Source organism: Dendropsophus ebraccatus, chromosome 1 (assembly GCF_027789765.1).
Source record: "Dendropsophus ebraccatus isolate aDenEbr1 chromosome 1, aDenEbr1.pat, whole genome shotgun sequence".
Taxonomy (NCBI): domain Eukaryota; kingdom Metazoa; phylum Chordata; class Amphibia; order Anura; family Hylidae; genus Dendropsophus; species Dendropsophus ebraccatus.
Genome location: NC_091454.1, coordinates 90,983,167 through 91,271,524, shown reverse-complemented (window position 1 = coordinate 91,271,524; position 288,358 = coordinate 90,983,167). Strand labels below are relative to the sequence as shown.

General features: G+C 41.8%; 3 protein-coding genes across 8 annotated transcripts; all 3 read left to right on the top strand.

The window, feature by feature from the left end:
* The first annotated feature begins 20,193 nt into the window (after positions 1-20,193).
* On the top strand, positions 20,194-43,417 carry TSPAN8 (tetraspanin 8). The gene is made up of 8 exons (XM_069975218.1): positions 20,194-20,303; positions 34,098-34,160; positions 35,447-35,578; positions 37,290-37,364; positions 37,472-37,567; positions 39,901-40,011; positions 41,480-41,563; positions 43,019-43,417. The coding sequence occupies exons 1-8, from the start codon at positions 20,244-20,246 to the stop codon at positions 43,070-43,072; spliced, it is 675 nt and encodes a 224-aa protein (XP_069831319.1). The 5' UTR covers positions 20,194-20,243; the 3' UTR covers positions 43,073-43,417.
* Positions 43,418-82,156: 38,739 nt separating this feature from the next.
* Positions 82,157-200,919, top strand: PTPRR (protein tyrosine phosphatase receptor type R). 5 transcript variants are annotated; one of them, XM_069955920.1, is made up of 15 exons: positions 82,157-82,232; positions 87,294-87,668; positions 102,006-102,310; positions 123,391-123,504; positions 123,910-124,065; positions 132,800-132,910; positions 144,361-144,620; positions 163,152-163,338; positions 165,932-166,016; positions 168,734-168,813; positions 170,422-170,559; positions 173,225-173,335; positions 174,978-175,135; positions 180,750-180,863; positions 200,041-200,919. In XM_069955920.1, the coding sequence occupies exons 2-15, from the start codon at positions 87,590-87,592 to the stop codon at positions 200,132-200,134; spliced, it is 1,992 nt and encodes a 663-aa protein (XP_069812021.1). In that variant the 5' UTR covers positions 82,157-82,232; positions 87,294-87,589; the 3' UTR covers positions 200,135-200,919. The 5 variants fall into 5 exon arrangements, with proteins under 5 accessions (XP_069812021.1, XP_069812020.1, XP_069812013.1 ...); XM_069955919.1 differs by lacking the exon at positions 82,157-82,232 and adding an exon at positions 86,458-86,581; XM_069955912.1 differs by lacking the exons at positions 82,157-82,232; positions 87,294-87,668; positions 102,006-102,310 and adding an exon at positions 122,470-122,496.
* Positions 200,920-202,945: 2,026 nt separating this feature from the next.
* PTPRB (protein tyrosine phosphatase receptor type B) lies at positions 202,946-287,912 on the top strand. Of its 2 annotated transcripts, XM_069975193.1 has the most exons (34): positions 202,946-203,026; positions 206,959-207,354; positions 216,974-217,203; positions 233,473-233,743; positions 239,945-240,223; positions 241,342-241,599; positions 241,881-242,144; positions 243,414-243,680; positions 243,935-244,195; positions 246,331-246,597; positions 251,180-251,443; positions 251,873-252,136; positions 252,215-252,478; positions 253,857-254,129; positions 254,220-254,489; positions 255,559-255,822; positions 256,396-256,659; positions 256,931-257,212; positions 257,452-257,730; positions 257,893-258,042; positions 259,673-259,916; positions 263,909-264,015; positions 264,984-265,089; positions 265,552-265,629; positions 265,711-265,728; positions 265,826-265,907; positions 267,361-267,451; positions 268,279-268,355; positions 269,652-269,786; positions 275,455-275,577; positions 276,484-276,647; positions 277,825-277,960; positions 286,554-286,674; positions 286,757-287,912. In XM_069975193.1, the coding sequence occupies exons 1-34, from the start codon at positions 202,972-202,974 to the stop codon at positions 286,777-286,779; spliced, it is 6,627 nt and encodes a 2,208-aa protein (XP_069831294.1). In that variant the 5' UTR covers positions 202,946-202,971; the 3' UTR covers positions 286,780-287,912. The 2 variants fall into 2 exon arrangements, with proteins under 2 accessions (XP_069831294.1, XP_069831305.1); XM_069975204.1 differs by lacking the exons at positions 202,946-203,026; positions 206,959-207,354; positions 216,974-217,203 and adding an exon at positions 232,521-232,954 and having other exon boundaries at positions 286,757-287,911.
* The last annotated feature ends 446 nt before the right edge of the window (positions 287,913-288,358 follow it).

The window sequence follows — 288,358 nt, the reverse complement described above, 5'->3', positions numbered from 1 at the left end:
TTAATGTCACTATCTGCATACAAAATCATGAATTCTGGCTAATGATTCCTGTTTTTACATACTGTAGTTTACTTGTCAGCTTTACGGCATAATCTGGATCAGTAGTGTAATTTGGTGGGGGCAGAGGGGACAGCCGCTCCCGGGCCCACACAGGTAGGGGGCCCACTGAAGTATTCACCAGTTAATGCTGTCCGCAAAAGCTTTTGCTTTTGCAGACAGACTTAACAAATGTCTGCTGGCTGTAGGTGGCCCCTGGCCAGCAACCAGTGCTCCTGGGGGCTCACACAGCTACCGAATGTTTTGTCTGACCATTTAACTGTATGCGCTTGTATGCGAGGAGAACATACAGTTGAATGCAGCAGGGTTATTAACAAGGCGAAGAGAGCATTGGCTCTCCACCCTGCCAATCACTGTTGCTGCCACAAGAGGCTGTTCACTCCCTTAAAGCTGTGGGACATGAGCGCATCAGAAGACTACAGTACTACAACCACAGAACAGGTAAGTATGGCTTTTTTTCCCTTCGTTATAGAGGAGAAGACCTATGTGGGTGGGTGAGACTAACTCTTGGGAAGGATGTTCTCTATGGGGGTTGGGGTATGGGATGTGCTGGCTAACTGAAAAGGGGGTACCTAATTTGGATGTACAGTCTACTCACGGTGGTGGTGTCTTACCACTATAAGGATTACTAGGGAGATTACTGCTGGGGAAGGGGTTGGCTGCATAAGGAATACATACCAGGGGGATTGCCTACATGAGATGGTGCTAGAGGGGATGCCTACATGGAGGATACTTAAAATATGCACTGACACGTGGCTGACACGAAAGCTTATTTGGCTACATTTAAAACCAACATCAGAAATTAGTATATAATTTGGTCAAAGCATATTGACTCATGTACCACGTGCAGGTCTTCTGATACACATGTGTCCCTAACCAAAAAACATCACTGTGCCGGTCAGCGACCACAATCCCCGCAAAACAAGGGCAAGCAGAGAAGGGGGGCCACTGAATGGCCCTGCAACCCCATTGTCAGAGGACCAGACCCTAAAGGGCCCCCCTGGACCCCGCAGACGCAGAGGGTTGCAGGGCCGTTCCATGGCCTCCCTTTTCCTGCTTGTGCATGCCTGGGGGGTGGTGGTCACTGACCGATACAGTGTGGACTTAGTGTAGGGACCCATGTGTATCAGAGACCTGCACGTTGGTACATGGGGCAGTGTGGCTTGATCAATTTACACACAAACGTTTGATGTTTTTTTTATATGCAGAAGAGAGTCATTAGTGTCAGCCATAGGTGTGAGGTGCAGCGCTTCTTTCTCTCCTGGATCGTACATGGAGGATACTATCTTTTGGTAGTATTGCCTGCATAGAGAAGTCTAAATACTAGATAGATGCACAGATGGGAGTCTAACTTCTATATGAGGGCACAGAGGGCCCTAACTACTACATGGAAACAGAGGAAAATAATTACTATATTGGGGCACAGAAGGCCTAACTACTATATGGATGCACAGACAAGCTGAACTTCAATATGAAGGTACAGAGGGGCCTCACTACTAAATGGAGGGGCACAGGGAGGGTCTATCTTCTATATGGAGGAACAAGGGGGGATAATCTACTATGTTAGGGTAAAGATGGTGGCCTTTTTACTATATGAGAGCACAGAGGGAACCTGCGAACTATATTTTTAACGTATTGTCATGTATTTTTTCTATGAATTAGTAAAGTAATAATTCCATTTAGTTATGTGGCTTTTTTGTATATAGGTTATTTAGTATAGTTGCCTTAGACTGCACGGGACTATTTATTGTTATTACCCTGCATTTGTACTATACATTTACTTTACTGGTACTGCGGGAAAACCCTTTGGATGTTGCCTATTTGATCATTGACCATCAGCTATGGTGTAGTCCTCATGCTGCCCAATAGATATTAGACAGATAGATATGAGATAAAGAGATAGAAGAATAGACGGATGGCTAATTAGAAAACAGAAACAGCGCCATAGCTTCCTCTATGGTGTTTTTGGTATTACAACTTGGTTCCATTCTCTTTTAGTGGAACTGAGCTGCAATACCACATCCAAGCTTTGGAGGAGAGTGTCGCTGTTTCTGGAAAAAGACAGCTATGTTTTGCAATGCTGAATAACCCCTTTAATTTTTACATGGTTATGTATGTGAAATGTTGAAAGTCTTTTTCACTGTTCTCAGTCCCTATTCACTATGAATAATGTAGTAAAAATATCCTTTATTATTCTGAAAGCACTGTCATCTACTGAGGTTTCCTATGGGTAACATAATTGGTTGGGGGCCCAATGAGACTCACTCAGGCTGAACCCCTAGCTATGCCCCTATTTATCATTAAATAGTAAGCAGTAACTCAGTTGTTCTGATGGAGGCCTAGATAGAGAAAGTTAGTAACACAATACACATAGATAAGTTTCTATAAACACCTGCCGCTCCCTGGTGTCTGTGGGAGAGGTTGTACGTCATCATAGTGAAAAATGTAATGCTTTATGACATTTTATTACAGCTGTTTCTAGTAGAGATGAGTAAAGCAAGTGAAAATTTATTTTATGTGGTTTGTAAATTTTGGGTTGGATTTATAAAAATTTGCAAATGGAATACAAACAAATTTCATTAAAACAGCCAAAACATTGTACAGTAGCTACAATGGTGGGACTATTACAGAGTAGCAATTTTTTTCAACAGATGTTGTTACTTTGTCAAAAATTGGAAAATTATAATAATAAAAAAAAAAGTTAATCAGCCTTTCAATCATTCAATTTCCGCCATGGACAGCAGTAGACTTTGGTGGTCAGCGGCATAAAATTGTAAAGCTTTCTAATAAAACTTTTCATATGTTCCAATCCCATTTCAAGTACCCCTTCACCTCCCCTTGTGTGGCAACCTTTGTCTCCCAAGTCAATATAAGTGGCCCACCCAGCACACAGTGACTTGGTATCATGCACACCCAGTGACTTGGTATAATGCCTAGCCAGCACCCTGTGACTTGGTATAATGGACATTCTTTGACTTGAAATAATGCCCAGCCAGCACCCAGTGACTTGGTATAAAGAACAAAACCAGCACCCAGTTACTTGGTATACCAGACACTGGCTTCCCAGCTGCCACAGAAAATCACCCACAATCTACCCCCAAACCACAATCCACTCTCCTATCCCCTCCTCTCTGTCCCTTTCTCTTCATTTCTCTCCCTGCTCTGCTCTAACTGCCTGCTGCAACCTACTCTACACATACAGCCAACTCCCCACCTATTTAGAGGGGGAGGTGCTGACATGACAGTGGAGCTTGCAGGTGATTGGATGGGGCATAAGGGATTATGGATAATCCTTTGCTCCCGCCAATTGACAGTACTGTAACCTAACATGCATCTGCCATCTTGGCCGCCATGTTTATCAAATTTGTTTAGGAATCACTGTGAATTTCCTTTGTAGAATGAAAAAGTTAATGACACGATTTGCAGCGAATCTGGCTTTGCTCATATCTAGTTCCTAGTATACAACCCCCAACACTATCTAAAGCCCCTTTTACAAGAGCTGATCAACAGCAAAGAGCATTGCTAAAAACACCAGAAGTCCCAGAATGTGTGGTGGGGAAAGGGGTTAAAAACATAAACATGGGGAAAAGAGGTTAGACTAAAGTAGCATCTAACATATTAAAAAAAAGAAGTGCTAAATTAATACACTATGCTGCTCTTAAAGATGTACTCCGAGCTGGGAGGCTTTTTTTCCAATGGCCGGGGAGGAGGTGGATGAGGGCAACAACGTCCCCTTACCTCCCCCGCTCCAGCACTGTGTCCTGGATCCGTGCTGCCCGGCTGCTTCCTGGTCTCTGCAGGGGATCCCGCCTCTGCCACTGACTGGCTGAGCGGACTTGAAACATTAAGTCTCAATCCCGCGTCAGAGACCAGGAAGCATCTGGGCAGTGCAGATCGGGTGCGGCGCGATTCAGGACACGGCGCTGGAACCTGGGAGGTAAAGGGACGTCATTGCCCTCATCCACCTCCTCCCCGGCCATAGGCAAAAAGCCTCCCAGCCCGGTGTACCCCTTTAAATAAAGCCCCACCCCCTTTATCCCATTTTGGATTTTCTAAGATGTGCACGTTAGTACAGACAGACAGCCCTGCGCCCAGCGGCCAGGCTCTGCACAGAGAATCTATACCTGTTTACGGCCTACGCCTGAGAGTAAATCATAATAAATTAGGCACGGGAGGACACCACACCTCGTCCTTGCCTTGTTGCACCTCCCTGCCTGGCCATCAGGCTAGCGGGGAATTCAAGACGGGTATGCCAGGTAGAAGAGGCTAATCTGCACCTTCTCCCTGGCGTATGCCCCGAGCTGCAGCCTTCATAAATCTCCCCCAATATGTGTAATCAACTGCTATCAAAAAAAGTTATAGTAAAGTGTTGGCACTGTTATAAAAGACCTATTGTTACGTATTGTTGCTTAGACCCAAATGGGCAACGGATCCTATCCTGGAATAAGCCACAGGAGGGGAAAAGAGGTCAGAAAGGCCAGGTCAATACCATAGGGGCATCTGTGACACAAAAACACAAAAAGCCTGAATATAAATCACCCGACCAGCTGTGTAAGCAAGCGCTGATCTGCTATATTAGCACAAAGCCTCATAAAGCATTATATATCTTACAAAGCCTATTACACGGCTCGATCAGTGGCGTAGCTTCCTGTCCCATTGATCAATCACTCTTGTGACCGCAAGCAATGTTTTGGACCGGCCCCCGGCTGATGCTCGGCTCCCTCAGTGTGTGTCTGGGCTGTTAGTTCTGGCACAGGGAGTGTGTATTATAGACACTCCCTGCGCCGGAAGTAGCAGCCCGGGCGCACACTGAGCCCCCTAGTGCATGTGCTGACCTGGAATCCCGGGGACCCCCCCAGGAAACCGAGCATCAGCTGCGGGCTCGTCTAACACTGCAAAACAAGAGATGGGAAGGAAGCTGCAACAGGGGAGCGAGGTGTTAGGTGAGTTGTGTTTTTTTTTTATTTTTTTTATCTGCTTTACGGGGGAAAACATAAGGGGGGGAATATATATGAGGACAACACGGGGGCAATCTACAAGGGGGGACAATATAAGGGGGGCATCTATATGGGAGACAACATAAGGGGTACGTATAAGGGGACACAACTGGGGGGCATCTACAAGGGGGGCATCTATATGGGGGACAACATAAGGAGGCATGTATAAGGGACAACAGGGGGGGCATCTACAAAGAGGGAAAAACAAAGGGGCTATCTATAAGGGTGACAACAAAGAGGGGTCATATATAAGGGGGGCAACATAAGGGACACGACACAGGGGGCATCTATAAGGGGACAAAACAGGGGGGCATCTATAAGAGGGGGCAACATAAGGGGGATGACACAGGGGCATCTCTAAGGGGAAAACACAGGGGGCATCTATAAGGCAGGGCAACATAAGGGAGACAACACAGGGGGCCATCTAAAAGGAAAGGCAACATAAGGGGGCATCTATAAGGGGAGGCAACATAAGGAGGATATCTATAAGGGGGACAACACAGGGGGTCATCTTAAAGGGAGCAGAGGAGGACAACACAGGGGGCATCTGTAAGGGGGACTACACAGAGGATCCATCTATAAGGGAACACACAAAGGAGCCATCTATAAGAGAAAATACACAGAGATAGGTAATCTGTAAGAGGCACTACACAGAGGGGGCAATCTATAAGAGGGAATACACAGAGGGTAGGCCATATATAAGAGGGAATGCACAGAGGGGGCCATCTATAAGAGGGAATACACAGAGGAGCCACTTATAAGGGGTAATACACAAAGGGGGCCATATATAAGGGTTAGTATACAGAAGGAGCCATATATAAGAGGGAATACACAGAGGGAGCATATATAAGAGGGAATTCACAGAGGGGGGCCATATATCTGAGGGAATTCACAGAGATGGGCAATCTGTAGGGGACACTACACAGAAGTGAGTGTCTATAAGTGGTCCATCTGAAAGGAGGACTACACAGAGGGGGGCTGTATACTATAAGGGATACACATAGGGGGGGCATCAAAGGGGCCATCTATAAGGGGGACTACATGGGGTGGGGGCAATCTACTATAGTGGTACTACACAGAGAGGGTCTCTCAAGGAGATGCACATGGGGCCATCTATATGGAAGACTGAGCAAGGGGCCGTCTCTACACAGAGGGTGGAATATACTATAAGGGGGATCACATAGCGTCAAGGCTACCCACTAAATGAGGGCGTAAAGGGGCCAATACAGGTGTGCATGTTTGCCAGATTCTGTGGATTCGTGGCTCGGAGAAGTTCTCATAATGGCCCAGGGCAGGCGAAGAAGAAAATGAAACAACTCTTATCAGAGAAGATGTCTCCTGTGAATCACTTGATGTAACTACACTGTAATTTAAATGGTATATAGAACCTGTGTAGAACTCGGCCTACCTCTATATGACTGTATGAGGTGGTAGTGATCTTAAGAAGTCGCAGCACATCCAAATAGTGAAAAAACGTGTGATTTTTATTTCATAGTAACAATATCAGCCAGTGCAACGTTTCTTTCTCATCACAAGACCTTTCTCAAGCATTGAGAAAGGTCTCTTGATGAGACAGAAACGTTGCACTGGCTGATATTATTACTATGAAATAAAAATCACAAGTTTTTTCACTATTTGGATGTGCTGCAACTTCTTGGGATATCTATTGAGAAGACGTGGATTCAATCTTCGTTGCTGGCACTCCTGCACAAGGTCTGAGAGTGCACTCCACTGTGAACTTTATCTATCTAACTATCTATATATCGCATCGCTTGGTCAAGGATGGGGAGCCCAAGTTGAACTCTTGCACCAGGGTGCAAGGGACATTAGCTACGCCTCTGGGCTTGATCATCACATGGCCACTAGCAATGTTCGTTCAGCATTGCCTTTTAGTTGGACACACATCTCTTATTACACAGACAGATATGTGGACGATCTTTTGACATATCGAAAGTCAGCAATCAGCCTATCATCTGCTGATCTCCGGCTCTATTACACAGGAAAACATGTGCCTGATGTGGCAGATAATTTCTCTGTGTAATAGGGCCTTCACACAGGAGAAAGGTCACATAACATGCTGAAGGACAAAACCAGAGAGTCACATAGAACAAAACAGGTTAGGCAGGCTAGGTGAATATCAGGAGGTTTTGTCAGGTCGATATATTCAAGCAGAAATATGGCTAAACAAAAGTTAGGATACCAGGAAAGCATAGTACAATGCACAGGGTATGCTAGTGAGTCTCAGACAGACCAATCACAGGCACCTAAGGGCAGAAATTAAAGTGACTGGCACCCTCCTATTGATTTGTGCAGTTCTCAGCACCATTTAGAAGTTTACATCCTGCACAGTTCTGTATAAAACTTGTCTATGTTGTCTTTCTGGCCAAAAAAGCTTTTCATCATTGATGGACAGTGTAATCTAGGTGGGGCTTCTCAGCCATGGGGCCCCTGTTTTCAACCTATGTCAGTGTCGTAGTCCCAGCCCGCTCCATGACATCATTGGAATATGCCATTCCTACTGGAGTGGAGTGTAAGAGCAGATGCAGCAACGTCACAGCCCAATGTTACCTAGACCATAGAAGGTGAATTCCGGTCTACACCACAGTGGGAGCGGCCTATTTCAATGACATCATGAAGGAGAGACGACTTCAGGGCCAAAATAGGTGGAAAGCAGGGGCACAATGGCTATGAAGCCCCGCCCATATGACAATGTCCACCAATGATAAAAAGCTTTTTTGGCCAGAAAGACAACAAAGACATGTTTTATACAGGTAAATATGAACTGTGCAGCATGTAAACTTCTAAATGGTGCTGGGAATTGCACATAAAAAAAGGGGTCTGACAATACTCACAATCAAACAATTGTATTATATTAAAGCAAAACATGCTTAGCAAAGGCATACCAACTGTATGACGTGGCCAGACAAGTCTTTTTTTTTTTAACTGTTTATTTATATCATTTTTTTAACAATTTTTCCAGACATATAACAAAGGGGTACAACAATTAGGACCCATGTACAATAAAGACAAAGGCACATTATCTGTACAGGTTGCCCACCCTACTTCGGTAACAGGCAAGAGAGTCACGTTAAGACACATAGTGGCACAGTCCTGTATCATTCTTGTAGGATATCCTTCTGTCCAGCCAGCATGGAGAAAAGATTAGAGAAATACAGGAGCAGAGCAGGGGCAGATCTATAAGACCAGCAGGTGGGTAACGTGTGTGCTAAAAAAACAAGCAAAAAACCCCCCAAAAAAACACATCTTAGGGCAGAGATGTGGGCCCAAGAAACGAGCCATGTCAGAAACCTGACTCAACAGTAACCAAATCGAACAATACAACAGAGAACAACACAGAGACGAACATACAGACAGAGGGAAAGACATTAGGGTACAGTGGAGGTCCCAAACTGAGCGGCTAAGCATCTAAGATCTTTGAGAACTTAATGGGGGTGGACGGGGCGGTAGTTGTGTGGATGCCGCGGCCGGCGACACTGGCGCCATCTTGGTGCTGGTTCCCGCCGGGTCCCCGGCTAAGTAAGCATCTAGCGGTCCTGCCATGACCGCTCCTGCGGTCGGAGCCTTTCGCAGACTCCTCTGGGTGCCTCTCCTCCTCATGGGTGCAAATGTACTGGGCTCGAGGTATGTGTAGCACCGGTAATGTGGCTGTCCCTGACAGAGCTCCTCAGCACACGTACTCTCAGCACGGCATCCGACTCTGCCCCCCCCCCCCTAGACAATAGTCTTAAAGTCTTAGGGGGACATTTATTAAGTCCGGCATTTTTTACACCAGACTTAAAAATGTCCCCGCATCTCCAGCGCTACAGGGGATTATGTAGAGGCGGACTGCCTCTACATAAATCCTGTGCGCTCGGCCGAAAACCTACGCCAGCTAAGGACTGGAGTAGGTTTTCGACGTATCTTTTGGCGGAACGGATGGTGAATCGCGCGGACTCTGAGTCCGCGCCCTCCGTTCCGCCCCCTTCACACCCCCTCCCCGACCCCCGTCGTACTCGGCAGAAAGTGCCGATTTGCGAATATTTTATTCGCAAATCGGCCATTTGCGAATAAAATAATATGCAAATCGGCATTTTCCGCCGAAAATCATCCGTACGCTGGATGATACATGTCCCCCATAGAGACAGCACGACTCTTGTCTTCAGTTCAGGTGTGGTTTGCAATTAAGCTCCATTCACTTCAATAGAACTGAGCAGCAAAGCCCCGCCCAAGTTGGAGACAAGAGTGGGGCTGTCTCTGTAAGAAAGTGGCCATGTTTTTGTAGCACTGTATAACCCCTTTAACCCCTTAACGACATCGGGCGTAAACTTACGCCCTCGCAGCCTGGTACTTAACGCACCAGGGCGTAAATTTACGCCCGATGTTTACCCGACCGCTGCGTGTAAACACGCGGCGATCGGGTAATGATGGCTGCTGTTACTAACAGCAGACCACCGTAGCTTGCCGGCACGGGGGGGTGATTAACCCCTCCGTGCCAACGATCGCTGTAATTGGCTGATTTATCCAAATCAGCCAACTACAGTGATTTTCCGGTTCCCGGGTCATCGGTGACCCGGGGACCCGGAATTTAATGATGATTGGTGCTGTCCGAGACAGCACCAATCATCATTAGTGTGTATACTAGAGGGGGCCATGGTGCCACCCCCCAGATTGCTGCTATTGGCCGGCCAAGCCCGGCCGGCCAATAGCGGCGATCAAAGTAAAAATAAATATTTTTACTTTGATCTGCACGCCTCAGTCGGTTACCTGAGGTGAGCAGAGCAGGTGTGTGTGGTGTGTAGTGCACCATACTCACCTGATCGTAGCGTCCGGTGCGGCGAATCGGCGATTCCGTGGCGTCCGCGTCTTCGTTCGGCGTCGGCTTCTTTCCACGTCATCGTTCGGCTTCTTCGTTCGGGTCTTGTCGCGTTTTTTCCCGAGATCTTCGGCTATTTCCGTCAGGTACGTAGTACTGCCCCCTAGCGGCTGGTTAGTGTATACACTAATCAGTGGCTTTGGGGTGAAGAAATAGCATTTTTTTTTTTTTTCCCCTCAATTTTTATTTTTTATTTTTTTTTTTGCGTCCTTTCGCCGCTGAGTGCCGATCAGCATCGCATGTAAGTGCGCCGCTGATCAGCAACTCCGCTTTTTTGGCGTAGGGGTTTTTTTCCCCCCTTTTCACCCTTTTTTTTTCTATATCCTACCGCCACTGTTTGCTGAAAAGTACCGCACATAAGTGCGGCATTTATCAGCAACTCTTTTTTTGGCGTAGGTTCCCCCCCCCCCCTTACTGTGAAAAACACGTAAAACACAAAACACTACACTACACTACACTACCACACATTACATTACAATACATCTAATAAAGCTTTACACTACACCACTACACCACATTACATTTACATACCCCCCTACCCCAATCCCCGTATAAAAATGTCACAGAAACGATTTTCGGTGGAAGAGGCGTACGCACTTATCGCCTCTGACACCGAAACAGCCAGTGAGGATGAATGGGGGGATCCTTCATTCCTCCATTCATCCTCATCATCATCATCCAGTGATGATGATTATCCACCACGGCGTCCAAGGAGAACGCCTCGGGCTGCCCCCCGTCAATCCATCCCATCCCCTGCCCCCCAGACAAGTCATCCCATCCCGCCCCCTGCCCCCCAGACAAGTCATCCCATCCCGCCCCCTGCCCCCCAGACACGTCATCCTATCCCACCCCCCGTCCCCCAGACAGGTGACCCCATCCCGCCCACTGTCCCCCAGACAGGTGACCCCATCTGGACCCCAGACCCCCAAAATCATCAGCCCTGGATTCCTGGCTTTACGGCAACGGCGGGAATCCAGGTTAACCCCACAGGTCTCAGAGAAATAGACTTTTTCAAACTCTATTTCTCTGGTGACCTTGTAAATTTGATGGTGGCGCAAACAAACCTGTACGCGCACCAATTCCTGGCCCAGAACCCCTCCTCTTCTTTTGCTAGGCCCATGGCGTGGACCCCTACTGATGCAGCCGAAATGACTAAATTTTGGGGGCTCCTGCTGCACATGGGCCTAGTAAAAAAAAACCACAATGCGGCAATACTGGAGTGGGGATATTATATATAATACCCCACTTTACAGAATGGCCATGGGACGGGTACGATTCGAAACCCTCCTAAAATTCTTGCATTACAATGACAATGCAAGGTGCCCCCCACGAGATGACCCCTCATATGACCGACTGTACAAAGTACGGCCGGTCATAGAGCACTTCTCAGCCAAATTTACTGAGATGTATATCCCAGAGAAATACATCTCAGTAGATGAGTCCCTCCTGAGCTTCAAAGGAAGACTCCATTTCCGCCAGTACCTTCCCAATAAAAGATCGCGGTATGGCGTGAAATTCTACAAACTCTGTGAGAGTACCTCAGGGTACACTTACAGATTTAGAGTGTATGAGGGTAGGGACACCCAAATCCAGCCCCCAGAATGCCCCCCCATCCTCGGAGTTAGTGGGAAGATCGTTTGGGAGCTGATCTTCCCACTGCTGGATAAAGGTTATCACCTGTACGTTGATAACTTTTATACCAGCATCCCCCTGTTTTGGTCACTCGCTGCCCGAGCTACAGTAGCTTGCGGCACGATCCAAAAAAACCAAAGAGGCCTCCCAAGTCACCCTGTTAGAGAAACGATGAGAAGGGGTGCGTGCAAGGCCTATTCCTGTGAAAACATGTTGTTGGTCAGATATAAGGACAAGTGCGATGTCCTTATTCTGACCACAATTCACAGGAATAGCACCACCCCTGTCACTGTACGTGGTACCACAAACGTGGTGAACAAACCTGATTGTATTCTAGAGTACAATCAGTATATGGGAGGAGTTGATCTCTCAGATCAAGTCCTCAAGCCATATAACGCCACGCGAAAAACCAGAACGTGGTACAAAAAGGTGGCCGTACATCTGGTACAAACAGCGATGTACAACGCTTTTGTGTTGTACCGATGTGCCGGCCACCAGGGGAAATTCCTTGATTTCCAGGAAGCAGTTATCAAAGCCCTGATATTCTGCAGCCACGGAGCGGGCCCCAGCGCTTCTGGATATGAAGGACCCCGTATCGTAGAGGGACAACATTTTCCAGGTGAAGTCCCCCACACTGGAAAAAAGGGGAGATCCCAAAAGAAGTGCAGAGTGTGCCACAAAAGGGGGATCAGGAAGGACAGCATTTACCAGTGTGACACCTGTCCTGATCACCCCGGCCTCTGCATAAAGGATTGCTTCAAGGCGTACCACACGTCATTGGAGTTCTAAATTTTCAATATTCTGTCCCTTATTCTTATTTCAGGGGTCACGTTGATCCAGGGATTAGTCTGATTGCCATTATGGAGTCGGGAAGGAATTTTTCCCCTGTGATGAGGCTACTGTTTTCTGCCTCACTAGGGTTTTTTGCCTTCCTCTGGATCAACACAGGTTGAATTTGATGGACTCCTGTCCTTTTCAACCTTATAAACTTCTAATTGGCCCAATACCCCCAAATTAATTAAAATTGTTCCTTTTCCCCAACTAAATAGGCATGGCCCCCATTCCCATTAGAGGATGCCATGATGCAATTAGAAAGCCCCTGTGCGGCCAGGACAGTACAAACCCCCCACAAGTGACCCCATTCTGGAAACTACACCCCATAAGGAATCTAACAAGGGGGGCAGCGGGGATATGCCCCCCTGGTGACGGGCACATTTGTGCTGGTAAAGTGAAAAAAATAGTATTTTTCATCTTCACAGCACATGTTCTACATATGTGCTCGTCACCAGTGGGGTCCATATGCCCACTGCACCCCTTGTTAGATTCCTTATGGGGTGTAGTTTCCAGAATGGGGTCACTTGTGGGGGGTTTCTACTGTCTTGGCAGCACAGGAGCTTTGTAAATGCAACATGGCCTCCGTCCTCCATTCCAGCCTCTAAATGGCGCTCTGTCCCTTTGGTGGCTTGCCCTGTGCCCATATGGCACATTATGTCCACATGTGGGGTATTTTCGTACTCAGGGGAAATTACCCTACACGTTTTGCATTTATTTTCTCTTTTAACCCCTTTTGGAAATGAAAAATATCAAGGCTGGACCAACATTTAGTGTAAAAAAAAATATATTTTTACACTAAATCATTGATCTAGTCTTTATTTTTTCATTTTCACAAAGGGTTAAAAGATAAAATAAACACTAAATGTGTAGCGCAATTTACCCCAAGTATGGAAATACCCCACATGTGGACATAAAGCATCATGCGGGTGCAGGGTAGGCCTCCAAAGGGAAGGAGCGCCATTTGGCTAGAATGGATGGTGAATGCCATCTCGCATTTACAAAGGCCCTGTGTTGCCAAGATAGTGAAAAACCCCCAAAATTGACCCCATTCTGGAAACTACACCCCTCAAAGAATCTAACAAGGGGTGCAGTGAGGATATTGACCCCTTGATGACGGGCACATTTGAGCTGTGAAAGTGAAAAAATGAAATTTTTTACTTTCACGTCACATTGTTCCACATTTGTGCCCGTCACCAGTGGGGTCCATATGCTCACTACACCCCTTGTTAGATTCCTTGAGGGGTGTAGTTTGCAGAATGGGGTCACTTGTGGGGGTTTACCACTGTCTTGGCAGCATAGGGTCTTTGTAAATGAAACATGGCCCTTGAAATCCATTCCAGCCAAATCCAGCCTCCAAAAGCCAAATGGCGCTCCTTCCCTTTGGAGGCCCGTCTTGCGGCCGCAATGCGCTTTATGTCCACATGTTGGGTGTTTCCGTACTCGAAACAAACTGCTCTACACGCTTTGAGCTTTTTTTCTCTTTTAAACCCTTGTGAAAAGGAAAAAAATCAAGTATAGACCAACATGTAGTGTAAAAATGTTTTCATTTTTACACTAAATCATTGACCTAGACTTGGTTTTTTCATTTTCACAAGGGGTTAAAAGAGAAGAAACAAAACAAAACGCGTAGAGAAATTTCCCCCGTGTACGGAAATACCCCACATGTGGACTTAAGGCACTATGCAGCCGCAAGACGGGCCTTCAAAGGGAAGGAGCGCCATTTAGCTTTTTGGGGCTGGATTTCGGTAGAATGGATTTCAAAGGCCATGTTGCATTTAAAAAGTCCCTGTTCTGCCAAGCCAGTGAAAACCCCCCACAAGTGACCCCATTATGGAAACTACACCCCTCAGGGAATGTAACAAGGGGTGTAGTGAGCATATGGACCCCACTGGTGACCGGTACAAATGTGGAACAATGTGGCTTGAAAATGAAATATTACATTTTTTACACTATAATGTTGGTCTAGCCTTGAATTTTTCATTTTCACAAGGGGTTAAAAGTGAAAAAAAGCCACAAAATGTGTAGAGCAATTTCCCCTGAGTCCGTAAATACCCCACATGTGGACATAAAGCGCCATGTGGGTGCAGGGCAAGCCTCCGAAGGGAAGGAGCGCCATTTGGATTTTGGAGGTTGGATTTGGCTAGAACAGATGATGAATGCCATGTCGCATTTACAGAGCCGTCGTGCTGCCAAAACACTGGAAACCCCCCACAAATGACCCCATTCTGGAAACTACACCCCTCAAGGAATCTAACAAGGGGTGCAGTGAGGATATGTACCGCTGAATGACGGGCACATATGTGCCGTGAAAGTGAAAAAATGAAAATTTTCAATTTCACGTCACATTTTTCTACATTTGTGCCCGTCACCAGTGGGGTCCATATGCTCACTGCCCCCCTTGTTAGATTCCTTGAGGGGTGTAGTTTCCAGAATGGAATCACTTGTGGGGGGTTTCCAGTGTCTTGGCAGCACGAGGGCTCTGTAAATGCGACATGGCCCTTGAAATCCATTCCAGTGAAATCTAGCTTCCAAAAGCCAATTGGCGCTCCTTCCCTTTGGAGGCTCGTCCTGCGCCCCCTTGGCACTTTATCGCCACATGTGGGGTATTTCCGTACTCGGGAGAAACTGCACTACATGTTTTGTGTCTTTTTTTTCCTCTTATCCCTTTGTGAAAATGAAAAATTGAAGGCTAGAACAACATTTTAGTGTAAAAAATAAATTTTTCTTTTTTCACGCCATATTGTTCGGAAAATCTGTGAAGCACCTGTGGGGTCCAAATGCTCACCGCACCCCTTGTTACATTCCTTGAGGGGTGTAGTTTTCTAAATGGTGTCCCTTTAGGGGTGTTTTTTAGGTTTTGGCACCCCAGAGCCTCTGCCAACCTGAAGTGGTACAGTCAGAAATGACCAAATATAACGGAGCCATTGAAATGCACTAGGCGCTCCCTTATATCTGAGGCTTGTGGTTGCGTCAAATAGCGCAATAGGGCCACATATGGGGTATTTCTATAAACTGCAGAAACGGGGCAATCAATATTGGGGTGCATTTCTCTGGTAATAGGTTTATAAATATGAAAAATATTGGATTACAATAAAATCTCTGCACGGAAAATTAAAATTTTCAAATTTCTTACACACTTAGCTTTTATTTCTGTGACTCCCCTAAAGGGTTAAAACACTTTCTAGATATGCTTTTGCAGAGTGTGGGGGGTGCAGTTTCTGAAATGGGGTGCTTTGTGGGGCTTTCTAACATACAGGCCCCTCAAATACACTTTAAACCTGAACAGGTCCCTAAAAATATCTGATTTTGAAATTTTACTGAAAATTTGGAAATTTGCTGCTTATGTTTTAAGCTTTCTATTGTCTAAAAAAAATGAAAGATCGTTTAATAAATGCCGCCAACATAAAGTAGACATGTTGCTAATGCTATTTAATATATAATTTATGTGGTATAACCACTTTCTGTATACGCAAAAAAGTTTCAAAGTTGGAAAAATGAATTTTTTTACAATTTTTCACGTTATTTGGGTTTTTTTCATAAAGATTTGTTATAAGTATCGACTCCAATTTACCAGAAATGTAAAGTACAATATGTCACGAGAAAACAATCTCAGAATCAGCCGGATAGGTAAAAGCATCCCGAAGTTATTAATGAATAAAGTGACACTGGTCATATTCATAAAATTTGTCTCTGTCATTAAGGCCATTTCAGGCTCTGTCCTTAAGGGGTTAATCTCAATCAGTAAAATGGTCTATGACAAGGTTCCATCCTGCAAAGCTGTCAACTTAAGGGGTTGTAATCAGTTTGAGATAGAATATTGTTTATCACTACTAAAGTTTATTCCTTAAAGGGTTGATACTCCCACAAAAGTCTGGGAAAGAGCAACTAAAGCAACAGAGATCATCCTCTAAGGACAGCGATTTCATCATTTTGCCAGGGAATGTATATAGACAATAGAGGAAGTGAATGTGTGCCTCCCGTATGGCCACCCCAAGAACATTTTAAAAATAGCTGCTGTGTACCATTAGGTACATTTGCTTTAAGTGTTGCACATGACTACAATGTCACCAGTGCACGGAAGCCAGTGAAACAGTTTTAAGTGATCTAAAAATTTTTATTCATGACTAAAAGGCTTGGAAGTAAAATGCTTATATTCACAAACATCATATCCCTCTCACTTAAAGGGAATTTGTCAGCTGCAATTCACATTCCAAACTAATGATACCGTTAGATGGCTCTTAGATCAGGAGGACACGTGGTACCTTTCATATATCTGTCTGTGATTCCAAAACATAGAAAATGCTTTTGCTATAAAAGAAGAGTCCAAGAGGCCTCCCTGAGCTCCTGAAGTGCAGCAAGCTGTAACACCTCCTTACTCCCCCCATATCTGAACCAGCTTGGGACTCAGCTTCCAGGTGTCTATCAAGCAGGAGGGAGAGTAGACGCTTCAGCATGTAGCAGATCAGGAGCTTAGGAAAGCCTCTTTGACTCTCTTGTACCAGAGAAAAAAAACCTTCTCTATATTCTGGAAGCACAGACTGATATATGAAAGGTACTGTGAGCCTCCATGACCTAACAGCTATCCAACAGTGTCAGCAGTTTGAAACATGAACAACAGCTGACAGATTCCTTTTAAAGAGCTCAGTCATAGCAGTAGAGTAACACTTTAATTTTGAAAGAATTTTTACTTTGCAGCATTTTCTCACAGTTGCCTGAAATTTTTGCATAGTACTATTCCCTAGGAGTACATATTCATACAAGTTGTCCTTATAAGTTTTAAAATATCATTTACAGTTTAGTACAAGATAATAAGCCAATACTTTAATCTATAAGGCTTGTATTAAGTGTTACATAGCCATTGTCCCTCACTTTACAGCCAATAATCCCTTACAATGAAAACGTGTTTTAATACCAATGTGTACAAAAGCATGAGTTGGGAGAACCCCCCAGTGTTTTAACTTTTGGCATACCTAAACCAGAAATTCTCTGTTATATTATAATAAATGCTGCTAAAAAAAGAGCTTAGTCACAAAGGGTGGTCTGAGGGCAGGATGTGAGTAAAATCTAGTTATTTTATTGGTCCAGCCACACCTAAAACCGTTGTCATTTAGTCATGGCTATACGAAGAATGAGTAATCAATTGTAAAATAAATAAAACAGTGCATAGAAATACAGTAGGTATTATAACTAGTAGTTGGAATATACAGTAACTCAATATACTAAGATTGTGGATATGGGGGTATATTGTCACAAAGATTCAAGCATCTTCAGTAAAACAAGTTCTAGCTGCCAAATTCATACCATAAATCGCAAAATCAGAAGAATATCTATATATCTACAAATGTAGGTATATATTTAGAAATAGGGAGAAAAACTAATAAAGCAAATTCCCCTCCTTTTCCTGATATGCCCCTTTTCCCCTGTATATGTACAGTAGCTATAAACTATGTTCACACATAGTATTTTCATCAGTCTTTTTTCAACCAAAACAGGAGATGGCTGAAAACACAGAAACTGTGCAAATTCTTTTACAATTTTGCCCTGTCAGTTCCACTTCTAGTTTTGGTGGAAAAACGACTGACCAAAAGACTGACAGACACACTATGGGGGACATTTATTAACACTTAGATGACCCAGAATGTACGTCCTGGCACCACTAAGCGAGTTTAGAGGGGGGCTGTGGGGCGACCCCACTCTGAACTGCCACGTTCCCTATGTGGAGCCCAGTACTGTGGAAGTTATCAGGCACAGTCCGATCGCCATGCTCGCTAATAAGGCATTTAGAAGTAGACAGCTGCATTTAAATACCTTTTTTCCCCCATACCTAGTGGTCTAGTAGTGGGATCGCCCCCACGCGACCCAATCACGGGGGAGCGGTTCCTGCTTCATGTCTGGCCGGGGGATTGCACTGTAATGGTGCTGATCCTGGCTCGGCAATCTGTTGTTCTCGGCTGCAGCAACCGAGAGCAATAGATCACTGATATGATTGATCTATGCAGTATATTTGTACTGCATAGATCTCAATGAGAGATCAGTGTAGTAATACTAGAAGTCCCCGGGGGGAGGGGTGAAAGTTTAAGCACGAGGAGGAAAAAACGAAAGCGCAAAAATGAAAATTGGCCTAGTCTTCAAAGGGTTAAGTCCAGCGTTTCTTGCGCCGGGCTTAAAGATGTCCCTGCAGCACAGAGGCTGTGAGGATTTATGTAGAGGTGAAATACTTCTACATAAGTTCTGTAAGCACTGGAGTCCCACTGCGCGCAAAAAGTGTCAAACTCTGAGCTAGCGTAGGTTTCAATTAAATTCTTCAGCTGAAAAATAATAAATGTGGCTTACCCCTCTATGTACTGCTGCACCCCCCAATTCTGGCCTCTCCCCATCTCTCTGGTGCAAGTGGCGCAGACAGGCCTGATGTAAATAAAATATTTGCAAAGGAAGCATTTGCGAATATTTGTACATGCATCGGGCTCATCTGTACCATAAAAAGGCATTTTAGCCTTATAATAAATATCCCCCTATGTGTAAACATAGTCATAATGTATATGTATAGAAATGCAAAGCGAAATTTATTAAGGTTTTTGCGCCTATTTTTCTGTAAATAAGTTTTAAGATTTCTGTTCTAAGTGGTATGTATCAATCAGTATTCAATGTGCAAATAATTATCGGCTTTGTTCACACTACGTAAAGAGACGGGTCACGGAACGGCCGGTCTCTGCCCAGATCATCCCGGCGGGTACTTAAGTACCAGCCGGATGATCTTTCCGGCCGCAGGGTTCTGATGCCCGCCCGCATCACAACTTCCCATAGGACACAATGAGCCGCTTGCTTCATTGTGTGAACTGACAGGTCTTTCTGCAGCCGCAATTCACTGAATTGCGGCCGCAGAAAACTGACACGTCAGTTCTTTGCGGGTCCGCATGGGATCTTGGCCGGAGTGTATACCATGTGCATACGCTCCGGCCGGGATCCCATAGCAGATGAGGCAATGTTCCACTCCTCATAAAGTACGTACTTTTACGTAGTGTGAACACAGCCCTAATTTGTCAATCACCTAAATATTCACATAACCCAGGATTTGCAGCTTATTTACAATGTGCGCAAAATTAAAAAATTTGCTCGCTTTGGCGCAGGCATACGTCTGGTCCAGACAAGGTGAATACATTTCACTTGTTTCTTAAACAAAAAATGCTGTGCGCAATTTTTAAAGTGTGCACCATTTTTTTTAGGACGTGTGCAGTTTTTTATAAATTCAACCAAGCACAAGGAAAAATACAAATGGCTAAAGCTACTGTATAACCAGCTATTATACTTAACAATAATTCCCACTCACCCCATATATATATATATATATATATATATATATAACCAGACCACTGCTTTTAGAGCAGAGTGGTGGTTGAGCTTAGACATTGAGCTCTTACCAATGGGAGGGAAAGAGCAGCATAACAGGAGAAGGAAGTAAGTTTGCTAAATGAATGTTTCTGCAAAACATTTCCCTTGATAAGCCCTACAAGTACAACAATATTAGCTGAGATGGGAATACCCCCTTTATTCCTATGATACATGATAAACTTGCTGTGTTTGTGCTTTTCTGCACCATTAAACAAAACTAAGATTTCCCCACGTATAGAAAGAGCTTCACATCAATAAAGATAAATTTCACATGCAATATTTTATTAGTGAGTAAGTGAATGTCCCAAGCAGGCAGGTGGAGACGGCACAGAGTGACATACTTTACATAACATGGTTAATGTTTAGCTTGTGGCTATATTTGCATACCCACCTTTTTATAGAGCACTAGAGTCGTTCTCTCTAATTCACTGTATGGTTCAGCTTCAACAGAGCCAGTGAAAATGGCAGGAGTGAGCAAATGTTTGAAGTACTCTATGTTCATATTTAACTTTTTATTCTGGGTAAGTAACTATATGTTCTTTCTATACAATGAATTGGTGCATCTGTGTTTAACAATATAGCAAATATGGTGGTATAACTATTTTACTTACCAACTTATCTTAACTGTACAAAAGTAACTTTTGTATGAAAATTCATCTAGACTACATGAGTATTTATGTTCTTTCTATTTAAATACATGATTTTGTACTGTTCTCCTGTACTATTGTTCTGTACTGTACTATTTTGGCAAAATATGTTAGGTCAACTTTATAGACTGTACATTACAGCCATGTTCTGCGCTAAGCTTAATTGTATTCACTCATTGTCATTCTCTCAGTGTATGCCTATGTAGTTATTTGACATATAAACTGCTAAATCATTCTGGTTGTCTACATCTATGTCTACATTCACACATAGCATTTCTGTCAGTCTTTTGCTCAGTCTTTTTTTCAACCAAAATCAGGAGCAGAACTAGGGGGGGGAATTATAATGAAAAGATTTGCACAATTTCTAAATTTTCTTCCCACTCCTGGTTTTGGTTGAAAAAATACTGACCAGAAGACTGACGGAAATACTGTGTGAACATAGCCTATAGGAGTTGCCCTTCCTTGGAACACTTTTGGACATCAGATGAGCTATTGTTTCAGAAGTGCTCTTGTCAAGATTCTAGATTCTAGGCCATTGTAATAATGTTATTTACTTCAACAGTCAATTGTATTACTATTCAATGACCAAGATTTGTTGGGGCCTTAAAGGGGAGTTATCGTCTCAATCAGTCATGGCATATTGTTGTGATATGCCATCCCTTCATGATTTGTTGGGGGGCATTATAGGTCAGACCCCATTGATAATAAATTGATGGCATAGTACAGTGATATCCTAAGAAGGGTACTGAGCACTGTAGTTCCTTACTAATACTGGACACTGAACAATTTTACTATAATGTGGTCATCCTCTTTATTTAATAAATTTCCTAGTATGGAGGCCATACATGACAGGCAGGAAGATGTAGTATGTGCAGCCATGGGTCAAAGATAATGTTTATGTCAGATTAAAGCTCCTAAATAGAGAGGCCTGCTTGTCATCTTGGGGGCCCACAAGAGGATTTATTGGCGGTGGACAAGTTTAAGCCTTATAGGCAGACAGCTGCCAATCAGCAGGAAATGGATAGAGGGCGTGGGTCTTCATGAATATACTAAGCACATGCACATAATGGGAAGGTCTATTTCTGTGTTACACGCATGTACTGTGTTGCATGCATGCGTGTATTATAATCAGGATCTTTGGGTCATGCTGGCCCTAGATGGGAAAGCATAAACCTACTCACAGTCTCTTTAATATCTGTGCAAATACCTAATAAATATGGGGTTCTATTAAGAGTATTTACAAGAATATTTCTTTTATACTAAATGCATTTTTTATACTTTTTACAGTGGTGCCTTGGATTACGAGCATAATACATTCCGGGACTGTGCTTGTAATCCAAATCCACTCTTAAACCAAAGCAAATTTTCTCATAAGAAATCATAGAAATGCAGACAATTGGTTCCATACCTCAAAAATAATGATTTACTATTCTGAATAACATGTAAAACAAATGAAACAAACATTTAGAAACAGCAGAATATGTAATATTATAAGTTACTGTACAGTAATGGAGAGGATGGGAAACACAAGGAATGACAGAGACTGCAGGGAGCATGAAGGAATGAGCAGGGAAGATGTGGGCACATACATGCAGCTCTCTCTGTCCGGGGAGAGAGGGGTTACAGCTATGGAGAGATTACCTCCACAGTCCTGTCCCCTGATGTAAGCCCCAGCCTGAAGTGGATCTGCTATTATTTGGAAGGTGAGGGAGACTTCCTGGGTCAGAGTACAGTGCTGTAGACCCCGCTATGCAGACTATGCCCCTCCCCCACTCGCGCTCCCACCCAGTACAGGGAGCTCTTAAACCAAAGCGATGCTCTTAAACCAAGTCACATTTTTTAAAAACTGTGAGCTCTTAAACAAAAAAGCTCTTAATCCAAGTTACTCTTAAACCAAGGTACCACTGTACTTTATTTGCATGATCTGAAATTAGCAAGTTTTGCTATGCTGTTTCAGCAACCCCCTAAAGTCATTGGGAGGTATACAAAATGTGTAAAGCAGCCTGCTTATCTGCTTTTGTCTTTCCAACTAACCAGCCGGCTTGCTTCGAGGCTTCTCGGTGTCTGGATGTCCCGCTCAGCCAGTGTGCTGCCCCGCTGCAGCGAACTGATTGGCTGAGCGGGATGTCCAGACATTGGGAGCCCCCGAAGCAAGCCAGAGCAAGGACTGGTAATGTATGTACCAGGCCGCAGGGGGTTAAGGGGGCTGTCTTTTACATGTAATCTCATTGAAAGTGACAGTGAAGGGATCAGCAACAGATTTTGCTGCAAGCTCACATCGTGAAATCTGATGCAGATACGTTATGTGTGAACCCACCCTTACACCAAATCAGCATTAGCATTGAAGAAGAGGACCAAATTGTAAAACAGGCTGCAGTGACAAAGGATCTGTCTGGGTAAAACCTTTTTATTATGTTCTTTGCAGCCTGAACCCTATAATAAAGAACACTCCCTTCCCAGACAATCCTTTATCTATCCTGTGGCTAGGTGATACCTCTTCTTTGTAAGACAATCCCTAAACCATAGTATAATGGTATACATACCAACTATTGTGCTTATCTAAAGTTAGGTATGTAAAGTAACTTTTAATGCCATGCATTAGTCAATGCAAAGTACAAAAGCAAACAAAAGTCTTTCGTTCACAAAATGCAGTACATATCAACTTCTGATAAAGTTACAATGAAGAAAAACTGTGCACTTTGCCCTTACAAGGAGTGGCAGGATGAATAATGTCTGAATCACCACGTATGAAAGTGGTAAAAGTCTGGAGTAGACCGTAACTAAGGAGAGGGGTTCTTGCTCTAAACTACTAAATGCATCTGTATATTCTATGTGCATCCCAATAATTTCAGTTTTTGTGCTTTGGGCAAATGTGCTCCGGCAGGCAGTAAATAGTAAGGCTATGTTCACACACAGTAAAATAAAAGGAAAATACATCAGTAACATAGGTATAAAACCCAGCTTTATTTTCATTTTAACAATTAAAGTCTATAGAAAAATAGCTCTTTGCACACATTGTAACAAATATATTTTTTTACAGTGTCAGTGCACAGACTTGCATTTTTCCATACACTTTTATGTAGAACATTATTAGATTCAAAATATGGCTGTGTTTTATACCTATTTTACTATAGTATTTTGCTTTAATTTATTTTGTGTAAACATAGCCTAGAAAAAAGTATACTTACCTTGCTCCCTTGCCATCAGTACCGCAGGGGATCAGCTGTCAGCATGAGAGCTGATCTCCTGCTGCAACTACCCGGAGCGGTAATTTACCATGTGAGAGGCATGGCTGTGTAGATTGCTTGTCAGCTCGTTGCTAACATAGGCAATACACTGCACTACAGAAGTAGTGCTGTGTATTGTAACAGTGATCAAGAGATCACTGCTTAGTATACACTAGTGTACAGTAATGTACACTAGTGTAAAAGTGAAAAAAAAACGTTTGCATCAAACACACAAAAAAAAATCCCCCCCAGCCCTTTCTAATAATAAAAATACATTATATTCCCTATACATAAAAAGTCACAAATGATAAATTGGATGCAATTTTTTAGCAAATACTCAAAATAGGCACATTTTAAAAAAAAGGTGCATCTAAAAAATGTTCACCCATCGAATATAGGCTCATAAATCGAAATTGGACCAAGAATGGGTAAAAAAGGCAATTATTCACCTAAAAATAGGTGGAGCCCTTGATAAATGTCCCACATTGAACTTACCACCTACTTGATCACATTTATAAGAAAAAAAAAACCCTAGAACACCCACTTAAATGGGAACTCTGGGCAAAGTTATAATTACCAATTCCAGTGCCGCTACAGCGCCACCACTATGACCCTCTTGTCTCCCGAATCTTATGGTTCTGTGATAAGGCAGGACATATCTGCAGTCAGTCTGACTGGCTAAGAGGTTAGCTCCTGTTGATATTGAGTTGAGGGTGATAGTGAGAGGTGGTGCTGCGGGGAGCACCCCAGCGAGTAAGTATAACTTCATTATTATAGAGATGTGTGAACCTCAAATTGATCCTGATGGCTCAGCCATTCAACGCTTTAGTTGAAAATTCCTGGAGCTGTATTCATCTTGTTCCTGGAAAAGATGGATACAGCTCCTAGACTTTTCAACTATAGCAATCAAGTAACCTAAATGGGACTACTAATAACTAGAGATGAGCGAACCTGGAGCATGCTCGAGTGCATCCGAACCCAAATGTTCGGCATTTGATTAGCGGTGGATGCTGAAGTTGGATAAAGCCCTAAGGCTATGTGGAAAACATGGATATAGTCATTGGCTGTATCCATGTTTTCCAGACAACCTTAGAGCTTTATCCAAGTTCAGCAGCCACCGCTAATCAAATGCCGAACATTCGGATTCGGATGGACTCGAACCCGAACCCGGTTCGCTCATCTCTATTAATAACCAATATCCATATGCATCAAACCAATATATATAACCAAAATTCTTAAATGATTAACCCCTTAGTGACCGCCGATACGGCTTTCTACGGCGGTCACTAATGGGCCTTATTCTGCTGCCATCAGCTTTTTACGGCGATGGCAGAGAATAAGGCTGCGGGGCCGGGACGGCCCCCACCCCATCCCCCCGGCTACCGGAGGTAGCTGAGGGGTTGGGGCAGTGTGTGAGGTCCGTCCCGGCCCCCCCCCTTACCGACGATTGCCGCTATTAACGTTATAGCGTCGACCGTCGGTAATGGAGATTACAGGTGCCGCCGCCACCTTTCATCTCCCCCCGCCGTGAATCTACGGCGGGGGGAGATGAAATAAGTATCCCCCAGACCTCAGATCAGCCCCCCCTAGTGCCCCGATAACTAACCCCCCTCCCCCGGCGGCCATCATTTCCAAGATGGCCGCCGCTATCGCTGTGAACCGACTAACGTCGGTTCACAGCGATTAAAAGGTTAAAATGAATGAAAGCCCCATGCTCTCCGCCACCGGAGGTAGCGGAGAGCATGGGGCAGTCATCGGGGACCCCCCTGTGGGGTCCCGGTACAAGCGATCAGCGGTATATACTATATACCGCTGATCGCTTGTGCCATGTGCTCCCGGCACTTTTTATCCCCTGTCACCATGAATGATTGGTGACAGGGGATAAAAAGTGATGTCCCCCCACCCCCCAAGTCGCCCCCCACCCCCCCTGTCACCCCCGTCCCCCAGTCACCCCCCCCTTCCCCATATACTCACCGGATCGACGGAGCTCCTTCCTCCTCGACGTCCTGGCTGGTTATGAAGTGCGCATGCGCTTCACAACCAGCCAACTCTGAAAATTTAAAGTGACAGAGACCAATTTGGTCTCTGTCACTGAACTATGATTACTGAGATAGAAAATATCACAGTAATCATAGTAATACAGTGAAAATGAATGTATAAAGTACAAAAAGTGACAAACATACAAAAAAATAAAACACACACTTTTTATTATAGTAATAATTGCAGTTTACTCCCAAATTACCCCTAACCCCTCCCCAGATTACCCGTAACCACCGCACGTTGCCCGTAACCACTGCACGTTGCCCGTAACCACCGCACGTTGTCCGTAACCACCGCACGTTGCCCGTAACCACCGCACGTTGTCCGTAACCACCGCACGTTGCCCGTAACCACCGCACGTTGCCCGTAACCACCGCACGTTGCCCGTAACCACCGCAAATTGCCAGTGACCCCCTCCAGATTGCCCGTAACCACCCCAAATTACATGTACCCACCCCAGATTACCTATAAGCACTTCAGTTTATCAGTAACAATCCCAGATTGTCTGTAACCCTTCCAGGTTGCACATAACCCCCCCAGGTTCCCCGTAATCATGCCAGATTACATGTAACCCCCCCAGATTGCACGTAACCACTGCGCGTTGCCTCTGACCACGCCACGATGCCTCTGACCACGCCACAATGCCTCTGACCACCGCACGTCGCCTCTGACCACCGCACGTCGCCTCTGACCACCGCACGTCGCCTCTGACCACCGCACGTCGCCTCTGACCACCGCACGTCGCCTCTGACCACCGCACGTCGCCTCTGACCACCGCACCTTGCCTCTGACCACCGCACCTTGCCTCTGACCACCCCAAATTGCCAATGACCCCCTCCAGATTGCGGTGCCCATGTCAGATTACAGGTACCCACCCCAGATTGCCTATAAGAACTTCAGTTTATCCGTAACCACCCCACATTGCCCGTAACCACCCCACGTTGCCCGTAACCACCCCAGATTGTCAGTAAGCACTGCAGGTTGCGCGTAACCACCCCACGTTGCCCGTATCCACCTCAGATTGTCTGTAAGCACTGCAGGTTGCCCGTAACCAGCCAACGTTGCCTGTAACCACCCCAGATTGTCTGTAAGCATTGCAGGTTGCCCGTAACCACCCCACGTTGCCCGTATCCACCCCAGATTGTCTGTAAGCACTGCAGGTTGCCCGTAACCACCCCACGTTTCCCGTAACCATCCCAGATTGTCTGTAAGCACAGCAGGTTGCCCGTAACCAGCCCACGTTGCCCGTTACCAGCCCACGTTGCCTGTAACCAGCCCACGTTGCCTGTAACCAGCCCACGTTGCCTGTAACCACCCCACGTTGCCGTAACCACAGCAGGTTGCCCGTGACCACCACACGTTGCCCATAACCACCACACATTGCCCGTAACCACCCCGCGTTGCCTGTAACCACCCCACGTTGCCTGTAACCACAGCAGGTTGCCCGTGACCACCCCATGTTGTCCGTAACCACCCCAGATTACCTGTAACCACCTCAGGTTGCCCATAACCACCCCTGGTTGCCCGTGACCACCCCACATTACCTGTAATCTAATTTTTTTTATCTTATTTTAGTAACTGCGCTATTCTAATAACCATTACTAGCTGCGGTTTTGCTCCTGTAAATTGGCGCTCCTTCCCTTCTGAGCCCTGCTGTGTGCCCATACAGTGGTTTATGCCCACATATGGGGTACCGTTGTACTCAGGAGAACCTGCGTTACAGATTTTGGGGTACGTTTTCTCTCCTGTTCCTCGTCAAATTGAGAAATTTCAAACTAAACCAACATATTATTGGAAAAATTCGAGTTTTTCATTTTTACTGGCCAATTTTGAATACTTTCCTCTAATACCTGTGGGGTAAAAATGCTCACCACACCCCAAGATGAATTCTTTGAGGGGTGCATTTTCCAAAATGGGGTGACTTTTGGGGGGAATCTATTCTGCTGACACTACAGGGGCTCAGCAAACGCACCTGGCGCTCAGAAACTTCTTCAGAAAAATCTGCACTGAAAATGCTAATTGGCGCTCCTTCCCTTCTGAGCCCGGCTGTGTGCCCATGCAGTGGTTTATGCCCACATATGGGGTACCGTTCTACTCAGGAGAACCTGCTTTACATATATTGGGGTGACATTTCTCTCCTGTTCCTCGTGAAATTGAGAAATTTCAAACTAAAGGAACATATTATTGGAAAAATTCGAGTTTTTCATTTTTACTGTCTACTTTTGAATACTTTCCTCAAATACCTGTGGGGTCAAAATGCTCACCACACCCCAAAATAAATTCTATGAGGGGTGCACTTTCCAAAATGGAGTGACTTATGGCGAGATTTTACTCCGCTAGCACTACAGGGGCGCTGCAAACGCACCTGGCGCTCAGAAACTTCTTCAGCAAAATCTGCATTGAAAAAGCTAATTGGCGCTCCTTCCCTTTTGAGCCCTCCTGTGTGCCCATGCAGTGGTTTACGCCCACATATGGGGTACCATTGTACTCAGGAGAACCTGCGTTACAAATTTTGTGGTACTTTTTTCCTCTTGTTCCTCGTGAAATTGAGAAATTTCAAACTAAAAGAACATAATATTGGAAAAATTTGAGTTTTTCATTTTTACTGTCTACTTTTGAATACTTTCCTCTAATACCTGTGGGGTCAAAATGGTCACCACACACCAAGATGAATACTTTGAGGGGTGCACTTTCCAAAATGGAGTGACTTTTGGGGGGGTTCTCTTCTACGGACACTACAGGGGCTCTGCAAACGCACCTGGCGCTCGGAAACTTCTGCAGCAAAATCTGCATTGAAAAAGCTAATTGGCGCTCCTTCCCTTCTGAGCCCTCCTGTGTGCCCATGCAGTGGTTTATGCCCACATATGGGGTACCATTGTACTCAGGAGAACCTGCGTTACAAATTTTGGGGTATTTTTTTCCTCTTGTTCCTCGTGAAATTGAGAAATTTCAAACTAAACGAACATATTATTGGAAGAATTCAAGTTTTTCATTTTTACTGTCTTCTTTTGAATACTTTCCTGTAATACCTGTGGGGTCAAAATGGTCACCACACACCAAGATGAATTCTTTGAGGGGTGTACTTTCCAAAATGGGGTGACTTATGGGGGGTTTTCTCTCTGCTGACACTACAGGGGCACTACAAACGCACCAGGCGCTCAGAAACTTCTTCAGCAAAATCTGCATTGGAAAAGCTAATTGGCGCTCCCTTCCTTCTGAGCCCTGCTGTGTGCCCATACAGTGGTTTACGCCCACATATGGGGTACCGTTGTACTCAAGAGAACCTGCATTACAAATTTTGGGGTGCTTTTTGTCTCATATTCCTTTTGAAAATGAGAAACTTTAATCTAAACGTATATATTATTGGAAAATTTAAATTTTCAATTTTTTTACTGCCTAATTGTGAATACTTTCCTCCAGCCCCTGTAGGGTTAAAATGCTCATTATACCCCTAGATTAATTCTTTAAGGTGTGTAGTTTCCAAAATGGGGTCACTTATGGGGGTTTTCAGGATACCAGACTTCTAAATCCATTTAAAAAAAGAACTGGTCCCTAAAAAAATCAGTTTCACGAAAATGTGATAATTTGCTGATAAATTTCTAAGCCCCATAACACCCTAAAAAAGTAAAATATGTTTACCAAATTATGCCAGAATAAAGAAGACATATTGGTAATGTGACTTAGTAACTAATTTATGTGCTACGACTTTCTTTTTTTAGAAGCAGAGAATTTCAAAGTTCATAAAATGCAAATTTTTTAAATTTTTCATGATATTTTGATGTTTTTCACAAAAAACACACAAAGTAGTGACCAAATTTTGCCACTAACATAAAGTGCCATATGTCACGAAAAAACAATCTCAGAATCGCTAGCATACGTTAAAGCATCACTGAGCTATGAGAGCATAAAGTGAGACAGGTCAGATTTTGAAAAATTAGCCTGGTCATTAAGGCCCAAACTAGCTGCAGCACAAAGGGGTTAATTAATGTTTTATTGTTACATACAAGAAATATATTTTAAAAACATATTAAAAAAGGAAGCAGAAAATGATACAATACATACATCGGATGGTTTACAAGGCAGGTACAAATAGATGCTGTGTGCTCTATATACTAAATAAATTGATGATATGTCAATCGACCCCCCAGAGGTACAAAAGTGCACTGATGCTGGTAAACATATACTCAAAAAGTGCTTAAATATATTATATGTATAGTACTGCAAGTGCAGACTGAAGTGCAATGTTATATACACACTGTAGAAATAAAGAAAAAAGTACAGAAAAATTACAATCAGAAAAAAGTATACTTAAACCTCTGGGTATAAAAGTGTTCTGCCTGGTAATACCCAGAGGTTTAAGTATACTTTTTTCTGATTGTAATTTTTTTTTGTACTTTTTTCTTTATTTCTACAGTGTGTATATAACTTTGCACTTCAGTCTGCACTTGCAGTACTATACATATAATATATTTAAGAACTTTTTGAGTATTTGTTTACCAGCATCAGTGCACTTTTGTACCTCTGGGGGTCGATAGACATATCATCAATTTATTTAGTATATAGAGCACACAGCATCTATTTGTACCTGCCTTGTAAACCATCCGATGTTGTATTGTATCATTTTCTGCTTCCCTTTTTAATATGTTTTGAAAATATATTTCTTGTATGTAACAATAAAACATTAATTGGTCATTTAAGAATTTTGTCCAGCATTTTTTTGTTGTAGGTTATATAACTATAGCAATCAACGGCTGAGCCATCAGGTTCGATTAGGTTCAGGTGTAGCTGAGGTTTGGTTATCTCGAATTATTGTGTTTCCACTATGCCCTCCCTGGGTTTTTTTTAACCTTTGCCCAGTGAACCTTTTTAAGCTGCTTGCATAGGACTCAACCACCATCCATGGATTTTCTGGTAACAAACAACTGCAGAGGAATATAATAATTTTATAGGAGGTTCAGAAGTTATGTGGGCATATGGGTGGAGTGGTACTATAAATGACGCATGATACTATTTAGGTGCAGTGGGTTATAATGTTGATATGGGTTAAATCTTTTAAATCTTTTATTGCTCTTGTCTTGTTTATTAGCTCTTGTCAGAACATGGTTCAACATGATATAGAGGTTATGGGGGAACTGGAAAGGACAGGGTAGAGTGAGATGCAGTTAAATGAAGCAATATGTTCTAAGCTGAAAATCTGTCTGGAATTACCGAACAATAAGTGAAAAATTGATTATGGGTATGTCATTTTCACCCTACTATACAAGGTACACATTGACTGCAATTCTGCAAAGTATTATGGGCAGTGTCTTCAGGATACATTTAGCAGGGATCCCATCTCAATCGGGCTTATTTGCATGAATTCCTAATCAGGATGGTCATTGGTTCATTGGTTGCTACATTGTTCAACCACACTTAATATTACTGCAGCAAATGCTTATACAGTGGTGCCTTATGAGCATAATTCGTTCCAGGACTGTGCTTGTAATCCAAATCCAATCTTATACCAAAGCAAATTTTCCCATAAGAAATCATAGAAATGCAGACAATTGGTGAATGTGATATTATAAGTTACTGTACAGTAATGGAGAGGATGGGAAACGACGGACAGAGACTGCAGGGAGCATGAAGGAATGAGCAGGACAGATGTGAGCACATGCATGCAGCACTCTCTGTCTGAGGAGAGAGGGGTTACAGATATAAGGAGATTACCTCCACAGTCCTGTCCCCTGATGCAAGCCCCAGCTTGAAGTGGATCTGCCATGATTTGGAAGGTGATGGAGACTTCCTGGGTCAGAGTACAGTACTGTAGACCACGCTATGCAGACCATGCCCCTCCTCCACTCGCGCTCCCACCCAGTACAGGGAGCTCTTAAACCAAAGCAATGCTCTTACACCAAGTTACAATTTTGAAAAAGTGTGAGCTCTTAAACTAAAACGCTCTTAAACCAAGGTACCACTATAGATCTTTCATATAGTATAATGTAGTATGTGCATATTGTAAGATGAATTGTGTGAATAATGTGGCCAGCTTTGGCATGCTATCACCTCGGAATGCTTGTCCTTATATCTAGTAAACTCTCACCTACTTTACAAAAAAGACTTCCTCTTCCACTCAGAGCTAGTTTTCTAAAGTTTTCAATCAGTAACATACATGGCAAATAATATAAAATAAACTTATGCTTACTAACCTTTGTTATAGTGCCTGAGTCGCAGTGCAACATGCACAAAGATCAGTTTACTTTATATGACATAAGTATTTTTATTAGCTAAGGTATCCATGCAGCAAGTCAACTTAAGCAAACACAAGTAGCTACGCATATAAAATCTACATATACAGTATGATTATGATATTGACACTTAAAGGGGAACGACAGCCAAAACTTAAACATTCCGGGTGGGCAGTGGGTGGAGGGAACACAGTAAAGATTAAGGGCCCTATTCCATGAATCGATTATCGTTCGCATAATCGTTAACGATAAACGATCCAAACGACCGCTATTGCGAAAGACCTGAAATCGTTCCCCCATTTACATGGAAAGATAATCGTTACTTATGATTGTTCTTGCGGTCGTCTTGTCGTCGCTATTGTGTTCGTCACTACTGCGAATGTCCGAACAACGTCTTATTCAATGCGAACGATTTGCGAAGGAGCAATGATAAAAATAGGTCCAGGTCTTATGAAACTATCAACGATTTCTCGTTCAGTCGTTAATCGTTAACTGTTATTCAACCGAACAATTATCGATTGGATTCGAACGATTTAACGATAATCTGAACGATAATCGTCCTGTGGAATAGGGCCCTTATACTTACCCATGCCAGTGCCCCCGCACAAGCATTCTGACAGCCTATGGTCTCCTGTTTTCCTCCAGTTCCTGTGTTGTCATGACCTGCTACCCACAAGCAGAAAATGCCCACTCAGCCAGTCAGTGGTAGAATTAATGTTAGGGTTTTGTCAGGTTTCTCTACACGTCACATCATGTCATCATGGATCTCACATTGTACACTAGGGCTTAGTCATCATGGAACAGAAAAGGGTCTTTTACAAACTGTTGCATATAATTGTCTAAAAATCATTTGGTATGCTGTTGCACGGAGAATCTAAAAAAACACAAGCATCCCCTATGACACCATTCAGTGTTTTACCAATGAAGTAGGTCCCTCCAGAAGTCATTTCCTCCAATAGCCAAGGGTCCCCCTCCTCCCAGTATCCAGGTAGTTAGGTCCCACCCAGTAGGTATCATCTCTAGCAACCAGATTCCCCTTTGTAGGTAGCATTTCCAGTATTCTGGCTCCCCCCTGTATGTAGTTTGCCCAGTAGCTAGGTCCTCCATGGGTAGTATCAGCAGTAGCCACGTCCTTTCCCTCTAGATAGTCGTTAGGTCTCTCCTGTTAGTAATATCACCAGTAGCGAGGTCTCCCCTGTGACTAGTATCCTCAGCATCCAGGTTTTCCTCTTAGGTAGTATCCACAGTAGTTACATCCCCCTAGTAGCCAAGTCCCTCGACCATACTCATCTAACCTCCTAGTGCCCCTGCAGCATTCCGCTACCTACTCTCTCCGCCTCGTTCCGGCAGAGGCTGTGCCATGTGCACCTCTGCTGGTGCTGGGAAGGAATACAACATTTCATACGTACCTGTCATTGTACACGTACTCAGTCAGGGTCTGAGTGATCAGACTTGACCCACGAGAATGATCCTGGAGAAGTTAGAGTGCAGTGCGTTCTTACATTATGCAGCCATCAAGGTTATATAACACAGAGCTGGGAGAGAACACACTGCACACGGACTTCTCCTGGCTCGTTCTCTTTTGACATGTTGTTCTGAGGAAGGGAGAATAGTCTCCCGAAACATGTTAAATTTGTGCCTTGTATTGTAAAGCTATGTCTTCTTATCCATTCGTCTGGAGAGTCGTCTTGCTTCTGGTGACAGCGCTGGTCCACATATTACCCAGTTATTTATTTATTTATTCATTCATTGTTTCCATTATCCTTTGGTGGCAGCAATGACTGCACACTAACCTGTACAAGGAATATTTGTAACAGGTAACCTGTAAGTGAAAATATGTTGGAGTAAGATGTTCCAATCTATTGAGAGGGACAGGGATTTCTGTAAATTTTGCACCTCTTTGTCTCTCCATATACCACACACTATGCCAGCTAAGAGGTAAAATTTTTTGCAATACTTAACACCCATTTTCACATGTGAGTCCATGCCCCTCTATTTAAGCCTCACCCATTGATTGGATAAGTGGCTAAGCTGCGCAAATGTGGCAAAAGACAAATTTAGGGCAAACTATACTTCCACAAAAATGTTTGGCTGAAATGTTTAGGTTCAGCTTTCAGTATGATACAACATGGTTAATGGTGTCATGTAAGAATAAATCCTGTTTTGTTTTGTAGGTATGTGGTTGTGTTATTTTGGGGATCTCTATATGGCTTCGTGTCAGTTCAGATGCTCAGAAAGTAAGTAAGACTGAAGAAGACTGAATTATGTAGCATATTAATGCCATTATACATTGGAGAGTACATGACTGAAAACACACATGGGGGTGGGGTGTTGGGGTAATTTTTAAAGACCATCATTTTACATTTAGGCGGTCTTAAGTTGGAGTTAGATGCCCTAAATTTAAGAGGTAGTGGGGCTCTTTAAAGGGTTTGTTCAGGCTTAGGCTATATTCACATATCCTAAATTTTTGTCTGTTATTGTGCATCCACAGGTACAGACAAACTATGGACCCATTCACTTGAATGGCCTGTTTAAATGTCCATACATGTTACAGACCGTGATCTTGGCCGCAAAAAAAACAGGCAGGTCCTAGTACGGACCTGAAATTGTGCCACGGATCGCTATTCTTTAATGAATAGGTCCATGTATTGCGGACAACTATAGATGTACAATTGTGGATCACACTACAGATGTGAATGTAGCCTTAAGAAAACATGGCTGCTTTCTTCCAGAAGCAGTTCCACTCTTTTCCTTAGATTGGGTGTGGTTTTTCAGCTGTGAAAGTGTAATTGCAATCCCACACATGAGGACAGGTGCATCCCTCTTTTTGCAAGTAATTAGCTGTCTACGTGCCACAATATGTGCCATAGTTTACACCAATTTTCTTGCATGAATTATAGTAAATGTGTCAGGATTTGGGAGATCACACCTCTCCTGCCCATTTTTCGTAAAGTGGTGTATGTGGTGCTAAAGTAGGAAAAGATAAACATTTTTAAGCAGAACAAGCCTTGCCTTGCAAAAGGATTTGGGACTCTTGTACACTAAAAAATTTACATGGTACAAAAATTCCCACAATAAATTTGCAAGTATTCCTAATACAGCCTGTTTTCATACTAATAATTGCAATCTAAATCTAATTATGGGATAATGGATGCATCACACAAAAAATAGTGGCTCCTTGATTCTACTAGTAAACTAATCACCTTTTAGTGTACAGTTTATAGCTATAGGTTGTAGAGAGTTGAAACCTTACTACATGGAGTAATTTTAGCCAAATAGGCCTACATTTCTCTGTGGAGTAGGGCTACCGATCAGCTGACAAATAAACCATACATCTCGCCATATATTAGGGGACTGCAGCAAAAGGCGTCATAATTGGTTAGTGATCGGCAGTATAATGAGGTCCTTGGGTTGCTGTGCAAAACAAAAGTAATAGAACTTTTTTTCCAAATACTGTAAGTTGCTGCAGTGGGAATTTGGTATACCATGCTGCCCTTTACTCTGTTTTTCTTTTTTTCCCTAGAAATATGATATTCAAGGAAGCAGTATGCTTACGGCAGTTGATGTTATGATAGCGGTGGGATCCATAATTATGGTGCTTGGTTTTTTTGGATGCTGTGGCGCTATAAAGGAAAGTCGTTGCCTTCTTCTTTTGGTATGCATTTCTATCAGTTTCTATTTCTATTACTGTCTGGACAAGAAACCAGAAGACAAGGTCATCATCTGATCAGAATCCCTAAAGTTATATGTATCTCAATGTCATAAAAACGATACTAGCACATCAAATTGCTTTAGTAAAAGCTGCATGCAAGTAAGACCTTTTACTACCGTCTTTATCTATACATGGTAGATAAAGAGTGATTTCATTTACTTCAATGGTAAAAGTAAAATAATATATTTTAGGCTATTCACATACTGTATAAAAGATTGCTTTCATTCACAGGAAGAAGAGACTTTAAAAATGCTTAGGAGTTAAAATACATAAGGGGGAATTTTTCAAGACCGCCATACCTGTACATTGATCTTAAAGGGGTTATTCACCTTAGAGCTAAAAAATGAAATGCTAGCTGATCTTAATCACCAAGTCCCCCTGAGTATTTTGAGCCATCTACTGTCTTTCTAGCTGCTTCCATCCCTGAGTAACAAGTTTTTTAAAAGCTGATCTATATCAAAGTCAGGAAACTACATTTCCCATCATGCATCTCCCTGATTGGTCTATTTACGTACTCGCCCCCTTAGCTTGCTTTCCTGCCCACTGCTGTCATTACTATTGCACAGTAAACACAGGACTAATTTTGCATTATATCACCACTGTGTGTATTCCACACTAGCTGATGATGTAGCAGAGCTGACACATGCATGGTGTAGCTGTGTGCTGCATAATGAGCATCTGTTTACCGGGGGTTTAGTGTAGGTTTAGAGCTTTATTAGTGGCCCTCTATATAATTGATACAGCCATCTTTCCCCAATATGTTCCCAAAGTGGGAATGTAGACATAAAGTGCTGTTCATGAAATGTTTATAGACTTGGCATAAAAAATAATGGGGTTTTTCGGACATTTTTGGTCGAAGTTTAATTTATGAACCAGAATTTGATGGGCGAATATTTTTTAGATGCAACTTTTTTTTTAATCTGCCGGTTTTAAGTATTCACCCAAAAATTCACATAATCCAGGAACTGCGCCCAATTTATCATTTGTGACTTTTTTAAATGTCGCACAAAGCGGTAAATGCCTATGTCTGGTCAGTACCAGGTGAATTTAAGCAATATTTTACAAATATTTAGCAAATATTCTGAGCATATTTTATTCACAAAATTATGAATATTTGTTAAATAAGTCCTATTCGGCTGGGTAAAAAAATGACTTAAATGTCCCCCTATGTTTTTACAAAGTGTACCCTAAACAATTCCAGCTAATATTGCCATTCAAGAAAAGCTGACAGAGAATCATAATAAAAGGTTAGTTCTAAAAATTACAAGACCCATACAAACCCATGTATATGCTAAGTAAATTAGTATTCAAACAAACAAAAGGTATCTCATCTAAGTCTATTAGTCTAGGTTTTAAGGGGAACAGAGTTAAAAAAAACCAAAAACAAAACAAAAAGACACTGGATTATGTTCCTAAAGGATGGATTTCTTAGGGAAGTATTGTTCTGCATCTCGCACTTTCTCCCAACTTCTGATAATCTGGACAGTCACTGTTTTAAGACCACAAAACTATGTAAGCTCTCTGTTGGGAAGATGATGTGTCAATAGGAAGTAAAGGAACTAGGAGCCACTTGGCCATGTATGCATCAGTCGTTCTCTCATATTGTTAGTCAGTGTTTCACTTCACCAAATCTTCACTTTGTTTCTTCACATAGTTCTTCATTGGCTTGCTTTTAATACTCCTTCTTCAAATAACAGCAGGGATTTTGGGTGCTGTCTATAAACCACAGGTAGGTTAATTCATATATTTAACTACATATCCTACACTACATATTTGCTATCAGTTGTTGAAGCAAGATTATTTTCACTTAACATTTTCTTTGTTTTTCCACAAAAGATTGAAAAAAATATTAACGAAACTTTGCAAACAATTATACCAATAAATCAACAATCCAAAGATTTACAACAAGCAATAGAAGTAATCCAGGAAGAGGTAAGCCAGAAGAAGATTTCTTTATACACAGTACATTTCTACTTTGATATTGGGCTCTTTGTAGGAAGGTTAACATGCCACAGTCAGACAGAACAAGTAGTAGGGATAGATAGATAGATAGATAGATAGATAGATAGATAGATAGATAGATAGATAGATAGATAGATAGATAGATACAGCTCTGGCATTTGTAAGTGTACAGATACACTTGCTGGTTTGCTCAACAATTTGCAAATTTATGCGATTGAATTTTTCTACATTTTGTTTCCCTAAATATATACTATACCCTTAATGCATAATGCATTTGCAAGAATCAAACATCCATATGCTTACTAAAACACAGACACACACTGCATATACACATATATATATATGTATCCATATGCATTTATTCACACTGTATATACACATACATACAAGTACATGCATGCACATCCATATACACACATACACACACTCCATATACACATACATACGTAACCATATGCACACTTAGGCTATGTTCACACACTGCATGAGACTAGCCGTTCCGTGACCCGGCCGGGTCACGGAACGGCCGGTCTCATAAAAGATCATCCCTTTTTAGTCCCCATTTTTAGTGCTGCTGAGTTTTGATGCGGGCCGTCCATGTGCGCCTGCATCAGAACTCTTCACTGCACACAATGGAGCAGGCAGTCAGAGCCACTTGCTCCACTAAGTGCACTGACAGGGTTATTCATTGAATCGCGGCCACAGAAAACTGACTTGTCAGTTGTTTGCGGCGCCGCTAGAGATCCCAGCCGGAACATATGTGACGTATATTTTCATATTAATTACGGCAACGCCAGTACTTTTACAAAAATATACGATGTGTGAACATGGCCCTACACTGTATACACACATTCATACAAGAACATGCATTCACATCCATATACACACAGACACACACTGCATATACACATACATACGTATCCATATGCACTTACACACACTTTATATACATACAAGTACATGCACACACATCCATATACACACTGACACACACTCCATATACACATACATACGTATCCATCCATCACACATACTGGATCCGCAGCAGATTTCATGCTGCGAGTTTGCATAGTGAAGGCCTATGGGGGTCACATACCTGCAGCGGAATTTTCACTCCGCTGCAGATATGTGACCCAACCCTTATAACCCATGGGTTCCAGCATCCTGTAGCCCCGGCTCGAAGCATACATTACCTGCTCGGCGCTGGGCTATGTGAAGCTCCCAGTTCCCCTCGCTCCTCATTAGCCAATCAGTGCTGCCGTGCACTGATTGGCTGATGGGGACCGACACAGCCGCAGTGCTGAGCAGGTAATGCATGCTTCGGGCTGGGGCTGCAGGCGGCAGGCGGGGGTTAAAGGGGCCAGGTCCCCCATCCGCAGCGGATTTCCTGCAAACTCGGAGCAGGATAATCTTTTCTAAAACAGGCTGTTCCGTGACCCGGACGAGTCACGGAACGGCCGGTCTCTTACTATGTGTGACCATAGCCTTTCACTGTATATACACATTCATACAAGCACATGCATACACATCCATATATACACAGACACACTGCATATATACATACATACGTATCCATATGCACTTACACACACTGTATATACACATACATACAAGTACATGCATATATATATATATATATACACTGCAGAAAACACACTGCATATACACAGAAATACATGCATATGCACTTACATATACACTCACAGTGCATATACACATACATCCATATGCACACTAATACAGCCACACACTGCATATACTTACATACATGCACATCCATATGCGCACACACACACACACACACACACACACACACAGCATTTACACATACTTACATACACTTAATTTCCTTGCTGAGACAGCAATCTTAGTAGTTGTTCCTGTTGAAGCTGTAAGCCTTCCCCACACCCTCCATTCTTCTGTCATATGTTAGGTATTTTCAGCTATAGATATAGTGAAGTACAGTACATACCAGAAAATTATTGCCTATTAAAAGGGTTGTACAGGATTATCAAACCATGGCTGCTTTCCTCCTGAAACAGTACCATGCCTGTGCCTGGTATTGCAGCTCAGCTCTAAGTGTAGGGGACTGAACTGCAATAACACACAACCTAGGGAGAGGTAGAGCACAGTTTTTTTTACAGAAAGCAATCACTATTTTCAGTCCTTGGGTAATTTCTTAAACACTTTCTGTACACACTTTGTTTTGGCATTCAGAAGGTACTGATTTATTGATTCAGACCTCTTTAAAAATTCATTTTTATTGATAACAGATTTAGTAAAACATTTCTATCTTTTCTTAGAATAAATGCTGTGGTCTTCTTAAAGGCTTAAGTGACTGGGGAGGTGTTACTCCTGAATCGTGTCGGTGCACTAAAGTCACTGAAACATGTAATGGCTCTACCTATAAGCAGGTAAAAACAACATCATTTTGAACCAGTGTTAGACATTGCTTGTCATGTGACATTCTGCAGCTATAAGACCTGGGATCCTAGCTTAAAGAGGTACTAAGGTGACATTTTTTTCTTTCAAATCAACTGGTGCTAAAAAGTGCCAGAAATTTGAATTTGCTTCCATTAAAAAATCTCCAGTCTTCCAGTACTTACCAGCTGCTGTATGTCATAGACAAAGATATATAGGACATACAGCAGCTGATAAGTACTGTAAGACTTGAGATTTCTTAATCGAAGTAAATTACAAATCTCTGACACCAGTTAATTTGAAGATTTTTTCCCCACTGTAGTTGCCCTTTAAGATTTTAAGATAGAAGTAATTTATAAATCTTTATACCTTTTTGAAACTGTGTCATCAGAAAATTAGTTATTGTTTAAAAAAAATTCATGTCACGTTGTTTTCAAGGATTTTTGGTTAATTTTTTTCATTTTTCTATCTATATTATGAAATAATCCTGTAATCTTGCAGCTTTCATTCTCCCACAGAGGCTAAAACTAAGCTGAGACTTTCTGTTTTGTCTGTGGTGATAAGAGGAGGCTGCCTTTAAATTATCTATACAGCATTGCAGCAACATTTAACACCAGTAGATAGATAGCATCAATATGAGATAATAGCAGCTCCCTGTGGAATGACCTTTTCAAAGGTCACAGAGCAGAAATGTTTCACATTTATCTCAAGGGGGCAGACTGTATCTATTGTTGTCTATGTCTATGAGCCTGGCAGTAATACATGTCACTAAATGCTGTTAAGAACTGCTCAGGCAAGATGGCAGCCCCCATAACAATGTACAAAAAGTGAAGAAAAAAAAATACAGTCAGAAAATACAGATACAGAAGAAACAGATTGGAATAAAAGAATAAAAGTTTTAGTGTCTGACTCTAATCAGTGAAAGAAAATGTAGGTGACACATTCTCTATAAGTAATACTGAACTACCTTACACAATACTGAAAAATGACAAAATGCTTTTATCAAGAAGAGAGTGAAAACCTTTCCTTTATGACTCAAAATGACAGGCAGAGGCAGATCTGCTCATACTCTTTCGCCCCATGGTACAATCTTCCATCAATGTGTGATGCTGGGTGCCTGTATTTAGAGCCAAGCACCATACATTCACAATCGCAGAGGAAAACCGGTTGTGTCTGTATGATCAGCCACCAGGGGTGGAAATGGTGACTGCCAGACAGTAATTATAAGCAATGGCTGTGATCACAAGAAACTTCTATGTCAATCTCTTTATGACATTATAGTAAAGGAGATGGGGGTCGCCTTAGTAGCTGAACATCAGACCTGTTAAGCATCAGACCTGTTAAGCATTGCTTGGGTTTATCTGTATTTTCTTTTGTCGTGGAATAATAACCTGTATACACTATTATTATTAACTTTTAATGAAGCAATTAAAACACATTTGAATGCATTTTCTCACACAGACTTGTTCTTCAGTATTTGTTGACTTTTTCAAAAAGAGTCTTTTAATCATCATTGGAATTGCATTTGGGCTGGCAGTGGTGGAGGTAAGTCAGTTTACAGATACAACAGGGCTAATTTTGTCACCATAGTAGGGCTATGCATGCTATTTGGCATAACGCAGCAATATATTGTATGTGAACTACACAGTACATGAGGAACAGTCTAAAATGGAGTCACAATTTTAACCTTGATAACTCTATACAAAAGGTAAAAAGCACACTCCTCACTGCTATTTACAAGAGGCAGCATTCCTATCATTCTTCCACCTATAAACAGCCTTGAAACATGACATTAAATGCAAAGCCAAAATCTCTCCAGAGCTACCCATCTGTTGTCAGCTGTTTTGGGGTTCTTGCCCTTCATCAGTACAGCTTGGAACTGAGGGGGTAGTGTATATTCCTAGGAGACCACCAAAATGGCATATGGAATTTTATAAGCCATGCAAAGCTCCAAAAGAAAAAGTATGCAAATTAGCTTTTTTTCCAGAAGAAAAGAGTTTGTTCTTCACTGTCACCTACTGCATACTGTATATTAGCTTGTTAGAAGATAGCAGTACAATTTGTGCAGCTCTTGTCCCACTTTTTTAGACTAATATGAATGTACCCCTGTTACTATAGCCCCCCTTCCATGAGTCTCATAGTTCTTGTTGAACAATAAAATATCAAGAAGTTGGGAACAAATTTAAGGGGGTTTATGACTGTAAGATGAAACAATGGATGCAAATAGTAGAAACTGTAGTTTTTCTTTTTGTTCAAGATAGTTCAAAAAGTATTTTTTTTTTTAAATAAAAAATGCATTAGATAATATAAAAAGAAAAGGTTTGCATAAATATGTACACCCTTTATAGGCATGTGGTACATTACATCATGCCATAAACCCCCCATGCTCCCCTTACTGACTACATTTGCTTTAGTAGTCAAACAGAAATGACCTGTAATGACAAAACAGTTAATATGATTAGGAAGCGCTGCAGAGTAACAGCCTAAACAGTGTCAGACTGAAGTATACAGGGCCCACCGGAGGAATTACTCTTGAGGGCCCACCTTCTTTCTGTACAAACAAATGCAATGGGGCGGTTTGCCCCTTGGCCTGCCCCTTCTCATGAAAGAAAACATGCATACTACACACACACATACACATGACATGCATAGCACACACATACACATGACTGGATACTACACACACATATAATGTTTTCCCGATAACGATGCAGAACCCCCTTTAAAAAGAACGTGTCATCACCTGAAGCTGTCATTCGGGTAAAGGGAGAGATGTATCAATCAAGGCCGGTGGGGTGGGGGGAAGCCACAGAGCCACAGGGTAGTACCTTGATGACTTGTGGATCAGGCAGGATGAAAGTCACAACAGGTTTCCTGTGTGACAACACAGGCCTCTTTATAGTACACCTCACAATACTACAATAATAGGCAGACACTTTTTACAGTTTAAGAACTCTAGTTATGGTTATTATGGTTGTAACTTTCTTTCTTTTTTTACAGCTCATCGGCCTTGGATTTTCTATGGCCCTGTATTGTCAGATAGGCAGCAAATAAGAAGACCTGGCTTAAATCAAAGCGAAACAAAGCAGTGGTTTACCTCAATATGCCAGATATTGCTCTTGTTGTAATGACAAATCTATTTCATAGTCATAAGATGTTCCATCTGTACAGATAAATATTCATAAACCCCAGAAGGAATTTTTTTTCTTTAGTTAGGACAATCTATAAACAATTTGTTATCCAAAACATTCTTCTGCTCCTCAAGTTTAGTTCCCTTAGTTTGTCCTTTTTTAAAAACTTTTTTATTATTTTATTTCAGAATTATGACATCATAAACCAATTCTGTTCAATGTATACTTTAAGAATGGTGGAATAAAATATAATCATTTATAAACAATATATTATAGAAATAATTGTGTTTATACTGCTAAGTGTGAAGATTAGTTCAAATTATTTTTTTATCTAAATGTTTAATTCACAGTAAACTGAAAAATAAACTGAAAGTTGTATCTGAAAACAGACTGAATTTATCGATCTAAGTACTGTGCTTACTATCTTAAGGGCCTTTTACACAGGCTGAATATTGACAACGAGCATTTCTGGAAAAGCTCAAGATAATCGGCCCCTGTACAAGTGGCAGCGATCAGCCAAGGAGCAGGAAACAGCCGGTCCTCTGTTGCATCTTAAGGGCCAGTTCACACTGGGGAATCAGCAAGGAAAGTGTTCAGGGCGGAAAGTGTTTTCGCGGAATTGAGCGCAGAATTCTCACAAAATCCACGAGGAAAGTGTTCGGCCCGTAATCATCTCTAGCAGAATTCAATTCTCAGGGTATGTGCACACTGAGCAATTCTCGCAGATTCCACGATGAATTGAAGAGGAAAGTTTTCTGCTTGAAATTCCTCTCCTTGGCTATGTTCACTCAATGTTTTTTCAGCTCCGTTTAAAATAACGTCCGTCATTTTGAGTCTAAAATAACGGACGTCAGTTAGCTGTCTGGTCTCCCCTTAGTGCAATGACTGGTGTTGGCACATTATTCTAGTTTGGGGTTACTAATTGGACTTTGGGTGTGGCTTAACTGAAAAGTTCATTGAATTTAATAGTAAAAACGGAGAAAGAACCGTGACAAAAGAAAAACTGTGTGTGAACAACTAATAAAAAAAGTCTGCTGATCATATTCATTATTTTGACATCCATGGTAGAAACGTCCGTTATTCAATACATTGTGTGTATTGGACGTCCGTCTTTTTATTGACTTCAATACATTGCAATCGCAGTCAGTTAAATCACAGAAATAATGGACTTTTTTTTTCCAAATATCAAAATCGGCCGCCTTTTCTCTATTTTTGGCGTCGTGTGAACATAGCCCTTTTCTGCTCGAGCAGAATAGGAGTGGAATTTAAGCAAAATTCAAGCAGAATTTTGAGCAGATTTTTTTACGGGTGGAATTTCTAGAACATTTTTGATTGCTCAGTGCACAAATTCATTTTTCATTTAATCAAATTCCATCTTTTTTCCAATTCCACGTGGATTCCGCACTGAATTTCCTCCAGCATTCTGCGCTGATTCCACACTAATTCCGTGCTGAAAAATTTAAGAGCAGAAATTCACAGCTCAATTCATTTCAATGGGATTCCACAAGCGGAATCTGGCAGAGGATCTGTGACTGTCAGTAACTTACCTGACCGCGCTCCAGCGTCGTCTGGTCCGGCTGGAGCGCAGCGCCGTCCTCCTCGGCCGAGCCGGGTGACGTCACGGAGACCCGACGGCGTCCCTAGTAACCAGGGAAGCCGCGGGTCTCGCGTTAGTGTACGTCGCCCGGCCAAGCAGCTGAGTGCTGTTGAGCTCAGGCTGAGTGACGGATCTCTCTGCCACTCAGCCTGCAGCGCACCAGCTGCTATGTGTCTGGATTCAGGAGGCCGGACCAATCAGTCTTTGGTCCGGGCTCCTGATCCAGTATAAAGTGTTTTCAGTGTCAGCCTCTAATCGCTGGCTATTAGTTTGTTCTGATCCCAGCTCCCCAGTCCCTTGTATTCTGTCCTATCCTCTTCCATTTTGTCTTGCCTGGATTCTGACCTTTTTGCCTGTCCCCTGACTCTCCGCTCGGTTCTGATTTTGTACTGCGTTGCTCGTTTGGTTCCTGACTCGGCTAGTTGACTCTCCGCATTTTGTTTGTCTGTCTGTCTGCGTTTTATGTTCTGCACGTATACAGTATAGGGATTGTCTTCGTGGTTGTCCGCGACCGCCTAGGGTCGACTGAGGCAAGTAGGCAGGTGACAGTGGGTGGGGTCAGATTTAGGGCCCACTGTCGAGTGTCTTATCTTCACCTGCCGTTCGTGACAGAATAGCCAGCCTGTACAGTTTCGTGACGTGCACCAGGATTTCTATTATGGATCCTATGAAAGCATTGTTGGAGCAAATGCAGAACCTAAACACTATGGTACAGAGCCTTGCTGAACGGGTTCAGGAGCAGGAGGCTGCTCCCCGACAAGTTACTATGACCACCCCTTCCCCCCCTGAACCACCGGTACAACTCCCAGAAAAATTTAAGGGTGATAGAAGGAATTTCCGGACCTTCAGAGAGGGGTGCAGACTGTTCTTTCGACTACGTCCCCGCTCCTCAGGGGACGAGTCCCAAAGAGTGGGGATTATCATGTCACTGTTGCAGGGGCCACCACAGGAGTGGGCATTTTCTCTTCCTCCCAACGCCATAGAGTTAACCTCGGTTGATTATTTCTTTTCAGCTTTGGGATTATTGTATGACGACCCTGACAGGACTGCTGTAGCCGAGCGATAATTGACATCTTTAAAACAAGGTAAAAGGCCAGTTGAGGACTATTGCGCAGAGTTCCGCCAGTGGTGTATCCCATCCGGTTGGAACGACTCTGCTCTGCGCTATCAGTTTCGGGTGGGCCTATCTGAGCAGCTAAAGGACTGGTTGGTAGCTTATCCTCCCCCTGAAACGTTAGAAGAGACCATGACGTTAGCCATCAGGGTGGATCGTCGTACGCGGGACAGACGTAGGGAGAAAGGAATCGTTGAACTCTGTAAAACCCCTACCTCTTTTCTGTCTCCTTCTAAACCTCCTCCTTCCCCGTTACCACCTCCGGAGGAACCCATGCAGATCGGGGCTACCGATGCGAAAACTAGACGGGCCCATTGTATGCAACATAATCTGTGTCTGTACTGTGGCAAAGCTGGACATCGTGTTCGGGAATGTACTTCCAAGCCTGGATCATCGCCGGAAAACTCCAGCGCCTGAGTGACTATCGAGGGGGTCACTCAGGCGCACAGGTACCACTCAATAAGAATAAATTAATGGTCCCCATCTCACTATGTTTGGGTGAGAAGTGTATTTCGGGAATGGCCCATGTTGATTCAGGGGCATCCGCTAATTTTATTAATTCCGGGTTTTGGTCCAGTCTGGAGGTATGTCCACTTCAGCTTAAATGCCCGCTGAGTATTACTGGGGCGGACTTTACACCACTGGCTCAAGGTAGAGTGAAATATATCACTCCTCCCCTAGAAGTAAAAGTGGGGTCGATCCATTCGGAGTGTCTTGATTTTCTGGTTATGGACAATTTGTCTTCCAATGTTATTTTAGGTTTGCCCTGGTTGACCCAGCATAACCCTGTTTTTGATTGGGCAAGCAGAGAACTCGTCCAATGGGGGCCCGGGTGTGCTGCTCACTGTCTTTCTTTAAATTTAACAGGATGTTCTTCATTAGAAGGGGAGATCCCCGAGTTTCTGTCTGATTTTTGTGATGTTTTTGATGAAAAATCGGTGGATGAACTACCCCCTCATCGTCCATACGATTGTGCTATCGATTTGGTTCCTGAATCTAAATACCCGAAAGGGCGTATCTTTAATTTGTCTAGACCAGAAAGGGAAGCTATGCGGGATTATATTAAGGAAAGCTTACATAAGGGTCACATCCGTCCCTCCTGTTCTCCCCTTGGGGCCGGATTTTTCTTCGTAGGTAAAAAAGATGGTGGATTACGTCCCTGCATTGATTATCGGGAGCTAAATAAAATCACCATTAAGAATCAACACCCGCTCCCTTTGATTCCAGATTTGTTTGATCAGATTGGGGGGGCCCGGTGGTTTTCTAAGATCGACCTCCGGGGGGCCTATAATTTGATTCGAATAAGGGAGGGTGACGAGTGGAAAACTGCATTCAATACCCCCGAGGGACACTTTGAATACCTAGTCATGCCCTTCGGGTTGTGTAATGCGCCTGCAGTTTTCCAACGCTTCGTCAATGATGTGTTTCGTGAGTACCTGGGTCGTTTTGTAGTGGTGTACTTGGACGATATCTTGGTTTTTTCTCCAGATTGGTCTTCACATGTCAATCATGTTCGCAAAGTTATGGAACTGTTAAGACACAATCAGTTATTTGCGAAGTTGTCGAAGTGCCAGTTTGGTGTTCAGGAGGTCTCTTTTCTGGGATATAAAATCACCCCTAGTTCTTTTGGTATGGATCCCCTTAAGGTGGCAGCCATTGAAAAGTGGGAACGCCCCAGGAATCTTAAAGCTCTTCAAAGATTTCTGGGTTTCGCCAACTACTACAGAAAATTTATTAAAGGCTTCTCAGTAATTGCTAAACCCTTAACCGATCTCACCAGAAGGGGTTCCGATATGGATAACTGGACTCCTGAAGCCATTCTGGCCTTCGACAAACTCAAAACATGTTTTTCTGTCGCTCCAGTGTTGATTCAACCTAACCTTGAATTACCTTTTATTGTCGAGGTAGATGCATCAGAGGTGGGTGTAGGGGCTGTCCTCTCACAAGGTCCCGTAACACTCACTAACCTCCGACCCGTTGCCTACTTCTCTAGAAAGTTCTCCAAGACCGAATGCAACTATGACATTGGCAATAGAGAGCTCCTTGCCATTAAGTGGGCATTTGATGAGTGGAGACATTTTTTAGAGGGGGCTAAACACAAAATTAAAGTTCTTACCGATCATAAAAACCTCGTTTATTTAGATAAAGCCAAGCGCCTTACTCCACGGCAAGCCAGATGGGCATTGTTTTTTGCACGGTTTGATTTTGAAATCACCTTCAGACCAGGTTCCAAGAATGTAAAGGCAGATGCTTTATCTCGTAGTTTCAGTGTTAAAGAGGTCCCTGTAAGAGAATCCGAAACCATCTTATCTCCTGGGGTGGTGGTGGCAATTCTGCAGCCCGATCTGGCTGCTCAGGTGGTTCAGTCTCAGTCCATGGTGCCTAGAAACACCCCGGAAAATAAACTATTTGTTCCCCCTAATCTTCGGTTGAAAGTGTTGGAAGAAACACATTGTTCAGTACTGGCAGGTCATCCAGGTATTGCTGGTACCAAATATCTACTGTCTCGTCATTATTGGTGGCCATCCTGGGCTACGGATACTAAACTGTTTGTAGAAGCTTGTGAGATTTGCGCCAGGTCCAAGGTTCCTCGCAGGTTACCGGAGGGACTTCTTCAACCCCTGCCTCTGCCTGCTAGACCTTGGACCCACATCTCCATGGATTTTATAACTGATTTACCACCCTCTAAGGGTAAAACGGTGATTTGGGTGGTTGTTGACAGGTTCTCGAAGATGTGTCATTTAATTCCTCTCAACAAACTGCCCAATGCTCGTACTTTGGCCTCTCTTTTTATTAGTCATGTCTTACGGTTGCATGGGGTACCAGAGAATATCGTGTCTGACCGGGGGGTACAGTTTATATCTAGATTCTGGAAAGAGTTTTGTGGTCGCCTAGGTATATCTTTGTCATTTTCTTCAGCCTTTCATCCACAATCCAATGGACAAACGGAGAGGGTAAATCAGTCACTGGAGCAATTCTTAAGGTGTTTCGTTGCAGGCTCACAGGAGAAATGGAGAGAATACTTACCATTGGCTGAATTTGCCCTGAACAATCGTGAAAGTCAGTCTCTCAAAATGTCGCCGTTCTTTTGTAATTTTGGGTTTAATCCTCGTTGTTCTTCTGTACATGCGTCCGAATCCACTAATCCATCCGCCGAAAGAATTTACAGAAAACTGTGCACAGTTTGGGCCCAGGCTCTGCAGAACCTGGTTAAAGCTCAAGAGAATTGTAAAAAACAATCTAATAAAAGACGCATATCTGGCCCTGAGTACAGGGTAGGTGACAAGGTGTGGCTCTCCACTAGAAATTTGAAATTAAAGACACCATCTGGTAAATTGTCTCCAAAATACATTGGTCCTTATCCTATAGTAGAAATCATAAATCCAGTTTCATTTAAGCTGCTGTTGCCTAGGAGTCTTAGAATTCACGATGTTTTTCATAAATCTCTATTGAAAAAATTTGTTAATCCAGTGATTCCGTCTGCTCCTCCCGCTCCGTTGGTCATTCAAGGTGAACTGGAATATGAGGTGGAGAGAATTCTGGATTCTCGTAGGGTTCAGAGTTCTTTACAATATTTAGTTCATTGGAAAGGATTTGGACCAGAGGAGCGCACTTGGGTAGCTAGTAGAGATTTGCATGCATCACGTCTAGTTAGACAGTTTCATCTGCAAAATCCATCTAAGCCTGGTCCCTTAGGTAGAGGTCCGGAGGCCCCTCCTGAAGGGGGGGGTAATGTCAGTAACTTACCTGACCGCGCTCCAGCGTCGTCTGGTCCGGCTGGAGCGCAGCGCCGTCCTCCTCGGCCGAGCCGGGTGACGTCACGGAGACCCGACGGCGTCCCTAGTAACCAGGGAAGCCGCGGGTCTCGCGTTAGTGTACGTCGCCCGGCCAAGCAGCTGGGTGCTGTTGAGCTCAGGCTGAGTGACGGATCTCTCTGCCACTCAGCCTGCAGCGCACCAGCTGCTATGTGTCTGGATTCAGGAGGCCGGACCAATCAGTCTTTGGTCCGGGCTCCTGATCCAGTATAAAGTGTTTTCAGTGTCAGCCTCTAATCGCTGGCTATTAGTTTGTTCTGATCCCAGCTCCCCAGTCCCTTGTATTCTGTCCTATCCTCTTCCATTTTGTCTTGCCTGGATTCTGACCTTTTTGCCTGTCCCCTGACTCTCCGCTCGGTTCTGATTTTGTACTGCGTTGCTCGTTTGGTTCCTGACTCGGCTAGTTGACTCTCCGCATTTTGTTTGTCTGTCTGTCTGCGTTTTATGTTCTGCACGTATACAGTATAGGGATTGTCTTCGTGGTTGTCCGCGACCGCCTAGGGTCGACTGAGGCAAGTAGGCAGGTGACAGTGGGTGGGGTCAGATTTAGGGCCCACTGTCGAGTGTCTTATCTTCACCTGCCGTTCGTGACAGTGACGCTGTTAGAAAGAAGGTGAAGGTGTCGGATCACAAGCAGCACTATGGTAAGTATGCAGAGCTTGTGTGTTAGGCATCTGGAAACTGGCAGCACGGATATATGCATATGCTGTCAGTTTCCCTTTCTACAAATGGCTGCGAGAACTATACAGGCATCGTTCGTTCAGGCTAACTGCTTTATAAAATGTTGCTTGTGAAGGAACTGCAAATCGAGTGTTCTAACTATGTTGTGTGCAGAACCATAGATGCAGAGCCAAAGAAAATCCTTTTTATATGTATCTAATACCAATAGAAGCAAATGCAGGCACTACCCAGGCCCCCGTCCTGTGAATTAGTGCCCAGTGTCTACTATCATAGCCTAATAGACTAAAGTCAATCTAGTTGTGTGCACAAATCACCTACACAGAGTAATAGTCCAAATTATACAATCTTTGTGTCACTGTCGTTATAATTTTCAAAATCTAAATCAACAGTAGATTTGATGTAAAGTAAGTTTGCAATTTAGATTTATTTTGTTGTTGTTGTTATCATGCTGTAAAACAAAGCTGAACTTACCGAAAAAAACAGGTCCAGTCTGATGGCAGATTTTTAGTTATGTGCTGGTTGAAAAAAAGAGACTAAACACATGAAGTCCCAGCCAGTACAGAGTCACTGTAATAATGAATGTACATTGCAAACTTGCTTTATATAACATCTATTGTTGATTGAGATTTTGAAAGTTATAACGACAATGACACTATAAGCTAGTGGAATGGAGGCTGCAGTGCTCACTAACTTTGAATCATTCATATTTTATGAAAATGCAGGTCACAGGATATGAAGGCAATGACCATTTTGATAATCTAGTTAGCTTCTTTAGGGCATAGCACCCAATTCTGTGTGTCTATCTTCTGCTGTTCTTGGTGCTTGTACATACTACCAACCTTTAAACTGGATCAATATTGGATAACCTCTGTGATGACAACACATGTTAAAGGGGAACTTGCTTGCTTACTTCATTGGTTGTTATGGGAAAAATACATCAGTTTTTGGACCTTTGTGTTTAAAATCCAGCAACTTGAGACAGAAGCTAACTATATATAAAGGACTAAGTATATAGAAAGTAATACTTTCCCTTTAAATGACAGCTTAGCATACATTTCCAGGATAACTGCTGGATCCAAGCATTTGACTAAGATGACCTTTTGTAAAAGAAAATATGGCACATGAAATGTCAAGTGTGTGTTACAAGATACTATCCATAAGGCCAAATTCCCAACCACATTTTTTGAGAATGTTTTTTTAATATTATAAAGCCAAATTCCTTTAGTATTGCTTTTGAAATGCTTGGCTTGTCTACAATTTGATTATATCTCATCAAACACAGTATGTAAAACAGATACATGGTTGATTTCAAGCAGATCTGACAGTATATACACTATATGAAGCAATATGGTTCTCCTGTTACCTTACAGGCTTGACTTAGGGCCAAGCTTAGGAACATAGCTGGATTTCTGCTGCTAGAGGATACCAGGCCATTTCCAAAAGAATGGTCCAGGCAGCCCCATTGCCAAACACTATGGATACATACAGGGGGGAGACTGGTGCAGTAGGCCAGTAGTCTGGCTGTAATGGTGTTAAACCTCCATTGTTAGATCTCCTTTTTCATTATGTATGTTATCAAGCTATTCATGTCATTGGATAGAATGATAATTTTTGTAGCCCTGTAAGTTGCCTCCCAATAAAACAGTGTTGGAATTTGTGAGGTAACACAGATGGCACCTTGGGGTGTATCAACTGATTCAATGAATTTTGTGAAAAAAACCTTTGTGATTCGGTCCAGTTTTAAAACCCAATTTCAGTTGTCTCTATCCAAGTCTAGTGCAGTCAAACTGAACTTCCCAAACTGAGATACATTATGAATTTTGCAAAAATTTTGCGACCGAAGCCAAACTTCTTGAGTTCGTACAACCCGGTAAAAAATGGCGGTTGCAAATTGTATTTTACATTACATGACAAGCCTGCGTGTAAGAGGTTATCCATAATCCCTTGCAGCTGGCAGGTGCTTCACAGGGTTAACTTTACCCAGAAGAGCTGTGGACAGCGAGAATCACTGACACAATTAGCAATGGTATGCCAGTGATCCACCAATGTCCACAACTCCCCTTGGTGAAATTCTACCTCTAAGGGTTCTTGGAGGGGGGCTCAGGGAAGCATGATGGCTTCAGTGAGACAGCTGCACACTCAGAGCATGACTGCCTCAGTGGGACCGCTGCACGCTCAGACATCCAACCCTAGTTGCGTAGAGCCTCACATACATTAGTGTCTGTGCTCTACGTTACCTCCCAGTATGATGGTGGTGGATCATATGGAACTGGCTCCTCACCCCAGCTGGACTTTCAGTGGTGATGAAGACATCACTTGTCATGTTTCCCCCTCAGGCCCTACCAAAGACAACAGTGGAAATCTGGACTCCGGGTAAGCAGCTCACACAGGAGCAAATGCACCACGCCACACACTGCTAACCATACTTTCTTCAAGTCTACTTTTACTTTCATACAGAAGCAGAAACACAGGGGCAGAGCCGCAAATTCCTAGGGGTGGAGATACAGCCCCCTCTTGGTGTTCACTGCTCTTTTCTGCTGCAGGTCTTGATGCATTTTTGGCTGCAAAAGCACAAGCAGAAACACTCCAAAGACTGTGTCTCCCACTGAAATCAATTGGGCATTTAAAAGCATGTTTTTGCTTTTTTGACACAATGACACTATTGTAGCTGCAATCATTTAGGTGTTTTAGTGCAGTTAATTTAAGTCAGTCCGGACGAACCCAAACTTTTTGTCGAAGTTCGGTTAACCTGCCGAATAGAACTTTGAAAAGTTTGCTTATCTCTACTGGTGATATTACTTATCTATAAATTAAAAAACAATTTGGAACAAATTATTTCTTTGTAAATATAACATTAGGTGGTACAGAAGGAGGATGGAGGAGAGAACAGAAATTATGCATGTAACCATGCATCTGAATGGTAGCCTGGTAGTTTGGTGCTGTAAATTAGTTATCCTCTGGACATGTACAGTAGGAATAAGGGTTAGACAAAGGGGGGAAAAAACTTTTTAGTTTGTGTTTATTATTATTGTTATACGACATAATTATATAGTGGCAATAAAAAAATCATCAATACTATGTTTTCTTTACCATATCTACTATAAATAAGCTTTCCTTTAACATTAACATATTACCAGAGAAAATCTGCTCAGAATACATACATCGGATATTGGTTGATACCGGCATACGGTGGGGGGAGCTCAAAAACATCCACGGCCACATCCCTGCCATATGTGATGATTGGTGTTAGCGCCGCTGCCTGCTCCGTAACCCCCTTTTCCTGCAGGAATTAAATGATGGAGGAAGATAATGGAAGAGACGCTCAGCTGCCGGGAGAGGACCTGCTGGGAACAGGTGACAGGTGAGTTCACTGGGATGGGACACTGCCAGCAGGCCATCTCCTGCTTGGGTTAACCCCTGTCTGACTGCAGCAGGTCTCCTCAGCTGCAGCTAGCCACCCACTTCTAAATTATAGTCTGTATAGATTGTAATTTAGAAGTGGCTGACTGGCTGCAGCTGGTAAGCCCTGCTGCAGTCAAGCAGGGGTTAACATTTTCCGACATATAAGATGACTCGTGAACCCCCGAAAATCTTCTTAAAAGTCGGGATCGTCTTATATGCCCAGTCATCTTATACGCTGAAAAATAAGATGTTATTAGAACTTAAATAAACTTAAATAGAATTTAAATAAAAATCTGTTTCTTTATGGTAGCCCATTAAGTGTCAGATTTGTGACAGTAACATTCCCCAGGCAATACTAATAACGGAATAGTATGGTTCACCTAAGGTTTAACAAGAATTATTAAATTACAGGAAAGACAATGCCCATATGCTCAGGGAAAGCACATTTTAAACAGATGAGTAATATAACAAATAATGAGATGAGTTGGAGTTGGCAAGTAACTTTAAAGATTTCATATTAGGTTACAAAAGCAATTGAAACAATTGTCAATACACATTCTTTATTGGAAAAACAGAATGCCTGTATTATTATTAACCCAGTAAAATCACGTACATGTAGAACGTATTAAAGGACTATTCCCATAAGGGGTTGTTATACCTTAAGGTTACAAACCCCCTGGCCGAATCTGCAGCGAGTCTCCTTGCTGCGTTTTTGCAGCGAGACTCGCTACAGATCCTGGCCCTATACTTTCAATAGCAGAGAAACTCGCAGCAGGGATGTACATCCCTGCTGCGATTTTGTCTGCAGCCCGCCCCATTAACCCCCGGCCGCCGGACATTATACATAACCGGGTCCCCGTTCCTGCTTGCTTCGGGGCTCCCGGCGGGGCAGCGCACTGATTGGCCGGGCGGAACATGCCGGGAGCCGCTGAAGCAAGCAGGAGCCAGGATCAGGTAATGTATATCGCCCCCAGCCCCCGGCCGCACGATCGCCCCCAGCCCCGCAGCCCCCGACCGCACCATCGCCCCAGCCCCCGGCCGCACGATCGCCCCCAGCCCTGCAGCCCCCGACCTCACGATCGCCCGCAGCATCGCAGCCCCCGGCCGCACGATCGCCCCCAGCGGGCGATCGTGCAGCCGAGGGCTACGGGGCTGGGGGCTGCGGGCGATCATGCGGCCGGGGGCTGCGGAGCTGCGGGCGATCGTGCGGCCGGGGGCTGGGGGGCTGCAGGCGATCGTGCGGCCGGGGGCTGCGGGGCTGGGGGCGATCGTGCGGCCGGAGGCTGCGGGCCGATCGGGGCTGCAGGGGGGCGGGCAGGATATACATTACCAGGTCCCCGCTCCTGCTTGCTTCGGCGGCTCCCGGCACGTTCCGCCCGGCCAATCAGTGCGCTGCCCCGCCGCAGCACACTGATTGGCCGGGCGGGCCGTGAAGACACCGGGAGCCCCGAAGCAAGCAGGAACGGGGACCCGGTAATGTATAATGTCCGGCGGCCGGGGGGTTAATGGGGCGGGCTGCAGATAAAATGTACATCCCTGCTGCGAGTTTCTCTGCTATTGAAAGTATAGGGCCAGGATCTGCAGCGAGTCTCCCTGCAAAAACGCAGCAAGGAGACTCGCTGCAGATCCGGCAAGTGGGTTTGTAACCTAAAGGAGAAGTCCGGCCAAAATTATTTTTTTATATGTTATTACTGATGGAAAGTTATACAATTTTCTAATGTACATTAATTTAGAGGAAATGCTCATATACTGCTATTTCCCTTAATTTAGTGTATCAGGAAGTGTTAGAATTCTCTCAGAAGCAGTGACGTCACGACGAATGGTGTAATTCCTATGGAGTGTCCTATGAGTACCATTGACTTCTATATATAGTGCGCCCCTGCTGGACACTCCATTGGAATTACAAAGGATGTGTATGTAAATGTAATATACAGTGTTTTTTGATTAAATACATTTCTGGAATACTTTGGGGAGCAAGTGTCCTTGCTCCCCAAAGTATTCCAGAAATGTAATCAATCGGTACATCACAGTAAGCTCGCCGAACCGTCGCCGCTGCCGCCGCTCTCGGACGCCCGCCGCTCTGGACTACACTTAACTACTATTCTCATCACCTGCTTATAGCATGAGCAGGTGATGGGAGGTGTAGTAGCTGGGTTATATTGCTGAGATCGCTTCCGCTGCTGATGCCGCACACATGCCGGCCGGGGACACCAGGAAGCACCGGGAGCCACTATGTGTGATCGGAGAGCGGCGGTCGGGCGGGGAGTCAGCCATCACATAGAGTAAAGTTTGCACGGATCCCAGAAGAAGCAGGAGGGGGGTGCGGAGGGGGATGATGGCTGCAGTGATAAGCGGCTCCCCCTGCGCGGCATCAGCAACATCGGCGATGTCAGCGATATAACCCAGCTACCACACCTCCCATCACCTGCTCATGCTATGAGCAGGTGATGAGAGTAGTAGTTGAGTGTAGTCCAGAGCGGCGGGCGTTCGGTAGCGGTAGCAGCAGCAGTGGCGGGTGGCGGCGGTTCGGCGGGCTTACTGTGATGTACTGATTGATTACATTTATGGAATTCCATAAATGTATTCAATAAAAAAACACTGTATATTACATTTACATACACATCCATTGTAATTCCAATGGAATGTCCAGCAGGGGCGCACTATATATAGAAGTCAATGGTACTCATTGACTTCTATATATAGAGCGCCCCCTGCTGGACACTCCATAGGAATTACACCATTCGTCGTGACATCACTGCTTCTGAGAGAATTCTAACACTTCCTGATACACTAAATTAAGGGAAATAGCAGTATATGAGCATTTCCCATAATTAATGTACATTAGAAAATTGTATAACTTTCCATCAGCAATAACATATAAAAAAATAATTTTGGCCGGATGTCAGGAACCGGACAGCAGGACAATACAAGACAGTGAGCCCTGACGCTGAACCCTGCCCACTGTCCCTACCTGCTTGCCGTAATCTGCCCTAAGATGGCAGCGGGCAACTTGGCAGCGGTCCCTGTACTGGCTTGGTGGGACACAAAGACAAGACAGACAGACAAAACACAATAAAGAATGGTCGACAGTCCGGGTCACAACAATCGGGCAGCGCAGTACAAAAACACAATCCAACAAGCAAGGTCAATAAACAGGCAATATAGTCAGGGGCAGGCAGCAAGCAGGGATAGTCAGAATACAAGGCAAAAATAGTCAGAATAAACAGAGAACTAAACAGAGGCAGAAGCAGGCTAAGACAAGCTCAATAACCGGCACCAGAATGAGCCTCAGCCAAACACTTATAGGGAATAAGGAGAAACTCCCAGCCCCTATTGGACAAGGCTCTTGGTTCCAAACAGAATCACCTGCGGATCAGAACTGGCAGCAGTGTAACTCCTAAATAGCCAGAGCACACAGCAGATGGGTGGGGCTGAACATCATGATAGAAATAGGCCAGTGTTCAGACAGGGTTCAGGTTACTGCACAAGACATACAAAACACTGAATATCAGCGCCATCTCAGCCGTGCAGCACGAGCTGAGGGGCGCACGGAGTTCATCCCAGGCACATTCATGACACCGGACTTCTCCTTTAACCAGTGTATGCTTAGGATAGGGCATAACTAAGAGATTGCTGGGGGTCTGACCACAATGGCACCCATTATCTTAAAAATTCCCACAGAATAGAGTAGTCTATTCTCTATGGAACCGCCAAAGAGAGATGAAAGCTGTATTCTCCCCCTAAGTGTGTTTTCCTCTGGCTTCATGAACCTGCTAGGAGCAATTTTGATCTGCTTCTGTGCAGAACCAGACAAACAATTGTTTCCTTTTCTGTTGTGGACCTTCGTAATTCTTGATTGTGCTTTTTTATTTCTTTTTTAAGTCTGATTTTAGATTTCTCGAACATCCAGTAGTCGTATAGTGTATTCTTTTTAAGGGATTTATAGCATATTGCATTAATTAGCAAGGTAAAAATATTCCACGGCACTTCCATTCAGGTGAAAAAATTCAAATTTATTTTGTGCAAAAATCATATAAAGAGTAGGTACACAGCATTTGCTGTGCTGTGCACCTACTCTTTATATGATTCAACCCTATATTCAACCCTATGACACTACATACTCGCAGCGAGATTGACATCCTGCTGCGAGTATGTAAATTAACCCCCTCGGCAGCCGGAGCGTAACTTACACTGACAGAGGCCCCCATCATCCAGCCCACACAGACCGCTGTTAGATTGTGCAGGCTCCCCTCCAGTGTGATCAGCACTGTGCTGCTGCTGCCGAGCACAGCTCTTTCCTCACAGCAGCAGCTGCACAGCACTGAGCACACTGGAGGGGAGCCTTCAAAATCTAACAGCGGTCTGTGCGGGCGGGGTGATAGGTGCCTCTGTCAGTATAAGTTACGCTCCGGCTCCCGAGGGGGTTAATTTACATACTCGCAGCGGGGTGTCAATTTTGCTGCGAGTATGTATTGTTATAGGGTTGAATGACACTGGATCCGCTGTGGATTTTGCTACGAATTCGCAGCTTGAAATCCGCTGCGGATCCGGTAGGTGTGAAGGCACCCTAACAGTGTACAGTGTATATACAGTGTATACAGTAAGGGGCTTACCTGCTGGGTGGTGGTGTTGGGGAATATATACAGTAAGGGGGCATTAGGGAATGTATGCAGCATGGGGGATACCTGGGGGGGTATACAGCATGGGGGCTACTTGAAGGGGGGAGTCTATATAGCATGGGGGCTACCTGAAGGGGGGAGAGTATACAGCATGGTGGCTACCTGCAGGGGGGAGTGTATACAGCATGGCGGCTACATGCAGAGGGGAGTTTGTACAGCATTGGGGCTACCTGAAGGGGGGAGTGTATACAGTATGGGTGCTATCTGTAAGGGGGGCACTGTATACAGTAAGGGGTATACCTGCAGGGGGAGTGTATACAGTACAGGGGCTACCTGCAGGGGGGGAGTGTATACAGTATGGGGGCAACCTGCAAGAAGGGGGGAAGTGTGTACAGTATGGGGGCTACCTTCCGGGGGACAGGTATGCAGGACCTCCACCAACTATACACTACAGATATACAGGACCTCCACCAACTATATACTACAGGTATACAGGACCTCCACCAACTATATACTACAGGTATACAGGACCTCTACTAACACTGTCAATGTTGTATATAACCAGGCTCAGCATAACACTACCAATGTTGTATATAACACTGCTGATGTTGTATACAACCAGGCTGTATATACCACTGCCAATGTTGCATATAACCAGGCTTTATATAACACTGCCAATGTTGTATATAACCAGGCTCAGTATAACACTGTTAATGTTGTATACTAGGCTGTATACTGTATAACACTGCCAATGTTGCATATAACCAGGCTGTCTATTACATGGACAATGTTGCATATAACCAGGCTGTATATAACATTGACAATGTTGTATATAACCAGGCTCTGTATAAAAAACTGACAATGTTGTATATAACCAGGCTCTGTATACAGTCTGATCACATGATGACATCTCAGTTTGGCTATTAGGTATTTAGGATGTTTAAAGTTTTTAGTTTATTTCTAACCTACAATTTACATAAACAGTGCAGAACTGTCAGGGTATATAGTGTTTGTAGGAGTATATAGGGCTCTTGGCGATTTCCCCTTAAACAAAAAAACACAAGGGCATAGATTTGCCTCCTGGGCGACCTTGGAACAAATCTAATTAACACACTGACACTTTATACACGGGCAACGCAGGGTACATTTTCTAGTTAGGTATATTTTTTGTCACACACTGCTTTTACATGGTTTGGAATTGAACATTGGACAATACATATAGCCATGGCGCAGGACTCCCAAAATAACTCCAAGGACCTCCCGAGTGTCTTTCTTGGGCGTTTATTCACACTAGGCCTAAAAATGAGCGTCACGTTTTGGTGTTGGACTGACACCTTTATCAAGCTCCTTCTCACTGCAAAACGCCAAGTCCCAAGTCCTCTTGGCGTTTTGCAGTTAGGAGGAGCTTGATAAAGGTGTCATCACTCTATAATTTTTTATAAATTATTTATAATAAGAACATAATTTTTATTTTCATTATCCATACATTTTTTAACCATTTTTTTTTTCCTACCTTCTGATATTTTTTCATGAATTTATGTCATTTTGACTAGCACTTTATCTTCTTAGTTGCACTTTGTTTTGCACCTTTGAGTTACACTGGCACTTTCTTGCACTATTTGCTCCTGCACTTTATTCAGTAAACACTGTGTATATTGGGCTGGATTTATCAAACTGGTGTAAAGTAGAATTGGCCCAGTTGCCCCTAGCGACCCATCATATTCCACCTTTCATTCCTGAGTCTTTAAAAAATGAAAGGTGGAATTTTATTGGTTGCTAGGGGCAATTTAACATTTCTACTTTACACCACCTATTAAATCTCCCCCATTGTATTTACTCTGCATCTATGTATGTTGCCTTACAGGTGTGTACAGCTGTCGCTATTTGTATAGTTTTCATTTATTTCATTACAGCTATTTCTATATTGTATTACCTATACTGTAGGAGTAATGACATCTGTACTTCCACATTCACACGGTTTGGTTACCTTGTCACCTTCAATAAATCCCCCGGGCAGAAGTGTTAAAAAATTCAGTTCCCCGGTTTGAATCTTGAACTTCAAAATTACGGCAAAAAAAATCACTCATTGTACCCATGACAATATTTAAGCCAGACAAACCAAATGGGCAGCAGAGATACAGAACCAGAATCCACAGAATGGTCAAGTCAGGATAGCAAAGCTGAGGGAAGCTAGATAACGAATCAGGGTATAATAGCCAGGGTCAGGAAAGCCCAAAGATAAGGCAGGAAAAAGCACAGGGAACACCAAGCACGCTAGTAAAAGCTAGTCTGATAGCCAGAGAAGGGTTAAGTTACTGGGGATGCTATGTAGGAGGTCCAGAACACGATTGGACCAGACCCTTGACTTTCACTGTGCAAACATGCTAAAATACACTTTGGACTGCAGGGCTCCAGATGGCGACCAAAATGGTCGCCAATGCGACTGATATTTTGCAAATGGCGCCCAGATTTATTAATCTGGGCGCCATTTGCGACTGGCCCCGGCGGCGGCGCGCTGTCTCTTTAAGATGCGCGGCTGATGCGCGGCTGCCGGGGGTGTCCCGTCCTATCCCCGGCAGCGCGGCGCATCAGTGAGCTGCCTGGGGCCCTGACTTCCGGCACAGGAAGCGCACGTCAGAGACGCTTCCTGTGTCAGAAGTCCCAGCCCCGGCGTACAGAGAGCTCACTGATGCGCCGCGCTGCCGGGGATAGGACGGGACACCCCCGGCAGCCGCGCATCAGCCGGGGACAGCGTCCGAAGAAGAGGAGGATCGCCGGGGGAGCGGGTTGTCAGGTGAGTTTGTGTGTTTGTTTTTTTTTTAAATACTGCTTAGCATAGAGGAGGAGGGGGGGGGGGCATCTATAATGGGGGGAAGAGAAGGGGGGGGCATCTATAAGGGGGGGAAGAGAAGGGGGGGCATCTATAATGGGGGGAGAAGAGGGGCCATGTTCAAGGGGGGGGAGAGGGGGCTATCTATAAGGGGAGGGGGTATCTATAAAGGGGGGAGAAGAGGGGGCATCTATAATGGGGGGGGGGGAGAGGGGGCATCTATAATGGGGGGGAGAGGGGGCATCTATAATGGGGGGGAGAGGGGGCATCTATAATGGGGGGGAGAAGGGGGGCATCTATAATGGGGGGGGGGAGAGGGGGCATCTATAATGGGGGGGGGAGAGGGGGCATCTATAATGGGGGGGGAGAAGGGGGCATCTATAATGGGGGGGGAGAAGGGGGCATCTATAATGGGGGGGAGAAGGGGGCATCTATAATGGGGGGGAGAAGGGGGCATCTATAATGGGGGTAGAGGGGGTCATCTATAAGGGGAGGGGGCATCTATAATGGGGGGGAGAGGGGGCATCTATAATGGGGGGGGAGAGGGGGCATCTATAATGGGGGGGAGGAGGGGGCATCTATAATGGGGGGGAGAAGGGGGCATCTATAATGGGGGGGGAGAGGGGGCATCTATAATGGGGGGGGAGAGGGGGCATCTATAATGGGGGGGAGAAGGGGGCATCTATAATGGGGGGGAGAAGGGGGCATCTATAATTGGGGGGAGAAGGGGGCATCTATAATGGGGGGGGAGGAGGGGGCATCTATAATGGGGGTAGAGGGGGTCATCTATAAGGGGAGGGGGTCATCTATAAGGGGAGGGGGCCATCTATAAGTGTAGGGCAAACTGGCTGCAGACACTGGGAGATAGATATATGCACAATTATTATCAGGGCCCCTCAGGTGTCTGTATTGTAGGGGGTCACTTGCATTAGTCACTAGGTGAGAGATATATCTATCTATATACTCATCTTGTGGGGGGTCACTATGGCTGCAGTCATAAGTCTAGCTCAGTATGTATAGACTGTTGCAAGCTTTTAAAGGGAACCTGTCACCCCCGGTGCCGGGGTGACAAGCTCCCAACCCCCCGTTAGAGCCCCCTATACTCACCTCATCGCGCCGGGTCCAGGCCTGTATTTAGAGTTCATGCTGCCCTAGGCACTTTGCACGCAGAGGCGCCCCCCCTCACCCCCCCCGCCACGCCGTTACTGTACATGCATGGTATATACCCTGGCACTTGGGTGCCGCTCTGCTTGATGCCCGCTGTTCTCATCAAACAGACGTGATGGAGGAAGGAAGGAGGCAGGGGGACTGGTTCTGTCCAGTGTCGGACTGGGGGACCTGGAGCCCACGAATATATAACCAGTGAGACACGACATGCTGACCCGCTCCTTTCCTGAATTCATCTGTATCTGTGACAAATCTCAGAACACCCTCCATTTATACAGCTCTCAGGGTATGCTGGGAGTTGTAGTCTCTGAGAGGACAACCCTGTAATAAATCACTGTGTGCAGAGGCTCCTGGTGGCTGCAATCTGTGGGTGACAACCATCAGCCCTGAAGGTCCAGTAATACATCTGTCTACAGCGGCAGTTATCATAGGATTGTACTACTGTACTACAACTCCCAGCATATCCTGAGGGCTGCAGAATGTCAGTACATGCTGGGAGTTGTAGTGCCTGCAGCTGTTGTAGTTGGGTCCTATACACTGAATGCTTTGTGGCATATAAGAATAAAGAGATCTGTGGGGGCTCAGTGCAGGGAAGTGACCCCAGAACATCACTAATAGGGGATAGAACAAAAACATCTCCCCCAATATCTTATTAGTGCTGTTCTGGGGTCACTTCCCTACACTGAGCCTCCACAGATCTATGTATTCTTATATGCCACAAAGCATCCAGTGTATGATGCACCTAAGACCCAACTACAGCAGCTGCAGGCACTACAACTCCCAGCATATCCTGAGGGCTGCAGACTGTTCTGGGAGTTGTAGTGCCTGCAGCTGTTGTAGTTGGGTCCTGGAGGCGTCGTGGGAGATCAGAATACATAGATCTGTGAGGGCTCAGTGCAGGGAAATGACCCCAGAACATCACTAATAGGGGATAGGGGGAGATGTTTTTGTTCTATCCCCTATTAGTGATGTTCTGCGGTCACGTCCCTGCACTGAGCCCCCACAGATCTATGTATTCTTATATGCCACAAAGAATACAGTGTATAATGCACCTAGGACCCAACTACAACAGCTGTAGGCACTACATCTCCCAGCAAGTACTGACAGTCTGCAGCCCTCAGGATATGCTGGGAGTTGTAGTGCCTGCAGCTCTTGTAGTTGGGTCCTAGTTAAAAAGTTTGCACTAGTGTACTGTAGTGACCGCAGGGCTGTGTCAGTACACTACCGCAAACAATAAACTGACCCTTATAGACCCCAATGGTACAAAGGCTCTGCACACTATAGAAGTAATTACAGTGCAGTTACTAATGACTCACAGGTGACGTCTTCTCCGATTGCCGTCGCTAACTTTTTGCTTTCTTCTCCATCTGGCACAGCATCATGAAGACTTCTCCGACCACAACTTGTCTGCAGGGGCAGCTGGGGGTGACTGGGGAAGGGAGGCAGCTGGGGGGGGCTGGGAAAGGGAGGCAACTGGGGGTGACTGGGAAAGGGAGGCAGCTGGGGCGACAGGGGGACTGGGGAAGGGGGGCAGCTGGGGGTGACAGGGGAAGGGAGGCAGCTATGGGTGACAGGGCAAGGGAGGCAGCTGGGGGGGGACTGAGGAAGGGAGGCAACTGGGGGTGACTGGGGAAGGGAGGCAGCTGGGGGCAAGGGAGAGCAGCTGGGGGAAAGGGAGAGCAGCTGGGGGAAAGGAAGAGCAGCTGGGGGTCAGGGGACCAGCAGGGAGGGGCAGCTAGGGTGGCAGGGGAGAAGCTGGGGTTCAGGGGGGGCTGGGGCTCAGGGGGAGAGGCTGGGGGTCAGGGGGAGCGGAAAGGCTGGGGGCAGGGGAGAGGCTGGGGGGCAGGGGAGAGGCTGGGGGTTAGGTGGAGAGGCTAAGGGGTTAGGTGGAGAGGCTGGGGGGGGCAGGGGAGAGGCTGGGGGGGGGGCAGGGGAGAGGCTGGGGGGCAGGGGAGAGGCTGAGGGTTAGGGGGAGAGGCTGGGGGGCAGTGGGAGAGGCTGAGGTTTGGGGGGAGAGGCTGATGGTTAGGTGGAGAGGCTGGGGGGAGCAGGGGAGAGGCTGGGGGGCAGGTGAGAGGCTGGGGGGCAGGTGAGAGGCTGAGGGGCAGGTGAGAGGCTGAGGGGCAGGTGAGAGGCTGGGGGGCAGGTGAGAGGCTGAGGGGCAGGTGAGAGGCTGAGGGGCAGGTGAGAGGCTGGGGGGCAGGTAAGAGGCTGGGGGGCAGGTGAGAGGCTGAGGGGCAGGTGAGAGGCTGGGGGGCAGGTGAGAGGCTGAGTGGCCGGTGTGAGGCTGGGGGGGCAGGTGAGAGGCTGGGGGGGCAGGGGAGAGGCTGAGGGGCAGGTGAGAGGCTGGGGGGCAGGTGAGAGGCTGAGGGGCAGGTAAGAGGCTGGGGGGCAGGTGAGAGGCTGAGGGGCAGGTGAGAGGCTGAGGGGCAGGTGAGAGGCTGAGGGGCAGGTAAGAGGCTGGGGGGCAGATGAGAGGCTGAGGGGCAGGTGAGAGGCTGGGGGGCAGGTGAGAGGCTGAGGGGCAGGTAAGAGGCTGGGGGGCAGGTGAGAGGCTGAGGGGCAGGTGAGAGGCTAAGGGGCAGGTTTGAGGCTGGGGGGGCAGGTGAGAGGCTGGGGGGGCAGGGGAGAGGCTGGGGGGCAGGTGAGGATGCAGGGGGGCCGGGCAGACGCTGTGGGGCTGGGGGGAGACGGGGCGGCCGGGAGCAGGCTGGTGGGCAGGCTGGTTCCCTCCCCCCATGCAGCGCCGAGGTCCGGGGTCCGGGGTGCGATGCAGGGGGTGAGCTTCCGGCACACACAGCCTGACAGAGGCCGGAAGCTCCCAGCTGCTGGGGGCAGGTGAGAGGCTGAGGGGCAGGTGAGAGGCTGGGGGGCAGGTGAGAGGCTGAGGGGCAGGTGAGAGGCTGGGGGGCAGGTGAGAGGCTGAGGTGCAGGTGAGAGGCTGGGGGGGCAGGGGAGAGGCTGAGAATGCAGGGGGGAGAGGTTGGGGACCAGGGGAGAGAGGCTGGGGTCAGGGAAGAGGCTGAGAATGCAGGGGGGAGAGGCTGGGGACCAGGGAGAGGCTGAGGGTTAGGGGGAGAGTCTGGGGGGGGGGCAGGGGAAAGGCTGGGGGGGGGCAGGGGAGAGGCTGGGGGGGGCAGGGGAGAGGCTGGGGGTTAGGTGGAGAGGCTAAGGGGTTAGGTGGAGAGGCTGGGGGGGGGCAGGGGAGAGGCTGGGGGGGGCAGGGGAGAGGCTGGGGGGCAGGGGAGAGGCTGAGGGTTAGGGGGAGAGGCTGGGGGGCAGTGGGAGAGGCTGAGGTTTGGGGGGAGAGGCTGATGGTTAGGTGGAGAGGCTGGGGGGAGCAGGGGAGAGGCTGGGGGGCAGGTGAGAGGCTGGGGGGCAGGTGAGAGGCTGAGGGGCAGGTAAGAGGCTAGGGGGCAGGTGAGAGGCTGAGGGGCAGGTGAGAGGCTGAGGGGCAGGTGAGAGGCTGAGGGGCAGGTAAGAGGCTGGGGGGCAGGTGAGAGGCTGAGGGGCAGGTGAGAGGCTGAGGGGCAGGTTTGAGGCTGGGGGGCAGGTGAGAGGCTGAGGGGCAGGTGAGAGGCTGGGGGGCAGGTAAGAGGCTGGGGGGCAGGTGAGAGGCTGAGGGGCAGGTGAGAGGCTGAGAGGCTGGGGGGCAGGTGAGAGGCTGGGGGGCAGGTGAGAGGCTGGGGGGCAGGTAAGAGGCTGGGGGGCAGGTGAGAGGCTGAGGGGCAGGTGAGAGGCTGGGGGCAGGTGAGAGGCTGAGTGGCCGGTGTGAGGCTGGGGGGGCAGGTGAGAGGCTGGGGGGCAGGGGAGAGGCTGAGGGGCAGGTGAGAGGCTGGGGGGCAGGTGAGAGGCTGAGGGGCAGGTAAGAGGCTGGGGGGCAGGTGAGAGGCTGAGGGGCAGGTGAGAGGCTGAGGGGCAGGTGAGAGGCTGAGGGGCAGGTAAGAGGCTAGGGGGCAGGTGAGAGGCTGAGGGGCAGGTGAGAGGCTGAGGGGGCAGGTGAGAGGCTGAGGGGCAGGTAAGAGGCTGGGGGGCAGGTGAGAGGCTGAGGGGCAGGTGAGAGGCTGAGGGGCAGGTGTGAGGCTGGGGGGGCAGGTGAGAGGCTGGGGGGGCAGGGGAGAGGCTGGGGGGCAGGTGAGGATGCAGGGGGGCCGGGCAGACGCTGTGGGGCTGGGGGGAGACGGGTGAGAGGCTGAGGGGCAGGTGAGAGGCTGGGGGGCAGGTGAGAGGCTGAGGGGCAGGTAAGAGGCTGGGGGGCAGGTGAGAGGCTGAGGGGCAGGTGAGAGGCTGAGGGGCAGGTAAGAGGCTGGGGGGCAGGTGAGAGGCTGAGGGGCAGGTGAGAGGCTGAGGGGCAGGTGAGAGGCTGAGGGGCAGGTAAGAGGCTAGGGGGCAGGTGAGAGGCTGAGGGGCAGGTGAGAGGCTGGGGGGCAGGTGAGAGGCTGAGGGGCAGGTAAGAGGCTGGGGGGCAGGTGAGAGGCTGAGGGGCAGGTGAGAGGCTGAGGGGCAGGTTTGAGGCTGGGGGGCAGGTGAGAGGCTGAGGGGCAGGTGAGAGGCTGGGGGGCAGGTAAGAGGCTGGGGGGCAGGTGAGAGGCTGAGGGGCAGGTGAGAGGCTGAGGGGCAGGTGAGAGGCTGGGGGGCAGGTGAGAGGCTGAGGGGCAGGTAAGAGGCTGGGGGGCAGGTGAGAGGCTGAGGGGCAGGTGAGAGGCTGAGGGGCAGGTGAGAGGCTGAGGGGCAGGTAAGAGGCTGGGGGGGCAGGTGAGAGGCTGAGGGGCAGGTGAGAGGCTGGGGGGCAGGTGAGAGGCTGAGGGGCAGGTAAGAGGCTGGGGGGCAGGTGAGAGGCTGAGGGGCAGGTGAGAGGCTGAGGGGCAGGTTTGAGGCTGGGGGGGCAGGTGAGAGGCTGGGGGGGCAGGGGAGAGGCTGGGGGGCAGGTGAGGATGCAGGGGGGGCCGGGCAGACGCGGTGGGGCTGGGGGGAGACGGGGCGGCCGGGAGCAGGCTGGTGGGCAGGCTGGTTCCCTCCCCCCATGCAGCGCCGAGGTCCGGGGTCCGGGGTGCGATGCAGGGGGTGAGCTTCCGGCACACACAGCCTGACAGAGGCCGGAAGCTCCCAGCTGCTGGGGGCAGGTGAGAGGCTGAGGGGCAGGTGAGAGGCTGGGGGGCAGGTGAGAGGCTGAGGGGCAGGTGAGAGGCTGGGGGGCAGGTGAGAGGCTGAGGGGCAGGTGAGAGGCTGGGGGGGCAGGGGAGAGGCTGAGAATGCAGGGGGGAGAGGTTGGGGACCAGGGGAGAGAGGCTGGGGTCAGGGAAGAGGCTGAGAATGCAGGGGGGAGAGGCTGGGGACCAGGGGAGAGGCTGAGGGTTAGGGGAGAGTCTGGGGGGGGGGGCAGGGGAAAGGCTGGGGGCAGGGGAGAGGCTGGGGGGGGGGGGCAGGGGAGAGGCTGGGGGTTAGGTGGAGAGGCTAAGGGGTTAGGTGGAGAGGCTGGGGGGGGCAGGGGAGAGGCTGGGGGGGCAGGGGAGAGGCTGGGGGGCAGGGGAGAGGCTGAGGGTTAGGGGGAGAGGCTGGGGGGCAGTGGGAGAGGCTGAGGTTTGGGGGGAGAGGCTGATGGTTAGGTGGAGAGGCTGGGGGGAGCAGGGGAGAGGCTGGGGGGCAGGTGAGAGGCTGGGGGGCAGGTGAGAGGCTGAGGGGCAGGTGAGAGGCTGAGGGGCAGGTGAGAGGCTGGGGGGCAGGTGAGAGGCTGAGGGGCAGGTGAGAGGCTGAGGGGCAGGTGAGAGGCTGGGGGGCAGGTAAGAGGCTGGGGGGCAGGTGAGAGGCTGAGGGGCAGGTGAGAGGCTGGGGGGCAGGTGAGAGGCTGAGTGGCCGGTGTGAGGCTGGGGGGGCAGGTGAGAGGCTGGGGGGGCAGGGGAGAGGCTGAGGGGCAGGTGAGAGGCTGGGGGGCAGGTGAGAGGCTGAGGGGCAGGTAAGAGGCTGGGGGGCAGGTGAGAGGCTGAGGGGCAGGTGAGAGGCTGAGGGGCAGGTGAGAGGCTGAGGGGCAGGTAAGAGGCTAGGGGGCAGGTGAGAGGCTGAGGGGCAGGTGAGAGGCTGGGGGGCAGGTGAGAGGCTGAGGGGCAGGTAAGAGGCTGGGGGGCAGGTGAGAGGCTGAGGGGCAGGTGAGAGGCTGAGGGGCAGGTTTGAGGCTGGGGGGGCAGGTGAGAGGCTGGGGGGCAGGGGAGAGGCTGGGGGGCAGGTGAGGATGCAGGGGGGCCGGGCAGACGCTGTGGGGCTGGGGGGAGACGGGGCGGCCGGGAGCAGGCTGGTGGGCAGGCTGGTTCCCTCCCCCCATGCAGCGCCGAGGTCCGGGGTCCGGGGTGCGATGCAGGGGGTGAGCTTCCGGCACACACAGCCTGACAGAGGCCGGAAGCTCCCAGCTGCAGCCCCGCGTTCCTGGATCTTCTCTCCTGCTAGGCGATGACGTCACATCACGTGAGCGCCGCCGAGCAGGAGAGAAGATCCGGGACCGCGGGGCTGCAGCTGGGAGCTTCCGGCCTCTGTCAGGCTGTGTGTGCCGGAAGCTCACCCCCTGCATCGCACCCCGGACCCCGGACCTCGGCGCTGCATGGGGGGAGGGAACCAGCCTGCCCACCAGCCTGCTCCCGGCCGCTCCGTCACACCTCCCCCCCCCCCCGGCGCGGACTAGGCACCCGTGGGCCGGGCCGGTGCCTACGGACGTTTTTTTGTTTTTTTTTTTAATAATAAAAAAAGTGTTCCCTGCGGGTGCCGCCCCCCCCAGGGCGCCGCCCTAGGCACCGGACCACGGGTGCCTAGTGACAAATACGGCCCTGGCCGGGTCCCGCTTCTGAAGATGGTCGGGTCACGGAGATCTCAGCCGCTGCAGCCCGGCGCGCACACTGAGAGATGAGTCCAACACTCAGAGAATGACGGAGCGCTGGACTCTCCTGTCATTCTCTGAGCGTTGGACTCATCTCTCAGCGCACGCCGGGCTGCAGCGGCTGAGATCTCCGTGACCCGACCATCTTCAGAAGCGGGACCCGGCGCGATGAGGTGAGTATAGGGGGCTCTAACGGGGGGTTGGGAGCCTGTCACCCTGGCACGGGGGTCAACAGGTTCCCTTTAAGTTCAAGTTCAGAAGAGTAAGCCTCATTAAAAGGCTAGCCAAGTGAAGCTGAAGTACTGAGTCAGACTGGATATGGTTGTCAGACTGTATATGGTTGTCAGACTGTATATGGTTGTCAGGTTGCAAATTTCCATGTTGAACATTTTCAAACTAAGAAAAGAGAGAATCTAAAGGAGGAGGAGGCTGCCGTGGCCTCTGCACACAGTAAGTCCCATTTAACATAACATTAATTTTACATGGTTTAAAATGTTGGCGACCAAATATTCTATTTGGCGCCTAAATTTTTCAGGTTAGGAGCCAATGGCTCCTAGGTAAATTTTTTAGTCTGGAGCCCTGGACTGGCAGGGAAAGTTGCCACTCACATAGAATCCAATTGGCATCACCCAGCCGGGGGCACCTGAAAGACTAGGAGCGTGCTACTGTAGCGTGCACCTGATGATCTGGTGACCTTCTCATGACCAAAATAAATCTAGGTCTTATTTTAAGAGAAACACAATGGGGGAGATTTATCAAACTGGTGTAAAGTAGAATTGTATTAGTTGCTGCTAACAACCAATCAGATTCCACCTTTCAACTTTCAAAGAATCTGTGAGGAATTAAAGGTGGAATCTGATTGGTTGCTAGGGGCAACTAAGACAATTTCACTTTACACCAGTTTGATAAATCTCCCCCAGTGTGTCCTGTGTGCATTTGCACCAAATTTTATAATGTTTCTCAAATGAGTAAATGGTATAATATACCTTTGTTATATAATTTTAATGATTACTAGATATCCCTAGATATATCCTAGTGCTACTTAGAAGTTGAAAGGAACTGAATCATTGAATAGCAGTCTATTCAAATAAAGTAATAAAAATGTTTTACTGAAATAATGAAGAAATGAAATAATGAAATCTGTTCACACGAGTGTAGACACTGTTTACAGTCCCCTGATTAACTTCATTTTTATAATACAGCAATAAAAATGGTTCCATTGCACAGTGCTTTCTGTGAGGCCTACATTCCTGGAGGTTTCTGTTTAGTATCTAGTACAGATTTTTAAGTACATCTCTGGTTGCCAAAAGTGATGAAACTACCAGTATTTATTTCCCATGTGTTTATTTCTTTTCTGCCTTCCAAGATCCATCTTCTTCTTTATTTTTCCCTTGACACGGCCATCTTATTTTTATACTGGACACAATGTATTTTTAAATGGCACCATTCACTAGAACATATAACATTTTGAGAATTTTTTTTGAAAATTCGGAAAGGTAAAAACACTGTTTATATTTATATTTGGTTTAATTGTTTATGGCATTCACCATGTGGACATTTCTGGACACAGCGATACCAATCACATTTATTTATTGTTTTAATTTTTTACATTAGATGTGAGAAAAGGATGTTTTAAACTTTTTTTGTATTAAGAATTTTCCTAAAATTCCGGGGGGAAGTGGCTGAGAGAAACGATGTCCACTCACCTCCCCGGTTCCAGCGACGGGTCCCGTATTGCGGCGCTCCGGTCCCCGATGCCCAGCCATTTCCTGGTGTCTGACGAGGGCTCGAGACGTGACGTCTCAAGTCCACTTAGCCAGTCAGTGACAGAGGCGGGATCTGAGCGGACTTGAGACAGATCCCGCCTCTGTCACTGACTGGCTGAGCGGACTTGAGACGTCACGTCTTGAGCCTGCGTCAGACACCAGGAAGTGGCCGGGCCCCGGGGACTGGAGCGCCGCGATACGGGACCCGCCACTGGAACCCGGGAGGTGAGTGAATGTCGTTTCCCTCAGCCACCTCCTCCCTGGCCAGATCCCAAAATAACCCCCCTCCGGAGTACCCCTTTAAACACTTGTTTAGTATACTGCAAAACTTCTTTATTGCTGGATTTTGTGCTTTTACTGTTGTGTTTTACACTTAATATATACAGTACATAATATATAATTTACAGTCCCACCAATTAGCCATCACCTGCATAATATTTTGCATTCCCCCTCATGCAACCAAAAAAGTGCTAAACTTTAATAAATCCCCCCTCCCTACTTGTGCTTTTTAACTAGCTCATTTTTAAAATAAAAATAACTTGTTTTACAGTGACATCTATTAGAGGTAGCTTCCCTTCAAATTACTGTTCAACCTTAGGCTATGTTCACACTACGTAAAAGTATGGCCGTTGTTTCCATCAGCAACAACGGCCGTACTTTGTGCGGGGTAGAACAATGCCTCTACCTCAATGGGATCCCGGCCGGGATCCCATGCGGACCCGCAAATAACTGACATGTCAGTTCACACAATGAAGGGGGCAGCTCCGGCCCGAATCCTTCTCCACACTGACGAGGGGCAAATACCCCGAAACAGCTGTCTGTGGATGGATGCCTGGCTTTAGTAAACTCTTGTCACGTCACAACACTCACAACAGAGTTAGACTTTGATGCAAAAGGGGCGGCCCTGGTATTTCCCTATTTATGTTCCAATACTCACAAACGAGTGGGACTTAAGGGGCTATGTATAAGGGTTGTTTGATGATCTCCCCACTGGAAAGCACCCTTTGGAGGGATATCTGGCTATTGCCGTGTTTTGAGACTCGCAACTGAGGGTCCATGGGCCCCCTTTTTTGCATACTTCTGTTTTACCAGACGTTCCGTCCCCCATCTACCCCATCTGGAAGTATTGTAGTCAGAGAAAAAATGCTGTTGTCGCGTCCTGCAGCACCACTGTTACTGGCATCACTGGTCTAGACATTCCTCCCTCTGGGCTGCACCACCCTCTTCTTCTGAATGAGCACCTGTGCACAGATCAGACCTGATGGTTCCACCTCCTCTGGTCAGGTCTTCAGCTTGGTCACACCGTTATGTAGGAGGGCATTCAGAGAGTGCAGAAGATGGCAAGGCAGGGCCATGATAAATGGGTTGCCGAGAGCTGTAGGCCTAGCCTGGTGCAGCAAAGAGTTAATTTTTCATTTCATTTAAGCAGAATATTTGCTTTTTAGGGTAAGAATCCTTTAAGTGCTTTTTGGCAAAATCAATTTAGCTCTGGCATGCACTGTTGACTATAGGCCCTTAGTTACACAGGTGTGTGCCTTTACAAATAATTTCAAATCAATTGAATTTACTACAAGTGATCTGAAATCTAGTTGCAGAAACCTCTCAAGCATGATCAATAGAAACACTATGCACCTGAGCTCAACTTTGAGTGTGATATGTGATATTTCAGTTTTTCTTTTACTTTTCTTTTTTTTAAATGCCCAAAAACTCAATTGTATGTTATAAATATTGTGCGAGAATTAACTAGAGTTCATTTCAAAATAAGGCTGCTTAAAAATAAGGGCTTAAAGTTTACCTGTCATGACATAAAAAAAAACACAGCAAATATATAGATAATGCTTGCATTATGTATTCTGTCCATTTTTTTAAATTTTGCTGCTTTCGCGGTCCACTTAGAGTGGGTGGGCAAGCATTTTTATCAGTTAGGTTTACTCATCTGGAGCAGTGCACGGCTGCTGGCCAATCAGCATCTTCACTGGGCCAGCTAACATCACTTTCTGCATTTGGTTTTGTTTTTTGCTGTTACTAAAGACCAAATGGCCTTACTGTTGGAGCCTCAACTGCAAGTTTCCAGTAAGTGAGACACCTAGTGGCTGATTTTATATTTCAAAAAGAAAATAGGAATACAGTGCTCATTTAAATATTCTCTAAATGCACTGCATTCACTATTTAGCAAAAATTTATTTTAGAATACATTTGAGACTTTTATCATGATGTATTTATTTTCTAGTTATTGATAAACTTAAAGCGACTCTGTACCCACAATCTGTCCCCCTAAACCGCTTGTACCGTTGGATAGCTGCTTTTACTCCAAGATCTGCTCTCGGGTCTGTTCGGCAGGTGATGCAGTTATTGTCCTGAAAAAAAAACAACTTTTAAACCTGCAGCTCTGTCATATTGGCGTGGCCTATAGTGTCTATGCCCTAGGCCTGTGACGCCTCCCCGCCCTCTTCACCATTCGGAATGCCCCTGTGCAGGATTTCTCCTATTCATCACTTGTCTGAACACTGCACATGAGCCTTAAAGGAGAGGTTCGGCCAAAAGTATTTTTTAATATGTTATTTCTTATGGAAAGTTCGACAAATTCCTAATGTACATTAATTATGGGAAATACACATATAGGCTATTCCCCTTAATTTAGTAGATCATGGAGACTTCAAATTCTCTGAAATACAGTGACGTCACGAATGAGGGTGTAGTGGCGAGCAGGGGGCGCAGTATATATAGAAGTCTTTGGACTTTATTGAAGGTAATGGGAGATGTAATGTGTAATGTAATGTAATCTACACTTTATTGGTTCACTATGTTTATGGGATAATTTTGGGAGCAAGGACATTTGCTCCCCAAATGGAAGGCACCAAGCAGGGAGGGAGGGAGGAGGTACCTCAGATAAGCACTACAACTCCTCCCATCATGTGATCATAGTATGAGCAGATGATGGGAGTAGTGCCAGGGAGATCCCAGCACCAAGCCCCCCCTCAGTAGACAGCCCCCACCACCGACCCCACACCCGCCGTCGCGCTCATAGATCTGGCTCCCAGCCACCCCACACACACACCGCACAGCTGCTGACCCTGCCACTGGGGACCTCAAAGATCTGGCCCCGAGCCATCCCACACACCCGCCGCCACCGCCGGTAAACTGCTAGCCCCACCCCCATCACCCCATCACCAACCCTCCAGCCTCCCTGCTTCCCCCACAACTCACTTTCCTGCCGATACCGATATCAGACTGCCAGATCACTGCCGCTCCCGGGTCCTGCCGATTTGGTCCCTGATGTCACCCCTAGCAGCTCTCCTCATCCAGGACCGAATTGGCTGGGGGTGAAATCTGGGACCGAATCGTCAGGACGCGAGGGCTGGAAGTGATCAGGCAGTCCAATACCGGCAGGGAAGGGAGTTGTGTGGAGGTTTACCGGCGGCGGGTGTGTGGGATGGCTGGGGGCCAGATCTATGAGCGCGGTGGCGGGTGTAGCGTCAGTGGTGAGGGCCGTCTGCTGAGGGGAGGCTTGGTGCTGGGGATCTCCCTGGCACTACTCCTCCCATCATCTGCTCATAATATGAGCAGATGATGGGAGTAGTAGTAGTGCTTATCTGTACCACTACACCAAGCAGGGAGGGAGAAGGTAGTTAGATGCACCTACCTCTCTCTTCATGTTCGGTGTCTTCTATTTGGGAAGCAAATGTCTTTGCTCCCCAAATTATCCCATAAACATAGTGTACCAATAAAGTGTAGATTACATTACATTACTCATTACATCTCCCAAAGACTTCAATAAAGTCCATAGGCTTCTATATATATTGTGCCCCCTGCTGGCCACTCCATAGGAATTACACCCTGATTCGTGACATCACGGTATTTTAGAGAATTTGAAGTCTCCATGTACTAAATTAAGGGAAATAGCCCTATATGTGCATTTTCCATAATTAATGTACATTAGGAATTTGTCTAACTTTCCATAAGAAATACCATATTAAAAAATACTTTTGGCCGGAGTTGTCCAGCACATGTACAGTGTTTAGACAAGTGACGATTAGGAGAAATCCTGCCTGGGGCATTCTGAATGATGAAGAGGGCGGGGAGGAGGGACAGAGAGGCATTGCAGGCTTAGGCCATAGACACTCTAGGCCATGCCAATTTGATACAGGGCTGCAAGTTTAAAAGTTGCTTTTTAAGACAGTAACTGCATCACCTGCCGAAAGGACCCCAGGACAGATCTTGGATTAAAAGCAGCTATCTAACAGTACAAGCAGTTTTGCGGGAAGAGGCAGATTGTGGGTACAGAGTCGCTTTAAAGTAGACCCAATATCTCAGGTAACTTATTCAGAATATGCTGTCCTATATGTGTACATTAGGTGAACAACAACACGCTAGCGCTAGGTTAGCAACAAATTCTTATAGTCTCGAGGACTACTGAATATAACTTATAACTTTTATTATGTCAACACGAATGTGTGCAAATAAAGTGACATGATTTAGAAACCCATCAATGGTCTTGCTTATTCTAGGGTTTAAATCTTTATTCTTAGCCATTCTTGGATGTTCTTAGTTGGGTGTTTGGGTCATTATTCTGTTTCAGAACCTATGACCTGCAAGTGAGACCAAGCTAATTTGTGTATGCTTTTAGGCTATGTTCACACGCTGTGAACATCTGTCCGATCTCAGCCCGGATCAGTGATCTTTCCAGCCGCGGAGCTCTGCAACAGCGCGCACTCGCATCAGAGCTTCCCATAGCCCACAGTGAAGCAAGCGGTGTGAACATAGCCTTATGCTGTGAACACAAAGCTCATGTGACTTGCCAAAAAGCTACAGATTTGTGCATTTTTAGCTAATTCCAGCCTCACTGGATTGCTTTCAACAGTGGTTTCCTTCTCAGTTGTCTTCTACGAAATCCACTGTGGCAAAGACAGTGACCGATGGTGCAGTCTGACACTGATAGACCTTGGAGTTTTTCTGTAATCTCTTTGGAAGTTGTTCTAGGCTCCTTGGTAGAGATGAGCGAAGCAGTCGAAAATTAGTTTTGTGAGGTTAATAATTGCGAATAATTGGACGTATTTGTGAATATTGGTGAATTGCATAGAAACGAATCTCATTAAAACAACTATAGTAGCTACAATAGTAGAACTATTACAGAGTAATGTTTTGTTCAACAGATGTTGTTGAACAAAACATTGTCAAACATTGGTGTTGTCAAAAATTGGAAAAATTAAAAGTTTAAAAAATGTCAATTAGCCAGTCAATCATTCAATTTCCGCCATGGACAGTAGTGGACTTTGGTGGATCAACGGCATAAAATATATAAACTTTCTAATTAACCATTTAACACCTTCCAAACCCCCTTAAACTACCCTTTCACATTCCCCTGTGTGATACCCTTTGTGTCCTGTTAGTTTACGTGGCACCAATATGTGTCAATTTAATTTCAATGTATTTAATTTTTTATTAAGCAATTTTGATTGAAATAAATTGTCTTCTGCAAGGATCTTGAAGTGTCTTAAGAAGTCTAGCCCTTTTCAGGGTTTGGCCAGTGGCAGCAGGAGAGGTTGTGGTAGTGGCAATCCTCACAGGCTTAGAAGAAGGTTGCAGCTCCCAGTAAGACTCAGTGGTTAGGTGAATACTAGCCAGTATGGTACTTTGGAATGGATCCTTCAAATTTCCAACTCCACTGCAGTCAGTAGTCGATCCCGGCCAGCAATCATCTGAAAGGTTCTCAGTGTCCCTAGTTATTTTGCCACTCATATAGGAAGAAATCAATCTGGTTACATGTGACATTAGGCCAGACTTCTATAATTGAGCACTCAGCTTTAAGTAATTGGAAGAAGGCAGCCAGGCATAGTAGATTCACTCTGCTTCCCTAATTAGGTTGTAGGTGTGGAGTGACCTGGCGTGATCTGCAGTCCTGTAACAGTTCAACTTCTAGGCCATGTTCAAGTTTAATGGCCTTTAGGAACGACTCAGCTCACCTATCAGTCAAATTTCCAGCGTTGGTGAGTGTGCTCGACATGGGATGTTGCAGGGTTTTACCACTCAAGTGGGAAGAAATGGGAACACAGGGTCATGGTAATAGCAACCCTAACAGGTTTGGACAAAGGTTTCAGCTCACAGTAAGACCCAGGGCCAAATGCAAAGGACACAGAAAAACCTGGAGTGGATAATTAAGGCTAAAAACATAATATCTGCCACAGAGGTAGAAACTTCCCCCTAGAAGGTAGCACTGCCTTATCAGGCATGGTCATAACACTAGCAGTGTGCCTGCTACACTGTGCTGGTGTGTAGCAATTAGTGGTGTGGCAGTTTTTCCGTGTCACTGGTGGCAAAGACCATGATGCTATCTTTAGCCTCTAAACATAAAGTCAGTCAGGTTTGGGTTGAAACCCAGGTACTAAATATATATGTCAGCACATGGAACGCCACCAACCCATTGCTTGGAGGAACCGGGACCCCCTACTCCACTTCTTGCAGCTACCATCGTAAAGCCATATCTCTGCAAGTCAGGATTATGCAGCCTCGGTTGGAACAGTAAGTTCCTCCCATCTACCTCTGCCGCCTTTATCTGGTGCAGGGAGAAAACACCGCCACTGCTGAGACAACAGTTACTGTCTGAAGCAATCACCAGGGGACAGCATTTCTTCAACAACCACCCTACAGAAATGATGAAAAATGGACAACTGGCTAAGTTGATTGCCCTAAAGCATACCATTTCTTAACTGAACTGAATAATAAAAATTAACAAAACATTATTAACGACACCATAAGGGCACAACCGGTCCATCCCTACACTCATTCTTCCCCACTAACAACCCATACAATCTATATCTACAATATATCCCCCCAAAAATGTAACTACTACTAACCATAACATATTAATGAACTATATATACTACTATATACAACACACTATTTTAACCCTTAGGCGACCCTGGACGTACTCGTAAGTCCAGGGCCGCCTCCATGTGTTCAGAACGGGGCCGCGCGGGTGCCGCTCGTAGCCCGGGACCGTGGCTATTAGCGGGCACGGTCTGATCGCCATGCCCACTACTAAAATAATCTGATGCAGCTGTCAAAGTTGACAGCTGCATCTGATTACTTGATGCAGCCGTTCCCTGGTGTCTAGTGGGGTGGATCGCGACCCACACATCTTACCCCGTCCGGGCTCAGCACCGTAATGGCACTGATCCTGGCTCGGCACTCGATTGCTTCCGGTTGCAACAGTCGGAAGCAATTAATGTGCCTATCTCATTGATCTATGCTGCATACAGTGGGGAAAAAAAGTATTTAGTCAGTCACCAATAGTGCAAGTTCTCCCACTTAAAAAGATGAGAGGTATCTGTAATTTACATCATAGGTAGACCTCAACCATGAGAGACAAAATGAGAAAACAAATCCCGAAAATCACATTGTCTGATTTTGTGAGAATTTATTTGCAAATTATGGTTTTTGGTCACCTACAAACAATCAAGATTTCTGGCTCTCACAGACCTGTAACTTCTTCTTTAAGAGTCTCCTCTTTCCTCCACTCATTACCTGTAGTAATGGCACCTGTTTAAACTTGTTATCAGTATAAAAAGACACCTGTGCACACCCTCAAACAGTCAGACTCCAAACTCCACTATGGTGAAGACCAAACAGCTGTCAAAGGACACCAGAAACAAAATTGTAGCCCTGCACCAGGCTGGGAAGACTGAATCTGCAATAGGCTTGGATTGAAGAAATCAACTGTGGGAGCAATAATTAGAAAAGACATACAAGACCACTGATAATCTCCCTTGATCTGGGACTCCACGCAAAATCTCACCCCTTGGCGTCAAAATAATCACAAGAACGGTGAGCAAAAATCCCAGAACCACGCGGGGGGACCTAGTGAATGAACTGCAGAGAGCTGGGACCAATGTAACAAAGCCTACCATCAGTAACACACTACGCCGCCAGGGACTCAGATCCTGCAGTGCCAGACATGTCCCACTGCTTAAGACAGTACATGTCCGGGCCCATCTGAAGTTTGCTAGAGAGCATTTAGATGATCCAGAAGAGTATTGGGAGAATGTCCTATGGTCTGATGAAACCAAAGTGGAACTGTTTGGTAGAAACACAACTTGTCGTGTTTGGAGGAAAAAGAATACTGAGTTGCATCCATCAAACACTATACCTACTGTAAAGCATGGGGGTGGAAACATCATGCTTTGAGGCTGTTTCTTTGCAAAGGGGCCAGGACGACTGATCCGGGTACATGAAAGAATGAATGGGGTCATGTATCGTGAGATTTCGAGTGCAAACCTCCTTCCATCAGCAAGGGCATTGAAGATGAAACGTGGCTGGGTCTTTCAACATGACAATGATCCAAAGTACACCGCCAGGGCAACGAAGGAGTGGCTTCATAAGAAGCATTTCAAGGTCCTGGAGTGGCCTAGCCAGTCTCCAGATCTCAATCCTATAGAAAACCTTTGAAGGGAGTTGAAAGTCCGTGTTGCCAAGCGACAGCTCCAAAACATCACTGCTCTAGAGGAGATCTGCATGGAGGAATAGGCCAACATACCAACAACAGTGTGTGCCAACCTTGTGAAAACTTACAGAAAACGTTTGACCTCTGTCATTGCCAACAAAGGATATATAACAAAGTATTGAGATGAAATTTTGTTACTGACCAAATACTTATTTTCCACCATAATTTGCAAATAAATTCTTACAAAATCAGACAATGTGATTTTCTGGATTTGTTTTCTCATTTTGTCTCCCATAGTTGAGGTCTACATATGGTGTCAATTACAGGCCTCTCTCATCTTTTTAGGTGGGAGAACTTGCACTATTGGTGACTGACTAAATACTTTTTTTCCCCACTGTATCTATGCAGCATAGATCTGTATGAGAGATCAGTGCACTTATACTAGAAGTCCCCCAGGGGACTTGTTGTTATTAGTGTTGTTATTAATAAAAATCCCCCTTCCCTAATAAAAGTTTGATACACCCCCCTTTTCCCATGTTATAAATAAAAATAAATAAATAAACATGTTTATGAAATATCCATTTATCACATTCCTGATCTCGCACGGTAAATGGCATAAGCGCAAAAAAATCCCAAAGTGTAAAATTGCACATTTTGGTTCCATCAAATCCAGAAAAAAATTAATAAAGAGCAATCAAAAATTTGCATATGCGCAATCAAGGTACTGATAGAAAGAACACATGATGGTGCAAAAAATGAAAAATGACACCTTGAGAAACAAAAAATGAGAAACAAGCTAGGAATAAAAGGCTGCACACCAAGCAATTACAAAAAAATTACAAGATCAATTTTATTAAGTACAGCTGCTGAATACAAAAATTTAAAACACTTAAAACCTACAACACACATATCCAGCACAGAACCTGGTAAGGTTCAATGTGCAACCACACTCCATCCTATCTTAGATGTACTGGAAGCTGCCTATAGAAATAAAGTTATGACCATGAGAGCTAACAATAATGCCAAATCCAACAAATTCACTACTAAATACCCAAAGGTCAGGATCAAATGAAAAAATTTGCATGTACTTGAAATGATCACAAAATGAGAGAAGCTGCCAAAAAAATTTGGAAAAAATAGAAAAAATGTACAAATAATAACCAAGTGGTTATGACACAGCTCTCAATGGGGTTAGTGGAACAGAGTCCCCAAGACTCCGTCCTCAAGACTTCTCAAGACTTCTCTGATGATTCCACCATCTTGTCTGGTCATCACGCCGAAACACACCTTGCCCCTGTGGTGTACCAAAACGAAGTGAATTGACAGCACGATTTAAAATGACGTTAAGGTCAAATTATTTTCTTGGGGTACCATTGATTTGTTCAGGCCACTTTTATAAGTATATTTTTAAACTGTTTATGTTAAACCACAATTCAAAAGCAATGTCTGATTTTCATTAAGAAATTTTCAGTAGATTCAAATGTATAATTTCTTTTGTCAGTTTCAACTTATTTTAGTGACCATTGTGAGTTTAAGGAAAGGGCATCAACTATATTCTCCCCATGTATAGATTGATCCAACTTCTTCAGCCACTGGTAATCCACTAAACCAGTGCTCGAAACCCACCAACAGGTCATGTTTTGAGGATATCTCATTAAAAAAGCACCCATGATATTACCTGATGAGTATAATTATATCCCCTGTGAAATACCAAGGAAATCCTCAAAACACGACCGATTGGTGGCAATGAAGGACTGGAATTGAGAAACAGTGCCCAAAGCTGTCACCCACTCAGCTTAGCAACAACTTTTGTGAACTGGTTACAAAGGGGGAGATGGCAGGTGTTGTGCCTGGAAACACACACTGCAATGCAGAGAGACTGTACACACAGGAAAGCTAAAAAGTCACTTGAAATGTCAGGTACAGGAAAAAAGAGGCAATGTTTTTAGGGAATTGTGGTTCTAAAATAGTATAGGTCTTTTTGGTACAAATAAGCCTTGAGGCTTAAAAAATTGACAGTTAGGGGAACTGAAATGCACAGGGCCCCTGCTAATATTATTGGCATTAACTGTGAATGTAGCAAAATTCTGTATAATTTATACACAGACTACTCACAGATTCAGAGTGCAAGTCTGTCTATATTTTAGGCAATTAAAAAAACATAAAAATGCTTATCAACAGAGTAAAAACAGTCTAAAGGCCGTATTACACACAACAATTTTCCAGGGGAAGTGAGTGCCAAACTGTCAGTTCAGAGCTCGCTTCCTTCTTGTTCCCTGCTTACTGGCTGTGCCATTACATGCATAGACAGTGAGTGGGGAGGAGCGTGGGAGCTGCAGGGAAGCTGCTTGGACAATCCTTAGACTGTCTGGATGGCCGCTGGGATAAAGATTGGTGAGAAACAGAGAAAGCCTATCTTCTGTTAATTAATTAAATGTAAGCATGAACAGAAAGGTACAGGGTTGTTGTTACACATTCGAGGGGCTTAACCACCCTGGGCTTTTGCAGCCCAATAGGAAGACCTTTGAGCTTTATGTGATTATTTGCATATAAAATAAAACAAACATATTTGGGGACTAGAGAGGCCAATTTACATGAAAAATTTATAGATTCAGAATGAGGAGATGTTATCTACTGTGTGCATGATTTACTGGCTAAAAGCACACTGACAGGTCTGCTTTAACGATCATTTAAAAATAAAGAAAAACATTCTTCCTTTCAGAGTGCATAAGTTGATCACGGTAGCTCCAGCAACTGTTGTTGACAGTTCAAGTGAACTCATGTTATAAGGTTAGTAGTATGTAGTATTTAGTAGTATGTAGTATTGACAGTTCAAGTGAACTCATGTTATAAGGTAAGTAGTATGTAGTATATAGTAGTATGTAGTATTGACAGTTCAAGTGAACTCATGTTATAAGGTAAGTAGTATGTAGTATACAGTAGTATGTAGTATTGTACAGTACCCATTGAAATATATGTGTGCAAAGTAGAACTAGAACTACAATCTGGAGAGGTTCGACACTCTGACTATTAAAAGGCCATATTCTTATAGGTCAGCCCTTGTAACAGTGTTTGGAAAACAATTATTAATTCTCTAAACAACTTGATAGAAGATAACTCAAACCCTCCCTTTAGAAAATTCTAGCTATACCCTCCTTGCAGATGGAGTTAAGGTGCAGAAATGAGAGCAGGGCTGATATCCAGTGAACAGGAAATACATTAGGCCAGTACCCCCGGGAGCACTGAGCTCTGAAAGCCCTGGTTTCCCTAAGAGCCCTTGGCAGGGAAGAGCTGGCTGCCCTTTGTTTGACGAGTACACGTGGCCATGCAGGCAGAGAGCAGCTGCCTGGAGCCTGGCATACCGCTGAGCAGCAGCAGTAAGAGAATCCACAGCACATTTATAGGAATAAGTGTACTTGCTGCTAAAACCCCTTTAAAGGAAATGTATTACTATAAACCACAGACAAAATACTAAACATAATAGTTCCAATGTTTAAGTTGAGAACGAACCTCAAGATGTATGCAGGAGGATATAAACATATATCATATAATTGAATGTCAACATATGTTCCTATGTAAAGAAAGGCTAAAATCAAAATGACAGTTACAAAACATTATCAGCATTGTCATTATCATCATACTAAGAATAATGTTAGTAATTACCATTATCAATATCATCATCAATATTGTAACTGTGGTGATAGCAGGGATGTATATAAGAGGAAAGTTGCAGTATAGAGTCCTATGAGATGAAGCCTACATCATGGCAACATGATTAGCATATGCCCAGATGACTACAGTTTAATTTCTGTGTGATATGGCCAGCTGCCATCTGTGTGGCACGGTGAGACTAGGTTCGGGTTCGTACGAACCCGAACGCTCGGCATCAGATTCCCGCTGTCTGCCCGCTTCGTGCAGTGGGTGGATACAGCGGGAGGACCACCTGGAAAACCAGGATACAGCCTATGGTTATGGCTGTATCCCAGTTTTCCAGGCAGTCCTCCCGCTGTATCCACCCACTGCACGAAGCGGACAGACAGCGGGAATCTTTTCCGAGAGTTCGGGTTCGTACGAACCCGAACCGAACCAGGTTCGGACCATCATTAATACTAACATCATTTTATATAATGATGATGAAGCATCAGAGACAGTGGCATAGCTATGGGGATTACAAAGGTCCCAATTTAAACCAGGCCAACATGCCAGGGGGCCCATCGGCCCCCTTCACCCTCTGCTGTCATTCTTTAGTTCTTTCAAATCTTCTGTTAAAATGACGCTGCAGTTTTCTCTACTCTCCTATTGAACTGTACCAGCAATTGCCAATACAATTGAATAACCCTTGCTCCCTGTCCGGTCACTCTGCGTTTCCTCCTGTGTAATGTAGAGCCAAGCGATTAGCTTTGCCTACATTACACAGCATCCATACTTGACCAGAAGTGGTCAGAGCACAGACCAGAGCAGGAACCAGGAGCAGTAAGCAAGAGGTCCAAGCTAAAATTTTGCACCAGGGCTCATGAACCTTTAGCTTCACCCCTGATCAAATAATACTCAGTATAACCACTATGCATAAACTCTTAGAGTCCTACTAGGGAGATTAGGGGCTGTAACCTAGAGTGTGAACTGTAATGAACTTGAGTTGCACTGCGCAACCTTTGTAGAATACCATCAGGTTCAAAGAATTAAAGTGCACTGGACTGAACAGACAGGCATTGTGCTCTGTGAAAATCTAGAGCACAACACTATAGATGCAATGTGAGGGGACTTAATGATGCAAGGGTTTTGCAAGGTGCTATGTGCCTAGCAATTAAATAAACAGCAGAAGCATAACAGGGAAGGAGTTATTTATACAAAGAACTGCTTTCCTGACCTTTATGTGTGATGAGAGAAAAGCCTTGATTTACCTTTTGAAGAATAGTGTGAATCGTCAGGCAAATTGGCTGATTTTGCAGGTACACAGCCCAGACTTTCTCAAATGCTTTCCCTCTCCCCTGTATATACTAAGCCCCACTTCCTATGTTTTGTCCTGCTGCAAATGATTCTAGAAACAGATTTTCTCTTACAACAGGCCACGGACAGCATATTACAGAGAAGTGATACACCTAGTGTCAGTGTGAATGTGTCAGTGTCAGTGTCAATGTTGTTATAACTTTCAAAATCTAAATCAACAGTAGATGTGATATAAAGCAATCTGCAATTTCCATTCATTTTTTTTTTTTTAGTTATCATAGAAAACACGGCACTTCCTGTTTTCTGACTCTTTTTTTCTCAAAGAGACAGAAAACAGGAAGTCCTACGTATCCCAGGCCATCTGAGCACTCACAGAGAAGGCAGTCATGTCACTGTTGGACACATTGTGACGTGACTCTGTACTGACCAAAATCCATGCTAAGGGTACGTTCACATTTACTGGATCCGCAGCAGATTTCATTTAAATAACTGAACACAGCATCAAATCTGCACCATCAAATCTGCTGCGGATCCTGTAGGTGTGAACTGTGAACTGTCTGAGTGATGTATAAAAGTACTTTTTTGGGGGACTTGTGTAACAGTCATAGCGAGTACTTATATATTTACAAACAGCGCTACCAGTCCTATTACACTGTGTGTACAGCTGAAGGGGCTAGCTGGTAGTGATTGGTTCCCTTTAAGGGTGCGTTAACTCGGACAGGATCTGCAGCAGATCCGCAGCAGATTTGATGGCCCAGATTTGATTTGCTTTGAATATGCGACTTCAAATCTGCGCCATTACATCTGCTGCAGATCTGCTGCGGATCCTGTACGTGTGAACGCACCCTAAAGAGATTATGCTGCTGCAGACCCACAGCAGATCCACAGCAGATTTGATCTAAGATAACTGAACACAGCATCAAATCTGCTGCGGATTCTGTATGTATGAACTCACCCTTAGGCCAGGTTCACACATTGTATGACACCAGCAGTCACAGAACGTCCGGTGTCAGTGAAGTTTATCCTAACTGATACTGCAGTACTGGCTGGGTAAACTTCAATTCTGGTGAATTGGGATGCCAGAGCTGCACTCTCCATTGTGTGATCTGTCAGGCTTGTGTGACTGTTATTCAGTGAATAGTGGCCCCACAAAACTGACATGTCAGTTTTTCATGCGGCCGCTAGGGATCCCGGTCGGATTGTATACTATGTGTATACGCTCCAGCCAGGATTTCCTCTTACTGCAGTACAACGTAAGTTTTGACCTATTCACGGCCATTGTTGCAAATCGGCAACAAAGGACATGATTAATACAAAATTTACATTGTGTGAACATGGCCTACAGCAGTATTGTTTGGTCCTCATGCATAGAAAGATTTTGTGTGTGTGTAGGGGGCTTGTGCTCTTGATCTTTTAAAAACCCAGCAATGGCCCCGCCACCTTCTGATTTAACTTTGACTATATTGTGGTACAATAACCGAGCTTCTGGGGCCCCCAATTTTAAGTTTTGCCCAGGGCAACACCTGGCCTAAAACCGGCCCTAGGGCTATGTTCCCTCTATGTACTAATAAGCGCAGACAACGTCTGTTGTCAAACAACGGCCAAAATGAATGATCATAACCATTCATTTCAGCCGTTGTTTGACAACGGCCATCGTCTCGGCATATCAGTACATTGTGGGAACATAAACACTATACTGCCAAAGGTCCACATTGTATCCCAGCTAAACACACTCCTGCTGTTATGCTTTAAGTTATTAAACATGGAACTGTTAAAAGAAAAGGGAGCATGTAGGATATGGATTGCATTACAAACCCTGAAACTTTATAGGCTCAATCAAGAATTCTGTGAATAGCTGTTATATATTTAGAAATATATATATCTCCCACTTTTAGGCACAATGCACATCCTCTCCTTATGACATGATGTGATGCACTGTATGGTCCTGTAACTGTGTCCTGTCACACAGAGCAGCAGCAGCCTGGGCTTGGCTCCGCCCCCTTCCATGTAACATACTCTGCTAGCAGACGCTGCCGCTCTGCACACACATCATCTGGCCTGCCCCTCTCCAGACGCTGCTGCTGCTGCTGCCACTTGCAGATTAACTCCTTCCGGCCAGTGCAGCCAGCCTCGTATAGCAGCCACACAGACGCCAGCTGGCCGCATCACACCGCCTCTGACCATACACTCAGGTATCTACCCTGCACCTACAGCTTTCCCATTCCTAGTATTCATCTATTGCTCCCCTCTCACTCTTCCACTGCTTCTTCTTGGTTCATCTGCCATTTCTTCCATACATGCACCCTCCCATATATAATGCATATACATATACAGTACCTATATCTCCCTACCTCCCTCCATACCCTGATAGGTGTACCCCGTATCTGTCCTCTATGTTTCACTGCTATAATCTACTGCCAATACCTATAGCCCCTCTTATATAGATCACCTATCACACAGGGTTATTTTGTTGCATGCTGTCTGTTGCTCTGTCTTATGTTTGTTTTTTCCCTGTGATTATTTGTAGTATTTTCCTTTATTATTTCCCTGTCTGGGTAGCCATTTTATTGCTCACCTAGACCCATTGCTGGTCCCTCATTTCTAACAAATTGATCTAACCACATGTGACTTAGCCTCACTTGTGTACATGCAACATGGTGTACTTTACTCACAACCTATGTGGGGGTACACTAGAAATGCCGCTGTATAATAGACTTCATTCTCTGCCACTTTCCACTTACATGGACGGCTTTTATCACCACTGCAATAACATCAATAACGATGATGAGGAGAATGATGATTATTATAAGGGGATGGCAATGCTCATATACTCTTAGCTATTCTCTCTGTTCTTACACTGCTGTTCATATATATGACACATGTATGTTTATCATTTTTTTGCAGACGCCTTGATAAAGGTCCATTCCAGATTGAAAAGTTGGAGCCATCACTTTGGAATATTTTGCCCTGTTTCTACTATTAAGGTTTTCTCTGAGGACGCTTAAGCAGGAAATATAGACTACTGTCTCTTATATGAAATCTCTTTGGGCCTATGGTGTTGTTTCCACAAAGCATGTTAACAGAGTACAGAGTCTGGTCCTATTGAGTTAAACATCTAAGCAGCGTCCAGGGCTCAGTGGGGATTCTGGTACTCCTACAGCTACGGAATACCTCCAAATTCTCTCCTAGAAGATGCTGCAATGAAGGTTGCGGCCAGCATTACCATGCACAGAAGCTGCTGCTTTCCTGTCATCTGCCTCCTACTCTTCACAGCCGCCGGTAAGGTCCTCAGCATCTTCCTACCAAGCTATGGAGTAGGGTAGTGGTGGGAACAACACAGCCAGCAATCTTACAGCAGTGATATGATCTCCTAATATAAGAACCTGCTGTGCCAGGATGATGTGTATGAGAGTCAATAAGGAGGCAGTCAGTGTATGCATCAGATATATTGTATGTGCTACTGCGAATTATCCCTCAAGATACAGTATATAGGATCCAGCTGTATGTGCAGTGCCCGGGAGTGAGTTTCAGCACTAAGGACAGCTCCTATAGCATGTGACCCATCTGCACCATACACAGTCATAGCAAATGCCTATAGCCTATACTACGCATACATTGAGCTTTCCTTACTGCCGCCATAACGTTTCCTATCAGCAGTACTGTATAAGCTGTCACAATGTCGCAGTTTATCATATATAACACTGCGTTCTGCTTTGTAAGAAGAGCTCTGAGTGCTGTGCCATGTGTGATACATAAATAATATAATAATATAAAGAAGGGAAGCAAGATGTGGTATTTATAGTGTTTATTTATGGAGTGAATGATGATGGGATCTGGCTTTCCTGTGATTGTACAGGTCTTTACACCTGCTGATGTTGTGGGATTAGCAAGTGATTGGCCATCATTACCCTCAGACTCTAGGTCCTTCATCCACTTCTAAGACTTAGGATGTGTTTACACAGAAAGATTTATCTGACAGATTTTGGAAGCCAAAGCCAGGAATGGATTCGAAAAGAGAAGAAATCTTTCTTTTAAGACCAGATCCATGTTTATAGTCTGTTCCTGGCTTTGGCTTCCAAGATCTGTCAGATAAATCTGTCTGTGTAAACGCACCATTAACCATGTAAATAATCTTGTATTACCACTAGAATGAGCACAGTAACAATTAATACATTATGGTGATCCAGTCTAATAAAGTAAGTCAACAACTGTAACTAATAAAGGTACTTTATAAATCCCATCATAGATCTACAGTTGTTTATGGATACTTCATGCAATGCTCTATGGGAAAACTATATTTAAATGGTATTTCCTTATTAAGCTGATCACTGGGGTCCTGAGCCCTAGTACCCTTACTGATTCAGGGAATGGGGACTCAACTATCCCATGCAGTGAATGAAGCACTCACTCTACCTACTGCCTGTGCTTCATTCTTTATGGGGCCAGTAAACAGCTGTACATAGGGTGGCTAAAAGGCTTCCTGGAGGTGACCCAGGGCCAATAATCTGGTGAGTAGTTTGAAATCCCTAGAGTCCTAGGAGTGCAAACCTTGAGGTGCCTGTACTCACTGAGGGTGAAAGCCAACCTTCTCTTTTATTCATTGGAGTGCACTTACCTCTTTTTTCCCTTTTCTTTCTGGCTAGGCAGTATAAGAAATTTTTAAAATTCTGGTGAAATGTCCAGACCTGATTTTTATGCTATCACGTGTTCACTATCAATCTTTGTCACTTGGGTCTTACCAGGACATGGTTTCCATATGGGAAGTACCTTCTTTAGTCCTTAACTCCCTAGACATTGGATGGCAGCCCCAATAGAAGTCAGAAGAAGGATGGGCTTTTCCTAAGCTTTCCTTGCAGGACCTTTTGATATAAGGCTGGTTTAACACTGCGTTTTTGCAGTCCATTTTTTTTACCTGTTTTATGAAAAAAACCTATGAAAAAACTGATGCATTTGTGTGCATCTGTTTTGATCCGTTTTTCCATTGACTTCCATTATAAAAAAAAGGGATCAAAAAACAGATCGAAATGCATCAGTTTTTTTTAGCGTATGCAAAATGGGGTCGACCACATTTTTGTGTGTGGTGAAAAAAACTGATGTGTTTTGATCTTATTTTTATCTGTTTTTTTTTATAATGGAAGTCAATGTAAAAACGGATCAAAACAGATGCACACAAATCCATTTTTTTAATAAAATACATTTAATACATCAATTATAAATACCTTGTTAGCGTACTTTAATAGATAAATGCTGAACATATTCCTGCTAAGGGCATGTTATGGGGTGCCCCCTCCTACTGCTGATATTTCAGGAGAGATTATTAGATTTTTCTTCTCTCTTGGTCTATTCTCTATGCCTCCATTAAGTCTGGGCATGTCTTCACTGTGGCTTTTAATAGAGTTACTTAAGATATAGAGTTTAGTATAGTATCTGCAGATACTCTTATTTATTGTGACAGTAAAAGGAAATCTGTTTGGAAGCTTACGTAACTATTGACACTGTTAAGCTTTTCCTGCCCTCATGCTTAAACAGTATATTCATCATAACTAATCTTTGGTCCTATTTGGAAAAGTAGGATTATCCAGAATGTTTTTTTGTTTTCTCAGTCAACCTGACATTGTAATCCAGGACAGAATGAAAGTGAGCTAGGGGCATGAAGCTATTCTTTTTATTAACCGTACATCTGCATGCCTTACAGTTTATAGCTACAGTAATGCGTTGTAGTCTTCTGCATGTACGAATTATAGACAAGGTCATTGATTTCTTTATGTTGTGAATATCATTATAGAGCTTCATCAACACTAGATATATCAATTCTATTGCATTGACTCTTGGTTGCCATGGTGAGGTTCTATCTATATTCTTGCGTTTCCAAAAATATGCCGCTTGACAAAGGTTATTCTTCTTGATGTTTCTGGTGTTCATCATTATGGTTCCATTTCTGTTTCATTGCTATTTAAATAAAGCATATTGCAGGGATCTTCTGTAAAGCTAGGAATCCTGATTTGCATCTTCAAGCCGAGGGTTATTATACTGACATTTAGTTGTCAGTGATTCTATTTTTAACTATACAATTTAATTGGATAAATTCAATGAAATACATTTTTTATAACCTAATACTATAATTTATTTAACTAAAACATATATTAGACAATATTAACTACTGTAAATTGTAAGCTACATTGGAGATAGACAAAATAGCAGTGGTAAATTTAATTCTGCCCCCTAAGGTTAGGTTCACACACGTTAAAATAACAGCAAAATATGACAATTCACACATAGTATTTCCATCAGTCTTTTGGTCAGTATATTTTGAACCAAAACCAAGAGTGCGTTGAAAGCACAAAAAGCCCATGACTACACAACCTCTTTTTTTGTCCATTTGACATCTGTTTTATTGGATGTCCGTTATTTCAAAATAAAGGACGTTATTGGCCGTGAAATGACAGACGTAAAATAAAACTGCTGTCAAACAACCAAAAAAAAAGGCGTTGTTGTTGTCGTGGCCAAACTCTGCATATTTTGCTATTATAATTTTTCTTTGTCAGTTCCACTCCTTATTTTGGCTGCAAATACTGACAGAAATACAATGTGTGAACATAGCCTATGGATGTAAAATAAGGGGGAATAAAACACTTGTCCAATAATGTACTCCTTTAAAGTCAACAATCTCATGTGCATACATATGAGTGTGTAAACCTAGCCATACTGTGCTGGTTCATGTTTATGTAGCGTATCTTTATCCTGGTAGCTGCATACAATCTGCAAAGTAACCTACATACAGCTGTAAAATCTATATTAGATTTCTATGAATTTTAGCCACAAGTTGACACAATTCCCTGGGTAAATGAGTGCTATATATAGAATTCACAGAGCAATGGTATTCTGGGGAAGCCCGTAATAGCTTGGGATGACTCACAGATTTCACAGCTCTTCTCAAGAACAGTCCATAGAGATCCATATATGTATTGGTTTGCCACAAGTATCTTGTGCTGGCTGTTACAGAATCACTTGAAAATGAATATCATTATATAAGCAAAGCAGTATTTAAGGAAAGAAATAAAAATCAATATTATGTATCTTATTCTGTTGTATTCCAATGCATTTAGATTAAAGGACCAAATCCATAAACCAGGTATATAGCAGTGCTACAAAAGATGCTTTAAAGGCACTGTAATATAATATTCAATATATTGTATCCTCTGTCCAGCCCTGAGAACCAGCAGCAATTTCCCAAGAGAAAAGCTACATTCATAGGGGAAGAAATACTGGTGCACATTATGATATGCTCCCAATCTGACAAGCAACTTCATAAATAAAAAGATCTTATGCACAGTCACCCACTGACTTCAGCTTTTGTTCCTGGGCAAAGGATTAAGGGTGCGTTCACACCTACCGCATCCGCAGCTTATTTTTCCGCGGAAAACCGCAGGTCTGGTAGTGCAGATTTCAACCTGCGAGAAATCCGCGTATGTGTGCGGTTTTTCCGCAGCAAGTTTATCGCAACTGAAATGTCAGTTTAAAATGTCTCTCATTCTAAACTGACATTTTAGTTGCGATAAACTTGCTGCGGAAAAAACGCAAAACGCACACATACGCGGATTTCTCGCAGGTTGAAATCTGCACTACCAGACCTGCGGATTTCCACGGAAAAATAAGCTGCGGATGCGGTAGGTGTGAACGCACCCTAAAGGGGAGGTCCTGGGAGTTCAAAAGGTATTAACTTTTCTCATTCCCTGGCATCCCTTTTCTAGCCCCGTGCCGACAAAGCAAGTACCCTCAGTGGCCGATCACCACACTGTTGTGCCCTTGTTGCTGCAACATTTTGTGCAGATTGCCCACTACAGCTAAATGTGGTCACGATTTTGTATACGCCTTGGCAACATGGCCTACCCCTTTCAGCCATTGGAAACTATCATTTTATGTTGGCACAAGGAAAGAAGTGAAGCACTGGGGAGCGAGGAAAGGGAATCCATTTTTTTGTCTTCCAGGACAACACCTTTAAGCATATTCAAATACCTAGAAAACACAGTATATAGATATTAACTATTTAACTACAGTGAAAAAAAGTCAATGGGGGAATTTATTCAGATTCCACCTTTCATTTTCCAAAGAGTCTGTGAGGAATGAAAGGTGGAATCTGATTGGTTGCTAGGGGCAACTGAGACGGTTTCTCTTTACACCATGTTTGATAAATCTCCCTAAATATTTTTAATAGCATAAAATATATACTGAAATAAAAATGTTGCAAACAGTGGTGTACATAGAAGAGAAGAAGCTCTACACCATAGATTACATTGAGTCTTATTATAGCACCAGGTTTTCTTACTCGGGACAGAAGAGGCTGGTGCTGGTTTTTCCCTTTATTCCCTAGCCATGGGCAAAATCCCTCCGGTTTGCTTTCTAACAAAGAAACTTTTTTTTAAATGGAACCCTTCACAAGTCCCTACTACCCAGTAGTAAATAGGATGGGATATGCAGAGCTTAGGCCTTCCATGAGCCTTATAGCAGCTGCATGGTCTGCCTTAATAGTATGGATGGCTTTTTGATTGAACAGATCTTGCAACAATGTACTAAAATATAATACAAACAAAACACAGAGGATACACAGTTATATACTCAATATGTGTGTCTCCAAAAATAAGAAAGGGTCTTATATTATCCTGTATATCCTTTAGTTTATTACCATGTTACATTTATCCCTTACCATTTATTTTATAGATTATATAGAATATTAAACCCCTTCAAGTGGTTGTCTAGGCTTAGAAAAATAGGTCCGCTTTCTTCCCGAAACAGCACCACTCTTGTCCTAGGTTTGGGTGTACTTTTGCAACTCAGTTTCATTGAAGTGAATCGAACCGAATTGCAATATCGCAAACAACCAGGGGTGATGGTGTGTTTGCAAGGAAGTAGTCGTGTTTTTTCTAATCCTCAACAACCCCTTTTTGGGATGTACCCTTATTTTTCTAAGGAGTGCCATTTTGCATGATTACCACAGATTTTCTGGAAGCAATTTTTGGGCACCATTCCCATTTGCATTGCCCCCCCCCCCCCAAGAGCAAGTACAGTGGAAACCCCCATAAGTAACCCCATTTTGATAACAATAAGTATTTATTGGGAATAAGGCAATACTTTTCTTTTACATTTTACTTTTTTAATTTTCAAAGCTTTATTTTGTCCCCTTAGTGAACTTAAAATTGCAATCATCTGATTGCTGGTATACTACACTGCAGTATTTTTATACTGTCAGTATTGTATTGCTCAGGTAGTTATAACGAGGCCCTGCCTGTGGCCTCTGTATATGGCAGGCCCGGAGGCCATAACTTGGGCTCCAGCTGCCATGGCAACCATAGTACCCTGTTATTGTACCACAATGTTGTGCATGGGCTACAGGGAATACCCTCTCCCTCTGTCAGCCTTTTAGGAGTCATGTTGATACAGAATGTTGCATCTACCAGGTGAAATTGCCAAAATGTATACTTGCAGAGCAGCTGTATTTGCAGAGCCTACCCAATCACCATGACAGACCAGTTTACCCGGAGGGTTAACTACATTGCTGCTAGAATGTGCTAATACGCTTTGGAGTGGGAATCTGATAAATTAAAGAGGGTGTCTGGGGAGGATGCTGTTAAGATAAATGTTTAGGGATGGAGTAAATAAAAAAAAATACCAGACACTTACCTTCCTTGTTCCTGGGCTGCATGTAAGGTTTGGACATTTCAGCCAATCAGCAGCTGCATTGGTTTTTATTTACATGTTTGATAAGTCTGAATTCATTTGAATGCCTAGATTTATATTTATCAAGTTGTTTGGTAATAATAATATTAAGTTTGCTTTGAGTGGGTTGTTCCATATGCCTTGTGTTTTTCTTTAATTTATTTCTTCAAACTGTTTTCTGTTTTCTGTTGATTCTTAAAGATATGCTATGACTCATTCTCTATTATTATTATGCTGTCGCTTAGATATAATGTCACAAACAATATTGCATGCTCTATACTCTGTATACTTGTTGGGCTATTCTAGTTCTGTAATGGATCTCAAAGTTAGGAACATACTTGGTGCCTTGTAGGATTTGGAAATGGATGAAAGCATAAAAAGATTTCCAAAGGGGTTTGGCATCAGCCTTGAAAAACACTACACATTTCAAGGCTGATGCCAAACACTCTATATAATAAAAATGAATGTCTGTCCGTCCATCTGTCTTTTCTCTACATCTTTAGTGTCTAATATTAAGTTCAATTTCGCAAAATGCCTCCAAAGAAAACTTGCTTATTTGGCAGAAAATCTCGAATGGCCACAAGGAAAAGTTCATTATGAGCTGCAGAGACTTCTTAGCAAGCTTAGGCATGACTGCAAGATGATTAAATGCAAGGGCTGCTGAGACCCCTCAGGAAACTTAGGCCAGGCCCTGGGCAGCCTTGAAACAAATCTTAATTACTGGCTTACTGTCTTGACTTAGGGCCACACTTAGGAACATAGCTGGATTTCTGCTGCTAGACGATACCAGGCCATTTCCACAAGAGTGGCCCTGGTAAAGATTATGGCTGGCCAAACAGCCCCATTGCCAAACACTGTGGATACAGGCAGGGGTGAGACTTGAGCAGTAGGCCAGGAATCCTTGGAATAAGAAGTCCTTTTTTGTAGATAGAAATCCTCTAGCACAGGGGTGTCAAACTCAAATACACAGTGGGCCAAAAATAAAAAATTGGACAAAGTCACAGGCCAACCTTGATAATTATTGAAGCGCGAATTCGGCGGCCCTGGCACTGTCAGTGGTGTACGTCTCCCAGCACCGTGCATTATGATAAATTACATGATAAATTACTATGACATGATTAAACCCCATCCCATGTAATAGCCAACCTCCCCCAATATTACCCAGTGTAGTAGCCAACCCAACCAAAATTGCCCCACATATTAGCCAGCCCTCCAAATAGTGCCCAAAGAGTAGCCAGCCCACCAAGTTCCCATATAGTGGCCAGCCCTTCCTAATAACCTCATATAGTAACCAGCCCTCCCCATTAGCCTCATAGTAACCAGCCCTCCCCAATAGCCTCATATAGTAACCAGCCCTCCCCAATAGTCTCATATAGTAACCAGCCCTCCCCAATAGCCTCATATAGTATCCAGCCCCCCAAGTGTTCCATATAGTATCCAGCCCTCCACAGTAGTCTCATATAGTAGCCAAACCTCCCGCATAGTCTCATATAGTAGCCAGACCTCTCCCATAGTCTCATATAGTAGCCAGACCTCTCCCATAGTCTCATATAGTAGCCAGACCTCCCCATAGTCTCATATAGTAGCCAGACCTCCCCATAGTCTCTTATATAGTAGCCAGCCCTCCACAGTAGTCTCAAATAGTAGTCAGCCCTCCCCTATAGTCTCTCATATAGTATCCAGCCCTCCCCCATAGTCTCTTATATAGTAGCCATGGCAGGTCAGATGTAATTCAAACTCTGAATTGCCTGGCAGGCCAAAAATAATGGCACAATGGGGCCAGAATTTGACATGACTGCCCTAGCACATAGCAAGGGGTTTCCATAAAATAGTCACCAATCATCCTCCTTTAAATAAGACAATAGGTTTTACTGTCATATACATGGTGTAATGACCAAGCACATTTTTTAAATGTTACATGTTGCCAACATGGCACAACTTAAAAACTTTACTCAATTGGGCCTACATATAATTAAGCAGCACTGCCCAAAGGGGCTCCATAGAGCGCATATATATATATATATATATATATATATATATATGTAATTTACTTTGAGCCAAGGACCTCCTTAACCTTCAAGGACAATGTACTTGATTTCCCTGCATCAGGAAGATATTCAAATTCAATTCACAATCCAAATTTTTATAGTCTGAGGTAGACCTTTTTTATCTCAATGTGGGGCTTAACACTATACCTTATATTCAATATGAAGACTTAGGGGGACATTTATTAAAGGGGTTGGCCACTTTATAGTAAAATTGCTCAGTGTACAGTATTAGTAAGTGTACTCACTGTATATACTGACAGCAGCTCCCTGTGTACCTCATAGAGCTAATATCAGACTCCCCTCCTCCAGGCTGAGCTGCCCTGCTGTGTGGTGTTTTGGTCCATATGATTGCTTACATGGAGGAGCATGTGACCAGGCCCTGCCCCCCAGTGTCCACCACTGAGCCTGTATATGTCTATGGAGAACACAGTGGACAGGGCATGGTCACATGCACCTCCATGTCAGCCATTTTGTGGACTGAAACAAAACAGAGCAGGGTAGCCCAGCCTGGTGAAGGGGAGTCTGATTTTAGCTCTGAGGTACTCAGGGAGCTGCTGTCAGTATATACAGTGAGTACACTTACTAATACTTTGTACTGACCTATTTTACTATAAAGTGGCCAACCCCTTTAAGTCCGGTGTTTTCTGTGTTGGGCTTAAAAATGTCCCTGCAGCGCCGGTGGTACACTGATTTATGTAGAGGCACACTGCCTCAACATAAATCCTGTGCGCACCAGTGTGTGCACCAATGAAACCTACGCCAGCTCAGGGCTGGCAAAGGTTTCCTTATCATTTTTCGGCAAGAAAAATAATAAATTAAACAGAACCAGAGTCCGCAGTCCTGCTTTATTTAATAAACAAGAGAAACAAACATTAGGATATAAGGCAGCTTTTTTTTTGCAGTAGGTGTTACCTATATACTGCACATTAATCCTGCAGAGATCTCAAGCGCTATTTACACTACTAATGATAAGTGTATCCAGTCAGTCATATCAAACATGCCTCCATTCTGGAATAAAAGCTTATGTTAAGCTGCAGAGGTAAATGCCATGAAGGGAAAACTTCCTGAAGTGACTGCAACTGTTCAGTTAACGTAACTGTCATTTATTGTTAAGTTTAAATTCACCGTAGGGTGTTAATGTGCCGGAAGGACAATGCATCTTATTCTCGGCTATGAATGTTCAGTTCACATTTTCTGACTCATAAGATTTGTATCCTCATACAACCTGTACTTTATAACATTTGAATTGTAAAATAATCTCATTTTATTTAATCTACGTTGTGTAAAGAGGTGGGAAACTATTGTGTTCTTTAAGAAATAAATGTGCAATCAATCTTTCACTTCAAGTAGACTATTATTACCACTAGTTTCTCAAGTGTGCGGGAACTGTTACCATACTGAGGCAGATGATTCTTCAAGAAGCATTATATGACCAATATTCAAAAAGCACTTCTTAAGAGGTTTACAGAGAATAGTTTTGCATGAAGTACAAGTGTACCACATCATTTTATCTGCTTCACCAGCAGTCATTGCAAAACCACTGCAGTTCATTGAAAATTGTGTACACCTTTGACCGTCAGAACTTACTGGCTAAGACCGTGGTCACGTTCTGTAGAGGTAGCCTAGTACGCCAGTCTTGATAAATGCCCCCATTGTCCTATTGAAAGATGCCACTTTCATTAGAAAATACCAGTAAAGACTTCTTCAGATACGCCCAAGCAAAGGAAAAATGATTCACCAAACTGGGCATCTGGGCATCTGTACATGGGGCGTTGCCCCATATACAGGTGGCTTGCAATGCATGTTTTGTGATGTCTACATTTTACAGTTTACATTAACTTATTCTAACAGTTTGTGCTACCGTAGCTCTTCTGTGGACTTAGCCCAGGTGGACAGGTTTTGGCTTTACATTTACATCAGTATGCCTTGGATGCCCATCACCTTAATGCTGCTTCACTGATTGTTCTTCCATGGAACAGCCTAAAAGACCTGCATTTTGGAGGTTCTCTGACCCAGCCATTAAGCCATTACAATTTGGCCTCTGTCAAAGTCACTTAGATCCTTATACTTGACCATTTTTATGTCTCCAGCACATCAGTTTCCAGACTGAAGAATGGTTTCTTTGCTTTTTAGCCTATCTATGGTTTTAATGTTATGGCCGATGAATGTGTATGATTATTAAAATTCTGTCTTCAAATATCCTTTTTTAAATTCATGGACACATTTAGGACAAACCCATCTATTTGTTGTACTTAATAGTAACAACTTAGCATATACAATTTATCAGTTTGTCACAGTATAACAGTTTATTAAAGCAATTTGTTAGGCACATCCTTGTTAGCTTCCTGACGTTCATTCACAAAGTGGATGATTTGCTGTATGATGGTTTATTGTGTTTAATATAATGAGAACACAGATGCTATAACATAAGCTATTCACTAATATATTAAAACTATAAATCAGATGCTGAAGTTACAAAACACTGCCTTACGCTTTTGATTTTGACAATCCGAAAATACATTGATATATTGATTTTATTGAAGGGTCTGTATGCATTTTATTGAAGTGCTGTATGCATGGGGCCAGTGAAGCAGCACATAGGGACCCCACTGATTTGAAAAAGAAAACACTTTGGGGGAGATTTATCAAACATGGTGTAAAGTGAAACTGGCTCAGTTGCCCCTAGCAACCAGATTCCACCTTTCATTTTCCAAAGAGTCTGTGAGGAATGAGAGGTGGAATCTAACTGGTTGCTAGGGGCAACTGAGCCAGTTTCACTTTACACCATGTTTGATAAATCTCCCCCATAGTGTGCATTTAGATGCTATTGATCATGTATGCTAAAGATTTACAGATATATTCTGCCATAGAAGCAACATGGAGGTTGTGTAGAGCAGATGCAAGAGATTTTGGGAGGTACCATAAATCTATTTTCATGTCCAAGACTCTATACACAGCCATAGAATGATCTCAATGGCACTGGTTGTATCTGACAAATGCTGGCTGTAACCTAGAGTTGACATTCTGCTGGAATGGATAGGATCACGGATACCCCTGAAACTGTTTATCACGTCAGATGCAGCAGATAATAAAAATTGCAGTTTGAGAAGGGGGAGTCGAAAATGGCAGACAATAATGCTTTGTGTTTTGAAATATTAAAGAGGTTTTCCTGCTAAATTTATTGATGAGCTGTCTTCAGGATAGGTTATCAATATCAGCTCAGTGAGGGTCTGGCCCCTTGTGATCAGCTATTTACCAGAGCCACAGTCCTTGCATACTCAGTGAAACAAAGCGGGAAGCACAGAGCTCCATACATTGGGTAGTGGCCTTGCTAAGGTATTGCAGCTCAGCCACAATTAAAGCGAGAGGCTTTAAGCCCATCTCAAGATAGATCAGTTCACTGAGGTTAAATCAGGTTACAGATGCCCATTGGAGAGGGTATGTGTGCAGTTGGTGAAGAGATCCAGCGGTCATGGTGCACATGGCTTTGTTTACTATTTCAGATATTTCCCAAATGGGCTAGGATCAAACTAGGGGGTGTAGGTAATGTGTAGGTTGGGGGACACCTAATGAGCACAATATTAAACAATTTAATCTGTCCTTCACTAGGAAGTTCTGTCCACGAGCCACAAAAACTCTGAACTTTAGGAAGGCAAAGTTTGATCATCTTAGAGAAGATCTCAACATTATAGACTGAATCACATGAATTTGCATCCCCAGCTATCAACAACCTCCTTACACAACTATACTTTATTTATCGGGCTTATCTGACCCCCCTGTGTCTGCATCGCATGGGACGCATCCCAGCACCAACATGCCTAAGTGTCAGGCCGAGCCAGCAGACTTCTGGCATATGGTTTCGACCCGCCCATCCATTTCCTGCTTCTGGGGAGAAGTCACACAATGTTTGTCATTAATAATTTCAATTCCAGTCCCCGTATCCCGCTATATGTCTTTTTGGGCTTTTGGATGACGCACCCTCTCTGAATACTTTTAAGAGAGACCTTGTTTGTAGCGTGAAAATTTATTGCGATCAGATAGATGGACCCGCGTCCTCCTAATCTTACCATGTGGAAAAAACAGGTTAACAGCATAGTGTCGTTATTTACATAGAAAGTGTCCTAAGAAATTCAATAATGTGTTGGACCTGTGCAGCCATTTCTCATTAATGACACCAGCCACAGTAACTGTACCGCCTAGAATATGAGCTCTACCATAAATGCATATGCATCTGGGCCACAAATTATATGTGCAATAGCATTACCACCTCAAGTGGGCAGTGGAAGAAGGGCCAATGCTGAAGTATGTATGTGCCTCCATTCCTTTACTACGATAACACACAGTTATGGACACTGGACCCTATGTTGGTTGGGATATATTATGCTTTGTTTTTGTATGACTAACCCATGATGTTTGATGACACTACCTCATGTAGCCACATTGCCTTATTATATACTGCTTTATACTCTGTATTATCAGTGATGTGTATTTGCTATACTTCTCCCTAAAGTGAATGTACCATCAGGGAATGTACCGGCGCAGGGAAGCTGTGGTCCACTGCTTCAGCCCCGGCCTAGTACCCGTGGATAGAACGGCACCGTACACGGGAACCGGGTCGCGGTTCAAAAAATGGACTGCTGCACCGGCTTCTTTGTGCCAGCGCCGATCTATCCGTGGGTCATCTTAAAGCAAATGTACCTGATGGTACTTTCGCTTAAATAAAACCGAGTAAAAAAAAAAAAAAAAACTAAATGGAACTTTCCTACTTTCTCACTGTTAGAGTTACATTTCTTATAGAAATAAAGGGCCAGGAACAGGAGAAAGCCAATGTGGTTTATTAAATATGTCAAGGAGTCAATAAATAAACAGAAAGCATTGCAGCTACTAAACTAGGAAGGCAGGGATGAAGCATTGAAAAGCTACAGGGGAAAAAAATAAAATATGTATGAAAACAAATAAAGGCAGCAAAGCTTGAGACTCATTGCCAAAGAGAGCCCAACAAACCCTAAAATGTTCTGTAATTATATAAATAGTGAAAAATTAAATGAGGGAGGAATTATAAAGGACCATGAGTGGCCCTCTATCCATGACAAGAACTGTCCAGAGTAGAGATGAGCGAACTGGGTTCGGGTTCGAGTCGATCCGAACCCGAACGTTCGGCATTTGATTAGCTGGGGCTGCTTGGATAAAGCTCTAAGGTTGTCTGGAAAACATGGATACAGCCAATGACTATATCTATGTTTTCCACTTAGCCTTGGGGCTTTATCCAAGTTCAGCAGCCACCGCTAATCAAATGCCGAATGTTCGGGTTCGGATCGACTCGAGCATGCTCAAGGTTCGCTCATCTCTAGTCCAGAGCAGTAGAAAATTATCACAAAAAAACCTCTCCTGCTCTGGACAGTTTCTGTGACAGACAGAGGTGGCAGCAGAGAGCACTGTGTGAGACTGGAAAGAATATGCCACTTCCTGCAGGGCATGCAGCAGCTGATAAGTACTGGGAAACTGGAGATTTTCTTTTAGATAGAAATCATTTACAAATTTGTATATCTTTCTGGCACCAGGAGATTTTTCTCTGGAGTACCCCTTCAAATGTTTTTGTTGATTCAGCTGTCCGTCTTGCTGTACTAATTGAGAAACAACTGTAAGTCAGTAGTGATATACTTTATGGAAACAGAAACCAAACTGCTGTTACCTCTCTGACAAGATGGAATGGAGATAATTTATCAAGCATTGGAGGAAAAGAAAATTATATGCTTACTCATATGGTAGTTTGTACAACATAATACTCCATATTTTTTAATCAAGTCTCAACTTATAGACAATATTTGATTGATTTCCTTTTCTATCCTAACAGAGTGCTTCTCTGGAGACAATGATCATATGTTGACAGTCCGTGAGAAGAGGACCGGGAAGCCCAGATTTATTTACAGTCATGTACAAAGTATTGAAAAGAGCTTAGATCTGGAAAGACAGAAAATGCCGGAACATAATTTTCATTCACCGACCCACTTGAAAATCAGTAAATATATTCACCCAAGGTTTGTAAAACCTGCTTTCCCTCGATCAACTCATGAGCAAGCGCTGAATTTGTTAGCCTCAGAGGATCCAGCTGTTGAAGTAGAAAATCTTGCTGTTCCTCAATCAAGTGTGATTTTAGTGGTAAGTGTGTTCATTTTTATGTACAGTTTGACTTAGATTAAAAAACAGGTAAATATCCTAAAAATGGGTATCTGCAGTTGTTACCTATTAGGTTTTATGGCTATATTATTAGCCTGTGTATAGTGGTGAAAGCAGAGAGCTCCTGCAAAGTGCATCTCTCCATATAAAATGGGAATAATGCCAAATTACCTAAGGAGTGTAGTAGGCCATTTCCCCTGCCAGAGCAGAATGTTTGTTTATACATATTTACTGCAAATAAATGTCAAAAATCTTCATATATGCATAATTATTGCTTGTATTTACCAAAAACAAATGACATCTAGAGACTGATAATCCTGTGGATAAAACAGATCACTATGAAGAGGTGATGTGTCACAAGGTTCTGTCATAAGTTCCATTATTATGTTTGTGGATAATTTATAGTGTGCAACAGGGTTAATATTTCAGAATGTATCTGCTATATGGAGAATCATTTAGCTTCCCTAGATAAGTGGTCTAACCAATTGAAACAGCTATTCACTATTTCCAAATTTGAAATAAGCACTTGTGGAGAAGGGATCCTCTGTCTGCCTCATATTGCCATTTCTGTGTTATCAAAGACTTTAGAATAGAAGGATATATAGGTAGTTATATCATATATGACAGCTTATAATGAGTCAACAATGCAGCCAGGGGATATGCAAAGCTAATTGTATGCTGGGCTGTATAGCTAGAGGTATACCCAGTAGGAGCACAGAAAAATTATGATCCCACTGTATAGAGCTCTAGTGAGACCACATGTGCAATTCTGGGATAATAAATGAAAATCTTGTCAGTTCTGTGACATGCATTCTGGTGACATAAATAAAGGTGTTGCCTTGTCCGAATGTTCACGTATTGTATTGTAAAATTCAAGCTTTCTACATCAACTTCAAAATGACATCATGTGCAGGATTTCAATCAATAACATCTTCAGAAGAAGAAATAATGTATTGAGAAGAGACATTAAAGGGGAGATATGATCAACTTATTTAAATATATAAATGGCCCCTACAAGAAATATGGGGAAAAGATGTTCCAGGTAAGAGAAAGAAGGTTCAATCTCCGGAGGTGACAAGTCTTCTTTACCATGAGAACAGTGAATCTGTGGAACAGTCTACCCCAGGATCTGGTCACAACAAAAACAGTAGAGTGCTTCAAAACAGGCTAAGACCAAAATAACAAAAATGCTTATGTAGGAATATAGAATTTACCCCTCTATACATCCCCTTCCCTTTACCCATCCCTTCTTTCGTTGAACTTGATGAACATGTCTTCTTTTAACTGTACCAACTATGTAACTATATGGGTGGCACCTGGCTACTTACAAAGTAACTAACTACTGGGGGAGGCACTCAAATACCTGGGGGCACCAGCTACCTACAGCGCGCTCCATTCCACCTGGCTACTACTTATTGGAGAAGCACCTATTTACCTACTGGGGCCACATATCTACCTACTGGGGGCAACTACGTACTGACAACCCCTATCTATCTAATATGGGACACTTGGCTACCTACTGGGCTGAAACTTCCTAATGGGGGGCACTTGTCTACCTACTGAGGCACTAGGAGGGGTATTACCATAAGGGGCACTTTGAATAGGGAAAAGGTGAACAATATTGAAAAGTTAAAGGTCTAAGATTCGGCGGGAGTCAATGGATGGGAGAATCCATCATGGCAGTTTGGGCAGGACAAAGAAGAAAAGTAAGAGTCACTGTATGTAACTTACATAATCACTTATACGGTCTGCAGAATCTGTGTATCTATCACTATATGTTCACTATATGTAATATTGGCTTGTCTCAGGCACCCACCCATTAAGGTTAGTTTGGGGGCAGGGCAGAAATCAGAAGTAACATAGAAAAATACACAACACAGGAAATATTATGCTGCTAAAAGAGTAGTAGATGCTTGAAACAAATGTCCAGGAGATGTGGTTGGTAAATCCACAGTAACTAAATGCATAAAAGCCTAAGATAAACTTATATCTCTCTTGAGATCTGAGGTTAAAGTGTTCTAGTTCTATTATTTTATATTTTACGCATATAATTTGCAAACTAAAGCTCAGGTTTTACTGCTGTTTTAGCATCTTTTAGACAGCTGTGCAAAAGCTGAATATTTACAGCCAATAATGGGATCATATCCTGTCAGGAATGGTTTTTACAATGGTTTTATTTGTGAAAGGTTTTCCTACTTTTTTTTCCTAAACAAGTGCAATCGGTAGTTATAGCGTAGCTTGTAAGAGCGACCCCTCCTCAGTATCCTTTCTAAGCCTTCTACAAATAAAATGATTAGTTTGACAGTGGCTCCACACTTTACATATATTATGGCTTGGTAGTTGTATTCTGCATGGGGCATGATTCTAGATGTACAATAAATAAACAGTGGAGCATACTCTAGCTGCTATATATAAACCTGAGAATTGATGAGAATACAGTGGAAGTATCATGTGTTATTTAGCTGCTGTATTTTAGCAGTTGGCTGCCTATTTAATTAAGAAGCCAAGCTTTAATATCACAATTTACCATCATTATTCATTCACAACAATACAAAGCAGTTCCAAACCAGGATTAATTAGCTGTGGCATATTGCAGCTTTCTCTTATATTCCTAGGAATCTACGTTTAGTTAAAATTTAGTTTCCAACTCAGCCGCTTGTGGATTATACATTTGATGTATCCCTAGTAATAGTAAATGTTGGTGTATAATAGATTTGTGGAAGTCATAAGAAATGGTTTGGAATCAAAGTTGTAACAGTCCACTGGAAGACTAAAGGGCCCTTTAATCAGACACTTAATTGGTCGTTTGGATCATCTGACCTGCACGTGCAACGACAAAATTAGAGTTTAAAAAACAGGTAAAAAAATAAATACAAATTTTATATATATATATATATATATATATATATATATATATATATATAGCTGTTTCCAGGCTTTCTGCCGCCTGAGGCAAACCTAGGCTGCCGCCACCCATGATTGCAGACACCCCCACCCCCCACGCCCCCATGATTGCAAACACACAAACACATAATATTATTCTGAATGACATGTAAAACAGATGAAACAAAGATTCAGAAACAGCAGAATATGTGATATAATAAGTTACTGTATAGTAATGGGGAGGATGGAAAACACAAGGGATGACAGAGACTGCAGGGAGCATGAAGGAATGAGCAGGGCAGATGTGGGCACATACATGCAGCACTCTCTGCCCGGGGAGAGAGGGGTTACAGCTATGGAGAGATTACCCCCACAGTCCTGTCCTCTGATGCAAGCCCCAGCCTGAAGTGGATCTGCTATGATTTGGAAGGTGAGGAAGACTTTCTGGGTCAGAAAACAGAGCCGTAGACCATGCTATGCAGACCATGCCCCTCCTCCACTCGCTTTCCCACCCAGTACAGGGAGCTCTTAAACCAAAGCTATGCTCTTAAACCAAGTCACAATGTCAGGAACCGGACAGCAGGACAAGACAACACAGTGAGCCCTAAGCTCAGCCCCGCCCACTGTCCTCTACCTATTTGCCACAATCCGCCCTAAGATGGCGGCGAGCAACTGGGCGTCAGTCCCTGCACTGGCTAGGTGGGACACAAGGACAAGACAGACAGACAAAACACAATAAAGAATGGTCGACAGTCCGGGTCACAACAATCGGGCAGCAAAAGTACAAAATCACAATCCAAAGGCAAGGTAAAAAAACAGGCAGTATGGTCAGGGGCAGGCAGCAAGCAGGAAAGGTCAGAAATACAAAGCAGAGTCAGAATAAACAGAGCAAGAATAGCAAACACAGAACCAGGCAGAGACAAGCTCAGTATCCGGCAAAGATATCCCAGACTGAGGTAGTTATATAGGAGGCCAGGGTTCTGATCCAGAACATAATTGGACCATCCCCCTGAACTCCAAGCACAGACAGCTGAGAACAAAACAGATCCACTGGCAGGAAGACCTGTCAGTCACAGCAGAACCAAAACACAGATTAACCCTGACATGGCCAGACAGAACTCAGCAGGTAAAGTCGGGTGTGTCTCTCAAGGTGAGCAAATAACCAGTGTTCACACACTACAAAACAAAACACAGAAACAGAATGCAAGAAAATCAGCACCTTCTCGGCCGCACAGCATGAGCAGAGGGACGCATGACGCTCCGCAAAGATACCATCCTGACACACAATTTTTGAAAAACTGTGAGCTCTTAAACCAAGTTACTCTTAAACCAAGGTACCACTGTGTATGTATATATATATATATATATATATATATATATATATATATACACTCATCGGCCACTTTATTAGGTACACCTGTCCAACTGCACATTACCACTTAATTTCTAATCAGCCATGGCGGCAACTCAGTGCATTTAGGCATGTAGACATGGTCAAGACAATCTCCTGCAGTTCAAACCGAGCATCAGTATGGGGAAGAAAGGTGATTTGAGTGCCTTTGAACGTGGCATGGTTGTTGGTGCCAGAAGGGCTGGTCTGAGTATTTCAGAAACTGCTGATCTACTGGGATTTTCACGCACAACCATCTCTAGGTTTTACAGAGAATGGTCCGAAAAAGAAAAAACATCCAGTGAGCGGCAGTTCTGTGGGCGGAAATGCCTTGTTGATGCCAGAGGTCAGAGGAGAATGGGCAGACTGGTTCGAGCTGATAGAAAGGCAACAGTGACTCAAATAGCCAACCGTTACAACCAAGGTAGGCAGAAGAGCATCTCTGAACGCACAGTACGTCCAACTTTGAGGCAGATGGGCTACAGCAGCAGAAGATCACACCGGGTGCCACTCCTTTCAGCTAAGAACAGGAAACTGAGGCTACAATTTGCACAAGCTCATCGAAATTGGACAGTAAAAGATTGGAAAAATGTTGCCTGGTCTGATGAGTCTCGATTTCTGCTGCGACATTCGGATGGTAGGGTCAGAATTTGGCGTCAACAACATGAAAGCATGGATCCATTCTGCCTTGTATCAACGGTTCAGGCTGGTGGTGGTGGTGTCATGGTGTGGGGAATATTTTCTTGGCACTCTTTGGGCCCCTTGGTACCAATTGAGCATCATTGCAACACCACAGCCTACCTGAGTATTGTTGCTGACCATGTCCATCCCTTTATGACCACAATGTACCCAACATCTGATGGCTACTTTCAGCAGGATAATGCGCCATGTCATAAAGCTAGAATCATCTCAGACTGGTTTCTTGAACATGACAATGAGTTCACTGTACTCAAATGGCCTCCACAGTCACCAGATCTCAATCCAATAGAGCATCTTTGGGATGTGGTGGAACGGGAGATTCGCACCATGGATGTGCAGCCGACAAATCTGCGGCAACTGTGTGATGCCCTCATGTCAATATGGACCAAAATCTCTGAGGAATGCTTCCAGCACCTTGTTGTATCTATGCCACGAAGAATTGAGGCAGTACTGAAGGCAAAAGGGGGTCCAACCCGTTACTAGCATGGTGTACCTAATAAAGTGGCCGTTGAGTGTATATATATATATATATATATATATATATATATATATATCCATAACTTGTACTGTAAATTTTCAAAATAATTATCTCTAGTGAACCTAAGGTATTGTTTATTATAGTATTGTGCCTCCAATATGTTCCTACATGCACACTAGATGATCACTTTATTAGATCATCTTTATTAGAAACACCCATTAGTAGTGTGTTGGACTTCCTTTGGCCAATAGAGCCACAAAAATTTATTGTGACATAGATTTCACTAGGTAGTGAAATTGTTCTGTAGGTATATTGGCCCTCGTTGACAAGGATAGCCTATGTCTTCTCAGAGATGCTCTAAAAGATTAAGACTTGACTGTGAAGGCCAGGGAAGAAAGGAAAGCTTGATGTTACAGTATGTTCCTGGAACCAGTCCATGGCTATATGACACTTGTAGCATGGTGCATTGTCCTGTTGAATGTGCCATTTGGCCACAGGGTAAACAGATGGCATCAAAGAGAGTCAGTAGGTTTATGCTACCTTATCTAAGGGTAGCTTAATCAGGTGACAGAGAAGCTAAACAGAATGACGTATCCCTCTGCTTACCAGCTGATTGGCAGTTATCTATCTATGCTGTGTATAGACAGTCAACTTATCAGCAGCTAGAGTAGTGTTTCTCAACTTCAATCCTCAAGACCCACCAACAGGTCATGTTTTGAGGATTTCACAGGTGATATAATTATAGTCAGTGCACCAGTAACTGCCACAGCTGTTCGTTGTATGGGATATCTGCAAAACATGACCTGAGGACTGGAGTTGAGAAAAACTGAGCTAGAGGGTGGGGGAGTCATGTGGCAAGAATCCTATTCTCCTGAATATTAGGAGAATAGGTGAACAAAATGATGTAAAAATACATTGTTCTGTTCAGCATTTTCGTTCTTGCTGCCCTCATTTAAAGGGGGTGTATTCTCTCCAGTCTGACACAGTGTCCTCTGCTGCCACCTCTGTCCATGTTAGGAACTGTCCAGAGCAGCAGCAAATCCCCATAGAAAACCTCTCCTGCTCTCCAGACTGGAAAGGATACCATTTCCTGCAGGACATACAGCAGCTGGTAAGTACTAGAAGACTTGATATTTTTTAATAGAAGTGAATAGCAAATCTCTGGCACTTTCTGGCACCAGTTGATTTGAAAGAAAAAATTTTAGGTGAACAACCCATTGAACCTTTTTCATGACCCATCCCAAAATGACGTAAATGACCAGGCCAATTTTCACTTTTGCATTTTAATTTTTTCACCTTGCCTTCTAAGATGTATAGGGCTTTCATTTTTCTATCTACAGGGCTATATAAGGGCCATGTAAGAGGACAGAAGTTTTTGGGGGTTTTTTTGCAAATAATTATTAAAATAGCTCTAAGTAGATCAGATGTTCTCATCACTTTTTATAATTTTATACATATATATATATATATATATATATATATATATATATATATATATATATATATATATAGGCCCGGGTCCACACTATGTATGACACCACAGTTCTGTGACACAGCCATGTCAAAGAATGGCCAGTGTCAGTGAAGTTCATCCCAGATGAAGTTCACTTGGATGAACTTCATTTCTTTTTCATTGAGATGTGGGCACATTCGGGTGTGCCCACATTCCAATTACCGGCCGAAGCTGCACTTTACATTGTCTGTACTAACAGTTTTATGTGACACAAAACTGACATGTGAGTTTTCTGTGCGGCTGCAAGGAATCCCAGCCGGAGTGTATACTCTGTGTAACAATGGCCGGTGTTACAGTCTGCAACAACGGCCGTTATTAATTGAATAAATACATTGTGCGCACATAGCTATATACTGTATAGTGGTAAAAAAAAATAAGCAGTCCTGACTTTTCCCCCATCATTTTGTTTATGCCGTTAAGCCCTCCTCCCATAACAGCCTGTTTGACATGGAGGCAGGCGGGATTCTGCGGCGGAGAGTTTCGCCATGGAATTCCGCCAGTTTTACTCCATGTCAACTGGCCCGTAGTGACAGCCCCCTTAACTCCTTGCCGTCCAGAGCATATATTACCTGCTCCACGCTCCAGCTTGCTACGGGGGCTCCCGGCGTCTGGACATCCTGAGTAAACCAGTCAGTGCTCTGCGTCCCGCTCAGCCAATCAGTGCTGGACATCCTGCTCAGCACTGATTGGCTGAGTAGGACGTCCAGCCGGGAACCACCAAAGCAAGCCGGAGCGTGGAGCAGGTAATGTATGCTTCGGCCGGTGGGGGGTTAAGGGGGCTCTCACTTACATACTCGCAGCAGAATGTCAATCCCGCTGATTAAAATCCCCCTGGTTAAAAATGACAGGCAAGGGATCTGCAGCGGATTACGTTGTGAATTTGCAGCATGAAATCCGCTGTTGAACCGTTACATGTGAAACTGGCCTAAGTGACTCTTCTAATCTCTAACAGAAATGTTTAGTTACTGTCACAGTTAGATGGCTAAAACATAAAAAAAATTGACTCTTTTAGATCCCAATTTTGAGTGAAAATAACTTTAATGTTGAATATAATTTAATAACTCTTTTATGATTGCCATTCTTAAGGGAACAGAACCCATTTGATTGAAACGTACTTTTAAAGTAATTACATTTCCCATAAGCTTTTATTTATAAGTTGCAAATCAATGGCAATGTTTATCGAGACATAGCTGATGTGCTTTTAAAAGGTTTGTAAGCCATTCCTCACCAGTTATAAATAATATAGCTCGGCATGTTAATGCTTCCTGCATTAGTCAATGGATGTCTGGATTGATTATTAGGTAGGGAGTCGTGTGTGTAATGTATCCAGGTTTTCTCCTACCCTACTTTAAGTGTTTTCCATTGAAGGCCAAGGATGAGACTCCCAGAGGACATAACATCCTTTAGTGAATGAGAATGTTTAGCCCAGCTTAATAATGGGGCTATTTTATCTACTGCTAATGAAGCTATTATACCTATGTAACCTGATTCCTGAGACGTATAAATTTGACTGCACACCTCGGAACCAGACACATTACATTTATTTGACTGGGGAGTACATTTCATATCATAATTTATATAATTCAAATGATAAAGGTCAATAAGTGACATTAAGTTACATTTCTGGTTTCCAGTCATAGTTCATAGAAATGAAGTTCATCCGGCCGGTATTGCAGTACCGGCCAGGATGGTCTTCACTGACACTGGCCGTTCTGTAAAACGGCCAGGTCACAGAACGGCCGGTGTCATACGCTATGTGAAACCAGCCTAATACCGCAATAAAAGATCTGGAAAGGTCAGCTCAATAATAACAACTAATACCTCCATACTGCTACTGAATAAATACCACTATACAAAGACAAATATTGCTCCTGCATCAGCTGCCCCTATTACTGTACCTGCTGTGTTGCACAGTACCCTCAAGTACTGTATTCAGATAGAATGTTGTCATGTTATAACTATATGAAAAAAATGCTACACAGGCAGTACCCCAGAATTTGGTTGTTCCCTAGACAATAATTGTGTACCGCGCAAAAAGTGCTACCTTTTGTGTCCCAAAAAGTAGGAGTGTCACTTTTTGTACTTCACATAGTAGTAGTGCCTATACAGTATTAGGGATCTTCTCAGTGCCCCTTTAAGGCCCTGTACATTAGCTATTCCTTTAATGCCCCTGATTGCAATAATGAACATCATTGTGCCTCCTACAAAGTAGTAATAGATCTGCTACTACTAGGTATAGTGATTAGGACTAGGGAAGCAACAGATTATATCTCAATACTTCCATGATATTCTTACAAAAAGTTAGAGATTAATGTCGGCACGCTCATTTAGACCAATTGGTCCTAATGCAACTCAGGGGATCATCTGCCTTTCCTCATTTAATAACACTCTATGAAGATCAGCCCTCCTGGTAGCATGCCTACTCTTTTTAGACACATAAACCGCATGTCTCTGGTAGAACCTTGGTGTGAATTGTACATATGTGAGATTAATTTCGTACAACCATTTCCACTTACAACAGATTGCAGATGTTCATTAAATCTGTTATACAGGGGACTATTGCCTTCCCTATATAATAATAGCCACAGCCTCATGTCACTACATATACCACATGTTATAAACCAACATGTTTTAAAGTCTTTAACCACCATTTTCTCCCCACCTAAATTTATAAATGTTACATTATTCACATAACTGCAACAACTACAAAATCCGTGTGGTTATCTACAGGTGTGCTGATTTCCAACCAGTTTTTCTCACATGATCTATATTCTGTAAGTCCATGAATCAACTCATCACAAATATTTCCTCTCCTCTTAATTGCCACTAGAGGCCGCTCACTGACCTGCTTAATATCTCATCACTAGTCTGTTATCTGTACCATAAAGACGTCTTCTAGCCTCTACGCCTGTTCAGTCACATTTCTGGGATACCCACGAGCATACAGACAATTGCTTAATTTTGTAGCTTGTTGGTTAAACACACTATCTGAGTTATTTGTACTCTGCAAGCTGACAAATTATCCATAAGTCACAGCACGCTTCACATATGTGGGATGATCACTCTCATATCGCAAAAATGTACTGGTCGCTGTAGGTTTACGATAACCACTCAATAGCAACCTATCTTTCACTACTTCAATGTGGACTTCAAGGAATTCTATTTTATTGCTTCCAAAACTATAGGTGAAGCGTGCATTAAAGTTATTATCATTTAAGTACTCTGCAGAGTCACAAAAAGCTTCCAGTGATCCAAACCAGACAATTAGTATGTCATTAATGTAACAATGTTGTGTAATGTAAGGCGTTGTGCCCCAAAACCAATCCCAGCATCTCACAAATGTAGTCAATGAAAACATTTTCATGCACACCTGTATTTAGCAATCAATGTCCTACAGCCGGTATACCCACATCCTGCGGGATGCGGTGTACAGGCTCTTGACATCGATACTAGCCAACAAGAAACCCTGACAGACACCACATAAATTGATGCCAGTTCGTTTGTATCCCGTTAATGCGAAGAGACATTTTTTAACAAAGGTCTCAGTATCCAATCTAAATACTTGGATGTCGGTTCCATTACCAACTCCCTACCCACTATGATCAGGCATCCTGGAGGACACTTGATTGATTTGTGGATCTTAAGGATCCAATACCAATAAGGCCTTTTTGGATACTCAACCAATAGTTTTACTCCAAAGGATTTTGAAAAAAAGCCAACCTTTACTTTTTTTGTGAAGAACCAACCTGCTGGTCAAAGCTCGGACAACTAAAACCCAGAAGACCAATCTGTACATAAAAGAGCAGGATTCCAATTTACCACTGGACTTCCTGCTTCTGTACAATAGTGAGTGGTGATGAAAAAATTGTACACATCACTACTAACTTTACATTCTTAGGGAAACAAAACTTTGCACCCCTAAAAAACGTGCACCTCCCATCCAGAGGAGGAGCGCCTCTTCCATCTATGAGGGTGATGTTCCTTATGTGCACACCCCAAAGGCAAGCCCTGCTTCTGTCCATGTAGCTTATGTTTTCCCTCTTAAACAGACAATGTTATTTATTGTCACTAGGTGGCACCACAGCACTGCCTTAATGTTAAGGACAAAATGTTTTCCAGCCTTAAGCTTGGGAAATCCTACTTTTATTTACCTGCAGCACAGAGATCTGCCCTTTGTGATGCATATATGAAGAAGAGGTAATTCCTTCCTGTTAAGTATTTAATTTTTTATTTCCATTTTCTTATTTTTATAGATTTAAAAGAGAAATTCTGTTTATCATGCAAGAGTTGTAGGTTACACCCGAATTACTGCATTAGAGGGGCATTTCCAGTTCAACTAACATACTGTAGGTAAACTTGTAGGACTTGTCAAGTTAAATATTTTTTTTTAAATACGTTCATTTAGCAAACTTGCTTCCTTGTCCTGATATGCTGCTCATTCTCTCACATTATTCTGTAGATTACATACCATCTCTCTTCTTTAAAAGCAGTGGTCAAGCATATAATATATATCTTATACATTAGAGATAACTGAATTTACAGTAATAATGATTTGTTACCTCTGCAATCTGCTAATTAGCCTGCTGCCTTTTAACTCCCTGCCGCTCTGTGCTGCTCCTCTCTCTGTGCTTGGAAAAGCCGGATCCAGTCCTGGGAAACTATTTCCAGTTTCCCAGGACTGGATCCAACTTTTACCAGCCCCTTCACTTCACTTCACTTCATTGTTACTGTAAATTTGCTCATCTCTAGTAGACATATTTCTATATGATGCAGAATATATACACAAGATATCTCCATACAACTACATTATATATATATATACACCAGCCAGATGCTTTTAGAGCAGGAGTAGTGGTCAGCAATCTACACAACAACTTGTCAACAATGGGAGGGAAGGAGCAACATAACAGGAGAAAAAGGCAAGTTTTCTAAATGAACTTATTTGTAAAAATATTTTACGGGGTTATCCAGGCTTCCGGTTCTGGTGCAGGGATGAGAGGAAGCTGAATAGTGAGCTCCCACTCATCACCTCCTTGTAAACACTTTTACAGCTGCATACCCGCACCCATATCTATCTCGGACCCTCTCTGACACTCCTCAGACCCTTCCCAGATGAAATGCCTTGTTACCCCCCTTTCAGATCATCAGTGAAATGGATGCAGGCCGCAGGACAGCTGGAATCCAACATGGCCGCCACTCCAATCTTCAGATGACAACTGCCTCAGGTGCTGCACTTACGCAGGACCTGCTGTCCCCTCTGCAACAGTTGCAGGCTGGGATAGCACAGCAGGGGGCACGTGTAGTTGAGCTGGAATATAGGGTGCAGCTTATAGAGGACTTATCAGCAGAATCTCATAACCAGCTGCAGACCTTGAGAAAAGCAAATCTGATCATATTGATGGCCCGGAAAATTGATCACAGCAAATCAATCTTCTTATGGTTAGCTTCGCTGAAGCTATTTGTCCTCAACAGGTGCAGCAGCTCTGTCAATTGGAATCGCCAGCATTCTCACGTATGTCATGTCCAGCAATCCGGAAGCACTATTAACATGCCAGATGCTTTAAACTGTCCCATTGAAATGAATAGGATCAGTTTGAGGGTCAGTTTCCCTCCTGTGTTTTTCTCCCTTGCGCCACAGGGAAACGCCGCTGCATCGCCAGGTGAATGTGAACCCGACCTTAGTACATAGTCTGGGGTTGTTATAATGTATGAGGCGGCTGGAAGATATGATAACTTCTAAGCTTGGTACACAGAATGAGCACTATAAACACTGTAGTGACCCCTAAAATGGTATGCCACGCCTATGTGACATGTGATCTCATGTTAAGACATATTCTACCTTAGGATTATTTTCTCAGTGACCTAGAATGAAATATGACTATCAATGTTGGTCATGAGGATGCTACAGTCTACAACTTTACTTGGTATCATATTCTATAAATGCTTTACCTTTCACATGGAAGGAAAGTGGAGGGCAATTTATATAACCTCTGGCATCCACTGCAATATCATCTTTGGACATGATAATGCTAGCAGTCTACAGTACAGACAGTACTTTGTGTTATCTATAGTTGCTTCACCTTTCACATGGAAGGGAAGTGAAGGGCAATTTATATAGACTTCGGCAGCTACTGCAAGTTATCAGGTCTTGGCATGCTCAAGAAAATACTGTTCTTTTGAGACTGTAGCAATAACTCATCGGAAAGATATGAAGTTAGTCACTTCTCATTACACCTTGTCCAAATATAAAGACAAGTGTATTTGAGTAATGAAGACACTAGACAAAAGCAGTATATGTGATTCCCATTGCAGGCTTTTTCTTTGCTTCACCACTAATGGATTATTTTAGAGTACCGTTTACAGTAATGCAACTGTAAAGTATGAAACCTCTGGGAAATCATCAAGACATTAATATCAGTCCATAATAAAAATAGATTGGCTGCATATTATATTAACAGAAATCAACATTTCACGATAGACTATCTCTGATGGTATAAGACCATCTGGGGTAAATCAATGAGACTGCTATGCATCTGATATGTTTCCATGTATAAAAAAAATTGCTAATGTACTTTGACAGTGAATATTGTATGCTTGAAAATAAAACATAGAAATGACAGTAATCTGAAACACATAATATAATTCTTTAGTCTATATATAAATCATCCAACTTTTCTTGAAATGTATTTAAACCAATTACTTTGCCTTTCTCTTCTTTTTATTCCCAGTAAATTGTAATAATATTCCCTGTGACTCATAAGCTGCTACTGGGAGAGACCTGAACCAAAAATGACACTTAAAAAAAAATAGATATTTGCAAAGGACTGAAGGAACATTGGCAATACATGCAAGAAAGGCAGACACTTTAAAGTAATGGGCCTTATTACACGGGAAGATTATTGTTCAAAAAATCTTTAGATAGTAATATCTATTATAATAATCAAAAAGTTTGCTGCATTAATGAGCATTGGACTTTGGGTACCATAAAACAGGGCAACCAAAGGAGATCTTAAATTCTTTAAAGCTGTGCAGTATATTAACACAGCTCTTTAGCTTTAGGAACCAATTCACTAGTTCTGATAATACTGTTCCAAAGACCTATGGTGTGGTTTTACTGGGTTTTGATTAGTCCCACCACCAGTCATTAGTTACATCAAAAACGTATTTCTGTATAATTCAGATATACAACAACATGTCCTTATAGCCCATGGGACGCTGAGTAGGATGGTAAGTTACTTACCTTCATCCACAGCGCTGTTTTCGTGTACTTTGTAGTTTATATCATATGCTAATAATGTGGTTTGGCACACTGGGGTCAAGACTACCCCATCCAGGAGCCCCTCTAATGAATATTGTGCCACATGAATATTTGTTAGGAGGGGCAGGCGGGCCCCAGTGCACCAAAATACCTCATTAGCATATAGATTCATCTCCGAAGTGTGCTGTACGGACATATCGGCAGGTTACATTCTTCTAAAGTTTAAATAGAAAAAGGAATACTAATAGTTACCTGTTTGATAGTTTATATAAGGCTATGTTCACACAGCATAAATTAACGGCTGTTGTTTTCACCCGGCCGGACACGTACGCCTGAAACTACGGCCGTAGAAATACGAGCATACGGGCTAGTCGTGAAACTACGGCCGTTGTTTAAATTTGCTTCCTAGCATGTTTCTAAGCAGGCTGACACAGGTCATTTACTTTAAATACTGCGCCCAGCCAGAGAAACCACTCAGAACATTTTTTACATTAAAATCAAGTTTAATTCGGCAGATATAAGTTTTACGTTCGCGGCCGAATTGAAATCCACGGCCGTTGTTGGAGCATTACCGTCCGGAAATAATTGACATGTTCATTTTTCACGGGGCCATATAAACAACGGCCGTTGTCTGATACGTAGTGTGCATTGTACGACCGTAGTCGGTATATATTACAGACAAGTTTATAAACCTCAAAACAACGGCCGTAGTTTTGCGGCGAGGACTAGGGCCGTTGTTTTACATAGTGTGAACATAGCCTAAAACTATAAAACTGCAGGTAGCAGCATTGGTGCAGTTTTCAGCCTATATTTTACATGGAGGTAATTACCAAGGTAGCAGTTCTAACAGCATCTAAGGGAACCCATCTGAACTTAGTGATGTCCACAGATGAAAGTAGGGGACATTACTTTGTTGGATTAGTTCTATGATGCAAAGTCCATGCATTATTACTAGAGATGAGCAGGTCTAAATTCTTGCCTGGTTTACATCCATTTACAGGTGTAAACCTTGAAGGAAACCTGTCACCCCCCATGCCGGGGTCACAACCGCCCGCCCGACCCCCCAGTGGAGCACCATATACTTACCCCTTCACCGAAGTCCCGGTCCTGGACGCGCTCCCGCCACCGTGATATTAACGTCGGAAGCCATGCACGCGCTCATCAGAGATGAGTCCAAAGCTCATAGAGAATGACGGCTCCAGTTATTCTCTATCAGCGTCGGACTTATCTCAGATAAGCGCACATGGCTTCTGAAGGCAATATCGCAGCGGCGGAAGTGGGTCCAGGACCGGAACTTCGGGGGAAGAGGTAAGTATATGGTGCTTCACCGGGGGGTTGGGGGGGCGGGGGGGGGGGGGACAGGTTTCCTTTAATAAGGAGGAGGTCACGTCTCCTCCTGCCTGTCCATCAGGCGAGTGGGGGATAAGGCTGGTGTATGCAACAGAAAGGGGGTGAATCTGCCCCTTTTACGTGGCGTATGCCAGGGGTGCATTTTTATAAATGTCCCCAATAGTGACATAATCATGCGTGTCCTTTGCCCATGCTGTAATAAGACATCATTGTTTTTTTATCCCACTGTACTGTGACATCACTATGTAAGTTGACCAAAATGTACATTAAGAACCTCAAATTTATACTGTACATACGTAAGTAAAGCAGTAATACAATTCATAATGATTCATACATTGAATTCATACATATCTTAGCAGTTGCATGGTGCTGTTGTGGCCTTTGTTGTGTTTGCATCATTGCTATGGTAGAGTAGGGGTTTGCTATAGGCCCCATGGTTAATACTTATACCCATGAATTTCAGGTTAGACTACTGTACCTACAATGGTTATGGAGACAAGTAGACAAAGCAGGCTCCCTCTTTAGTTAAACATTTTTATAGTGTTATACTTAAGCTGTGCATTTGTAAATGTTCAATTGTTGAACAGCCCTTGGGACTGTGTTTGCTCTGTTGTGCAAAACCTTTGCTGTAACTGCCCATTTCCTTTGGAGTTTTCCTTGACAGGTACTAAATATTAATCATTTACAACTAGTTTTTGCCAGTCATGTGGTTAGTTATAATAATTTGTGATAAAACGGCCAGAAACAGATGGTGAGTGGGTGTGTTGAGCAAGACAGCACAGTGAAATGATATGTATGCACTGCAACAAATATCACTATCCTGATACTTGTTATAGGACTTCATCTGTATAAGGAGTTGTATATGGAATGGGTGGTTACAGCTTGGGACCCAATCTATTACTAAGGAAATCATTTATTCCATTTCCTTGTGTTTAGACTAGGTATTCCAGAAATTTCCTTCCTTCCCTTTCTAAGGCTTTGTTTCCTTCATTACCTTTATAGTATTAATCCCCTGCTGGGTATTTCTGAAGTAGCAAAATACAACACTACAAAACATAGAAATGTTCTCAGCTCGGATAAATCGTGTCAGTTGTTTTTGTCTGCACAATAAAGCCAAACAGTTTGGATGCATATGATTGTACAAGTAGCAAATATATGTTGCTATTATTTCAGTGTATATAATACATAAAATAATTATTTTATCAAATGTAACCTAAATTTTTACTCAGACACAAAGTTTCTTTCAAATATGCTGTTAGTCTCTAGGGTAGAGTTGGTGTATATCAATGTCATGACAGGTCATTGTACACACAGGTGACACAGAGACAAGTGCAGCTGTGATGCAGTCCCACGCCCACTGTCTCTGCCTACTTGCCTCCATAAATCCTACGCAACACGGGACAACTTGGAGCCATCCCCTACGCTAATATAAGTGGAATAGGACAAATAACAGACAAGTACAAATATACACAATGGCAGGTAGTCAGCAAGCTAGGGTCAAACCAGGAGAGGAAGATACCAGTACAAAGTCACTAGGCAATAAACAGAGTCAATGAGGCAAACCAGAGACAAAAAAAAACAGAGGACAAAAATACAGACCAAGTTAGGAGACAAACACTAAGTCAGGCAACCAAATAGATCAATATAGCAAATAACAGGGTAGGAAGTGAGTATAGACACACTGGGAGGGGGGGGAAGAGATTTGTCAAACATGACGTAAAGTAGAATTGGCTCAGTTGCCCCTAGCAGCCAATCAGATTCCACCTTTCATTTTCAAAAGAGTATGTGAGGATTGAAAGGTGGAATCTGATTGGTTGCTAGCAGCAACTTAGCCAATTCTATTTTACACCATGCTTGATAAATCTCCCCCATTATGAGTATAAGTGAGTATAAGCACACTATGTATACACTATAGCAGCCATCAGGCATAGTGAATGACTGAGTTTTAAAGGGGTTATCCAGTGCTACAAAAACATTTCCTTTTTCTCTCAGAGACAACACGACTCTTGTCTCCAGTTCAGGTGCGGTTTGCAAGCTCCATTCACTTCAGTGGAACTGAGCAGCAAAACCCCGCCCAAGCTGGAGACAAGAGTGGGGCTGTCTCTAGAAGAAAATGGCCATGTTTTTGTAGCGCTGGATAACCCCTTTACAGGAAACAAGGTCCTGGTGTTGGAGGTAATTTGAGCAGACAGACAAAGACTGAGACAGGGGGATAGGGCTGTCAATCACTGGCAAGGCAAGGAGTTAACCATTTAGGTGCTGGTAGAAATTACTCCAGAAAATGCATGGGTTTTAACCAGAATAAACTAGCCCAAGGCAAAATCAACCCATGTTCAAACTAGAAATATACAGAATCATCCCGGCTGCATTGCACATAATGAAGAACGCTTCCGGGGTGCAGCAGGGAGCAGCATGGTGGCAGGTCCATTAAATTTTGTTGAAGGTGGAAGGACGACCAACATAAAAAAAATATGTGTGTGAACAACATAGCCTCAGGCTTACAATTGGCACAATAAGGCACTCTGTGTGCAATGACTACCTCTGTGTGAACACATAAAATTCAATTTGTAAATACCATTTGGCTTTATTTGTGCACTGGACAGCACAATCAGTATAAAGTATGGTAGTCTGCGTGATATAGCATGCATAGTGCATATATAGCTTTAAGTGGGAAAACTTTGTGTCACCATGACAGTATATTTGCCAACCCTCTTCTTCTCTCTAAGAAGCTTGAGAGGCTCCCTTGAGTATACACACTAATGTGGCTAATATTCAAAAGGCATTGTTGTCACGTTTTTCAAAGGGCACTGATTGTCACTGGTAAGTGCATGTTTTCATGTATCTGTATATCCATGTGTCTGTCCATATGCATGGGAATAATTATTTGTGTGAATACTCCCTTTGTAGAGTTCTGCATAAACCTGCTTTTCTATGTTAGTTTGATTTTTATAAATTACTTAGATGAACATTCCTTCTGTTTGTTACATATCTAAAAATGTGCAAATATTACAATCTGAAAACCCTTTAAGACCATTGCATTTATCTGTATTGATTGTGCCCCATACTTAACACAATTAACCTCAGTAAATCCTTCTAGGTTAGTTGACTTAAATGTCATGATGAGTAATCAGTGCAGCGGCCAGGAGGGAATACCCTCAGCAGATTAAAAACATTTTAGTAAATTGGCTTGGAGTAGAAATGTGTTGTATATTTCTCTCCTGCAATTCATTGACAAGACAACTATTAGCAGCATATCTGTTTCTTTTAATTTAATTGGATTGCATTGTCTGATAGCGTTGCACATAATACTTCTGAATTAAATATAATGAGGCATTAAAAAATATGACTTATTATACATAAAGTAGCAGCACACTGTTTCTCTGCCTATATGAAATCCATACTAGTATCTAGAGTTGGGCTGAGGGTATCAGGCTCTAGTAGGGTCAAGAAAAATATATTACCGTATTTTCCGGCGTATAAGACGACCCCTGACTTTTATAAAGATTGCCAGGGGTTCGTCTTATACGTCGGAAAATGGTTCCAGCTGAAGCCCTGCTGCTGTTAACTTAAGCGGGAGGCCAGAACCCCACTACCTCCCAACTCCCCTGCAGGGCCCCACATTGAAAAAAATAACCAATCAATGCTGGGAGAGACTCGGGAAAATGGGAGAGGCGCCGGAAGTCCCCGAAGCCACTGCCATTCTCCTGAAGCTCTCCCGACAGCCGAGCGTCTCCAAGCTTTTCCGGTAAGTTGATTGGTTTGTTTTTTAAAGTGGTTGCTGCATACGGGGGGGGGGGGGGGGTTGCGGATCTTTTTAAGCTCCCCCAGCGTATGCAGCAACCATTCCCAGCATATAAGACGACCCCCAACTTCTGGGCAGATTTTTCGGGGTTAAAATGTCATCTTATACGCCGGAAAATATAGTACATTTATTTCTAATAATTAGTGTTTCTCAGTATAGATAAGAACACTATGGCTCAACAAATGGCTGTGGGTGGTGAAAAAATAAAGAAGTAATACTCACCTACTCCAATCCCCTACAGCTGGTGTTATGACGCTCTAAGACTCTACTCATGACCACTTCCTGCCATGGTTTCTGTGATGCATCATCTGCAAAGGAAATGCCGCACTAAGCAAATTACCAGAGCGGTGTCCCACCTCAGTTAGTGATTGGCGGAGCAGATTGTTGAACCACATGATGAAATGGTGATGAGCTGGGGCCAGGAGGATCAGAACAGCAGCTACAGGGGATCACAGTATCATTTCCTTACCCCTGGACAAAAGGATTGCAAAGCAGTCACAAATCTTTTCAGAAATCATTTATCTGCCTTGAGTACAGTGTCTACAAGAATGGGTAGAGGGAACATTACATTTACAGTTGTACGAAGCACAGCTATAATCAAACACTAGATAGGTTACCCAAGGGAAGAAGCCAGTGTAAATATGAAACCTGCCATCTCTCTGGAAACAAAGGCAGGCAGCATCTCATCTGTTAACTGCTTCTGTGTATATCTCCTTGTAACTCATATCAATAAAAAAAAAAAAAATAATAACATAAAATAGGAATAAATATATAACAGATCCTACAAACTGAACTGTGAGTGACATCATTCTAATTAACACGTCCTTTATACAATCTGCATAGACTGAATCTCAGTTGAGTATGGCAGGATTTATTATTCTAGGGAATCTATCATGTAGGTATCATTTTGTATATGATATGGGACCACAATACTGTTCATTTCTGGATTTACCAATCAACGACTACAGAAGAGGCAGAGAGAGAGCTGCTTGGAAATTGTAAGGCTAATTAGTGAGACAATTTATAGAAAGTGTCATCATCTCTCTAAAGCCAGGTGTTTGGAGTATTGCACTAGAGCCAGCAGATGTACAAGCAGCAAGGCTGCTTCACACAGAGAGGTATAGCATTGCACCTCTGATATATAACCTTATTATGAAAATATATGAAGGTTCTAGCCAGAAGGTAAGACTTCTTTGTTTTATATCTCCTGAGTATAACTGTATTATATCTTGCAATTGATAGCAGTCAGCCAATAAAAAGGTGTGTTAGGCATGGCAACCTGGCAGTTATACATCTGGGGTGTCTTTATTCACTGTATTTTATAAAATAGAGCATTCATGTTTTATCTATTACTTATCATTGATCTGCTTTTTTTATTCAGTGCTGTTTATGTGTATAAGTAATGGCTACTAGTTCCCATCTTACATTGATTTCTGAAGGACTCCGCTGTAAAAGACTTTATCACATTTACTAGATTGTCCATTTCATTGTGTGACTATATTAACAGAAAACTGATTTCCATTAGTAAAAATATGCGATATGCCTTAGTGTGTATGGTTTGTGCCTGTTTATTGATCAGACAAGCATCTGGGAATCATATTTATTATTCATTTATTAATGTGTTTAAATTGTTCAAAATAGGGGGTACGCTAATGCTTACAACTAAATCTATGTATTTGCCTTTTCCAGATGTTAAAAATGGATGTTAACAAACTAAATACAACATTGCTTCGGAAGTTTCGTCAAGGAGTTGCTGCAGCTCTAGGCCTCATGCCACAGCAGGTTCACATCAATCGCCTAAATGTAAGGGCACTATACTTTTACAATGACTGAGATGATTGCTTTACTAAATGTAACTAAACTATATATAGAGAAAACATTGCAAGATTTTATGTCTATTTGTGCTTTTTTCATGAATTTAATGTGACCTTGTAATGATCCCCATAACTTCTTCTTTCCATTGTAAAAGTTGCATGTTGTGGTATAAGGGTTTCACTTAGTTCCCTGTACTTGTAAGTTTGAAAAGAAAGATTGTTACTAGCCATCACCTTTTTTTTTTTTTTTTCGAATTCAAATTTAGCTACAAATATTGTTAATGCAAAGCACTATATTGTTGCTTTTACATTACCACTGAGTGTTGCAATTGCCATTTCTTCTTAACGGTTGCTGAAAACAAAAAGGAAGCTAAGTCATTTTTCTCTTATTCAGGGAAAGAAGAACTGTGTTGAACTATTTATTTCTCCACTGAATAAAAAGATAGGTGTTCCAAACACTCTGCCTTCTGCTGAGGTTCTACGGTCACTCAATCTGCATACCCTGCACCAAAGATTGTCCCAGTTTGGAATAACTGAAGTCTCTCCAGAGGTAAGTCTAACACTCAATAGTAATATCTTTCTGTGTGTGTGTTTACTGCATGCATAATGTACATATAACTATATACATGTGGTTGTACTGACTTGAATAAAGGGGGGGGGGGCATGGAGAGCTCATAGAAGACAGCAGTGGTCTGCTGCCACTGCTCCTATTACACGGAGTGACTGCCATTAGACTGTCGCTATCATTCTAGTTTTTTTCAGCATGTTAAAAGACAAGGATCAGCCGACATTGTGCATGTCGGCTCATCGTTTCCTTTTAACAGGAGCTATTACACCAAGCGATTTTCGCTTGCTTCTCCAGAACAACCCGTGTATTAGAGCCTTTAAGTGACACTGTCACCTCCTTTTTGCATTCTAACATCTCTACACAGGGGTAAAGGGTAAATTTAGCGGTTTTCATACCTTATTTTATATCATACGTCATGGTGCTTGTTCAAGTAAAAAGTCATCTTTTATCAACTGCAGATTGTGTTAAGTGGGCGTGGCCTCGTGTCATTAGTGCCACTTAGCCCCGCCCACAACGCACCAGTTGGTCCCTCCCCCTCGTCGGCCATTGGGACAGGCTGGCCGAAAGGTCTAGACCCCACCCCCTTTACGTCGGCCAACCAATGGAGGTCAAGGGGGCGTGGTCAACGGTGCCGTTTTGGGTGGGGCTAAGTGGCGCTAATGCAGCGAGGCCACGCCCACTTAATACAATCTGCAGTTGATAAAAGGACACTTTTTACTTGAACAAACACCATGACGTATAATATGAAATAAGGTATGAAAAACGCTAAATTTACCCTTTACACCTGTGTAGAGATGTCAGAATGCACAAAGGGGGTGATAGTGTCACTTTAAGAGTGCCAAGAGGTTGATTAGTTTGGATTCTGTGTATTAGAGGTCAGCCTTCTTCCACTTCAGAATCACTATTCCTATGTCCATGGTGTTATTGTTTGTTGATTATTGTTTTATTATTATGTTTCCCCATATTTTATAAAACATATCAGCTGTTAAAAAGGCAGCCCTGGAAAAAAGGCAGACATGGAAAATGTTTAAAATCTAAAAAAACTAAACTATAAAATAAAAAATATCAAGTTCTCTGGGATGCATCTCAGTGAACCTGCCTATCCACATATATTTCTATTCTACATTTGGAGCCTGAATTCCCATCTTAAGATGAGATTAGGCTACAGATCCCTTAGCAACAGTAAGGATCCATTTAGGTAGACAGACCCCTGCCCAATATAAGCACCAATCTAGAAACCCTTTACATGGCTCAAATATTGTCCGAGCAGGACCGTACTAACAATTGCTGCATAATATTCTATCATAATCCAGTCTCAGAAATCTCCTCTTTTTGATACATAAAGGTAAAGAAAACAGCAATGTTGAATCCTAAACTGTTGACTTGTTTCATGTTAGTTTTAACTTAACATCCAGTATTGAGCTACAACACACCATGAGAAACCATAGTAACAGGGTATAAATAAACAAAGCAATGCCTCTTGGGAATTATGCATTGTAATTATCCTATTACCATACAATGACATTTCTGGTATTAACATAGGCAGTGCATGAAATATATAAAATACTTAGAAATTATAACTGTAGTATGGACCAACTATCTTGGCTAAGCAGTCATTATAAGTCTATCATGGGGCATAGTAAGTTCTTTGGGGGCTAAAAAGGAGAAAATATAAAAAGTATAAAATATATTCATAGTTGCTTAGGCCTGAGGGGTTTGGTTAAAAGGGTTTCACTAGTTATCCATGGTATCTCTGCTAACTGTGACACTACTTTTCTTTCCGGCTAATGCCCCAACTGCTGCAAAGGAGCATCAGAATCTATCATGCATAAGAGTGCTGTGACGTCTGTCATATTCAGACACAAAAAACACAAGACCCCTGTTTCATGACTAGCATAAATTTAGCTGAGAACTTTATTTTATCAGGAGGACAACTGACCTCTTCTCGTAATCCATTTGACAGTTTTTTTCCGTTGTCATTGCCAACCATAGGGATTTTATCATTATTGCGCAATATCCTAAAGTACAGTTGAAAGATCTATTTCCTCTTTCCTAGTCCTCACCAGTGACGCTGGGACCAGTTAGTCTATCAGGACACCAGAAGCATTGGGCCAGTCATCAGCAGTCCAAGGCTTTGATCCATGCGTTCCTGTTATTTTGACCACCTACAGTAGCTTGCTTGTGAACGTTCTTGGTTTTCTGATTTTGACTTTATCTGTGTTTGACAGGCTTTTACGTAGACATTACTCAGATGACCTTGGTTTCTCCCCTGACTGGCTCTGCACCTAGTGAGAGTAGGGAAGGTTGCCCAGTTGGGGGCTGCTGTTTTGGGGTAGCTTATCTAAGTAGGCAGGGACAATGGACTGAGTTCAGTCCAGTGCTCACTGTTCAACTACAGATATGACGAAAGAACTTGGTGATGTGCTTAGCAAAAAAGACTGATTAATAGTAGAGATAAGCGAATTTACATAATAACGAAGCAAAACGCTTTTTTATCTCAGCAGTAGGCTTATCAGCCTGCTCCCTTTTAACTCAATGCCGCTCCACTTTGGGAGCCGGGAAAAGCAGAATCCAGTCCTGGGAAACTGGGAGACGTTTTCTAGGACTGCATTCCGCTTTTCCAGGCACCCGGGGAGGAGCAGCACGAAAGGCGCACATATATAATATATATTATACCAGATGGTATAGATGACAATATTACTCACACTTTCTTGGGAATTATCTGCATAGCTGTAGTAGTGCAACGACTTCATGCATAAAACCAATTAAAAATCTTTAAGGATTAAATTAATATATGAGCAGTGCATGTAGACAAAGCTGTGGATATAATACCTAAAGGGGCCACTCTGATGGCAGTTCAATGGATCCACGACTCCAGTCATTACAATATGATCCATTGTGATAAATCTGGCATATTATTAAGGTCATCGTACACCTTTAATTTTTGTCAGCAGAAGCTGCTGCCAGTGGTCGTCAGTCTAAAATATATGGGGGTCTCCCCACTCTGACATCATAGGGGGTCGATGTGATGAAATTTCACTGCAATCCCTTTGTTCTCAGAGAGATAAGCTGCTGCTACAGCTGTCTGGCTGCAGCTTACTCCTCCCGTTTTCATAGAAACACATGAATTTTCAGCCTTACCCAGTGTTTATGTGTATAGATAGGAAGGAAGATTGGCTGAATGATCGTCCAACAGTTATTCAAGGAGCATGGCCTCCTTTAGACTGTTGATTTTAAGTTTTAAAAGAATAAGAATTATACAAGATACTAAAGGTGGTACCAATACAGCTTGTACCTTTTGTTCTTACCATCATTGCCCTTATGCAGATGGCTATGACTGTCTATATGTTTTGCTATGTTACTTAGTGTACAGTTATAACTTTTTGCAAAGTTAGGTAAAAAATGATTATAGTTCAGAACTGCGCACCATCATCATTTTTTAAAATTACTTACATTTTTTATTTAGCATGTAACTACCTTTTGGCAATGACTGCTAATGTAACTACCTGTTGGCTTTGCCTTTCAATAAATACCGTAGTTATGAGGGGCAACAGCCACCCTGTAGAGGAATTTACTCTTCACAGGTTTTTACAGGCCAAATTAAAGTAATTTGCACTGCACTGCACTGTAATAATTTTTCATTTACGCTTTAGGGCTATGTTCACACAACATATTTTTTCATTTAATATCGTCCGTTGTTGCAGATTGCAATACCGACCATTATTAAATGAAAGAATACATTGCATTGATTTCAGTGGAATCCCGGACAGAGTATATACACTCCGTATACACTCCGGCTGGGATTGCTTGTGGCCGCACAAAGAGACTGACATGTCAGTTTTGTGCAGCCACTATTCACTGAATAGCAGCTGCACAAGACTGACATAGTAGACAATGTAAAGTGTGGCTCCGGCAGCACTTTACATTGTCGGTTATGGTAAATGGGAATGCGGGCACACTCGAATGCGCCTGCATTTCAATACAAAACAAATGAAGTTCATTAGAGATGAGCAAACTGGGTTCGGGTTCGAGTCCATCCGAACCCGAACGATCGGCATTTGATTAGCTGGGGCTGCTGAAGTTGGATAAAGCTTTAAGATTGTCTGGAAAACATGGATACAGCCAATGACTATATCCATGTTTTCCACATAGCCTTAGGGCTTTATCCAACTTCAGCAGCCACCGCTAATCAAATGCCGAAAGTTCGGGTTTGGATGGACTCGAGCATGCTCCAGGTTCGCTCATCTCTAAAGTTCATCCATCTGTAGTACCTCTCGGGATGAACTTCAATGACAGGCCATTCTGTGACACGGCTGTGTCACAGAACAGCCGCTGTCATACATGGTGTGAACCCGGACTAAAACTAAATTAAAAAGACAATGGGGAAATAACCAATGCAATCAGAGAATGAGGGAGATGAAAACTTATGCATCAAACAGGTGATATTTACATATGAAAACAAACCATTGATTACCTATATGTACATGACAAAACCAATGCAACCAATGAGAGTTCAGCTTTGATTTGTTTAAGAAATAAAAGCTTTTAGACAGTTTTGATTATCCTCCCCTTATTGAAACTTAAAAGGGTTTACTGGCCAGGACCCCTTTCTGTAGAATGCCTGGGGAAGAGGTGATTGAAAAAAATAATATACACTTACCAAACCGGCCCCAATTCTGCTGCTGCCTGTTCTCCACCACTCCTGTCCCCGATGTGTGGCACTTACAGGATCCGAGACGTGTTGTAGCAGGCCCGCTCAGCCATTCCTGAGCTTCTACCATTTTTTGCTACTCTTGTGCTGATTTTTCCGAGTGAATTTCTAGGAGGCTTAAATAGGACCTGCTGTAATCCCCCCCAAAAACGAATTGTTAGTATTAATAAACTGTTTAAGGTGCCCTGATTACACAGCTTTTACAGTTTCTTGACATGTCCTTCAGCTCCCAAAATATGTGGACTTATAATTTCTCTTACAATTCAGTTTATTGTTAAATAGGTGTAAACATAGATTTAATAAAGGGGGTTTATTTCAGGTGATGGGAATGATTACACGTGGGTTATGTATTAGAAAAAACCTTTCCTGACTGTATAGTCAAGCCTATCACCATAAAATTAAGTTTATGCAAATCTGACTATTAACTAAATTGTCTGACAAATTATAAACCCACATAAGCTGGGAATGGAAGAGTGTATCAAGAAACTGTCAAAAGGTGTATGACCAGTACACTCTAAGCTATTTTATGAAAGTAATATGTCATTTTGTGGGGGTTTGCTAAAGGTCCTAGTTAATGGACATAAAGGGCTTAGGGCGGAATCATTGAGTGAATGTAAACTAGTCATGTAACACAAACATCCACTCCGAGGAATTATTATTTTACAATAAAAAGCCCTCTACAATTCAGTAGGCAGATAGTGCCATTTAGAGCAGTTTAGCTATTACCACAGGCAAATGTCAAGATCCTGACCTTACTGCTACATTTTCTCCTTGTAGTGCGATTGACTACAGAAATGCATGTTATATAACAGGAAGCTTGTGTAATTTTTTTTTACAGTAAAATAATATATTTTAAACAAGTACAGACGATTTGAAAATATTTATGATCAAGAATTGAAATTTAAAAGAATCTGTGCAATGTGCAATAATGTTGATGTTGTGAACTGAAAGTACATGCATTTATAGATCAGCTCCTACACGCAAATCTTAGGGTCCAAGACAGAAGCAGATATTTTGCTTTCATTGAAGTAACATACCTGTATATTTTGTTATTAGGTAATTAGATATATCACCCTTTTAATTAGCCATTCACTTGTTTAGGCCATGTTCACACTTTGTAAAACACTGGCCGTACTGTAAATCGGCCAGGTCACAGAATAGCTGGTGTTTGAGAAGATCATTCCTGCCGGTACTGCAATACCAGTCAGATTATCTTAATTTCTGATGAATAGGGATGTGGGCGCATCAGTGTGCGCCCGCATCCCAATTCACCGCTTTACACAGTGGAGCATGCATCTGGAGCCGCACGCTCCATTGTGTGCACTGACATGTCTTCTGCGGCCGCTATTCAATGAATAGCGGTCGCAGAAAGCTGACACATCAGTTTTTTTGTGCTGCCGCTAGCAAATCCAGCTGGAGTGTATACTATGTGTATACACTCCGGCCGGGATTCCTTCTAGCTGCAGCACAATGTAAGGTAAGTATTAATCACGGCCATTGTTGTAACTCGCCAAAGTCACATGTGATTAATACTTAACTTACATTGTGTGAACATGGCCTTATGTTGTACTATCACTGTTGTATTTTATGTCCATGTGAATAACATGCTAAACATATCTGATCATAGTGCTAATTGCTGTAAAAAGTAGCTATTGACTTTTATAAATGCATATATATAATATAACTTGTTGCTGTTATGTGCCAGTGTAAACTCTGAGCCCTGAGCCCTGAACCTACCATGTGCCATTAATAGGACTGCTCCTCTATGTGACAGAGGGGCCTTCAGGCATCAGGAACAGTGTATGACTGGTTCCACTGCTCCCCCTAGTTACACCCCTAATTGGGTGGCCACACTAGCAACCCGTAGGATGCTTTAAGGGGCCCTGGCTTTGACATGCTGATGGACAAGTCAAAGTAGGCTGAAAAAAGTTCTATACTTTCAGAGGGGTGACGTAAAGCCAATAAAGGCACAGTGCAAAACCTGTCACAGGGTCCCTCAACTATGAAACTTCATTTATAGTACTGGCCTCACATGCAGAAGAAAGTACTTTTTGGGTGCCCTCAGACTCCTGGGTAGTGATGAGCGAACATCCCAATTTTCGGTTCAGATCCTGAACACGAACATAAAGAAATTATCGTGATCGGTTCGTGATCACCAAACATTCACAAACAACGAACAAACATACAGTAGAAACGTACATTTTGGTGCGTACAGATTATGAGGTGCAAAGTGTAAAATACGCAGTAGCGGAGAAATTACTAGGTGCGTAGCATTAGAGTATCTTTTATTCGCCATGCATACGCATATATCATGCAGTACGCGCAGGGAATGCTAGACCGCAGCGTACAGTCAGCCCAGCCAGGCTCCCTTTTTGGCCTCAGAGAACTCAAATACATTGTGAAGATAATGGACAGGATGGACTATGATGGACGCCTGGTCACTACAGGGTTAAGAAATGAATCCTGATGCTGGATTCTGTCACCATCCCTACACTGACATATTCACAACATTCTAAGCCTACTCGGTCAGCTCTCCCTCCCTACACTGACTATCTACCACTGTGAATTTTGCTGCCTAACTAAATTCAGATGCTGTCCCTGCTCATTTCACTATCCCTACTGAACAGCACAAGAATCAGGAAACACTGTGAGAGAATTCGCCTCAATGTCGCGTTTTTATAGCATGTACATAATGTACGTAATGACGCTAATCGTACAGCCAATCACTGTAATGACAGTAGTGAACATGGCTACTATATTACCTGATGTGCCCTTCCTTCTCCTCAGGTTCATTGGCTCTTTCAAATTGGTGGGAGGAAACTGCGTACATGGCAAGATAAACGTTCGCATGTTCGAATGTGTTCGAAAATGAACCATTGCGATCGATCATTGAATAAATTATTTGTGATTGGCGAACACGAACAATTATCGTCATGTTCGTACGAACATACAAAGATGTAGGAACATGTTCGCTCATCACTACTCCTGGGTCACACCCTCTGCACCCCCTGTAGCCATGCCTGCCATGCTACATTAGATCTCAGCTAATCTTGGACCACTTTATTTTTTTCTGGAGTTATTTTCTCTTGTGTGTTTATGACTTCCTATAGATTATATGCATTTTGCCTGTCATGGTAACAGTACAGTTTATAATACATTAAAGGAGTTATCCAGTACTAGAAAAATAAAGATGCATTCTTCCAAATGCAGTGCCACACCTGTCCTTATATTTTGTGTGATATTACAACTCAGTTCCATTCACTTCAATGAAACATATTGGATATCGCAGACACAACCTGAGGACATGTGTTTCCGATAGAAAGCAGTTATGTTATTCCACTAGATCACCCTAGTATTGCATAAAGTAATATGCTTACAAAGTTACTCAGTGCTTTACATACTGTGGATGAATGCAGTTCTCAATGATCAGTCTATGAACTGTACACCAGGTTTTGAGGAGGACACATCTCCCATTCATATTTTGCCAACACTCTAGACTTAACCTGACAAGCTGTAGCAGTGTTTTAGAACCACAAATAACGCCATGTGGATATAACACGTAGAGAACATAATAACAACTCGATGCAACCTTTGTGCTTAACAATTCATTCTGAGAAAGTGTTTCCACCTGCAGGGAGATGGGAAGGGTCATACGAAATTCACAAGTGTGTGGGAGTACGGGGGAGGGGCCGAGAAGCCAAATGAAAGATTAGACTTAACTCTTTCGTCTGCTCCCAGGTGAAAACAACACCCTCCTACTTGATGGGACAGGTGATTTCCAAGAAAAACATTGACATTGTTTGCTTTAGTTAGACCTGATCGTAATACCTGTGAAGGGAGATTATTTGAGCATTGAAGAGAAGTTTAACCTTACGTTTGTCTAACAGATCTCACTCCCTGCCCCTGCTCCTGTGGAGTGCGTACTGGTCTATGTATTTCACTGAATGGCAGAAACATTTGTCTTAGGTTCTTCAATAAATTCTTATTCTTTCTTTTATTTTGAAGAAAAATGTTCTGCAGGGACAACATGAGGCTGATAAGATATGGACCAAAGAAGGATTTTACACTATTGTTATCTTTCTCAGCACATTTGTGATAATCGTCACATGCCTAATGGTGAGTGGATGCATTTATTTATTCTTTGAATAGTGGTAAGAGAAGCTGTTCTGCACTACAATGATTTGCATCATTCTGCTTTTACATATGACGGCTACTGTATATGGCCGCTAACTTTTATGATGGTTCTAGTCATACTTTCAATTGCAGCTATCTGTAAAAAATATATAATTTGAAAAGCTGTAAACATTAGTATGATACTGTATTTGTATGATATATTAGGTCATTTTTATAGGGGCAGAGCTAAAAGGATTAAAAACGCATACTAGTAGGGGCAGTCCTGTTTTGTGACATTTGTACATGATGTGTTATTGATTTACAGGTCATCAGTTCCAATGGTTAGTTTCTTATTAAGCCCTGTTTTCACATTTCTATTGAATCATGTTTTTTATGCCTTTTTATTGCATAAAATAGAAATGACTTGTAACAATAACTCAATAATTAGAATAGTCTGTGTGTGGTATAAAGCAATTACCACTAATCCAGTTGAAAGAATACAAGTTCATTTGAACAGGATTGGTAGGTTATCGCTTCAAACTAATTTAATGGTCACTGGCACCTAAATTTTCCTTTGCTCTAATTTCAGACACCTGATCCCTTTAGTATATAACTAAGGGGCACATTTATTAAGCTCTGCACCTCGCACAAACTTAAAAAAAAAAAAATTCCATTTTTTTGTGCAAGGTTCATTCATCACATAAACGGTGCACTTTTTTCCACATTTGCCATTTGGCCAGAGAGGGGACGGAGAGGGTCACAGCATTGCACGCAGGAAGGAGTGTCTTCCCCATGCGCAAAATTTATCAATATTTTGCGGCCAAAAAAGAGCTAAAAATGTTTGTGCCTTCTGCGCAACAGCCTCCACTATGCTGGATTTATCAACAGACGTGCACCTCTTTAAAAATCCAGCAGCAGAAAGCCAGAGAAATTTTAAATTGGAGCTGCGCAAAAAAATCAAAGCACTCATTGATAAATGTGCTTCCTCCATTACAAGCTGTTTTAGAGATGGCCCTGTAAGGGCCTCTGTTATATTCTTGCTTTTTACATATAACTGTACAACCGGTATTCCACCTGTAACTACAATGTCTCCCTTTACTGACTTAATTTGGTAATTACTGTATGTCCACCAACATATTATCATAGTGCTTTGTTTGCCCAGGAAGGATGGGTAACACAATAATAGATCCCTCTTTGGTTTGCATGCAAACTCAGAGGGACTCCAGCTCTTTATGAGTATTAGGCTATGTTCTCACTATGGATGAGACCGGCCGTTCCGTGACTCCGGCCGGGTCACCGAACGGCCAGTCTCAGCCCGGATCATCACGGCCGGTACTTAAGTACCGGCCGGATGATCTTTCCTCCGTGGAGCTCTGATGCGGGCGCATCAGCACGCATCAGCACGCTTCCCATAGCACAGAGTGAAGCAAGCGGCCGGAGCCGCTCGCTTCACTGTGTGAACTGCCAGGTCCAAATAATGGACCTGTCAGTTGTTTGCGGCGCCGCATGGGAACCGGCCGGAGCGTATACAATGTGTGTACGCTCCGGCCGGGATCCCATAGCAAACAATGCTATGTTCCACCCCGCAAATCTACGGCTGTAGCTCTGCGGCGAGAACTACGGCCGTAGATTTACGTAGTGGGAACATAGCCTTAAAATGTATTGTTAATTTTAGACTATTCTTAACATTAATTGCTACCCCACTTTCCCTTCTCTTTGCTCTATCTTTCCCGTGCAAAGTATATCCTGGCACATACTACTACAAGCCAATATTTACTGTGCAGACTAGGGCCTCACACTCTTCATCATAACTTGTGTCTTTTCGTTTGACTGATGCTATGGCAGTCAAGTCCAGGGAATTTTCATATTAACAGAAACAGACATATGGAAGGATGGAATAAAAAAGCTGCATCTATTGTCTGCATGCCCAGATCAGCTGTGCAGAAGGCTGTGTATAACACAGATAGGGTTGCAATTGGGGATGGTACAAACCTGGTCCGAACCTCGTACGAACCCGAACCCTCGGAAATGATTCCCGCTGTCTGCCCTCTCCGTGGAGAGGGTGGATACAGCGGGAGGACCGCCTGGAAAACTGGGATACAGCCATAACCATAGGCTGTATCCCAGTTTTCCAGGCGTTCCTCCCGCAGCGGGAATCTGATGCCGAGCGTTCGGGTTCATATGAACCCGAACCTCGGCAGATTCGGACCATCCCTAGTTGCAAAGTGTGTTTGGTCTGCATTTCAAGAGGATTTTCTTTAAGGGTGGGTTCACACGCACAGGAATCACAGCGGATTTCACACTGTGAGTTCCGCAGTGAAATTCACTGCGATTCCTAGTACTGTCAGTTTGTATTTGTTTACATCCTCGCATGAAGAAATTTTATTCTGCTGTGAGTATTTAAAGTTCCATCTCCCTTAATTTGCTGCGGCACAGTGAATACTTTACCCGTCTGTGCTCCGGCCTTCCTCTGTGACTCCCGACTCCCTGGTGTCCTGCTCAACCAATCAGTGGCTGCGGTGAGACAGCCCATTGAGGCTGAGCGGTACACCAGGGAGCCAGGAGCCACATAAGCAGGCCGGAGCACGGATTGGTAAAGTATTCATCTACAAACTGACAGTTTCACCTACAAACTGACAGTACTGGAAATCCCAATCATACCAAACAATAGATTCCATTAATAGGCTGTGCAATTTGTTTGTGATTTTTTTTCCAGTGTAATGTTCTAATATACAAATTGCTGCCTGTCAGTCATTTTAACAGTTTTAAATTATTATTATTATTATTATTATTATTATTATTATTATTATTATTATTATTATTATTATTATTATGTGATTTATTTTTATTCAGGAATAATTCTCCTGAATGGAAAACATGTAAATTTTTTCTTTTAACATGACAGTAAAAATAGTTTGGACTGATTCCAAAAGAAAATCATCTGTCAGAACATTTCAAGTTTAGAATCTGTTGGAACAAAATTTTAAAAATGTGCTGGGGGCTGCATAGTTTGTCGGTACATTGTAAATTATGTAAAATTCTAAGAAGTCAGACAGTTGGCTTGGCTTCTTATGTTTACGTTGAGATTCTACATTATTTTCAGTCCCTCTGCCAATATACTATGGATTCTGCTTTACTACTTTAGGGTACATTCACACGTACAAAGTTCACAGTGGATTTCATGTTGCAAGTTTTGCGGTACAATCCGCTGCAATACTTGGTACTGTTATGGCCTATGGCTCTGCATTCTTGCAGTGTATTTTCATTCTGCTGGGAATTTTTAGTCACGGCCTATTTAACTAATTAGCTGCCAGGCCTTAGACAGATCATGCTTACCTGCCCACAGATCATGCATACCTACCTGCGCTCCCGCCTGCTTCTGCGGCTCCCGGGTCACTGATGGCCCACTTAGCCAATCCCGCTGCTGTTCCACCACAGCCACTGGCTGTAGGGGCTGTCAGTGACCCGGTAAGCAGGTGGGAGCGCGGGCAGGTAAGCATTGTCTGTTTAAGGTCCGGCAGCTAATTAGTTAAATAGGCAGTGACTACATTCTTCTAGCAAAATAAAAATCTGATGAGTGAATGCAGACCCATAGGCCATAACAGTACAGAGTATCGCAGCTGATTTCACGGTGAAACCTGCAGCGTGAAATCTACTGTCAACTCAGCACGCGGGAATCTATTGTTATGCAGTAGAAAAAAACAGAGGGTGAATCAAACATCAGAATAACAAATCCATCATAGATCCTGTGGAGACAGAGGCTAATGTGAATAGACCCTTAGGGGGAGATTTATCAAAGGGTGTAAAATTTAAACTGGTGCAAACTGCCCACAGCAACCAATCACAGCTCCTCTTTCCTTTCAGCACTGCCTAAAGCTGAGCTGTGATTCGTTGCCTTGGGCAGTTTGCACCAGTCTAAATTTTACACCCTTTGATAAATCTCCCCTTTAGGGTTGTTCACTGGTTAGCTCTGTTACCATGCAGCACAAATGTTCTGGGTTCACTTCAGTCTGACCAAGGGCAACATCTGTATGGAGTTTATGTTTTCCTTATGTTTGTGTGGGGTTCTTTTAGATTTCCTCCCACACTCCAAAAATTTACTAAAAGGTTAGTTGGCTTCCTGTTGGTTGACTTTAGTGTGTTTATGCCCGAAATAGAAAAAGTAGATTGTAAGCCTGATGGTGATAGTAACATAATTTTATTTTTAAGTCTGTTTAGAAGTTATAAGAGAACAGAGGATCCTGCTGCCATTTTGCAGCCATCAAATAATAATCTGTCAAAATGACAGTGTGTGAACATAGCCATAATGTCCAAAATGCCATTTAACATGCTGTAAAACTGAACTGAAATTGGTCATGACCTCAATAATTCCCATTCTTCTGAGCAGGACCTTGCAGCCAGATCCTTAGCACTATTATGTTTCCATTGTGTATTGTAGAAAAGAGTGGAAGCTCAGTTTGCAGTTGCAGTATATGCATATTCTTGCCATGCCCAGTAGTTCAGCAATGGGGCCCTCAGGTTATGCAAGGTCATAATTAAGAACCAAAGGGAATTTGTAATTAGAACAGGTTCCTGGTCCTGGGATGAATACTTTGAAAACTTACCGACATAATGACATAATTCTAAGGTGAACATCATGGAAAGTAAATAAAGATAGTTGACAGCTATTCAAAAAGGGATCCAACATACGCTCTATAGCTCTGTTGTGAACAGAATCCATGCAATCTTGAAGTAGAGGAATCTTGCATTCAATCTTGTTTTTATAGTATAAAACAAATAATTGCAATAAGACTAGATCCAATCACCGAGGTAACTTCTATTAAAGCATAGTATGAAGCAGGATCGCAGACTGCATGTTAGAGTATATGTTGTGACAGATGCACAGACGGAAGCTTTCACAACAATATTTACCCAGGTGTTAAAAACAGAACAGCTTGAAATGCTTCCCTTCCACCCCTCCTCTCAGCCAATCAGTTGTGACGTGTACTGTAAACCTGTACATTTGCTCTACCTAAATGCCAGGCTAGAGATTTGACAACAATGTCACAATGATATCTGTGTCATCGGATTAAGTGACATAACAAGTCTTGAACCCCATGTTTTTATCCTCTATCTGTAAGATCATGAAACATTAGCACTTAAAAAGCTGATGGCTCCAACAAATAGTGTGAAGGCAGGTTTTTTTTACAGTCCTCATCTTTTCACTCATGAATTATATTGAGGATTCTGAAACCCTTTCTGCTATATGGTGTTCTTTCTACATTATTTCTGTCTGTAACTAAATAATTGCTAGAAATGTGTAAACTCCTGAGTTTGCTTATTTTTTAATATCCTAGTCAGGTGTGATATTGGTCTAACAGATGATGAATTCTAAAGGGAAGGTTTACCTTGTGCACATCTTCTGTCATGTCGGAAGATGTCATTTCTAGGGGATTGCTGATAGAAATGTTTAGAACATCTGGACCATAGTCTTTTTGGATTCAGGAGCTCTAGTACATTTCCTCCCTCAGTTCAGCAGAACATGTGAAATAGTAACATTAGCTTGGTTGCTTTTTAGGAACAAAATAGATGGGAGAAAAAAAAAGTGCAAGATGGATACATACAAAAACAATCTACTCAGTACTAGGCAATGAGGTTGTTCCAAACATCTTTGAGAACTGATGTTTTGGTAATTGGACAATGGTACCCATCCACAAGGAGGGCAGTAGAGAAAAGCCCAGTAACTACAGAACAGTTAGCTTGACATCTGTAGTAGTAAAAGTAATCGAAATTCTTAAAAAAAAAAAAGAAAAAAAAGAAAAGAGAATTGACCACCTAAAAATCAACAATTTAATGGATCCAAATCAGCATTGCTTTACTGAGAGCAGATCATGTGATTTTACAGCTAGCCTCATGGAAATAGACAACTATAGACAGAGTCTGTCTCCTTGAGATGAATGTGAAACATTAGGGTATGTGCACACTGAGTAATTCTCGCAGATTCCGCAAGGAATTTAAGAGAAAAGATTTCTGCTTGAAATTCCTCTTCTTTTTTGCTCTGGCACAGTAGGAGAGAATAGGAGCGGAATTCAAGCAGAATGTGAGCAGAATTCAAGCAGAATTTCAAGGAGAATTTAGGCCCCATTGACCTCTATAGGATGCCTCTAGCAGAACCCGCCAAAAGAATGAACCGTCCATTCTTCAGGTGGAACGCAGATTCCACGCGAGTCCAGACAGAATTGTGGATGGAAATGTCCGCCGTTTGCACTAATGCGCGGAAATACAATAGAGAATAATGGGAGCCAAGACTGCTAATTTTTTATGGGCGGAATTTTGAGCGGAATCCACTTGAAATTCTGCGAGAATTGCTCAGTGTGCTCACATTACAGCAGCCTCCTCTTATCACTACAGATACAACAGGAAGTCTCAGCTTAGTTTGAGCCCCAGTGGGGAGAATAAAAACTGCAAAATCTCAGGATTATTTAATAATATTCATAAAAAAATACGACATGGAGAGAAAGGAGCTGTTGCACATCACACATCTCTTTTCTGAATGTTTGCACTCCTCCTGGTAAGACCCACACGACCGCAATCAGCAGGAGGCACCTGTGCACACATGACTAGTACCTTCTATTTTTCCCATTCTACCTGCGTAGTCAGTGTAGGGACTCGTGTGAACCAGGGGACCTGCACGTGGTACATGGGGCAATATGGTTTGATCAAATTATATACCAACATCCTGGCGTAGTTTTTTAATGTAGCCGAGAGGCATTAGTGTCAGCCATAGGTGTGAGTTGCAGCACTCCTTTCTCTCCTTGTCCGTATTCATAAAAAATAGAAAAATAAAAAAAGTCACCAAAAATTCTTTAAAAATTTGGTTAACATAAAAACATTACTTAAACAATAAGTGATTTTCTGATGACACATTCCCATTAAAGATGCCTGGCCTAAACATATATTTATCCTAAGATCAAAATTAAGGAAGTAATAAAAGGGCAGATCAGATGGACTAGTGGTGTTCTTCTATATACAGGACCTGTGCATGTAGACTTGCTCAGACCCTTCTCGGTGATGTTGAGGTCAGGGCTTTGTTGCGGACCAGATCATCACCTTGTTTATGCTAAAGATACTTCTTAAAGGACAACTCTGGCCAAAACTATTTTTTAATATGTTATTCGTTATGGAAAGTTAGACAAATTTCTAATGTACATTAATTATGGGAAATGCACATATAATACTATTTACCTTAATTTAGTAGATCAGGGAGACTTTAGATTCTCTGAAATACTGTGACGTCACGAACCGGGGGTGTAATTACAATGGAGTGTTCAGCTGGGGGCACACTATATATAGAAGTCAATGAGTACCATTGACTTCTATATATAGTGCGCCCCTGCTAGACACTCCATTGGAATTACAATGAATGTGTATGTAAATGTAATATACAGTATGTTTTTGATTGAATACATTGAAGGAATACTTTGGGGAGCAAGTGTCCTTGCTCCCCAAAGTAATCAATAGATGTATTTAACCAGTACATTTGGAGGGCACCGAGCAGGGAGGCAGAGATGTGCCTAGGCATCTACCTCCCCCCTCCCTGATTGGTGCTGCTTCTGCCACATATACACAGTACTACTCCTCCCATCCTCTGCTCATAGTATGAGCAGAGGATGGGGGAGTAGTACCTGTGCTATCCCCATAAGGCCGCCGCCGCACAGCTGCTCCTCACAAGGGCTTCAGGACCGGGAGGCGGTATGTGGGAGCAGAGAGCGGCGGCGCTGAGCAGCGGAGAGCTGCGGCAGAGAGAGGTGGTGAGTGGCGGGATAGTTAGAAATTGTTAGCTAGGAGGGGGAGCGGCAGAGGGGCATGCTGAAGCCCTTGTGTGGAGCAGCTGTGCGGTGGCGGCGTTATGGGGATAGCACAGGTACTACTCCCCCATCCTCTTACTATGAGCAGAGGATGGGAGTAGTAGTACTGTGTATATGTGGCAGCAGCAGCACCGAGCAGGGAGGGAGGGGGGAAGTAGATGCATAGGCACATCTCTGCCTCCCTGCTCGGTGCCCTCCAAATGTACTGGTTAAATACATTCATGGATTACTTCGGGGAGCAAGGATACTTGCTCCCCAAAGTATTCCATATATGTATTCAATCAAAAACATACTGTATATTACATTTATATACTGTACACATCCATTGTAATTCCAATGGAGTGTCCAGCAGGGGCGCACTATATATAGAAGTCAATGGTACTCATTGACTTCTAGATATAGTGCACCCCCTGCTGGACACTCCATTGGAATTACACCCCCGGTTCGTGACGTCACAGTATTTCAGAGAATCTGAAGTCTCCCTGATCTACTAAATTAAGGGAAATAGCCCTGTATGTGCATTTCCCATAATTAATGTACATTAAAAATTTGTCTAACTTTCCATAAGTAATAACATATTAAAAAATAATTTTGGCCTCACTTCTCCTTTAATCACATTGGCTGTATGTTTACCAATGTTGTTCTGCTTACACACCTGTTTGCAACTTTTACACTGTACTGTTTATACAGTATTAATACAGTATTCGTGGCACTCACCTCTTACAGTACAGTATATGGAAAACTAGCCTTGCATTAGGTGTGTTCCTTGCTGTAGAAAGTTTACATCCTGACAGCAACATATATTTGTCTCATAGGCAACATGTCACATTAACTACTAAAGAAAACTTGTCATAAGTTCTGCTTCAGTGAACATCTGTGTGACTGAAAAGGTTAAAGACAGGGATCTAAAAATAGACCATCCTGAGCTGCATGATGTCTGTAGTTGGAGGATGACTTGGGATGACTTGGATGAGCAACACAGCCATTGCCATGCAGTGGGCGACTGCTTTCAAATGGTACATAATAAATCACATTTGCAGAGCGTACCTTCCACCTACAGTACATACACAAGTAAACTGAAAACATTGCACAAAACACAGCATGCATAGTCCTTCTTTATAATAAAAGGCAGTTAGACAATAATGATTTAGCTTGGACAAAACCTGAATCCCAGGATTGTTCTTTAAACTTATTAAACTGTTGGGCTTATACTATGTACACACACACTCACACAAGTTGCAGTTGCATTGCAGTACTGTTGCAGTACTGCAGAAGTTTCACAAATATTATGCAGTACCACGACAGTACTGCAAGGAAACTACAACGTGTGAACACAGCCTTGGTTTCAGAGATGAACAATAGATTTCATCATTCTTTTTCCATTGAATACAGTTAAGAAACATCTTAATTAGGCCATGTTCACACTAAGTATAACACCGGCCGTTCTGTGACACAGCCGGATCACAGAACGGCCAGTGTTACTGAAGATCTTCATCTCTGTTAAATTGGGATACGGGCACACCCATGTGCGCCCACATCCCAATTCACTGTCGGAGCCGCACTCCCCATTGTGTGAACTGACAGGTTCTCTGCGGCTGCTATTCAATAAATAGCGGCCGCAGAAACTGACATGTCGGAGCGCGTACTATGTTTATACGCTCTGGCCGGGATTCCATTCATTCCCATAATACGTATGTGTTGTATAAATCACGGCCGTTGTTGCAATTTGCCACAATGGCCATGATTTATACAACACATATGTTGTGTGACACATGGCCTTAAGTAGTTAAGAAGTAAAAAATGAGGCTAGTAAGTAAGCTAACAGAAGGTGAAGACTAGTTCTTCTAACAGGCTGAGTCACTGTTAAAAGTCTAGTTACATAGTTAATAGTTACATAGTTAATACGGTTGAAAAAAGACACATGTCCATCAAGTTCAACCAAGGAGGGGATGGATACAGGGAAGGGGGAGGGGTGATAGGTTCTATACATATGCATTTATATTATTTATTTATTATTTATAATTAGTCAGTTTTTGATTATGTGCCCTTGTATGTTTCATGCCAAGAACAGGTTCCAATTAAAATCTTTGGCTTTAGTTATTTCCCTGAAACAAAATACCTGACTCCTTTAGGCTAGAAACTGCTGTGTATGTTCCCAGCCTCATGGAGCTATGATATGGCTTGTGCTCATCCCGGAAGTTACCATACTGTGACCATCACATGCGGGGGAAACCCTCCCTGCATATAATTGCCAATAGTCGCATGCTGTTGGCAATGTTGCTGAGGAGGCCCAATGGTTAAAAAAGGATAAAGAGCTTTTCTCTCTTGTTTACACTGTATTGCATATGAACAGAATTTTGTTTTGAACAGCAGGTAGCCAAAATTGTAGTTTTAAGGGAAGAAAACAGACATGGCTGCACATCCATAAACTTATCACTGATCTACCTGCCACCCTGTTCTTTCAGCCAAAGGACTGAGGGAAGCTAGGTACTGACCCTATATACACTTACTAATTAAAACCACCTAGGGTGGGGGAAGATTGCAGGGCCAAGAAAAAAAAAGGGGGGATAGAATATATAAAGTAATTCTATGGGGATAAAAACAGGCATGGTCGCACATCCATAAACTTATCACTAATCCATCTGCTTCTCACCACTATATACTACTAACATCAGAAGTTTAAGGAGAAGTTCGGCGAAAATGTTTATTAAGGCATTATCTTGCCCCCCAAAAGTTATACAAATCACCAATAGACACTTATTACCGGAAATGCTTACAAAGTGCTTTTTTCCCTGCACTTACTACTGCATCAAGGCTTCACTTCCTGGATAAAATGGTCATGTCACAACCCAACTCCCAGAGCTGTGCGGGCTGTGGCTGCTAGAGAGGATGATGGCAGGGGGATGCTGAGGGACACAGGGCACTGGAGGGACACTGAGCATCCCTCTGCCATCATCCTCTCTAGCAGCCACAGCCCGCACAGCTCTGGGAGTTGGGTCGTGACATCACCATTTTATCCAGGAAGTGAAGTCTTGATGCAGTAGTAAGTGAAGGAAGAAAAAAAACACTTCATAAGCAATTCCCCTAATAAGTGTATATTGGTGATTTGTATAACTTTTGGTGGGGCAATACAATACTTTAATAAAAAAAAATATTTTTAATTAAAGTGCATAAGCCCACACACTGCTTAATGGTTCCTGATTCATGTGGGTCCCTAACTTAAAAATGGTGCAGCTACTACTAGCCAAAATGTTATGCTTGTATAGCCAAGAACCCTGTTCACCCAGGTGAGCTGACATCTACAGATTGTTGCTTTAACATGTTACACATATGGTATTTATTATGGAGACACAAGCTCTATTTAGCACTGCAGTGACTAAACCTAATGAAGGCATTCTATATAGCCAACTTTACAGCCGTGTTCAAGTTTGATAAACGGAGACAATAAATTAAAGCTTACAATGAAGAAAACAAACCTCCCACTACACAAATTATGAAGCTTTTTCTGAATGCACAGCTTTAGTTTTTTTTGTGTGTGTTTGCTTTGCTTTATTTATACAGTAGGAGGAGAAAATTGTTGATACTCTTTAGTTTCTATCTCTGTAGGTACTCTACAGATTAAAAGAAAAGATCCAGTTTTCATTGAGTCAGGACAAAAAAAACCAAGAGATACACCTGTCGCCGCTCTCGGTTCAGCCTACACAGTCTGAGGCAAAGCGTTCGAGCAGTATGGTTCATCCTGAACATATCCCAAAAGCTGTGAATGTTGTTGTGGACCCACAGTGCCCAGGCACCTTTGAGCTTAAACTTCCAGTTTCTGCAGGACCATCACCATTTAAGATGAAACCTGTCGGCCTACAAGAAAGGTAAGCCTATGCTTCATTACTCTCAAATGAACGGAGTCTTTAATGGTTAACTGTCTTGTGGATTAGTCAGACAGTTGTCAAAAAGCAGTGGAGTTATCAGATAGGTTTTAGATGTTTCATTATTCGATATATACATTTTCTCTACCTCCCCAGACTTTATTCCTCAGATTTTCTACTTTGTTGTACTCATCAGTGTCACCCTGTCATGATACAGATTCATTAATCCTAATCTAACTAGAATGTAATTTTATTTAGTGCTAAAAATTCTGGAATGCTGTACAGAAATGATGCTTCCTTACTTAGGTAGCTATATGTCTCCAATGTTCATGACCACATAGCACCATCATAAGTATATTTCTGAAATGTATGGATTTATACTGGGGAAGGACTGATATAATCTTTGAGAGAGCAAACACTATTGTATTACTAGACAAAAGTGTTGACCAATCCTACCTCAGTATGTAATATACTTTTATTTGTTATATCAGTTGTTTTGATACTCTGTGTACTGTGCCGAACTCTGAATAGTTAAAGCAAAACTACAACCCCCATCATGCCACAACAGCTTTAGGCTATGGTGGAAAGTGTAGGTTGGAAACAGCTGGTAAGCCATAGGTAAGGGAACCTATAAAAAAATGTGTTTTTATATACAGAGATAAACTAATTTAATGGTAGCGTTACATTTCTGGTAAAGTAGCTGTTAATTTAGTAAAAGACATAACTAGTTCGTAAAAAAGAACAAACATATTCCCACTGTACAAGGATATCAATAAATTCTAAAAACTTTCAATATAAGTCAGCATTTGTATTCTGAATATGAAAATCTGCTCGATCTGCTGGTGCTGTGACCGAGCAGCCAATCAGAAATCAGGGGTGTGTCAGTTTGGCTGGCAGCAGTGATGCTGCTGGGGCCTGTTACCCTGAGCAGAGAGATTACCTGTGACAGCTCTCTGCAGGCCAGGTCTGGGGAGGTTTATGCTGTTTATCAGAGGAGTGAGGAGAGATTTCCTGCTGGTGCAGAGGTCAGGGGTCTCCTCTGCTGTGTGGTGAGTTGCTAGCCCCTCCCCCCTCCTCCACTCTATCCCTGCTGCTGGAGGAGAAATGGATTGCTCTGCCTATAGTACTAAATGCTGCAGTAGGAAGCAATGTAACTTTAGGGGCTTGCTGGCGCCCCCCCTGGTCTCTGCGCAGTGGCAGCTGCCCCCCCTCCTCCCCCCTGGCTACACCCCTGGCCTGGAGTAAGGCCACATTCACACGTCAGTATGTTTTCAAGGATGAAATTCGTGATCCACAAATTTTTATCTACCATCTACAAAAAATCATCCTTATTGTACTCCATATTTTGCAGATCCGCAATTACAGATGGTTTCGCAGATTGCAATGTGCTCTCCGCAAATTTTGCACTTTCCCATAGACTTCTATTGCAGTGTCTGCACCACAATTGTGGACCGCATTGCAACCTGTCCTATTTTTTTGCGCCACGGATTGCAGATTTGCAAATTTTACAGGCTGTATGAACAGCACCATAGAAATCAATGGGTTACAAAGGATTCAGTATTTTCTACTCAGCAAATACTGATGAAAAATACTGACGTGTGAGGCCTAACACCAGGAAGGGTACCAAAGTTGCTTTTAAAGTGAGGGTATTCAAGTTGTTATTGAAGGGAAGGTACTAAAGTCGCTCTTAAAGGGAGGATACCAAAATCACTCTTAAAGGGATGGCACCAAAGTCGCTCTTAAAGGGCTGGTACCGAATTCCCTTATAAATGGACAGTACCAAATTATCTTTTAAAGGGCCAGTATGGAATTAGCTCTTAAAGAACTAATACTGCTTTTGCTCTTAAAGGGGTTATCCAGTGCTACAAAAACATGGCCCCTCTCTTGTCTCCAGATTGGGTGGGGTTTCAAATTCAGTTCCATTGAAGTAAATGGAGCTTAATTGCAAACCACACCTGAACTGGAGACAAGAGGGGAAAAAGTGGCCATGTTTTTGTAGCGCTGAATAACCTCTTTAGGGGGCCAGCACCAAAGTCATTCTTAAAAGGTCAGTAACAAAGTTACCCTTAAAGGTCGAGCACCAAAGATGCTCTTTAAGGTCCATTACCAAAGAACCAATGAACAAAAAAAAGTCATGTGTCGTTAAAGGGTCAAAGTTTCTCTTAAAGGGGCACTCTTGAAGTCACTATTAAAGGAGTGCTTTTTTTAAGCACTATGTATTTTCTCCTGGAAATGCATATCTAGTTTTTTTATTCTGATTTGGTCCTATTTATTTCTCTCTTGTTCCTGGCTTGTTACATGACTCCTCTCTCGTTCTGAATTATGGCTCATATGTTCTCATTTGTTGCTGACTTCTCTCCAGGACTAACCCTGCACATAGCAGTGTAGGGGCTATCACCCAAGTGGGGTCTACCACATAGGGCAGTATAACCAAATAGACAGTGACAGTGGGTTGGGGGTTCAGTTAGGGTTCACTGTTCCCTTATGGATGTGACAGTTGGTAAGAGAAATAATTTGGTTAACTTTTGTTTAACTTTTAATTTGTTTTACTTTTTTAGGGTGCCTTCACACCTACCATATCGCAGTAGAAAATCCGCTGCGGATCCGCAGCAAATCCGCAGCAGATTTAACTAAATGAATGAACACAACATTAAATACGCACTGTCAAATCCGCTGCGGATCCGCAGCAGATTTGTAAGTGCGGATTTAATGCTGTGTTCATTCATTTAGTTAAATCCGCTGCGGATCTGCTGCGGATCCGCAGCGGATTTTCTACTGCGATACGGTAGGTGTGAAGGCACCCTTAGCATGTTTCCAAATTTTCAAGAAAATATCAAAATCAGATATGTTTGGGGACCTGTTCAGTTTTAGGCTATGTGCATACTACGCAAGTTTTGTAATAATCACGGTCGTTGTAACAATGGCCGTGATAACTAAGGAACTTATGTAGTGCTACCTTCTAAGGTATCCTGGCCGGAGTGTATACACATAGTATACACTCCGTTTGGGATCCCTAGCGGTGCCACAAGATAATAACATGTCAGTTTTCTGTTGCTGCTATTCATTAAATACACTCGCATCCAAATTAAGCAGCAGGGAAGATTATCTGGCCGGTACTGCAGTACCAGCCGGGATGATCTTCTCTGACACCGGCTGATGTTCTCTGACGGGATGGCCGGTGTCTTACTACGTGGGAACATGGATGTCGAAGTGGATGTAAAGTAGAGGCAAAATAGAAAAATGTAATTTCATCCAGTTTTCGACATTCAGTATTCAATTTTAATCATTTTTTTCTTTTCTAAATCAAGTGTTAACAAAGAAATACAACTCAATATTTATTCTCCCAATTATGAAGGTTTTAGAAATATCCTGTATGTGGCCCTTGTGCAGTACATTCTCACAACCTCCGAGACGCCGTCCCAGGGTTCGGGCAGGAGGTAGATCATGGCAGCAGAGGCAGGCAGGCCGCTCTGAGACACTGCCTCTGTCTATGGGCGGGGAGTGGGGATTGTGGGAGGATGATCATGCCAGTGGCGCAGGCCCTGCTGAAACACTGGAGAGAAGTATAGGATAGCAGCTGCAAGCCTCGCTGGTACACTGTCTCAGTCTGGGTGGGGGATTTGCTTATTCTCTTTTGGTAAGCTGTCAGTTGCAGCCCCGGGTCCCATAGCAAGGGGGCCCCAGGCCCCATAGCGATTGCGTGGTCTGCCATGGTAGCTACCCTACTGGTATGCCCATCAATCAAGGCAAGGAGGGTGGGGAAAGGAGGAGATGCAGTATTCATCCTGAGGCTCACGAAAGCTTCCTTGACTCTTCACCTCTGAGCATTTCTCTGGAACTAAGGCTAGGTTCCCACTGCGTTTTTGCAATTTTTTTTCATCCGTTTTTTGCATTTGTGTGCATCTGTTTCGATCCGTTTTTCCATTGACTTCCATTGTAAAAAAAACGCATCAAAACGGATCCGTTTTTTTTATGGACACAAAAACGTAGCTGACACTACTTTTGTGTCCGTAAAAAAAAAAAAAAACGGATCCATTTTAATCCGTTTTTTATACGATGAAAGTCAATGAAAAAATGGATCAAAACAGATGCACACAAATGCATCCATTTTTTTTTTATCTGTTTTTCATCCGTTTTTTGCAAAAAAGGATGAAAAAACGGATTGCAAAAACACAGTGTGAACCTAGCCTAATTCTGCATAGTAATCGACGTATAAGGAAAAGAAGGTAAAGTGGGGCATGACATACAGAAGAACAAGTAGACACAGTCTCAGGTCAGTTGAAGGAGAGATTAGGAGCAACATGCGGACATATTATTTTACTGAAAGATTAGTAGATACTTGAACCTAACTAACAGCAGATGTGGTAGGTAAAAAATCTCTAGTAACTGAATTTAAACATTCCTGGGATAAAAATATATCTATCCTAAGATAAAAATAAAGAAAATAATATACGACCCGACTCGATAGACTAGGGAGTCTTTTTCAGCCAATAATATTGTATAGGCCCCTCTTTAAACCAAAATAAGCCAAGGTCATGCCTACAATTATAGAATTGTACAGTGCACTGCAGCCATTAGAACTGTGCGTTAAAGTGCTCTGAGGGCACTGAGGGATTTAATTAATTTCTATGATTTTAACACAGTACAATTCAAAGATATCTGACACATGGACTTTATTCTACTTACGTGGCTCCAAACATTTTTCCAGTTGTGACACACCTGTTGACACATAGACCTACTTCATAAGTCATATAACTGAGACACACCTGTGTTAAGATGTAGTAACAGTGAAACTGCAATGAGCGAAGTAACAATGAAAGTGAACTATAAAGCAGCAACAGAACAGTAAAATGCAAGAATAAGCAATAAGACTTTCCTAATAAGATAATTTAAAAACATCCTAATAGAATTACAGGATTAATAATAATAATAATAATAATAATAATCTGATATTATGTACTTCGATGATGAAGTCTCCATTTCAGGTATTCCCATCTATAAATATCATCTATGCATTTGTTTTGCCTATCAGTAGAGATAAGGCTGCCTAGAAAACATGGAAAACAGTAGCGAACCTCAAGCTTGCTCAGGTTTGTCCCAACCCGAGCGTGTGTAACTACTGTATGAAGGCACAGAGATGGGGCTAATACTATATGGGGGTACGGAGTGGCCAATACTATATGGTGGCACAGAGGTGGGCCTAATACTGTATAGTGGTACAAAGGTTATGCATTAGATTTGGTATTACAATTTAGTCAGTGTTTTAATGCGTTACAGTTTCTCTGTATTTATTCATACATTATTTCATTAACACATTTACACTTGCGCTAGCACTTTACCATGGGTTGCAGACATTTACTCTGCAAACTGCTTTATTTATTTACATTTTGCTTTGTTTGCACATTCAGCCATCACTCATTTCATACACTTACGCTCTTAGTTGCACATATTCAGTCACAGACTAGAGTGTTTTTTCTTTTTATTCATGTATGTATGTTGAGCCCAGTTGTCTGTGTGCCACTATCTAACCGCGTTGTACTGTACGTTCCTGTGCATATACTTCTCTATCTTCCATCCCATTGGCTGGCCCCATCCCCGAAGGTGCACTTCCAGTGTCCTTGGTGATGCAGAGGTTTGTGTGACCTGGCAGTGGGGCGGATGCGGGGCTGGAGCACCTGATAGGTAAGGTGCCAGTCAGATGCTCCTATTGACCATTTGGTCTGATAACAGGATATAAAATCCCTCCCCACCTCTGCCACTTTACCAGACCTTGAGAAAGTATAGACGAAATGCATGTAGGAGGTGGAGAGGCTTATTTTGCTGTGGGGGTGCATGTGCTTAGACCCTGCTCAAGTTTAGGTCATAGAATATTGTGTAGCATTTATCTGGCAATTTTCCATTCCATGTTTGGGACCATAGGAGACCTTTTTGGCAATTTAGCTTAGGAATTGTGGTTTCTGGTAGTACATTTGGATTTTCTATTGTTTGCAGATATTGCGCTTTGGCACTTCTAAACTATTTATTTACATGGCGTGTTACACATGTTTTTGAGCAGTTTGAGCAGTATGTATATTTGACCCCATGCTTTTACATTGTGTTATACTTGTCTTGCCCCTCCACCTTGTTTGTAATTGTCTGTTATGTATATATGTTTTATAGGATTATTTGAGATATTTGGTTAATCAATACATTATGTAATTTGTCAATATATTGTGTTGTTACTTATTCAAGATCTTTGTAGATAGTAATTGCATGATTTCCCTTGGAATAGGCAATAGTGTTTAAAGGGGTTGTCCAGCGAAAACTTTTTCTTTCAAATCAACTGGTGTCAGAAAATTATATAGATTTGTAATTTACTTCTATTAAAAAATCTAATGTCTTCCCATACTTATTAGCTGCTATATGTCCTGCAGGAAGTGCAGTTTTATTGTCAGTCTGACACAGTGCTCTCTGCTGACATCTCTGGCCGAGACAGGAACTTTGTGTTGGTTTTCTATGAATCCCCATAGAAAACCTCTTCTGCTCTGGACAGTTCCTGTCTCGGCCAGAGATGCCAGCAGAGAGCACTGTGTCAGACTGAAAATAAAACAACATTTCCTGCAGGACATACAGCAGCTGATAAGAATGGGAAGACTTGAGATTTTTAAATAGTAGTAAATTAAAAATCTATATAACTTTTTTATACCAGTTGATATGAAAGAAACACTTTTTCGCTGGACAACCCCTTTAAGAGTTCCTTATGTTGTTTGTTTGGATCTTATACTATCTGGGGGGTGGGCAGAAGGGGCCTAATACTATATAGGGGCACAGAGGTGGGTCTAACTGCTATATGAGGGCATAGATGAAGCAATACAGATGGGGAGTTTGTAAAGAGAGATGAGTCATGGCCAGAAGAAGTCTTTAAATTGCCCTGGGCTGGATAGAGAAGAAAAGGGAATGACTCGGATCAAAAAGGATGTTACGTGTACCTGTATTATACTGTACTATACCTGTACCTGTACTGTAGCAATGTAAGCAGTTTGGTATGCTGATTGCAGATAGGTTTCCCTTTAAGTAAATTGGAAATTTTCCTGAATAAATAGTTGCGTGTTCATACTGCTGCCGGAGTCACGGAATGGCCGGTCTCTGGCCTGATCATCTAGGCCGGTACTTAAGTACCGGCCCGATGATCTTTCTGCCCGCAGAGCTCTGATGCGGGCGCTTCAGCGCGCGCCCGCATCAGAGCTTCCCATAGCACACAGTGAAGCGAACGGCCGGAGCGGCTCGCTTCACTGTGTGAACTGACAGGTCTTTCTGCGGCCGGAATCCACTGAATTCCGGCCGCAGAAAACTGACATGTCAGTTATTTGCGGCCCCGTATGGGATCTCGGCTTTAGCGTATACGATGTGTATACGCTCCGTCTGGGATCCCATTGAAAGTAAGGCATTGTTCCACCGCGCCAAAAGTACAGCAACGGCCGTACTTTTACGTAGTGTGAACATAGCCTAAATGTAAAAACAACCTGAATTTCATTAGACACTAAATACATAAGTCATTATATTATGATTAATGTGTCCTTTCAACAAAAATAATTCATAAATTTGTTCCATTTATGATACACTTCAAAGTAATAATGAATGTGCAGACAATTCCCAATAGGTTTGTGGTGTTTTCCTTACCTTTACGTGGCCCAGTTTGCCAGTGCGGATGGTAGTCATCTGGGTTTTCAGTTACTTTTGGGGTTTGTGTCAAGCATGAATTGGTGTCAAGAGTAATAATCCTCTAGGATATCATTAAAACTTCAAAGATCACAGCCTAGTGTTCTTCTAGCACTTGATAAACACAGTACAGGTTAACTCTTTATCAGAATATATGTCAACTGTAATTATATTGTACAAGGAATTAGAAAAGCGATTGATTTCAGTAGCATCTTATGGTACATGTGGGGCATAATAATTCAAATCAGTGTATTTTCATATCCAAGCCTGTGCTGTATATTGGAGTAGTAAGATTTCTACTGGCATTGTTGAGGGCAGTGGTGAATCTATAACAGGACCTCTAACTTACCATCTTTAATGTATCATACTTATGTTGCATAGAGGGCTTTGGACCTCTTCCGCTAAGTCCAAGTGGACAGCTAAACTTTTAGTCTTATATTGCATGTCAGATTGCATTGTTAAGTGTATGGCTATGTTCACACATCGTCAAAAATAGAGAAAAGGTGGCCACTTTTGCAATTTAAAATAACGTCCGTTTTTGCCGTGTTTTAACTGACTGCAGTACAATGGATTGAAGTCAATGGAAAGACGGACGTCCAATACGCACAATGTATTGAATAATGGATGTTATCACTGCGAACATCAAAATAATGATCATGACAATTATTTTCGGACGTCTTTTGCAAACAGCTGACTTTTTTTATTAGTTGTTCATGCATAGTCTTTCATTTGTCACCAATCTTTCTCCATTTTTAGTGTTAAATTCGATGGACCACACCCAAAGACCAATTAGTAACCCCAAACTAGGGGAGGCCCAAAACTGGGGAGGCCAGGCTTCTAAATGACGTCCGTTATTTTAGACTCAAAATGACAGACATCATTTTAAACTGAAAAAACATTTTGAGCTGAAGAAACGTTGTGTGAACATGGCCTATTGCTGCAAAGAGTATTTTCAAAGCTTACTTGTGGTGAACAATTGAACAATTGAACAATATAGATTTGTTCAGTATATTTGCAACCATTTTTACATTTTGTTCTAATATACTTTGGGGGACATTTATGAAGACTTAAATAAAGCCCCGGCCCAATGCCCCACTGGATTCACTAAGAGGCTATTTACACAGAAAGATTATCTGACAGATTTGCCAAAGATTTGAAGCCATAGCCAGAAACAGACTGTAAACAGAGATTGAGTCATAAAGGAAAGCCTGAGATTGTTCCCCTTTTCAAGTCAATTCCTGGCTTTGGCTTCAAATCTTTGGCAGATAATCTGTCAGATAATCTTTCTATGTAAATGGACCCTAATGGTGCGTTTACACAGACAGATTTATCTGACAGATCTTTGAAGCTAAAGTCAGGAACAGACTATAAACAGGGAACAGGTCATAAAGGAAGGACTACGATTTATCCCCTTTTCAAATCCATTCCTGGCTTTGGCTTCCAAAATCTGTCAGATAAATCTCTCTGTGTAAACGCACCATTAGAGGTGCACATTTAGTGAACCTGGCCTGACGTGAGTCATGGTAAATGAGGTGTGGGAAGAGTCAATGCCTCTTCCCTGGTAGATGTATGCCAGGGGGAAGGGGTGAATCTGCGCCTTCTACCTGGCGCAGGCGTATCCTTAAGAAACGCCCCCCTTTGCATTTGGATTCCAAACATTGTTTGAGCTGCTCTGTGTGATATAGGCCTAACACGTCCCTAACATGTTGTAATTCAGTTTGGGGTTTGTTATGACATTTATGACTAAATCAGGGCAGTCTCCTGTTGTGGACATTTACAAGGATTTTCAGGCTGGAAATGAGAAGAGAAAACATGTTGTTGGAGGCTTAGCACTGCGGATATCATGATGTTTGGTTGAATGTAATTAGTGCTCTGTGATTTGAAGCAAAGGCACAGTGTGTATGGTGCTTCTCGGCGTCTTATCATGCACTTTGTCCTGTTACTCTAGTTGCCACTGGTTGTGTTTTTACACACAGGAAACAGCATTACCAATCATTGCAGTTCCCAAGGTGACAGGAAGCCCGGCTCATTCCCCTGCTGATTGTACACGTCTGGCTCCACCCTTATTCTACTCTTCATTTTTGGCTAAGCTTTAAACAAACTCTTCTAACCACTGCCTAGGCAATTTCATACATAGAAGACAGTTTGTGATAAGAAAGCAAAGATATTTTATCAATTTTTGCTTTTTATTTATTCCAGCTTCAAGCCAAGTAGAAAAAGGATGAGTAGTTTAAGATATCATGAAAGTACACATTTCCACCAGCTATCGAGAATAGGAAATAGTCTTCAAAAGCACTGAAACATTGAACAGGTGAATGTGACCTTCTCTAAACTTCAGAATGCACATGTTCAATGTTTCAGTACTTTTTGCACAACTTGCTGTAACCTGATAAGGAGCTTGTAAGGTGGCGCTTGTCAGTGGTGCTACAGTGTGAGAAGCTGTGTCTAGTCAATACAGAACACCTTGTGAATGGTACATACTACATGAATAGCATCATTAATCCAGTCATTGTGCCTCTGCATGAACAGGCCTAATCTCATCTTCATGGATTACAATGCTCCAGCTCATCAAGGTCGCTTCATTAGGAAACGGCTACTGGAGATTAGGGCACCTCAAATGGAGTGGCCTGCTTCTCCAGATCAGAATTCCATAGAAAACCAATTAAATCAGCTGAGTCGCCGTGTAGAAGCTCGTAACCCAGAACTGCAATGACCTGAGGGCCGCCCTTGACAAAGAGTGAGATCCCGTGCCTCAGTAGACAGTAAGGCGACTTGTGAACAGCATGAGACATCATAGCCAAGATGTAATTGATGATCAAGGGCACATGACAAGTTATCGAGGCTTTGAAATGTTTTGTTGGGATATACCCAGGCTCGGACTGGCCCACAGGGGAGCAGGGGAATGCGCCGGTGGGCCCTACCCCTTGGTGGGCCCCTGGCAGGAGGTGGGCCTCCCTGTCTGACTCTTTCTACTAGAGAATAAAAACATATTCTATGCTATACAAGCACAGACAAATATATTTAAGGCACCATGTGTCTTCTTGACCTAACAGCATCTAACAGTGTCAGCAGTTTCAAACACGCATTACAGCTGACAGAAGTCTTGTAACAAATAACAGGCAGGCAGGAAGATAATAAAGAAACTATACTCACCAGTCCCTGTGCCCCTGCACTGTTCTCTCTCCCACAGCCGCTAAAAGTCATTTTCAGTAATTTTCAAGCAAATTCTACATATGTCACGGCCCCAGCTTAATGTCACATACTCGGCTGATGGATTGCCTGCTCAGGCAGTCACCGACTACAGCGGTGTCCATCCCCAGTCAGTGATTGGCAGAGCAGGCGATCCATCAGCCAATATGTGATGCTGCAGCTGGAGGAACTGCAGGAGGCCGGTGGCTATTGGATATCATTAAGGGAGATCTTCGGAGGCACAGGGACTGGTAACTATATTTTCTTTATTACGTTCCAGCACCCCCCCCCCCCCCCCCCGCCTACCTAAGATTTGTTAGTTTCACGGGACTTCTCCTTTCAAGAAACCTAAGTGGCACGTTATGCTGTTTGCATAGAGTGAGTGACAAGTTACTGGCAGTGAGCTGGCATCCCTGGTCACATACAAAGCTCTGTGCAAAGTTGCTATAGTAATGTGAAAGGTTTGGTGCTTGGTATATCTGGTGTAAGTAGGGTGGGACCAAGAATCATATTCCCAGGTGGGCCCAAGGTACCCCAGTCTGACACTGGCTGGGCTGGTGCTCCCCCTAAAATCCATAGGATAGGGGATAACAAGCTAAAAAAAAAATCTTTCAAATCAACTGGTGTCAGAAAGTTATATAGATTTGTAATTTACTTCTATTAAAAACCCTCAAGCCTTCCAGTACTTATCAGCTGCTGTATGTCCTGCAGGAAGTGGTGTATTCTTTTGAGTCTGGTACAGTGCTCTCTGCTGCCACCTCTGTCAATGTCAGGAACTTACTTCGGACAGTTCCTGACATGGACATAGGTGGCAGCAGAGAACACTGTGTCAGACTGGAAAGAATACACGACTTCAAATTTTTTTTGTGGAGTACCCCTTTAATACTGTGAGCTATTTTACTTTTAAATAACTAGACAACCCCTTTCGTACAGTGAATTCCTTTTTCCAGTGATTAACTAATGGGGTGATCACTGATTTCCTATGAAATCCTGGGAAATGTAGTATTACATGCCACCCATACTGTCTTTGCTCTGGGGGATTTCCAGGTAGGGATCCCCTTCTTCTCTATTCATTTCAGCAGATTTATGTATATTACTCTTTGTCCGCCCTTTCCACATATAATTACATCAAATTGACAGCCGTCTCCTTCATGTAAACAAATCCGCCGTACATAACCGTATACCAGTGGGTTCTAAACCAAGTGACAGGGAATGCTGGGAATTGCAGTGTATAGAAATGTATGTGAACCACAAGTGTCCCTCCAAAAAGATGGGAGGTATGGAGGAAGGGCTGACTGCAAAGCATTATGGGGAAACTTGATGTCATGTGTTTTCAGTCATCATCATCATATCATCATCATCAGTTTTACAGTAATGGAGCAGCTTTATCAATCTGCCAGAGACAAAACATGGGCTGATTCACCCATAGCAACCAATCACCGCTCACCTTTCATATCTTAACAAGCTCTTATAAAATGAAAGCCGAGCTTTGATTGGTTGCTATGGGCAAGTCAGACTGTCTAAGTTGCACATGGCAACCAATCACAGTTTAGCTTTTATTTTGCCAGAGTAATTTGAGAAACGAAAGCTGAGCTGTGATTGGTTGCTATGGGCCACATCAAACCATATTATTTAGTGATCTTAGTGTGGTCTAACCATAAGCTGTTGCTTGGTCACAAGAGTGTTTAATGACCTCTGCAGTAAAGTGCATTGCCAGTCATTAATGGGTTAATGCTTCAGATGTGTTTACCTGCAGTAACCATGGCAACCATGCACTGTGATGACAGGCGCTTATGTCATAATGAAGGTTCCATAAAGCAATGCACCGCGCCCTGATCAGTGCCATCTTGGATGCACCAGAGGACCTTGAGCTTGACTACTTTACTGACGCTTACCCTTGATGCAATTTGGAGGTTCTATCAGGGGAAAAGGGGTGGTCTGCTTTAGACTGCCCCTTCATCAAGTCTTCACCTAGAAGAGATACATCCGCCTGCCTAGCCATCAATAAGGTGACATATTTCAGCCAGATCTCTCTCAGATCCAGTATATTATATTTATAGTATGGTATTACCATCTAAGCCCAGGGGAGGGGTAAACCTCCAGCTATGGCTTCCTCGAGGTTTCCCCCACAGGGGTTTTTTCCTCGCCTGAGTGCTGTAAAGTGACTCTTTGTGAGTCGGGGGTCTGTCATTTTCAGTGTCATGTAATTTTAAATAAAATTGGCACCCTTTGACACCTGATTACAATGTGTTGTGTTTTTATTTTGTGTGTTTTTTGGTTGAACTTCTTATTCTTGGAAGTTGGGGATCCTTCACATATTGCAAAGTGATAGAGCTGGACATCTGCCTGCTACACGATCTATCACCTGCACAATAAGCGCAAGTAGGATGGAGCATGTATGTGCGTATCCCTGGATTAAAGGGGCACTCAAATCTTAAAAGTCAAGGCTGCAAGGTCAAACGGTAGCACATTATTGCAGCATGGACACCACCATAAATATACATCATTGTGTATATACACAACCCAGTGGCTCTTGTGTGTGGGCAGCATCAGGGGCAAGGCAAAGTATTGCGCCCCCACACCCATACATCCAGGTGTGGCTTAGGTAGCTCCACCCCCCTGCAAAGTCCACAGGATACACAATGGAAAGTGCAGCTCCGGCCGCACTCTGCATTGTGTGCTATGGTGAATTGGGATGCAGCACAAGGATTTCACAGCATATTTTATGTAAAAAATAAGAGAAAAAAATTAGGTGACAAAATGCAAGAGCTATGGCCTTTTAAACATGAGGAGGAAAAAAATAAAACAAAAATTGGCTTGGTCCTTAAGGGATTAAGGAAGCGCTACGAGAGCACGAGGACGGGTATGTATAATTTCGTTATTATATTCCCACACACCCCTACCTGCCTGAGATTTGTTAGTTTCACAAGACTTCTCCTTTCAAGATACTTATGTGGCACGTTATGCTATTTGCATAGAGTGAGTGACAAGTTAGTAGCAGTGAGCCAGCATCGCTGGTCACATACAGTGTTGGACTGGACCACCAGAGGACCGGTGGGCCCCCAGCTCAGAACTTGCAGTAACACTGACAGACATGTCATTTCTCACTGGTTCTTTATTGGTGGGCCCCCAGGATCATTTCTTCTGGTAGGCCCCAGGTATCCCAGTCCGACACTGGATATACCCACCACTGTTGTTGGCTTTTGTTTCAATTAGCTCTTTAAGATGCAGAAATCACCATTGCATGCTTCTACTGAAATGTTCTACTATCATGATAAAATATCACTGTACTGTGATTTTTATGTTTTTCCATAAGTTTCACCCACAAGCCAAATATCCCTAACTTTTTGTGAGTATTGTGTGTTTGAAGGTATTCTTTCCACAAAGTGCTCAGTGCTCTGTACACTGATGTGCATGCCTTGTGCTAGTGTGCTGAAGCTATAACACAGGTGTGTCGGATCCAATACCAAACAGGCTCACATCATTTTCGTGTCTGGACATTCACTGTTTGGCAGCAATCCATGAGTTTGTGGATTTTTGCTGTAGGCAATATTTAAGAACTGTTAGATTTCAGACATATGTTTACTGAATTGTTTGCTGTCTGGAACCTAGGAAACTTTTCTAACAATGTGATATTTTTAAACACAATGCATTTTTTCCATATGATATTTTTGCTTATTTTTTAACACAATGCACATTCTTTCATAATTGGTGGTAACTTTTAGTAGTCCAAAAGAATATTCGGTAGCATTTTTATGCATTTTAAACATCTTTTTCTACCACTGTTATGTATGAACTGTTCTTATTGACAACTTGCTTTGCTCCTTTTTGGAGAGTTTGAGATCAAACAAAGGAAGTCCTAGTCATTTGCACGCTCATTTGCAATCTTCATTGCACATGTTTACTGCTGCTGCGTGTCCACATTCAGTAGCAGAGAGTCTTGGGGATGCTCGCATTGTATGGTCAGCTCTCCTGTCACACAGCATCAACACCTCTATAACCATACAGTGACTTATACTGACTGATTGTTGCATAACAAAGAGCATTGTCTCCTGGTAAGCATGCACAGTTCATAATATAATTAGCAAAAGATAATAATATAATTAGCTTGTTCCTTTACCAACATATTCAGCCTAGGTGCAATAAAAGCAAAATGTGCTACATTAAAGTCTATAGAAAAAATAGCTGTCTTTGCACAACATGTTTGCCTTTGCAACATGTGCACAGACATTATTCTCTAGACTTTAATGTAGAACATTATTAGGTAAGAAAAACAGCAACATTATTTTACAGTTGTATTTTGCTTTTATTTTACTTTGTGTGAGCATAGCCTCAGTGTTCCTTACTCTCTGATTTTTTGACACATGCCACTAGAATCTTTGAGACTCTTTTCTTTCCCCTATTCTTACAACCTTCTTTTATATATATATATATATATATATATATATATATATATATATATATTTATTCATAGAAGATTCACTTTTGCAAAATTTGCAAACTGTTTTTTTGTGATGCCCAATAGTTGATAAACAGCCTTTAAAATGTGGTCAAGTATGGAATTAGAAAAAATAAACTTGATTTTACTTTATTTTTTAATGTTTGTTTTATAGCACAGTAACTCAACATCTCATGGAACATTGCTATAGAATTTAATGTACAAACAGCTGCAGAGAGCTTCTTTAAAACAAAAGGGGTAAATGGCTCAGAAAAAAAGCAATACTCACCTTAATGATCCTCAGCTTCTGCAGAGCTTCATGCCCAGGCTCAGCACACAGGAAATATCAGCTTAGCCAATCACTGGCCGCTCACTGCTATGGCCAGCGATTGGCTGAGCAGGCATTTCCCGTGTATCCAGATGGGGCTAAAAAGTGGAGATCAGGAAGAAACTGGCACTGGTAGGAAATCGGCAGGGTTAGCAATATTTTTTAAACTAGTCTTGTCCTTTTTAAGGAATAGTTCTCCCATGGACAACCCCATTCAATTACTATATACTGTATATGCTTTCAAAAATCCTACTCAATTTACCCTTTACTATATTTTTACATTTAAGGAATATGTTTAATATACTTATCTTAGAGTTATGAAGCAGGATGCAAAATTTCACAGTTTTCATGTTTTATCAGTCATTCTATGCAACAGTGAGTACTTGATGGGTTAAGAACTACACAAAAGTAGAGGAATTGGATCACTGCAAGGTCGATGGTGACTTAGATAAAATATGGTTTGATCAGTGGGTTAATCTGCAGGAAAGGATGAGGTTGAATAAGCATCCAATGTTAAACAGTCCATTTCCCTCACAGTATCATAAAGTGTTGCATAGGGTAGAAACAGGAACTAGTTGGCAATACATAAGAAAGTGTGATTAAAAGAGGGAAAGCTGAAATTGCTCTTATGTCAGCTGCTTTCCGCCACAGGATGCAAAGCAATTCCTGTCCTCCCTAGATACTGATTGCTTGAAGCTTAGTCTAGAAATACTTGTCAAGAGAGTTTCCTTAGCTCAGTGTGACCTGCTAAGTTTGGTAGCATTCAAAACTCAAGAGGGCTAAGCCAACAAAATATTATTTAATATATTACATTCATATAATACGTTTTTTTTATTATTACTTTTTATCTTTATCCATAACTAATATAAAAGCTAATAAGGTTGTTATTTTTATTGTAGCAATTTTACTATCATAAAATAGGTTCATTGTTGTTATTGATTTCCTATGGTATAGCTGTAGCTGAAGATCTCTCATTGTGAAGTCCTATAACACACACGTTATACAAACTGTCAGGTAACAATTCATGCAACTAAAAGCAGTATAAATATATCTTAGAATGTTGTTTTTGACTATAGACCTTCATTCTCATAATTGGTGGGAATTCCATGTGGTCATATCTTGGAAAAACCCCTTAAACCTCTGAGAGGAGAAGTGGACTTTCACCCAGGAAATTTCTTGATTGTTACGCCGAGAGAGTTGGATGCAGCCCTAGGGCTGCAAACAAACATAGATACAACCTATGGCTGTATTCATGTTTTCCATGACTCCCTAAGATGGCATCCAACTTCTCCAGCCACGGGGATCAAATGCCATGTGTTCAGGTTGAGAGAACGTTGCCAAACATCAGAGGCAGTCAATGTAAAAAGTTTATACAAATTATGAGAGAATTGCATTATCCAAAACCTAGAATGCCTCTTGTACCTGTCAGCAGACAACACACTTTAGTCTGCTATAGAATATTAGGGCAACCACAAAGATTTTGAGGAACAGTTCTGTTTATAAAGATGTATTTGAGGACTGCTAATAAATGCAGTACCTTCCATTTCTGTATGATAGTCTATGTATAGGGAGATCACCATTCTTTAGTAAGCCATACGTTAACAAACAGTGAGCAGAACTGTTAATGAATATCTTCCTCCCATCCGGACCTTGTCATTGGGAACTCATCACTTTTCAGCTATAAAAGAACCATAGGGTGACATCATATGAGGAAGTTACTCCCTTTTCTGACATTCCAGGCCTTAAAGGGCATTGGTTTTATGAAAGCAGGTATTTTCTCACATGCAGTACATACACTTACAGCATGGAATACAACCATTACTGCCTGTATGTGTTATTTAAGCAAGGATGTCTTGATATACCTTGACAGGGATACCTATTGCCAAGAATTTTAGCTAAAGGTTATGGGTAACAAAAGGAGATGTAAAGTTTTTACCTTACTTTAATGTTAATGCCGTCACAACAGATCAAGGCCGATAAGGTTTCATTAGGAGCCCCTGTCACAGATTTTGCCAAAATTCAAGCAAACTAGTGCAGTAAGCAGCATTATTTTGTCTGGTAAAATGCCAGACACCATGATTGAATATTAGTGGACCTTAATATAATAAATGGGATTTCTTGGGTGTCGGTGGTGGCCATTATACGATGGATCTGGCTCCACTGTCATGTTCCATAGAGCATTTTAGATTCAATTTATAAATGAAAAATGTAAAATGTTTTTCATTGTTGCATTTATTGAACTAGCTTATATAAAATATTAAAGTAATTCAGTGATTACTTTATTGTGATGTAGTATTCTATACTCTGAATATGTACAAATTATATGGTTATATGGACTTACAAAGTGTCTCTATAGATCAGCTTCTTAAACTTTTTCTACCGAAGCCTCACCCAACAGACAAAGGCAATCCCTGGGCCTAACCAGACTGACCAAGAGGGTGCCTGGGCCTCTCCATCTGTGGTGAAAGTTTATTTAAAAGCTGAAAATAATGCTAGAGCTACCTTTCACCCATGAAATAAATTAATATACAATATATAGTAAACAGCAAAAGTACTGTGCAGATCATAGTTACTTTTGTGAAAACTGGCTCCCCAGCTGGGCCTCACCAACAACTAGGGGGCACCTCACTGGTGAGGCCCGCCTCACAGTTTGAGAAGCACTGCTATAGATTATTCTAATGTATTGGTATCTATGTTTCATTTTTTTCTTTATAGACTTATAAAGATATTTATTTTTTGCAGCATTTTCTTGTATATATTGATGTGCAGGTAGAGAGATATACACTTGCATAGTAAAGTGCTGTTTAATAGGAGTGTTACAAAGCAAAATAGTTGTATATCGATATTAGTTTTACCAATAACATGATTTCTTCTATTAAAGGAGGGGTTCAAATGTCTCCCTTACGTTGGATATGAGCGGTTTAGGAATGGTAGAACCTTTCAATGTGGCTCCAACGCCAAGAGAAAAAGTAGCCATTGAATACCTCCAAACAGCCAGTCGTGTTCTAAGCAGACAGCAGCTCCATGATGTTGTCCAAAGCTCCCACTTGCTTCATACAGAATTCATGGTATGTGTAAATGCCCTGGGGGTTTAACCTGTTATATTGGGATGCCTACAGTGTTAGCCTATAAAATCAACATGTTAAACATTGTTTCCAAAATATGTTTATTGTTTTTAGCAACATTCAACATTAGAAATCACGTTGCAACAATACTGCAACATTCCTATTGTGCTTTACCTTCTCCAGTCCAGTAGATTTATGTTACATTATACTGTAGATTTCCATTCCCACTTGACGGCCAAATATTTTTCAACCGTACTAATAATCTTGCTATGCAAGTAGTCCACTTTGAAAAGGTGGGGGAAAAGTACCAAGACTTTCTAACACATTTATGACATAACAACTAGGCTGTTTCCATACCTCAAGAGCTATGGCAACAGGGTACCTGGTGGTATATGCAGTTCTGATTAAAGTCAATAACAGTTACACAAAATGAATAAAACAGCCACTGCAGGCAGATAGGACTTGCATCTGTCAGATATGTGGGTATGCCTTAAATGTCCCAGATTGGAATAGCCCTTTCAGCTAGGAGAAATATGACTAGGACACTTTTATTGCAACTCTAAACCATCACAGTTAGAATTATAAAGGCAGGACATCAAAATCTCACTCTGGTAATTTTCTCTTTAAGCTCCAGAAGCTGCTGAGCGGAGTGGTTAGACAGCTGGGCAATGTTCCAGCAATGGTGGGCGAACTGAAATCTTATTATAAAAACATCAATACATCAGTCAAAAAGCTAACATAGCATAGTCTTGCACTTACTAACAGCACTATACAATATCCAAATCATCTTTCAACACCATGGCCACACATACTGTATGTACTACAAAGACCAAATTAAAAAAGAACAAGATTCCCCCCCCCATACAGTGATCATATAGCAGTAGATACTAGTATTCTGTATGACAGGGAAAGGACAGGCAAAAGATAGGACAAGGATTAAAATGGTCAGACAGGCCGGGTCAGCAACAGAGAGGGCAAGCAAGGGACAATAATGGCAGAACTGAGAAACAAGGAACGGACAACTTAAGCAAAGAAAAATGCAAGAAAACTTAAAAAAAAACCTGGAGCGGAATATCAAGGCCATAAACGTAATCTTTGCCGTAATCTTGATCCTAGAGGGCAGCACTGATGGCACAGACATGACATTCTCTTTTTATTTTCCTCTCCTTCTTATTCTTACTCGACTTCTACCAACTTTGATTCGTCTCTATGGTGTTGTCATTAGTGTAGCATTCAGTAATAATGTCCTCCCTAATAATGTCCCAACTGTGGCCCCACTCACTAATAATGTCATATTACTATAATGTCTCCTATGCTTTCATATAGTAACAATGCCCCTTTACTGCCATATACAGTAATAGAATGTCCATGTGCCCCTGTATACTCATAATGCCTCCCATGCACCTATATAGTAATAATGTCTCTTGTGCCCTAAGGGTATGTGCACATGTCAGTTCTTTGGGCAGATAGCAGAATTCGACGGCCAATATCATTGAGTCTATGGGACGGGCGGAACTTCAAGAGGATGCCGCTCGGCAGAATCCGCTTGAAGTCTCTGCACGTATTCCATAGTTTGCACATACCCTTATATAGTAATAATGTTACCTGTACATGCACATAGTAAAAATGCCTGTGTGCCCCCCACATATTAATAATGCCCCCTGTGCTCCATATAGTAATTATACCCCTTGAGCCCATACAGTGATAATGCCTCCTGTGCTTCCAAAGAATAATATCATCCCCTGTAACCCAAAAAAAAATAAAAAAATAATAATAATAATAATGCCTCTGTGTCTATATAGTAAAAATAATGTCCAATGTGTCCCAACAACAACAACAAAATCCTTTCTTAGTTCAAGCTCCCATTATGAATTGAGAAGCTCTCTCACTCACTCCATGCCTACAAAATCAGTGCATTCTGTGGCTAAAGCCAATGCCAAATTAATTTGATCATTTGATTATGCCACCTGCCGTTTTGTCAGGCTTTATAGCTGATCTGCTTTATCCTATTTCTATTGCTATATTTTATCACAATTCTTAAGATATGGAGTACATTATTGGTGTGCATTACATGGTCAGTCTGTCTTTTAGATACAAGGTGTCATCTAGCCCTTAGCTGTAGATCATGGACCTTTGGAGCACAATGTGTCAAGTATACTGGCAGAGTTTAGAAGTAGTTATGGCTAGTATACAGAGGTGGAAATGCTGATTGCCCTTAGAAAAATCTCTTTTTTTTTACAGTAAATTTGTAGATTCTCCAGAACCTTTTGAAATAGTATCTAATGTTAAGGGTATTAAGCAGGCATGTTAGCAGCAGACCCTCCCTGGATACACTAGCAAAGTGGAGATATCTCTGGCTTTCTGTGGTTGTTAGATTTATTTATAGATTTTTCTGAGAATATAATTAGAATTTAGGTATTGGCCCTTTAAACAATAAATTGTTATTTTCAGCAAACAATAGTCAAAGAAACCTGTCTAGACAAGTTTGACCCAAACAATAACTGAGAAAGCTTGATCTACATCACTGATAATGTGAAATGTTCACAGGATAGTGTAAGTAGAGCTCAATTCATCTCATTGTTTGTGTCTTTATCAGGAAATACCAATGAACTTCATGGATCCCAAAGAAATTAATATTCCAAGTCATGGAACCAAAAACCGTTACAAAACTATTCTGCCAAGTAAGTTATTTAGGAGGAAGAACTTCGACTATATCTAAAAATGCTGAGCAGCAATAAGGCCATGGCTGTTATTCTTCTGCCGTAATTTATATATATAATATAATTGTCTCCTTTTCACATCACCCAACCAATACACTGTACTACTACAATTAATAGGCCATAGTTAGGAGTATAGCTATAGAACCCATTTGCCACATAAGAAGGCATCAGCATTGGGTGAGTAGGTGGGAGAACCAGGCACAGATATGCTGCAGATGTGAGACCAAAGAAGGTCCAAGGCACTGCTAAATGGGTGTCACTAATAGAGGTCATTCACCGTATGTTTGCTATATTTTATACTGAAAACTGAAACCTCCTAAAGACGACCACCTGAAATTGTTGTAAATAGTTTTTTTGCAGATGGACAATATGCATTATATTTAAGAGATTTGAAATACTTATACATGAAAATCTTGTCTAGATCAGAGCTGGTCTTGCCAAATATTTAGTGTTACTGTATGTTCCTCTTCATATGGCCACAGTCACTAAACACAGTTAATAAAAGTCTGTGCCTGGAGCAGATTGACCAGAAGTCTCAAACCCTCTGGATTGCACAAAATTGGCAACTTTTGACCAATCTGCCCCACACTTACCTAGTGGACTAGGCTTGCCATAGAGGGGTAGTGGTTTTTCGCAAGAGGGCGTGGATTTTTTAAAACACAAATAATCTCAGCATGTCTCTTTCTTATATATAATCCCTTCACTGATGCTTTCTTCACCAGACTAAAGTAGGTCCAGTGTCCCTCATGTTTGGCCATACCATGGATGGCAGTGGAGAAGCATGTGATGATCCGTGTCTCTCTGCCTCCTGCGCTGTGCCTTCACTTATTGCTTGAGTGAAATGTAACACTACGGAGGAGGCAGACTGATGTGTATTATAACATGCTCTTCTGCACCTGTCCATGTTAGTCCACCAAAACATAGAGGCAGAGGATGATGGGGATCCTGGAACTGCTTTAGTCGGCTGAACGGAGCATCAGTGAAGGGATTGTATATAGGTAAGTGACATACCAAAATTATTTATATAGATCTAAAAAAAAAACTTACAAGGTGGCCAATCCCTTTACGAATGGTGTTTAAAACACTGTTCTTAGTAAATTTCTCCTAAAGACTGGGAATCACTTGAGTGTATTGAGTGAGTTAAATTCTGATTCCTGCACATGTACATTATTCCAAAGATACAGAAGAGGATCAGAACACAATACATATTTGGCTTGTATGTGTTACAGTACAGTAGCTAGATAAATAGACTTGTATGTGATGTTGTTGGGAATAAAATTAGTGGTTGGTTGCATATGCTCTATTACAGTGCAAACAGGAAAAGCAGTGCTGTTGAGGTTGCTGCATATGTCCAGTAGAGGTCACATTTCTACAGACTTATAAATATATAATCTCAAGAAAATGTTACATCTGTCAGCTTAAATCATGTAGCACTATGTACAAATAATGGATAGTCATGATGAAAGATGACGGAGGAGTGAAGGCAATGATAAAAGATCCCATTCAAGCGATGAAACAGTTATACAGGTAGTGCCTGCAGAAACAATGGGGGAGATTTATCAAACATGGTGTAAAGTGAAACTGGCTCAGTTGCCCCTAGCAACCAATCAGATTCAACTTTTCATTCCTCGCAGATTGGCCCCGTTCACACTGAGCAAGAACGATGGAATTCGGTGGCGGAGCTCTCCCACGTGAAATCCTGCTTTTAGTGAATGGGGGGGCGTGCGCTCCTCTGCTGCCGCCGCTCTCTGCTCGATGAAGTGACATGTCATTTCTTTGAGCGGAGAGGGGAGGAAGCGGACACGCGCGCACCCTCTCATTCACTCAAAGTAGGACACTGAGCATGGCGGGATTTCACGGCGGAGGGCTCCGCCACTGAATTCCGCTGTTCTTGCTCAGTGTGAACGGGGCCCTGCTTTGAAAAATGAAAGGTGGAATGTGATTGGTTGCTAGGGGTGACTGAGCCAATTTCAATTTACACCATGTTTAATAAATCTCCCCCAAGGTGCCTCAGAACATCAGTTACCTACAGCACTTGAAAAGAGAATGCAAAAAAATGACAGATACATGAAATAACTGATTATCTAACATATTATCTGTTTTATTTGTGGTAAACTTCTCATGCATTATGAATATGTTTTGGTTAGTGTAAGTTGTATTATACATTTGTTTTTTTGTTTTTTTGCATGGATACAGAAGAGAAAAGATAGTATATTAAGAAAAGAAAAGTGATCATATAATGTGGGAAAACAATGTTAGAATTTACAATGAGCAGACTTTGCATCATCAACAGTAAGGTGCCCGCAATTGTTAGTGAGGTGCAGTTAGGGAGGTAGAACTAAGGTGTGTTCAGACCTGGCAGAATTTGCAGCAGTTTTGTGGTGCAGGTTCTATAGCAGATTATTGTATAGTACTGTACATGTAGATGGTGTTGTAATTACTCAAGCCACAAGTATCACAAAAAACTGAGCAATCTGTCATGTCTGACTCTAAACCTTTAATAATACTGCAATTATAATTATTATTTATACTTTTTATGAGGTTGCTTTTCTATAAAATGTAACTTTATTTCAGGTAGTTTTCCAGTTAAAATTGATTGCTTGCCTATCTAACTAGCACTTGTACATCTGATAATGTGTTTTATTCTCTGTGTCTCTTCAATATTTCTATTTCATTAGATCCAGTAAGCAGGGTGTACTTAAAGCCAAAGAACCCAAAAGATGCATTGAGCACTTATATAAATGCTAATTTTATCAGGGTGAGTATATATATTTTTTTTCTTTTTGTACATTAAATGGACCAATCGGATTTTGATCACTTACTGCCAAGCTTTAGCAGTGCCAAACATATATGGATTTCTTTATTTTAAAGTGGCGATTAGTGGTTCCCAGTGCTTCAGAGGATCCTGGACATTTTACATTTTTGATGACCTATACACAAAATGGGCCATCAATGTGTGATCGAAGGATTGCTTACACCTAGCACACCCACCAATCCGCTGTTCAGCAAAGCCAGAGCTCTGTCATACATGCAACAAATGAGGCCAGAAGACAGGCCATCAATGTAGAACCTCTTTAAGTTTCTTCTCCCTTTACCTCAAGGCTACATTAATACAGTGCAATCTGATCTATAACGTTTTGGCTGCAGCTCAAACATGGAAACTATTAAAAAAAAAAACGCTGGGAAGAAGGATATATAAAGCGGCTCTCTGTCGCCACCTTTTAGAGGTAGCTTTCCCTGCAAGTCAGTGTTTGCACAGGGGGTAAGGGTACATTAGAAAAATCTCTTTTTTTCCAGCTGGTGTGAAAAAGTTATACAGATTTGTATATTAGGTATGTTTAAAATCTCAAGTATTCCAGTACTTATCAGCCACTGTATGTCCTGCAGGAAGTGGTGTATTCTTTCTAGTGCTGACACAGTGCTCTCTGCTGCCCCCTCTGAGGTGTTAGGAGAGACCAACATGTCAGAGTGAAAAGAAAATATCACACTTCCTGTGGGACATACAGCAGCTGATAAGTACTGGAAGGCTGGAGTTTTTTTATGTGAAGTAATTTACAAAATGTATAATTTTCTGGCACCAGTTGTTTTGAAAAAGTACCCCTTTAATGGAACCAAACACTGACTTGCAGAGAAAGGTGTCACCTTAGAGCTGCTTTGCATACCCCTTCTTCCCAGAATTCCCAGTAAAGCATAAATGGCCTAAAAGAAAAATATTGCCGCTTTGGTCATTTAGAAACCACTCTAAGAGTCCTTTAGATTTCCAAATTAATACTGTGTTATGCAAGCATTTTTTTTACTGTATGATAGGACCATTGCTTAGAGTTTGATAGGACCTTTAGCCATGTTAAGCCACAACGGGCTGTGGCATGTCTTCCTTTCCCAGCCCTGGATTCCCAGCATGTCTGTCCATAACACAGACAGCCTATTCATGTAAATAAGAATGATGTGTGCTTTATTCTCCCTATAGTTGAGCTGTGTGATTATTGAGCACTTGCTCTCAGATTCCCCCTGAGATTATGTTAGGTGATTGTTTTAGATCCAAGCAGCAGAGCATCTTCTGATCGTGAGAGGGATTATTCAAAATCCAATTTCAAATTTTATAATACAGTAACATGAAAATTTTACTGAAAGTCGTTTAGCAAATGTATGGTATCTATTGGACAGATTTATGGTAAAAAAAAAAAAAAAAGTTGCTTGCAGGCAAGACAAAAGAATATTCCATAAAAATAAAAAAATATTCCATGTGTGGAATAGACATATTAATAATGAAGAGCACTCGCTAATACCCCTCTGAGAGTCTGGGCATTAATGTTGGTATACACTACATGATGAATATGAAAGCATTATATTTTCTTATCTATGGCAGGGCTATGGTGGTAAAGAAAGGAAGTTCATTGCTACACAAGGACCAATGATTAACACGGTCAATGACTTCTGGCAGATGGTTTGGCAAGAAGATGTCCCTGTTATTGTTATGATAACCAAGCTCAAGGAAAAAAATGAGGTACTGACGTACAATATACATTTAGGCTATGTTCCGTTACGGCCGTTCCGTGACTCGCCCGGGTCACGGAACCGCTGGTCTCTTAAAAGATCATCCCAGACGGTACTGCAGTACCGGCCGGATGATCTTTTCGGCCGCAGGGTTCTGTTGCTGGTGCATCCATGCGCGCCCACATCAGAACTCTTCACTGCGCGATATGAAGCGAGTGCCCGGAGCCGCTCGCTCCACAGTGTGCACTGACATGGTTTTCTATGGCATGTCAGTTCACATGTCAGTTGTTTGCGGCGCCGCTAAAGTTCGACATAGGAAATATCTTACCAAGCTGTGATTTAAAAAACATTTATAACATTTCTTTAAGATGGTAATCTGATGCCAAGCTTGGCAGATGATGTTAGCTGTTGCCAGTCAGCTGTGTGTAAACTTTCTTGTGGGTATTAAAAAAATGGGAAGGTTATAACAGGAAAACATACAAGTAGACCAAGGAAGACATCAAACAATCAGAATAGATAACTCATAACAATATGCCATTAAGTGAATGAGCTTTTTACATTAACAGACTGACACCGCCACGTGGATGCCGGTGGTGCAGTCCTTTTTTTGAACCGCCGCCTGGTTCCCGTGGACAGCGCTGTTGTAACAGGCCCTCAGTCCAGACCCAGGGTTAAAGTGGCCTAGGCTAGATTATACTCTGGGTATATTTTGGCCTAGGCCCTCATGAAATCAGTAGCATTGCTTTATATACACAAGAATTACTTAATTTTTCAACATTTTACTGGGAATTCAGCTAAGGTTTTTGTGCTGTTTTCCATCAGTTTCCACTGCTTGCGCATTTTTTTAATTTTTGCACTGGGACAACTTTATGGCCTGGACTGGAGGGATATAGTGTGGCCTAGGCAGTTTTACACCCCCAAGTCTAGAATTTATCCCCCGTAATATACTGTGGTTTGGGCCAGATTATACCCAGGTTCGACATAAGATGGTTATATTCTGGTCTGGAGAGATATAGTTTGGCCTAGGCTATTATACATACCGAGTATAGTTTGGCCTAGGCTATTTTATACCCCAGGATACCCCAGGGTATAATTTGGCCTAGGCTATTTTATACCCCAGGGTAAAGTTTGGCCTAGGCTATTTTATACCCCGGAGTATATTCTGGCATAGGCCTTACTATTCCTGGGTATAATCTGGGCGGGGGTTAATTTGGCCTGCTACACTGGTCTATTCCCAAGCACCGGCCCACCCCGAAGCAGTGGGGTCAGGCCCACCAACCCTCAGTGTGACGATCTCCACTCCCCTCTGTGACACGGCTCAAGAATAGACTGGCACCATGCACCAAGAATAGACTAAGAAAAAGGACCGCACCACCCGTATCTATGCACTGGCACCGGTCTGTTATTGTAAAAAAAAAAAAATATTTCCCCAAATATTTAACATATGGGTTAGTACACCAGGTTAAGGAATAGTTATTACTTCAACAGTCAACATGCAGGTAAATGAAAATAGGTCTGGTGATGAAAACACAGAAAATATTAAACAGCCTATTCTCACCTACCACAGTCTTCCTGTCACATCTTCAGGTCACCTGCTGAACAATCTGGCTGCCACTTCCGAGATGGATTTTTTTCTTGGCAGTGACAAACTTTAGTATTATTTTATATAAGCGATTGATAACTAAGAATAGTAAAATTGAGAAATAGAAAAAAACAACAAAAAAACTATGCTAAACATAAAACATGATTTACACATGAAACATGATTACACATTCCCATTAAAGTAATGTGCATATTTTAGTCAAAAGGCTCTTACATTATAGCCATCTACAAAGCATGGTGTAGCAGACTGGTCAGGGTACAACTGTATTTTTAGATCTTTGTTTTCCCATGTTTATAATTTCCCTCAGATTTGTAGGGAGGAGTAGAGGCTGCAGATCAGATAAAGTGACAATGTGAACATTTCCACAATGGGTGGCTACTGAACTTTTCAATGTTTTTCTTCCCCCTAATCATCTTATAAGGGAGCTTGTCACCATATTTCAGGCAGACATTTAGCTGAGCTCATAGCTGTTACAAGCTCCAGTGACTCTTGATCTGGTAGAAAAGCTGAGCAGGTCAGTTGGACATATCAGATTCATAGACATACTCATATATACTGTCTTTTTTGTGTGCATGGAGATGTTGTGTTAACTTTTGTGTGTTATACATTAGTTATCCCTTTTCTGGAAAAATACTTTAAAAATTACATTGTTACACCATAGAGAAAAATGTTGTGTGCAAGGTTACCGTTAAGGAGGTTACTATACTAAGTGTTCCAGCAAATCAGTAATTAGGTTTATTTTCATTAATAAATGCTCATAATACACAAAAAAATAAATGTATTTACATTGTGTATGATAAGCATATGTGTTTTATATACATAGAACTGTATGTTTTATGAATATGCCCTATAGACAAGGCATAATAATAAACTATATAGTAGTATATATGGAAACATTCAGCTGATCCGGGGAAGGCCAAGTTGGTATTAAACGACAGAACAAAACATACATAATGGTTGATTTTCCAGCTGCCCTTATTGCTGAGTCTGGGTTCCTATACTAGCCTTTGCAGATGTAAATCCTATGGCTTTAACTTTGCATTTATGTAAATTACATTATTCTTATCCACAGAAATGTGTCCTCTACTGGCCTGAAAAGAGAGGAATATATGGAAACGTTGAGGTGCTTGTTAACAGTGTCAGCGAACATGAGTACTATACGATTCGGAGTCTTACGCTAAAGGTAAAACCTATTACACTAAAGAGGTCACAATAGGCTCTTGCCTAAATGTAACATCATCCTAATAATACATTCTGTCACTGTGGATGTGTCTTGAATTGCACTTAGATGGAATTAAATGTGGGCCCATGTAAAATTGTGTTTACACTGGCGCTGGGCTCTGCTACATCAATTGTTCCAGTGGTTTTGACAGCAAAAGTGTGGCTTGCAGCCCAGTTGTGATGGTATAAAAAGGATAATGTGATAATAACAGTTATGTATGCAGTTATGTCAGTAGGAAGTGACAACATTAACAAGGATCCATCATGATCCAAATATCACATATCTTCTTGTCTTAACTTCATACTGGAGAAAAACACATGAAGTCTTAAGGGTGGCATTATAATCTGATGTGTAGTTCCATAGCAGAAGTTCAAGAATGACCCTCAGATTGCTGGCCCAGATGTGCCATGGCTGTGCAGATTTCAGTGTCACCTATCCTCTTAAGGATTAGTCCCCATTGTAATCAATGGGACTAATCCTTGGGTTTTCCACATTGAATTCACAACAAATAAGTGACATGTCAGGTGTTTACTGCAGATTTAAAATTGTACAAAAAAAATTCCAATGCATGTGACCAGTGTTGTAGAAACTCGGTTTACTTCCACTGAAGATGGATTGTCATTGGATTTAAAGGGTCATGGATATCTGTATCCACACCCGTACTTCTGGCGGCAGGAGTGAATGCATGCTAATCAGGTGAGGGAACATCATGACAGGTACCTTTTAATGTGGATTTTGGGATAAAGATCAAGATCAAATCCAACACATGTGAACATAGCCTTTGCATGTCTGATTAGATGTATCAGGTAGCAAGCTGGTGTACAGTGTTACCTTCAGAGCTTGTGGAGAAGTTAGTGAATAAGGCAGCCTCTCGTAGGTTTCTTTCTGCCCCTCTCACCATGATTGACAGGTCTGCAATAGTAATAAATTCCACTGAAGATAACACAAAGTAAAGGTGCTCATGCACTAAAGTTGTCTGAACCAGCTGCAGCCTGCGGGTCCTGCCTAGTCTCTTAGGGGCACGGCAGCCTATGCTTGAAATGGAATCCAGCATTCAGGAAGCCATTCAAATTTCAGACTTTATTTTTCATCCTTAAACATCCATAAAACCAGCAGATTGACACATGCCATCTGGCCTTACTTATGACTTGGCAGTACATGCTAAGCTACAGCCTATATAAGGCCAAAACTCCCCCTACCCCCTACCCCTTCCCATACAAAACATTAGTCCTTCACATTCAAGAAGAAACCCATATTTCTATGTATGTATGTTACAGACAGATGTCATGTTTAAACAATACAAAACAAATCCTATCATAATAATGCAGGGAAGGCAGTCTCCCAGCTGGCCAATGACAGATGATAGAGAAGAGTTGGGCATCATGGATTTTTAACACCCGATCCTATCGTTCTAGGAGGCATAAACCAGCACCAGAGCAGTCTGGTTGTGGCCTACCCCTTCTTTGCCAAACATTCATGTGTATAGGGAATTCAGATGTGATCATTGTTGACTGAACCAACTTTTAGCTATTGAAAATGTATGTTTACCTTGAGAACACTCATAAAACCTAATTGTGATTTTTTTTTTGTATTATCTTGCCAGCAAGGAAGCCTGTCTCGCATTGTAAAACATTACTGGTACACCTCCTGGCCTGATCACAAGACTCCAGACAGTGCTCAACCTCTTCTTCAACTCATGCTGGATGTGGAGGAAGACAGTAAAACATTTACAGGAAGAGGTCCGGTGGTGGTACACTGCAGGTGATCAATCAGTCTTATAAGAAAAGCAGTCAGTACTCCTACCATTTATCTCTGTATTCATACACCGAACCATACAAGGAAAGTGCCATTGATCCTGTATGGATGAGGGTAGCAAAACTGTGAATACAACTCAGGATTATAACACAGGGCATACAGAGGTGAAAAATGCTTTGAGTGTAAGGATTATATATCTACCATTTTGTTTTACATCAATAATGGATAAAACAAGTAAATAAAACCATGGACAGGCCTGACCACAGGGAGCGTATGTCCAGACTAAGGGTCCATTTACACAGAAAGATTATCTGACAAGTTATTTGCCAAAGATTTGAAGCCAAAGCCAGGAATGGTTTTTAAAAGAGGAGAAATCTCAGGCTTTCCTGTATGACCTTATCTCTGTTTATAGTCTGTTTCTGGCTTTGGCTTCAATCTGGCTTTGGCTTTGGCAGATAAACTGTCAGATAATCTTTCTGTGTAAATGGACCCTAAGAATAAACAATGCATCAAGTATCTAAGAGGCTCAGCCTGACTTGGGGCATCATAATGAACAGTAGCTGATGGTGCCATGAGAGTGGCAGGGAATGCCAAAGGTTAAAGCCATCTCTTGCATGGCAGGAGAGGGGGACTGTTTGGCAGTCTTTGGTGGCAGTTTCCTGTACTGAAAAAGCTGATACCAGTCTACGAGCCCTCCTCACACAGACAGGCGCTCAGTTCACTCAGGGAATTCTAAGTAATAACCGTACTTGTATGGTCAGTTACATCAGTGGGGCTTCCTTACATATATGCTTAAAAGGGTACTACAGTGAAAAAAATCAGCTGGTGCCACAAAGTTATACAGATTTGTAAATTACTACTATTTGAAAATCTCAAGTCTTCAAACTACTGTATGCCCTGCTGGAATTTGTGTATTCTTTTCAGTCTGACACAGTGCTCTTTACTGCCACCTCTGTACGTGACAGGAACTATCCAGAGCAACAGCAAATCTTCTTTCCTGCTTTCCCAGAGGTGGGAATAGGGAGCACTGTGCCACACTGGAAAGAATACACCACTTCCTGCAGGACATACAGCAGACGATAAGTACTAGAAGACTGGTTTTTAAATAGAAGTAAATTACAAAACTTTATGACTCCAGTTCATTTGAAAGAAAACATTTTCGCCTGAGTATCCCTTTAAATGCTGCACATTTGGGTTCAGACGAACCCAAGCATGCTAAGGGTTCGCTAATCTCCACAAACTTGTTTATTTATTTTGCCCAACCATAAGTCCTGAGTACTGAGAGTCATTGTTAGGACCGAGGAAAGGTGACTGATAAAAGTGAAGCTTGGCTCTCCACTATAGAAAGTGCTGTTACATAATCTTTAGTTAAGTCATACCTGTTAAGTGAGCCTGTAGCCACCATAAATAGTGCCCTGCTGTTTACTGATGCATTTATTAGGCAATGGTGGAAAGCCTGGGTTTCTTTCCATGTTCTATTATTGGCTGGCTCCTAAAGGAGAAGTCCGGCGCGGGGCAACAAAATTATTCCGGGCTGGGGGTGGGGGAACATAAAACAGAAGTTATATTCACCTGTCCCAGTGCCCGTGCAGAGCCATGTCCCACTCCTGTACCACAGCGGGCTTTCTTCTTACCTCCCCTCAGGCCATGTCACAACCCAGTTGACCGATGCCCCCTCAGCCAGCCAGTTACTGGGTCGTGACACCGCAAAAGACACTTATTGGGCGAGCGGGCAAAATCCCACCTGCTTCTGACGTTCAACTGGGTCATGACATACCTGGAAACGGGGAGACAAGGACACCTGGCAGGATACAGGAGCCCGTGTGTGTGTGTGGGGGGGGGGGGCTTGGGGGGGCAGGTGAACATAGTATCTTTTTTAAATCCCCCACACACACACACACACACTCACCCATAATGAATTTTTATCCATCTGCCCCCCCCCAGCAACTTCTTTAAATGTAAAAAGAACAAAATGCTGCACAGAAAACCATTTTCCTATGAAAATTTGCAGCAATTTGAGTTGCCCCAGGCAGATAAAAAAAAAAGTCAGACTGATCTTGGTTTCTGATTATGTCATTGTTAGGAGGCTATTGTGTAGATAGTGATACCTGTCAGAAAGGGAGCAGTCTGTGAACTTGCAAGTGTCTTATGATTATTCCTCCAGGAATACAATTTACGTCTCTGACTCCTTGTTACCTTTAGAAGTTATATTGCTAATATGTACAGTACACTTCTGAATATCTCCATATCCTGACTACACACAAGATGTTTTCCTTTGCAAAACACACTTCCTGTGCAGGAGGTAGAATGGAATGTAGTGAGGAAATATGGAATGTTCAGAGAATGTCTTTTCTAGGAAGATGAAAGCCATATATATATATATATATATATATATATATATATATATATATATATAGTGGTGCCTTGGATTACGAGCATAATTCATTCTGGGACTGTTCTTGTTATTTAAATCACTCTTAAACCAATGCTAATTTTCCCATAAGAAATCATTGAAATGAAGTAATCTGGTTTCACACCCCAAAAATAATGATTTTTTATTCTGAATAACATGTAAATCAAATGGAACAAACATTTGGAAACAGCTGAATATGTGATATTATAAGTTGCTGTACAGTATAGCAATCAGCATGTGGTGTATAATGTATAGTAACTGCATAAACCTGAAAAACTGCAGCAGTTTGTAGATACAGGACTGCAGATCCCCATAATGCAGGAGCGCAGTACAACAGGCTAGAATAGAGAAGCAGGGCTGCTGTCAGAGGTCTGTGTGGTCACATGACAGCAATGGGAAAGGAGATCAGTCCTGGGGTCTGTTCAGCAGGTGATGCAGTTATTGTCCTAAAAAACAACTTTTAAACTTTCAGCCCTGTGTCAAATTGGCATAACCTACAGTGTGTGTCTGCCCTAGGATTGCAACGCCTCTCCGACCCTCCTCATCACTAGGAATGCCCCCGGGCACAAATTTTTCCTATTCCTCACCTGAACACTGCACAGGTGCCGTCCGATCCAGCTCATGTGCAGTATTCACATAGGTGATTCTTGGGGCATTCCTAATAATGAAGAGGGTGGGAGGAGGAACGGAGAGGTTTCGCAATCCAAGGGCACAGACACTCTAGGCCACGCCAATTTGACACAGGGCTGCAAGTTTAAAAGTTTTTTTTTAGGACAATAACTGCATCACCTGCCGAACGGACCCAAGAACAGATCTTATATTAAAAGCAGCTATTCGAAGGTACAAGTGGTTTGGCGGGGTCAGATTGTGGGTACAGAGTCGCTTTAAACCAAGTTACAATTTTGAAAAACTCTAAGCTCTTCTTGCAAAACGCTCTTAATCCAAGTTACTCTTAAACCATGCTACCACTGTATATATATATATATATATATATATATATAGATAGATAGATATATATAGATATATATATATACTGTATATATGATTTATCCTAGAATTTATCCTAGATAACAAAAACATATTGATATGCTTGTTAATTGAGGAGTTATTTTGGCTTCATTGTAGCATTTAGTTAGTCAGTTATGTTATGATAAGAGAATGCATTTACCATGGTAATACTAGCTGCAGTTATGGTTCACCTATACAAAGGAGAAAAAACTGAATATCAGATGTAGGTAACAAAAAATACCAAAAACGAGCTAGTTCTAAGGGGGCCTGTGCAGACATTTTAACTTCACATGCTATTGGTAATGACTATGGCTGTTGTTGTATTGAATCAATACTTTGAATAGCAACAACTCATAGATGATTTAAATCTAAATTGATTTCTATGGTGTGTAATTTAGAATATGTTGGCCCAGAGTTATCATTTCAGAACCAGGTGAATACAGCACCAATCGCCTAACTGGTGTTTGGGGGGGGGGGGGTCCTGCCCCTGATTTACTATGATTTACCCCTGCCCCCTGCTCTGAAGCAGACATAGAATTTTGTGTCTATTATCTGGCTAGGCGGAATTAGTACTACTACTACTACTACTACTTGTATGCCGGTTTGATAAATTTCCCCCATAGTATTCATTTTTATTTTTTTTTTATTTTTGATACGCTAAAGGAAGAAAAAAAAGGTGCAAACTTTAAAAAAGCAGACAAGGATCCATCTAAGGCTATGTTCACATACAGTCAAAATACAGTAAAATATGACTAGAGATGACTAAGTCCGGGTTTGGCAATTTCTCTGAACACTTGCCACTTTAACTCCCTGTGTCTGGAAAAGTTGGTTGCCTCCTTAGGGCTGCCAGGAAAACATAGATACAGCCTATGGCTGAAACCATGTTTTCCAGGACTCCCGAGGGGAGGTGATGAGGTAAATGCTGAGTGTTCAGATTCAGAGAAGTTTCCGAACCCTGACTTAAACTTGAAGTTTGCTTATCTCTCAATATGCCAATAAAATAGGTAAAATAAATATAGTTGTATTTTGAATCTTGAATTCTTTTTTACATGTACTGACATTTTTCCATAGACTTTAAAGGGAACCTGTCACCCCCCGTGCCGGGGTGAAGGCCGCCCGACCCCCTGCTAGAGCCCCGGATACTTACCCCATCTCGCCAAGTTCCGCTCCTGGAGCCGGTCCCGGGACGGCGATATCCTTGTTGGAAGCCCCAAAGATGAGTCCGACGCCCATAGAGAATGACGGCTCAATTCATTCTCTATGGGCATCAGACTCTTATATGTAGAGCACGCCAGGCTTCTGACAAGGATATCTTCATTATACACGGCCGTTATTAGCAAATATCAGACGTCTTTTTGACATCAACTTAGCCTGATAGTGTGATGTGAAAAGAGCCTGAGTTTGCCAGATGCAGCTGAAGAGAGTTTGTCACTTGGCAAGATAATAATGTTATTGTAGTTTGCTTGTTTTTTTTTTTTTATTTACAAAGAATTATAGGAAAACCTAGTAAGTCAGTTGTACTTATGAGGAGCAAAAACCCCTTCCACAAAAAAATTTACATAAAATGTGAAGAGACTTTGCAAATACTTCACTTTACCTATAATATCTGGTAACAATGCTGAGATTTTAAAAGGCTGTCAAGTGGTAAGCATTTTTTTTATATATTACTGCTGGTGCATATAAAAAAAAATTTCCGAAGTCCTGTTGCAGTGTTGCCAGTGTCCCCCACTGACTGCAGAGCCTCCACTTCCAAGACACACTCATCTCGGAAGTAACAGCCCACTCAGCCAATTATTGGCCGTGGGGCTGTCTGGTCTCGGCCAGTGATTGGCAGGGCGGGCTGTCACTCCAGAAGTGGACCTATGCAGTCAGCAGAAACAATAGTAACACAGCAACAGGCCACCAGGGAAGCGCGGGGAGGTAAGCGTAACAATGTTTATTGTTTAATATACACCTGCAGCAAGATGTATATATAATGTTTAAAGCCAGACAACTTCTTTACAGTTAAAAGATTTGATTAGAAAAAGTTTGACCTTTTTTTCAGAACCACTTCCACACATGTCTATAGGCTGTGTCTGGTATGATAGCTTAGGTCCTGAGGGTCTAGTTAGATTTCTTGATATGCATGTATGTTTTACCACATGTGCAGCTGTAATATTGTCACAATCCATTCCTAAATTATTGTCTGTTTTCTTTCAGTGCTGGGATTGGGAGAACCGGCTGTTTTATTGCTACGTCCATTGGCTGTTGTCAGCTGAGGGAAGAAGGAGTTGTAGATGTATTAAGCATTGTCTGTCAGCTACGAATGGACAGGTAAATCCAGATCTCAAGAAAGATTGGACATTAAGTAGAGAAATAAGTGAATGCTTTATGACTTATAACATTCAGTCAGAGAGAATACTAATAATTTATAGATTCACCTTTTGTTAGCCAAAGCATTGGAGAATTACATGTCATTACACTATTTGTATTATATGAGATGATTTAAAAACAACTTACAGTTTACTTAATAGCAATCTCCTTCTTCATATGCCTAATACAGTCTACCATGTCTTTATACTGCTGCTTGCTTACAATGGCAGACAATTCTTAGGCCATCAGTGCTTGGTGATGGATCCAACCTCTGCCAATAAGCAAGTGGTTTAGTGCTTATTGGAATGGCAGTGAACGAGCATGAGGGTCCTTTTACAAGTATGGCCACTGCGAGTGTGGCTGCAAATGATCGTCAGTGAGATCAACACTCATGTGCAGTACCTTTACACAGTACATCTAATCAAACAGGCTGTTCACGAGGCCACTTAAATGCATTGTTTAAACAGACATGTGTGGCCAATAACAATGATTCTTAAAATTCTGACCCCCCACTGGTCATTCTAAACATTCTAAGGCCATGGATATTTAAAATGTCACTATCATTTAAAAAAAAAAAAAAAAAAGATGTGATAAAAAGGAGCCTTAATCCTGTCTGTTATAGCACCAAGCTTAGCATAGTCCTCTCTATTCATCAGCATACCCTGTTTTCAGGCTTACAGTGAGTAGAAAGATAAAAATCAGCATCTTTTAATGGTTTGGTTATTAGTTAATGTAGTTTATGGGTTGTTGGAGGTGACAGAGCCCCTAAGTATCTTTTCCCCTTTCAATTTAGCAACAAGGAGCAAAGATACTTGTAGCAAATAGATGACAACAGCAGCACTCACCACCTTGATATAGATGCTTTATTTCAGGTCAGGTAACAGACAAAACAGAGTGCATTCCAATAGAACGGAGCTATGGCAGTTTCACGCTGTATGCGTTTCTTTCGGCTCACACACTGTGTGTCTGAAATGAAGAAGCGCATAGAGCTTTTAACGGTCCTTTTTTTTTTTTTTTTAACTATGGGAAGATTTTGGCACCAGTAGTCGGTAATGCGCGGGGCCACCCACTCCCTTACCAGCCCTCAACCTGCAGCCAGATAGAAAAATTTAGCAATTTGCTGTCTGTCTACTGCGATTTTCAATGCCAACTCCGCAAACGCCACACAACCTCTTCAAAAACCTAGGTGTGTCATATCATCAGGTACGTCTTATAAAGTGAAAAATACATTATATACCCAAAATTGGTTTCCATAAAATCTGCAACTTGTCCTGTAAAATGCAAGGCCTCCTCCAGCCACAAAAATACCTTTGTTAAAGCTAAAATTTGTTCTATCACTAAGCAGTTAAAAACAGATATAATGCACTAGAATTGGGCAAACTTTGAGCATGCTCGGGTTTATTTGAACCTGAGCATGCGGCATTTGATTAGCGGAGGCTGCTGAAGTTCCCGGGTGTCCTGGAAATCATGGATACAAGGGAACGCGGTTCTTAGCCAGCATGGCCAGATTGGCTGTCAAAACTAACAACGGCATTTAAAGGCTGTTAAAAAGCCTTCCCTGGTGGTCTAGTGGAGGTATCAGCATTCCGTGGGAAGGCAATCTCTTATACCTGTCAGCCGAAGCCTTGGTGATGCTTCGATGCTGGTCTCGGCTCGGTTTTCAGTTAGAGTTTGCCTTCAGCAGCCTCTAGCAAACGAGCACAAAGAACATAGATCAAGGCAGTACATATACACACATATACAATCAGTGCATCGCTCATAGAAGTCCCCAGGGGGGACTACAAATAATCAGATCAGCAAGTTAGGGTCCTATTCCACGGGCCGAGGAGGGCCCGATCAACGATGTAAACGAGCGGCGACCTGCTAGATCACCACTCGTTTACTGGGCCTATTCCACGGCGCGATGATCGTTGAGCGAGGGCTGCAAGGACATCGTTACCGATGTCCTTGCAGCCCTTGCAGCATCATACATTACCTGTCAGGTCTTCTCGGCGCTGTCTTCCTCCCCTTGTCCCGCGCGCTCTATCTTCAGAATGGCCGGTCAGCTGACCGGCCAAACTCAACCAATCCCAGGCCACGGCGGTCCCGGCCTGTGATTGGCTGAGCGCTCCGTCAGCTGACCGGCCATTCTGAAGATAGAGCGCGCAGGACCCGGGGATGAAGACAGCGCGGAGAAGACCTGACAGGTAATATATTATGCTGCAGCCTGTCAAATCGTCGGTCGCCTGCCGCGCACCGCTATTCAACCGTAGCGATGCGCGGTGGGGGAACGATGATTTTAGGTCTGGCCCTAAATGAACGATCAGCCGATGACACGATCACCGGCTGATCGTTCTCTCTATTTCACCAAACGATAATCGGCCGAATCGGGCCAAATGGGGCCGATCCGGCCGATTATCGTTACTGTGGAATAGGGCCCTTAGACACTTCTGATTTTCAATTAAAAAGTGAGATTTTTGGGAGGGTTTTTTCAATTTTAATGCAGCTGTGTAGTAGTTAATGCATACACAGAAATGTAGAATTTGTCCATCTATCCAGTCATACCCCTTCCCTTCATCCATCCGGTCTCTTGTTTAACTAAGTACATTACAAGAATATCCATGTTTACATAGGTAATATTTTACCATTTTTAAAACAGTAAACCTTTTTTATGGTACTTTGAAAAGAGTCATTACAAATACAATTGTTCTCACAAAAAACAAGCCCTTATATGGAATTGTAGACGGGCAAGTAAGAGTTATGGCACTTGGACGGCGAGGAGAAAAAAAAAATAAAAATTTTATTGGTTTTGTCCACAAAGACAAAGTCCACTGTTCTTAAGGGGTTAAAGAGTAACTGTCATATTTTTTTTTTATTGCACAAATCAGTAGTATAAGTGATTTTAAGAAACTCTGTAATAGGTTTTATCAGCCAAAAAAGCCTCCTTCTGTACTCAAGAAGCAATTTCCCAGCCTCCCCCCCTGACTTCTTATCTGTGCATTATCAGGCAAACACGTCTTCATTACAGAGAAGCCAGTGAAGACGGGCTCTGCTCTCTCCATTGTAAGCCTCTGAAGGGGGGAGGGGCTGAGGGAGATGAGGGAGCAGGAAGGGGTGACATGAAGGTCAGCTGTTTGTAGACTCTCTGGGCACCTAAACCGCAGGATTCTGGGGTCAGAAAGGTCAGTGCTTATCTATGAACTTACTGAGAGAAGACTGCAGGGTGTTGTGCTGTGCAGGACTGCTCCGTGCTCAGTCACTCCTAACAGCCCCTCCCCTCTCCATAGCCACATAATGGACAGAGAAATCCTGCTTCATTTGATGTGAGGGGGGAGGCTGGGAGATTGCTTTTTCAGTACAGAAGGAAACTCTTTTAGTACATAAAACCTATTACAGAGTTTCGTAAAATCGCTTGTACTATTGATATTTAATGGTTTAAAAAAAATGGCCCTGAAATGACAGTTACGCTTTAAGGCTAAAATTGGCCCAGTTCTGATGGGGTTAAAGATGTTGTATTAGGGCAATCCTTCCCATTTGTCCTATTATTTGTCCTTTTCACAACTGCCTAAAACAAATATAACTTCAACAAGGTATATTAAGACGTGCTATAGTATACACTGTAAGGCTATGTTCACTATACGCAAGTACCATAGTAATCACGGCCATTGTTGATCACGGCCGTTGTTGATTTCTACAGTACTTACGTAGTGCTGCCGCTGAGGGTATCCTGGCCAGAGTGTATACATATAGTATACACTCCGGCTGGGATAGTGGCCGCAGAAAACCCTGTCACTTCGGGCCGCATGCTCTATTGTGAGAAGGGGGGAATGAAGCGGCAGTAAAGATCTTCTTAGATACCAGCCGTCCCGTGACCAGGCCGGGTCATGGAACGGCCATTGTCTTACAACGTGTGAACATGGCCTAAACATGCTTTACCAAGCAATAATATTTCATTAGTTGAACCTAATGCATTGATGTGCATGTGGTATTGTAGTAGTTTGTTAGCAAGAAGAGCTTTATATGATTTCCAGAAAATAAAATCTTTGGTGTTTGGTGGCAAATTGTATCTCATCATATTGTTTATACTGTTACCAGTATTATTATCATTGTAATACTTTATAAGATGTTATGAGATTTTTATATAACACAGAAATTGTACCTATATTTAGTGTGATAGGGGAGTATGTGTTGTGTTATTCACACTCACACCCTACGTGACCATGAGTTCACAGAGAAACTAGGCAGCTTTTCCTGTCATTTCCCAAACAGACTGAAATGTATCCTGTCCAAATGATGGTCAAAGGACACAATTCTGCTGCCACCAACTATTTCTGAGAAATACTGTACACCTCACAAACCTGAGTCTGAAAGCAAGTGAAGCTCTGGTTTGGGATCAGTGACTCATTTTAAGAGCATAACTAATTTGTCAGAGTTAGAAAAAAATATATACCCTATACCCAGTGTCGGACTGGGGTACCTTGGCCCACCAGGGAAATTGATTCTTGGGGCCCACCCAACATATAAAGACATAATCAGCGGCAAACCTTTCACGTTAGTACAGTGACTTTGCATAGAGCTGTGTATGTGAGCAGCAATGCTAGTGCACTGCCAGTCACTTATACAGTTGTTACTGATTCATGCAGTTGTGGTAAAACTGCACCATTTATGTAGAAACTTCAATGAAATTCCAACAATATTTCTGTAAAAACACATCAAAAATGTAATGTGTGAACACAGCCTCAGAAGATGAAGGAAAAAATGACCATCTAGTCTGCTCCTCTATTACAATCTCCAGCAGAGGAGACCCATGACGGTTTATTCTAGCCTCACCACAAGCTGTTGGGCTGGAATAAGACTTTAAAGGACCATCATGAAAAGCACATCAGTGGTCATTAAAGTGTTAAAGGGGTACTCTGGTAAAAAAAAAAATATATATATTTTTTTTAATCTGATGTCAGAAGTTACAGATTAGTAAATTACTTCTAATTAAAAATCTTCAGTCTTTCAGTACTTATCAGCTACTGTATGTCCTGCAGGAAGTGGTGTATTCTTATTAATCTGACACAGTGCTCTCTGCTGCCACCTCTGTCCATGTCAGGAACTGTCCAGAGCAGCAGCAAATCCCCATAGAAAACCTCTCCTGCTCTGGACAGTTCCTGACATGGCCAGAGGTGGCAGCAGAGAGCACTGTGTCAGACTGGAAACAATACACCACTTCCTGCAAGACATACAGCAGCTGATAAGTACGGGAAGACTGGAGATTTTTAATTAGAAGTAATAAATAAATTCGTATAACCTCCTCACACCAGTTAGTTTAAAAAAATATTTTTCACTGGAGTACCCCTTTAAGGTCAATACAAAATGTCAGACAGACGTGATTAAAAGTTTAATCTGTCTCAGGGGTGAGACACCCAACAATGGCCAGAATGTCACTCAGTCCATCATAATGCAAGTGAGAGGCTGAGCACTCATTATAGGAGATGGGTTTCATTATAGTCTGTGGAGCCCATCACATGTAACATGACTGATGGAGTGATGATCTAGCCCCCAGATGAGGTCTCAGCACTGACACCCCGACTGATCAAAACATTTCACATGTCTGCATGATGTCAAAAGTTTTTATAATGACAGTCCAGGCTCTTGCACACATCCGTGTATGCCTCCATAAATGCACCGTCCATGGACGGCACGCAGCCCAAGTCTATGGAGCCAGCTACAATCTGGGCAATATAACAACATGTGCTATTTCTTAGGGGTTCTGCTGATTACAGGAAACAAACTTTATATAATATAGTGGAGACAGTGACCTGTAATCAGCAGGACTGCGCACACGGTCTGGGAGTGATGCTTCACCTGGCTGTTACTATCAGAGAGACCCCGACCAAGCTAAACCTCTCATATGTCAAAAGTTCATTCAAATAACAGTTAACACTTTAAAGACTGCAAATATTCACAATCAATGGCTGCAGCAGGACATCGCAGTGATTGGCTGAGCGGGTTGTCAGCGAGTCAGGACCAGTAGAAGCAGCAGGAGTGCACCAGTGGAAAGAAAGCGGTAAGCATGGTGTCACACAGCTAGGTTCACACGGTATTTTGGTCATTTTTTTTGTAACCAAAACCGGGAGTGGATCTGAAACACAGAAAGGCTCTGTTCACACGCTGTTGAAATTTAAAATAACATCAATTATTTGCCATTAAATGGCGGCCATCCACTAAATTTCTACAGTGTAGGAACATAGCCTTTCTGTGTTTTCAATCTACTCCTGGTTTTGGTTGCAAAATACTGAGCAAAAATACTGTGTGTGAACCTAGATTTAGGCTGGGTTCACACCACATATAACACCGGCTGTTTTGTGACGCAGCTGGGTCACAGAGCAGCCGGTGTTACTGGAGATCATCCCGGATAGTACTGCAGTACTGGCCGGATGATCTTCATTTCTGCTGAATTCGGATGCAGGTGCACCAGTGTGCACCCGCATCCGAATTCACCACTACACACAAAGGAGCGTGTGGCCGGAGCCGCACACTCCATTGTGTGAACTGCCATGTCTGTATGGCCGCAGAAAAATGACATGTCAGTTTTTCGTGCGGCTGGAGCGTATACTATGTGTATACGCCCCGTCTGGGATTCCATTCATTCCAATACAATGTATGTTTTGCATAAATAAGATTTATGCAAAACATATGTTGTGTGAACATGGCTTTAAGATGTAATCTGCCATTTTATACTAGTAGAAGAGAGAGAACACCATGCGGCGCACATAGCGTATTACTGCAGAACAAATGTGTGTAAGTGGCTAAACTTGCTGCTCACCTTGGGCGGTCATGCTACAAGCCCAACACCGCCAGTCACTTTAGCGGTGGTTTGTACACCTTGATGCCGCTTGCAGCCCTTTCAACGGAACCAGGAGACTTGGTTCAATAATTCAGCAGCGAAGACAGCACCAAAGTAGTAAAAAATCTTGTGACTTTATTAACTCCCTCTTGTGCAATGTTTTGCCTTTCTCAGAGCTAAAACGAAGAATTTTTACTACTTTAGTGCTGCCTCTGCTGCTGCTCCGGAGGGGGTGCAGTCTGGTGAGGGGGGGCATAATCCTACCTATCACTGATACTGCTGCTCCGGAGGAGGTGCAGTCTGGTGAGGGGGCATAATCCTACCTATCACTGATACTACTGCTCCGGAGGGGGTGCAGTCTGGTGAGGGGGCATAATCCTACCTATCACTGATACTACTGCTCCGGAGGGGGTGCAGTCTGGTGAGGGGGCATAATCCTACCTATCACTGATACTGCTGCTCCGGAGGGGGTGCAGTCTGGTTAGGGGGCATAATCCTACCTATCACTGATACTGCTGCTCCGGAGGGGGTGAAGGCCGATGAGGAGGGGGCATAATCCTACCTATCACTGATACTACTGCTCCGGAGGGGGTGCAGTCAGATGAGGGGGGCATAATCCTACCTATCACTGATACTACTGCTCCGGAGGGGGTGCAGTCTGGTTAGGGGGCATAATCCTACCTATCACTGATACTGCTGCTCCGGAGGGGGTGCAGTCTGGTGAGGGGGCATAATCCTACCTATCACTGATACTGCTGCTCCGGAGGGGGTGCAGTCAGATGAGGAGGGGGCATAATCCTACCTATCACTGATACTGCTGCTGCTCCGGAGGGGGTGCAGTCAGATGAGGGGGGGCATAATCCTACCTATCACTGATACTGCTGCTGCTCCGGAGGGGGTGCAGTCAGATGAGGGGTGCATAATCCTACCTATCACTGATACTACTGCTGCTGCTCCGGAGGGGGTGCAGTCTGGTTAGGGGGCATAATCCTACCTATCACTGATACTGCTGCTCCGGAGGGGGTGCAGTCAGATGAGGGGGGGGCATAATCCTACCTATCACTGATACTGCTGCTCTGGAGGGGGTGCAGTCTGGTTAGGGGGCATAATCCTACCTATCACTGATACTGCTGCTCTGGAGGGGTGCAGTCAGATGAGGGGGGGCATAATCCTACCTATCACTGATACTACTGCTGCTGCTCCGGAGGGGGTGCAGTCTGGTGAGGGGGCATAATCCTACCTATCACTGATACTGCTGCTCCGGAGGGGGTGCAGTCAGATGAGGGGGGCATAATCCTACCTATCACTGATACTACTGCTGCTGCTCCGGAGGGGGTGCAGTCAGATGAGGGGTGCATAATCCTACCTATCACTGATACTGCTGCTCCGGAGGGGGTGCAGTCTGGTGAGGGGGGGCATTATACTACCTATCACTGATACTACTGCTGCTGCTCCGGAGGGGGTGCAGTCAGATGAGGGGTGCATTATCCTACATATCACTGATACTACTGCTGCTCCGGAGGGGCGCAGCCTGGTGAGGGGGCATAATCCTACCTATCACTGATACTGCTGCTCCGGAGGGGGTGCAGTCTAGTGAGGGGGCATAATCCTACCTATCACTGATACTACTGCTGCTCCGGAGGGGTGCAGTCTGGTGAGGGGGCATAATCCTACCTATCACTGATACTGCTGCTCCGGAGGGGGTGAAGGCCGATGAGGAGGGGGCATAATCCTACCTATCACTGATACTGCTGCTCCGGAGGGGGTGCAGTCTGGTGAGGGGGGCATTATCCCACTTGTGTCTGTGTCTGCTGCTTATATCTTTATTCTTGAGTCGGTACAATAGTTAAGAAGAAGTTTGCACTCTGGAGGTCCCGGTTGTGCAGGAGATCCGTGAGGCTTGGGCGATGATCAGCTGATTCAGGATTCTCACATCAAAGATGATAGGAGTTGTATTAGACATAGGAGTAAGATTTAAATCAATGGATGAGGCGTTTCTAAGGGAATCCTCAATAGATCTGATGATCTCATCTGATGAAACACGTCATCCATTGATTAAAGTCTTACTGTGATATCAACTACAACTCCTATCATCTTTGATGTGAGAATCCTGAATCAGCTGATCAGAGCCCAAGCCTCACGGATCTCCGGCACAACTGGACCTCCAAAGTGTGAACTTCTCATCACATACATACAGTATACATATATACACAAATAGACATACTGCAGACATACACACTGTATACATATATACACAAATAGACATACTGCAGCCATACACACTGTATACATATATACACAAATAGACATACTGCAGCCATACACACTGTATACATATATACACAAATAGACATACTGCAGCCATACACACTGTACACATATATACACAAATAGACATACTGCAGACATACACACAGTATACATATATACACAAATAGACATACTGCAGCCATACATACAGTATACATATATACACAAATAGACATACTGCAGACATACACAAACATGCAGACACAACACACCTTACATATATACATCTAATCATACTAACACACACAGACTCACCAACATAGATACACAGATACAAAAGCATGCAGATTACACATATAAACCATCTATAGAACTACATTACATAATATACACTATATACATGATAGAAAACACACATATATCACTCACATGCATAAACACATGACACATGTACAGACACACACTGATGACAGATAGACAAGTATATACACACACACTCACATGTTCAGCAGGGCAGGAAGCTTCAGTCTTCTTGTCTCCATCTTCTCTTCTCCCAGCCGGGCAGCCTGCAGCCTCTCCCCATCTCCTGTGCACCGACTGCACACATAGCAACAGGAGAGTCACATGATTGCAGAGGGGATGGGGATGGAGGAGGCCCTGCTGCTGCCGCTCTCCTGACAGGCAGGAAGAGGTCAGCGCTGAGGTCCAGAGCTGATGTAAGGAGCCAGGTGAGCAGGGGGGAGGGGAGGGCCAATCATTATACAAAGGACGGGCCCTGATGCCGTGCTGAACTCACCCCAGCAGTGTGGGAGCCAGCAGGGGGCCCCCTTGAGCTCCCGACACTAGGCAGCTTCCAAACGGGAGGCCCCTCTCTGGCTTAGGGGAAGGGCCCTGCAAGAGGGAGGAGGGGGTGGGGCCCACCAGGGGATCCCCCGGCTCCCCGGTGGCCCAGTCCGACCCTGCCTATACCCTATTAGGGAATTCTAAGCTTCTTCACAGTGTACAGTTGTAGACTATAAATCAAAACACAGTCTCTCAGCAGCCCAGTAAGAAAATATTGGCTTCAAACTACTGGCTTCAAAATATCTGAAAAACGCAAAAGAGACGGCACATCCAACAGAAATCCTTAGGGTTTATTCACACACCAATTTGACGTTTCAGCATAGTAGCCTTTTTTAAGCAGTGATACAAAATGGTCCTCAGACCCAGTATAAATGTGCAACACAATCAATTTTAATTAATTCATTAGTGATCAAATCATTGAAGACATCTATATCATAAAAGTGAAAGTCTGTCTGTCTATCTGTCTGTCAGTCCGTCTGTCCGTCTGTCCCATATAGACTTCCAAACGCCTGAACCATTTGACCCCAAATTTGGCCCACAGATACATTGGATGCCCGGGAAGGTTAGAGCGAAGGTCCCATCCTTGCCAGATGTACAGGAGGGGAGGGGGAAGGGGAAGACCGCCCCATAGAGATGAATGGGAAAATCTCCACACTGCACACACAGGTGATATAATTAGCTGCAGCTCTTCAGCAGAAACGGCAGTTGGGAGCCTTAGCAACCAATAGGATTACTGCTTTCATTTTCACAGGAAGCTGTGGTTGCTAGGGCAGCTGCCTCACAACATCCACAGTAATAACTGGTAGACCCCCTACTCTATCTATACAGTACATGTATACAGGACCCCCTACTCCATCTATACAGTACATGTATACAGGACCCCCTACTCCATCTATACAGTACATGTATACAGGGCCGTATTACCAGCTGCTGCTGCCCTAAGCACTAAACCTGAGGACGCCCCATCCTCACTCACCAATTAGCATCAGGATAGGTAGATTGGTAGGTAATAGCTCCAGACGTCACATTTAACACCGCCACACCAGAACTGACCAATGCCGCCACACTGTGACTGGATAACACCGCCACACCAGACCTGACCAATACCACCATACTGTGACTAAATAACACTGTAATACCACACCTGATCAATACCGCCACACTGTGACTGGATAACACTGTCATACCACACCTGACCAATACCGCCTTACTGTCACTGGATAACACTGCCATACCAGACCTGACCAATACCGCCATACTGTGACTGTATAACACTGTCATACCACACCTGACCAATACCGCCACACTGTGACTGGATAACACTGTCATACCACACCTGACCAATGCCGCCACACTGTGACTGGATAACACCGCTATACCAGACCTGGCCAATACCGCCATATTGTGACTGGATAACACCAGCTTACCAGACCTGACCAATACGGCCACGATGTGACTGGATAACACCGCTATACCAGACCTAACCAATACCGCCATACTGTGACTGGATAACACTGTCATACCATACCAGACCTGACCAATACTGCCATACTGTGACTGGATAACACTGTCATACCAGACCTGACCAATACCGCCAAACTGTGACTGGATAACATTGTCATACCACACCTGACCAATACCGCCAAACTGTGACTGGATAACACCGCCATACCAGACCTGGCCAATACCGCCATACTGTGACTGGATAACACCGCTATACCAGACCTGACCAATACCGCCACACTGTGACTGGATAACACCACCATACCAGACCTTACCAATACCGCCATACTGTGACTGGATAACACTGTCACACCAGACCTGACCAATACCGACACACTGTGACTGGATAACACCGCCATACCAGACCTGACCAATACCACCATACTGTGACTGGAAAACACTGCTATACCAGACCTGACCTATACCGCCATACTGTGACTGGATAACACCACTATACCAGACCTGGCCAATACTGCCATACTGTGACTGGGAAATTCAATGTTTTTGTTTTCCACACTTTAAACTTAAAGTCACTATACTGTGGTCACTGTTACCAAGGTGTTCATGGACACCCTTACTGTATTTATTTCTGTGGATCTGTTGTGAGGCAGCTGGCCCTAGCAACCAATCAGATTCCAGCTTCCTGTGAAAATGAAAGTAGTAATCCTATTGGTTGCTAAGGCTTCCAACTGCCATTTCTGCTGGGCACAGCTGCAGAACTAATTATATCACCTGTGTGTGCTGTGTGGAGATTTCCCATTCATCTCTATGGGGCGCTCTTCCCCCTTCCGCTCCCCTCCTGTACATAAATAAATTGCCCAATAACAATTTTTCAAAAAGTCCTTACCGCACAAAAAAATACATATCAAACAGAAATAGATCCACAAGGGATCAAAAAATGCAGGACAGTCATACACAAATATAATGATAATCTTTATTTAGAATATTACTTATTAAAAACATGATTATAATGGGATTGAAACATAACCAAATACATACATAAGTGAGGGGACATAGCAAAGTATTTTATGGAATCGTATATTGCACATGCATAAAAATAAAATAAAGACTGAAAATAGTCTGTGGCAGTACAGGCAACCTCCACTGTGTAAACAACAATATAAGTAACAATAAATAGTAACAGATAGTAAAAACTATTTAGTTAAATAACTACAATAGGTGTACACAGAGATCCTAAGTTAGATCACAGTTGCTCAGTGAGCAACATGTGTAGGTGACATCACCAAAATAAATAATATAAATAAATGGACAATAGGAGGATGCGTGCACTGCACCAGATCCCACTCACCCACTCACCCTACGCACGTTTCGCGTGACTCGCTTTGTCAAGGGATATGAGTAGTGAGGGGAAACCTACTTCTTTTATTCTGGAAGTAACCAATCGGAATACACAAACACAGGTGAGATAGCTTATTTTATTTTTATGCATGTGCAATATACGATTCCATAAAATACTTTGCTATGTCCCCTCACTTATGTATGTATTTGGTTATGTTTCAATCCCATTATAATCCCCTCCTGTACATGTGGCGGGGACGGGACCTTCGCTATAACCTGCCCAGGCACCCAATGTACCTGCGTGCCAAATTTGGGATCAAACGATTCAGGCGTTTGGAAGTCTATAGAGTACAGACGGACAGACAGACAAACAGAAAGACAGACTTTAATTTTTGTAATATAGATGTCTACAATGATTTGATCACTAATGAATTAATCACATTGATTGTGTTGCACATTTATACTGGGTCTGAGGATTATGTTGTATCACTGCTTGAAAAAGGCTACTATGCCGAAACATTGCATTGGTGTGTGAATAAACCCCTAAGGATTTCTGTTGGAATGCCCGTCTCTTTTGCGTTTTGGGGGTTCTAACTAAGGACACTTTGGATCAGCTTATTGTTAACCCCTTCACGTCAGTAACATGTATATATACGTTCCTATTGCACATACCCCGTGCAGTAGGAATGTATATATACGTTCCTGTTACTGACGGGGTTACTGATGAGAGCGAGATTGCTGCAGAGATAGCAATCCCGCTCTCATCTGAGTACAGCACCGGAGATAATGAGAATCAGCTGCGGTTCCGCAGCTGACCCCCATTAACCCCTTACTAATGGGCCGGTGCTGGTGCTGCTTTTCATCTCCCCCCACTGTAAATCCACGGTGGGGGGGGAGATGAAATAAGTAAAATCAGACCCCAGATCAGCCCCCCTAGTGCCCCTGATCACTAACCTGCTCCCTCCCCGGCGGCCATCAGATCCAAGATGGCCGCCGCCATCGCTGTGAACAGAGTATATCTGTTCACAGCGATGGTAATGTAAAAATGAATCAAAGCCCCAAAGCATGGGGCAGTGATCGGGGACCCCCCTGTGGGGTCCCGGTACAAGCGATCAGCGGTATATACTATATACCGCTGATTGCTTGTGCCATGTCCTCCCCAGCACTTTTTATCCCGTCACCATGAATGATTGGTGACAGGGGATAAAAAGTGATGTGTCCGTCCCCCCCAAGTCAGCCCCCAACCCCCCCAGTCACACCCGTCCCCCAGTCACCCCCCCCCACCCCCTTCCCCATATACTCACCTGATCCTGGGAGGTCCTTCCTCTTCGCCATCCTGGCTGGTTCTGATGTGCGTATGCGCGTCAGAACCAGTCATCTCTGAAAATTTAAAGTGACAGAGACAAATTTGGTCTCTGTCACTGAACTATGATTACTGTGATAGAAAATATCACAGTAATCATAGTAATATAGTGAAAATAAATGTGTAAAAGTGCAAAAAGTGAAAAACATACAGAAAAATAAAACACACACTTTTTATTATACTAATAATTGCAGTTTACTCCGAAATTACCCCTAACCCCCCAGATTACCCGTAACCACCGCAGGTTGCCAGTAACCACCCCCGTTTGTCCGTAATAACGTCAGATTGCACGTAACCACCGCACGTTGCCTGTAACCACCGCATGTTGCCCCTAATCACCGCACGTTGCCAGTGACCCCCTCCAGATTTTACCGTAATCGCCCCAGATTGCCTGTAACCACCCCAAATTACATGTACCCACCCCAGATTACCTATAAGCACTTCAGTCTATCCGTAACAATTCTATATTGTCTGTAACCCCTCCAGGTTGCCCGTAACCACCGCAGGTTGCGCATAACCACCCCAGGTTGCCCGTAATCATGCCATATTACATGTAACCCCCCCAGATTGCACGCAACCACCGCACGTTGCCTCTGACCACCGCACGTTGCCTCTGACCACCGCACCTTGCCTCTGACCACCGCACGTCGCCTCTGACCATAGCACATCGCCTCTGACCACCGCAACTTGCCTCTGAACACCGCATGTTGCCACTGACCACCGCACGTTGCCACTGACCACCGCACCTTGCCTTTGACCACCGCACCTTGCTTCTGACCACCGCACCTTGCCTCTGACCACTGCACATTGCCACTGACCCCCTCCAGATTGCCCGTAACCACGCCAGATTACAGGTACCCACCTCAGATTACCTATAAGCACTTCAGTTTATCCATAACCACCCCAGATTGTCTGTAACCACCCCAGATTGTCCGTAACCACCCCAGATTGTCCGTAACCACCCCAGATTGTCCGTAACCACCCCACGTTGCCCGTAACCACAGCATGTTGCCTGTAACCACCCTAGATTGTCTGTAACCACAGCAGGTTGTCCGTATCCACCCCACGTTGCCCGTAACCACCCCAGATTGCCTCTAACCACCCCAGGTTGCCTCTAACCACCCCAGGTTGCCGTAACCACAGCAGCTTGCCCATGACCACCCCATGTTGACCGTATCCACCCCAGATTACCCGTAACCACCCCAGGTTGCCCATAACCACCTTCAGATTACCCGGAACCACCTCAGACTGCCAGTAACCACCTCCAGATTACCCGGAACCACCCCAGACTGTCCGTACCCACCCCACATTACCTGTAATCTCTTTTTTTTATTTTATTTTAGTAACTGTGCTATTCTAATAACCATTACTAGCTGCGGTTTTGCTCCAGCAAATTGGCGCTCCTTCCCTTCTGAGCCCTGCTGTGTGCCCATACAGTGGTTTATGCCCACATATGGGGTACCGTTGTACTCAGGAGAACCTGCGTTACAGATATTGGGGTACATTTTTTCTCCTGTTCCTTGTGAAATTTAGAAATTTCAAACTAAACCAACATTACATTATATTCATTTTTACTGTCTAATTTTGAATACTTTCCTCTAACAACTGTGGGGTCAAAATGCTCATCCTACCCCAAGATGAATTCTTTGAGGGGTGCACTTTCCAAAATGGGGTAACTTATGGGTTTTTTTCTCTCTGCTGACACTACAGGGGCTCTGCAAATGCACCTGGCGCTCGGAAACTTCTTCAGCAAAATCTGCAATGGAAAAGCTAATTGGCGCTCCTTTCCTTCTGAGCCCTGCTGTGTGCCCATACAGTGGTTTACGCCCACATATTGGGTACCGTAGTACTCAAGAGAACCTGCGTTACAAATTTTGGGGTGCTTTTCCTCTCATATTCCTTTTGAAAATGAGAAACTTTAATCTAAACGTATATATTATTGGAACATTTTCATTTTAAATTTTTTTACGGCCTAATGGTGAATACTTTCCTCCAGCCCCTGTAGGGTTAAAATGCTGATTATACCCCTAGATTAATTCTTTATGGTGTGTAGTTTCCAAAATGGGGTCACTTATGGGGGTTTCCAGTATACAAACCTCCTAAATCAACCTAAAAAAAGAACTGGTCCCTAAAAAAATCAGTTTTGGAAACTTTCACGAAAATGTGTTAATTTGCTGATAAATTTCTAAGCCCCGTAACACCCTAAAAAAGTAAAATATGTTTATGAAATGAAGCCAGAATAAAGAGGACATATCGGTAATGTGACTTAGTAACTAATTTATGTGATACGACTTTCTTTTTTTAGAAGCAGAGAATTTCAAAGTTCATAAAATGCTAATTTTTTTAATTTTTCATGAAATTTTGATGTTTTTCACAAAAAACACACAAAGTAGTGACCAAATTTTGCCACTAATATAAAGTGCCATATGTGATGTAAAAAGAATCTCAGAATCGCTAGTATACTTTAAAGCATCACTGAGCTATAAGCGCATAAAGTGAGACAGGTCAGATTTTGAAAAATGAGCCTGGTCTTTTAGGTGCAAATAGGCTTGGTCTTGAAGGGGTTAAGGGACCTTTTTTATAAAGTATGAATGGTCCAAATGTGACAACCCACTATACACCTTCTAGGTCTAGGTCTATGCAAAATCTTTAACAGGACAATAACGTAGCAAGGTTGAAAGACTACACATGTCAATCAAATTCAAACAAGGGAGGGAAGAATATAGATATACAGTATATAGAAGGGATATATGTGGACAAAGGGGAGAGGATGCTGTTTTATATTTTTACATATTTATTAATGTTATTTTGTTCTAAGAACTTGTCTAAGCATATTTAGAAGCCTTCCACTCTTTTTTTTTTTAACTGTGACCAGCCTCTAAAGCTAGCCTTACACCTTTAAAAAAATGGCTCCCATTCTCCCCATACACAGGAATGTCCGGCCAAGTGATCCTGTGTTCTCTATAGGGGAGGGATAAGTCGCAGCCAGTGAGCTCTTTTTGTGGATTCTTTACCAGGAGGGTCAGGAGGGGATTTTTAACTTCTTTAGCCACCACTAATCAAATGTCCAAACAATCAGTAGACAGTCTTCAAATGTACCAGATTTATCAATGTGGTACAGTCTTTTTGATAAATCTGCTGCTTATGAGGACTGTCAGTCCTTAACCCAGGGAAATTCAATGTTTTTGTTTTCCACACTTTAAACTTAAAGTCACTATATTGTGGTCACTGTTACCAAGGTGTTCATGGACAATGATATTCCTAACCAGCTCTGTATTGTTAGAAATAACCAGCTCCAACAGTGCATCACTTCTTGTTGGTTCCTCCACAAACTGGCCCAGAAAGTTATCCTGCAATAAATGATACAATGTTCTTCCTTCTGCAGTTGTAGCTGGACTATGACCCCCATCTATATCTTCATCAAAATCTCCTATTATCTCCCAAGTTATAATCTTCCATTATCACCATTGTACTCTCATGGACATAATTTTTTCAGCGATTACCTCACTTCCACATCCTCACAATCATCACCCAACATTGCAGCCTTTACGCACCACTTCTATTATACAGACATTTTATTTTTATACTCCCGTCCTGATCACCCAGTCTTTCTGAAACAGCAAAAAACCCTGAATATTGACACCCCAGTCATTTTAGGGGTCTAGCCATGTCTCAGTGACGCCAACTATATCAATGTTTTCCAACAAATTTAATTTAAGTGAATTAAGATGAAGAGATCCTGGTTGGTAGTGGTAGAAAGTAAAAAAAAGGTGCTGCCTTTTATAGTTAAGGAGCCTTCCTAGTGGTCTCTCTGCTTCTTAATACTTTGCTGACTGCTCTACTTACATCTTCTTTTAGGGTGCGTTCACACCTATAGGATCCGCAGCAGATCTGCAGCAGATCCGCAGCAGATTTGATGGTGCAGATTTGATGCTGTGTTCAGTTATTTAAATGAAATCTGCTGCGGATCTGCTGCGGATCCGGTAAGTGTGACGTACCCTTAGGGTACGTTCACACGTACCGGATCAGCAGCAGATTTTCAGCTGCGGATCCTCAGCAGATTTCGTCTAAATAACTGAACACAGCATCAAATCTGCACCATCAAATCTGCTGCGGATCCTGTACGTGTGAACGCACCCTTAAAAGAAATCTGTCACCCCTGACTACCTACTGAGCTGGCATCACTGCTGTAAAGATATCAGTGAGAAGTACATATTTTTGTTGTCTGTGCCTGTTTTTTTTCTTTTTTTATTATTTGTTCTGTGAATGGTGTTAAGTATGGAGGTCCCTAGCACCACTACGCTATACTGTGCTGTAGGCCCGCTCCTTGTATAATCAGCAGTGTACACTATGCATACTGCGCAGTGCTAGGGCCCGACAAAAGGCTCTAGCTCTTTAAAACAATTTTTGAGGCAAGAAAAGTATGTTTTGGTTGCTCGTATTGATATCTATCCCGCAGCTCCAAGAGTTCAGGGGTGACAGATTCAATTTGGAGACCAACAACCATCCCAATTTTGGCTAATTTAGTAACAATAAAGCATAATAACTCTTACTGCAATGTTGTCTTACATATATCTAAAGCGTTTCACATGCCTTTCTTGTGCCTGAAAACATACTTTACTAATTGCTGGCACCATATGCTAATTACCTGTCAAGTAGTTATTGGCGCCATGTTTCCATCCAAACCAGTCATGGCTGGTAATTAACCATCCGTAATCATGCATCTCTGGGCATTATTACCAATCCAGGAGCCTGCAGCTCAACAGGAAAATATGGGAAGGCCCCTCGGTGACACTGCAGGCATGATTTCAGACTGTTCCCGACATTGAGTGCATTGAGTGTTATTATACTATATTTTTACTTTATTAGCCAAAATTGGGATGATTGGTTAAAGATTCCAAAACTAGTAGTAGTTACTGTTACTCTCCATTATTATCTAGAAAAAATGTTTGCTAATTAATGCTAATAACCTGGTTGTTTGCCCATAAATATTAGATATCACTGTACCCTGAACCCGCAGTGATTGTACCATTACTTACAACGCTTTATCCTTTTTCCATTAACAGGGGAGGAATGGTTCAGACGAGTGAACAATATCAGTTTGTACATCATGCCCTGAGCCTTTATGAAAGTCGACTCTCTACAGAAACAGTTCAGTGAAAGTCAAAGAAGTCAAGTAATAGAGATCTTTTTAGGTAATTATCTGAATTACCGACCAGCAGTTTCTTGATGGAGTAAAGTAGGCTCCATGGACAAGAATGTAGCGTGAACATGTGAGGAATTGTCGGGACGTCTGACACAGTTAGATGGACAATAGTGTGTCATTGAATGTACCTGCACTGCAAATGTCTGCAGAAAATAATGGATGGTATAAAAGATATACATGGATTTTTTGTATGTAACTGGAAGGTGGATATACCATTGTCATAGGATAATGTACCCCACAGAATGTACGTACTCCTGCTCCAGACACAGTGGCTGGGTATCTAATGATTATTCAGTGTATAAGAAATAAACGTTTGCAAACTTTGTGTCTTGTAAATGGACTGTCAGTTGTCAATCTGTTAAGTGCTATTACTTATTATGTGGTGAATTTGTTTCCTGCCCACATAAGACTATTGCTGCTAGTGTTCTGAGTACTATAACTAGTTTATTTCTAAGGACAGAATATTTCATTGTTTTTATCTAAATGGTTCAAAAACAGTTAACATTTTTTTATGGAGATGTGTTCTTGTTCTATTAGCAATTGTGAATTTCCAGAAGGATATATAACAGAGCACAATGTACTTTAACCAGTGGATATGTATTTGCTGTATACTGTGAGTTGTACTACTGCGCCTCTTCTCCAAATCTGAATACAGTGTATTTGTAAATCCTGTGAGTAATTTTACCTGACAACTTTATAGCATATATTGAACCTGCAAGAAATAAAACTATCTGCAGACCGTCTGGTGCCATAGTGATTTTGTAATGCTTTACTGCAAAGGTTCCCAACCTTTTGCACCTTGAGAGCCACATTCAACTTTGAGTGATAGGTGAGAGCTGCATTCAATTCAAAAATGGAGAAGTATTTCAGCATGGGACTAGGGTCTGTGAACACTGCGTTTGGTGCATACATTTAACATATCCACTGGGAAAGGTCCCAGTATATGCCGAACGTAGCCATAGGGCTCCTATTGCCCTGATAAATGGCCAAAGAGTATACTTGGGCTAATATGCATTGGCACACCTTTACTTTTTTACTGTATAGGATGCATATACCATGTGGAAACTTTATTTTTTGCATTACACTCCTGAAGCGCACCTTCACTATAGTAAAATACAGTGTGTACATAGCTCTGTACCCTACAAATTGGTAGTTAAAGTATGTCTGCTATGTCAATTACCAGACCATTTAGCCATAACTTGTGACTTCCACACAGCAGGGGGTCACATGCCATGTGTGGCACCTGCGACACTGGTTGGGGACCGCTGCACTACTGTAGAATTCAGTTCCATTTCCTATTACTCAAATCTTCAACTTGTGGCTTTTTGGCTGCACATATTGTCTATACACAACAGCCTCAGGTGGAAGAGACCTGAGAAGGGAGTTGCTATGAATCCTGAGCCTTCATACATAACACATATTATCCACCAGAATGTCACTGTACTTTCAAATCATTTGTTTTTTTAATGCTGTTTTCCAAGCTGAAGACACATACTTATATACTTGCTGGAATATTGTGTGTTTACCTGTTCTCCTGAGCATGCAAGACTGAAAAACTATGGAAAAGATATTAAAAAGTTAAAAAAAAGTAAGTAAATTCCATAGCAACCAGTCAGGCTGTTTATTATACCTGCATTATTGCTGTACATTCTGGAGTATTGGTTGTCAGGGTTAACAACCTTGTTCTTATTTGCAATGTTTTTCTTCCTATTTCTTATCAATGCTGTGTAATCTTTACAAGTCGTATAAGAAAACATCAATAAACAATCATGAACAAATCTGAATACTCTTTAGCATTCTGTAAAATGCACAGTGCAATGGTAAAGATACTATCAGAGAACAGAATAGTACAAGAACAAAGATAAAGGTAAGAGGCTGACGTGTTTAAGTATTGTGAAATGCATCAAATCTCGGACTGGAGGTATAGTATTTAATTTAAACAGTTATATATTAACAACTGTATCACAAAATTCTACATCTAAGAAACTGGAGAGCCTTTGAGTAAGACTGGTTAAAAGCTGAGACATGATAAGGCTACGTTCACACAACCTATGGACAATGGACATTTTTTGGCACTCAAAAACGACGGCCATTGTATTGGAGGTCAAACAACGGCCATCAAATATTGCATTGATATCAATGCACAACAGCCGAAAATAATTGACTTGTCAATTATTTCAACGGCCGTATCAAGCAAAAGCTGCTGTTCAATACATTGTGTGGACAATGCAACACTTTTCACAAAAATTTTCTTTTCATAAAATGTACATTGTGTGTACAGTACATAGTCTTATAATGTGTAAATGATTCCGCACTATACAGCTTATGCTCTGCTTTTGTTATAGCTTACATATATATAGGTTACTTCTCCATATACCGTAGATTTACCATTTCTACCTATAAATCTCACACTGATGGATACTATAGTTTCAAATGTCCATTTTTCTATTTTCTTTCTAGCAAAGCTCCAGATGTGTGCCAGATATTCAGTTCTAGAAGGACACATTGCACCTCCCGGTGTAGGTTGCTGGGTCATACTAATGTGCTTGCTTTGCAATCTTAGTTGCTCTGCTCTGAGACCTCTGAACATGGTCCAGACACAAACATATACATAGATATAAAACCAATGCTGAAGACTCGTGCAATCTGCTGCAGAGTCCCCAAAACAATTGAATAGAAGGAAGTTCTCGTCACTGACTTTTTCCCTCTGTGAAGGCTCATTTCCTTCCTAAACCTAGCTTCACTTATCTAACGTGTTGGACAGAAGCATGGAGTGACTGCTAGGTGGAAAATGGATGCATTTATACATGTTCTGCTAGTAATCTGCTTGTCCTACGGGATAACAGGTAAGTGGGGGATCAAGGTGAGGGTAACTGATATAGAGGTGAAGATGTCACCAGCAAACATATATGTAAGTGATTCATCTACAACAAATTAGCTGTGTCTCACCAGCTGTCACAGTACATTTTGTGTCACAGCAGGAACTCCAGCAGACATAATAACCTATGGTTATAGAATCTGTGATTTTAGAGAATTCTACAACTTTTCCAGGCAGTCTGCTGGGCAGGCCTCAGTAACCAAAGGGTAATATAGATTATCAATGGCAGAACTAATACATAGTGTTGTTCATGTTTAGAGGCCATACGTTTGTTATTTTAGTAATAATGTGGTAAGTGTGGTTTAGGAATGTATCTAAAATACAAGCAGTCTTTCAGATTCCCTTGTCTTAAACTTGGCCTATGGGATGTATTGGCTTTAATTGAAATGCCAGCCCTCTAATATGTAAAGCCTGTACTGTACTATATGTTTTTTAACAACATTGTTCTCAAATAGGGGAGGCATGTTCTCATCCATTAGTGTGAGCCTTAGGATTGCATACTGTTAGGTGAACTATGTTACCAATAGGTCAGAAATATTTGTTTCACAGGATGAAGATTTTCTGCTTTATTTTTTTGTTCTATCCTCATCTGTGGATGGCAATGCTTCTTTGACAGCATGTTGATACTCCATTTTATACATAGTATTCATACTTCTGGTATTGTATACATAAAAAAGTATATTGCAAAATGAATCACTCCTAATTTAAAATGTTTGAGTTGCATTCAAGAATTATTAGATAGCAGAGGGGAAAGTTAACGTTAGACATGGGAATACCTGGTGGCCTACTATATAATATCAATGATATGGTAAATGAGACTGTATGTATCTTGGGGTATGTGAGTTTTGACTTGTTCAATATTATATAAATACATTTATTTACCCCTTTTGTTGCTTAAATAGAGCAAACATACCATATTTGAATCTTTCCCTTATTATTATCACCATCATTATTATAAGTTCAACTTTTGTGACTGCCACAAAAAAGGTATTGTACTTCAAGTGCTTTAACAATGTCCACAGACTGTTTATTCATTTATTGTAACTATGTCTTTAAAAAAAAAAGGTTTACTTAATAAATGTCAAAATTTAAAAAGAAGGTAATTGTCAAAAGAAAAACAGCTATAGCCTAATGTTATCCTTGTAGAGGTCTTCAAAACTTAGAATATGTGTATGAGAAGTAAACAGAGACACATGTTCTTATATAGTCTTTCAGCCATAGGATATTTTATTAGCTGTTCTTATGTAGCTAGAATTGGACCTAGTATTTCTTTAAGAGCCATTGTCCCTATTAGACCGATCTGGCCAGTTTGAATAGGCCTGTCTTGGCCCTGTATACGTTGGTATACCACATTATATGATGATACCATTCATCAGGTGTTTATGTATAATTGTCAGTACTTATTTTTATTACTTTTTGGGTTGATTTCATCACAATATGTTTCATTTTTGAATAATGCTCCATAGTTCATAAACCAGTTCTGCAGATCAATCATATACATATATATATATAAAAAAAAAAATCCAACAACCTTTGGGGTTAAAAATGAAATACAATGCAGGTTGAAATATAGTTTTGTAGAAAGCAGATTCAGGATAAATTGTTCTTTATTCACATACTGTAAATATTTCCTTATCCTGGGCTCAGTAGTCAAAAGGGCAGTCCTATTCAGTGATTATAAGCTTTCTCTGTATGCACCCGTAGTTGTCAATCACTGAGTAGGACCACCCACATGACTACTTTTACCACAAAACTTTATATCAATCTGCTTAATTCCCTCATCATGATGGGAAAATTTCTAAATGATGATATAAAATAGATATAATGGATAATTTGACATAAAACTGCTATAGAAACATACATTATAGTGTCAAGGGATATGTTTGCTATTTCTCTTTTAACCAAAAGTATTTTTGAAGGATGTAACAGATGTACACCTAAGTGAAATGACATAATAATTACATAAACGTTAAAGAAACTACAGTATACTTCTTTACAGTTATCAGAAACATATCACCCCAGCTAATGCACTAATCTTACTACCGGCACCTCTCTAATAAAGAGGTATTCCCATCTCTTCTAATATATATACAAATGTAGGACTAATCAAGTTATATATTTTTGCAAGTACATTCATTCAGCAAACTTGTCTCCCTCTCCTAATGTGCTGCTCTTTTCCTCCCATTGTTGACTGCTTGGTGTCTAGGTTATAGACCACACAATATTACAAACCAACAAAACAAAGCACATATAAATAACTGTGCACACCCAAATATGAAGCAAATCCCAACGTTTATTGATGTACAGTACACAAATAAGTTAAACACAATTAAAACATGATCGACATCACCCTAGAGTAAAGGGCGTGCACCCCACTGTGAAGGGATCCCCTCCTTGGTGGATTAGTGGGAACCTCTCATGATAGGGGGCCCACCCTTTACTCTAGAGTGATGCCGATCATGTTTTAATTGTGTTTACCTTGTTTGTTTGTTTGTTTGCACAGTTATTTATATGTGCCTTCTTTTCTTAGTTTGTAATATTGTTTGTTCAGGCATGTTGTAGCCTCCCTTTTTTGTCATCCATACCTCTTTATCTAGGTGGGGCCCACCTCTTCCTCTATTATAGGTTACAGACCACCATTTTGCTCTAAAATTAGTGGTCATATTTATATATTATATAGTATATATGCACTTGTGCACCAGTCTTATAGCCCCATTCCCTTTTCCCCGGCCCTTTTCCCAGAATTTACTAAGTCACTGCCACTCCGTGCTGCTCCTCCCCAGGTGCCTGCAAAAGCTGGATCCTTCTCTTAGTTTCCCAGGACTGGATCCAGCTGAGACTGGTAGTCCCACTTTCAGTGCACCAAACCACCTAATTGGCATATTAATTAAACTACAAAGTACAGGAAAACTGCATTGAGGACCAAGGTAAGAAACTTACCTTCATCCTCAGTGCTTTATTGGGACATATCAGCAGGTTAGATACTTCCCTTTAACTTCTCTCTAGGTTCAAAATATCCTGAGATGAATGGAGTGAGAGCTTTTATAACTTTTATTACTAATAAGGAAAATGGGTCGAATAACCAGACAGCCTTTTTTATGTAACCCTGAACAACTTGATTAAAGAGGTATTCCAGCAAAAATTTATATTTCCCCTATCCACAGGATCACGTGGGGTCCGACCTATGTACCCCGTCGATTTACGCATTTGGGCCCGCCACCTCTGTTATGAATAGAGCCACAGGTACACATATAACAATATCCTATAAGATACAGATGTGTACATTTTTTTCAGCTTGACTGATGTAGGCAACTTACGAGCAAACATGAATTTTTGACTTGGCTATATGGCCAGTCAGCCATATAATTCAGCTAGTATTATGATAGGTATTCTTTTCTATCTGAAAATTCCTGGAATCCTTTACTTGAGTCACATTACCTCATGATGGCCATGCCCTCTCACACTCGCCCTCCCACCCAGTACAGGGAGCTCTTAAACCAAGTTACAATTTTGAAAAACTGTAAGCTTTTCTTGCAAAACGCTTTTAATCCAAGTTACTCTCAAACCAAGGAACCACTATACTTATACTGAATATTTAGCTTCTGTCATAGGATAATAGTTCAGCCTTCCTGACAGTATACTTATAGTCTAGCTTATTTAGGAGAATATAGAGGTGAGGACTATTGCACTCTTCTCCCAGCAGAGATGGTACTAGCTCTAGCTGCCCATGTGATGCTGAGCTGGTGCATGATGGGAGTGATAGCAAAACATTGATGAGAAGGTCAAGATGGTGGCTGATCAGAAGAAGATGGGTGTAGTGATGGAAACAATGTGCTTTTACTGGACTGCTTCTTTAAATTTGTGATAGATTATAATGTATTTTACATCTTACTATTACAGAAAGCTTTTTAATATACCATGACCAGAAGAATGTTTGCATCAACACTGGCAAGTATGTGGGTGTTACCAAATGTAACGTGACACATTACAACCAGCAATGGAAGTGGACCGAAAATAGGAAACTACTGAATATCAAATCCTCCATGTGTCTGGGCATCTCTTTCACATCTGCTTCACACTTTCGCCCGGCTATTCTTCTTGACTGCGCTAAAGCTCCCATATGGACATGCCATGAAAGTGAACAACTGCTAGAGGTTGCAAATACCTCACTGTTCCTGAGGAAACAAGGCTCAAGGGTTGTTGTTAAAACGGGAACAAAATACCCCAATGTCTGGAAAAGACTGGAAGTGGATAAAAAGGGAAATGTTGCAACTGAAAATATATGTCTAGATAAAGGTGAGTAATATTAACATGTAAAACCAATAACAGACCGTATATTAAGATGATTTATCCTCAAAATAGGCATTAATAGGGAATTCATCAGCAGGCTGCTGCCATCCCTTCATTCTGAATCCACTGGTGTCTGTCTTTTGGTGAGAAATCCACTAAAGATAGAATATGGAATGATCCACCCCAAATGCACAAATCCTCATGGCATAATAGGATCTTAGCACAACCATTTTTTTAATGTAAATCAGGCACTGGGATTCAGGATGAAGAGCTCTACAAAGGCTGGTTAGTGATGCAGCTATTTTGCTAAAGAATCCCACGCAATCACAACATCTTTAATTTATCCAACCATCTACTATTGTAGACATTTTATTAAACCTGACAAACTCTAAATTAGTAAGTTGATTAACCAGGTTCTCTAAACCACAAAAGAAATATTAAAAAAAAAAAAAAAAAAACATTACATATCAGACTTCAATATTTCCAACTTGAAAAGTTATAGCCTATCCACAGGATAGTGGATATGTTTATCAGTTAGGGGGGGGGGGGTTGTCTGACCAGTAGGACATTTACTTATCTCGAAATAGTGGAAATCTGTTCTTGAATGACTAGAGTGGATCATGTGTATGGGGCCATGATTCCATTTATTTTCTACTGAATGGCCTTTTAAACCATTTACTTACCACTGTCACACTTGAACTTGTTGGAAATTAGAGATAAGCAAACCTTGAGTATGATCAGGATGTCTGAAGAGATGAGCAAACCTTGAGCTTGCTGAGGTTCGTCCAATCCCGTATGCTCTGTGTTTTATAACAGGTGGCTGAAGAACATGGATGCACCCTATGGCTAAAATCACACTACATATAACTTTAGTAAATAACGGCTGTAGTTGCAGGTTTGCAACTACAGGCGTTATTTAATGAATTTATCTATCACATTCATTATTATGGAATCCTGGCAGGAGTGTATACACTCTGCATACACTCCAGCCGGGATTCCTTGTGGCCACACCGAAAACTGACATGTCAGCTTTGTGCGGCCGCTATTCGTTGAATAGCGGCCGCACAAGACTGACAAAGCAGACAATTTAAAGTGCAGCTCCGGCAGCACTTCACATTGTCAGCCATGGTTAATTGGAAAATGAACACACCCTAATGTGCCCACATCCTAATTAAAAAGAAATGAAGATTATCCGTCCGGTACTGCAGCACTGGCTGGGATGAACTTCACTGACACATGGCCGTGTCACAGAATGGCCGGTGTCATACATAGTGTAAACCCGGCCTGTGGCTGTATCCATAGCCGTTTCACGTGCCTATGGCTGTATCTATGTTTTTCAGGGATCCTTACGGCTGCATCCAACTTCCCCAGCCACCAGTACTTAATTGCAGAGCATTTGGGTTCAGAAAAACCAGAGAGGTTTGCTCATCTCTATTGGACATCCAATTCCAAAGGTTGAGCATCCTATTGCAGTTAACAGCCTCCACTCTTACAGCAAGGTTTTTTTTTTTTCAAAATGTATGGCTGTGAAAATGTATGCCTTTTCAGCCAAAAGAACATTTATGAGGTCAACACTGATTCCAGTCTAGCTTGCATTCTATCAGCATTCCAGTTCATCCCAAGTGTATATAATAGGATTGAGATTTGGCCTCTGTACAAGCATTTTAAGTTCCCCATACCAAACTTGTCAAACCATACCATTGCGGACCTTTCTTTGTGAACTTGGGCGATTATGGTGGCAAAGAAAAGGGCTTTTCCTAAACTGTTGCCACAAAGCTGGAATCCAATAATTATCCAAAATGTTTTGGTATGCTGAAGCATTATTATTACCCTTGACTGGAAATAAGGGGCTTAGCCCAAACATTAAAATAACATTGTGTCCTATGGAATCCCAGCCGGAGTGTATACACTCTGTAGAAAAACTGACATGTCAATTTTGTACGGCCCCTAGTGGCCACACAAAGCTGACAAAGCAATGTAAAGTGCGTCTCCGGCCACACTTTACATTGCTATGGTGATTTTGAATGCGGACACACAAGAATGCACCCGCATTCCAAATCAAAAGAAGTTAAGTTCATCCAGTCAGTACTGCCGTACCGGCTGGCGTGATCTTCACAGACAGCGGCCGTTCTGTGACACATCCATGTTTTTGTGTCCTATGTTTTTGTGTACCTATGGTATAAGGTACATAACACTTCATTCACCTCTTGTAGAGTAGAGTAGTAATACATTTGGTCTAATGAGTCTATTATTTTCAGCAGAATGCTGTGAGGTCTGCTGTAAAGAGAAAAATAAATTGAGCTCATCAGTTTAGTTTGATGTTATATTTTAAATAAATTATGCAGTTTTCTATCTGGCAACCATTTATACTCCCATGTTCCATTAAACAAACAGGTGTCTATGTTAAAAATACTTCTTGCCAATTTGCAGTTCCTTTTGGTCCATGTACAGATTGGCAAACCAGCAGTGAATCCACATCACAGTCTGGTTATGTTCACACATAGTAGTGTCTTTGGGTCAGTCTTTTTGAACATACAGAACCTGTGCAAATATTTCCATTATCATTTTGCCCTGTCAGTTCTATTCCAGATTTTAGTTGAAAAAATTCTGCCGAAAAGACTGACAGAAACGCTATGTGTAAACATAGCCTATGCATGTATTATGTTTACATTTTATGACAGAACATGCACTGAAAATGCACAACAGATTGTGGAGCATTACAGTAATGTAGGCATTAGTGTCCATTAATGTAAGTGAACATCCTTTGTTCAAAGGACAATCAGCTGTCCTTTACGGCAGAGGGACAAACTTGATGTGGATATGTGGATATCACTTCTGGCTAATGGAGGGACCCTAATTGGAGGCCTCAGTTATTTGACATACACATTCTTTTTGCCGATAATTATTCTATATCTGGCCAGCATACAAATAATCTTTCATATATCCTGAAAATGGCTGTGTAAGGCGTGCTGAATTTGTTTGATGGAATAAAAGTAGCTCTTTATCACTACAGTACACTTTCATTTAGCTAGTTACCTGAAGTGGGTTTATACATGATTATACTTGAGTCTCCATTATAGTCAATAGGTCTGAGCTGCCTGCAATATAGTAAACAAAACAGTTTTTAAAGTTATGTTTTTGCAACCCAGCACACTTCACAAACATGCTTTTACACACACACACACACACACACACACACACCCTGGAATGTACAGCCCAAAAACTTACTTTATAAACTTGGCGCCCTGTATGTAAATTGCCCCCAAGTAGTAATCTGTGCTGTGAGCCACCAACAAGTAATCACTGTCCCCTGGACGTTACGGAGCGGTAATCACAACCTTCTGGGCGTGATTAGACTGCATAATTGTGGTGACATCACTGAGAGGCGCACCGTCCCTAACATCGGTACACCTACGTCCTTACTGCGCCGCTCATGTGCAGTATAGCGGGTCTGGTCTGCGCTGTACTGCGCAGGTGCAGTATAGCCTCGAACTCATTGTCGGATCTCCAGCAATCTTCTGCACCTCCACAGTACGGCGCGGAGTGGACCCGCTGTACTGCGCAAGTGAGGTGCAGCAATAACGTAGGCACGCTGAAGTAAGGGGTGGCACGTCATAGTGACATCACCACAATTATGCAGTCTAATCATGCCCAAAGGGGCTTGATTACCGCTCTGGAATACCCAGGGGACAATGACTACTTGGGGGCAATTTACATACAGGGTGCCAAGTTTATAAAGTAAGTTTTTGGGTTCTACATTCCAGGGGGGGGGGGTGTAAAAGCATGTTTGGGATGTGTGCTAGGTGCTGCTACAGCACATTCCCATAACGTAACAAGTGTTTTTTGGGTGATTGGTTCCCTTTAATCTGTTGACAACACAAACTATTAAATTGATAGTGGTATTTAAACAGTATGGCCACGTGGCAGTGGTGGTTCAGTGTTTGGAGAAGTTTCCGATGGCCAGATTGTGAGAAGACAATCCATTGTCAAGGCTGAAGGCCTTCAAAACACAACAATCACTGAGCCTAAGGAGATCAGCAAAAAAATCCAGTGGAGTACTAAATCAGGAGTCTCCATTGATACACTGCCCCCTGAAAAATGTTAATATGCAAAAACAGGGTCCCATTGCAAAGCAATGCCTCCCAGTGTAGAGATCTCCAAACCACTCTGTTACGTAGTCCCACTCAGTCTCTCCACTGGGAAGCGCCCCTTAGCAACGGGTTTCTTTCCAATGAGGGACAACTGGCTGTTCCCGTGTTTTGAGACTAAGTATCCACGGACCCTGTTTTTTGCATATTCAGATTTTTAAGGGGGGAATGTATTATTCCAGACTCTTGATTAGGTACTCCATTGGATTTTACTTTATTTTTTTTCCTTTGCTGATCTCCCTGAGGTAAGTGATTGTTGTTTTTGCTGGTCTACTATTCATTGTACTTGATTGCCAGAATCTTTCTCCACACTGATGAGGGGCAATTCCCAAAAACAGCTGTCTGTGGATGGATGCCTGGCTTTGGTTTTCCCTTACCATGTTGCAATACTTGCAATTGAGTTAGACTTTGATGCTAAAGGGGCCATCCTGGTATTTCCCTCTTTGTGTCCTAATACTCACAACTGAGTGTGACTTTAAGTGGTTGTCCATGGAAAAAAAAAAAAAAATTTGGCCTATTCCACAGGAGAATAAAGCCGCAGGTATGCCACACGACCTGCAGCTCTATTAATTTCTATGGAGCCGGAAAAAAGAGCTGAGAACATTGTTTTTCGCCGAACTTGGCTCTTTCTGTCGCTCCACAGGAATGAACAGAACGAATGGCGTGTCTGTTTATAACAGAGCTGGCAGGGCCCGATACAGAGATTAGAGGGGGTACAGAGGTCAGACCCCCCGCAACCACCTACTGTGGAATAGGGGAAAAGTGTTTTTTTTTCCTGGAATACCCCTTTAAGGGGGTATCAGGGTTGCTTGGTGATCTTCAGTCTCTTCATGGCAGACTTTTTAAGCAGATTGAATTTATTCATAAGCAAAGCATTAAATAAGCAATTGAATGATTGTCAGTAGAAATTCCCTAGGGGGACTTAAAAAGAAAAAGAGAAAAGGTGTCCACATTTAAAAAAAAATAAAGTCTGTTATTACAGAATTATAATTAAAGTAAATGGAATGCACTGAAGTCAAGTCGAGTACTAGGGATGAGCGAAACGTCGGACTTTTGATCCGACGACATCTTCGCTCAATTAGTATGCCAGCGATCCCGGGTGGATTTCCAGGGAATGTATCTTGAATTCCCTGGAAGATCCCGGCCGCAGATTCCCAGGAGCGCAACTATGCACCCGGGATCGCAGGCATCGCACTGGAGTGAGCAGCTTTTGGACTGAAAGTCCGAAAGTTCCACTCATCTCTAGCGAGTACACCTCCCCCCTACCTTTCTGCTCCCCCCCCCCCCCCCGGGCTGTCCATCAGGTGAGAGGGTGATATGGCAGGTGTACGCCACAGAATAAAGGTGAATCTGTGCCTTTTCCCTGGCATACACTAGGGGCACAATTGTGGTAAATGTCCCTCACACTGTAGTATTTTTAGTAGATCCCACACATTATTTTTTTACCCTCCTTTCACCGTCTTTACCACTACTAAATTCAATGGACCTTCAAAAAAGAACCACACCCAAAAGGGCCTGAACAAGAAAAATGTACCAATAGTAGTCATTGTAATGATGGGGTAAAAAACATCATGGGAACATAGCCAAAAAATTATTCTAAAATAAAAAATTTTATTCACCACCTAAATAAAGTAAACAAAAAAAAAAACTAAACATATATGTTATTGTGTGCGGTATTATTAAAATATAATGTAAATGATACTGAGGGAAGCACCTCATAAACAGGGAAAAATAACAAATGGCATAATTGTGTGGTTTTTGGTCATATTACATTCCTGAGAATTTTTTTAAAAAAGAAATAAAAAATTCCTATCAATGTAAAAGTAGTAAAGATAAAAACTACAGATTATGGAGGGAAAAAAAAATAGCCCCAACCAAGCAGGCAGTAAAGTAAAAAAAGTTATAGGGGTTGACCTTTTTTTAAATAAAGTTTTACATTTTTATAAAATAGTAAAACGTCTATACAAGTTGTGTTTTGTTGTAATCATACTAGCCTGAGAAGTATGGATAACATGTCATTTCTATCGTACAAAAAAATGGCATAAATAAGAGTTAAAGTTCAAAGGGAACCAATCACACTAAAAACGTCCATAAAGCCAAGGAAACGTGCTGGTACATCACCCAGCACGCTTCCCAAACATCCCCCTGTACCCTGCAAACCATGTACATATAAACCGCAAAGTTTGTTTAATTATCTCCCACGCTTTATGTAAATTACCTGCCAAGTAGTTACGGTGGGCGTGTGGCTTGTTCAAGTAGTAACGGTGGGCTGGTGGTTTGTTCAAGAAGTCACGGTCCTGGTCCGGCTCCGGCACTGTAATAAAGTCACCTGGGGGGAGGGCGGCATTGCATGTCGGCCGCGCCGACAGCTTTACTAAGCTGCGCATGCGCAGTACAGCAAGAGAAGATGCTGCTGTACTATGCCGCACAGGCACAGTACAGCAGCAGCATAGTAAAGCATAGTAAAGCCGTCGGTGCGGCCGACGTGCAATGCCCCCCCCCCCCCCCCGGTGACGTCAGTATGCAGTTCTTTTCAACACGCCCTGAGGGGCGGGATTACAGCGCCGGAGCCGGTCCAGGACCGTGACTACTTAAACAAGCCATTTATATATAATTTTTAGAAATCAATAAATATCAATAGTACAAGTGATTTTAAGAAACTCTATAATAGGTTTTATAAAGCAAAAGAGTTATCTTCTGTTGTCAAAAAGTTGTTTTCCTACCTCACCCCTCACTTTAGAAGAAGTAGGATTTCTGTGTCCATTATTCTCCTTATGGAAAAGGGAAGGGTTGAGGGGGATGAGTGAGCACGGAGAGGGGACAAGGCAGCCCTTCAAAACACTATATCCTGCAATCTTTTCTCTCCAAGCTCCTAGATAACCACTGACCTTTCTGACCTCTGAATCCAGCGTTTTATGTGCCCAGACAGTCTGCAAACTGTACAGTTGCTTCTGTGCTCTCCCTACTCACTTATCCCCCTTGGCCCCTCCCCCCTGTAGGATATAATGGACACAGCAGAACCCATCTTCACTGGCTTCTCTGTAATGAAGACGGATTTTCCTGATAATGCACAGATAAGAAGTCAGGGGGGAGGCTGGGAAACAGCTTTTTGAGTACAGAAAGAGGCTTTGTTGCCTAATAAAACTTATTACAGAGTTTCTTAAAATGACTTGTACAATTTTTCTGCAAAAAAAATAAAATAAAATGATAAGACTGTTACACTTTAATAATAGTTTGTCAGTGCTTAGAGTACAATAATTTAAATAATAATTTTTTTCTCATCATAATTTATTTGTTATTGTGAGGGCTTCTACCTGACGTAGGGATGGATGCAATCTAGTGTAATAAAATGAGGGAGCTCCGATAGCACTGCCTAACCCCTGCACCCACAGGTCAATAGAGCAATATGTATATAAAGATTAGCAGGCTCTCGAGCAGTTCCCCCTTGATGAATATGTATATATAATTGGAAGGACAGATGATATATATATTAATTAAAATACAGTCAAAGGCTATGTTCCCAAAATGTCTTTTTTACCTGAAAAAGTCAAATAATGACTTATTAATGATCATGAAGTTTTTTTACCTAAAAAAATGTTGTGGGAACATAGCCATAAACAATATAACAATAATAAAATGAAAATAACTATGAAAATGTTTTCATAAATTTTTTATTGATCTTTCATCATTTCTATTTTTATTTTTTACTCTTATCATAACTTTTACTACCACATCAATCTTAGCTTGCAAGGGCCCTGCAGCTCTGGTTGCATTTTGCCATCAAGCAACTTTTACTTAAGCAATTGCCTTGTGGTATAATTTTTTTCATATACAATTTACGGCTCTGTGGGTTGTTATATTGATTTATTGCTCCATTGTTAGATTGTTTATGACAGTATTTTAGTTATTATATACCATCGGCTTTATTGTCTACAGAGTGTCATCTGTCCTTCCAATTACATATATACTGTACATATTCATCAAGAGAAGACTCCTTGAGAGGCTGCTATTCTTAATTTAAGGTTTTTCATTATTACACAAAGTACTTATTGTGCTTTTCTCATTTATATTAAGATCTGTACATACAGAACAATATTCTATATGATTAATATGTTCAGGCCTCTCCATTTGACAAGAATCTAAACATTCGAAAATTTGAAAATTTGCCAAAAGGTCTTTGACCATTTGGCACATACCATTTCCTGTGGAAGGAAAGGCAGGTCCTTTTCTACACCCTTGCTTAGAGATACAGTGCTATACTGGGATTTGTGTTTGCCCAAGGACAGAACTTTGCTTAGGCTGGGTTCACACTGCGTTTTTGCATACCATTTAACGGATCCGTTTTTTCTAACGGACAAAAAAAAAATAGTGTCAGCAATGTTTTGGTGTCCGTCAAAAAAAAACGGATCCGTTTTGATCCATTTTTTATAATGGAAGTCAATGGAAAAACGGATCAAAACAGATGCACACAACTGCATCCGTTTTTGTAATCCGTTTTTCATCCGGTTTTTTTTTCCACCCAGCCTTACTCTGAGCAAGTGCTAAAATAAATTAATCATTACAATAGTAATAACATCTTCATTTTCAGGCAGAAATAGATGGTCACCAGCATAGAAGTGCTATAAATTCAATTAAATTTCATTCAAATAAATGGTCTTGATGTTTGGTCTTTTCAAGATCATCATCATCATCATCATCATCATCATCACATTTATTCTAGCCATTGAAACTTTAGCAGAAGATGCTTGATAGAAGCATCAAACCAGTATTATTTATTTTAGGGATGGGGAACCTTCGGCCCTCCAGCTGTTGCAAAACTACAATACCCATCATGCCTGGACAGATAAAGCTTAGACTTTGTCTGTTCGGATATGATAGTAATTGTGGTTTTGCAACAGCTGGAGAGCCAAAGGTTCCCCATCCCTGTTATATATGTATGTTTGCTTTCATCATGTATGGCAATTGCAGGCATGTCTTTATGGCTAATTGTAGAGATGCAAGCCAAGGACTGCCTGGAAAACATGAATACAGCCTACTGTATTATATCACATATGAATATGTAAGTAAAAGTGTTGTATACTTACTGGGAAGAGACCGTTAGTATGGTGCACTGGTAATACATTTACAAAAAATGGATTGGAGGAGGACAGTAAAAAGAATTGCCAGTCTGGAATCTGGGAAACTTTTAATTGCTGTCAAATTTGCAAGGACTTGATTTGAATATACAGAACGAGATTTACCAAGGACAAGGCACCATATTTCTGTTCCTAATGGCTTAAAAAAGGGACATGACTAATATAACAGATTTAATAAAGACATATACTAGTCTTACTATTTGTTCAATTATGGGTGTACATAGCAGTGTTTAATATGGACACCCTCAGCTATTTAATGATAGAAAAATTTTATTTTTAGGAAGTTGGCTACAGGTTTTCTTTAAATTGAATAGTAACACAATGTTCTATTTGTTTCCCCAGATCATGACCACACTACTGTGAGCCCAACAACAGAGACATTAGCAGCAACCACCGGCATTACACTATGGACTGTAACTACCAACACCACTGAGCTAAACCATGTGAATGTTACACGTGTAGACAGAGACACAGACACTGTAAGTCAGCCTCAGAATGACAGTCCTCTATCTACTGCTACCACACAAGTCTGGATTGTAACAACTCTGGCCTCCCCCAGTACAACTATAGCGGTAAGAAGCATAACATTTTGCAGGAAACAGAGCTTGTATGTCATATTTGTTGGAGAACAAGGTTTTGCCTTTGTTTTGAAAAATATGTGATTGGGTCTGGTGTACCAGGTTGTACAACATTTTTATATACCTTCCCACTATATAGAATATTTGTAATTATTTTTAATGTTAAGAGATATACTTTTTGTTGTTCTTCTATATTATAATTGAAAAGAAAAAAATGTTATTTGTCAATTTTTGTTAACTCTTCTTTTGCAAGAGAGATGGGAAAAAATTTTGCACTTTAAATTTAAACTGTTCACCATATGGCAAAAATACCATCATAGCATTATCCTCTGAATCAGTTTGATTACCAACAAAGGGCCAATTTTAATACATAGGGCACCACTCTAAACTTCATAACAGTACTTTTATAAAGGAACCCATCAGACAGCTATGTACTAATAAATTGTAATCTTTATTGACAAATACCCAATTCTAAAAACATTTAATTAAGATAAGGTAAATACCACATGCAAAGGAACAGATAGGTGGTGTATTGGTTGCATAGCTGTTGATAAATAGTGCATCATATACAGTATTTGCACCAAACGTAAGACAAATCACAGTGCCTACCCTTAGTTAATCAATACATTTAAAAACAATATACTCAATTTTTCCTAAACTGGACATAAAATACGTATGAGAGAACATGGAACGATATACACATCCATAGCTCCCAACCATCCCGGATCCGGTGGGACAGTCCCAATTGTGGGGTGCTGTCCTACTATCCCAAAACAGCACTTACAGTGTCCCACAATACCTTGCTGGGAGTTGAAAATCATATCATTATCACATGGCCTGGCCTCCACCAATTAATGCAGGCAGCTGAAGCGGGTCATGTGATTGTCAGCAGCGAATCAGGAAGGAGGACTTCCTAATGATTGGACTTGGGTTGGGTTGGAAGATACAGAGCTATTATTAACCTCTAGATCACATAGGACGTACCAGTACGCCTTGGGTACCTGTCCCCAGACGTCCTGTGTTATGAAGCGGAGCAGAGCTTTAGAGCAGGTGGGGGCTGGCTGCAATCAGTAGCCAGGCCCTCACCGTTAATGGCAGGCTGCAGCGATTGCGCTGCAGCCTGTCATTAACCCCTTAAACGCCGTGATCACAGTGTTTAAGTGTAAGTGTGTAACGCCCGGAGTAGTGGATCCACTGGACCGGCACCAGCGATGGCACAAACCTCACCAGGGAGCGGAGTCTAAGGGGCCGCTGGTTTTCACCAGAGCCCGCCGCAAGGCGGGATGGACTTGCTGCGGCAGGCGACCCCCAGGTCGCTACCCCTGGCTTGGTTGCTGGTGTCGGCAGGCGAGGCGTGGCAGGAGAGGGTACAGGCAATAGTCTGCAGATGAGAGAGCACGTGACTGGCTGGACACAGGAACAGGTGGAGTGACAGGGGAACAGGAACCAGGAACAGGGACTTGGGACCAGGTAACGGACAGGACTCAGGAACAGGGACTAGGGACCAGGTAACGGACAGGACACAGGAACAACAGGGAGCTGGGCCAAACGCTATGGGAAGCATGTAGAGGCTCCAACACAGGGGACAGGGCATGCTGGGATTTATAGGGGAGTGATTAGGTGCAACTACCAATTAGGAGCGCACTGCCCCTTTAAATCTGAGACAGCCGGCGCGCGCGCGCCCTAGGAGGCGGGGACGCGCGCGCCGGCCGGCACAGCGGGAGACAGGAGCGTGGAGAGGTGAGGCGCCCCCCGGGGCCGAGGTGATAGCAGCGCCGGGTCCCCGACTATGGACACCGGCTGCTGCATGGGGCAGGAAGCGGTCGCGGCGGCGGCCCGGAACGCGGGACGCCGCCGCGGCCGTGACAAAGTGATAGAGTCACAATAGGGTCGGGTCGTTTTATTAATAATTAATTGCAAAAACAAAGGATTTCATTTAAAAAAATTAAAACATTAGAAAATCTGTGTAAACCTGCATATGGTTGTGTTCGGACTGACCTATAGAATAATGGTATCATGTCACTTTTAGCCTTTTAAACATCATGATAGTGCTGTGGCCCCGGGTGCTTAGATGGTATACAGCAGGTGAACACTGCTTTTTTTTCTGGGGCACTTGTCACGGTGTCATGGAGTGGCATTACCCACCCCTGGACACCTGGGCACTGGTACTTGAAAGGGTAGCACAATGTGTGGGTGCAAGTGGGGCAGAAAAATGAGTCCAGCACTTAATCACATAGTGACTTTTACTCAAAGACTTCAGTGCAATATAGGTTAAAGCAAGTAACAGTTGACTAGGTGCAGGTATAGATAAAAGTGGTGCTTGAGGTACTGACTTGTGATAGGAAGTGACAGAAGAAGAAGTATAGCTTGACTTGAAGAGGTATAGGGGGGGCTGTCTAGGGGACCTTACCTAGGTAGCATTGTACTCTTCCGGGATATCGTAGCGTGTTACTTAATGTACTGTAGAGAATCCTCACAGAGAGAACTAGCTAAAATATGGCCTTTTGCCAAACCAGCCCAGAGACTGTTAGGTTCAGTAGCATGAGTCTCAACTCGGCGAAGCTAACTGCTCAAGATTACCTAAGGAAATCGAGCAGTTATCAGTAGATACTTCAGTATAGGCTCTTTGTCCTACTGAGGACTAATCTCTTGACTTTTCAGATTGTTCCAACTTTTAAGAAGGACCCACGGTGTAGGCAAAGTTTACCCAGGTGACAGTTACCCCACCTTTGGGTTTAACAGTGCATCTTGTGCTTTAAGTCTCTCTGAAGAAAAACAGTATATCTGCCTTACTCTCTCCACCTTCCACTACAGAAGACAAAAGACCAAAGACCTCCCACCAAGAACTACTCTTTTATAGAAGTGACCTAACCTAACCTCCTGTTGGTGGGGACAGGCTTAGAGAAAGAAAGGGAAGAAGTGTAGTTGGTGAGTTGTGTGTAAGGTACAGTACCACCAGTGATTGTGATTGGACAACAGTGAACCGCAGAAAAGAGTAGTTAACCCTTAATCCTTCAGTTGTGCTTCGATAAACAAACAGGGGAGAGTGAGACACCAAGTGGTGGTGATGCAAAAAATAAAAACCTCATTACCCTAGAGTGTGACACCTGATAGAGTTACCAATCCAGGCCTTTCACTAATAGAAACTATTGGGAGCATCATGGAACAAATTATCCACCAAAGAAGACCCAGGACTGTCAAGCTGCTAGAATCCTACACTGGACAAGAAAGGGCCAACAGTCGTCTCCTCAAACTGTTGTTAAAAGAAGAGGGGATCTTAGACAAAGGTAGACAAGGCCTTTTCCCAACTTTTTTGAAATGTGTTGCTACCATCAAGTTCTGAGTCATTTACAATTGATTGCATTGTGTTTTACATGTATTTACATTTACACAGCATTCCAGCTTTAAGGCAATTGGGATCATATTGTGTTTGTACAAAAATGTATACCTTAAAAGTAGCTTGAGTCCAGCTCTACTTGTATGCATAGCTGCTGGGTGAAGAAGCAAGTGATCTGATATGTTATACCCATATGTAACAGTAGAGGGCAATGCAATGCTTTTATAACAAAATATAAAGAAAGTTCATCCTTCGAAACTATTTCAGCAGCCTAAAATCACAGGTAAAACAGCTCATGCATGCCACAGTATAACAGATATAGAGAAAAGAGCAACCTGCAACCTATGGAGGACCAGCTATGGTACAAGTATAAGTAATGGCTTTGACAGACCCAAATCTATAACCTTTGGAGAGCCATAGTTTGCTGAATTATGTTCTGTGGGTTAATATGATGGTTATGGAGTAATTTAAAATGATTGGTTTATAAAACTCATTTCCAAATTACCATATTAATAAGTTCTAAGTTATTAATGCGGTCTTTCATCTATTAGACAATGAAAGCACACAAAGAGCATATCTCCCTCTGGTGGATATGAGATGCATTTGCATTACATGGACAGCGTATTGACTTCAATGAAAGCTGTGTGATGCTTCATTTATCCCGCGACTGTACAGGGATTACCCCCCGAAATTAAGTTGATTTACAGTCGAACTTTCCTTAAAAAAAGGAATTGTACATACCCTTTAAAAGCTATGGCAAGTTGTGCATTTCTTTTAGACAGAATACCTTGATGCAGTCTGTATTCGAATGTGCTCCCACTTACAGCCTCTGATCAAAGCAAATAACATGTATGTTATGGTTTGAGTCACAAAAAAGTCCTTTATGTTCACAATTAACAGAAAATTCTTAGTTTATTCAGTAGCATTCAGCTGTGAGTGAACCCAAAGGCTGTGATTTAAAAGCTGCACAGACAAAGCTTGTTGGAAGCCCATTTCCTCCTGATAATAAGGGAGTGAAGTTGGTATTTAAAAAAATGTCAGGAAACCTTGGGAAAGTGTCTGCAGCAAAAGACCCTGGAGCCTGCCATTAGCCACGTATCCGGGCACTCCCTAAACTTCCGCAGCCTGTACAGTAAAATAATTGAGCTCAGGAAGCCATGTTAACTAATGGAGTACCTGCTCTATGGATTTTATTGAGGGCCATATTTAACACGTCCCTAATACAAAAGTGAGAATCTTTATTCATTTCAGAACAATGCAAGCAGCAATGAATACCTTCCCCAAAGCTTCTGTATGTTTTTATTTTTAGCATCACAGGAAGTTTGAGACTGGATTATTTCCCAAGGTCACTGACTTACACCAGTTGAGATAAAGAATATAAAATACATGACACTCCAAGAACCACCTGCTTAATACATACTACCTCTAGTACAGGAGCCTATGTGGTTTTCTGCTATGACAGATTAGAAGAGCTATAATATTTCATTATATTAGAGTATTAATACCAGACAGCAAAAGTAATCTTAAAGAGGTTTCCTGGGACTTTAACATTATCTATCCCATAGAGAGGTTATCAATGAGTGTTATAACCACCTCAAATCATGCACTTGTCTTCTCCTGTCTACTAGTTAGGGTCCTATTCCACGGGCTGATGAAGGCCCGATCAACGATGTAAACGAGTGCGGATCTGCTAGATCGACGCTCGTTTACTGGGCCTATTCCACGGACCGACAATCGTTAGCAAGGGCTGCAGGGACATCAGTGCCGATGTCCTTGCAGCCCTTGTTTCATACATTGCCTTTCCGGCTGCAGGTCTTCTCCTTTTTTCTCCCGGTCCCACGCCGACCGAACTGACAGACTGCTTAGCCAATCAACCAAAACAAATAACCCCTAGATAATCAGATAAAGAAATCACATGCCAAAAAAATGATCAAAATCTAAATCCTTTATTCATATATAAATCCCAAACCTATCCCATAAAAACTACATATACACATGAGACACTGAAAAACAGGGTGCAGGGGACCATACAAATATCCATAGCAAGATCACATTAAATTACACAAAGAAGGGGGAAAAAAATAGAAGATTACATAAATAATCCCATTATTTATGTAATCTTCTATTTTTTTCCCCTTCTTTGTGTAATTTAATGTGATCTTGCTATGGATATTTGTATGGTCCCCTGCACCCTGTTTTTAAGTGTCTCATGTGTATATGTAGTTTTTATGGGATAGGTTTGGGATTTATATATAAATAAAGGATTTAGATTTTGATCATATTTTTGGCATGTGATTTCTTTATCTGATTATCTAAGGGTTGTTTGTTTTGGTTGTATATGAATTGAACCCTTATTAGTTAATTTTGGTCAGAAACCCTAATATAGGTTTTTGTGCTTAGCCAATCACTGGCCGCGGCGGTTCCGAGCAGTGCACCCCGGACAGGTAATGTATGATACTGCTGAAATCGTCGGGCACTGATATTCCACCGTAGCAATGCGCTGGTGGCGAACGATGATTTTAGGTCTGAACCTAAATGAACGATCAGCCGATGACACGATCATCGGCTGATCGTTTTCTCTATTCCACGGAGTGATAATCGGCCGAATCGGGCCGATTCGGCCGATTATCGCTCCGATTTGGCCGATTATCGCTCCATGGAATAGGCCCCTTAGGGTGGTATTACACGGGCCGATGGGGGCCCAATAATACCTGTAAAGAGCAGCGATCTGCTAGATCGTTGCTCGTTTACTGGACTTATTACATGGCCTGATAATCGTTAAACAAGGGCTGCAGGGACATCGTTACTGATGTCCTTGCAGCCCTTGCTTAACTATATACATTACCTATCCATGTTCCAGGGCTGCTGCTGCGGTCCGCTTCTCCACGGGTCCTGCGCGCTCTAACTTCAGAGTGGCCTGTCAGCTGACAGGCCACTCAGCCAATCACAGGCCGGGACCGCCGCAGAAGCTCTGGAAAGTGGATAGGTAATATATATCGTCAGTCGCCGGCCGCGCACAGCTATTACACGTAGCGGTGCGCGGTCAGCGCCCAACGAAAATAGATCCAAACCTATATCAACAATCAGCCGATGCTCATTGTCATCGGCTGATCATTGTATTTATTACATGGAGCGATAACCGTCCGAATTGGGCCGATTTGGCTGATTATTGTTCCGTGTAATAGTACCCTTAGTCTGGGGCAATGTGTCTGTCCCACAGATGGGTGATTAGTGAGGATCAACTGAACATGATTTCTCAGCTTAGGGCTGCTTCAGATTTAAAATAGAAGTTTCTGATTTGTTAGCCTCTCTTTAAATATCCCTGACTTCTGCAGTGTAATGTGAAATATAACATATGTTTGTGCATTAAAATCCAGCATTCCTTGTAGTATTCTAGTACTTTGTTCCAGCCTAGTTTTGTTACTAGTCAGTCCAGTTAGTTCTTTTATAGCCATTGTTACAGCATTTTTAGTTGCTCCTGTTTGTTCAGTACTGCTTAAAGGGGTTATCCAGCACTACAAAAACATGGCCACTTTTCCCCCTCTCTTGTCTCCAAATTGGATGCGGTTTCAAACTCCGTTCCATTGAAGTAAATAGAGCTTAATTGCAAACCACACCTGAACTGGAGACAAGAGAGGGGGAAAAGTGGCCATGTTTTTATATCGCTGGATAACCCCTTTAACCTTTTTTTTTCCTCTGGGTTCTCTTGTTGTGTTAAGGGCCTTTTACACTGGCCAATTATCGTACAAGAAATTGTTAAATCGATCAAATTTAAGTAATGATTTTCAAGTGTAAACGCAGCAACGATCAAACTACGACTGAAAATTTGTTTGTATGTCGTTGATCACATCTTTTGAGCTTACCTCAGAATCATTGTTAGCTATTCTCAAGTCTTTCCGTTTAAACACTAATCGTTCACAGTATATAGATATGAACAGGTATGTAGATGAACGCAATTACGATTGCATTAACGCCTTTTCATAGTGATTTACCTACCTGTCTAAATGTCTAGCATTTAAAAGAAAAAATTATCACTTCACTTCGCTTAATGAGTGATTTAGCAATTTTTCTGTACGTGTAAAAGGACCCTTAGGGCCCTATTACACCAACAGATATCTGACAGATTTATCTGACAGATTTTTTAACCCAAAACCAGGAATGGATTTGAAAAGAGGATAAATCTCAGTCTTTCCTTTATTACCTGATCTCTGTTTATAGTCTGTTCCTGGCTTTGTCTTCAAAAATCTGTCAGATAAATCTGTTGGTGAAATAGGGCCCTAATAGAGTTAGTTTTGCAGATAATGGTTTTTATTTGAATTATTAGGGATATGTTAAGAGACAATGAGGGTCAGGGTGTCTGGTGTTAGTACTCAGGAATAGATTTAGGGAAAGAGTCAGGAAAAGATAGTTTGGGTCAGTTTTGTATTTCGATCCTATTCATCATCTGACTGCTTTAATTTGTGACTCCACCTTTATTGTTCATTTGTGCCTTTCCCTATTTAGGTCCAAAAGCTCGCAACAGAGTGAGGACCTGAGGGACTAAGTATCAGGGTGGTTTGGTGCTCTCCCCACTAGGAGGCACCCCTTGGCAATGGGCTTTCTTCTCTGGAGAGAGGGATATCTGGCTATTCCCGTGTTTTGAGACTCGTAACTGAGGCTCCACGGCCCCCTTTTTTGCATATTTATATTTTGTATGGGACAATCAGTGGAGACTCGTAAATGAGTACTCCATTGGAATTTTTCACTGTTCTCCCTGAGTTCAGGCTCCACAGCCCCCTTTTTTTGCAAACGTGCCTTTACCCCTTTCCATCATCTTTTAGTCTGTCATTTAATAGTGAATTACTTTTCTTCTTGTTTGTTACCTGCTTGCATAGATACAAATATATATAGTAGTCCATGCTGGAGTGCCCCAGGTCCTTCAAACAATTTATTGCTAGGGATGCTAGGACTAGGATCCCATAAAGTCAGATCAAAGTCTCAAAAAAATCAGTTGATCCAATTTTTATTAGTAAGAGCCAAATTGCTGAAACCCCCAATTTGGCATTCCCAACCCTGTCTGTTAGGAATGTGACTTTGCGCTCCTCGGTCCCTGCCGGGCAGCCGAGAAAGCACTGAGTTTCTGGCTCTGTTTTGTCTGAATTGTGTTTGACTTCACTACTACACCTGCCTTGCCTGTCAGACTTCTGGCAGTGCAGGGGTTACTGCACTGCTAGGTCTGTTCAGCTGAACTTGGTGCTGGGATCAGGGCTGGTCCAATCAGCTGCTGGAACTAGTCTCGGATCCTGGTTAAAAAGCAGCTAGCTGCTCACTTCCCTGCTGGCTATTTAGGCTTCATACCCTGGTCCCAGCTTCCCCTCTCTATTCCTGCGATCCCCGTCCTTATTCCTTGCTATTGTTTACCTGTTACCTGACCTCTTGCTTTGTCCTCTGACCATCAGACTTTGTACTGCGCCACTCGTTTGTTTCTTACCCAACTTGTCGACTTTTCTCTTGTTGTGTTTGTTTGTCTGACTTGTTCTGTGTCTCACTTAGCCAGAGTAAGGACCGCCACCATGGTTGTCCATAGTCGTTTATGGCCGTTGTGGCAAGTAGGTAGGGACAGAAGGTGGGTTCTAGGGCTCACTGTCTTGTGCTGTCTCCTACCTGTCCAGTCCCTAACAGACTCTGACACTGTCTTTCTATAATCCAGTGGTTGTGCAAAGTATCTACCACCCAGAAGGAACAGAATATATATAGTGCCCCATATATAAATATACTGTGTCCCTATTTATAAATTATTTCATACACTGTGCCTGCTGTGCCCCTACATATGAATTAATTAATACACTGTGACATACATATGACAAATAAACTGTAATAGATCCTTCTTTGTAACCCCCTTGAAAATAAAAAAAAAAAACATTCACACACTGCTCCACCACAGGGTTTTTTTCCTGATACACATTCTTCTCTCTTCCAGCACAGGCAGCGTGTTGCAGAGATGCTGCTTAAACTGCAAGTCCATGGTAGCCTGTCACTCAATATTGCGTGCTTCTTAAATGCGCACATATGGTTGGATGGTGTACTCACCCATGTTCTGGATCCCCTGGAAAACCCTGCAGTACAGTTGCACAGCTATCTGATGCTGGAAACCTCCTAAATCCCACATATGACGGTGGGCACCCAATACATTTGACCTGAGAGCAGCCAAACCCCGTAAGCACCCCACCACCCCAGCAGCTATGCTTCCTGTATAAGAGTCTAGACCCATTGGTGAATCCTTTAGCGGCATTGCTGTAGGGGATGTAAAGGTAACAGTCACACTATGGCCCTGGTGCCTGATTCAAAGGCCCCTATGCCACACATAAGATACAAGTATGTTAAAGCCTATAGTAGGTGGGGATCTCATTACATCTCTGGCATAGCATTTGCTATTGGGCACTTATGGTCATGTCATCCACATGGAAATCACAGGTAAGGTATTCCAACAGTGCCGACACATAAATACTCATGGTATTCTTAATCAGTTTCATTTTTCCCTTATGCTTAATCAAGGAAGAGTAGGAAAGCCCTAAGACCAGGGGATAGGGGTTAGGTAATGAGCAGTTGGACTATGGAAGTAGATTAGCCCATTGAATGTATTGAGGCTACAAAAGTTGAGTAAGAAAAAGTGAGCCAAAGTTCTCATAGCAGTATAAATTTATTTGAAACCCATTGACAGATGAGCAGAAAGATCTTCAACAGAAGAATGCCAATTGCGGGGTATGACCTGTATAGACACTGTTTCTTTTTTTGTTCAGTTTTCTTTATATACAGCACTGGATACAACAACAGCAAATGGTCTCAGACACTGCTAAGAACACAACTATGTCATCTAACCTTTTGGAGGGAAACATCTTCTTAATTATGCATCATGTGAGATGTGAATACATCCCTAGGAATACTCTGATACCTTTGTCCTGCAGTAGTTTGCTTCCCCCAGTATACCTAAATGACAGGTCTGCAGACCTAGATACTTCCCAGTTCCAATGTCATTTATTCAAGTTAATCTCTGCTCATTCTGGGCTTAATCAAGTGGGCTGTTCTACTCTGACAGCTAATATAAGGGTGCACATAGACAGCTGCCAGTCACTGAGTAGGTCTGCTCATATGACAACTCAACCCAGAAGGAGCAGTAGTTTGTTCACTCAATTATATGATGTCTGCAGATTGAACTGCATTTTGTTAAGTTCCTTATGTTATGTTAGGTTCCTTTTAGGATATGTTCACACTACGTTCTTTTTATGTAAAGAATGGACACTGACTGCAATGGAATCATGTCCGTTCTTTACTGCAGGGGTGGCATTGCATAGAAGTCAATGCATCGTTATTTTAACACCTGTTCTTTAGAATGGACATTAAAATAATGTACCGGCCTATTATTTCCAGACAGCGTCTGGAAATAATAGCTGTTCACACAATGCAATGTGCAGTGGCAGCCACACTTTGCACTAAAGTTAATGGTTAATTCATTTACAGGCACACCCAACAGTGCCTGCAAGTCAATTGTAAAAAAAAGGACGTTCCTGCAGCCAATATCGAAGTAATGGCTGCAGGAACGTCGGGAATGCAGCCCGGTGGCCGGCAGTTTAACAGCGTCCGTTACTATGCAACGGACACTGTAAAATGTTGTTTGAACATAGCCTTAAGCTGATTTATGATCTGGTCATAAGTCAGTTTAGAGGGTTGTTTAGAAAAGGAGAGAGCGGAACTTCCACAAATGCAGACAATGACTTTTGAGCTACAGCAGCATGTAATGAAGTGGCTATTCTAGTAAGGTATTCAGATGTCTGAACATTTTGCTCATTATAGTAAATACTGCCCATTATCTATCTTTAGTTCTAACTTTGCATCTTTAGGTTTAACATTGTATTCAGTTATTAGCTAAATTATTATAAAGTGAAATGTTTTGGAACTTTCTATACTATACCATATTCTTTATCACAAAAATCCATACACACAAGGGAAAGACTGTCTTATGGTAAGATTCTCTTTGTTAATGCTAGAAATCAATCAATATTGCTCAGGTAAGATACAAGCTGAGCTGTGGGCAACATAGAGAATTATACAATCATCTCTTACTATCATCTTGTCACGACCAGTCACACCAAACACACAGACACAGTGAGCCCTGAGCTCAGCCCCGCCCACTGTCCCTACCTAATTGCCGCAATCTGCCCTAAAATGGCAGCGGACAACTTGGCGGCGATCCCTGGCCTGGATACGTGAAACAATAGACAAGACAAAACAAACAAACACAATAAGAATGGTCAGCAATCCGGGTCACAACAGTCTGGCAGCAAAGGTACAAAATCAGGATCCAAAAGAGTAGTCAGGCAATAACGGGCAATATGGTCAGGGGCAGGCAGCAAGCAAGCGAGGTCAAAAGATACAAGGCAGAAATCAGGAAAAGCAAAGAAACAGAACCACAAGCAGGCAGAGACTAAGTCAATAACCGGCAAGGCATAGGCAGCAACAGAAATCTTAAATAGGACACCAGGAACATAGTCCAGAAGATGATAGGAGGGACCAGCTGTCAATCACTGAGGCAAAGGCAGGTTAACCGTTACATGACCAGGGAAGCTTAAGGCCCTATTCCACGGGTCGTTTAGAGGAGCAATATCGTTCGTATTCGGCCGATATCGGCCGATACGAACGATATTCGTCCCGTGGAATAGAGTGCAACGATCAGCCGACATCGTTCATGTCGGCTGATCAATGCAGTCCAAGTATCAAAAGGGTAACAGCATCTCACGAGGCGGAGATAGATAAAAGGTAAGTTGAAAAAGACCATTGTGGTTGAAACGTTGTATCTGTGCCATGCTGGAATAAACAACTTACCTTTTATCTATCTCCGCCTCGTGAGATGCTGTTACCCTTTTGATACTTGGACTGTTTTTGACCGTGCCTGGACACCGGGGTTGGTAACTGTTGCATCTTTATTTTGCAAAGTTTTTTCATTATTTTTAGACTGGATAGTCTTTAAGGAGGAGTGCTATAGTATTTTTTGCTTTTTGGATGGCTGATCAATGCAGTCGCTTGTTTTTCAACATGTTGAAAAACAAGCGACTGATATAGCAGCAATCTGCTGCCGTTGCTCCGTTGAATAGGAGCATCGGCAGCAGATGCTGCTATATCCTATGGGCTGCCCGGACGATCAGCGATCCCCCGGGCAGCCCCCACAGCAGCTCCCCGCCGCCCCTCCCGCACTCACCCGCTCGCTGACGCCGCGTAGAATAGCGGCGGCAGCGAGCGGGGAACGAGGAGCAAACGAGCGCTAATAGCGCTCGTTTGCTCCTCCAAACGACTCGTGGAATAGGGGCATTAGAAGAACAGACATGGGTGGGGCAGGGAAAACAATTAGCAGACCAGAAGGAATAAGACACAGTTCAGACAGGGCAAAAACAAGGCAAACAAAACACAGAATAAATGGAAGATTATGGCCAAAATCGCATTCTTTGGCGCAGAGGTCGAATCTTCGCAGCCGAGGGTGGCACTGATGCCTTTTCAGGCGCGATCATGACACATCTCCTCCATGATCCTTCTCTCAAATGCAAAGTGAACATAATTGTATATAGTCTGAGAAGTCCTCCGATAAATACAAGAGGAGCACAAATATTTTGTCCGTTGTAATAGTTTTCTACAGTGTAAGGCTATGTTCCCACACAGTACTTTTGCTCAGGATTTTGGTCAGTATTTTGCAACCAAAACCAGGAGTGGATTGAAAATACAGTAAGGCTATGTTCACAAACTACGTTGAAAAAGGTAGGGATACTTTGCATCAACCAAAATATATGCTGTATATATAACTTAATGCATACCTGTCCTGGTAGTGTTAGTTCGGTATGTAGGGAGGTGCATCCGGTGCCTAGGAGCCTGCTAAGCTGTAGTAATCAGTCCAAAACCAAAAAGGTTCAACCGAGGCACTCAATCCCATAAAATATCATAGCTTTATTGAAACATACAAGTATAAAAAAGTCCACTTAAAAGATGTATAGAGCAACGCGTTTCGACGCAACCATCTTTATCAAAGCATATATTTTGCTGTGATAAAGACGGTTGCGTCGAAACGTGTTGCTCTATACATCTTTTGAGTGGACTTTTTTATACTCGTGTATGATTAAATAAAGGTATGATATTTTATGGAATTGAGTGCCTAGGTTGAACCTTTTTGGTTTTGGACTATGTTCACACACTGATGATAGTGAGTGTATGGCCGTCATTTAATGGCAAATAACATCCGTTTCCTTTTACACACACAGATATCTGACAGATTATCTGACAGATTTTTGAAGCCAAAGACAGGAATACATTTGAGAGGAAGAGAAATCTCAATCTTTTCTTTATGACCTGTTCTCTGTTTACAGTCTGTTCCTGGCTTTGGCTTCTATAATTGGTCAAATATCTGTAAAAGGACCTGAATATGCAAATGTAATGAAAACCAAAGTCTGCTACTATAGCTGCTTCTATCTATTATTTATTTATCTACCTATTTATACATACATCCACATAGCTATTATCACCTCCGCCTGTTTTATTGTGTCTTATAGCCATGTTGCATTCTAGGAAAATCTGCCCCATGGTTTAGCATGTTTTGTAAAGTACCATAGACATTATAATAATCAAACTTCAGTTCTGATCATTTAGCTGTTCTGTCATGTTGTCCTTGTGCCTCTTGGGGATAATATAGTCTAATGTCCAGTAAAGTAAGCAGGTAACTTTAAAATTTTCAAGACATGAAATAAGATATAAAAAAGCATCAAGAAAGCTAATAAATATATCAAAAATGCTAGATTTTATATTTGCTAACTGCAAAGTCAATATAAATACATATTTGTTCCATTATTGCTTGTATAATTTTGGACAATTTTTGAGGGTTGTAGTATGGGCAATTATGTTATTTTAAGTCCATACAGAATAACAGTAAGGGGTCCAGATGTTGCAGCCATAATATAAGCTATGATACTACAGCCATCTGAAACTGACAGTACCATGAGAACTTATGACAGTACTATATAGTTGTGTATACCTGTAAACTTAAAGAGAACCTGTCAACACTTTTCTATGCTGCCTCAGTCACAGTCATCAGTGGCCTCTACCTACCCTGTCGGCCTTGATTGCTATATCTTTTACTGTTTGGGTATAGGAAAAGATCCAACAATGAAGGCTGGTGGGACAGGCAGAGGTCACCAGGGTCCTCCCCTGTGAATCATGCTTTAGGTAGCATGAAAGTGTTAACAGCTTCCTTTTAAGTGTCGTATGTTATGTGCAAATGCGTTTAGTCTTATATGTTGGAAGATGAGAGAATGTACTTCAAAGAGAACAAGTTACAAACATACATGCAGCTGATCTGCGGGTCTATGTATCAGAATGTGCATTGTATATTAAAGCCTAATAAGTGATATTGTAAATCTGATCTGTTACTGTCCACATATCAGAATGACCTGGTGAAAGAGTAACAAGACCTTTTGGGTGAGGCTGCTTGTGTAAAATTATAATGGTCAAACATTTTATTAAAAGAAAACAAAAAGGTCCAAAAATAGCCTCGGGAAACTAGCCTGAGAGAACGAGGAGATAGGAGGAAGGAAGGCAGGGGTGGGGGAGAGGAAAGTTAGAGGGAGAAAGAAACAAGATTTCAGGCAAAAAAAAATGATCAGAGCAGAAAAGTGAAAGTGCTGGCATGGGATAGCAGTATCTAAAGGACAGGCACAACAGAGGGCAAAGAAAGAAGGAACTTTTCTTCAGATGTATCCAGGCACCAGGAGAGAAGGTTAATGAAGGGTCAGCAGTCAGAGGAAATTGGCTGGGCTGGTATCTTAGAGGTACTGCCAAGAAGACAGCCTAGATCCTTCTGCAAAATCTCAAGAAGGGGAGGTGCTTTTAAGTGCTCTGCTTGGGTTGGATCCTTGTTTCTCCTCATTATTGTTGCTTTAGAATTAGCCGGGGAAATTGACTCTTGATTAAGGAAGTGGATGGAAAGGACTGAACAGGTTTAGACTGGGTCAGAATGGCAATGTGGAAATTGCAAGATGTTGCCTTCTACACCCTTTTCTTAAATTTGACCCAAAATCAAATTGTCTTGGTACCTCTATGTCTCACTGCACCACCCTTCAGAAAAAAATTACTTGGATTTACTTGTTAACTATATCGTCTTCTGGAGGATCTCCAAATATTTTTACAAGAGTCATTGACTTGGGAATTCATCTAAAGTGCTTGTTTCTGGATTTGCTTGAAACTACTTTTGCTGACTTTGGATATACTGGGAATTGCATATCTGGGGAATTGGTAATGTAAATTATTATCCCAAAAGGATTACAGTAAATCAGGTTTCTCGCAATGCTGAGATATGAGTTTGGACTCCTAGTGTGGATTGTGCTAAGCTTCATTCAGGTGAGTACACTTGATTTGTCATTGTACAGAAATAGCAGAGCCAAACCATTTGGTTTCTTAGAGCATTATTGCATAGACAAAACTCTTTGAATTACTATAACGCAGAGAGTTTACCTGTAGTCCAATGAAAAAGCACAAATAACAAACTGAGATGTTGTGAAGAGTTGTAACAAGTAAACTTAGCTTTACTATATCTTATACATCCATCTAACACAGTCTGCTTTAACCTATATCAAGGTGAATTGTGCCAGTTCTGTGGCTTTGCAACTTTTTGAATTATGACTGTATTTATACTGCTGTTTATTAAGTCAAATGTTTATTACACCTTTTCTTTTGTGTTTGTGTTATAGAAAAATATATGTTATTTTATTTACCCCCTTAATGACTGCTGTATAGTGTTTTTTATGGTAGCTGTTCGGGTGACTTCTTCTGATGTGCTGCTTTTATGGTGTTGCAAACGTTTGGTTGCAAATGTTGTTGTTTTCTTGAATTCTAATGGGTCCTATGTACTTTTTTAGCATGTGGAGCCGGTAAAATGCACCATCAACATCACTGAAAGCGAAGTTTCTATGCATTCTGTCTCTGTGAAGTGGAGGAGTTCAGGGAGTCCATGTAACTTTAGCATGACATGCAGATCAAGCAATGTTTGGGAGATCCCATGTAACCTCATCGAAAAGACAAATGACTCTTATGAATGCACACAGAGTGGACTAGAGGCAGGAACTCTGTACGAGATAAGCATTGTGTCTATGCAAGATGAAGAAACAAGGAACCTTACCTTACAGACAGGTATGGATGACTACATTTACATCTGCCAATTCATTGCATTTTATGTAGACCTCAACTGCCAAGCTTCCAGGGTTACATCCAAAAACCCATTAAAATATCAAAAATTTGTACATTTTTCTATCAACATTTATAACAAATTGTTTATAAAAGTAAGTGATGCATGAAAGAAAGTATATATACTAATAACTGGACGCGATTAATACATAGAAACACTAGATACTAATTTCCATCTGAAGCACAAAGATTGATATTGCTCTAGAATGACTAAAAATAGAAACATAGAGAATATATTATATTTTAAATTACAATTATTATATGAGAATACAGACCATGTGCTCTGTGTCAGGCAGGCTCCATAGATGTACATTATGAGCCTGACTGATCGCGTGACATAGAGCCGGGAGAGGACTTCACTTCGGTCTTCTCCTGGCTCTTTTTCTAGATCGTTATGTGTCTGAACACTCAGACCTGGACCGATCAAAACTTTTGACATATCTCTATCACATGTCAAAAGTTTTCTATGATGACAGTGACTGTAATACATTTGTCATCAGATGACACTTGTTTGGCTTAACATTTCCTCGAATGTCAAAGCCATACATTAGTAATATATGTTGCAGATATCACTTGTAGCTTAACAAACTATTGATAACCTTTTATCATTTAGGCACCAATTTTAAAACCATGCAAGCCATAGATTGTCTGTCAATTTGAAATATGATGAAGAAACACATGTAGAGCTACCACATTAGCTCAGGTTGTTTTTTGTATAAGGGAGGCATTGTGTATTTTAATGCTGTCCACTGTTATCCAAATACATTATCTCTAAGTGTGGCTATAAAGTTAGTATTAAGTGACTAATAAGATAATTTAGACCTGATTTTTCAAGGCCTGTGTGCTACTGTATATGAATTAAGTGATGTGACTCAATACCTCTACCCAGAGGTGCTGACCAGGATGTTGTGCAGGCTCTTATCTATGCTCAGATATTGTATTAGTTGACTGTACCTGGTTGCTTTGAAATACTGATGTGAACTGTGTCTATTGCAGAGGGTTTAGTAAAAGCTGCGCTGTGTAAGTACATATATTATTAGAAAAGTCTTTAAAAACAGGCTTGAGGTAGTTGTCTCCATAGATAGTAGTGTACTGTGTAGTAACCAAGTACAATACCAAGTCACAAAATTCTAGCTGTAACACACTCTATGTTCCATAGTCACCACCTTGAAGGACACATTTGCAGATTGAGGACAGCTTAATGTATGATTTAGCAGTCTCTTTTGGATACCACCTACATTTTCACTTTGAGTTTTTATTTAAAAAATAGCATTTTTGCTTTTACTTCCTCCACAGTGTGCAGCATGTGCTCTATTTTCTTTCTATACTTGTAAATAGCCTGTATGATCTATTAAAGAAAAGCATAACCTTTCACCTGAGATTGCAGAAAACGTGGAGGACACAAATCGATATGACAGCTACTGATCAAGAGATGGAAAAGAGTAAATCACTATTTCTTGTATGACCTTATTCATGGAGGTTAGAATCAATATCTGATAGATTGGACAAATGACACACATGGTCAGTCACTTTATTGTACTTTTGGCCGACACACATTAATAACCTTGAAAGGTTAAATGTAGTCAGATGCAGCATGAAGCATACAAAAGATCACTGTTATAATGGAAACTACAAATATCAGCTTTGACTACTTGTCAAAGAAATCCGACATGGTAATTGCCTGACAGAAGTAATAAACAGTGTCCAGTATTTATAGAAGAAAGAAACCCAGACAATATGTATCTCATATCTTTGACCAGCTCCTGGGAAACCACACATTTATTTTCAACTATTGTAGTTATCCTTAGAGTTAAATTCTTATTGGAAGAAGGTTATGTCAACAAGCTGTTCAAACTGCATGGCCTTATTATAATTGCATAAAGGAACGTTATTATGCTCACTATATATTATATAATATATGGTATTTCCAATCCCCAGCCTTGTACTTCAGAAGCTGTCACCAGAATACATGATGAAGTATATAGCAGACTGTATTCTTGGGCACTGCTGCCAAGAGTTGGTATGACAGGCTATTACCTTTTTATGATACATGTTTGTATGAAAGTGCGTGAGACAGAGGACCAAAAAGGACGTACAGTGTTTTAGCCAGACAAAACAAAAAACATAAAAAGTTACAACCGGTTAACTATTAAGATAAAACTTTTAATCAAATCCAAGTCAAATCCATAGAGAGGAATAAATATAAGCGTGTAACCACCACCTCTGTGAAGAGCATACAGACCAGATAACATTTTCTCTATTGTGTCCCTGCCTGACAGCTAGGATGCACCGGGTTCAGGTGTCCACTGCTCCAGACGGCACTAACCCTATTAACACTGGGTGAGCAGTGTATATATGTGTGGGTATATACCCTAAACTGTCCCCTTGTTATTAGGGTGTACTGTACATAGATGGTAAAACAGTATTTTGCATTCTTGATGCAAAAAGTCAGTTACCACCTGGAGCAAGGGAGGCCCAAACCAGGTGGTTACTAGCTTTTAGGTTGTGACACAATAGGGCAGACATTATCTGGTCTGTATACCCTCTTTATGTATTAAGCTTGTTCTATGACCACAGAGGTGGGGATTACACATTTACAGTATGTTTATTCCTCTCTATGCATTTATCATAGATTTTTTTTAAAGTTTTACTCACACCTAATAGTCAACCACAGTTGTTACTTTTTGTTTTGTTTTTAATACATTTGTATCACTCCTTACCTACTTTCCCTGCTTTTAATTGACAGCCTTTGGGTTATGTTCTTAAGGTGATGCCAAGAAGTTGAGGTGCTCGGCGGTTGCTAATTTGCATATACAAAAAATGCAATTCAACAATTGAATAGGCAAACCACTTCCAAGAGCGCATCTTTCTCTCTCTAAAAGGCCCAGCTTATCCATGCATTACATGGCTGGCCTATTGTGTTTAATGGCCGCATAGTCTAACTTACTTATCTTGCAGGGTAACTATAGACTTGCTGACAACTTCTAAAACAGTAGCAAGTGAATGCAAGAACTCCTTGTGATCAACTCATTGTTCTTTAGGGTGGTCTTACACAGTGCAGTTTTGTTGTAGTTTTGTGAATCATACTACATAGATAAAATAAAGACCAGATGCTACATGCTACTCTTTTTTTAATCCACTCCTGGAGTGAAATGGGTCCTAAAAAGAATAAAGAGTAGAAGTAGCATCTGTTCTGTTTTGGCTTCAAAGCTACTGCAAAAACTGCAACAAAAGTGTTCAGTGCAGTTTTGAAGCCAAAACCAGGTGTAGGCCATAATAAACTGCATAAAATAAAGAACAGATGATACGTCTACTCTTTATTCTTCATAACATCTATTCCACACCAGGAGTGGGTTCTAAGTTGTTTTTTTTTTTACAGTTTCAGGTAAATTATATTTTGTCAGTGACTGTAGGTACTGAATCAGCTGTTAGTAGTACTGTGGAAATGCACTTTTTTATGCAGTTTTAAAACATTTCTGTATATTATTTACTTGGTTTTAATCCTTATAAACATATACAAACTGAATCACCTAAAAACAAAATGAGTTGAAGATGGTGAAAGGTACACTTTATACAATGTGGTCTCCTTAGGTAAAATTATTTGTTGTGAATAATAAGGGACAACTCCAGCAAAAAAATTTTCTCTTTCAAATCCGCTGGTGTCAGAAAGTGCCAGAGATTTGTAATTTACTTCTATTAAAAAATCTCAAGTCTTTCAGTACTTATAAGCTGTTGTATGTCCTACATATCTATGTCTTTGTTTAAGACATACAGCAGCTGATAAGTACTGTACTACAAGACTTGAGAATGTTTAATAGAAGTAAATTACAAATCTCTGTCACTTTCTGACATCAGCTGATTTGAAAGAAAAATATTTTCCTGGCAGTTGCTATTTAAGCACAGCAAGTACAGTACTTCAGAAGATGTTTCTAGATTATACATTTGAAAATGACTTAATAAATATATTTACAGATAGACCCAACCTTGTACCCTTGTATTGTTAAAGAATATTCTTTAAAATCAGAGATTTCTTTCCCAGGCCAATTTTCTAATATGACAAATTCTGGCTGCCTGTTGCTACCACAAGGGAAAGCTTAGGAGCTTACTGTATATTGTTTATCATTGAGACCAATACTAGAAATATGCAGTAAGATCCTAATTCTAGTGGTGGCAGCAGACAGAAAAAATATTATAATTGCACTCTTTGTATACTCATAACTAAGCTTAGACTGCTATAAATATATAGAGAGAAATTAATCAGCGTAGAATTTTGACATATTTAGATTAAAAACATAAAATGGTGTTCAAGGGTGTACACTGACATAAAGAATGGTAAAGAGGAAGTCATTATCCGTATCTACCAATAGACTATTGTACTTGACCTCAGTGATCCCCCAAGTGAAAAGTGAACAAGATGAAGTCTTAGTGTGAGTGGGATAGGGTGGGCTCCTCTGAGGTCTGATGACGGGTGGGATTAGAATCACGGCTAAAGTGTTATGCCTGTATGGGGAGAAATGCAAAGAAAATTGTAGCAAGAAAAAGTGTATAAGACAAAGTAATCATATTAAACCCAACGGATACAGGGGCAGGTTAACATGGAGATATGGGTTGTTATCCGATACAGAGCGGCCATAAGAACCCAACATAGTGATGCATAACTTGCATAATATTGCACTGATGGCAGATTGCCAACAAAGAATTCTTGTAACAATGTAAATGGCTTAAGTGTTTGTTTCCAGACAGGACTCTCTCAGCCCAGGCACTTCCCAACCTCATTGTTCCTTTGTTCTAACGGATGTTAAAGGGACTAAGTGTTTTGTTTTCTGGGCCAGATAGATTAGATAAAGTCTGAATTTTTAAACTTCACCTTCTAGGCACGCAAACCATGTTCAGCTCACTGTGTGGTTCAATTCCAAAGACACAATGTTCAAAGCATTAAGCCTTTGGAATTTGTGTTTTAAGGAAACAGAACATTACTCTTGATGCAAGATGTTCGACAGAGAGTACATTTTCAGAAAAAAAGGTCAAGTAAGGGATCTTGAAGAAGCCATGACTTCAAAAGTACCAACTAATACAGCAAATCCTTTTAACCACATCTGTCAACTAAACAAATAACAGGCACCTGCAACTTAAAGTCAGTCACTTGGTCAGGCTGTATAGGCTTAGAAAAGTGTGGCTACATTCTTCTAGTAATAGCACCACTTGTCCTCTAGCTATGGAGTGTACTGCAAATCCACACACAGCTATACTAAACTATACTGTCTGAGACTGGGTTCACACTACGTATATTTCAGTCAGTATTGTGGTCCTCATATTGCAACCAAAACCAGGAGTGGATTAAAAACACAGAAAGGCTATGTTCACACAATGGTGAAATTGAGTGAATGGCCACCATATAATGGAAAATATTTGCTGTTATTTTAAAACAACGGCTGTTGTATTGAAATAATGGCAGTTATTTACTGTTATATGGCAGCCATCCACTCAATTTCACCATTGTATGAACAGATCCTTTCTGTGTTTTCAATCCACTCCTGGTTTTGGTTGCAATATGAGGACCACAATACTGACTAAAATATACGTAGTGTGAACCCAGCCTTATTTTGTATGTATGCATTTGTTCTTACTAGCTAATTGCTGGAGGTATTTTCTAACTAGTAAGCCGTAGACACTTTGAATAGGGTAATCCACATGAAGCTTTCAGTTGTGAGATAAATTGCAATAATGTTGCATATCCTAGGGTTCTGTTCATATGTGGCTTCCATTCATAAGCCTTTAACAGCAGTTTGAGGTTATGTTCCCACACAGTATTTTTGCTCAGTATTTTGGTCAGTATTTTGCAACCACAGAAACACAGAAAGGCTATGTTCACACACTGTTAAAATGGAGCAATTTCATGGAAAATAATGGTTGTTATTTGGCATTAAATGACAGCTATCCACTCAATTTCACATCAATCAGGTTAAGTATCTGGAGCGACCAATTCAGACTCAAGACGGACCCATCTAGACCCATTCTTTGATGTATTAATTTACATCAGCTGTGCTAGTCTACAGTTGTTAAAAAATAGTTAGAAATAGTTAGAAATCTGACCCGCAACCACACAAACACACTAAATACTTATGTTTTGTATGTTTTTTCTTCTAGACCCACTTCCACCTTCTCAGTTTGAAGTGAAAAGAAACACAGTCACATCAACAAGTTTGCAGGTTTCCTGGACACCATCTCCTGGATGGGTAGATCATTATAAATTGCAGTTGCTTAATAATAAAGGGGCAGATATACAAAACTTTAAAATCAATGGAAATGCCCCCCAAATGGAAACTGTTTTTGCAAACCTGAATCCAGGCACACACTATGGCATCACCATAACTGCTATTTCTGGCAACAAGAGCAGCTCTATGATCTACATCAATAGTTCCACAGGTAAAATGGAAAATATGTGAATGGGAACTGGACAGAACAAGCTGGCACTGCTCTAAGGGATGAATTATAATACAACACTATAGATGGCTTGTGGTTGGGAGATTCGAGTTATTGATGCATTGGGTCTGCAAGGTACTATGTAAACAGAGAGGAAAAAGAAACAGCAGCAATACAGCAGGCATGGGGTTAAACTAAGTACGGAACTGAAGATATTGATGATAACATGTGTGCAGACTAAAGCAATGAAGGATTACATTCCGGGGGCAGCAATGTATACATAGCAAGAACATAAGTATTTACACAGGGGACAACTGGTCAGACAGGTGAGGGAAGCCTTGATTTACCTTTCATGTACAGTAGATGAGGCAGACAGACTCAAATAATGTAGCTATACAGCTCGCTCGCTCTCAACCCTCTCAAAGAAGAAAAAAAGAGATGCTGTGCACTCTTATGTACATCCCACATATAGCAATATTAAGGAGTATTTTAAACAGTATGTTCTGCACATAAATTATATAAATAATAATCATCATCATAATAACAACAGTGTATATAGTAAAATGATACAGCCAAAAGTTTTAATACTTTTATAAAGTATATGGGGTACATATACTGTGTGCAACTATTCTAATGAGAATTGGTGTGTATTTTGTTCCAATATCTTGTGACTGATTTATTAAGATGTAGCCTTCCCATAGTGAATATATCTAAGTAAAAAGTTGCACAAAAAAATCGCTAAATTGCAAAAATCGCACAAGCATGTTCACCTGGTAGTGACCAGAAGTAGGCCTGCACCTGTTTGTGCGACTTTTTTAAAAGTCGCAAATGATAAATTGGGCGCTAATTCTGGATTATACAAACTTTTGGGTGAATACTCAAAACAGGCAGATTAAAAAAAAGTTGCATCTAAAAAATATTTGCCCGTTGAATACTGGTTCATAAATAGAATTTAGACCAAAAATGGGTAAAAAATCCAATTATTTGCCAATAAATAGGCGCAAAGCCCTTGATAAATTTTCCCCAATGTGCTTTGTGTATGTTATACTAGCTATATTACACAATATTTTTCACCATATGTATTTTATAATATGTATTTTCTCTTTTATATTTTTATTTAGTTCCAATGCCTGTGCAGAGTATTGATGTTCGTAGTAAATCAGATAGCATTCATGTATCATGGATGCCTGGTTCTGGCAATATAGAATATTACAAGGTTTTCTTATTACATCAGCAAAATATAATAAGCAAAGTTAACCTTGATAAACAAATGACTACACACACATTTAATGGACTCCTGCCCGGATATACATATAACATCACAGTCATCACTGAGGCTGCAGGCTTGGAAAACTCTAACTTTAACTTAGCAAGGACAGGTAAGGATTGAGAGACTCACCTATTAATATTATAACCTTACTAATATATTTTCTTGAGATGGCTGTCACTTGGCATTGTCACATCACCTGGTCAGCAGAGAATTAACAAATGAAATATAAACATTCTAATATTACAAATGTATCCATATAGTAGAAACACCTTACATTTACATCTCAAGCTTCCATTGGCTTCTCTGTCTATATATTATTTGTAAATCTAAACCCTGGGACAATAATTCTTCTTGGTCAGTACATCTAACCCATTTGTTTCCCTTTCCTAGCCCCTGCGGAGGTGTCTGATTTATCTGTGCTCAATGAGGGGAGTTCTACAAAATTAAAGGTTCATTGGAAAACACCTCGAGGCAGGCTGGATTCTTACAATATTACTTTATCTCAGAAAGGCTCTATTAAATACATCAGAACTTTAAATTCTGCCTCCACGGAAGTCATCTTCAATGATCTAACACCTGGGCGTCTGTATCAGGTTAATGTCACTAGTATTGCAGGGGTTTTAAGTGCTGACAAGATGGCAACTGGCAGGACCGGTAAGTAGTTATCAATTGTGTAATATTGGCTAAGGGGCATATGTGAGAGAATAATATATCTGATTAGTTTTATTGCTAAGTTACATGGTCAATAATAGTAGAAGCAGCTGCGGTATGACATGAAGGGTAATAACATTCAGTAACAATCATATTCTCTACGGAGATTTCTGATCTTTTGTTACTTTCTGCTACAAGGTTTTGACTGCATTCATGTGAATTTGAGGCTAGGGAATAGGGATTTGGATAGGGAGGGCTAGAAAATACTACTTCTCAATGCATTGTAATGTAACAAACTAAAATACATCAATAAATAGATATCAGAGAGAAGCAGGGGCTTGCTAAACAGTACTGGCACACAAGAAAGGGCATATTAGGGTACATTCAGATGAGGGGGTGAATAAAAATAACAACTTTCTCTCACTTTCCTGGCCCCCACACTGCCTGTATTAGGCTTGGGCTGCATGGTGATTTCTGGTAATGTGTCCAGGAATCACCATGTAATACCACTCTGCAGCTCCATACCTGGTATTTGATATTTGACTAACAAATCTATTGGTTCTGGTACAGTTTCTATACAAGGTGCCCCCTGACAAAATGTGTCCTAAAATAGCACTATTGGTTTGAACCATTCTCTAATACCATAGTGCACTATAACTAAGGGTATGGTGTGGGTATGGCATTTGCTTGAGTGTGCTGTTTCCGTTGGTTTTGTGGATGAATTAATAAAGACCACCATAGTGGACCTACATTGTGACCATGTAGCGCTTTAAGTTCACGTTCAAAACCTCACCTGTATTGCCTGGCTATGAATTTGTATTATTTCTCCTAGAAGTGTTTCTCAATCAACCCTAGTGGGAGGAAGTAATTTATTTAATTATGTAATGCCACTATATTCTGCACTGCTCTGATCACTGCCACCTTGGGGCTCAGTCTAAACTTTAAATTAACCTATTAGTAAGTTCTTGAATTAAGGGAAAAAACTGGAGTACCTGGAGGAAACCCATGCAAATACATGGAGTACATATGAGCTCCATACAAATGTTAGTCTTTATTCCTTATCCCTTTAATTTCCTCTTCTCATACTCCTATATAACAAAATGTATGACATTACTGTGTTCCATGCACTTCCTTTATGAATTATGTTTAGAAACAAAATTAATAATAAAAAGAATATATGAGCCCCTTGTCTACATGGACTGATAGTAAGTCATGTACAGTGTCACTTAATAAGAAACTAGAATAAATTAACCAATACTGTGCATTTTCTAGTTCCAGAGAAAGTTACTGGCCTGAAAGCGACTAGCAATGGTATCAAATCTCTCCGAGTAAGCTGGGTGCCACCTGCTGGTGACTGGGACCAATATCATCTTGTGCTTTACAACCAGTCTACTGTGTTGGTGAACACCACTGTGGAAGAGCACCAAAAAGAGTTCATCATTCAAGATGTGGGACTTATACCTGGAAGGCAGTATGATGTTTCTGTGGTTGTGGACAGCAGTGGTTTGAAAAACGCTGCTTATTGCAAAGGCAGAACAGGTCAGCTATTACATACCTATACTAAAGAATTATATACGGTGAAAGGTGTTCACTGTAAATATACAGATTCATTTATATCAGTGCAAAGTCTAGATTCCATCTTCTGAACATGCAAACTGCATTACTCATAATAGGGTTATTGATCTGCTCAGTAATACACTGAAACTTGGTTCCTGAAAACTAACAAACACAAAAAGATAGAAATAAATGTGACTGTATGTGCTAATAATAAATGATTTTGTCTTTTGACACAGCGCCTCAAGCTGTACAGCAGCTCCGGGTTAAACAGACCAATGAATCTTCATTCAGCATCACATGGGTTACTCCTCTTGCAGAATGGGACAATTATGTGGTCTCACTTGCAGACAGAGATCTTATACTCATAAACAAGGTTCTTGCTAAAGAAGCCAAAGAGTTCACTTTCACCGACCTAGTACCTGGAAGAAAATATACAGCTAAAGTTACAAGTATCAGTGGGGATCTCAACAACTGGGTTTCTGCAGAAGGAAGAACAGGTAAGGCCAGTATTTGTATACGATTTCTATGATACCATGGAATGGAATCAATAAAACCTTGTAATTGTGTCTGTTCTAACCCAGAAACTCCCCCAGAAGGGGAAGTTACCCATCTGACTTATCTTATTAAATCCCCAGTCATGTTCCAAGATTTCTTAAAGGAGTCAGACGCTACCTCCAAAAGGTAGCACCAAAAAGCTACTTTTCCTAGCCTTCTTTCCAGAATTCCCATTGTAGTATGGATGGCCTACAAATCTCCACACATCTTTATGGCAAGGAGAAATCTTACCACTTTGGTCCACGAGTTTAGAATACAAGCAAATTTTGATAATGTTATATTCTTTATATACAGTAACTGCTGAGGTGCCTATACATGCCCAAGCAAAATTCATCATGTAGCCTAGGACTATACTATAATATGTCTTGTTATATATACAGTACATTTGCATAATGTCTACAGCCTGTTATATGTGACTAATGGCTGTCATCTCGGGTTTATAATTCTGTGTTAAATACTAATAATAATTAGTAGTAATTTTGATATGGTGATTGGAAGCATAAAGCTTCATGGTACTGTATTCAGTGTCAGAATGAGGATAAAATGTAAATGTGGCCATGGTGACAGATAAAGATATTATTTTTAGCAGTTCTACTAAAAGTTCCAGTATAATTACACAAACTGACCTAAATAAAAGGGGTGTTCCCATTTTCAATGTGACAAATTCCCTTTAGCCTACTAGCAGTATATACCATTAAAATCACCAATTTACACTAGTGACAAGTGATGAAGGGATGGTGTCTAAAACTTCATCTATCTCCACTCTCAAATTTCAACACATCCATGTTCAAATTATCACAAAAGAGGAAGGGTGGGAAGGAAAGCTCAAGGGACCTGGCTTCAGAGTAGCAGGAAGGAAAAGGCTGATAACATTAATACATGCTTCTAACACTCCCTCTTTATTGTAAAACCAAAGTGGATGCTGAGTTATGCGCTCTACCAAACATAGAGATGTAAGGTAATAGTGCTATATGGTTTTACAAACCTCCTACAGGCGGGTTTATGGTAAACCAAGGCAACACATTGCTGTTCAGTGCAAGAGCTATATTAGGTGGGCATACTGTTGCCCGTTGCGGACACTGATCAAGTAGAATAAAGCTCATTTAAAGAGTCTATTGCACAACTGCAAAGAAGCCAATAAGTTGGGGGTGGTCAAGCATGCAAATTATCTGCAAGGTGATTAGAAACATGGGAGATTTATCAAACTGGTGTAAAGTAGAATTGTCTTAATTGCCCCTAGCAACCAATCAGATTCCACTTTTCTTTCCTCAGAGAGTCTTTGAAAAATGAAAGGTAGAATCTGATTGGTTGCGAGGGGCAACTAAGACAATTCTTCTTTACACCAGTTTGATAAATCTCCCCCATGGTCTTCTATCACTCTGTCAAAACCAAAGGAGTGATTGTAATGAATCTTCTAATTAGGGTTCTAATATATGGATGATTATATTAGCCAAAGAGGCCGATTTCTCCCCGTGCAATAGGCTAAGGAAAAGATAAAAAGAGAAATCACAAGTGGTGATCAAATAACGGATTGGTAATCTATAAAGAAATTTTAGATAACTATGGGATAAATAGTGTAATATTCATTGTAAGCCAGAACGGGGCAATTTTAAAGAGAGCGAAGAGAATAAGAAGATTAAAAGAGAATAAAAAACATCAACATATGTCAAATTCACAGAAAAAGTTACAACTTATTGAAGCCTAGCAGGAATATCTTCTAGGAGTTGCTGTGCTGGGCAAGGAGGCTTTTAGACAAGCGCAAAACATAGAAAAGATCTCTTTCAGTAGACATGGCCTAAATAATGATGAATTTTTCTGCTACATCCCATGTAAAATATTTGGTGCCCCAAATGGTTGCCCGATGAAAGGTGTCCATGGAGAATTGTTGGGACTTGCTCCATTATCAGATGGTTCCTGTTCATTATGGAAACTAATGCATATCTTAATGTATTAGGTTTTTCCTACATATGTAGGATCATAAAAAAGAACTTCATATTTTTTAAGAAAAACAAATGTTATTCCCCATAAAAAAAAAGAATTACAGTGTCTATTTGTGTCTTATGTCTCCATTGCACAGTTCCCTCTCAAGTAACTCATTTGAATTTAGCAAATCAAGGAAAAACAAGCAGTTTATATGCAGAGTGGACAAAGGGTCGGGGAGATGTGGACTCTTTCCAAGTTCTCCTAATACATGAAAATATTGTGATAAAGAATGAAAGCGTATCTAGTGACACAAATAAATACCAATTCCACTCCTTAAAGCCCGGAGGACTGTATTCAGTAGTGGTGACAACTCTCAGTGGAGGTATTGCATCAAGACAATCTCTAGCTGAAGGCAGGACAGGTAAGATGTACATTGTACTCATTGTGTTAAAGATGGGACCTGTTGTAAAAATGTTTCCTCCCAGTGCTGTGAAACCTCTTAGAACTACAGTGGTCCCTCAAGATACAATATTAATTGGATCCAGGACGCCCATCATATGTGGAAAAAATTGTATCCTGAGACCAAAACTGATAATTTGTTCTGAAGCCCCAAAATGTCATCCCAAAATTAGAAACAAATGAAGATTTAAAGCATCTAATCAATAAGGATAAAGCAAGTTCTTGAATACAACAGTCAGAAAGAGCTAATGGAGACTGTGAATTACTTTCTGTGTAGAGAACAAGAGCATTGTCAGGGTCCTGTACAAATCACACAGGGTCTCAGAAAAATAAAATGGAGCCGCCCTAACCTGGTTCTATAGGAGCAACTCACCATGGCACAGGTAAAGAGCAATACGGGACATGTAGTATCACGCTGTACTGTATAGAGGAGATACAAGACACACGCAGCAGTACAGGACATGGAGTATCACACTGTACTGTATGGAGGAGATACTAGACACACACAGCAGTACAGGACATGTAGTATCACACTGTACTGTAGAGAGGAGATACTAGACACACACAGCAGTACAGGACATGGAGTATCACACTGTACTGTAGAGAGGAGATACTAGATACACACAGCAGTACAGGACATGTAGTATCACACTGTACTGTAGAGAGGAGATATTAGACACACACAGCAGTGCAGGACATGTAGTATCACACTCTACGGTAGAGAGGAGATACTAGACACACACAGCAGTACAGGACATGTAGTATCACACTGTACTGTAGGGAGGGGATACAAGACACACAGAGCAGTACAGGACATGTAGTATCACACTGTACTGTAGAGAGCAGATAGTAGACACACACAGCAGTGCAGAACATGTAGTATCACACTGTACTGGAGAGCAGATACTAGACACACACAGCAGCACAGGACATGTAGTATCACACTGTACTGGAGAGGAGATACTGTATTAGACACACAGCAGCACAGGACATGTAGTATCACACTGTGCTGTAGAGAGAAGATAGTAGACACACACAGCAGTACAGGACATGTAGTATCACACTGTGCTGTAGAGAGGAGATATTAGACACACACAGCAGTGCAGGACATGTAGTATCACACTGTACTGGAGAGCAGATACTAGACACACACAGCAGTACAGGACATGTAGTATCACAATGTACTGGAGATGAGATACTGTACTAGACACACAGCAGCACAGGACATGTAGTATCACACTGTACTGTAGAGAGCAGATAGTAGACACACACAGCAGTACAGGACATGTAATATCACACTGTACTGTAGATAGTAGATACAAGACACACACAGCAGTACAGGACATGTAGTATCACACTGTACTGTAAAGAGAAGATACAAGACACACACACAGCAGTGCAGGACATGTAGTATCACACTGTACTGGAGAGCAGACACACACACTAGACACACACAGCAGTACAGGACATGTAGTATGACACTGTACTGGAGAGGAGATACTATACACACACAGCAGTACAGGACACGTAGTATCACATTGTACTGTAAAGAGGAGATATTAGACACACAGCAGTACAGGACATGTAGTATCACACTGTACTGTAGAGAGGAGATACAAGACAAACACAGCAGTACTGGACATGTAGTATCACACTGTACTGTAAAGAGGAGATACAAGACACACACACAGCAGTGCAGGACATGTAGTATCACACTGTACTGGAGAGCAGACACACACACTAGACACACACAGCAGTACAGGACATGTAGTATGACACTGTACTGGAGAGGAGATACTATACACACACCGCAGTACAGGACACGTAGTATCACATTGTACTGTAAAGAGGAGATATTAGACACACAGCAGTACAGGACATGTAGTATCACACTGTACTGTAGAGAGGAGATACAAGACAAACACAGCAGTACTGGACATGTAGTATCACACTGTACTGTAGAGAGGAGATACTAGATAACCAATCACTGCATGTACCTCAGTAATACTGGGGTTTACCAGTAAAATGGACACTTCTAGTTATTCACATGTGCAGCAAATCCTGACTGCCCGTAGCATTGTATGTTGGGTTTGGTCTGAAGTTACGATGGTCCAGAAAGGAACATTGTATGTCGAAATCATTGTATCCAGAGGCCATTGTAAGTTGAGGGACCACTGTATACCATTAATACTAGGATTTCAGTGCCATCTCATTGTGAATTAACATGTTATACAAACAAGACTATCATGCTATTGTACCTTGATTTATTAAAACATTACCAAGTTGTGTATGATCAGGTAGACTACGCTGTATAATGATAGAGAATAAAAACAGATAATAGAGCAGAACGGTATTCTGTATATTGACCTTTTTATTCAGCCCCCCACCCCCTGGTCAAATGTCATCTCTGATAACGTTGTGCCATACTACAGTGGCAACCAGTCACTGCCATAGGGCTATGCAGTATATCACTATTAAATATCAACATTGCAACCTTTTTGACTGCCTCTTTGGCATTTGATCAGCCCCTTGACATTTTATATACTGATATAGAGGTCCTCTTGCAGAATAAAGGTTGCTATATAAAGCACCTTAGAACTTCTAATTTTCAGGTTGTATTGTAGGTTATGGTGCTATTCATAATAATAGCTGTTGCTGTTTAAAGTTTATTTAGAATTCCCTCAAACTAGAAGCCACATGATATATAGGATACAACAGGGTGTCAAGGTGGTAAATCCAAAGCAATGGGAATTACACAAAACTGGAAATACCAATAAAAGAGATAAAGACAGATAAAGAAATCATAACCAAGAAAAATTACAAATTGTACTGAAGATCTTTGGGGAGGAGAAAGGATACAGATTAAAAAGAAAAGAGTATAAGCAGGAAATTAGAGTCAGGACAAGAAGGAATGTTTAATTACACAAGATCAGCAAATTTGTAAGGTTGATACTTATGTGAACTTAATCAGGCAGTTTCCTTCCTGAAGTGATTGTGTCCTGTACTTAAGGAACATAGTGAAATACTTTCGAACAATAGCCTGTGGATCTGACAGCATCATACTCAGAAGTGATAACGTGCAGTCTTACCCACAGGCAGTGTTATATAATAAGGTTCTACATACAGCCACCAGAGGGCTCAGGTGATTGCTTTTCATCATATTTTAACCCCTTAGTGACCAGCCCGTTTTTTTTATTAATTGCCACATTACATTACTTTATTTTTCATAACTGGTTGTTATGAATGAGTTTTACTTTTTAATAGAACTATTATGGGATACATATCTTTAATTGGTAAACTTTTATTCACTTTATTTAAAAAGGAATGAAAATAAACTGCAATTCCTCCATTTTTCTTTTATGCTTTTTAAATGTATACCTAGTATGGTCTGATAACCTCATAAATGTACTATCTGGGTCGATACCATAGAATATACATAGATAGATATTTTTGTATTGTATTTAATTATTTTTAGTTTTACTACTACTGTAGCTATCCTATGTCAAAAGAAAAAAAAATAAAAAAATAAAAAAATATATATATATATATATATATATATATATGCCATTAATCATATCTTACAAAAACAGCTACACCAATATTAAATACAGAACTTGTATATAATTTAATCATCTTTATTTATTACACATACTGTCATGTACTATGAATGTATAAAAAGACACTTCATAACCTTGAGAAAGAACTACAGACACAGCAGTATTGCAAAACAAAGAGAACTTGCAAATGCAAACAATTGCTACTATAGTGCAATGATAAAAATAAATGTATGTTCTTATACCTAAAGCTACAGTTCTAGTACTTGTCAGTAAAAAACAAAAGTAATGCAGATCGGTAGTAAGACCTAAAGCAATTAAACCTGCAACAGAGAACTATGAGCTTATATTTTACAGGATGATTTTTACTTTTTTTTTTGGTGTTCATAAGACTTTCTAGCTACTTTTTTGGATGCAGGTGAATAGAAAAAAAATCTGGCATTGTTTTATGCTATTAGGCCCACAAGGAAACTTGAACATGTAATAGTGTGATCTGTGAGACATAAATGTAGTTGGGTTGTCCCCAATGTATATCTGGTATCTTTCAGACATATATTGCAACGGTATAAACATGTATATTATATGGTATACTTTTTAAGGATCTGGCTCAGTGAAATAGGGAGGAGGTCCAAACATCCAGCAGACCCCACTGCATATCTCCCAAATGGAGACCAAAATTAGACACTTTTGGCTTTCATTGTGTCTATTGGGGTCACTGGATCTGTGACTACATGCATGCGAACTTATGTCAGTGAAAGCTGTACCATCATATTACTATTTGAATAAGTATTTAATTTTTATAATGTATCCAGATCCTTCCTGTTCACTATTAAAAAGCTGATAGACAAAGGGGAACAGGTATTTTGTGTAACAATTTATGAACCCACAGTCTCATCTTGAATAAATATACATGTCACTTTCTAACTGTGTTGTTTCTTATTGTTATTGCTAGTGAAAGTTAAAAATGTGTTTCGTTAACTTGTATTTCAGTACCATCCAGTGTAAGTGGCATTATAGTCAGTAACAATGGTCAGAGTGACTACTTACGCATATCTTGGCTTCAGGCTATTGGAGATGTAGATACATATGTAGTAACCTTATCCCATAATGGGAATATCCTTCCACCCGTCATACTCTCCAAATCGATCCATGAATGTTCCTTCAGCGCTTTAACACCTGGAAGATTATACAATGTGACCGTAACAACACGAAGTGGAAAGTTTGAAAACTATTCCTTCAGCCAAGAGTGGACAGGTACAAATCAATATCCATCTATCTGCATGTCTATCTATCTATCTATCTATCTATCTATCTATCTATCTATCTATCTATCTTTTATCTATTTGTCTGTAAATCTATCTATCTCATATCTATCTTTCTATCTATCTACATGTTTATTTATCTCATATTTATCTGTCTACATGTCTATCTGTTATCTATCTATCTATCTATCTACATATCTGTTTTCTATCCGTCTATCTATCTACACCTCTACCTATCTATCTCCTATCTATCTACGTCTATTTATCTATCTATCCTCTATCTATCTATACATCTATCTATCTATCTACATGTTTATCTATCAATCAATCATCTATTTATCTATCTACATGTTTGTCTGTCTGTCCATCTATCTGTTTCTCTTATTTTATGTATGTTAAACAATATCCCTTTATTTCCCAGTTCCCTCTGCTGTACAAGGGCTAACAGTAAGCAATGCAGGAAGAAGTGACTACCTAAAAGTGTCCTGGCTTCATGCTGTTGGAGACTTTGACCAGTATAAAGTGACCATTAAGAACAACAATAACTTTGTAAACACTACAGCAGTCAACAAGATGCAAAATGAATGTGTCTTCTCCAATCTAGTGCCGGGTCGACTGTACACTATAACTGTAAGCACTGAAAGTGGAAAATATGAGACCAGTGCCATGACCAGTGGCAGAACCTGTAAGTGCCATGTTGCATTCTCCTTTTATATTTTCTACATTAATATTCCATGACCTAAACATGTCTGTCTTTTATTAGTCCCAGAAGCAGTAAAGAAGCTGACACTTGCAAGAAGAGGCAGCGAGGAGCTCTATGTTACATGGTCAAGAGTCAATGGAGATGTTGATCACTATGAGATACAGCTACTATACAATGATATGAGTGTCCTCCCGCTGATCACATTAAGTAACATAGCTTCTGAATACCACTTCACTTCCCTCACTCCTGGTCGCCTTTACAAGATTGTGGTCTTGACGTTCAGTGGTGATGCACAGAGATCAACATTTGTAGAAGGGCTAACAGGTAAGAATCTACTAAGTTTTATTGCATAGTAACGTTTATATGGCATGTAGTAAATAAAAGATGGAGCCAAAGCTTAAAGGCGATATCCCATAAACAAAAAAAAAAACATCCAGTATGTGGTACTATTGCTAGTAAAAGCTGCAGGTGCATGCAAACATCAGGTGAATCAACACTGAAGAGGAAATACTGTATTACAAGCACCTGCTGAAATGCATGGGGGGGGGGGGTCATGGTTGAGTCCTCCAGAACAGTAGCTGTTCTTTCATGTAGTTCTCTGACCAAAAGAAAGCAGAGCAGGAAAACCTCTCTTGTATGATGAATCTAGATGACTCTAACCTGCTGATATGTGCCCATTGTGCAGGAGAAGCCTAGGATGATGGTATGTCTTTTACCTTGATCCTCTCTGCCATTCCGGTGCAGTTAGACATTTGCTTCAGTCCAGTAAGACTTCAAGAATCACTGCTGCGCCCCTATATTGACGATCTGGCCTGCCCCCAGCCAGCTCGCTGTATTGCTTATCATTAACAAAGGGGCAGGACGCCCAGGAGCTGGGCAGTGCTCCTAACGGTGCCCCAGTGCTTGTAAGGGTCCTACCAGACCGTGGAGCTAACTACTAACTGCACCATAACGTCCCCAAGGATCTCCTGCACAAATAGGGAGCTATCAGCACGTTATATTCGTCTAACCTGCTGATAGTTCCCCTTACAAACTATTTACAGTTCCTAATAACAAATTTCTAATACTGAAAAATAGGGTGATATAATATTGTTGTTGGATTTCTGGCTCACGCCTCTTATATCAGGATCTCTTATACGACGAAGCTGTTTAATTATTATATGTAAACGTGAAAGCAAGGTAATCTACATGCTAACTGTGCCTACAGTTTACTTCCGATACGTATCCAGCTATAGATATTTACAGTATTTTCTGTCAATCATTCTTGTATTTCCATGTCTTCAGCGTAGGGATAGCCCCTTGACAACGGCAGCGTGGGGATGCCCATACCAGGGGGGCATACTCTAGCTGGTAGGCAGGGACATAACAGGTACATATGTATATACTTGTTTATTTGTTTGTGTGCGTAATAAAGCTTTTCATTACATGTGAATACAGCAAAAGGTTGAAGCAGTGGTTTTATTTTGCTCTTACACAGTTCCTAATACCATTTATGGATAATCCATTTTACAATGATTCTTGAATCCCACATATAAAGTAACAGGGAACAATTTCAGCTAATTAGAGAGCACTAGGTATAAGTACACAAGATCAAAGAGAAAAAAATGTAAACATTATGCATGTCTAATGGTAACAGAAGTGCAGGCTGTATCATGTAAATAGTCATAGATGTTAAACCGATGTCTTATTTTTTCTTTATTAGTTCCTAGTGCTGCTAAAAACATCCACATTTCCCCAAATGGAATGACTAACAGTCTTATCGTGAAATGGACATCTGGTGGAGGAGATGTGGATTCATACATGGTAACAATTTTACGTCAGAACTATGTGATAGAATCTCTGACTATATCTAAGAACATCTATGAACATTATGAACACACCTTCAATAACCTGGTTCCAGGGGAGCAGTACAAGGTTGTAGTGCAGACCAACAGTGGAAGTTTGAGCAGAAACATTACATCTTTTGGACGAACAAGTATGACTTTAGTTCAAGAGTTAAAAATGTAGTAAATAAATTATTGAGTGTTTAATTATCCTTAGTCTAATATGGCTGTTTATCTTCCAGTGCCGTCAACAGTTCAAAAGCTGTGGGCTGATAATGAATACAACAGTCATCTACTGGTGGTCAACTGGCAAAGTGCACCAGGCATTGCAGACAGATATGACCTTCTTCTTCTTACTGACCAAGGAGTTTTAATAACTAATAAGTCTGTGTCGGCAACCACAAAATCACACAAGTTTGAAGCTCTGGTCCCAGGAAAAAAATACAAGATCCAGGTGTTTACAGTCAGCAGTAGCCTATTCAGCAAAGTGGCAGAAACCGAAGGACAAACAGGTAACAGAAATGGCAACAGAGCAAAATCTAAGCACCTACGACTAAAAAAAAGATTGTGATTGGATTAAAATGAGAAAACATCTTGAGGGTTATACGCAAGAAACCCTTGGGGCAAATGAAAGTCCCAAAGTCAGCTCTAAATGAGGGTATCTTTTGCTGGACCATTGGTGTGCAATATTATGTCACATCTTCTAGTAATCTGGTACTCTGGTACTGACTGGTGGAATTTTATAGTTAGACTAAAATAAGAAAGCATCATAGCGTCTTGTGATAAGTCTACATAAGGAAATATTATAGGGTCTTGTGATACGTCTTCATAAGGAAATATCATAAGGTTTTTCTGATGAGTCTACATAAGGAAATATCATAGGGTCTTGTGGTAGTTCTAGATAAGAAATTTTCTTGGGGTCTTAGGATGAGGCTAGATAAGGAAATAACTTGGGGTCTTAGATAATGAAGTATCTTAGGATTTTAGGAAACACCTCTAGATAAGGAAATCGCATAACTTGACGGTTTCTGCAGTTTCTGGCTTCTCGACCTTCATCTGAGGATAGGTGGGGGTTGCAAAGGTGGAACCCACATCTAGGGGAAATGTATCCTGTGGATATGCCGTAAGTGTCCCAGATGAGTATACCCCTTTACATGTACTGGGATATAATTCTTAAAGGAGTGTGCTGTAATACAACACAAATCCAGCATAATATATAGTTCCTATCTCAGGTCTGCCAACAGTGATTATTTACATAAAATATATTGAACATATTGATGGTGACATATTGCTTCACTTGACTGGAGAGGATCCAACCACTGCATAACACAAGCCTTATATAACCATTTCATAAGCAAGATGAAAAAAAAGCTATAGCTGCTTAGATTTAAAAAGGCAATAACAAAAAAATGTAGCGGGCCGTAAAGGCCCAAACAAGCATGGTTATTAATGGGATAAGGTCAGACTGCTTGGCAGCATAAGCAAAGTCTGTAGAGTCATTAGAGACAATACAGAGCCAAGCTTGAGGGAAAAAAAGTGACAAATCAAGTTTTAGTTCTACTTTTTTCTTTTTTGTTTTAGTCCCAGCAGCAGTGACTGGTCTAAAAATCACAGGGAATAGCACCGACAGCCTGTCATTCACATGGACAAGTGCAGAGGGAGAGTTGGAATCCTATGATATCTTCCTATACAATCCGGACAACACTCTGCATGACCGGAAGCCTGGTGCACAAAGTCTCACCCAGAGCTCATTTCAAGGGTTGCTGCCAGGTCGCCTTTATAAAATAGTTATCGTAACTCACAGCGGATCGCTGACAAATGAGTCCTCAATCCATGGGAGAACAGGTAACAATGAATCTATCATTCTGCTGATGCTACACCATTTTATTGTGCCCCATGTTATAGTAATTATAGGAAACCTATTGCAGGAAATACATCACATATAATATCAGTATTTCAATTTTCCTGTAATGGATTGAGGGCTGCATCAATTTACTTATTTTTATGGTTGAATACATTCAACACTGGCAGCATAAACTAAGTAATCTATGTAAATTAGACTACGCTGAATGATGCAATAGAAATGGAAAAGCTATGTGACTTCTAGCAACAAGGCAATGGGATGTTGTATCTTATTTGGCATGAAAACAAACTAATGTTGTATTATAAGAATTCAGCTTTATGAACCTCTTAGTTTCCTGCTGATATCTAAATTGCTCTTCTTTTCATTATCTTCTATTACAAGAAGGTAATATGCTGCTAATATAAACAATGTAATAGTCTATAAAATAGTTCTTAGGTGGGGCCTTGACAAAAACACAAGACTCCCCTCCATTTTTCTCTAGAATAGTGCCAGTCAGTAGAACAATTTGGTTGGATATCAATTTTTATTATTACTGTTGTTTTTTTCATTATTAGTTCCAGCCCCAGTGAGCAATCTGCAAGTATCAAACAGGAATACATCTGACAGCTTGTGGTTTACATGGACCCCAGCACTGGGAGATGTGAATATGTATGAACTGACTCTCTATAACCCTAATGGGACACAGAAAGAACGTTTACAAGCCCAAGCCCTTAGAGAACAACATTTCCAAAACTTGATTCCAGGACGTCTGTACAAGCTAGTGATAGTGACCCATAGTGGTGACCTAACCAATAAAGTGACTGCAGAGGCCAGAACAGGTATTATTGCATGATGCTCTTCCAGCTTGGTTTTGGCCATAGACTCACCTATATTTTTGCATGCAAGTTACATCCATAAGAATACATAGTCACATGATTTTATTATTCTTGAAGGGAAAATGGAGTTGGGTGAATGATGTTCAACCCATGCATTTGAGTTCTACAAGATGTATGATGGCATGGGTGAAAGCATTGTCCAGCACTAGACTAACAAGCAGCCTGTGTATATTTTAAGAATTATCCTCTAACAGTATACTGTTACCTTTTACAGCTCCACAACCCCCCAATTCAGTGTCATTTACTGACGTGAAGAATACCTCTGTGTCCATAACTTGGCTGGGCCCCCCAGACTGGACAGATTATGATGACTTTGAGTTGCAGTGGATACCTACAGACCCTCTTGTGGTGTTTAACCCTTACAGTATTGGCAAGTCTAATGGAAGAATTATCACTGGCCTTCGACCTGGGCGTCTCTATAAATTTAGTGTAAAGAGTGTCAGTGGCAATGTAAAGAAGACTCTAAGTTTGCCTCTTACAGGAACAGTGAGAACAAGTAAGATATTCCATTAGATTAACGTATTTCCTTAGATTGTTTTGTGTCTACTGGAATTTACGCTATTGTATTTTTTCTATTTTGAGTAATAATTTAGGATTTACAATAAAAACCTCATCCATTTCTATGTCATTGCCTCATTCACTGACTTTATACATGCTCAGATTAATAAGATAATGTACAAGTTATTTAGGTTATAGGAGAGAAATGAATTAAGACTCATTAATCATTCTTTACAGAACCTGATAAAATACAACATCTTCATTGTCGACCTCAGAATTCTACTGCCATCTCTTGTTCATGGACACCTCCAGACTCTGACTTTGATGGATACACTATTGAATATAAAAAGAATGGATCTGATGTTGTAGAGTACTCCAAAAGAATTGAGAAACACAAGTCAGCACTTACTATCATGCACCTTGAACCACATAAGAGATATGTTGTATCTATTAAAGTCCATTCTGCTGACATGATAAGTCAAGTGGTAGAAGAAAGCACCATAACCATGATTGATCGTAAGTACCGATTGCGCAAAAAATATTGCATACTGTATGGTAAAATTCTTCATTTTCTGTTGTTAATGAAACCACTATGATAAATTAGGCAACATTTCTGCCTGTCTGGTCAGAATTTTGCACAGCATTACTATACCTGACCCGCTGTATTTTTTTTATCAGGTCCTCCTCAACCACCTCTTCACGTCCGAGTGAATAGAAAAGATACTCTCATTAGTAAATCATCAATCCACTTCAGTTTCAATTGTAGCTGGTTCAGCGACACCAATGGAGCTGTCAAATACTTCACTGTGATTGTGTCAGAAGCAGATGGTAAGTCCATATTAAAAGTGTTATTCTATTTAGTCTTTACAAAACTGTCCATGGAAAGCCCACATCTATCACTTTAAGATAAAAAGACATAACTTCCCATCTAGTAAAAGTTACTGTAAACCCCTGATCAGAGACAGCTGTAGATAGCAATAAGGGTTATGCATTAAGTGCTGCGGTTCACTTGTCACTGCCCATTTTTACTGTCAATGTAAGGTTAAATGTATTCACATTAATGTCATGATGTTAATTGGTTAAATGCTTGAAAATATGAGTTACAATAACTTGTAACTGGGGGGGTCGGTTGGTTGTGGGGCGGGGGGCTGTGTGCTGCGGGTGAGTGCTGGACGGTGGGGAGGCTCTGGACACAGGGGGTGAGCTCTGGGCTGGGGGTGACCAGGTGGCTTCTGTTAGAGAGGGAGACAGTGACAGCTCACTGTCTCCCTCTGTAACAGCAGCCACCCCATCAGTGTTCTCAGTCACTTCACTGTGCTGGGACTGAGGACACGTGATGCCGTCTCGGAGGGTCAGGGCCAGGAGCAGGGAGCGTGTCGGGTTGGACTGAGGTCTGATGATTCTATGCAATCCGTGGGGGTGAATGCAGCTGGATAACAGCAAAACTGTGCAGAATCCATAATAAGTTTATATTGGAAAGATGGAAAGCTACGGGTGGGCAGCGTATTAATGCAAAAATAATTTTGGGGGGAATACCCCTTTAACTTCATTGAAATCAATAAATCTAGCCGGTATATGCTGTGGAACGCATTGGCATGTTTAAAGGGGTAGTGCGGCGGTAAAGAATTATTCACAGACTAACACACATTACAAAGTTATAAAACTTTGTAATGTATGTTATGTCTGTGAATGGCCTCCTTCCCCGTGTCCCACCACCCCCACCCGTGTACCCGCTGAGCTCAGTTGTGACGCGGCGGAGGGGGGACGGGCGGCAGCGACTCGGCCGTCCGTCCGAAGATGACGTTTGGCACAAGATGGCGGACGGCCCTCGACACGGATCAGGTAATGTATAATGCACCACACACTTCCAGGTACACGGGCGGGGGTGGTGGGACACGGGGAACGGGGCGATTCACAGACATAACATACATTACAAAGTTGTATAACTTTGTAATGTGTGTTATTCTGTGAATAATTTCTGAGTGCCGCACTACCCCTTTAACTGGTTTTCCAATGTATACCCAAATTGTAGAGTGTTTTTCTGATGTAAACTTAGCCTTCAAGTGAATGTAGCATCAGGTACAATGCTTTAAGATTTGTACTTTAATAGACTGGCCTTGACGCGAAAATCTATTCTTGGGCACTGCCCTGGCCTAAAGCACTATGTGATGAAACCCCTCCCCTCTGTGACGCAGCACCAGCAGTCCCCGTTTTATGGTACATTTGGTTTAAATATTGGTTATGTGCTAGAAGCTGTGTTCACACATGGCATTTATTTTGTGCTAAAGATGTTTTTTTGGTGTGATGTCGCTACACAAAAAAAATGGTGTTATTTTACCATGTTTGCGCAACTTTGTGGCAAAATTGCATTATTGAACAAAATGAACGCCATGTGTGGATACATCAATGCTAGATAATATTAAGTTTCTTTGTTTCACAATTTTCCAATCTTTCTTAGGCAATGACAATCTGAAGCCAGAGCCAGTGCATCCCCTACCAACATATACCGACTATAGACGGAACAGCTCCATTAGAGTGTATCAGACAGACTACTTTCCTAGCAGATGTGCTGAAGCTTCTGATTTTAATATTCCAACTTTCAAAATTAAGCTGGGAGGTGAAATAGAAAACTTGGGAGGAAAATGTGATCTAAATGAAAATACATTTTGTGATGGCCCCTTGAAACCAAAGACATCGTACAGGTTAGACACGATGTAGTTTGCTGATGTACTGAGACATGGTCTCTTATCTTATTTGTTTCTATTTCCTGGTTGTTATTTTTCTTTGTTATTTCATTTTAGCCCTTTATTATGGGGGAAACCATCTTGACTGGGCTGTTTGTAACAGCAAGCTCCATGGACATAGGCACAATAGTCTGGAGCTGGCCCTATTCTTATGACCCTATGTCCACTGACATTTTTTCTACTTTTTTTCTGCTTGTAAAAAAAAAACCACTTCATTTTAATAGAATGTGCAGCTACAGCAATCATACCAGGCCCTAATGCCTAAACTATCTCAAAGCCCCCCTGCCACATAAGAAAACATTATTATAAATAGCACATCATAAGTAAGTGGTGGCCCATGGCCATGTCCTACAACGTTTTTTCCTGTCCATTTTTTTTTCTGTCCTGTATGGCCATCCATAAGTGCAATGACGGCTGTTGGTACATTATTACACCCTGGGTAGACTGATTGGGTGTTTCTTTAATTAAAAAGTTCATTAAATTTAATAGTAAAAAAAACGGTGAAAGGACGGTGAAAAAGAAAAAACTGTCTGTGAACAACTAAGAAATAACGTCTGGTGTTTGCAAAAGACGTACATGAATAATTGTCATGATCATTATTTTGATGCATAAAACATCCACCATTTAATACACTGTGTGCATTGGACGTTCTTCATTCCCTTGACTTCAATGCATTCCATAGAGGTCAATTAAAATCCTATAATATAAAAATGCTATAATATTAAATAAAAAGTGGACACCTTTATACATGTTGTGCATGTTCCCTTGGGTCCCCTGCAGATTCGTGTGCCTCCAGCCCCTAGGTTGTAAAATAAACTGCCCCTTAGCTGAAACCAGGTATATACTCTATCGGTTTTTGGACAGAACTGTACCTAGAAAACAAACAGAAGTAAAAGTTGTCAGAAGTTTGGCAACTTTTTTACAGCACTGGGAACATTTCATTTATTTGGCAAAGCAGCTGGAAGCTGACAGCTTTCATTGCACGTTGGAGACAAGTAGTAGTTGCTGAAGTTGTTTTGCATGTACTCGGAAACCTCCGATGTATACCATTCTTTCTGATATCCTTTGTCAATTTCCAGCATATGTCACTGTTTTTCCAGAATAGCTGGTGGTATGCCATTATTCAGACTTAAAGGGGTTTTCCAGGAAAAATTGATTTTTGGTATTAGGAAAGGGTTAACCAAGGTTAACCCTTTTCTAATATACTTCCCTAACATTACTTGTAAGCTCTAGGAGATCCCCCAGCTGGTCACGTGAGTTGCCTGCTCCTGAGCTTCTGACTTCCTGTCACATCCCGGACCGTCTGTGTCTGTGTTTCCGGTTCGGTGACGTCACTCCTGTGTCTGCATGTGTCCTCTGATAGAGCTAGACGCTGCTGAGTCCTGTGTGTGGAGAGGGGGAGGGACTCAGGTGTTGATGCTTTCTGATTGGCTCTGGGCGGCAGCACAGACATCCACAGTCTCTCCGTCCCCACAGTGAATCACACAATGCTGCAGCAGGCTGTATCCCTTCCAGAGCAGGAGCAGTGAGAGTCACTCTGAGAGGGAGATGCTGTGTGTCTGTGCTGCTGCCGATCTGATAGCTCTCTCTGTCACAACACAGAGCTCATCTCCACCCAGTCCTAAGCCACCCCTCCCCCCTCCACACACACACAGGGCTCATGTGATTTCAGTGTGAACCTTCCTATAGATAGAGCTGCTGCTGGTGTCCTCCTATGTCTGTGTGGAGAGGAGAGGTTGGGACAGGGGTGGAGAGGAGCTCTGTGTGGCAGAACACTGTTCTGGTCTATGTTCCTCCAGCTTCTCCAGTCTCTGCCTGTGGAGCAATGGTAAGTGTCAGGATTACCATGCTCACTTACCAGGGTTCACATGCTGTCACAATTTGATTTTTTTTTTTTCCATCTTATTTTCCAGTGATGGCTTGTGCTAAATATTATAGTGATTGTATTTCCTCTGCAAACAAGAAACACTGAGGTATTATACAAACATGATGAATTTTCAAAGAAAATAAAGCTCCACTGGCAATACCTATTGACTCTATACCTTCTAAAACTGCCCTGGATATCTGTATACATGTATTACCCAACCAAGTCTATAAATAAATAATAAAACCAAATCTATTTGCAATAATAATAATAATAATAATAATAATAATAATAATAATAATAATAATAAATGTATTAATAATAATCATAATAATACATGTATTATTATTATTATTATTATTATTATTATTATTGTTATTGTTATTATTATTATTGCAAATAGATTTGTTTTTATTATTTATTTATAGACTTGGTTAGGTAATACATGTATACAGATATCCAGGGCAGTTTTAGAAGGTATAGAGTCAATAGGTATTGCCAGTGGAGCTTTATTTTCTTTGAAAATTCATCATATTTGTATAATACCTCAGTGTTTCTTGTTTGCAGAGAAAATACAATCACCATAATGCTTAGCACAAGCCATCACTGGAAAATAAGGGTCCGTTAACACAGAGTAAGAACGGCGGAATTGTCGCCAGCCTCCGTGTCATAATGACGCTCTATGGGAGGTGCGCCCTGTATTTCTTGGCGCTGAAGAATGAACATGTTCATTCTTCAGCGCGGGGAGAGGAGCGGCGTGCGCCTCCCATAGAGCGTCATTATGACACGGAGGCTGGCGGCATTCTGCGGCGGACAATTCCGCCCTTCTTAATCTGTGTTAACGGGCCCTAAGACGGGGGGAAAAAAATAAAATCAAACTCTGTCACCAGACCAGAACCCTTCAGTGAGCACAGTAATCCTGACACTTACCATTGCACCATAGGCAGAGGCTGTGGAAGCAGGAGTAAAATAGTCCAAAAAAAAATAGATCTAATTCTATGCCTAGGCCAGGTTCACACTATGTAAAAACAATGCTCGCATTTCATAACAACTACGGCCATTGTTATGAAATACGGACGTTGTTTTTACATAGTGTGAACCTGGCCTGAGGCTGCAGCACATGTGGTATTTGATTCCCTTGTTATATACTGCAATTCCAACTCTGGCCACTGGGTGTGCTGCATATGTAAACAGACAGAGCAGCTTGTAAACAAACAATACAAGATATAAAAAGAGCTTTTTCATCTCAAGAGAAGCTGATAGAGAAGAAAAATGTATATGGGGAGGTTTGTCTTGACTTAGGCAATAATGCTAGATGATTTTTGAAAAAACGTAAAAATCCTGGAAAACCTCTTTAAGTTTTATGCTGTATTATTCAACTTTGCCTCTTTTATAATACACAAAGATAGTGGTAAAATGTATTGTTACATCGCTTGAACAAGAAGCATGAACATCTGCTTGTTGTAGACATCCATGTTGGTGCCAGCAATGGGGGTATTGTTGTATTCCTATTTGTCTTTCATTTTAGTTGATTTTCTATTGCTGGTTTCACAACTAGGAGTTTTTTTGGGGGAAACTGCCACAGTAGTTTTGGATTCAAATGAGATGGAAAATATAAAGTGAGGACTTGTACTTCTCTTTTCTGTATGATACTTTTCTGGTTTTAGCACAAAAACTGCATTGGCAGTTTTCCAAAAAACTGCCATATGTAAATCTAGGGAATTTTGCTTTAAGGGTAGCCAATCAGTGGGTGTGGCGGGACAGCGCACTCATTGGCTGACAGGGATGTCAGGGAGCCACAGAAGCACACCAGAGTGCAGATAGTTAAATTATTTACTGGGCCGCAGCAGGTAAAGGGGGATGGGGCTTGACATACAGTATTTATAGTGGAATGAAAATTCTGCTGCAAGTATGGAAACCTAATCAAACTGACAGTACTGGGAATCGATGCGTTTTTCACTGAAATCCACTGCGATTGCGGTATGTGTGAGCCCACCCTAAAATGGTATTACTAGTTTCACTTCAAAACATTCAGTATGCTATCACATACCATACTTACCTTGGACCTTAATTCTTTTTTTTTTAGGATTAGCATAAGAGCTTTTACACAGTTGGTTTTGGAAGATGTCAAAGAATTTTCAGATCCCTTGTTTGCCGACACGTTTTTCTCCTTGCCAATCACAACAGAAGCAGGTGAGAGTATGTCATGTGCCGTAACCTTTCCAGAGCATTTGTTGTTTTACTAATTAGAGGGAACTTGTCACAATGGAAGTGCAGACTATTCTGCAGCCTGCATGTTATAGACAAAGGAAGCTGAGCAGATTTACATATTGTTTTGTATCATTTATTTATGTACATCTCTGCTCATTTTGGCCTAAGTAGTCATATATGTGATCATGCTCAATGAATGACAACTATCTGTGTCTGTCAATCAATGATTAGGACCTCCCACTTGACTTAAGCCCAGAAGAAGATATTTACTTGAATAAAGGACACATTATCCTAGAACTTTACCCAAAAAACTATATATCAATCTATTCAGCTTCTCCTGCTTTAAAACATGATAAAAAATCTATATAGTACATCTCACTGGGGCTGTTTCAGCAAGGTTGAATTAAAGCAAGCCCTCTTCAGGATAGAACAATTACAGAAATCCTTGCAAAACAAATCTGCTATGTGTGAACATACCCGTACAAATGCTGTCCTATGACTAGATATTAGTTTTCGATCATTTAGATATTATGCTTTGATTACTTAGAATATAGCAATATACTGTAATGCTGTCAAGATATTGGTGTTATATACTTGTTTCACGTAACCTTTCTTTAACTGAACGTCATGCTATCTAATAAAAAAAAAAAACAATATATAACACATGTTTTTGGGTTTGTTTTTTTAAACATTGGAACCTAAAGTAAAATGGATGGCATTTTTCACAGGCTTTCGGTAAAAAACATATATGTTAAATTTAACGTGGGAGCTTATGGGCAACAAGTGGGCAAGAAATGTCCAATGGATAGCATCTGTCATGGCACCCATTGAATGTATTCTTATATATGTTTAACATCTTACACAGTACTTTCTGGAATATATCAGGTTTATAGCAAAACTATGTTGTAATAATCATTTTTCTGCTCTTCTGCTCTTATATGATTCGGCAGAGCCTCTAGTAGGAGTGATTGAAGGTGTCAGTGCCGGTTTATTCCTCATTGTTGTCCTGATTGGAGTTACAGCTTTACTGATTTGCCGCCAGAAATGCAGGAGAGTGTAAGTATTCATACATTATATTATTAAAATCTGCTTCTACAATATGTATATGCATTGTGGCTTTTGTAGAATAGCGAACTGTGTACAGTGGCAAACTTTTGCATTAAAGGGAAATCATGACCAGATCTAAGCTCTCCAGTAGTGAATCATTACCCACATCAGGGGTTACACTATGGTCCAGATTTATCAAATTGTGCAAAATAGAAATGGCTGTAAACTGCCCATAGCAACCAATCACAGCTCAGCCTTCATTTTACCAGCGTTAAACACTGAGCCGTGATTTGTTGCTGTACCAGTTCACACCAGTTTCTATTTTACACACTTTGATAAATATGGGCCTCTGTGATTCATACTTTACTCTTTATCTGTTCAGTGGTTTCATCTTCACTGTGTATTCCCCCATACATAACATGTCATATATGTCATGAGTACGCCAAGTACAATGTGTCTTTTGTATTCCAGCTATGATCAGGGTCAAATCAGAGCACAATCGCATAGAGAAATGCCCTCATCTGTACTAGTAAACATGAATCATAAAGGGTAAGAAGCATGCATACAATTCTTTTTCCACAATATGCCCAATGTTTAACAGATATTTACTTGTATTTTATTCCTTTATAGGAACAAGAGATCATCCAGGTAAGCCAATGTTCTCAGACACCTGCTATTCACTCTATGCACCTACTTTATTATTGACACCTTATGACTTACTTTATGATGTGCTTATACATTTTAGTCCAATCAAAGCCAATCAGTTTGAGGTTCATTTCAGCAAACTTCAAGCAGACTCAAACTACTTGCTATCCCAAGAATATGAGGTGAGAACCCAGAAAATCCTGTTAGTTTCTAATATGAAGTGGTTGTTTACTACAATAATATAATTATATACATTATGTTTGAAATTCTATATAGATAAAGTGGAAACCTGTTTATACATAACATTTATTTTTCTTTATTTGCAACTTGGTAAACGCTATAGGTAAAGAAGGTAAAAGGCATACGTGAGCAAATCTGTAGCACGCTAGGGTTTGTCTACTTACTACGTAAGTTTTGTAATAATCACGGCCGTTGTAACAATGGCCGTGATGAATACAGAACTTACGTAGTGCTGCCTTCTAAGGAATCCCAGCCGGAGTGTATACACATAGTATACGCTCCACCCGGGATCCCTAGCGGCGCCACAAGAAACTGACATGTCAGTTTTCTGCGGCCGTTTATCAGTGCACACATGCCCATAGGCTGTTTCCATGTTTTCAAGGACTCCCTATGGCTGCATCTAACTTCTTCAGCCATCGCTAATTAAATGCACAGTGTTCGGGTTTGGACAAACCCAAGCCTGCTCAAGATTCACTAATTTCTACTCTCTAATTAGTAAAGACCATGGGGGAAATTTATTAAGGTTTTTGCACCTATTTTTAAGTGAATAATTGGATTTTTTACCCATTTTTGATCTAAGCTCTATTTATGAACCAGTTTTGATGGGTGAATATTTTTTTGATGGGACTTTTTTTTAATCTGCCTGTTTTGAGTATTGACCAAACAGTTTGCATAATCCGGGATAAGCAACCAATTTATTAAGGTGCGGGCATACATCTGGGCAGTACCAAGTGAATATGCTTGCACAATTTTTGCTTTTTCTGCAGCTTTTTTGCGACTCTTTACTTAGATATATTCACTATGGCAGTGCTACATTTTAATAAATTAGTTACAAGATATTGGAACAAAATAAACACCAATCCCTATTAGAAAAGTCACACACATTAGACTCCTTAGTAAAAACGTGTTGATCGTCTAGTGTTCCCTCTCTATCATCTTGCTGCTGTGTTCATACCCTCCTTCCTTAAAGCAAAGAAAGAAAATGGATTTTTATCCTAAGCATGTGTGCACTATTGTATAATGGTAAACTGATCACTACATTCAATAAAGCTGTCCTATAGATAATTTCTCCAATATCACACGGATTATAATACTGCGTTTTCCCCAAATCCCTCAATTTTGATTTTACTGTATATGAAGCATGGTGCAGGTTTCCTGTAGCAAATGTATACAAATGGGATCATCTATTATTACTAGTGACAGAAGGGTACTTTCTCTAAGTTAAGTATTTATAGAGTAATATGTCAAGGTGCAGCTTTGAGAACTTCCAATTACATTCAGTTGATGATTCTTCTCCTTAAGGACGTCTTGCAGAATCGATGACCTAACAACACAATGCAGTGTAGCAGTATCTTCAAGAAGAGTTAAAGCCTTTTCATTACTTTTGTTTTTCAGGATCTTAAAGACGTTGGACGAAACCAATCCTTTGATATAGCACTCTTACCAGAGAACAGAGGAAAAAATCGATACAATAATATATTACCTTGTGAGTATTGTTTGTAATTGGAACATGCTACAGTAAAAAGGGGAAAAAATGCTGAGTATTTTTATTGATACAGAATTATGATCATAACTCCCATTATAACATAGAGACCACATGAGGTCCTCTATGCACCCCCCCCCCCCATGTATGTCCTCAACCACAAGCAGATGGGAACATAACTAAGGATCCTATTAGACGGCCTGATCAATAATGTAAAGGAGCACCAATCTGCTAGATCAGCGTTCGCTTACCGAGCCTATTACATGGCTCGATAATCATTTAGCAAGGGCTGCACGGACATTGCTAGCTGTTTTTTTTTAACACAATCCTCAGCCGTTGATTTTAGGTGAGGACCAAAAGACACGATCAGCCAATGATCACTGTCACTGTCATCGGCTGATTGTTGTCTCTATTACATGGAGCAATAATCTGGGCCCTAAGGGTATATTTACAGGCAGTAAATACATTGCAACTTTTTCAACTAAAAATCCTTTACATGCAATTAAATGTGGATTTTTCTGCAGCAGATTCATGGATTTCTGCAAACCCTATTCAGATCAATGTGGCCGATGCAGACAATCATTCAACAAACCTACACATCTAATATAACTAATATAACTGTAGCATATATTGTCTCAGGAAAATGGTTGTTTTTTGTTTTATTTTAGTTCTATGAATGTTAGTCCTGACATGTAGTAAACATGATAATAGTGTGGTCTATGGACAGTCTAGCTGTTCTAGCTGTTTATCTTTAATACATAATGGTAATGCATTACCAATAGATTTTTCTCAGTTAAATTTCACATTCTTAATGTTGCTTCTTTCCAAAGATGATTTCACAAGAGTAAAGCTCTCTAATGTGGATGACGATCCATGCTCAGACTACATAAATGCCAGTTACACACCGGTAGGTAACGCTTTGAGCTATTTGTATTGCTGAAGATCTTGTACATGCTTTGCACTTTATACTATAGCTTAAAATGAGAAATACGTTGTAGAGCGGCATTGGAGATCAGGCTCCTATTTCAACATCTACACAGCATTCTCTAACTGTATCAAAAGTATTCAGTGTACAGACTGTTCATAAGAAGTTCCGTCGAGGCGCTCTGCAATAGAACAGAATATAATTTGTCCTTTTTGCAGGAACAGAAATGTATTATACATTGAGAACATTTTTTACTTGTTACTTTGCCAAGTTCTTACTTTTAGCAAAAATGAAGAAACCGTATTGAAGATAAGATACTTTCACGCTGTGTTAACTGCTTCTGATAAATGCATTCACCCAACAAATCTTCCAGTCTATAGCCTTAATGGATGCCTCTGACTGATGCCTATAGACTCCCAGGGCAAAAAAAAACAACAACTTGTAGTATACATTTTTTGTACTGCTTTCCTCTCTATGGGATAGCACACTCAGCAGTGTTTTTCCATACAACACATAGACTTTGATGTAGATCACCTACACAGATGGATAAAATGACAGTCTTTTTGCAACTGTCATGTAATAGGGGCCTATGGATACAGGTTGTGAGGCTTTTAGCACAAAAACTAAACATACACAACTAAATGCAGTATAGAAAGAATCTTATAATACTAAATCTAATAACAAAAATATATTATATTGTAATATGTAGTCCTTACTGAATAAACTGGATAAGCACAATCTGGCCCATACAGTAGGTATAATATGGAACACAATGATAAAACTGCAATGTAAATTCAGTTTAATTACCTTAATTTTACTATCCATTATAATCTCGTCACTAAGTATCATTACATCATAACATTCTATTACTGAGCATTGATAAAACATTATGTATACATATTAACCATCTATATCATACTTTATGGACATATTGATTACTCTAATATGTTTATAGTGTTTTATTAACCCAATGCTGAGACACCAATCACTTAACTAAAGTATTCCATTCTTGCCAACGTAATAATAATCGCCAATAAAAGACTTATGTTGAGTTATGACAATGGCATAAAGTTAAGTATCATTCATGGTGATATAAAATTAAGCATTTCTACTGAGAGTGCTAGTATACTGTAAGGGAAACAGGTGTTTTTGCCATATAGAGATTAACAAAGGTGTGGATAGCGAAAAAACAATATTCTTGTAGCTTAAGAAATTGTGTGTATGAACAGTTGCCTTTATTACTTATTGCTGTGTTTCTATCTCAACCTGCTGTTTTAGGGCAACAATTTCCGTAGAGAATACATTGCAACACAAGGGCCTCTGCCTGGCACCAAGGATGACTTCTGGAAAATGGTGTGGGAGCAAAATGTTCACAACATTGTGATGGTAACTCAATGTGTGGAAAAAGGACGAGTAAGTGAAAGTTAACATACCCATCTAGTTTTCTGAGGGAATGCATGAATTGTGAAAGGCTAACAAAAGGGATAAAACAAGGCCTATACCACCATGTGTCTGTAACAAAAAGATGTATTTATTAAACAGCCATGACAGAGAGACATATCAAAAGTTTTGACCAGTTGAGTTCTAAGTGTTCAGACGCCCACTGATTACAAGAACTAGTTGGCAGAACAGACATTTTCTCTTGGCTCTATGTTACGTGACCGGGATAGACTACTGATACAAGTCCATGGGGCTGTCCAGGTCTCATAGACACACAGTGGGGAGAGGAATGCACAGTGGCATCTGTCTCTTTCTGCTCATTTTACTAATTGGTTGGCTGTTCAGACCATGACAAACACATACTTATGACATGCCCCTAGGACATATCAAAGGTTTTTGGAGTGACAGGTGCATCTGATCATAAGTGTGCATGTTCTCATACCCACTAGACCTTTAAAGGTGGCCAGTGGTTTCTGTCACCAATATGTTAGCAGAGCATCCTTTAAGGTACACAGTAAAAAAAAATCAAAATACAAAAGTAAAATAGATAATAGCTATAAAATGCATGTCTTTTTATCTAGTCAAGTATATGGAAAAACAGCCATCTGTGCGGATTTGTTGTTGTTTGTCAGATTTTGCTTTTATTATATTATTTATTACGTATAAGACCGTATGGTCACAGAACGGCCAGACTCTGCCCGGATCATCCCGTCCGGTACTTAAGTAACAGCCAGATGATCTTTCCGGCCGCAGGGTTCTGATGCGGGCGCATCAGCGCATGCCCGCCCGCATCAGAACTTCCCACAGCACACAATGAAGCAAGCTGACATGTCAGTTATTTGCGGGTCCGCATGGGATCCCGGCCGGAGCGTATACGATGTGTATACGCTCCAGCCGAGATCCCATTGAAGTAGAGGCATTGTTCCACCCCGCACAAAGTATGGCCGATTGCCGATGGCAACAACGGCCGTACTTTTACGTAGTGTGAACATAGCCTAAGGCCGAGACTGTGTCACAAAAGGGCCGGTGCAGTAACGATCGGATGAATTTAATAATTGCAATTTACCATTGCACACAATGGAGAGTGCGGTCAGATGCGCAATTTCCATTGTGTGAACTGACAGGTCTGTGCGGCTGCTATTGAATGAAAAGCGGCCGCACAAAACTAACATGTCAGTTTTTCTTGCGGCCAGTTGGAATCCCGGCCAGAGTGTATACACTCCAGCTGGGATTCTCTCTGACTTCTATACAATGTATCTTTTTGTATTAATCACGGCTGTTGTTGCAATTTGCAATTTGTTGCAATCTGCAACTATGTTCAGTTAATTTATAGTTTATAACGTTTCATAAAGCAGGAAAAGGAGGTTTTCAGTTGGTTTTCAGTAGGGCTTTTTGCATCTATAATGCATTTTAATATTTTTGCAAAGCAATGTATTATACCTGTCAGCAAGATGCTCTTAGGCCCTAGCTCAGCTTTTACTCCATACCATTGCCATAAATGGAAATACAGCGCATCGTGGATATGGGCTGAAGGTAAATTCCTCTGAAATGTATCTTTAAAACTTATAGAAAAATATAATGGGTGGAAGCCTTGCCCTACCTTCTTCCTAGCAAGTATGAGTTAGTGATAGAACATAAATTAATTAATTAATTAATTAATAAAATTGGAATAAAATCTGCATGGATAATTAGCCTTAAAATACACACTATATAGCAAAGGATAATAATTAGGGAAATTAATATATATATAATACATGTATGTTCATATTGGCTATGCTGTTCTTTCTCTACAGCAATGCATTTGACGCACATATTATCTCTGTAGAAAGGATGGAGTTGTGAATTGATGGTCACATGACCTGATTCTAAAATGGAGGTTGATTTATCATGCTCATAAGCCAGCGCTATAAACATAATTTACCAATTGGGTCTAAAGGCTGGAGTAGCAGTTACTGAAGAGGAGCCCTATCCTCCAGAGAAAAGTGAAAGAAAAGAATTAGTATCATAAATATTAGTTGTGTCAGGATGATAAGAATTAAGGGGAAAACAATACATAACGCTTAGCAGGAGAAAATGACTCCCATTTAGTAGATATAAGACTAATTTAACACCGACAAACAAGATGCTTTTATTAGAAAGGGAGAAGGAAAAACTCCCTCTGAGACCTGTAATACCTCGGTTATTTTTGCATTATATCAGCACTTGTGAGAAGCGTGGCGTAATTTGGATTTTAATGAGATATAAAATCACTAGATAAAAATACCCAGCTATAGAATGATGGCATTATATGTTGTAAGAATGGCCCCAGACATGTTTCTGTCTAAAACCATTTTTCTTCAAATGAAGGATGAAAGTAAATGATAAAGAAAAATTATTTTAAAGGTCAAGGTAACCTTTACAGAATCATTGAAGGCAGATTATGCAGGAAAACACAGTGAACTTTACATATTTTCGACTTTTAGAAACAAGATTTTGTTTTTCTCTTAAAGTTGAAGGTAGCTTTCTTAACTGGAGGGACACACATAATCTTAATGTGATGATTGTACTATTTCTGGAAGACATATACTATGGGAAATATCAAGACATTTCAAGAAATATATATTAAAAAAAAATTCAATATATAATTTAGCTAGTATTACCTCAGTTTTTTGTCCCTTCCTACCTGAAAATCCCATGATCCCAAAGAAACTGGATAGGCCAAAAGTCTGCCAAATAAAATTATGCACAGTAGTACAGACCACCCGTATGTTGATCTTGGGCATCACAAATCCTTTTCCAGTCTATTCAGATACAACATACATGCCAAGGAATAACTAAACATTACTTAAGGTGCTAGATGACCCATACCCAGAAAAGGGGGGGCCCTTGGGAGTCCTTACCCTCTTATGGATGTGGCAAGATAGGCGGAATGGTGAATGTAATAAGGGCGATACCACACAAAATACCTATGGTATTTTACTTATGTTTTGCCAGGTACGAAGTTAGGATTATACCCAGATGCCTACTTTACCAAAAGATACACTATAAAGAAAAACACAAACTGCCTAAAATCAGCAAATGAGTGAAAAAAATAATATTCAAAATACTTAGCTGCTCCTACACATTTTGATCCAATGGGAGGGTTTCCTCAAGGGGACCAAAAGGCAGGAATGATAATGCTTAGGGCACAAGAATCAGCTTGTGGCTGCTTGCTTGGATACCATTGCTGATCAAAGAGACCCTGGAAATTACACGTGTTTCTGTACTCTTAAAAGGGCCATCATCTCAGCTAGAACTGCCTTTATGGCCAAGCTGCATTGAATGCTCTTTACTGTGTACTTAAAGTCTGTTAGCTTATTTAGATATATTAAGAGGTACAGAGGTTAGTATTATTATACGGTCACAAATGGTACTGGCTCTAGCTGCTGTGTTATGTGCTGATGCATCATGGGATTGAGAGCAGATTTGAAAGGAAAAGAATACAGTTTATTTGCCATCTGAAAGTCAAGATGGTGGCTCAGATCAGAGGTCACATGACCCTGATGTGGCCAAGTTATATAGTCTAGAAGAAAAACAAGTGGAGGGGCTTCTTCAATGGGGAATATATCAATGCATTCACCAGAAAACTAGTATATTGTAAATAAGTAAAGTTGCAGTTTTTTGTGCAACACTGTCAATTTGTCAAAAACCAATGATAATTTTTATATATATACATATATATATATATATATATATATATATATATATATATATATATATAATGTATGTTAAATACTATATCTAAACCACAGGTATAACTCTTCTGCTATAGAATATGAGAGGGCAAAGCCCTGAAGGACATGCTCTGAAGCTCCTATTGACTTAAACCATGTGAACATGCCCTTAAAAAGCTTTATAAATCTAATAAGTTTTAGCATAACTTATATTACATGCAGCATTAACATGATCTAAAAGCTTATGCACATAGTGGAATTGTGTGTATGGAGCTGGTATATGGGCTCCTTTTTATGAGGTACGCCATGTAGAGGTGTGAAGGTTTCCTTGGCTATAATAGAAGAAAGGAAAATAATTTAAGCAGTAATGCAGCATTCTAGTAGTTCTTTAACCCCTTAGCGACCCATGACGTATCTGATACGTCATGGTGCCGCTCGGGGTGTTCAGAGCGGGGTCCCGCCGGGACCCCGCTCTGAACGGCGCTGATCCCGGCTGACACGTGCAGCCGGGCAGTGCCTCTATTAGCCGGCGCGGGTCCCGTTGCCGCGCCGGCTAATTAGGCCTCTAAGTGCAGCTGTCAAACCTGACAGCTGCACTTAGAGGCTTCAGACCTCACGTCCCTGGTGTCTAGTGGATGCGATCGCGGGGGGGAGATCCGTTCTTCTGCCCGTGCCGGGCCTCATCGTCGGAATGACGCTGATCCCGGCTCGGCAATAGATTGCTATGGCCTGCAGCAGGCCATAGTAATCTATGACCGATCTAATCGATCTTTGCTGTGTATATACACAGCATTGATCTCTATGAGAGATCAGTGCTGTTTATATACAATTCCCCCAGGGGGGCTTCTAGTCCATGTAAAAAAAAAAGTAAAAAAGTGTTTTTATTAATAAAAAATCCCCTCCCCTAATAAAAGTCCAAATCACCCCCCTTTTCCCATTTTATAAATATAAATTAATAAATAAATAAATAAACATATTTAGTATCGCCGCGCGCGTAATCGCCCGAACTATTAATTAATCACATACCTGATCTCGCACGGTAAAAGGCGTCAGCGCAAAAAAATTCCAAAGTGCTAAATTGCGCATTTTTGGTCGCATCAAATCCAGAAAAAATGTAATAAAAAACGATCAAAAAGTCGTATATGCGCAATCAAGGTACCGATAGAAAGAACACATCATGGCGCAAAAACTGACACCTCACACAGCCCCATAGACCAAAGGATAAAAGCGCTATAAGCCTGGGAATGGAGCGATTTTAATTGACATATATTTGTTAACAATGGTTTGAATTTTTTACAGGCCATACGATACAATATAAGTTATACATGTTATATATCATAGTAATCGTAACGACTTGAGGAACATGCATAACAAGTCAGTTTTACCATAGGACGGACGGCGTAAATGCAAAACTCCCCGAAATCAAAACAAATTCGTTTTTTTTTTTCAATTTGACAGCGCAAATGATTTTTTTCCGGTTTCGCAGCATATGTTATGGAAAAATAATGCCTGTCATTGCAAAGTACAATTGGTTTCGCAAAACATAAGCGCTCATATACGTCTCTAGGTGAAAAAATGCAAGCGCTATGGACTTTTAAACTTAAAATGGAATAAGCAAAAGCGCAAAAACGAAAATAGGCTTTGACCTTAAGGGGTTAATATTCTCTTATATTGAAGAGATTTTTTTTTGTTGTTTTGTTTTTTTCATTATTTCCTTTCTGGTATGTGATAAGTTTTACTAGGTATGGATGAAATGTATCTTATTATATACATTACTCGGCAATTACCATTGCTAGAGATTTACAAGTCTAGACCCCAGTAAATATCATTAGGACAGGACTTCCAACTTCTAGTTATAAAACACTTTTACAGCCATTGTGCCTCAGCATTCCTCCTCGCAGACAGCTGAGATCAGTCACACTATATCTAATTATATTTTCTCCTTACAGGTAAAATGCGACCATTACTGGCCTTTTGATCAAGACTCATTGTATTATGGGGACCTCATAGTTCAGATGCTGTCAGAGTCTGTGCTTCCCGAATGGACAATAAGAGAGTTCAAAATCTGCAGTGTAAGATCTTTTCCCTCATATTAAGATTAAACAGTGTGAAAGTTTCCGCTTCTGCTCAGTCTCATTTATCAAGTATATGGAATCAATGGCACAGTACACTATATGTAATTCTTATTTTGCTAAACTTTTTTCTGCAATTCATCACCCTGAATTGTGCCCTTTGTGGCAACCCAGGTGAACTTTATATTTATTAAAAAGGTCAAAATTTTGTAGAACTTGCAAACCTTACATGTTAAACTAGACTGATGGATGAGGTGGCAGTCAGATTTGCATTGTGGCATTTAGCCTTGACAACACAATTGTGGTTAGAGGAAAATAATAGCTTGGCATGCCAGTTAGAAAAAGTAAGAGAACGTGCCACAGATGAAGGCAGCTAAATCATTTAAAAATACAGCCAGACTGTAGAGATTCATGATAATGTCGAGGGGGTCTATTTTCACTTATTATTAAATGGAGGGGGGAAGAGAAGAAAAAAAAAAACATTTCCTTTTTCTGGAATTCCATTACATTCCATTACCGCAGGAGGCAGTAAAGAGCAACTGTGCTTGTAAACTGTGTGGTGCTTCTATTGTCTGAGATTACTCGATATAGAATAGAAGTTAATTTTCATACAGTTAACAAAGCAGGCGTTACAATGGCAGAGGTTTATTTTATGTCTGTAAGATGTAAACAGTTTTAATTTCAGGTAATCTGGACCCACCAGTCCATACTGTTCTCCAGTATAAAAAGCAGCCTATTGACTTCCATTAGTCCATTTTTGTATATACACATAAAAGCCATGACAATAGCATATTGTCATCTATCTATCTATCTAGTTAGCATAAATGTTAAAATCCTAATTAAATTTATATTTCAATTACTGTATCAATGAAAATACCTGACAAGATTGTATATTTCTCTCTATAGGAAGACCAACTAGATGCTGCTAGACTGGTCCGCCATTTCCACTATACTGTGTGGCCTGATCATGGAGTCCCAGAGACCACTCAGTCTCTAATTCAGTTTGTTCGAACAGTCAGGGATTATATTAACAGGACACCAGGAGCCGGCCCTACTGTGGTCCATTGCAGGTACTGCCTTTTGGGTACTGACTCTGCATCCAGTTTTAATGTTTTTATAACTTGATCTAATTTAGATTATATTAGCTCAAATCTTATTATATTGTACATTCTTTATAACTGCACAAAATCCATATCCATTTTTACTTTTATAGGTCTTAGTAGGGGACACCATCTGCACACCATTAGATGAAGTAGTGTACATCATCAATTACATAAGCCTATAAAACGGTTAATGCTAACCCCCTTATAACCCCTGGGTACTGGGAAGAGCCGGGTACTGGTGGTGCAGCCGGTCCTAACTGTTTCCCTGTGCCTGGGATGGTAACAGATGTTAGACAGGTTATGATGATGATGATGCATCACAGTAACAAATTTGTAGTTCTTCAGCAGCTGGTGAACCACAGGTTGGGAAAAAGGTGAAGCAGGGCCAGAGATTGTAGGAGCAATTCGGGAGCCAAGGAGTGACCTGTAGCCCTGCTTCTTCCCTTTAGCACTGCTGAGCTAATAGGCTTGTGGCTATCTGCTAGACTGCATCTCTGGTGTAGCAGATGCCTATGAACCACACACAAAGTTCTTATGAGCCACATGCATCAAATCCACATTGGACTGAGTATGTGTCAACGTACCGTTAAAGGGGTAAAGAATTATTCACAGAATAACACACATTACAAAGTTATACAACTTTGTAATGTATGTTATGTCTGTGAATGGCCCCCTTCCCCGTGTCCCACCACCCCCACCCGTGTACCCGGAAGTGTGGTGCGCTATACATACCTGTCACGTGCCGACTCGTCTCCGATCTTCAGTCAGTGAAGTCACCTTCGGACGGCTGGGCCGAATCCCTCCGACCGTCCTGAGTGCCGGCCGCCCTCTGCGGCGTCATCGGCTGCTCAGCCGCGATTGGCTGAGCATAACTGTGTCCGAAGGTGACTTCACTGACTGAAAATCGAGACGAGTTGGCACGTGACAGGTATGTAAAGCGCACCACACTTCCGGGTACACGGGTGGGGGTGGTGGGACACGGGGAAGGGGGCCATTCACAGACATAACATACATTACAAAGTTGTATAACTTTGTAATGTGTGTTATTCTGTCAATAATTCTTTACCGCCGCATTACCCCTTTAATGTATAAAATACTGGCCCAAATACAGATTTACTCAGATTTGCTTTTCATTTATTTTCAGCGCTGGAGTAGGCAGAACAGGGACATTCATCGCTCTGGACAGAATCCTGCAACAAGTAGACACAAAAGATTCTGTGGATATCTATGGAGCTGTGTACGATCTCCGACTTCACCGTGTGCACATGGTTCAGACTGAGGTAAGAGACTGAGCTGTACCTGACATATCCTAATTCTTCATTGTATCCATGACTGTTGATGCTGTAATAATATTATAATTTTAAGCTGTGCAACTGGCCTTGTCCTTAGAACTACACTGTGATAAACAATACATACCACTTACCATAGACTTTCTGTGGATCTGTACACCACTCACTTAGATGTCTGAGGAAAGGGGCAAAATGATTCTGCTCCTTCAGTTTAGCGGGGATCAGTGGCGTCCCAACACCCACACCCCATCATTTGACAAGTTTGGCATGTCACTAAAACCTTAGAAGTTTGCAAAAAGTATAGTTACCCTTTAAGCAGCCACATTCTATTAACTGAGTGTGACCCAAGGGAGAATATTGTACACAACTGAGCTGCCTGTATCCATCATTGCACATAACATAATGGTAAGGCTGAGGTTTTATGTAACTCTCTTACTAGTTTGGCTAAACATGGCATGGTTTTAAACAGTGAGAAAATGTTATATGAAGATAATTCTGACTCACTTTGACAAAAGTTATTTCATTAGAGAAAACAAAGGTAAAAAGTTTGACAAGAGTCAATGTAGGAGCTCCTAGCTTCCTGCCACTAATAACTAATGAGTATATATAACATAAAGACAAGGAATAATTCCTTGTAGTTTATAAGTAACACGGTCTCCTAAAGCTTTCTCCTAATTTAAAATCAGTACTGTCAATAAAACCTAGGCAACAGGTAATGTTAGCTCGGCATGAGGGGATCGCTATATAAAACACTGAATGTTAATGATCTGCTACTGTTCTTACTCAGTGCTGGGTACACGAAGAAGGTTTTTTCCTTCTGCAGATGGTAAAGCATTTACAATGAAGGAATTATATGTAAAACTGCAATGTTCTCTGCAGAGGATATAAAAGAATAATTAATGCCTAAACTGCTGCTCCAGCTTGCAGAAAGTCCAGTCTTCAGGACTATATATCCCTTTTAGTATGCAAGTGTAGACTCCTAATTCACAATAGTTTGACTAAGATTAATATTTTACTAATTTATCAAATCCAGCAAATATCAGAAAGCAATTATTCTGTAGTTAGTGTCTGCACAGATACTTACCTTAAAGGGCTTGTCCAGTTAGAAAACAATAAGAAACTAATTTTCATCCAGCATATTAGGGAATTACTTAGAAAAAGGGACGGTCCTTTGTTCAGGGCCCTCATCTCTTGGCCAGAGTGGAGAGCAATTAGAAAGAGACGCTCTTCATTTGGAGGACCTCTTCTGTCCTTACACGGACAACCCATTAATATGAATTAGCACTGTGTAATGCTTTATTTTACCTAAATTACAACTGTGGGGGGACTTTGACATCAGCTTAATATCAATGGATCCTTTTTATAAGTAGGGTTTGTCCAAAGCAGAGAACAGAAGATGCTTAATGACATATGCTTTTTACAGGTTTACAGGTCATGAGTAAATTAGGCTGTAGTCCAACTTCTACAAAAGGGGTAGGGAACATTGGCTCTCCAGCTGTTGCAAAACTATAATTCCCATCATGCATGGACAGCTAAAGCTTTAGCTTTGACTGTCCATACATGATGGGAGTTGTAGTTTTGCAGTGACTGCACTGCACTTCTGTATTTTCTTGTTGGTACTTTATGGCTGAACAGTTGCTTAGCACTGCAATTCCTAGAATACATTGCTCTAATTTCCCACCTGGAGCTGTTGCAGAACATATAATGTCACAGCAGATCAGGAGGTCACAGCACCTGCAGTGTTCACTCCCTGGCAGCATCTTTGGCTCAGGCATTGTTGAGCACAAGGCAGCATGCTGTAAGTGCACCTGATTCTCCCTGCATGTCCTAATAAAGATATATATGTATCTGTGCATATGACAGAAAGATGGTGGTGTAGAGTGGGGAGGCTGGTCAGAGCTTGTGACATCCCTTAGAGGCAATGGCGGATTATAATGTAGGCGGTTTGGGCGGCCGCCCGGGGCCCGAGGCTCCGGGGGGACCCATGCCTTGCCGCCCACATTATAATGCCACCCGGGAGGCCCCCACGCCACTGCACTCTAGTGACCGCAAGCATTGTTTCGCTTGCGGTCACAAGAGTCTCCGGCTGCCTCCGGCTGATGCGCGGCTGCCGGGGGTGTCCCGTCCTCTCCCCGGCAGCGTGCGCATCACACAGCTCCTAGTGCCGCCTGGGGCCCTGACTTCCGGTACTGGGAGCGCACATACCGGAAGTCAGGGCCCAGGCGGCACTAGGAGCTGTGTGATGCGGAGATGCAGCTGGAGACTGCAGACGGAGAGAGGATCGACGGGGGAACGCAGGGTAGGTGAGTTATATTTTGTTATTTGTGTGTTATTTACTGACTGGGGGGGCTTCTATAAAGGGGAGAAGAGGGGGACCAGCTATAAGGGGGGAAAGGAGGACCAGCTATAAGGGGGGAGAGGGAAGAGGGGGAGAGGGAAGAGGGGGACCATCTATAAGGGGGGAAAGAGGGGGACCATCTATAAGGGGGGGAAGAGGGGGACCATCTATAAAAGGGGGAAGAGGGGGACCATCTATAAGGGGGGGAAGAGGGGGACCATCTATAAGGGGGGAAAGAGGGGGCCATCTATAAAGGGGAAAAGAGGGGGACCATCTATAAGGGGGAAAGAGGGGGACCATCTATAGAGGGGAAAAGAGGGGGACCATCTATAAGGGGGGAAGAGGGGGACCATCTATAAGGGGGAAAGAGGGGGACCATCTATAAAGGGGAAAAGAGGGGGACCATCTATAAGGGGGAAAGAGGGGGACCATCTATAGAGGGTGAAAGAGGGGGACCATCTATAAGGGGGGAAGAGGGGGACCATCTATAAAGGGGGGAAAGAGGGGGACCATCTATAAGGGGGAAAGAGGGGGACCATCTATAAGGGAGGGGGAGGGGGACCAGCTATAAGGGGGGAAAGAGGGGGACCATCTATAAGGGGGGAAAGAGGGGGACCATCTATAAGGGGTAAAGAGGGGGACCAGCTATAAGGGGGGAAAGGAGGACCAGCTATAAGGGGGGAGAGGGAAGAGGGGGACCATCTATAGGGGGGAAAAGAGGGAGACCATCTATAAGGGGGAAAGAGGGGGACCATCTATAAGGGGGAAAGAGGGGGACCATCTATAGGGGGGGAAAGAGGGAGACCATCTATAAAGGGGGACTATCTCCTATAGGATTAGCACCCTCCTCTCCTGACATCCTCTGTGCTGCTGGGACCTCCCCTATAGATCAGCACCCTCCTCTCCTGACATCCTCTGTGCTGCTGGGACCTCTCCTATAAGATCAGCACCCTCTTCTCCTGACATCCTCTGTGCTGCTTGGACCTCTCCTATAAGATCAGCACCCTCCTCTCCTGACATCCTCTGTGCTGCTGTGACCTTGGGGGGGCAACATCAGGGGACCAGGTGAGGTGGCGATATGTTTATTGGGGGCAGTGGAGGTGGGGTGGGCAATGCTTACTGGGGGTAGCAGCAAGGGACCAAACATTATGTTTATTGGGGCCAGCAGGGAGGGGAGGCAGGCAGTGTTTATTGGGGACAGTGGGGGGGGGGGGGGGGGAGGCGCAGTAGCAGATTACAATGTGGGCGAATTGACTGGGGGGGGGGGGCCCAGGTTGGGTGGACAGCCCGGGGCCCAGGGTACATTTAATCCGCCACTGCTTAGAGGGTGGGGCTAGAGTTCAGGGACAAGATACAATACCACATTTTGATGTTCTTCTATTTCCTGTACTTCGTGACAAGGGTCATAAAACCAGTACAATATGTGATAACATCATTATTTCAATTAATTTATCATACGGTGATAACTTATATAGATACAGTGTCCTGATACTGAAATTACCCTTTAAGGTTTGGTTGACCTGTGGGTAAGAAGTTTGGCTAGAAAACTCCATAGCAGATTTAATTTAACATGTTGCAGAAAATAGTGCAACATTAAAGGGGGTATCCAGGATATGAAAAAACACAACTTCTTGCATAACGCTGCCACCGCTGTCCCTTCTCCTATAAAGGAACAGAACAAAGCTTAGCAGTGGTGTGAATTTTTGGCTTGATGTGCCAAATGTGTTGTCACTTCAAAGTAAGTGAACTCCTATCAAAAACATTCTCTGTGTTAAGCTACTTATCAAATTCATTAAATTGTGATGTCATCCAAGGAACTGCTCCATATACTGTATCAAGTCTACGCTAAGTATTTCCATCAGTCATCGCATATACATGCTTTGCTGGATTATCATATGATAATGATGACAAGGTCACTTTCACAGAATAGAATTCATTTTAGAAGGATTTGCAGTACATTGATTTTAATTTTGAATAAAACATAAACATTCCATAAAAACAATAGAAATGATGTCGCTTTTATTCCAATTATGATCCTTTTACTGCACATCCAAAATGTTCTATGATGTAAAATGAATTACAAGAATAGTCATTTGGCAGAAACAGCCGAAGATGCTTAGGAAAACAGGGCAAAGCTGATCACCCATTTGCATTCTCTTCACCAGTATCTGCTGTAAGAGCGAGTCCCATGTGTCACAATATATTTTAGGAGCTGAACAACAGTGAAACATCTGCCCCCAGGTTGTTTTAATCTCTAAAGCCAACATCACATTGCATGTACTGTGCTGTGAAGCTCCTGAAGAGATGCTGGTACTTTCTCTGTATTTCTTTATATAAGAGAGTATTACCCAACACCTCATAGGTAATATGTACAAAATCCTAGGCCCGTATATACCAGGACCTGAACAGTAATCTGTATTTGCTGGTAATTCAGCTGCCTTTGGTTCATTTTGTAATATATCAATCGAAGAGCTTTCCTTTCCACAATAGATTCATGGCTCTTTTAATGTAAAAACAGTAAATTGTAAAGCACAAGATCATTTGTGAGCATACGGCAATGCAGTCGCTATAGTTTATGATTGGAGCAATTAACAGTAATCAGGACTGGAGACCTTTTTGGAAGATTTCCCAGCAATGTAAATCTTTCTTTTCTTATTTATGCCTTTAGGGACTGTACTAACTTTATCTATAATATTTCATGCACTTTAATTGTCTTCTATTATTCTATTTTCAGTTTTAGACAAAGTATGGCCTTGGATTTAATAAAAAGGGTAGTCCTTAATGCTAACTTACTGTACCAACAGCACAGTCCCATTTAGAAAGTGGTGGTCATAGAGCTGTAGCACTAATCTCTAGTCTTTCTAATACAGTTTCTAGGGTCTTAAGAAATCAGGGGCACAAGCCCTGAGCCATACTGTATGCCCGTCCTGCTTCTCCTACACAAACAACAAAAAGGTTTTATATAATGATTGAATAATACTGCTATACCAGAACCAAATATTACCACTACTCTACAGTGATTGCATAGTACCGCCAACTCTTACAGCTCAAAATGCACGATACAAGGGCAATTGTAATATGCAGCATTGCTAAAGCTAGTTGAATTTCCCTGTAGTTCTACTGTCTATAGTTAAAAGGCCCTGTTCACACATCCACAATTCAGTACACAATCTGCAATTTCGGATTCGCAATCTTGGAAAGAAAATAGGGTCAATGTATTTCAATGGCCTCATTCACACAACCGTAGGTGTGTACAGGGCTGTGATCTGTGCCGCAAAAAAAAAAGGACAGGCCCCAGTGCGGACTGAAATTTCACCACGGACACCCCAATAGAAATCTATGGGATCTGTATTTTTACGGATACAATCCTTAAAAAGTATGGATCCGCAATCCACAAATAGTGACTAGTTTATCATTAAGTAAACTTTTTCATTTTCGCGGATCATCACAAAATATGGATGCAATACGGATGGAATTTTGCAGATTGGGTAAGAAAAAAAATGTGTGGAGTGAAATATATACTGACATGTGAATAGAGTTCACAGTACAGGATTTTGTGGCCATCATTGCCAATGGCCATCAAAATGATGTTTAATGTTTGCTAATAACAGCCATCTATAATGATCATGATTATCAGAAAATATCGGATGACTTTTTGACAGCCCTTTGCAATATTGGCCACATAATCCCATAGTGTGAATTTTTTGCCAAATTAGCAAATTATAGGAACCTATACTGTAGCTATTTACCAGGATGCCACCATTCCATTAAACAGTAAGCATTGTTTCAATCAGTCTCTTCCTCCACATAAAGTCATATTTAATCAGCCTTCAGCTTTATCCCCAGGGCAGCTGCAATGTCTGTACATTACTTATGTAGACCACATACACCACATAGTAAAGCGTCTATACACTAGAGACTTTCACACTCATCTGACAAACTATATTTACATACAGAGAGCCACAAGTGTTCTCTATGGGAAACCAACCTTCATTTTTGCCTATTAGATGACGTGACATTGAATAAATGCACATTAAGGTATAATTTACTTAAAGACATTTTGGTACCCATATGTACCCACTACTGTGGAATACATGTACTGTATGAATGTATAGCCCAGTTCTTTTATGCAAAGTCAATTTAAAATATTCTCAAAACTTGTGCCAACAGTATTCCCGTGCTGTCTTTTACTTTGTTAAATATTGTTTTCATGGTTTAAAATGTCACTGAAACATAACAGAAGGTAACATGATAGAAGTCCATGAGCTGGTATTTGCATTGGTTTCTTGAACACCAGGTCCATTGCTTAATTCCAGTGGAGACATGTGTATTTAGTCCTTATCTATTCCTTACCAAAACCAGTAGAAGCCTATGGGTGAAACCTTCTCTTTCAATAGAAGCCTATGGGTGAGAGCATATCTTGCCTAAAAAGGTATTGGACCTACTTTGAAAGAGCCCCTACTCCCAGATTCTAACTCATGTAGTCTTTTAATTGACTGGATATATTTTGTAGGTATGATTTCTAGGTTATATTCTTACCCTTTTCCACAAATTCTATGCAATGTTTAAAGTGACTCTGTACCCACAATCTGCCCCCCCCCCCCAAACTTCTTGTCCTGGGGATTGTTAGACAGGTGATGCAGTTATTGTCCCCGTGTCAAATTGGCGTGGCCTAGAGTACCCATGTCCTAGGATTGTCCTCCATCCCTCCTCCCTGCCCTCTTCATAATTAGGAATGCCCATAGAACAATCTCTCCTATTCATCACCTGTCTGAACACTGCACATGTGCTGGGTCGTTAAGGCACCTGTGCAGTGTTCAGACAGATGATGAATAGGAAAAATCCTGCCCAGGGGCATTACTAATGATGAGGAGAAAGGGGAGGAGGGAGGGGAGAAGAGACAGAGGGGTGTCGCCATCCTAGGACACAGACACTCTAGGCCACACCAATTTGAAACATGGCTGCAAGTTAAAAAGTTTTTTTTTTAGGACAATAACTGCATCACCTGCCAAATGGACCCCAGGACAGATCTTGGATTAAAAGCAGCTATCCGACAGTATGAACGGTTTAGAGGAGGGGGAAAATTGTGGGTACAGAGTCACTTTAATGTATTCTACGTATGCTCTTAAGCTGTAGTGTGCAAGCTTATAGACCAATTTTTAGTGTGCATGTTTCTTAAAGGGGAAGTCCGGCAACATTTTTTTTATTAAAGTATTGTATTGCCCCCCAAAAGTTATACAAATCCCCAATATACACTTATTACGGGAAATGCTTATAAAGTGCTTTTTTCCCTGCACTTACTATTGCATCAAGGCTTCACTTCCTGAATAAAATGGTGATGTCACGACCTGACTCCCAGAGCTTTGGGGGCTGTGGCTGCTGGAAAGGATGATGGCAGGGGGACACTGAGGGACACAGGGCACTGGAGGGACACTGAGCATCCCTCTGCCATCATCCTCTCCAGCAGCCACAGCCCGCACAGCTCTGGGAGTCGGGTCGTGACATCACCATTTTCTCCAGGAAATGAAGCCTTGATGCAGTAGTAAGTGCAGGGAAAAAAGCACTTTATAAGCATTTTCCTGTAATAAGTGTATAATGGTGATTTGTATAACTTTTAAGGGGCAATAAAAATACTTTAAAAGATTTTTTTGCCAGACTTCTCCTTTAAAGGCCATGGACAAGCATTTTTTATTCTTGCTTTGTCTATATTATGATACAAATATTTTCTCCTTAGGTTTTTATTAAAGATTTTGCAATGTGCTCTACAATGTGCTATATAAGCTCTATTTTCCCTCTATAGTTGTAGACAGCTTTTATGGTTCTCTCCAGCAGACTGTATTTCAATGGTTAAAAGGTAGAAAATATCTCATGATTTCAAATTAGAAGGTTGCTTATGAAAACTAAATATGATCATATTTAGTTCTTAAACAGGAGTTTAATAAGAGTTCTTGCCTACATATCTTCTAATTTCGTTGGAATAATTAAAAATATCACCAATAAATGTATTATATAAAAAATAAACAACATATTACAAAGTGTCTGGAGTACAGTGTGGCTTGAAACACAATACAATATTACTGGCTATTATGGCTACTGATATTGCTGAATATGATACTAGATTACAGAAGATGCTTTTAGGCCATTACAAACATCTAAAACTTTTTAACATTTTTTTACATTTAATGTAGAGTTACATTATGCATATGCCTTATCATATAAATTGTAAATATAATATTTTCTTTGCAGTGCCAATATGTTTACTTGCATCAATGTGTTCGGGATGTCCTAAGAGCAAGAAAACTGCGAAATGAGCAAGATAATCCTGTATTTCCAATTTATGAAAATGTAAATCCAGAATACCATAGAGGTGAGTCCATAACAAAACTTGGCAAATATCTTTTAACTTCAGTTTTTATAATCTGATTTAACAAATCTACTTTATTTTGCAGAAAATGTATATGCAAGACAATAAATCTCCTAACACCATCGGCTTCAATCAAGACCAAGCTCCATTTGGCATCAGACATTGGTCCACATTTATCAGAAGTGGAGTAAATTTAGCCAATTTCTAAGTAAAATCTCAGCTAATGTATGGGCTTATGTTGAGACATATTTATGACTGCATTTGCCCCATTTGATAAATCTGGCACAACATACATCACTGCCATTAACTTTAACTAAGTACAGCACATTCTATGCCAGGGTCTGTAAGAAAGTAGAGAAGCACTTTTTTCATTTGCAACTTTTTTTTTTGCATTTTATAAATGTTACTAAATTCACTTGACTTTCACAAACTGACATACCTGGCGCAGCTTGATCTAAATTCTTATGCACATGGGGGGAGATTTATCAAACTGGTGTAAAGTAGATTTGTCTTAGTTGCCCCTAGCAACCAATTCTACTTTACACAAGTTTGATAAATCTCCCACCTAGTTTTTAAATAAATCAAAAACTGACACTATTTTAGCATTAAATTTATCAAAACAGGTGCAATCAGATGTATAAATGAGGGCAATATAGCATGTCTTCAGTATTTGCCCTGCATCTTGTATTGTATATGTAATATAATTGTACATCCAGTCAAGATTCATGATATATATGTAAATACAGACCTGTTTACAGAGTGCCTAGTTAAGTAGTTTTTGTAACATTGAAGACCCTGGATGACAATTCTGCAATAGCTGACAATTTGCATTGTGTCAATGTTTCCAGCACATTTGGATTAGTGCATTGACATCTCAATGACATATTATCCAATCCGATCTGTGCCAGTGATCTTGTCATCTTTTCTCAACATGCATGTGGCTAAGAACATTATTTCCATGTAAAATAAAGAAAGGGGAACAATCTCTTAGAGGAATATGAGGGGTTTATCTCATAAACCATGAGAAGATTGGGCCTGTCTTCTGAGCTTGAAATGGAAATGTGTGACATAAAACCATAAGGTTGACCTCAGTTTACAATTCAAAAGTGTGGCTTTTGTCATTGCCTATCTTTTTTTTTCTATTTCAAGTAATATTACTCCTTTTTAGGTCATTACAACATATTGGGGGAGATTTATCAAACTGGTGTAAAGTAGAATTGTCTTAGTTGCCCCTAGCAACCAGTCAGATTCCACCTTTTTATTTTTCAAAGACTCTGTAAGGAATGAAAAGCGGAATCTGATTGGTTGCTAGGGGCAACTAAGACAATTCTACTTTACACCAGTTTGATATGTGTATCCTTTGTATATACACAAGACTAGGTTTCTGTGCCTTCAGTGTGACCAAGCTACAGAGCCCTAGTTCCTAAGATATTGGAGACCCCCTAGTTTTATGTTCTTGCACCAATAATGACTATGGCTTTGTCATGCCTACCTTGCCAGATAAGATAACACCAAACATGCAGGGACCTGGGCCATTAGGCTATAGTTCCATATATTCTAATGATGCTAATAATACAGCTCGATATACTAATTGACTGCGAATACTTAAAACATACCAAGTGTATCAAAATGTATTATCCTTTGTGTTATCAAGTCCTGATCCCCCAGCAATGTGTGCACAGCTCAT

Bases quoted from the DNA above. Each gene is read 5' to 3' on its own strand.
- PTPRR (XM_069955920.1), top strand. From the start codon at position 87,590: ATGAAGGTTGCGGCCAGCATTACCATGCACAGAAGCTGCTGCTTTCCT. The intron at 87,669-102,005 runs GTAAGGTCCTCA...CTATCCTAACAG, and splicing joins CCTACTCTTCACAGCCGCCG to AGTGCTTCTCTGGAGACAAT. The intron at 180,864-200,040 runs GTAAATCCAGAT...TTCCATTAACAG, and splicing joins TGTCAGCTACGAATGGACAG to GGGAGGAATGGTTCAGACGA.
- TSPAN8 (XM_069975218.1), top strand. From the start codon at position 20,244: ATGGCAGGAGTGAGCAAATGTTTGAAGTACTCTATGTTCATATTTAAC. The intron at 35,579-37,289 runs GTATGCATTTCT...TTCTTCACATAG, and splicing joins GTCGTTGCCTTCTTCTTTTG to TTCTTCATTGGCTTGCTTTT. The intron at 37,365-37,471 runs GTAGGTTAATTC...TTTCCACAAAAG, and splicing joins GTGCTGTCTATAAACCACAG to ATTGAAAAAAATATTAACGA.
- PTPRB (XM_069975193.1), top strand. From the start codon at position 202,972: ATGGATGCATTTATACATGTTCTGCTAGTAATCTGCTTGTCCTACGGG. The intron at 254,130-254,219 runs GTATGACTTTAG...TTTATCTTCCAG, and splicing joins TACATCTTTTGGACGAACAA to TGCCGTCAACAGTTCAAAAG. The intron at 257,731-257,892 runs GTAAGTACCGAT...TTTTTTTATCAG, and splicing joins CACCATAACCATGATTGATC to GTCCTCCTCAACCACCTCTT.